Raw genomic sequence first — 288,358 nt, forward strand, 5'->3', positions numbered from 1 at the left:
GAGCTCTTGGTGGAGCCCATCCCCCTCTGAAAGGGATGTAAAGCAGATAATTTTAGACTGACTTTCCTGAGTCCCAGTCTGACAAATGGAGCCTCTGCAGCCCAGGGGCAAGTCGTATTTGAGTGCTTGGGCTGCCCCAACAAAACACGCAGACTGGGGGCTGGAAGTCCGAGATCACTGCGCAGGCAGGGTTGGTTTCTCCCGAGCCCTGTCTCCTTGACCCACAGACAGCTGCCTTCTCACTGAGTCTTCACAATGGCCTTTCCTCAGTGCTGGTGCATCTCTGGTGTCTCTTCTGTATCCCAAACTCCTCTTCCTATAAAGGCACCAGTCAGCTTGGATTAGGGCCCACACCAGCGTTCTCATTTTAACTTAATCACCTCTCTAAAGGCCCTATCTCCAAAGTCCACAGTCACGTTCTGAAGTCCTGGAGGCTAGGACTTCAACATAGGGATTTGGGGAGACCACAAGTCAGCCTACAACAGAAGTCAGGTCTGGGTCTCACTGCTTAGCACGGTGGGCGTAAGGATGAAGGGCAAGGGCAGGGGCAGCTGTCCTCTGAGGCGAAAGCACTGCCCATGTGCCATGGCACCAAAGAACCAAAAAAAAGAAAAAAAATGGAAGCAAGCAGCTTCCGGGGCAGGCACGGTTGCATAGAATGTGCGAACATGGCCCTTTTCCAAAATTAGAGAACTCTGCTCAGTTGTGTAGCTCTAAATAGTGCCTGTTGCTGCTGCTGTCAGCTTTTTTCAGACCTCATCCTTGGCATCTTTTAACGCTTTGGTGAGCACCAGCGTGGCCCTGAGGACGGAGGCGTTGGGTTCTTCCCTCCTGGGCCGCGAGAGCCCTCTTGCCGGCCTGTGGGCTCTGTTCATCTGGATTGTTTTCTCCTTCTCTGATCTCACTTTCAATGCTGGCCATTACTCCCAAGAAGAGAAAGGCGGGGGTCTGGCGCACTGAACAAGAAATTATTTCAAAGAAAGCCCGTTGCCATGGGAACCAGTTGTCAAATGCTTTTCTGCGCGGGAGGTGTCGAGTGGGGCCACAGATTTTCTTAAGCACTGCCTGCTTTTCTTTTTAATTTGTGACAAGAACAATGAATGATTGGAGAGGGAGATGGGCAGGAAAGCACTTGTCTGTCAGAAATTCGTCCTGACAGTGAGCCAGGGGCTTTACTTATGGCCTGTTCTAACGGAGCCTTCAAATTGCAGTGCTTAGGGATGGGGCGGGGGCCGTGGTGGAGACTGCATGAGGAAGCAGTGAGAAAGCCACCTTAGATGGATCAGAAAATGTTCCTAGAGGGACTTCCCTGGCAGTCCAGTGGTTAAGACTCTGCACTTCCAATGCAGGGGGCACCGGTTCTATCCCTGGTCGGGGAACTAATATCCCACATGCCACGTAGCGCGACCAAAAAATTAAAAAAAGAAAAAACAAAGAAAATGTTCCTAGAGCTTTTACTCTGTGTTCAGCCTCAGGCTAGGCTCTGTCAGGGATGCTGAGGAAGTCAGATTAGTCTGTAGTTTTGGAGAGTCACAATCTCATTGGGGAAGTGGAACCAAGACCCATAGAATAAGAAAAATGACAGAAGCCAATGTATGATATTGACATGTGTTTCCTCCGTAAAGATGCCCCATCTACATGTACACTACTGCCTGGAGCGGAGGAGCGGAGGCAGACTCTGAGAGTTGCATGGCTATGCATGACCCACATCCTTTTTTTTTTTTTTTTTGTGGTACGCGGGCCTCTCACTGCTGTGGCCTCTCCCGTTGCGGAGCACAGGCTCCGGACGCGCAGGCTCAGCGGCCATGGCTCACGGGCCCAGCCGCTCCGCGGCGTGTGGGATCTTCCCGGACCGGGGCACGAACCTGCGTCCCCTGCATCGGCAGGCGGACTCTCAACCACTGCGCCACCAGGGAAGCCCTGACCCACATCCTTGAATGGCTGTTTCCCTTTGCTTAGGACCAAAGCTCTGGGCCAACAACTAGGTAAGTGGTTAACTGACAGACATCTTTAAGTCCACCTCCGCTTTGGCGTCAAAGCCACCCTCTTCCTGGGGTGGCTTGGACAGTGACCGAGCATGACGCGGCACAAGCCCCCAGCCGTTCCCACCCGTCACTCCTCTGCAGGCGTTTGCTCAGAGTTCCCATCAGGCTGGAGGGGACAATTCTGTATCGTGGTCTGACTGAACCCATCCCTGCCCCATCCCACTTCCTGCCTTTTCCTCCCACAGGTGTTACTCCTGATAAAGTTTTTCACTCTTTTTTTTGGGGGGGGTATAGTTGCTTTACAATGTTGTGCTAGTTTCTACTGTACAGCAAAGTGAATCAGGTATACGTATACATATATCCCCTCTTTTTTGGATTTCCTTCCCATTTAGGTCACCACAGAGCACTGAGTAGAGTTCCCGATACAGTAGGTTCTCGCTAGATATCTATTTCATACCCAGTGGCAAATATATGTCAATCCCAATCTCCCAATTCATCCCTCTTCCCCCTTGGTATCCACGCATTTGTTCTCTACATCTGTGTCTCTATTTCTGCTTTGCAAATAAGATCATCTATAGCATTGTTCTAGATTCCACATACAGGCATTAATGTATGATATATGTTTTTCTCTTTCTGACTTACTTCACTCTATATGACAGTCTCTAGGTCCATCCACGTCTCTGCAAATGACCCAATTTCGTTTTTTTATGGCTGAGTAATATCCCATTGTATATATGTACCACATCTTCTTTATCCATTCCTCTGTCAATGGACATTTAGATTGCTTCCATGTCCTGGCTATTGTAAATAGTGCTGCAATGAACATTGGGGTGCGTGTGTCTTTTTGAATTATGGTTTTCTCACGGTATATGCCCAGGAGTGGGATTGCACGATCATATGGTAGCTCTACTTTTAGTTTTTTAAGGAACCTCCATACTGTTCTCCATAGTGGCTGTATCAATTTACATTCCCACCAACAGGGCAAGAGTGTTCCCTTTTCTCCACACCCTCTCCAGCATTTATTGTTTGTAGATTTTTTTATGATATCCATTCTGACCGGTGTGAGGTGATACCTCATTGTAGTTTTGATTTGCATTTCTCTAATGATTAGTGACGTTGAGCATCTTTTCATGTGTTTGTTGGCCATCCGTTAAACGTTTTCACTCTTAACTCATCTCAGTGTCTGCTTCTCTCAGGACCCCAGCAGAGCCAAATTTTCACCGGTCAGGAGGTGACTATTGGAATCTACAGTTAATCAGAAAATGTTGGTCATGAAGGTGGCCTTAGAAAGCTTTAGTGCAGATGTGCCTATCCTTTAGGGCTCAGGGATACCTCCGAATCTGGAAAAAAAGTCTCTAGATAGAGTTTCCAGGAGCAGTGGAGGCATCTAACACCCAGGATGGCCATGCCTCCTGGGTGCCTGAGCCCAGTGGCGAGCGCATTCTGGGTCCTTCTGACTGTGGTGTGATTTGTTTCCGGAAGCACAGCCTTGGCCTGGTTTACCATCCTTTCTAGAGAGCCAATGCCCTGCCCAACATCCTTTCCTCAATTCCTTTTCTTCTTAAATTACCCAGAGAAAATTTCTGCTGCTCATCACTAAGAACCTGCTCCAATTCACGAGTGAGGGGACATTGGATTACAGGAGGTGACTTTCCTCATGAGAGCGGAGGAAACATTGAATCTGAAAAGTCACTGGAGATGAGGCAGGTCCCAAAGAGAACGGCTAAAGTGCAACACTATTCATAAGGAAGTCTAATAATTCAGACGTTTGAAGCCAATCTCTGCTGAGCTTCTTTGAGGAAGGATGCCTGTGGATGACCAGAGATGTGCATACGGTTTTCTGCCCTGTCATCCCCAGCTCACTGAGCCCCCACCCACCTTGGCTTCTGGCTGCTGGGTACATTTCTGCTTCAGTTAGAGCCTCCAGTGAACAAGGAAGAGTAAAGGTAGGTGTCATAGGTTAAATTGTGGGCCCCGCCGGCAAGATTCATATGTTGAAGTCTTAACCCCCCTGGACCTCAGGCAGTGACTTTATTTAGAAATAGGGTCACTGGAGATGTCATTAGTGAAGATGAGGTCGTACTGGAGTAGGGTGGGTCCCTCATTCAATATGACTGGTGTCCTTATATAAAGGGGAAATCTGGACACAGACGCACACACAGGGAGATCGTCACGTGAAGATGAATGCAGAGGTCAGGGTGCTGCATCTATAATCCAAAATGTCAAACACCAGAAGCTGGGGGAGAGGCATGGGACAGATTCTCCCTCACATCCCTCAGAAGGAACCAACCTTGCTGGCACCCTGATCTCAGACTTCTAGCCTGCAGAACTGGAAGACAATGGATGTCTGTTGTCTAAGCCACTCCGTTTGCGGTACCTTATTATGGTAGCCCTAGCAAACAAATTCAGTGGGAGGGGGGAAGAATGCATGCCCCCATTTAGGTAACTTAGAGTTTTGGTTTGGGGCAGGGATTGCCCAGCGCCTGGTGATGACCTATGTGGAATATCAATTAGACCGCCAGACAAGTTGGGATTGGAAACTCCGGGTTTCAAGTTAATTCATATCCTGATGACATTCGCTCCAACCTCCCTTCTGTATTTAGTGTGTATCCACATGGTTGTATTTGGAAGAAGGTAGAATTTGTAAGAGGGAGGTGGAAACTTCTTAAATCTTTGTGAACACCTCTTTCTTAGACTTAAACCAGGATAATGCTTCACTCCCCTGGTAGATTAGACATTTGCTGGAGTGCCAGCAAAGATAGCACCAAATAGTGTCTAAAAGTTGTCCCCAAAGACTAAAGAGGCTGCCATGATTAGGGCATGGGTCCAGGTTGTTGTAACAGGAATACGGGAGATAAGGAATCACCCTAGTACAACATGATGATGTCTTTCCTTCCTACCTCCTTCTCTGTCCCTCTGGGCACCTGGCTATGCTCCATCCTCAAGCTGCTCCAGAAGCCCAGCTTCTCTGAGATGTGCCCTGAGCACACTAGGCTCAGTGCCTGGGGCTGATGGGAAGGTTTTCATGTTAATTTTTTTTAGAGTCAGATGGGAAAAAATGACTGTCATAATAATGGATTTATAATAATGAATCCAGCTTGGATTACGTTCACATTTATACCAATACAGCTGTAATACATAATTTCATCTTTCGTCAGAGGAAGGGGCTATGTCCTGACACCAGCTGGGTTTCCTACAATTCAGCTCAGTTCTGACAGTAACTGATGTTAGCACAGACCTCACAAGTTAAGGGCTCAGTCCTACAAGACCATCTTCACTTCAAACACCAGCCCCGGTCTCAGGTATCCCCAAGTTACCCATGCTTCCGCCTAGCCAGCTGCAAATTCGGGGGTTCCCACAACACCTCCCCCACTTGATAATTCAGTAGAACAACTCACAGAACGCAGGAAAGCGCTATACACATGATCACCATTTTATCATAACGGAGACAACTGAGGAACAGCCAACTAGAAGCAACACTTAGGACAAGGTCTAGGGAGGTGGAGGTGCAGCCGCTTCTGTCCCACTGGGGGGATATATTGGTATATTGACAAGTTCACTAACCAGGAAGTTCCCTGAGCTTTGTTGTTCGGTTTCTGTCAAGATTTCAATACTTGGGCCTGGTTGAGGAAGCCACTGGCCACGTGATCAAACTCAGTCTCCAGCCCCTCTTCCTTCCCTGGAGGTGCATGGTGGGGCTGGGTGAGAACTCCAGCCGTCCGATCATGCGGTGGGTTTTTCTGGCACCAGTCTCCATCCTGAAGCTATTTAGGGGCCCCGCCATGAGTCACCTTGTCCACATAAACTCAGGTATGTTTAGAAGGGGCTCATTACAGGGACTTCCTTGGTGGTCCAGTGGTTAGGACTCCGAGCTTCTACTGCAGGGGGCACGGGTTCGATCCCTGGTGGGGCACGAAGATCCCACAGGCTGCACAGCCAAAAAAAAAGGGGGGGGCAGTCATTATAAATAACAAAAGATGCTTCCATCATCTGGAAAGTCCAAGTGTTTTTTTTTTGTTTCTTTTTTTTTTTTTTTGGCCACACTGCGAGGCTTATGGGATCTTAGTTCCCTGACCAGGGATTGAACCCGGGCCCTCACCCTCAGCAGTGAAAGCACCGAGTCCTAACCACTGGACCGCCAGGGAGTTTCCTGGAAAGTCCAAGGGTTTTTGAAGATCTTTGCCAGGAACTGGGGACAAAGACAATGGTTTTTTGTTTGTTTGTTTGTGTTGTTTTTTTATTAAGTATCCCATAGGGACTCATGACGGCAAGCCAGCCCAGGGTCTCACAATGCAGCCCCTGAGCTGTGCTCCCAGGGCCCAGTGGGAGCCATCCTAAGGCCCACCGCACCCAGCAGTGGTCACCACAACCCAAATCCCAAGGTGGAGTGTTGCTGCAACCCCCAAATCTAATCTGGTCTCTGCTGGTCCCCATCCAACCTCCAGCTTTGCTCAGCCTTCCCACCTGCAGCCTCCCCTAGGCTTTGGGACCCTCAGTGTAGCGCGTGAGTTTGTCCCCTCCGTCCTGGCTCGGTGCTCTCACACTCGCTTTGTTTTTTCTCACACTGGACTTCCCGGTCTCAAGACACTGATAAGCCACCTCTGTGGAGTTTGGGCCCCTCCCCCGGCCTCTGCCCCTGAATGGTCAAGTCTATTTAAACGGTTTCCACATCAGAACCGATCCTGTCCTGATTCTACATCCCCCTCCTCCCCTCCTGTCGAGTCTGCTGGCTCTTCAGGCCCACGCTCTCGGCTGGCTGTCTCAGGCTAGTAGAACGGCACCAAAGAAAAGGTCAAGTCCGCAAATCTGTCCCGGCTCCCGCATGTCCCCAGTGACCCCAGGCTGGCCCCACTGGCCATCCCATGACTACTTCATCTACTTGCATTTGCCAGGAACTGGGACATTTGAATAAGGGGAGTAAAAAAAGCAATCGTCTAATTTTGGAACTTCAGGCGCTCCAACAGCTGGTAAGCGGAGATATTTGGGAGGAGAAGACGTCACTCAAATCACACCTCCCAGGAGGCTGCCTGCACAGCCTGCTCAGACAGCCAGCCCCAACCAAACACCACGCCCTTTCAGAGACCAGGAGCGATGCTCAACGCAGCCTGTGCTTTCGCTCAAGATACCGACTTTGTAAATGTTGAGCTGAAAGCCTTATAATAGATGAGACTCAATACAAAGAGAAGTGGGGCACTGGAGGTCTTCAGGGAATTGAAAGAACATAAATGATCAATGCAATGAAACTTGCAAGAGAGGAGAACTTCGACTTACTTCTGCTGGGAGGACCTGGCTTCTCAGTATACTTTTCCCTACATTCTTCATTTCTTCAGGTTCCTTCACAGGAGCCCCCTGCGTTGCCTATCCTCTTACAATGAAATAGAGAAGAAGGGAATGGGGCAGGGGCGGAGGGGAAGGGCGTGAGTTCTAAGCTACAGAGAGCAGTCTACCTATGGGGCCGGCCAGGGGACTCGTGGAAACCACTCTGCTATGGGGTCCAGTAAAAGGAAAGTACAGTTTGGCAAGTAATACTGGGTCCCAAATGGCAGCCGTTTCCAGTGGCAGGCCAGGCAAACAGGTGGCAATAAGTGGAGCAGGGTGGGAGGGGGTGGGATTCTAAAAAGTAGAAAGGAAGGCACTGATACTTATTTAACTCTTTCCATATGCTAAACGCTATGCCAGGCACTTTGCAGATACTATTTCATTTAACCTCTTGACAATCTCTACCAGAGTATATATTTTTAAGATTTTTTGGTTTCGATGTGGACCATTTTTAAAGTCTTTATTGAATTTGTTACAATATCGCTTCTCTTTTATGTTTTGGTTTTTTGGCCACGAGGCACGTGGGATCTTACTTAGCTCCCCAACCAGGAATTGAACCCACACCCCCTGCATTGGAAGGCGAAGACTTAACCACTGGACCACCAAGGATTCCCTCAGATAGTCCATTTGAAAAAGGAGAAAACCTCAAAAAACTAAAAATAGAGTTGCCATATGATCCAGCAATCCCACTCCTGGGCATATATCCAGACAAAACTATAATTCCAAAAGATACTGTTCATTGCAGCACTATTTACAAAAGCCAAGACGTGGAAACAACCTAAATGTCCATCAACAGAGGAATGGATAAAGAAGATGTGGTTGGTACATATATACAATGGAATACTACTCAGCCATAAAAAAGAATGAAATAATGCCATTTGCAGCAACATGGATGGACCTAGAGATTATCATACTAAGTGAAGTAAGTCAGACAGAGAAAGACAAACACCATAAGATATCGCTTATATGTGGAATCTGAAATATGACACAAATGAACTTATCTACAAAACAGAAACAGACTCACAAACATAGAGAAGAGACTTGTGGTTGCCAAGGGGGAGAGGGGGTGGGGGAGGGATGGAGTGGGAGTCTGGGATTAGCAGATACAAACTATTACATATAGGATGGATAAACAGCAAGGTTCTACTGTATAGCACAGGGAACTATATTCAATATCCTATAATAAACCATAATGGAAAAGAATAAGAATGTATATATATATAGATGTATAACTGAGTCACTTTGCTATACAGCAGAAGTTGACAGAACGTTGTAAATCAACTATACTTCAATAAAATTAATTTAAAAAAATTTTTTTAAATAAAAATGAGGAAACCAAGATTCAGCAGTCACCCAGTGGGTAAATGACAGGGTTGGAATCTGACCCCAGATCCTGGCCTCAAAGCCCATGGTCTTTCCCTACTATACTAAAGCATATGAGGGGGAGGGGTAGATTGGGAGTTTGGGATTGACATGTACCCACTGTTGTATTTAAAACACAAAACCACAAGGACCTACTCTATAGCACAGGGAACTCTGCTCAATACACTATAATAACCTAAATGAGAAAAGAATTTGAAAAAGAATTTTTTTAAACTATTAAAAAAACAAAATAAAATAAAGCATCTGAGAAGTCAGCTAAAGCGGATCCTGGGGACCACAGGGGCTCCAGGGCAAGTACTAATCCTTAGAAGGCAGTCTAGAAAGAGAAAAGCCATTCCCTTCTAACTATAGGACCCAAGTACTCAAGAGTCACCAGGGCAGAAAGCTAAGGGCTGACCATTAACAATAATATCTCAATGGTTGAGTTATAACATGGGGCTGGAGCTGCTTGAATTCCTCCTGCCTCAGGTCTGGACTCAACTGTGATTTATAATCTGCCCACTATTTGTCTTCCTTACTAAGCTGTGAGTTCCTTAAGTGTTCTTTGTGTCCACAGCTGGTGGCGCAGCACCTGGCTCCACCAGGGGTAGGCGCTCCATAAATGATGGTGGGATGTGTGAATGAATGAATGGATGAATGCGTCCTTAATTGAGGGGCAGCATGGCAGAGACTACTTAATCAGGCAGTGACTGAGCAGACAAGGTATCAAGGGGAAGCTAGAGTCCCCCAATCCACCGCAGGAACTTCAGCGATCCCTGGTTAGAATTCTCTACTAGGATTCTTTGTACTTCTGAGTGGGTTTGACCACTCAGTTTTTTAAACCCACACACACTTGGATTATTAAATAAACACAAAGTTTATTATTTTCCTACAAAGTTAAGGGTGAATTGACTTAATTTTTCATTTCACTCGCTTTTTGTATGTGGTGGGGGGACGGGGAGTGGGGGATGGGCACTGTACAGTGTTAGAGAAGGCCAAGGGAAAGCTCTGGGCTTCTCAGAAGCAACCAGTTCATTGCTTATCCAAGGCCACAAAAAGCCTGGAATCCTAGCATCCTCCTTCTGAGATGTTCCCATGGAAACCATGCTTGGGCTATTCTTGCACAAGGGCAACTTCTAGCACAGTCAGCCCTGGCTCCTGAGAGAATGTAGTGCCTGAGGTAGGAACCAGCAGACAAACTGTGAGAAGGGAAAAGCAAAAAGATTGCTGCTCTACAACCAGAACATACATCTTCCTCTTCCCTCCTCCCACCCCCACTTTCCCAGGCACCCCGATGGGAAATGTGCCAGCCCCTTAATGACATGAAGCACAGACCTCCCCTGGCCTGAGTGATGGGACAAACAGGCATCTCTGCCAGGGAAGGCTACAATGTAAATTGCACCCTGTCATGTCAGCGGAGGAGATGAGACGGGGCTGAGGGGCAGAGAAGGAATTTTGCACAGAGCAATGAATTTGATGCATTCTGCCACGTGGTCTGATGGTGATCAGGTATAACCAGGACAAGAGGGAAATGATGCTGCTTCCCTGGACAGGGAGACGATATCCATCCCAGCCATCGCCCCACTCCTGGTCCACTGGTTAGTCGTTAAGGCAGGAGCCACTGGAGTTGCCACCTTCGTTCCTAATGCCAGCTCCTTATCTGCTTCCATGCCACCTGCTAGGTGTGTGACCTTGGGACACTGCCTGACCTCTCTAAGCCTCTGCTCCCTTATCTGTCAAATGAGGGTAATGAGATCGGATGCGTAAGGTTCTTGCAAAGGAGGTGATATATGGGAGGTCCTCACCATATCTCTATAACTGTTTATACGGCACACGCTCAAGCATAAGTTAGAATCTATTGGCAGGATGCAGGGATATCTTGTAGGACATCGGGAGGGGAATAGACCCAGGCCCCTTAAGGGCCTGGAACCAGGAACTGGGACTAAGCGGTCTCTTGTCTCTTGCGCTTTAGACTCTCCACCTCTATCTGCTCATCAGCTCGCCCCGCCTCTCTGTGCACAGGGGAGAAATGGTCATGCCAGCCCTGACTCCACATAGCCTTCTGACTCACGAGCTCAATATGGGCTGGAAGAGTCTCTGTGCCAGCTGCCAGTTCCAGGAAAATTGTCTCATTCACCCACGCTCAGTCAGGGTTCCCCGCTATGGTCCATCAGGTGTGACCAGACAAAGCCTAAGGTCACCTCTCTCCCTTTCGCAGTGGGGAATCTCAGAGAAGGGAGCACAGAACGAACAGGCACCCAAAGTATTCTCTGCTTCCTCAAAGTCCTCCTCGGTGGAATTCTCCCAAAATCTCTGGGCAGATGACTCAGCAGGAGGCTGTGGTCCAGACTTTCTCCTAACATATACCCTGTCCTGCATAAGACAGGCTGCGAGCTCCTGGGAGAAACAGAGGGGCCCCATGTGCGCCCATCACATGGTCACATCATCCATATGTGAAAGGAGTCAGACAAAGCCGAACTCAGGAACCTCCTTCCTGCTAGTCTAATGTAGGGTGGGGAAATTCAGATCTCACAAATGTGTCCAGATTTTAGCCTCTGGAATATTGAGAGCTTCCCTGGAGCTCTAATGAATGGTGATGATGTAAAACACAAGCTGATGTAAAATATTTCCAGCCTAGTTGCATGCTGGGAGAAAGAAGCATTATTTTATTGTACTGGATCTTTTCCCAGAAAGTCAAAAGCCATTCTCCCTTGCTGAGTTTAATAAGATTCATCTGTCACCTGGGTTAGAGTCGCTCACGTTTTGGGGCGATATTTTTATCTGTGTTATTATGCCAGCCTCAGAAGAAGGTAGCCCAGAGGATCAATTAGTCCTGTATTGAGAATCCCCTAGGGAAGTGATTCATTCAGTCACTCACTCATTTGACAAATATTTATCGCGTACCTATTAGGAGGGTGACAGTGTATTAAGCGCTGGATAAAATGGTGGGCAACAGCAGGAAAAATCCTCAGTCGCACGGGGTTCACAGTCTAATGGTGAAACGGGCACTGTGAAAACCGCACAATCAAATCACACCTGTGACAGGTGTTCCGCGGGAGAGAGAACCTGTGTTGTAAGAAGGGGGTCTGTCCCGCTCAGGAAGTTGGCTTCTTTGCCGAGTGATGCTTGAGCCGAGTGATGAACGCTGAGTAGGTGTTCCCAGGAATCGAGGCGAGGAAAAGGATTGTGACTGGACAAAAGTGCACGTGCCGAGGAGTGGAGTGGGGAGTGAGGGTTGTGGCAGTGGGACCCTGACAGGGTTTTACCTATCCTGCAAGCAGGAGGGTAACTTTAAGAGATTTGCCTGTTGAAGAGGTCTCTCTAGCTCTCGTCCCATTTGCAGGCCTTTAGGCGAGAAAAAAGGTAGCCTGAACTAGGTTCTTATTGTATTTGGTGGTGGCAGTGATGGCAGTGGAGAGTGAATGGATTTGAGAAATATTTTGGAGCTGCAATTGCCAGGACCTGGATAAGAGGATGAGGGAGTGGAGTGATGAAGGGTGACCCTGAGGGCTCTGGCTTGCCCAAGTGGATGAGACAGAGATGGGGACTGCTGCAAGAGGTCAGGATTGGGTGTTAAGCATTATAGATTCCTCCACTTCTATATGTCTTTCTTTGTCTAGTCTAGTCTAGATTTATCTCAAAGAGGAATCAGCACTTTCACAGAGCTTGGAATAAATAGGTTAATAAATCTTATCTGATTTCGAGAGATCAGCAGACCCCAGCTGACACCTGGGTTACACATTTTATGAAAAGAGAGCAACAGATAGAAAATAAGCAGCACGTGAGCAGATGCAAACATCATATGTCATTAGGCAATTGCAAGTTAAAACCACAATGACAAACCACAACACACCTATTAGAATGGCTAACGTCCAAAAATCCAACCATACCAAACGTTGACAGGGCAACAGGAACTCTCATTCGTTGCTGGTGGGAATGCAAAATGGTACAGCCACTTTGGAAGACAGTTTGGGAGTTTCTTACAGAACTAAACAAAATCTTATCATACCATCCAGCAATTGTGCTCCTTGGTATTTATACCCAAATGAGTTTAAAACATATCTACACGAAAACCTGCACGTGGGTATTTATAGCAGCCTTATTAGGAATTGCCAAATCTTGGGAACAACCAAGATGTCCTGCAGTGAGTGACTGGATAAACTGTAGCACATCCAGACAATGGAATATTATTTGGTGCTAAAAAGACGTGAGCTATCAAGCCATGCAAAGACTTGGAGGAAACTCAAATGCGTATTACTAAGTGAAAGAAGCCAATCTAAAAGACTTCATACTATATGATTCCAACTATATGACATTCTAGAAAAGGCAAAATTAAGACAAAAGTCAAGGCTTGCCAGAGATTGGCCCGATGGCAGTGGGGGATGGAGGGAGGTGGGAGGAGAGAAAAGAGTGATGAATAGGTGAAGCACAGGAAATTTTTAGGGCAGTGAAACTAATCTGTATGATACTTTGAAGGTGGATACATGTCATTATACATTTGTCCAAACCCATAGAATTCTTTGTACAACATGGGAGAGTGAAACATGATATAAACTATGGACTTTGGTTAATCACCGTGTATCAGCTTTGTTTCATTAATTGTAACAAATGCACCATACTAATGCAAGATGTTAATAACAGAACTGTAGGGGAGAGGGGTAGTATATGGGAACTTTCTGTACTAGCTGCTCAATTTTTCTGTAAATCTAAAACTTCTAAAACATAAAACATATTAGTTGAAAAAAAGAGAGCAAACGGACAATGTTTATTTCTGTATGATAAAAGTGACATCATTTCCTTTTGTATTTGACTATAATCCCATAATTTCAACATAAGGTTTCATTATTTATTTTTAAAATTGTTAATTACATGATTGATACATAAATACTTCCTTCTTGAAAATATGTGAAACACGACAGAAGGACTTAGAGTCAATCCCATTCCATTCTGGAATGGTAACCATAGATAATTTGGTGAGACACCTTCTGCGTAGTCTCTGTGCATCTTCTCTGGATATACATATACCAATGCACAGTTGTTTTACTTGGAAATGCGTTCATCTAGAAACTTTCTTTAAAGTGACTTAAAGGGGGGTTTGATTTGACTCACACCCCAAGAATTCTGGACATGAGTTGGTCCTAGAGTTAGCCCAGAAGCTCAGTGACATTAGGTGACACCACTGTCTTGATGATTCCCAGGAGCTTCTACTCCTGTTTGCGACCTCGTGTCTACAAGATGCCTGTACCCTTCCAGCGGTCCACCTGCTACATATCTGTGTTCAAGGTGGGAAGAAGAGAAGAGAACTGCTGCATCTGACCTTTTTATCAGGAAAGCAAAGATTTCCAGAAACCTACCAATAGACTTCCGTATGTTTCACTTGCCAAATGTGTCCCATGGCCACCACCAGATGCAGTGGAAGCAGAAAGGTAAATGTTTAACTGTTCCAACCGTCCAAGGAGAGGGCACCAAAGAGGCAGTTTGACAGCTGCTTTTGGATCTATCAACAGCTGTGTCCGACCGAACTGCTGATTTTTTAGTTTGTATATGTTTTTCAAACAATATTGTACGTCTTAGAGATTCTCTGTCAGTAATTTTATACCGTTTTTTAAAAACCCAATCTGAGAGACTTTTAATACAATATTTAAACCCATTTTCATTTATTGTAGTTATCGATGTACTTACATGTGTTCCTGATTCTCTTTTATGTTTTATACTTACCATGCTTTCTTGTTCTTTATTTTATTTCTTTTCTGACTTTTATTGGATTGCATTTGTCGATTTCTACATTCTTATTCTATTTTTCTACGGATATCCTTTAACTTGAAACTCATTTTTTTCCTATCAAAATCTAGTGCTGATGAGAATGTACATCACTACCTTAAATGGGTAGAGGGGAACTAATGGCTAAGCTTGGAGGCCCTCCTTATTAAGGATATATTTACTGTCATTTCGTGGGATTGGGGATAGGAGAAGAAGTAGATGCATGCACTCCATATGCCATTTCGATCCAATCCTTCTTCTTTATACTATAAGGGGAAAAGCAGCTGAGAAAATTATCTCAGAACCAAGAGGTGAGCAGAAAGCAGAGGATGATGCTCAAGGAGGAGGGATGGGTCAGTGATGGGAAAAGTTTAGGCACCAGGGTACAGTTTAGGGGGACTGGAGCTTTTCTAGGGCAACTCAAACTACCCTGTGAAGCTAAATTTCTCTTCCAAGCATAAGCTCAGCGTTCCTTCTTGTGTCTACTTTGACACTGGCCAGAAAGACATGAAAATATAGAGCCTGAAGAGTTAGATGACAGGCTTACTCTCAGGCTAAAGAATCAAGGCCAGAGGCAAGGGGCCGAGTCCCATTTTGAGAGTCACCGGGAATTACCAAGACTGGAGCCAAAGAAAGGCTGTATGTTGATTATTTTAATCAGGTATAGTAAACATGCAGGCATGAAAATGACCATCATGAAGAAAGAAGTCTTTATACTCAGACACCCCTAAAAATAAGCTATATGACATGCCATGCAGGGCCACATGGGGAAGCACCAGGGTCGGTCAGGGGGCAGAGGGAATGAGAAAGAAAGAGCCTTTACTGTGGTTTTTGCAGGAGAGGCAAGGCAGGGGAAGCAGGCTTAGGATTGGCTAGTTTGAATAACTTCAGCAGGCTCTGGGTCACAGGCATTGTCCCTAGTTGTCTAGCGCCTGGCCCTGGGATGATTAGGGCAGGCAGACATTGGCTCAGAGGGTGAGAGCAGATGAAGAAGGTGGTTGGAGGGGTGGGGTCTGGATTGGTTGGATTGCTTATGAAAGGTGCACTTGCAGGCATGTCTTTACTAGCTCTAGAAATTGCCCAGACTGGAAGGGACAGTCTCTCCAGGCTCAGCAAGCCCTAGATGTCAATGCATCAGAAAATATCAATACAAAAAATTAAAAGGCATGATTTATACGAAAGTCTCAGCTCAAATCGGGAATTGAGGACCAGGGATCACCAACAAGATCAAGGTGCTGACAAATTGGAAGATAAGAAATGGTTGCGTGGGACCCACTGTTCTCTAAAGAGGACCTTAGGGATGCTTTCAAAAGGCCGCCCACTAATAAGCTAACATCAGCCTTCTATCTTACGTCTAACGTTTTAAAGGCAATTCCTCACGTTCAGAAGCAGAAAAATGCGTCCCAGCTGGAATATCTTACGTCTCAGTTTCCCCACGGCTCACACAAAAAATAAGGGCAAGTCACTGTCCCAAAGATTTTTCTTAGTGAATTTACAGGAAAAAACCTTCACAAGGATAAAACATTGACATTACATTTAACTGTTACTCTTAGCACTTCATCGCCATTCCAATGAATAAAATCACGATCATCTCAACTATTCCAGGAAAACCCAGACCTAACTCATCTTGCTCCTCTGTGTACATGGCAGTCTGGTTCCCATTAGGTAGTGGATGGAGCCACCTCCCCTGCTTCCGAGCTTCCGAGGAGAAGGCAGAAGTGACGGGAAGCTGCCAGGCCTGCAGATGTCAATGTGCAAATCCACCAAAGTGGACCAGCCACGTCCCCTGGGATTGCCAAGTCTGCCAAATCCAGCTGAGACGTTACACAGAGTCCATCGGTGACCGGAAACCCGGCCAGCCTAGAGCCAAATGCGTCTGGTCTAATGAAAAGGCCTTTGGCTGGTGGCACTAGATGCAACAAGTACAATCATCTGTGATGGCTGAGAAACTCCCTCATTCCCTTCTTCTGCAGTCTTGGCCGCTGAACTCGGGCCAGAACAAAGAAATGCTGAAGCAGCAGAACAGCTAGGACCCAGGGTTTCCAATTCATAGAGGGCAGGAGAAAGCCGGGCTCGGTCAATTCCTTCTCAGCTTCCCATCAGGGAGAGAGGCAACCAAGCCCACGGCTGGGGATTCTCACCTATTTTTATAACCATCCAACATTTGTACAGCCCCTCCGAGCCAGGCACCGGGCAAGGCACTCTGGGCCATGCAAAGAATAAACTCCAGGGGCTTCCCTGGTGGTCCAGTGGTTAAGACTCCACGCTGCCCCTGCAAGGGGCACAGGTTCGACCCCTGGTCAGGGAACTAAGATCCCTTATGCTGTGCAGGATATGTTAATTAGCTTGATTGTGGTGATTATTTCACAATGCATAGGTATTTCAAAACATCCAGGGAATTCCCTGGAGGTTCAGTGGTTGGGACTCTCCGCACCCTCACTGCCAACGTCCCGGGTTCAATGTCTGGTCGGGGAACTATGATCCCACAAGCCACGTAGCACAGCCAAAATTTTAAAAAAAGAATAAACTCCAGGCTCTGCCCTTCAAGAACTCATGGCCCAGAAAGCGGATAAGATCAGCCCCTGAGGCTGGGACAGGCAGAGAAAGAGAGTCAGAAAAGGCCTCATGGGGGAGCAAGGAGACCCACCCCCAAACCAGCAACCACCTACTGCTGGTTGGACCACACTGTGCTGGAACAAACCACCACCCTTGGGAATTCGGCCTAGTCAGGGGAGCAAAGGAAGGAATGCACCCAAACACTTCCCCGCCAATGCTGTAGGTTCAGTACCTACAGCACGTACGGTGCACAGAAATAGCACAGCGGAGCACCTGAGCTGGGTTTTTAAAACACAGGAAGGATTTCAACAGCGCAGGGAGGAGAGAACATCAGTGTTCTTGCCAGAGGGGGCAGTGGATGCCGAGGCAAAGAGGCAAGGATGCTCAGGGTACATCCAGCTGAGCTCAGCAGAAAGAGCAGCTATGGGAGGGCCTTGAAAACCAGAGTGCAGAGGACAGATGTAGTCAATTAATCCATCAGTCATTTTTTTAAAAATTGTGGTGAAAAGCACATAAAATTTATCATCGTAACCATTTTTAAGGGTACAGTTCAGTAGCGTTAAGTATATTCACATTGTTACGACATGGGTCTCCAGAATTTTTTCAGCCTGCAAATCTGAAACTCTGCACCCATGAAACAACTACCCTATTCTCCCCCCATTCCCACCCCGGGTAACTCCCATTCTACTTTCTGCCTCTATGAATTTGACTATTCTAGGTACCTTATACAAGTGGAATGATACAGTATTTGTCTTTTTGTGACGAGCTTATTTCACTTAACAGTATCTTCAAGGTTCATCCATGTTATAACCTGTGACAGGATTTTCATCTTTTTTAAGGCTGAATATTTGTGTGTATATACCACATTTGTTTATCCACTCATCTGTCAATGGATACAGGCAGGTTGCTTCCACCTTTTGGCTCTTGAGAATAATGCTGCTACGAATATGGGTGTACAGATATCTCTCTGAGTCTTTGCTTTCAATCCTTTTGGATATGAAGTGGGATTGCTGGATGATATGGTAGTTCTATTTTTAATTTTTTGAGGAAGCGCCATACTGTTTTCCATAGTGGTCGCACCATTTTACATTCCTGCCAACTGGGCACAAGGGCTCCAATTTATCAACATCCTCGGCAACACTTGTTATTTTTTGTTTTTTCGATAGTCGCCATTCTAGTGTGTGTGAGCATCCTTCAGTCATTTTTGAGTAGGGGCATGATGGAGTCAGAGCTACATGTTGGAGGTTGTCTCTGGCAGCAGCAAAGTCAAGAGGCAGGAGATTGTCAAGGCTTTGGCAATGGTCAGAGTGTAGGGAGGGACTCCTGACCAGGGCTGGTGGTAAAGGAAAGAAGCAGCTAGACTTAGGGGAGGCAAGAGACAGGGAAGAGCTAGACGGGACTCAAGTTTCAAGCACAAAAGACCGAGAAAATAGTGATACAATGAGAAAAATAGGAAGCTGGGATGGAGGGCTGCTCGTGGGGAGGTTCTGAGATCGGGCAGGTGCCCGCAGGTGCGAGGTTTGTTGTCAAGGCAGGGCTGGTGCCCTGAAGACAGCTCAAGGCTAGACACGATCATGATGTCCTTCCTATGGCACTTTTATGTATATGATCACCTCCGTGCTCATGACACCTGGTGAGGTGAGTCCAAGCAGGTGTCATTTCCACCAGCTGAGCGATGAGAAATGAGAAAGTATAAATGACAAGCCAAGACCACATGGCATATCAGACAGAACCAGAGCCTGGGTAAGTTCCTGAGTCTGGTTCTATTCCCGTGGCCTCTTTCCTTGAGATAAGACTTGTCCAGGAGCATGAAGGGCTCAATCAGTGGAAGACACATTCATTCATTTGACAAATATTCTTTAAGTGACTGGCAGTGTACTAGGTGTTGGAGATTTACTAGTTATTAAAATCAAATAGACATGACCCTCCCATCATGAAGCCTATATTCTTGTAGATGACACAGTAAACGAGTAGGCCTTCTGACAATTTTCCTAGAAGCCCAAAGAATTCCTCAGGAGAAGTGTCCCAAGGCGAATTTGTGCCTCGAAAATGGAAGCTGCTCTGCCAAGTCTGTCATGTTAACTCAAGGTGGACCACGTGCAGACTTAACGCACCGTATCCAAGACAACAGCAAAGGAGGGCATTGCCTAGAATGAGTCCTTAAAATATTTAGGCACAAAAGGTACTTCTGGTTGACTTTCAGGGAAAACGTTATTCTTTTCTCTCTATTCTCTTTTTCTTTTACTCAAAACTCATCAGTAAAAGTCTGTCTTCTTCACTCAATACCAATAATCCATGTCTATAGAGGAGGTTGCCGGCATACCCACGTTCATAGCAGCATTATCCACAATAGTCAAAAGATGAAGCCATCTAAATGAATGGGTAAACAAAATGTGATATATACGCACACTGGAATGCTATTCAGCCTTAAAATGGAAGGAAATACTGACACATGCTACAATATGGATAAACCTTGGAGACATTATGCTAAGCGAAATAAGCCTGTCACAAAAAGAGAAATATTGCATGATTCCACTTACATGAGGTACTTAAGAGTAGCCACATTCAGAGAGACGGAAAGTAGAATACTAGTTACCAGGAGCTGGGGGAAGGGAAAATGAGAGTTATAAGAATGGGTACAGAGTTTCAGTTGGGGAAGATGAAACATTTCTGGAGATAAATGGTGGTGATGGATATTGTGAACGTATGTACTACCACTGAACCATATACTTAAAATGACTAAAATGATACATTTTATATTTTGTATATTTTATCACTATACATACATATTTTTAAAAAAAGGTTTCAGGCTTCCCTGGTGGCACAGTGGTTAAGAATCCGCCTGCCAATGCAGGGGACACGGGTTCGAGCCCTGGTCCGGGAAGATCCCACATGCCACGGAGCAACTAAGCCCGTGTGCCACAACTACTGAGCCTGTGCTCTGGAGTCCGCAAGCCACAAATACTGAGCCCGCATGTCACAACTACTGAAGCCCGTGCACCTAGAGCCCGTGTTCCACAACAAGAGAAACCACCATGATGAGAAGCCTGCGCACCGCAATGAAGAGTAGACCCCACTCGCTGCAACTAGAGAAAGCCTGAGCTCAGCAACGTAGACCCATCACAGCCAAAAATAAATAAGTAAAATAAATTTTTAAAAAATAAAATTAAAAAAAGGTTTCCATGCTGCCAGTAGGAAAGCTCGCAAACAAACCTCTTCTCCATCTTGCGGGACTTAGTCTCATCATCTTTAATAAGTGGGGCTGACTAGAGGCTTCTGCGTCTGCGGTCTGATGTTTCCATGGTAACCACAAAAAGCAGATGCCTGGCGAGCAGGATTTCACCATCAAAGCAACAGGGTTCACCTTACTGGTCTCCCTCCCATCCGCTCCATTCTCTAAATTGCTACACAGAGAGCTAAAAATCTGTCGGATGTGCCTCTCTGCCTCTCACGCCATCACTCAGGTGCTCTGAAGCTCAGTTATTCCAGCATGCCATGCTGGAGTTTATTCCCACATGCTCTTCTCTCCATTCTAGAACACCTTGTCCTTCTCATGCCCCACTCCCCCAGCATGTTCCTTTACTAGCTCTTCCCTCTCTTTCCAATTCTTCAGGGCTCAGCTGCCATGTCCCTTCCTCCAGGAAGCCTCCCTCTCCTGACTGCCCGGACGACATTACATCCTCTGTTACATGTTCCCGTGGCACCCTGCCTCCTCCCAGGGGAAGACATTCATGGAACAAACCACAGTGAGGGTGAGAAAAGTAGGCAGTAAGAGAGGGGAGAGTCATCCCAGATGCCTTTTATTAAAATTAGAGAGAAGCCTGTGAGCATTAGGGACTTTGGACTCAGAACCCATCAGACCGGAAACCCCAGATCTCCTTCTCAGGAGTTCTGTGACCGTAACCAAGTTACTTAACTGCTTCAAGTCTGTTTCCTCTTCTGCAAAGCTGAGATAAAATTTCCTAACTCCCCGGGCTGTTGAAAAGTTGAAGGGAAGTGGCATATCCCAGCAGCTCTAGTCTTGGGTCATTCCCCGCCAGTCAAACATCCTCAGCCCTCCTTACCTAATACCTGATTTCCTGCCTGCACTCTGCTTCCTCCCCAGCTCAATAACCAGACTGCAGCCAGAGAATCTTTCTAAACTGCACAAGTGATAACCCTCTGCTTGCCTGGAGTCATTCTCCATTGACTCCAGGAGAAAATCTACACTCATAGTTGGTCCCCTGCTGTGCTCTCTGGCCTCATATTTCTCTACTGTCCCCTACGGCCTGAGTTCTAGCCACACGGAGTTTCAGCTCAGGCTCTCCCCTGCCTGTGGGTCATCGCACCCATTTCTTCCTCAATGTGAAACACCATCCGCAATCCCACGCTTTGCCTGACAACACTTACTTGTCCTCAGGTCACTTCTGTGAAGCCCCACCTGGCCTCTACCACTTGCATGCACAGCCCCATAGAACTCTATGATTTTCATCGTCCTGCCCGTTATTGCATTTTTTGTGTGCATTACAATTCTTTTTTAAACTGGCTTTACCAGTTTTATTAATGTATAATTGACATACAATAAACTGCACACATTGAAGTATACAGTTTGATTAGCTCTGACACGTACACACCCGTGAAAGAATCACCACACTCAAGATAATAAATTTAGGGACTTCCCTGGTGGTCCAGTGGTAAAGAATACGCCTTACAATGCAGGAGACGCAGGTTCAATCCCTGGTCAGGGAACTAAGATCCCACACGCCACGGGGCAACTAAGCCTGCGCACCACAACGACTGAGCTTGCGCGCCTCAACTAGAGAGTCTGCTTGCCATGAACTACAGAGCCTACGTGCCCTGGAGCCTGTGCACCACAACTAGAGAAGAGAAAACTCACACACCACAACTAGAGAGAAGCAATGAAGAGCATGCACGCCTCAATGCAGATCCCGTGTGCCGCAACTAACACCCAATGCAGCCAAAAAATAAATAAATAAATCTTTTAAAAAATGATAATAAATTTATCTATCAGCCCCTCAAATTTCTTTGTTGTCCCCTGATAATCTCTTCCTCCTGCCCTCTCCAACCCTTCTCTCATTTTCAGGCAACCACCGATTGGCTCTGTCACCATATATTAGTTAGCATTTTCTAGAATTTTATATAAATGTAATCATACAGTATATGATCTCTTTTCCCTGGCTTTTTTTACCCAGTGTAATTATTTTGAGATTCATCCATGTAACAGCAGTAGTACGTCCTTTTTTTATTGTTGAGTAGTATTCTACTGTATGCATATAATACAGTCTGTTTATCCATTTATCTGCTGATGGACATTTGTGTTGTTTCCTGTCTGTATGAGTGTATGCTTTCATTTCTCCTGGGTAAATATGTAGAAGTGCAATGGCTGTATTATATGGCAGAATATGTTCAACTTTTTTAACAAACTGTCAAACTGTTTTCCAAAAGGGGTTGTACCATTTTACATTCTCACCAGTAAAGTATGAGAGTTCCAATCGCTCTACATTCTTGTCAATACTTGGTATGGTCAATCTTTTTAATTCTAGCCATTGTAATAGGTGTATGATGGTATCTCTTATTGTGGTTTTAAGTTGCATTTTCCTAATGATTAATGATGCTGAGCATCTTTTCACGTGCTTATTTGCCATCCACACATCTTGTTTGGTGAAGTCTCCAAGAAATTTTAAAAGAAAACAAATTGTAAAAACTAAACCTGTTAGGGAAGTCTTTTCATGAACGTAATTTCTACTCTTTACTCCACTATTTAAAGTGGAATAGCTATAATTTTTCACATTTAAAAATTGTGGTAGGGCTTCCCTGGTGGCGCAGTGGTTGAGAGTCCGCCTGCCGATGCAGGGGACGCGGGTTCGTGCCCCGGTCCGGGAGGATCCCACATGCCGAGGAGCGGCTGGGCCCGTGAGCCATGGCCGCTGAGCCTGCGTGTCTGGAGCCTGTGCTCCGCGACGGGAGAGGCCACAACAGTGAGAGGCCCGCGTACCGCAAAAAAAGAAATTGTGGTAAAATATACACAACATAAAATTTACCACTTTAACTGTTTTTAAGTGTGCAGTTCAGTGGCATTAAGTACATTCACTTTATTGTGAAACCATCACCACCATCTGTCTCCAGAACTCTTTTCATCATCCCAAATTGAAACTCCCTACCCATTAAAAACTAACTCCTCGCTTCTCCGCACTCCTCCCAGCCCCTGGCAACCAACATTCTGCTTTCTGTCTCTATGAACTTGACTACCCTGGGCACCTCAAATGAATCAGACAACACTTGTCCTTCTGTGACGGACTTACTTCACTTAGCATAACGTCTTCAAGTTCATCCATGTTGTAGACGCGACAGCATTTCCCCCTTTTTAAGGCTGAATGATATTCTTTTGTATGTATACACCACATTTGGTTTATCCATTCACCCATCAGTGACCACTTGGGTTGCTTCCACTTTTTGACTATTGTGAATAACGCTGCTATGAACATGGGTATACAGATGTCTGAGTCCCTTATTAATTGCATTTTTAATTTTTAAATGTAATTTCAATTAATTGCATCTGAATGGTTGTATACTACATTGCCTACAACAGTGCCTGACACATAGCAAGCATTTAATAAATATATATGAAATTGACAGCTAGACGAGCGAATGCATGAGTGAATCCCAAATTGGACATCAGCTCAGACAGAGCTGTATCATTTGTCCTGTGGGTGCCAGTCCCAGTGTCCTAAGGTCAGGATGCTGCATCAGTTAAGAAACTGATCTCTTTGGATCCCATCCAAGAAGGGAGGAAAACACTTCCCCTGCTTTAATTTGTCACCCTTGCCTCTGCTTGATGTCCCACGGGAGGCTCAGCTGCCTGAGGTCTCTGGGTTAGTCACAAGATACTCACTCGGGGGGAGGCATAGCTGAGGCTATTCTTTCCTCTGAGACATCTGAGGAACCACTCACTACATTCTGTCCCATGGAATAATAATAACATTAAAAGCTAACATTTTTGTGTGCTTACCCTGGGTCGGTGCTTTAGAAGCATTAACTCATTTAATTGTTAAGTAACCCTGAATTAGGCACTGTAAGGCTCCTCACTTCACAAAACAAAAAGCAAAAGCACAGAGAAGTTCATTAACTTGCCCATGGTCACCCAGCTAGTAAATGGCAGAGCCAGAGTTTGAATCCAGGCACTCTTGACTCCAGAACCTACCAGGCAGAAGAAAAAGGCACAACCAACCCCTCAGGCTGAGAGCAGTTTTCATTTAGTTAAGTTGAAGTTAAGCAGAGTCCCTCTAAAATGTTTCTGTCTAAGCCTGAATAATATTTATCGACTACATTTTGGAAAACACATTAAAAAATGTTAAGTCAGGGCTTCCCTGGTGGCGCAGTGGTTGAGAGTCCGCCCGCCGATGCAGGGGACGCGGGTTCGTGCCCCAGTCCGGGAAGATCCCACATGCCGCGGAGCGGCTGGGCCCGTGAGCCATGGCCGCTGAGCCTGCGCATCCGGAGCCTGTGCTCCGCAACGGGAGAGGCCACAGCAGTGAGAGGCCCACGTACCGCAAAAAAAAAAAAAAAGTTAAGTCAAGTAATCCCACCAGAAAGATAACCACTCAACATACTGGATGTTTCCTCCCCGTTTCTTCTCCTTACTTACATACTTGAACTTAGCTGATATGATGAGTGTCTTCATTCTCTTAACAAAGAGGCAACAGTCCCCCCGTCTTGTTACATCTGCCATTGGCACCCATTCCTCCTGCTTAATTCTCTTCCATAGGTCTCCATTGTATTCCTGCCAAATGATGCAAAACAATGGGAACGTTAATTCGTAGTAATAATGATGGCCTTTGACACTGAGTGCTGGCAAGCCCTGTGCTGAGGAAGTACTTCTGTACATTATCTCATGTAGCTCTCACCGTAGCGGAACTGTATTAGATGTTTTAATTCTAGCCATTGTAATAGGTGTATGATGGTATCTCTTACTGTGGTTTTAAGTTGCATTTTCCTAATTATTAATTATGATTATTAAGTTCATTTTACTGATGAGGAAGCTGAGACTAAAAATTTAGCATGTGCCTCTTCCTCTTACCTTTTCATTCCTGAATAACTTGGTCCTAAAGCCATTGGGTGAAGCCTAGAAAAACAGGTGTCCACATGGGGGTTGGAGGGGTTTAGACTGGGATGTCGGGCCTCCACTTCACCCCAAGGAGGTGGAAAGGACATCTGCATGAGGCTAGAAGGGCAGCTAAGTCTGATACCGAGCAAGACCCTGTGGGGCTCCTGGGCACAAAAGCCTTTCTTGTCCCCCATTTCTTTGATTACAGGAAATAGGCTTCACTCAGCCTCCATGACGCTCCCTGAGTTCCAATAGGCAGGTTCAAACAGTTGTTGATCAGGGAAGGGAGGGGTTGGGAGACAAGGGATGAACAGTCAAGAGGAACAATAGTGCAGCCTCGGGGCAGGGTCCTGGTTCCCCAACAAGGGATACACAGAACAATATCTTTGAGCTGTTTTGCAGATACTGAAACACCAAGTAAGTGGGAGAAGTTAACGGTTGACAATGGTATGCTGCCCACAAGCATGTAGACCCCAGACCCGGTTGGAACCAGAAGGTTGATGATGCCGACTCCCACTTACCTCCCCACCAACCAGTCAGAAGATTGTCCATGAGCTGATCATGCCCTCTTTGAACCATTACTGTAAATCTCCTCACTACCCCCTCCAGGTCAGGACACATGGTTTTGAGGGCATTAGCCCACTGTGGCCCCCTTTGCCTGACAAAGCAATAAAGCTATTCGTTTCTACTTCACCCAAAACTCCGAGATTCAATTTGGTGTTGGGGTACAGAGGCCAGATTCGGCTTCAGGTTCAGGGGGTGACAGTGTGAGGTCCCAGACACTGAGGAGGGTGGGAGAACCCACGGGGGTATTGAGGAGTGCCCCAGTGTGGGATGTTAAAACCCAAGCATGTGGAGGACAGAGTCCAAGCAGGAAGGAGGGGGTGTGGCACAGAGTATCAGATCCTGAAAAGGGTGAGGAAGGCGACGGTGTGTGAGTGAGGTGCTGGAGTTCAAGGGGGTGAGGATGCCATCCATAGAGGGAAGGGGTACCTGTGGCAGTGGGAATCAGTTACATAAAAAGGGGGTGATCAGTAAGTAGCCATATTACAGATAATGTAAACCAGATTTCTCCCTGTTGGAGAAAAGAGTTACAAATAAAGAAAGGGAGGAAACTAGAATGAATCTTTTGATACCAGATTGGAACTGGAGGTATTGGCGTGAGCTCATTCTTTTCACCAGTACCTTTCAATATAGAAATAAATATATATGTACAGATGCAAATCTACAAATGTATCCTCGTGTATATCCCTAGCTCTGTCCACTGAGAAAGCACGGGAGTTGCAACACTCCAAATGTAACAAGCACACCTACCACCCTCATCTTGGTTTCTAAATCATTCTCTGCTAAAAAGAATTGGTGCTGCTAGGACAAATGGCTCAGAGTACAAAATGTGCCTAGAATATTCTTATACTATTCTTACAAGAAGTAAGGAAATGCTTAAAGGTTGATGGGAACATTCCAAAAGGACATAAATGCACATATATCTGGTAGCATCTCTGCCACCAGGAAACTCACATTTCAGATAAGGAGCTAAGATTCAGAAACATAAAACAGTGGCAGGCACTCATGATCATATATAAACACGTGAAATGACTCTGAATGCTATTTGAGCTCACAGAACAAGGCTAGACCTGTCAGGGAAGGACTGGAGATGGAGGTGGGGCTGCACTAGACCCTGAGTATGAGAAGGACTGACTGCAGTGGGAGAGAATATTCTAGGTGTGTGCATGGGGAGGGGGGTATCCTGAGAGCAGGTATAAAGATATAAATGAGCTTGCTGAAGAGAGGGGCAGAGGTAATGCTAAGAAGGACGGTGGGCAGGAGACAATGGCCTGGCCACAATGAAGAGGGGCCTCACTCAGAGTTGCCACTAGGTTTCACTGGGTATTTCAGTGACATCAAAAGCTGACTGCTCAGCCTCCCATTATGTAAATCTCTGCGGAAAGAGCTTACCTCCAAGAATGAGCCTGTCATCAAAGCAGAGCCCACCTGGAGAAGGAAACGAAGGTGGGAGCCAGGTTCAGGAGCGTTGGGTTGACTACTGCTCGTAGGAGAGAGGAAAGAAGGTGCACGCTTATTTGCATTTATGGCCACATTCTGTGGCTCAGCCCTGACTGTCCCATTACTCAAGCTACTTCCTAAATCACAGTCCCACAAGGGGAAGCTTCACCTGTCCTGGCCATTGTCCAGGGCATTCACACAGCCCACCCTGCCCCTGTCATGGGAGTGTCATGACATCTCTCCCTGCCAAGTCTGCCACACCTCTGTACCTTCCTCCTCCCCTCCCTTTGGGCTCTTCCACCCTCCCCACCAGGCCCTTCCATGTTGCTTCAGCCATGCCAGAGCACTGATCTCACTGGGAGGCTGCACCCACTCCCATGCCACAAAAATGACCGTCCCACCCACCACTGCCTTGTCGTGGGAGGAGCTATTTAAGATGGCACCTAACCTAAGGGAAGCTAAACAGCCAGTATTCTCACTCCCGGGATACAGGTGGAGAAACTGAGTCATGGAAACTCCTTGCCAAGACCTTCTCAACTCCTCCGCGACTCAGCGAGGTCAAAATTCCACAAAGCCCAACGCACAAAGGCCAGTCACCCAGCCCTGGCTTTATCATGGACACGGGGCCTGGCTGGTGCCAGAAGTTTGGACCAGGGCTCAGCAGTGACAGCTCTAGGATGCCGCCTCTCAGACCTATGACGTTGAATCCTGAACCCAGCATAGACTTGCAAATCAAGGAATTCTGGCTGAAGATAATCTGGATGGTTCTATATCCCTTTGAGAGAGAGGTCACCAGCTGCGTGTGTCTGTCCATTCTAATGCAGTCAGTACCCGTAAACTCCCTCTGTCGTGCTAGGTAAGGATCCCCGACGAAGCCTAAGCAAGTTGAGACCATAGTCCTAAGGGGTGTGCATCTCAGAAGCAGATGGTGGCTCAGGCCAGGCGCATACTCCTTTTGACTCTTAAGACATCTATTCTGTTGAACTCTATTTGGCTCCTAGCTGTGTTTGTAAAATGTCCAGCAAAGCCTCACAAGTTCACTTTCTTCTCCTTCCAGGAGGGAAAAGGACTAAGTTTATTAAGCAGAGCCATGCTGGGAACTGCTCTAGTTTCACATACATTATAAATCTTCACAACAGTGAGCTACTGTCCCACCTACAGATGAGTACTTGAAGGCCCAGAAGGGAAGGGCTACCTCCGTGGGTCACTCTGCAGGCACTGGACGGGCCGGGACCTTTCCGGCTCGCCTCGCACTCCTCCAGCCCTCGACCCCAGCAGGCCCGTGCCCCCATCATCGCATTCGCTCGGCCTGGAGCACCCACATCTCCACTAGCCAGATTGCCTCCGTCTTTCAAGGCTCACGCCTCCTCCGCCCTGACCCTCGCAAACCCCGAGGTCAGACCCCCTTCAAGGGGCCTCTGCCCTTTGAGAGGGGGACCCCTCTCCCGGGGTCCTCATGGTGACCTTGTACTCCAGTTCCACAGCCCACAAACCCGCACCACGCCCACGGGAGGTCCCGCTGTGGGTCACTGAGAAACCCCACCTCTCCGCCCCGCCAACTAGCGCCGGGGACACGACCCCGACGTCCCTCGCCTCCCACGCGGGGCAGCAGCCAAGGGAGGGAAGGGCGGCGGCTGTGAGAACAGCCGGCCCGGGAAGAAGCCACATGCCCAGAGACGTGGTGTGACCGGAAACCTCCTGGCGCGGCGACGCAAGGCGCCAAAGCTCTGCCGGCGGCTGCAAACCCGCCCCCGGCCTGGCGCCCCCGCGGGCCCTTCCCTCTCCCGCGCCCCCTCCTCCTGCAGCTCAGGCTCTGCCTCTTCCCCTACTGGACCAGAGAGGATTCACCAGGAACACTGTCCTCAGCGGGACGCGACGACCCGGCCCTGACCAGGCCGCAGCAAGGCGCCCCCCATCCCCCATACTCCCCTCCCCATCCAGGCCCTCCGCCCTCTTCCCACCCCTCCCCTCCCCTCCCCTCCCCTCCCACCCCGTCACTCTCTCCCTCCTCTCCTCCTCCCCGCCCCACCCCACCCCACCCCACCCTACCCCACCCTCTCCCCTCTTCCTTCCGCCCCTCTCCCCCTCCTCTCCATCCTGTCCCTGTCCCCTTCTTCCCCCCCACCCCGCCCAGCCCCGCGACCAGTCCGCTCCCTTTCCGCCCCGCCCTCTCCGCGGCCCCGGCATCCCGCGCACCCGCGGCGCAGTCTCCCGGGCTCCGCGCGTCATCGCTCGTCCCACCTCCCGACCAGCCAATCAGTCCTCTCCTCTGCACCAGGCCTGCCCTACCCGGGGAAACCTGTGGCCGGAGATGCAGAATCGAGCACGTCGTGTGCAATAACCTGGCGAGAGGGCAATTCCAAGTGCAGAAGAAACTGGAAGACGGCTGGGGGAAAGGGGGAGTCCAGACATCAGTCATTTAGCCGCAATCCGCGAGCTGAAGTTAATCCATTGTGTTTAGCAGTCTGTCACTTACAAAATGCTTTCCTACAAATGTTCTCTCTCGGTCCTCAAAACAACCCGGTGAGGCGCATGTTATCTCCTTCTCACAGCGGAGGAATGGACAGGGTGGCGAGACCAAGTAACTGCTCCAAGGTCCCAGGCTGGGCGGCGGAGCCCGGCTCGGTCAGACGCGGATCCAGGCCGGACTCCACGTCTTCCTGCTCCGAAACTGAGGGCCAGTGGAGGCACAGGTGATTCTCTCGCTCTGCCCCGTTTGAGATCCACTTGCCTGGACGACTCCTCTAAGAGTTTCGATGGTACAGGCGTGGAAAAACAGGGGAAGATAGCAGGGATGAGAGGAGGAACTTAGGGCGGGACGTTTAGGTAGAGGAAGCCGAGAGAAAAGGGTAAACCCGAAGGGTTGCTTTGGTATTTCTCCCGTTACTAGCCTGGCTAGTGTAAGGGGAGGGGCGGGGCGGTGTTGCATTTTAAAGAGAAAGTCTTGGGAGCTCTTATGGAGAGACAGAAACCCTGGGCAAGCAAGCTTTACTCGCCAGTGCCCCCGAGTTAGCACAGCGCACGGCGCTCCTAGCATCCCAGCGCCAGGAGATCTTGCAGCGCCGCCCAAATCGCTGCGCTCAAACAGCGCCGCCAGGGCACACCCAAAACAAAAGGCCTGGGATCAAGGCCGAGTGAGGATGAGTCGGCTTCTTCGGGAGCCTCCTGCACCTGCTAGCTCTGCCTTACAGTTTGCTGCAGCTTCTTCCTCCGCGTATCTGCGGAGCTCACGTCCTCTACTCCAAGGGCCCCTTCCCAGCGAGGCCTCCCGACCCCTTTCACTGTCTACTTTTTCTCCCTCGCATTTATCAGGGTGTAAGCAGTGCTTCTCCATCCGGAATGTGCCGATGCATCCACCTGGGAAACTTGTTACAACACAGATGCCCATTCAGTTGATCCAAGGTGGGTTCCCACGTTTCTAACCCGTTCCCACCTTGTGCCTCTGGATCTGTGGGCGACCCTTTACATAGGAAGGACCTAAAACACTAGACCGTAGTTTTCATATTTATCTCGCTTTATGTTCTTTCACCCTGCACTAGAATGTAAGTTCCAGGAGGGTAAAGATTTGGTATATTTTGTTGCCTGCTCTACCTCAGCACCTGGAACCTGACACACAGTGGGCGAACATGGTTATTTATTGAAGGAAGGAAGGAAGGAGTGAATGAAATATAAGCCAAAAGAGAAAGCAAAGATGATAAATCCAATGTCATACGAAGTGGAATTCAAGGTGAAAACTGTAAACGGAACAAAGGAAATGGGGAAAAATACATTTTTTTGTATTTATTTTAAAAATGGGAGGAAAGGGCTTACCTGGTGGCGCAGTGGTTGAGGGTTCTCCTGCCGATGCAGGGGGCACGGGTTCGTGCCCCGGTCCGGGAGGATCCCACATGCCGCGGAGCGGCTGGGCCCGTGAGCCATGGCCGCTGGGCCTGCGCGTCCGGAGCCTGTGCTCCGCAACGGGAGAGGCCACAGCAGTGAGAGGCCCTCTTACCGCGAAAAAAAAAAAAAAAAAGGGAGGAAATAACAGTCACAGACCCTTAGGTCTTGAGTAGTATGATATACTTATTTAAAGTAAAAACCATCCAAAGAACAAGGAAAATCGCAAATATCACCTTGGGTTTAGAAACTTTAACTCCTTTTGTCTTGGTCACATCTCATAGGAAAATGGTGACATAGAAGAATTGAAAAAAACATTAACTTGATATCAGAGCTCTGTATTTACTTTTTTATTGTGGCAAAATATACATAACATTAAATTTAGCATTTTAGCCATTTTTATATGTATGGTTCGATGACATTAAGTATGTTCACATTGCTGTGCAACCAACCATCAACACGATCCAGCCACAGAAAATTTTCATCTTCTCCAACTGCAACTCTGTACCCACTAAACTGTAACTCCCATTTCCCCCTTCCCCCCAGCCCCAGGCAACCCATAACCTAATTTCTGCCTCTGAATTTGATTACTCTACCTACCTCACTTAAGTGGAATCTACAATATTTGTCCTTCTGTGTCTGGCTTATTTCACTTAGCATAATGTTCTCAAGGCTCATCCATGTTGTAGCACGTGTCAGAATGTCCTTCCTAGTTAAAATTGAATAATATTCCATTTTATGTATATATCACATTTTGTTTATCTATTCATTTGTGGATGGACACTTGGGTTGTTTCCACCTTTTGGCTACTATGATAATGATGTTATGAACATGCGTGTACAAATATCTGTTCAAGTCCCTGCTTTCAGTTCCTCTAGGTATATACCCAGAAGTGGAATTGCTGAGTCATATGGACCATTCCTTGTTTAATTTTTTGAGGAACCACCATACTGTTTCCCACAGCAGCTGTATCATTTCCCACATGCAATGCACAAGGATTCCAATTTGTCTATATCCTTGTCTAAACTTGTTATTTTCTTTCTTTCTTTCTTTCTTTCTTTTTATAATAGCCATACTTTTGGGTGTGAAGTGGTGTCTCATTGTGGTTTGGATTTGCATTTTCCTAATGATTAGTGATGATGAGCATTTTTTCACATGCTTATTGGCCATTTGTATATCTTCTGTGGAGAAATGTCTATTCAAGTCCTTTGCCCATTTTTTCTTTCATCTTTATTGCAGTATAATTGCTTTACAATGGTGTGTTAGTTTCTGCTTTATAACAAAGTGAATCAGTTATACATATACATGTGTTCCCATATCTCTTCCCTCTTGCGTCTCCCTCCCTCCCACACTCCCTATCCCACCCTCCCTATCCCACCCCTCTAGGTGGTCACAAAGCACCGAGCTGATCTCCCTGTGCTACGCAGCTGCTTCCCACTAGCTATCTATTTTACGTTTGGTAGTGTATATATGTCCATGCCACTCTCTCACTTTGTCACAGCTTACCCTTCCCCATCCCCATATCCTCAAGTCCATTCTCTAGTAGGTCTGGGTCTTTATTCCTGTCTCACCCCTAGGTTCTTCATGACATTTTTTTTTTCTTAGATTCCATATATATGTGTTAGCATACAGTATTTGTCTTTCTCTTTCTGACTTACTTCACTCTGTATGACAGACTCTAGGTCCATCCACCTCACTACAAATAACTCAATTTCGTTTCTTTTTATGGCTGAGTAATATTCCATTGTATATATGTGCCACATCTTCTTTATCCATTCATCCGATGATGGACACTTAGGTTGTTTCCATCTCCTGGCTATTGTAAATAGAGCTGCGGTGAACATTTTGGTACACGACTCTTTCTGAATTATGGTTTTCTCAGGGTATATTCCCAGTAGTGGGATTGCTGGGTCGTATGGTAGTTCTATTTGTAGTTTTTTAAGGAACCTCCATACTGTTCTCCATAGTGGCTGTATCAATTCACATTCCCACCAACAGTGCAAGAGTGTTCCCTTTCCTCCACACCCTCTCCAGCATTTATTGTTTCTAGATTTTTTGATGATGGTTTGCCCACTTTTGAATTGTATTGTTTTTTTTTGTTGTTGAGTTGTAGGAGTCTGCTACATGTTCTAGATATTAATTCCTTATCAGATATATGATTTGCAAATATTTTCTCCCATTTTGTAGGTTGCCTTTTCATTTTGTTGATACTGTCCTTTGAGGCACAAAAGTGTGTAATGTTGATGAAGTCCAATTTATCTAATTTTCCTTCTGTTATCTGTGCTTTTGGTGTCATACCCAAGAAATCATTGGCAAATCCCATGTCATGAAGCTTTTTCCCTATGTCATCTTCTCAAGAGTTTTATAGTTCATTATTTTTAGGCTCTAATCTAAAATTTTTTTGTACCCACATTTTTATTGAAGTATAGTTGATTTACACTGTTTCAGGTGTATAGCAAAGTGATTCAGTTATAGATACATATATATTTATTCTTTTTCAGATTCTTTTCCATTATAAGTTATTACAACATATTGAATACTGTTCCCTGTCCTGTACAGTAGGTCCTTGTTGTTTATCTATTTTATATTTAGTAATGTGTGTCTGTTAATCCCAAATTCCAAATTTATCCCTCCCCCCTTCCCCTTTGGTACCATAAGTTTGTCTTCTATGTCGAGTTTAATAGTTTTAAGAGCTTTCTATTTACTTTTACAGAGAATATGTATTCTTTTTAAAAAGCTTTATGCATTTCAAAAGTAGAAATTGTACAGGTCACAATATCTAACAGCAATGCAATAAAAACTAGTAGTTAACACACTAGTAATTGTGTATTTGAAAGTTGCTCATAGACTAGATCTTAAAAGTTCTCATCACAAGAAAAGATTTGTAACTATGTGAGGTGAAGAATGTTAGCTAAAGGTACTGCAGTAATCATTTCACAATATATACATATATCAAATCACGTTATACACCTAAAACTAATACGATGTTATATGTCAATTATATCTCAATTAAAAAATGAAAACAAAAAAAAACAAACAAGAAAAGAAAACTAAAAGCCTTGGAAGCTGATGCAAGTAATCGAGACTTGATTCTCTATGAGAGTTGCCTTACCTGCCTCTGTGTTTCCTGTGGAGGTCAACGTATGCCCTCACACAGCTGATGTCAATTAATGCAGGTCAAATAAACAAGTTTCTCCTAAACACACACAAACACACTTACACAAGTAACCGTCCCGCCCACCCCCATCCCACCATCAAAACACACAAACAAAAAAAAACTAGTTGGGCTTCTCTGGTGGCGCAGTGGTTGAGAGTCCGCCTGCCGATGCAGGGGACACAGGTTCGTGCCCCGGTCCGGGAAGATCCCACATGCCGCGGAGCGGCTGGGCCCGTGAGCCATGGCCGCTGAGCCTGTGCATCCTGGAGCCTGTGCTCCGCAACGGGAGAGGCCACAACGGTGAGAGGCCCGCGTACCGCAAAGAAAAAAACAAACAAAAACAACTAGTCATTAGTCAGGAAAGGTTAACCATTTGGAAATCTTAAGAGCCCTCTCTTTAACTCTTGGGTCAAAGAGAAACTCAAGCTGAAATGATAGATTCTTTAGGAAATAACACTGAGAAACTTTACATTTGAAAGAGAAACTTAAGGGAATCAAAAGGAAGAAATTAAGGACGAGAAGGCAAAAATTAATATTTCAAAAATTAAAAAGCAGTGAAAAATGAAAAAATAAAGGATTTTTTTTTCTAATTAAGGAAAATTGCCTATAGGAGATGGCCAGGAACAGGGGACAAATGCAGGTGATGCCAAGGAGAAGACAGAAAAGGAGCCATAGTCATATTCACCTCTTTCCCACCGCCTGTGTGGCCTGAGGCCACCCCCTCGGAGTTCGGGTCTGACAGTCCTTTCACACCCTAGGTTTGTGCACATGGACCTATTACTCAACCTCTCTCTGAACTTCAGTGTGTTCACCTGAATAGTAGAGATATATTACAGGACTAAATACAGGGCTTGGCACATGGGGATGCATATTATTATTATTTTGTTAACGATGATATTGTTCATGAGAATATTCATATTTTGTTTCACCCTATGGGAGGTCCTAAAGAGGAGAACGTGAGTGGTATCAACCTTAAAAAAAAAAATTGACAAATTAGAAAAAGCAAAATGAAGTTCATTCTGGAAGAATGGGGGAATTGCCATGAAGGACAAGGAAGCTTTGGTGACCCATGGGCAATTCAAAAAAGACAAAGGGAAGGTCAGCTTTCATTAAGGTTACAGGAGGAAACTGGGGAGGGTTGTTTTAAGCAAGAGGTTATTGGAGGAGAACGAGAGTTCAAGGCTGTGGCGGTTTCTCTTCAGCTGCCAGGGGTGGCTGGAGCGCTGTTGCTGGAGCAGGGAGGGCTCTTCCTTCTTATTCTTAAAAACAGGAGATAAAATCCCCGGGTGGAAAATGCCCTCCCTTGTCAGAATAATTCTCATCTTTTGTTCTCCCTGCTGGTGACCTAGGCTGAGTGTGTGAGAGCTCCCCTTTCAGAGCTGCCCGATTCCATTTTAAAGGAAGTCTCCTTTATTTCTCTTCATGGTGGAAAAGCGAGTGCCAAGTGGCGGGGCGAGGGGAGGAGGGCTGTTCGCCTGGGACAAAGGGAAGACAGGCATCCAGAGGGGCCGCGGGTCATCCCGGTCCAGGAGGCCCGTGCTGGTCAAGGCACGGCAAGGCTTCCCTTCCTCCATCGCCCCGCAGGCGAACGAGGGTGAAAATGAACATCTCGCCACCGTCCATACCGGGAGGGGCCTGGACTAGTTGTCCCTGAGGCTTTTCCTAGTTCTGTTGGCCTATGGTCAGGGAACTCTTAGGCTGAGCAGCGTAGAAGAAAAGCCAGCTGGAGGGAAGTAGGGCAGTTTTCCAGCTCAGATGCTGAGCGCGATGGCGGTGTTGGTAGCAGGATGTTTATGGAGCCGTGACCCAGGTATGGACCTCAAGATGTTTTTAGCTTCTTGCTTGCCTGTGCTGAGAGAGGTAGGAGCCGGCCAGTTGGGAGCAGACTAGGTTCCCCGCACCCCCAGGAGGCCTGTGAAGGGAGAACGTGATGGGTGGTGGGCAGTCCCAAAGGACATGATGCAAGGAACAGCGCCCAGTGGCCAGCCACCTCCAGTGTCATGGCCCTAGAGGCACTGACAGCAGACAGCTCAGCTCATTCATTAGGCAACCTCTCCCACTGGCTCTTATCTCTTGCAGGCAGATGAGGAAACGGGGACAAATGCCAGATTCCTGATCAGATTAAAGGCTGGACAGAGATGCGTCCATCAGAACCACATGAACAGAAGTCAACAGATGCAATGTCTATCCATCATGTAGGTTGCCCACAAAATCAAGATGGCCAGGAAGCAGCTGGTATTTACACCTGGGGCTCTCCGCTTGCCGTCACTTGGGCAGAGGCAGAGAAAGAACGTTGCCCAGCAGCCCTTTGGGGAGTTCCCCCTCACACACACATTCCATGATAATCCGCTTCAGTTGTTATGATTTGGGCAAGTTGCCTCCAAGGATGGGAGTGTGACCCATGACTCCTCTGGAAAGGTGGCCATGGATTTAGGGGGGAGATCTTTTTTCCGAGATTACCTTTGTAAATCTGGATGTGGTCAGGGTGGGTGGAGGGTAATCTTAGCCACCCACAGGAGAGATCCTTCTAGACAATGAAGCAACACTGAGGACGGCAGAGCCAAGCCCTTGTTCTTCAAATTACGCAAGTAGGTCAAGTCCCTTTCTTCCTCTTAAGCCAGAGGTTGTCTGAAACTTTCAACTGGAGTAGGCATAACACACCTGTGTGGATTGAAGTGTGTCTCCCAGAAAGACATGTCCAAGTCCCAACATCTGGTACCTGTGTGTGACCTTATTTGGAGTTAGGGTCTTTGCAGATGTGATCAGGCTAAGATGAGGCCCCATTAGATTAGGCTGAGGACGAAGACACACACAGGAGGTGACACCGTGTAGTGATGGAGGTAGAGATTGGAGTGATGCATCTACAAGCCATGGAATGCCAGGAGCCACCAGAAGCTCGGAGAGAGGCGTGGAAATTCCCTCAGATTCTCTCAGAAACTCCAGAAGAAGCCAGCCCCGCTGACACCTGAATTTTGACCTTCTAGTTTCCAGAACCCTGGGAGAATAAATTTCTGTTGTTTCGAGCCATCCGGTTGGTGGTGCTTTGTTACAGCAGCCCTAGGAACCTAATACAACCCCTCGCTGATGGTGTTGGCCATGGAATCACCTACCTCTTCCTTCTGAGAAACACATGCAAGAGACTTTTAGGAAGCGCTCTCGGTGGTACCCCCTATTTGACCTAAAGATGCAGTTTGGGGAGTTGTTTGCATCAGATCCCTGGCTTTTTGGCTCTCCTGCTCAACTCTCCACCCAGCACCTATGCTGAAAGACATCTTAGTGTAGGCCCTCCCCATATCTTGCCTAACTTGCTAAAAATCGTCTGCCATCTTTTTCTCTCTTGGTTCATATTCCATACTGCCACTTTCCCCCCAAACCAACCGATTCCATCATTCCTCTTGTTAAAAATCTCCATTGGTTACCCAGGCCCTACAGAAAGCTCTATCACATGTGATCGGAGAATCTGAAGAATCTCACGTCAACTTATCTCTGTCCTGTCTATTCTCATTCCCTTGCCATGTGCCCCATCCCTTTGTTTTTTTTAATGAAATGACCTGCATGTATTTGTTTGTGTTTTTTTTTTTTTGTCTGTTTGTTTTTTGGCCACACCATTCGTCATGTGGGATCTTAGTTCCCCGACCAGGGATCGAACCCATACCCCCTGCATTGGAAACACAGAGTCTTAACCACTGGACCGCCAGGGAAGTCCCCGTGCCCCATACTTTGATGACACTAAGCGTGCACTAAGGGACTCTCTCCAGGGTTGTCGCTCTGCAAATAATATCTCCGGGAGAGGGGGGAGGTGGGCGGGGCAGACAGCGTAAGTAGCCGGTCTGAGAAGGCAGCACAGGCAGCGGGCTGCTGGGAATAGAGCCCCATCCTCAAGTCAGGAGACCTGAGTCCCAGCCCTGATTTTGTCACGCATTCGACGCACACCACAAGCACGGCACCCACAGGGTCTGTCCACCTGCAGACCAGATGTTTTCCAACTTCCCTTCCTGCTGCCCCACTCTGATTTTTCACATCTGCAGACTGAACACCAGGCCAGGTGCACGGTGAGTTAGGAACAGAGCAAATGGCCACTGGGAGTTGGTTCCCTAGCAGCCGCCACCTCCCCTGTCTTGCCAGCCCCTCCACGCTTCTGCCCGTGCTGATTTGGTAACCGCTGTGTAATGCACAGGAAGAAGCGGAGGAGGAGGGAAGTTATGGGGAAATGGTGTTGGATGCTGAGCAATGAAACCACATGTGTGAAACGGAAGCTGTGATGCCCAAGCCAGAACCACCGCCGGCCAGAGCCCTCAGGGTCTGGAGAATGACCCTTCGCTGACATGGAGGGGAGTCCCCCAAGGCCACGAACTGAGTGGTACTGTGTACACAGCTGACCCCTTGCCTCAAGGTGGGTCAGCGCTGCAGTGTGGTTTATATTCTAGAACCTTCGCCCTGTGGATTAAGCCAAATCTACACTTGACTTGAGACTGCATCCTGGCTGGGCCCCAGCCTTTCCCTCGCTCCATCCCCCTTCCCTCTCTCCCTTAGGTTTTTTTTCTGGAGAGCACTCTCTTAATAAATCACTTTCCCAAAAATATCTCTCTCCGGTCCTGCTTCTGGGGACTTGATCTAAAACAGTGTGCTTTTAAGAAATAAAAGTAAAATACCATTGATGGGTAAAACATGAATGGGGGCAAAACATATATGGGAATGTGGGAAGGAAACTCCAGATTCATTTTAAAAAGGGAAAAAGAAAAGGCTATGTGAGTCTGTTTGTAGGGGAAGGAAGCAGAGCTTCCTGTTTGTCCCTGGAGGGCAGTAAACTGAGTCGTTTCCCTGGTATTGAAATCTTATTTCGCCTGATTCATTTCCTACATCACAGGGCAGCTGACAGCTTTCAGAATAAGGATCGGTCCCATGTTCTTGAAAAGCAGCAGTGATGACTCATGCAAGAAAGCATATCCTCTTTTGAAGGTATAGTAAAGGGGCCAGAAACTCCTTTTAATGAAACTCCAATAGCAAATGCGCTCCTTTTCCTTTTAGAGAACAGACTGATCTGTTGAATCCAATTCAAAAAGTTCATAGAGGCCAAAACTGGCCAAACTCACACAGCCCACAGCGGCCACTCAAGTTCCAACTGAGCTCATGCCTCATAAAAAGTTTTCCTGGACCCATGCACTGCTCTCAGGCAAATCAGCCAGATCTTCTAGCACGGTGGCTAAGGGCACAAGGTCTGGAACCAGAATGCATGTGTTTGATTCCTGGCTCTGCCCCTTAGTGGCCCAACCTTAGCATCCCCATTGGTCAAATTCAGGGCTCATGTGTTATTAAATGCATTAATACAGGAGATGAACAGAAAACGGTGAGGTTCAGTATGTGTTAACTTGTTATTATCATAATAAGCCATGGCTCATTCATTTGAGGGCACCTGGGTCTCCACCACTAAGTAGCTCTACATATCTGAGCAAAACACTTCAGCACTTCGAACTCTTAAACACTAGGTTCTATAGGATGCCCTCTGAAGTCCTTTCTGGACCTAAAATTGAGCTCAGCCTGGTTCCCTTTCCAGGTCCTGAACTGTGTTTGTAAACCAGGACATTTTTCTCGCTGATTCATGTGAGATTCGTGATGGATGATTTTGTGCGTCAACTTGATTGGGCCACAGGGTGCCCGGATATTTGGTTAAACGTGACTCTGAGCGTGTCTGTGATGATCTGATAAACAACACCACTGGGATCCTTACAAGAGGATCTGAGAGCCAGGAGGAGGGGTACCACACAGACCCAGCAGGCCTTGAAGCTGGAGTGTGCCTCCCAGGCTCCACCCTCTCCAGGCCGGCTGGGATGTGTCCCCTGACATCCAGGGAGACCTGGATGACCCAGCTTCCCTGGACCATACAATAAACAAGTGGCTGGGGCACTTCTAAGTGTTGTCAGCTGTGTCCTGGCTCAAGTTTTGTCAACAAAATGGATGGATTTATAACTAAGGTTAAAAACTGCTGAGATCTACTTAAACAATTCTGTCTGTTTTCCCGAGAAAAATGAGAGACACTTCAGCAGTATTTACGGTGGCAATTGGAGGGCCACCTACGGGTCATGCAGGGGATGTGCCCAGAGGGTGGACTCGTGAGAACAGCTGTCCATAAAATGATCATCTTTTTAAGGTGAATGTATTCACAAAGTTACAGTAACTGCCATTCATTGGGCCCTGCTCCATGGTCTTTATGTGTATCAGCTCAGCTAGGCCTCCCAGTAAACCTACCAGGCACATATTATCATCCCCCTTCCTTGTTTTTCCATTGCAGTAAAGTAGACATAACAAATTTTACCATTTTAACCATTTTTAAATGTACATTTTAAAGTGTACACATAACCATTTTTGAGTGTACCCATGTGGCATGACGTTCACATTCTATACACATTCTGTCCCCGTTAAACAACAAATCCCCTTTTCTCCTGTCCGCAGCTCCTGGAAACCACCATCTACTTTCTGTCTCCATGCGTTTGAGTACTCTAGGCCCTCATATCAGTGGAATCATACGGTATTTGTCCTTTCGTGGCTGGTTTATCCCACTTAACATAATGTCTACAAGGTTCATCCACGTTGTACCCCATGTCAGAATTTCCTTTCTTTTCAAGGCTGAACGATATTTTGTTATATGTATATATCACATTTTTTAATTCATTCATCTTTTGATGAATGCTTGGGTTGCTTCTGCCTTTTGGCTATAGGGAATAATGCCGCTGTGAACATGAATGTACAAATATCTCTTTGAGTTCCTTCTTGCAGTTCTTTAGGACATATAACCAGAAGTGGAATCGATTGATATTATTCCCTTTTAAAGAAGAATAAATCGGGTGCAGAAAGATTACTTATCTTGCCTACGTCTATGCAGCTAAGTGTCAGAACAAGGATTCTCCCCAAGCAGACTGACTCCAGTATTCAAGCTCTTGGCCGCCACACTGCACTGCCTCTCACCCGTGACTCTTACATTCTGATACAACCACACCTAGAAGGTTACAAAGCCTGGCTATACTGACCAGAGGAAGGATGCCTAGGGCCTCCCATGCCCCCCCTATTCTCTGACTCCACACCCCTCCTACCATAGGCTTCCAGAACCCCAGACTGACATGACAAAATCTCCTCCAGAGGTTGGACATTCCAGGTTCTTCTCTACCTGTATCTGAGTGTAAGTTAAACTACTTGCTTCGACTGGTTCTTGTGTGATTATGAACGCTTACCGGGCAGTCCCTCAAACAGGACAGATGTGTGTTGATGACAGTGGTCCATCTCTTTGACTGTTGGCTAAGTTTTGGAACATCTGAGGGTCCAAACCCGGGCCCCCTTCTCTTCTTAAGCCACGGTCTCTAGGGAGGGCACCTCATCCAGAGCAACAGCTGTACATACCATCTACCATAGATGACTCCCAGACTTACATCTCCAGACCTGTATTTTCAACCACTTGTTGACTTCTCCACTGGATGTCCAATGAGCATTTCAAATTCCAAACAGTCCACAAAGAACTTCTCCACCCCAATGTTCATAGTATCATTGTGTACAGTTGCCAAGATGTGGAAGCAACATAAGTGTCCATCAGATGAATGGATAAAGAAGATGTGGTATATATATATATATATATACACACACACACACACACACAATGGAATACTACCCAGCCATAAAAATGAATGAAATAATGCCATTTGCAACAAGATGGATGGACTTAGATGGTATCACGTTAAGTGAAATAAGTCAGACAGAGAAAGACAGATACTATATGATATCACTTATATGTGGAATTTTTAAAATACAACAAATTAGTGAATAAAACAAAAAAGAAACAGACTCACAGATCTAGAGAACAAACCAGGGGGGAGAGGGAAGGGGGGAGGGGTAAGATGGGGTAGGGGAGTAGGAGGTACAAACTATTATGTATGAAATAAGCTACAAGGATATATTGTACAACACGGGGAGTATAGCCAATATTTTGTAATAACTATAAATGGAGTATAACCTTTAAATATGAATCACTATATTGTACACCTGTAACTTACATAATATACATGTACATAATATACAACACATATTATATATAATGTACAACATCGACTATACTTATAAATACTCACAAACAAATATTTATAAATAAACTAAATAAATATTAAGAAAAAAAGAACTTCTCTTCCCACAGCCGCCTTATTTGCTCTTTGCCCAGACTTCTCCCTCAGCAAATGGGACCACCATGCACTCTGGCTCAAGCTGGAAACCTAGAAGTTATCTTTGATTCCTCCTTCCTCTCAACACACATGTTAAACCCATCAGTATGTCTTGCTGGCTCTGTCTCCAAAGTGCACCCCAAATGACTCCATTCTCCATCTCTGTCACTATCTCCTTCCAGGACGACTACAATAACCTCCTAACTCATCTTCCTGCTTCCCTTCTTTCCCCTGAGTGATGCATTCTTCCCACAGCAGCTAGGGTGATGGCCTTCAGACTTAAACTGGTTCATTCCCTCCCCAGCTAGAACCTGCCATTGGGTCCCATGGCTCTTACAATAGACATCACTCCCCGGGGCAGAGCAGACCTTCTCGCTTGTCCTCAATCAAGCCATAGTAGGCTGACTCACCACCACCCAAAGATACGAGATCCTAAGTCCTGGAACTTGTCAATGTTACCTACTAAAGGGTCTTTGCAGATGTGGTTAAGAATTTTGAGATGAGGCGCTTGTCTTGGATTATCCAGTGGGCCCTAGAGGCTACCACGTGTGTCCTGATAAGAGAGAATCGGGGGAGATTAGGTGCACACATGGGGGAGAGGGCCTGTGAATGCCTGGAACTTCCAGAAACTGGAAGAGGCAAGGAGGGCTCCCCTCCTGCAGCTAATGGAGGGTGCATACTGCCCTGCCAGCAGCGTGATTTCAGACTCCAGAACTGGGAGACAATATGTTTCTGTGGTTTTAAGACTTTAAATGCGTGGTGAGTTGTTACATCAGCCACAGGAAACTAATGTGCAAGCCAAACTCATGGTGCCTCTGGGCCTTTGCACTGCATGTGCAGACCCTCTCCGTCTGACCTGTGTGTGGCCAGCTCTTTCCCGTCTTCAGGTCTCAGCACAGTTTAGCTCTTAGTTCCTCCGAGAGACCTTCTCCAACTCCTACAGCCTTTCCTGATAGGCCCTCATCACTTGCTATTACGTCACCCTATTTATTTTCTTTGTAGCGCTAAATGTTATTTATTTAGCTTATATGGCAGTTATAACAAGACACATATATAATAAAAGACGATATACAATACATTTATGTATCTTATTTATTTCTTCCTGCTCTAATTCATAAGAGCAAGGACTTTGTCTTATTCAAATGCTTAAATGTCAAGGCCCAGAACTCTGCTGTGTTAGTTTCCTAGGGCTACCACAACAAAATACCACAGACTAGGGGGCTTAAACTGTGGATATATATTTTCTCACAGTTCTGGAGGCTGGAAGCCCAAGATCAAGGTGTTGGCAGGGTTGGTTTCTTCTGAGGCCTGTTTTCTTTCCTTGTAGATACCATCATCCCCTGAGTCCTCACACGGTCTTCCCTTTGTGTGTGTCTGTGCTCCGGTCCCTTCTTCTTATAAGATCACCAGTGATGGTGGATTAGGACCCATCCACGTGACTTCATTTTACCTTAATTATTTCTTTAAAGGGCTTATCTTCAAAGCCCTTTCTGAGGTACTGGAGGCTTCAACATATGGATTTTAAGAGGACAAAATTCAGCCCATAACGTAGAGTAGGCATGCAACAAACGCGCTGTTGCGTGAATGATAAAATTATAAGAATAGCAATGAAAAACAAATGAAGGAGATAAATTGGAAAATCGAAAAGAAAAACTCAAATGGACAGTATACACATAAAAATATGTCTGATCTCACTAGAATCAAAGAAACACAAATTAAGACAACAAGGAGATACTATCATTTGCCTATCAAGACAGCCAAGGTTAAAAAGAATGGACAATAGCAAAATGGCTAAGATTAAGAAGAATAGACAATGGCCACCTGTAGGCGTGTGGACATAGGGAACTTGCCCTTTGATGTCTTGCTGGTGAGGGTGTACTTGGAACACAGCTTCTGCAAAGCAGCTTAGCATGACGTACTTTTGCAAAGTACAGTGTTCTGAAGGGTGAGCAGACTTCCTTAAAGAAGTGATCTGAAAGGTAGGTCTTAGTCAAGTGAAGGGGGAGAAAGGAGCAAATGAGGCAGAGATAACAGTTTGTGTGAAGGTCTAGAAGTCAGGAAACACGGTGCCTTCAAAGACGTGGAAGAGTAGGGAGGGGTGGTGTCCGATTACTTTGTCCCTCATAGACCAAGATCAACACCAATGTCATCTTCCTCCCCAAATCACACCTCTACCAACATCTACGTTCACATCTAGTGCATCATTCTGCTTTCTTTTCCTGTTGCACTTATTGTTATGTAAAATGGCCTTTTAAATACAATTTATTTAAACATCTGTTTGTTTATTTTTTTAATTTATTTACTTTTTTATTTTTGAATTTTATTTATTTTTTTATAAAGCAGGTTCTTATTAGTCATCAGTTTTATACACAGCAGTGTATACGTGTCAACCGCAATCTCCCAGTTCATCCCACCTCCCCCCCACCCCGCCACTGCCGCTTTCCCTTCTTGGTGTCCATACGTTTGTTCTCTACATCTGTGTCTCTATTTCTGCCCTGCAAACCGGTTCATCTGTACCGTTTTTCTAGGTTCCACATATATGCGTTAACATACAATATTTGTTTTTCTCTTTCTGACTTACTTCACTCTGTCTGACAGTCTCTAGGTCCATATCACATCTCAACAAATGACCCAATTTCGTTCCTTTCTATGGCTAATATTCCATTGTATATATGTGCCACATCTTCTTTATCCATTCGTCTGTCGATGGGCATTTAGGTTGCTTCCATGTCCTGGCTATTGTAAATAGTGCTGCAATGAACATTGGGGTGCATGTGTCTTTTTGAATTATGGTTTTCTCAGGGTATAATGCCCAGTAGTGGGATTGCTGGGTCATATGGTAGCTCTATTTTTAGTTTTCTAAGGAACCTCCATACTGTTCTCCATAGTGGCCGTATCAATTTACATTCCACCAACAGTGCAAGAGGGTTCCCTTTTCTCCACACTCTCCTCAGCATTTGTTGTTTGTAGATTTTCAGATGATGCCCATCCTAACTGGTGTGAGGTGATACCTCATTGTAGTTTTGATTTGCATTTCTCTAATAATTAGTGATGTTGAGCATTCTTTCGTGTGTTTGTTGGCCATCTGTATGTCTTCTTTGGAGAAATGTCTATTTAGGTCTTCTGCCCATTTATTTATTTATTTATTTGTGGTACGCGGGCCTCTCACTGTTGTGGCCTCTCCCGTTGCAGAGCACAGGCTCCGGACGCGCAGGCTCAGCGGCCATGGCTCACAGGCCTAGCCGCTCCGCGGCATGTGGGATCTTCCCGGACCAGGGCACAAACCCATGTCCCCCGCATCGGCAGGCGGACTCTCAACCACGGCGCCACCAGGGAAGCCCACGACATGTTGGATTTGAAGTACTAGGAGATCTCCGCATGGAGAAGTCCCAGGAGGCAGTACATATAAAGATATTAGCTACATAAAATCAAACTGGAAGCCAAAACCTATAGTTGGGATCACCCAGGTATGGATGTGAAGACTACCCAGGACTGGGACTTCCCTGGTGTCCAGTGGGTAACACTCCGGGCTCCCAATGCAGGGGGCCCGGGTTCGATCCCTGGTCAGGGAAATAGATCTCACGTGCATGCCGCAACTAAGAGTCCGAATGCCATGACTAAAAGATCTCGTATGCTGCAACGAAGATCCCATGTGCTGCAACTAAGACCCAGCACAGCCTAAATAAATAAATATTTAAAAAAAAAAAAAAAAAGACTACCCAAGACCTGTCCACCCATCCCCAACCTCTAGGGTCCTCAAGCAAGAAAGCCAGGCAGGGTCAGGGGGCTGCCAGAACCTGGGGGGTGTTACAGGTTGCATGATGGAGAAACACCATGGAAGTTGAGCACTGTCCCCGCACAAAGCTGATTCTGAGAGAAGGGTTTCACAAAGATTTTGCGAACTACAAGCTTTATCATACAGCATCTTCCTTAATGGCTCTTCCCCAATCCTGGCTCCTCCCTTCTCCCCACTGTATCCACCTACACGTAAATGGGAACAGGGGAGGGGGGCTGCCTTAGAAGAAGAGGCAATTTTTCTCTTTGTCATATTTGTTGAACAGCCTTTTCCAGGTTTATCATTTATCTGCTGACTTTGTTTATGGTATTTTTAATACACAAGTTTACATGTTTTCGATAATCAATTTTAAGTCATCAAATATTTTCCTTAGGATTTTTGAGGTTAAGTCTGGGGCTCCAAAAGTTCAACAGAGCCTTTTTCCTTTGTTTTTTATGAGTCAGTTCTGAAGATTATAAAAAAACTAAGAGCTCACAAAGACAAGATCAGCAATATCTAAGGAAAGGGCTCTTCGACACAAGCCAGGCTATGGTTTGCTGGTTCGTTGATTTTTTTAAAATTCAGTATTGTATTTATTCTGGAGATAACTGTTGAGTATGCAGGTATTGATAGGACACTGTGTCCTTTTTTAATACTTCTCGGGGGGAAAAGTCTTTCAGGCATCAGTAATCAGAATTACACCTGGGCTTGTTTTAATTTTTTGGACTGTGCGTGATGTATTGGATTATGTTTTCCCCTTTACACTGGGTGCTAGGATGCTCAGATCCAATTTTTTTTTCACACTTCCTTTAATAAAAAGTATATCTTCACAAAGCATGTGTTTGGGGAATTAATATTTGCTCTGACTTTAAATTTTTCTCCTTTCTTTTCTTTCTCTTCCTTCCAATTTATCTTTTAATTTTTTAAAATTAATTAACTAATTTATTTATTTTTGGCTTCATTGGGTCTTCATTGCTGTGCGTGGGCTTTCTCTAGTTGTGTGGAGCAGGGTCTACTTTTCGTTGCGGTGCGCGGGCGTCTCATTGCGGTGGCTTCTCTTGTTGAGGAGCACAGGTTCTAGGCGCGCGGGCTTCAGTAGTTGTGGCACACGGGCTCAGTAGTTGTGGCTCACGGGCTTAGTTGCTCCGCAGCATATGGGATCTTCCCGGACCAGGGCTCGAACCTGTGTCCCCTGCATTGGCAGGCGGATTCTTAACCACTGTGCCACCAGGGAAGTCCCATCTTTTAATCTTATACTCATCTTTGATATGGCATATCGAGTCCTTTTTGAAAGGGGGTGGGAAAGAAAAGAATGAAGAAGAGAAAGAAATGGAAAAGAGAGGGAGAGACAGTTCTCCCAAAATATGTACTTAGCAATCGTACTAAGCTCTCTGACGCTTAAGTATTTACATTACCAAATTACATTCAACTTCACCATGGGATTCCTTCATGTAGAGTTCTCTGAAAATATTTACATTTTCATTTGCTTTATTAAACAACAATTCCCGATAGGCACAGTATCTCTTCAACATGTCTGCTGTGTAAAGTGAAGTTTTTTGTTTTTTTTTGTTTTGGCCATGCAGCATGCAGGATACTTAGTTCCTCAAACAGAGATCAAACCCCTGCCCCCTGCAGTGGGGGCACAGAGTCTAAACCACTGGACCACCAGGGAAGTCCCATGTATAAAGTGAATTTTATCTGTATTTCAAAATAGAGAAAACCATCCATTTCCAGCAATATCTATAATGTGAAGAACTCAGCTATGGGCTGAACTTGGCTGCTATCTAGCCCAGTACCTTTTGGTTGTTTCCCTTTGTTTATTCTAGACGGCCTTGTTATTAAGTGTTTGATACGTGTCAGCCCCTGTTCTTTTACATGTATATTTCTTTTAATCCTCACTATGAAGAGACTGAGACCCAGAGAACTTACATGATCACTCACGAAACCCAAGTCAATGGCAAAAAGACAAGAATTCCTGTCTCCACTGCCTGGGCTTTGGCTACCACATGACACTGAATCCTTCCTTCTCAAATAATTCCAATTGTATTCTCTGTGCTAATTAGCAAAAATAGGCAGTTTATACCTATGCAGTCTCTCTCTCTCTCTCTCTCTGTCACACACACACACATACAAGTGATTGTTAACTATGTTGTATATATCTAACTTAACGTAAATCATTTCCAGATAAAAATTGAAAATTTAAGTCATGATCACCTTACACCCATTTAGGACGGCTACTGTCAAACAACAACAATAAAAACCGTTTTCACTTGGCAGCGAAAGCACTGAGTCCTAACCACCGGACTGCCAGGGAATTCCCCGAGATGGGTGTTTTTCAAGTGGATCAGATTGGCCTTTTAATCGCCAAAGCCAGTGTGAAGTTATGGAACCTGCCCAAGATGGTGAGGAATGTGTGGCCCAGTGGAGAAAGGAGAGGCAACAGTGAAAAGAGTCATTTTTCTCCCAACACAGTCCCGGGAACCCCTGATGAGAAGGTCGGGAGGTGGGAACCAGCTTGCAGGACGCATGTCAAGGAGGTCAGCGAGTGTGGGCTGAAGTGAGCACGTAGGAGGGGAGCATTGCATCAAGGTAGCAAGGTAGGACCTGTGAGGTCATGGTCAAGACTTCTAAATTTTATCCAGAAGGAAATAAGAAGTCACTGCTGGGAGGAGGGGGGGCAGTGAGCAGAGCAATGACTGGTTGGAGCCTTGGACTAAGGTGGTAGTGGTGGAAGTTAGATTTGGGATGTATTTTGAACGCAGAGGCTAAGATTTGCTGATGGGTTGAATATGGGGGTGTTACAGAGACATGGGCGGAGAGGGAGGATGAGGTGACCTAAGCCACTGAATGGACCATGTTGCCATTTAATCAGATGGAAGAAAATGCAGGAGAAATGAGTGGTCTGTGTCTGTGTGTGGAGGGGAAATGTATTTTGGACACAATAAATTTGAGATGCCTAATAGCTGTCCAAGTGGAAGTGGGAAGCAGACTGATGTATGAACCTGGAGTCCAGGGGCCAGATTGCAGCTACAGACATAACTTGGGAGTCTTCAGTAACTAGATGCCATGAGATGCTGGGTGCTCATATCCAGGGATCACTCTAGGGTGCGCTGGAATTAAGAGGCAAGAGAGGAGGGGCGTCCAGCGAGGAAGCCTGAGAAGCTGCTCCCGGGATGTAGGAGGGGAAAACACAAGAAGGCAAGATCCTGGAAGCCGAGAGATGAAAGTGTGTGATCCACGGCATCAGGTGCTGATCCGATGTTACAGGGGACAAGGACTGAGCAGGAACTATTGAATCTGGCACCATGGAGGTCACAGGTGACCTTGACAAAGGATGTTTTGCTGGGGTGATGGAGAAGCCTGACCGAGGGAGTTTAAGAGCAAAAGAGAGGAAGTGAAAAACTGTTCCACTTTTCCAAGGATGTGTGCTGTAAAGAAAGGCTGAAAGGAGATGTGAAGTTCTCCCTGCCTTTAAATAAGAGATATTTGAGCATCACAGAGAAAGCTCTCTGACGCTTAGTGATGCATTGTGGTGAATATTATAGCAGCATCTTCCAACTTAGTAATTCTCTCCTTAATTCTAGTTTATCATTCATCCCGAGTCTTTTTTCAGTGACTGTGTAATTCACTCTCAAGGTGTTTTTTTCTCATATCCGTTTGATTTTGTTTCATTTCTGCATATTTTATTTTAGAATTTTTAATGGCTGTTATTCCTTCATTTGTCTTCTTGGGGATCCTAAACATAAGTAATTCAAGGTAAACTAATAAATACTTACATGGCCCTGTGCCATGGCATTGTTCTAAGCGTTTTAAGTATATATAAAATCTCATGTAATTACAACAACCCTCTAAGGAAGATACCGTTATCACCCTATTGTACAGGTGAGGGGACCCACGCACAGGTACAGAAGTTAAGTAAATCGACCGAAGTCCACAAATAACATGTATCAAACCCAAGCTGTCTGGCTTCAGTCTGGTTTGTAATCATTATGCTATGCTGCCGCTTTAAAAACAAACAAACAAACAAAACCCTGCCGTTTACAGAGATTTGTACACCCACGTTCATAGCAGTATTATCCAAGGGCCAAAAGGTGGAAGCAACCCAAGCGTCCATCAACAAACAATGGAATACTATTCAGTCTTGAAAAGGAAGGAAATTGACACATGCTACGCCATGGATAAACCTAGAAAACATTATGCTAAGTGAAATATGACAAATATTATCAAATTAATAGAGATAGAAAGTAGAATAGTGGTTGGTAGGGGGAGGGACAGGGAGGTGAGAATGGGAAGTTAGTGTTTGATGGGTACAGAGTTTCAGTTTGGGAAGATGGAAAAGTTCTGGAGATGGATGGTGGTGATGGTTGCACAGCAATGTGAATGCATTTAATGCCACTGAAATGTGCACTTAAAATTAATGTGCACTTAACATTAATGAAATGTGCACTTAAAATTAATGTATATTTAACCGCAGTTTTTAAAAAACTGTCTTTCATTTGCATTCCCTCTGGAACCCATCATCTGAGGGCTGCTTGTGTTGGCCCCATGATTTTAGCGTTAGGTATCTTGGCGTTTTGCATGGTCTGGAGGCTCCCGCAAGGCCGGAGGTCTTTACCGGGCACGCAGCACAGGGGCCTCCGCGCCTGCGTAGTTTGCGGAGTCTCCTCCACTGTGACCTTGGCGGTGCCCGCTCGGCTCCCTCTGCTGCAGCTCGGCTGTGAGGCTGGCTCCTCCTCCCATGGCCTCAGCTTCCTACCAGCCGGGGCTGATGATGCAGTGTCCGCAGGGACCGTCCTCTGCGTTCTCTGCCCCGCAGACACCAGCTTTCCAGAGCTGGCTGACCTTGGCCCTGCATGCACCCCCTGTGAGGGTTGCGACTCCCCATCTCCAGCTCCACTGCCTGCTTTTGAACTAGAGCCCAGAAGGCCCCGCAGTTTCCACCTCTGCATGGGTCTCTGTATGTTATCCTGTTTTGAGAGTGGATATAGCTTTCCTTTCTTTAAAAAAAAAATATATATATATCTATTTGATTTGCTTAGAACAGGTTGGAAAGAGCTCCTTATAATATCACTTAAGCCAATAAATATTGCTTATAAAGTGATTTTTAAAGGCATGTTTGCAACTCCATTCAACACTTGCAATTACCCCAGTATAACTTTTAAATCCGTGTTAACTTTCTTTGCTTGTTCCCATCATTTTGGGGATAAGCAATCAGAACTACCATTGACTGAGGGTGTTTCCAGTTGTCCAATCAGGATTTGTTCTTAACATGAGGATAATATGAATAGTATGAGGATGTGTGAATTTGGGGGATGGGTGATGGAACTGTTGGGTATCTTGGTTATGATGGGAGTTATATAACTCTGTGCATTTGTCAAAACTTGAAGAACTGTATACTAAAAAGTTTTACTTTATGTAAATGAAGCCTAATTTTTTTTAAGGGAGAAAAACAAGTTATCCGGTAAGTACAGCTTTCTCTGAATTACAATTTTGACCTAGTTGTGAAATACAACATCTCTTTGAGTGCCCCCCAAATAATCCACTTAGTCTCTGGAACAAGCAGGGCAGACTTCACTGGAGATTTTGTTTGGGAAAAAGAGATTTACATTCCAAAGTCCCTCTCAGCTAGAGAATATCTGTGGCCTCTTTCCTCTTCCTCCATCCCCTAGGGATCTGACCTCTACACTCACCCCAAATTCCTCTGCCTGGATTATGAAGACCAGTTTAGTTTTCTGCCTTGTGCTCTCAAACTTACATACCAGGTGTGATTGCAAGGTTGGATGTAGTTTCACACATGCCTTGAAGAAATCGCTTTAGGGACTTCCCTGGCGGTCCAGTGGTTAGGGCTCCGCGCTCACATGCTGCAAGGTGCGACCTCCCCCCAAAAATCGCTTTACAAGTAATATTTATTGGTTTAATGGTGTTGAAGGTAAGCGCATCACTGAGCTCAGGAAAAGTGCCCCACCCCCCAAGGCGGGGAACGCGTTGGCCTTATGCAATAGGGGCTTGGAGGAGAGGGTCTCAGGGAGACCTTCCGAGGCAGCTTCCTCCTTTTCAGGGCCATTGATCTTAATGGAGCAAAAAGAGACTAGAGCAAAACCCTGCCCACTTGTATCTCTCCTTCACCTTCCACTTCTTTTTCTACTCCATCCTTCTCTTACTATTTAAATATGCTCAAACCTGTTCAGCTTAAAAAAAAAAAAAAAAACCTCCCTCAAGTCCCTATCCCCCAGTCATCATCCCATCTCTTTCTTCTCCTCCGTGGCCACGTGTCCCCTAAAGGGCTGTCCCCATTCCTCCTGCTCTGCAAAGCTCTCTAGTCCAGCCCCCAACACCAGCCATCTTCCAGTGGGGCTGTGGAGCCAATCAATGTTTCCATGTTGATGAAACCAGCAAATGCTCTGCAGTCCCTCATGTAAACTGACCTTGAAACAACATTTGGCATCGCGGCTCTATAAGTACGCTCCCCTCTCGGTTCCCACTCCTGGCTTTCCTCCTCCTCCCTGGCTCTTCCTTTTCAACCTCTTTTTTTTTTTTTTGCGGTACGCGGGCCTCTCACTGCTGTGGCCTCTCCCGTTGCGGAGCACAGGCTCCAGACACGCAGGCTCAGCGGCCATGGCTCACGGGCCCAGCCGCTCCGCGGCATGTGGGATCTTCCCGGACCGGGGCACGAACCCGCGTCCCCTGCATCGGCAGGCAGACTCTCAACCACTGCGCCACCAGGGAAGCCCCTCAACCTCTTTTTTAGCTTCTCCTCTGTCCAAATCTTTCAGTGTTGCCATTTTCTGGGGCTCTTTCTAGACCTTCCTTCTTCTCTTTCACTCTATCCCTCTAGATCGTAGCACCTACTCCACGGCTTCATCTACCATCCTTTTGCTGTTTAAGACCAAACTCTGTGTCCGCAGCCCAGCTCTTTCCTCTGAGTTCCAGACTCATCTATCCAGTGACCTGGTGCACATGTCTGCTGGGTTATCTGACAAGCCCTCAATCCCATTCTGAACCACTAGCCTTGCTGTCCCTAAGGAAATGGAACCATCACCTGGGAGCAACCTAAGAGTAACCCTTTTCATCTTTGGGTGACATAGCCCATCATGCATTCCATCCTATTGATTTTACTTCCTGGATATTCCTCAAATCCACTTTTCCCCCATCTCCACAACCACACATTTTGTTTTAAGCCACTATAGGGACTTCCCTGGCGGTCCAGTGTTTGAGACTCTGCGCTTCCACTACACGGGGTGCAGGTTGAATCCCTGGTTGGGGAACTAGGATCCCGAATACCATGGGGGCGTGGCTGGAAAAAAAGAAAAAGAAGAAAAAGAAAGAAAAATGTCTCTGCTGTACAACAGAAACTAATACAACCTTGTAAATCAACAATACTCCAATAAAAATCTTAAAAAATAAAATAAATGACCATCAGTTAAAAAGCAAACAAAAGAAAAATGTAGTGCCTGGGGGTTCAGCAGTTTCATCAGTTCAGAGGAGTGGCTCTCCAGCCCTCTCAATGATTCTGTCACTTGTAATGAGCTTTTTAATAGACGCCATGTGCATCAGACTATACCAGCGTCCACTAGTCAGAGGTGATTAATGAACACAGCAGCTATTAATCTGGCGTCCCAGAACAGTCCCTGGCACGGAGCACGCACACCATGAATATTCTCTGGTTAAAAGAATGCATGAAACAAGAGGGTCATAGGTGCCTTTGTGGACTGAAGAGCCTTTATTCTTACAGAGAATGATTTTTAAAATTCACATTCACCTTACATTTAAATGGCAAAAATCGCCAAGGTTAAACCAAAGTTTGGAAAACACTGCATTTGTTGATATTGGAAATTCCTTTACGACTGTGCTCACTGCACGAATACCTGATTTTCCCACCAGAAAAAAAAAAAAAAAATCACATCCACCAAAGGATAAAAAGTTGACTCAGCAACCGGGGAGTGTGCATCACGGGAAGGACAGTTCACCTGGAGCTAAGGGTCACCAGGCTAGAGACTAAAACCCAAAGGGATTCAGCAGTTGTTCTATGAGCAAAAAGCGTAGGGGAGATCTGGGTCATTTATTGAACCTAGATTTTCTCTTCTGTAAAATCACAAGAACAACACATGAGCTGTTGTGAGGATGAAAGAATGTAAGAGCTCAAGATTCCACTTCTGGCCCTTGCTAAGTGCTCCCCCAAAGTTTTCATATTTCCTTCCAACCTATCCTTCCCTTGCCCCTTACTACTCACCCCAAACAGTGATTTGTATATGAAATCACATAGCTAACACGGCGATGTTTCAGAAGCCAGTGATACTGACAGTTTCTTTCTTTCTTTCTTTTGGAGTATAGCTGCTTTACAATGTTGTGTTAGTTTCTGCTATACAACGAAGTGAATCAGCTATATGCATACATACATCCCTTCCCTCTTGGACCTCCCCCCCATCTCCCCCATCCCACCCATCTTTCTTCACACTGTTCTCAGCCTGAATTACAACCCACCCAAAATATAGATTCTTTGGCAGGAACATTATAACATGGATAAAGGCACAGATGATATGAAAATTAACTTTCAGAAATGGTTGAAATGGGTATGGGTTTCCTTTTTCAGATTTATTCATGAAGCAGAACTTGGTGATGCCCAAATGGATGGCTTGAAGCTTAAAATCTATCTTTGCACAAGGATTGTTAGTGCTGCCAAATATAACAAAATATGCCACTCACTCTGATAATACTGCCCAGGGTTTGATCTGATTCTGTTATTTCCTAGATCTACCATTAAAACAGTTGACAAGTATTTTCAAGAAAATTTAATTATTGCAGAAGTCTAATGTTTTGGTTAGAAGCTGTGATTTTCAGGATATAAATGGACACTTCAGAATTATTTCAGAAAAACTAAGAAACCCCAGATGCTTGATTTAAAAAGAGCCCTGGAAAGTGATTTTGCTTTAAATTGGCATCTCAGTGTTGTAATTTATTAATGGTGGGATATGGGCGAATTATCTAAGACCTCTGAGCCCTGGTTCCTTCATCTATAAAATCACCTATTATAGGACTCTATGAAGTAACAGCAACCACAATGCTCAGCAAAAAGAAAATCCTTACCAGATGCAGTTTTCCTCAACAGGCAGTGGAGATAACTTGTTAGAAACACTGATTTTTTAAAAGTCTTGCGAAATTTTGCCATCTGCAGCAACACGGATGGACTTGGAGGGCATTATGCTAAGTGAAATAAGTCAAACAGAGAGAGGCAAATACTGTACGATATCACTCATATGTGGAATCTAAATAATACAACAAACTAGTGAATATAACAGAAAAGAAAGAGACTCACAGAGAGAGAGGACAAACTAGTGGGTACCAGTGGCAGGGGAGGGGCAATATAGGGGTAGGGGAGTAAGAGGTACAAACTATTATGTACAAAATAAGCTACAAGGATATATTGTACAACACGGGGAATATAGACAATATTTTATAATAACTATAAATGAAGTACAACCTTTACAAAAAAAAAGTCTCAAACTTGCCACACCATTTTCTGTAGGCTGAATTTTAGTCCGAACACCTCCAATGGCCAGCCATCTCATTTCAAGCCATCTAATGCAATCCCAAGCCATAAACAATGTTACAAGGTGAAAAGTAATCAGTCTCACGTTTAACATTATGCAAGCCAACCCTGTGGTAGCTCTAATCCCATTTTTAAAACCAGTGATGCCACGGAGCTGCTTTTGCATGTGACAGTTCTAACACAGAACTCACAAGGCACCCTGGCTAGGATACAAGAGAAGGTTCTAGGTTTAAGCAGATGTCTAAATAATCAGTTGGACCCATGTTGCTTCAGATTTCAGGTTTCCACAAGCTCTGCTCTTTCCCTTAAGTGTTTTTTAAACATTTTCCTCTTCTCTCTCCAAAATGAAGTTTTTCAAAAATCTGCTGCCATTCTATGCAACTTCCCTAGAGTACAGTCCTTCCGAATTCTTAAGTTATCTCCAAATACTTGCTATTCCACTTCAGGTAAATTCAATAAAACCAGCCTGAAACTAGCTGTGTGTGTGTGTTGAAAACAAAATTCGGTAATTTTCACTATGTTTAGCACGCATGCGGCGACAAGCACCGTCAGTTCTGGGACATGGTGGAAAACAAGCCAGATACAGGGCTTAACTTAGAGGGCCTCAAGGTCTATGAGGGCGGAAGACATGGAAAAAGACGATCATATTTCAGGGTGAACTGTGCCACAATGGAGGTAAATGCCAACTGTTCTGGGAGGTTACAGGAGAGGCACTCAGTCCACTTGGGTGTGGAGTGTGTGCGACAGGCGTCAAAGAAGATTTCTCAGAGGAAATGAACGCTGAGCTGCCCTGAAAAATGAAGGGTGAGAGGGAGGGGTGGGGAAAGGGCTATCCTGGCAGAGGAAACCGTACTCACAAAGGCTAGGAGTTAGAAAAGCGTGAAGATCTGTTCAGTCTGACCTGTGTTGGGGGAGGGCGTGGAGTACAGCCACGGGAGACGTGAGGCTGAGATGGGCAGAGCCTGATGAAGAAGGGCCTGGCAGCAACCTTAGAGAACTTTAACTTTGCCCTCAAGACAACGGGGAACCATTTAAGGGTGACACCGTGGTCTGATCGGATTTGTATTTTAGAACAATTACTCTGGCTGCCATGGAGACCAGTCAGGAAGCTCTTGCAGTGGCCCAACAAAGGGGGTTGGGGGGAGGCCTGGATTAAGGTAGGGGAAAGTGGGGAGGAGTAGGTGGGGCTATTTTGAAGGTGGAATTAACACGCCATGGTGAATGACTGGAGAAGTGGGGAAGGAAAATAATTGGCAAGTTTCTGGTTTGGGCAACTGAAGGGATACTCGTGTAATTCCCAGACAACATAAGAAGATGGGCACACAGCAGGAAATATGGGCAAGATGAGTTAAGGACATAAGAAGTTTAAAATGCCCGTGGTAGCTGGATACATAGGCCTGAAGTCCAGTAGAGATCTGCAGCTGTGGGCATCCTTCCCATGGACCTGTGGGTCAGTGAGTCCATCCACATCTTGGCCGTGCAGCAGAATCGCTTTTGGAGCTCTTTCTTAAAAAAACCTGTGGTTTCTTTCCTTATTCAATATATCCACAGTTTTTCCATATATCCACAGTTTTTCCATATTCATGCTAGTAGTGAAAGTAGAGGACAGGATATTAAGTGGAAGTCAATATATTAAGTGGAGGTTGAGGAAGTAAAGACGTTTTTGTTTGTTGAGCATTTCAAAAAATGCTAGGAACTGCAGGGGTGTATCTTTTACTAAGTGGTAAGCAAATGATTTCTGATGTGATCTGTAACCCTTCTCCCCTCACCCCAAGTTTCCAGCCTCATTTCACTTAGGCAAACTTCAAATTTGCATTTCAAAATCTAAGAATAGGTCAGCAGCTTCACCATCCATTAGCTCTTATTCAAAACCCTTGGAAACAACTCAAAAGCTCTTTCCAGTTATAGGACTCGTCATTGTCCACTGACTTCTTTTTTTAAAAATTTATTTAATTTACTTATTTTTGGCTGTGTTGGATCTTTGTTGCTCCGCGCGGCTTTCTCTAGTTGCGGCGAGCGGGGGCTACTCTTCGTTGCAGTGCTCCGGCTTCTCATTGCGGTGGCTTCTCTTGTTGCAGAGCACAGGCTCTAGGCACGCGGGCTTCAGTAGTTGTAGCTCACGGACTCAGTAGCTGTGGCTCACAGGCTCTAGAGCACAGGCTCAGTAGTTGTGGCACATGGGCTTAGTTGCTCCACGGCATGTGGGATCTTCCCGGACCAGGGCTCGAACCCTTGTCCCCTGCGTTGGCAGGCAGGTTCCTAACCACTGCGCCACCAGGGAAGCCCTGTCCATTGACTTACGACTGAGCGTTTTCTGTCTTAGCCGGAGAAATGAGGCCTTTGTCAGAAACTATTTTTCCCTTGATTTGAATTTATAAACTGGCTCATTTCATGACCTTTATATTTGTGTTTCTAAGTGAGAAATAATAATAAATGAAGTAGATGACATGGTAATCTTTACAAATTTTTCTCCCCACTCCAAAGACTTCATTAAATTTTATAATTAATCTAGAAAAGTGATTATGACTTTGAACTTCATACCCCTCGTAGAGCAGAGGTACAATAAATCATCCCAGGGCTAATACATTTAAGTTTAAATGTCAGGAATGGGGCTTACTGATTAAAGATTTAAATCATTTGGGATTTGGAATCCTCACTCATCTGCACCCAGAATTTATAGCTTTTCCTCTGCATTCTGGTTTGTTATCTTGTCCATTTACCAAGAGGCATAAAGGAGACGCTCAGAAAAACACGCTTTCTTGTTCCACTAACAAATATAAAGTAACACTTATAAGATGTTCATAATGCCTATTCATCATTCAGCCATTCTCAATCCTGCTTTTTAGACTGAACTGTAATTTACTGACAGCAATTATAGGATTAAAAACTCCCAAGAGATCATTTAGTTTAATCCAAGACAGCTGAAATCTCAAAAGCACTGACTAGGCTGAAAGGTGGCAGAGCCCGGTCTGGGCTTCGAGCCTGCTCAACATCAAGGTACACTGTGGAAAGATGCCAAGAGCAATTAAAAGGCTCCAAGAGTCTCAGCTTTAGTTCCGGCTCCTTTTAGATCAGGAGATATTGATGGAAAACAGTTCCATTCTCCTTCAGCCTCCACCACCATCCTCATCTTCTAAGACCTAGTGTTCATGGAGAGAACGGAGCCCGTCAGATGTGGATTCCCTCAATTTACTGCTCCTTCACCTCTTCACAGATCTCCACCTCTTCTCACCTACCTCTTTATTTCCTATTCTAAGTATTTGGGTGTTGTGAATTTTGAGTGATTCCAAAAGTCCCTCTCCCCCTTTCCAAGGTAAATCTCCCCTCTGAGTCCTTAACATATCCTGCCTACTCCCTCCAGGACTTTGTTATTTATCAGCTCCCCCACGCCTTCAATATTTCCCTTTGCACTTCCTCCTTAGCCTACAAACTCATTCCTCCTCTCTCTATATCCCAACCTAAGCAAACAATCCTACCATCCGGTCTCCTCTGGGAAATCTTCCCCTTCACTTTCTTCATCTCCAAATTGACTAAGAAAAGTCAACACTCCTTAGTTGCTATTCATTCATTGACCCAATTCAGTTTAACCTGGGACCCCTCGTTTGCTCCGACAGAAATGCTCTTGCAAAGATCAGCAGTGATTCAACTGCCCAGTTCAAAAGCTACCCTTCAGTTCACCCTCTTTAACCACTAAATTGGACAGGCTTGGTTACCACCTCTTTTCGGTGAGGGGTGGTTCTCCTACCGCACTATTTACATCACTCACTTATTTACATCACATCACTCTCTTCTGCTCAGTCTTCAAAGGCTGCCCTTCCCCACGACTTTGCCAACTTCTCTTGTCTGTCCTCATGGCCAAATCTTCAAACATACACATGCGTGTCTCAGCGTGTGTTTCCATTTCCACTCCAGACTTTTCTCCTGAGTTCTAGTTCTATTTAAGAAGTGTCTGCTGGTTATGTTCAAACCAGGTCAAATGTATTCAAAGTTGAAATCATCTTTCTCTCCCCCTACCACCCCATTCCTCCTCTGGTCCTCACTTTCTTAGTTAATGGCACCGTCACATTGATGTCACATGCCTTCTTCCTTTCTCAACCATCTCCTTACCACTGACTCGGCTTTGTCTCCCGAATCTACCCCGGCCCACCTTTCCCATCCCTAGGGTTTCAGCTGAGGGAAGGCTCCTATTCCTTCCTCAGAGAACTCACAGGTCTCCTGGCCTCTGGTTCTCTTTGCTTCACTCTTTCATAACCATCTACAACTTAAGTCTTCAAGCATTTCCCTGCTTTAAATAAACCCCTCAAAAGTAACCCAATGACTATCCAAATAAGTTCAACCACCGAGGGCATGTAAACTTCAGTTTGGTTCGACACTTCACTACATTTTCAGTGTCCTCTCTACCCACCGTGTTTTCCAGCCACAGTGAGCTTCGTTATTTCCGGAATGTATTTTCACATGTGTCAGCCGCAGGCATGCTTGTAATTCCCTTTTGCATTTGTTGAACACTTAACTCATCCTACAATAGACCCCCTCCTCTGTGAGCCCTGACGCCCTCTGGCAGAACAAATGCTCTGACGGTCATGGCCCCATTGTACCCCATACGTGATAAATAATTACATCGCGTGGTGGCTGTCTCCCGAGTGTAGCGGCCTCAGGACAGCAGGAATATCATCCACTCCTACGTGATCGGCACACTGGCAGTTCCTCTAGGATTTGAGGAACTCAACTATGGAAAACGTGTATGTAGACAGGTAAGGCCTCCTTTCCCCTGAACTCCCAGGCAACACACGGGACATAAAATAACGTACTGACAGAAAGAGTTCTGTGAGAGCTTTAATGGCACAAAATGTTTGTAGCTACAAGTTATACATGGATTGTAAACTGTATATAATGATACAAAGTGCTAACTAAATAGATGAAGAATGCATAATCACTTTGGCTCAGTTAATTCCGATAATTTCAACAACTGGTTCACTTGAAAATTCATCATCTAAGTCTTCAGTTTTTAGAACAGTAGATGTTTTTACTGCAATCAAAGTAACTTGCCACACTTTTCCATGTGCAAGTTTGTGCAGTTTTGCTCTTGATTATATTTACAAATATCTTAAGCCAGTTTTCATCAAACATAAGAAAAATGAAGACTGCCTTTTCGTCCTCCAATTGTAAACAGGTGTAAAGCTTTCTAAACATTAATCTTAAAAATGTCAACTGTTAGTTGTCGAATTCTCCTTTCCAATCACACAATCTGTTTCCATTCAACACAAATCTGGGTAGGAGCATAAACATTTATCCCAGATGTTAGGGTTATCAATAAATACTGCATGATTTCATCTTACGATTAAGTTCTACTGTGATCATGTATTCATGTTTTAAGTAATAGTCCAAAATTTCAGAGCTATTTTAAGAAAAAGGGCAGGACTAAATTTATTTTCAATGTTGGAAAAAACCCACAAATATACCCAAATTCAGCCACACACCTGACAAGATCACTACTGAATTTCAAAAGAGAGTAATGTGTTGCCTGTAAAAAGCTGCTTTTCTTTAAGTATAATTTTACTTTTTCCTCCCATGATACCAACTGTAATACAAATTGTATATTAGAACGGTTTAGCTCTTTAGTTCTCCTAACTTTACCGGCCTTTCCAATTTTATTCAGACTTTTCAAAGTCAGCGGGCCAGCAGATTTACTTTCTTCCCAAAGAAATATGAAGACTTGAAATAAATAGGTTACAGAAGGCAAATCAAGTGTTATCAGATGTGTGAATAAGATAGAAACAAGGAATAATAAAAAAATGTCCAAAATTATTTAGACACCAAAATCTAGAAAGAAAAACAAAGTCAAAGAATTCAGAAGACTATTTGGATATCTCATCTTTCTTAAAGACAGCCAGCTACATTCTTGAAAAAAGAGAGTCAGAAATTAATTTTTTTGTTTAATCTGTATGTTATTTTCCACTATAACACATCAACTTTACAAAACTTCATGTGAGAGACAAAAGACTCAGGTAGTTCCTGCAAACTAGCAAACCTGGTGGTCAGAGTGCTTTTATTCAAGTCAACCTGATGCTCCTTATTTACTGAATAGATTGCTAGCCTTCAAATTAACAATGGTTCTCTAAATATTCAATGCCTATACCATAAACAGTAATTATTTATATATAAAACATATAATAGTATCCTTCAGAATCATGCTGTGTGTTCAGAAAGTCAATAAACCTACTTGAAATGACGGGTAAATCTGTTGCTTTCTAACAATTTGGTCCTAAAGCTTCACATTTGAGAAAGGAACCAAAAAGTATATCATTAGAGGAAGTTGTTGAGTGTTCTGGAACTTCAGGAGTTGAACATAACTGAAAAGATGGCTACAGGAGAAGGAAATGGCTAGCGCCCGCACAATCACAGGAATCGCCTTGGGCAGGTTGTACAGTAAACATGAGAAAGGGAGAGAGCAGAAGAAAACCCATGGCACCTCTTCAGAACTCTGTCAACTGTTCCCACAACCCAAGTCTGGTTTTCAAAGTTGCCCAAGTGCTTGAAATAACTCTGAAACAGTTATCTTCAGAGTTTAAAGGCTTCAGAGTGTAAGTGATGCTTCCTAAAACAAGAAGCCTGTATTTATACCACAAATTGGAACCCACTCCAAAGCCTCTTAGGAAAAAAGAAAAAAAGAAAATAAAAATCAAAGCCATGAAAAATTCACATGCAGCTAATAAACATAAAAATACCAAACACACACAAAGAAGTCCCCAAAGCAATTTCATAGATTTCTAGGCCTGAGACATTCCTTACCAGAAATAAAGATTCTACACCATAGAAAAGACAGCATTATAAGATACTAGTATTAAAATCTGCTGATGTATTCTAGTTCTTCTATTTTATACCTATCATTTATATAGCTTGCCTCCTACAAATTAAAAGGCGCCATTAAGAGGCTTAGACAAAAAGTGGCTCCAAAGCTGGTTTAAAATAAGTTTTTATTGCCCAGGATATTTTTTTTTCTTGTGTCCTATTTTGTTTTTTTCTTTTTTAATAACTATAAATTCAAGCTTAGGGAAGCTTGCCTTTGTCTTGAAAAACAACAACAACAACAACAACAAAGCTTTTATATCATTTGCTAACCTGGTCTTGCTTTAAGAGAAAGAAGGGAGTTATCTTGCAAGAGTAAAATTTATACCATGAATGATGCAGGTCTAAGTCTGGTGGTACCTAAAAGGAGACAACAGCATTGTTGACAAAATTATAATCTGCTGGTGGCATTTGCAGAAAAGAAGCCCTTGCAAATTTCTAAACAACAGTAAACTCTGTTAGGAAATTCTAAAGTGTTTTACAGGCCAAAAAGGGAATGAGGTTAGTAAAATGCCTCAACAGAGTTTGAATAAAATACTGGATTTGAGAGTTACTGGAACTTGGATATGTAAAAATAGGGTGTAGGTTGGGTCATGCTTACAATGGTCTCAAGTTCAAATAAACTACTGTGACAATACACCACTTCACAAGTCACACGCTTTCCCAGGGGCTCTTCTTTTCCCTTAGTAGGTGCTGGCAGAAGGCGTGCTGAGTCGTTTTCCAATGTAGATGCTGCAAGGAAACACAGTATATCATGTTTCATCTGTTTCAACAGCTCTATACCAACTTGCCCACAGGCTGAACTGTACTTACAAATGAGAATTTTCAGCCATTGTACAAGGCTCTAAAGGTCCGTGTGTACAGTTCCCTAACACCCTGAAATCATCACTGACTTACTTAAAGCTAGTCATCAGCCAGCTAAACTGGTTTTATATGATTATGTTTACTCATTGGGCAGGACTGGACATCACGGGGGCAGTGATTGGACAAAGCAAAGCCAGAGAGAACAGATCCCTTCAAAGAGTAAAGCAGAGCTAATCTCCTTTGAGACGGTCCGCTGTGGTGGACAAAAAATTCTACTGATATTTCAGACACAAAATACAGTAATATACCAAATTACAAAGCTGCCAGTGCTTTAAAATGCTCTTACTAACAGTTTAACTCTTAAGGATTAGGGCCTTATATTACTTTCCCATGCCAAGCAAGTGTTTGACCCTTATATAACAGAAGCAGAAGGGAAGTTAAGGAAAAGATGGAACCAGCCCCACACCCCAACGTAATAAAACCAACTTTACTTTTTAGAATCCTTTTGTTTTCTACATTCATCTATAACAACTGTTACACTTACACCAGCAAGAGAAACAGTCTGAAGATTCATAAAAGGAAGAGATCCTCCAAGGTACAAAAGCCAACCAACCTGTTGAGGGCAGATGAACTAGTGTGCAGTCAATGCTGCTGGGGAATGTGAACTCCTACCCCATACAGCATTTTCACACACACCCCGTTTTGCTGCGTGCCATCACTGTGCTCACCCTCACAAAAGCAGATCAGGCACCCAGAAAGGCAGGAGGTGTGTGTGGGAAAGTCACGTATGTTTCCAAGTTCATTACTGTGAAGATCTCTCCCATATGCTGAGCTCCTTAAAGGAAAGATAAGAGATGCGGTACTTCTTCTGCACATTATATACAGAAGAGGACCCACTGGGCATGCTCAAAGAGAAGAGCAGATATGTCTTAAAAATTTTTAACCACAAGTGTTTAACTCCTAAAATATTTCAAAAGTATATTTCCTCAATTGTTCAAATCCAGAAAAAAAGAAGAATTTAAAAGACATCCCTGGAGGAGTCAAGATGGTGGTGTGGGAAGATGCGGAGTTGGAGTCTCCCCCCAACTAGGGCGCCTGCCGGCCGCTGGTGGGGGACTTTGACGCCCAAGGAGACAGGAGAAGCCCAAAGTGAACCGGCGGCTTGCGGGATCTTGGTTCACGACCCTGGGGTCAGGCTGAAGCTCTTGTGGTGGGAGATCCGAGTCCAAACCACTGAACTAACAGAGAACCTCAGACCCCAGGGAATATTCATCCGAGTGAGGTCTCATGGAGTTCCTCATCTCAGCACCAAGACCCAGCTCTACCCAACAGCCTACAAACTCCAGTGTTGGAAGCCTCAGGCCCAACAACCAGTAAGACAGGAACATAATCCCACTCATTAAAAAAAAAGGAAAAAAAATGAGACGGCAAAAAAATATGTCACAGATGAAGGAGCAAGGTAAAAACCTACAAGACCAAATAAATGAAGAGGAAATAGGCAATCTACCTGAAAAAAGAATTCAGAGTAATGATGGTTAAGATCATCCAGAATCTCAGAAATAGAATGGAGGCATGGATTGAGAAAATTCAAGAAATGTTTAACAAAGATCTAGAAGAACTAAAGAACAAACAAACAGAGATGAACAACACAATAACTGAAATGAAAAATACACTAGAAGGAATCAATAACAGAATAACTGAGGCAAAAGAACGAATAAGTGAGCTGGAAGACAAAATGGTGGAAATAACTGCCAAGGAGCAGAATAAAGAAAAAAGAATGAAAAGAATTGAAGACAATCTCAAAGACCTCTGGGGCAACACTAAATGCACCAACGTTTGAATTACAGGGGTCCCAGAAGAAGAAAAGAAAAAGAGAGGGTCTGCAAAAATATTTGAAGAGATTATAGTTGAAAACTTCCCTAACACGGGAAAGGAAATAGTCACCCAAGTCAAGGAAGCACAGAGAATCCCATACAGGATAAACCTAAGGAAAAACACACCAAGACACATATTAATCAAACTAACAAAAATTAAATCCAAAGAAAAAATATTAAAAGCAGCAAGGGAAAAACAAAAAATAACATACAAAGGAATCCCCATAATGTTATCAGCTGATTTTTCAGCAGAAACTCTGCAGGCCAGAAGGGAGTGGCAGGATATACTTAAAGCGATGAAAGAGAAAAACCTACAACCAAGATTACTCTACCCAGCAAGGATCTCATTCAGATTCGATGGAGAAGTCAAAAGCTTTTCAGATAAGCAAAAGCTAAGAGGATTCAGCACCACCAAACCAGCTTTACAACAAATGCTAAAGAAACTTCTCTAAGCAAGAAACACACAAAAAAGAAAAAGACCCACAAAAAGAAACCCAAAGCAATTAAGAAAATGGTAAGAGGAACATACATATCGATAATAACCTTGAATGTAAATGGATTAAATGGCCCAATCAAAAGACACTGGCTGAATGGATACAAAAACAAGGCCCATATATATGCTGTCTACAGGAGACCCACTTCAGACCTAGGGACACATACAGACTGAAAGTGAATGGATGGAAAAAGATATTCCATGCAAATGGAAATCAAAAGAAAGCTGGAGTAGCAACACTCGTATCAGATAAAATAAGACTTTAAAATAAAGACTGTTACAAGAGATAAGGAGGGACACTACATAATGATCAAAGGATCAATCCAAGAAGGTATAACAATTATAAATGTTTATGCACGCAACACAGGAGCACCTCAATACATAAGGCAAATGCTAACAACCATGAAAGGAGAAATTGACAGTAACACAATAATAGTAGGGGACTTTAACACCCCACTTACACCAACGGACAGATCATCCAAGCAGAAAATAAATACGGAAACACAAGCTTTAAATGACACAACAGACCAGACAGATCTAATTGATATTTATAGAACATTCCACCCAAAAGTGGCAGAATACACTTTCTTCTCAAGTGCACATGGAACATTCTCCAGGATAGATCACACCTTGGGTCACTAATCAAGCCTCAGAAAATTTAAGAAAATTGAAATCATATCAAGCATCTTTTCTGACCACAATGCTATGAGACTGGAAATCAATTACAGGAAAAAAACTGTAAAAAAATACAAATACATGGAGGCTAAACAGTGTGCTAGTAAATAACCAAGACATCACTGAAGAAATCAAAGAGAAAATTTAAAAATACATAGAAACAAATGACAATGAAAACACAACGACCCAAAACCTATGGGAAGCAGCAAAAGCAGTTCTAAGAGGGAAGTTTATAGCAATACAATCTCACCTCAAGAAACAAGAAAAATCTCAAATAAACAACCTAACACTACACTTAAAACAACTAGCGAATGAACAAAGAAAACCCGAAGTCTGTAGAAGGAAAGAAATCATAAAGATCAGAGCAGAAATAAACAGAAATGAAGAAAACAATAGCAAAGATCAATAAAACGAAAAGATGGTTCTTTGAGAAGATGAATGAAACTGATAAACCCTTAGCCAAACTCATCAAGAAAAAAAGGCAGAGGATGCAAATCAATAAAATTAGAAATGAAAAATCACAACTGACACTGCAGAAATACAAAGGATGATAAGAGACTACTACAAACAACTCTATGCCAATAAAATGCACAACCACGAAGAAATGGACAAATTCTTGGAAAGGTGCAATTTTCCAAGACTGAACCAGGAAGAATTAGAAAATATGAACAGACCTATCACAAGTAATGACATTGAAACCATAATTAAAAACCTTCCAAGAAACAGAAGTCCAGGATCAGATGGCTTCACAGGCGAATTCTATCAAACATTTAGAGAAGAGCTAACACTGATCCTTCTCAAACTCTGCAGAGGGAGAAACACTCCCAAATTCATTCTACGAAGTGACCATCATCCTGATACCAAAACCAGAAAAAGATATCACAAAAAAAGAAAATTACAGACCAATATCACTGATGAACATAGATGCAAAAATCCTGAACAAAATACTAGCAAACAGAATCCAACAGCACATTAAAAGGATCATACACCATGATCAAGTGGGATTTACCCCAGAAATGCAAGGATTCTTCAGTATATGCAAATCCATCAACATGATACATCACATTAACAAATTAAGGAATAAAAACCACATGATCATCTCAATAGATGCAGAAAAAGCTTTTGACAAAATTCAACACCCATTTATGATAGAAGCTCTTCAGAAAATGGGCATAGAGGGAACCTACCTCAACATAATAAAAGACATATATGACAAACCCACAGCAAGCATCATACTCAATAGTGAAAAACTGAAAGCATTTCCACTAAGATCAGGAACAAGAGAAGGATATCCCTCTCGCCACTCTTATTCAACATAGTTTTGGAAGTCCTAGCCACGGCAATCAAAGAAGAAAAAGAAAAAAAGGAATACAAAATTGGAAAAGAAGAAGTAAAGCTGTCACTGTTTGCTGATGACATGATACTATACATAGAAGATCCTAAAGATGCCACCAGAAAACTACTAGAACTAATCAATGAATTTGGTAAGGTTGCAGAATACAAAATTAATGCACAGAAGTCTCTGGCTTTCCTATACACCAACGACAAAAAATCAGAAAGAGAAATTAAGGAAACACTCCCATTTACCACTGCAACAAGAAGAATAAAATACCTAGGAATAAACCTGCCTAAGGAGGTGAAAGACTTTTACTCAGAAAACTATAAAACACTGATGAAAGAAATCAAAGGTGACATAAACAGATGGAGAAATATACCATGTTCTTGGTTTGGAAGAATCAATATTGTGAAAGTGACTATATTACCCAAAGCAATCTACAGATTCAATGCAATCCCTATCAAACTACCAATGGCATTCTTCACAGAATTAGAACAAAAAAATCTTACAATTCGTATGGAAACACAAAAGACCCCGAACAGCCAAAGCAATCTTGAGAAAGAAAAATGGAGTTGGAGGAATGAGGCTCCCTAACTTCAAACTATACCACAAAGCTACAGTAATCAAGACAGTACGGTACTGGCACAAAAACAGAAATATAGATCAATGGTACAAGATAGAATGCCCAGAGATAAACCCATGCACATATGGGCACCTAATTTACGACAAAGGAAGCAAGAACATACAATGGAGAAAAGACAGCCTCTTCAGTGCTGGGAAAACTGGACAGCTACATGCAAAAGAATGAAATTAGAACCCTACCTAACACCATACACAAAAATAAACTCCAAATGGATTAAAGACCTAAATGTAAGACCAGACACTATAAAACTCTTAAGAGGAAAACACAGGAAAAACACTCTTAGACATAAATCACAACAAGATTTTTTTTGACCCACCTCCTAGAGTAACAGAAATAAAAACAAAAATAAACAAGTGGGACTTACTTAAACTTAAAAGCTTTTGTACAGCAAAGGAAACCATAAACAAGACAAAAAGACAACCCTGAAAATGGGAGAAAATATTTGCAAATGAAACAACAGACAAGGATTAATCTCTAAAATATACAAATAGCTCATGGAGCTCAATATCAAAAAAACAAACAATCTAGTTAAAAAATGGGTGGAAGACCTAAACAGACATTTCACCAAGGAAGACAAACAAATAGCCAAGAGGCACATGAAAAGATGCTCAACATCACTAATTATTAGAGAAATGCAAATCAAAACTACAATGAGGTATCACCTCACGCCAGTCAGAATAGCCACCATCAAAAAATTTACAAACAATAAATGCTGGAGAGGGTGTGGAGAAAAGGGAACCCTCCTGCACTGTTGGTGGGAATGTAAATTGATACAATCACTATGGAAAACAGTATGGAGGTTCCTTAAAAAACTACAAATAGAACTACCATATGACCCAGCAATCTCACTGCTGGACATATACCCTGAGAAAACCATAATTCAAAAAAGTCATGTACCAAAATGTTCATTGCAGCTCTATTTACAATAGCCTGGAGATGGAAACAACCTAAGTGCCCATCATCGGATGAATGGATAAAGAAGATGTGGCACATATATACAATGGAATATTACTCAGCCATAAAAAGAAACGAAATTGAGTTATTTGTAATGAGGTGGATGGACCTGAGAGTCTGAAGAGTGAAGTACATCAAAAAGAGAAAAACAAATACCGTATGCTAACGCATGTATATGGAATGTAAAAAAAAAAGAAAATGTTACTGATGAACCTAGTTGCAGGGCAGAATAAGGAGGTAGACATAGAAAATGCACTTGAGGACATGGGGTGGGAGGGTGAAGCTGGGGCAAAGTGAGAGTAGCACTGACATACATACACTACCGAATGTAAAATAGTTCGCTGGTGGGAAGCAGCAGCACAGCACAGGGAGACAGGATCCGTGCTTTGCGATGACCTAGAGGCGTGGGATAGGGAGGGTGGGATAGGGAGGGTGGGAGGGAGGCTCAAGAGGGAGGGGATATGGGGACATATGTATGCATATGGCTGATGCGCTTTGTTGTACAACCAAAACTAACACAGTACTGTGAAGCAATTATACTCCAATAAAGATCTATTAAAAAAAAAAGAAATCCCTGAAAAATTAATGAATTGCAGGTAAATGTGGGGTCAATTTTAGAAGGAAAGAAAAATGCTGTCAATACCAAGAGAAAACAGTAGTAACCCCAACCAGCTTTCCAGTTGCACTCAAGGACTACTCGATAAGTGGTATATTTTCCCATTTGGGAAAGAGAAATGCTCACATCAACGCCAACTTTATACACTAATGATTAATTTACTTTAAAACTCAGCTTATCTTGAGAAATTTATAAACAACAACAACAAGACCCAAAAAGAAAAATCAAATATAGAAGAGCTCACTTTAAAATGAACATTTAGGGTAGTAAATCATATGAACAACTTATTTTCAAATAAGAAAAAACTCTACTCTTAAAAATACTTATTGGATAGGTATCCCCCGCTTTTCGAAAGTTTGCTTTTCATTACTTTGCTATGTAGGTTAGACCTATGTTAGTACCTGTTTTTGATAACTGAAAGGAATTCGAAGAGGATTTTCACTTTTATAAAAAAAGGCAAAAAGTGAACAGTGTTCAGCGATGGTACTGCAGCGAGCTGTTACAGAGGAAGCGCACTCCGAGCAGTGAGAGCGCCTCCTTCCCAGGAACCACACTCAGCATCTCAGCATCCAGCTCCCATAGCTTTGCACTGCATCTGTGAGCATCTGTGCTTTATCTCGATGTATGTTGTGCATCAGTTAGCAAGATGTGTCCTAAGGTAATTGCTTATTTGCTTTACACCATTTCAGCTTACGGAAGGTTTCACAGACATGCTCTACTTTCAGAGAGCGGGGGAACCCTATACACCAAAGGTGAATCGACTTCAGTAATTCTTGAGTTCATCCCACTTGTGCTGAAACATTAAAAGGACAACAACGCAAACTGCTTTCACGTATATTTCTTACAGCTGGAAATAAAATCTGTGAATAAAATGAATGGAAGAAACTTCAGGCACTGAGCAGTACTTACCCTAGCCCCAAAGCCAAAACATGGGAAAGGAAGAGAGATGGAATGAACACCTTAAGAAATTCTGCAGAGAAAATCCCCCCTTTCTTCATGGCTCCACTTTTTCTCATGCTTAAGGAAACGGAACGTTTAGGGTGTCTGAAGTGGAACTCCCTGGGGGAAGAAACGCAGAGGCAGGTGTCAGAAATGCATTTGCTGAAAATACCTCAGGAATTAGCAGGCCCACACTACATGCACTGTGTCCACTGAAAAGAACCATGTACTGACTTACTTAGGTGGAATGTTTTCAGGTCTACTGGACCAGTCGGACACCCAGTCTACACTTTTCTTCAAAGCATCCACTTCTTTCTCTCCTTCTGCAACTTCTTCTTCTGACTGTAAAGGAGAATTCACATTTTAAAAAAGGAGAAAAAGAAGACTGATCCTTCCTACTACAGAAGACAAATCTAGACAGAAAATATACAAAAATCATAAGCTTGTGCATCAATAATTTTTATGTAAGAAGATGTCATTTTTCCAAAAAGGCTGACAAAATGATCTAAGATCAGAGGATTTAACATCTTAAAAAAAACTTGAGTGAGTTTCACTGTTATGTCTAAACACAGAATACGAACCTGAGATTTGAATTATTCCTCAATTAAAAAAAAAAAAGAATATGAATCTGAAAAAAGTATATTTGGGAATACAGTGTAACTAAAGTGTGGAAAACATTATGATAATCATTGAATCTGGGTGATACGTGTATGAAGGGCCATTGTAATATCTTCTTTACTTTTGTATGCATTCAAAATTTTTCATAATTAAAAACAAAGGGGAACATCAAAAAGTATATGCTAACAAAGTAATGAGAAAATAAATAACTGGGAGTTGGGCTGAGGAAGTAAATAATTTATAATAACTTAAAATAACTAGTATTTATTAAGCATTTATCAAGAGACAAGCATCAGTCTATGCACTTTACATGCATTAACCTTTACCTTACAACAATCCTGTAAAAAAAGGAACTATTACTATTCCATTCTACAGATGAGGAATCCGAGACATAAATTAAGTGACTGCCCAAGTTTCTATATGGGGTAAGTAGCAGGGCCAGTATTCAAACCCAGGCAAATGGTCTCTATAGCCCCTACTCTTAGGCATTAGGTTTTACTCCCTAGAAGGAGATTTTTAGACAAATTGCTATCCAAACATTTTCCAAGGTTTATTCAAAACTACTTAAGCCAGGGCTTCCCTGGTGGCGCAGTGGTTGAGAGTCAGCCTGCTGATGCAGGGGATACGGGTTCGTGCCCCGGTCCGGGAAGATCCCACATGCCACGGAGCGGCTGGGCCTGTGAGCCATGGCCGCTGAGCCTGTGCGTCCGGAGCCTGTGCTCCGCAACAGGAGAGGCCACAACAGTGAGAGGCCCGCGTACCGCAAACAAACAAACAAAACTACTTAAGCCAAAAGTTTTAAGAGTAATTTATTTAATACAGAGTAAGAACTGGACATCTTTCACATCAAATAAATTTAAAAAGTCCTTCTCCTTGCTAATGATAATAACCTAAAGTTTCAGGCTAAGAACAATCAAAATTTCCAATAGCTTCTCTTTCCAGACCACACAGGGATGAGAAATTCCTAAAAAATGACACAGCATTATTTATTCAGTTTTAAGGAATATAATGCTATGATCTCAAACCAAAGGGTCTCAAAGCTAAGAATTATTTTGATTTGTTATTTTGTTTGGATAGAATTCAAACTTTCATTCTTTTTTGTAGGTAGTTATGAAAATTCTCTATGAAACAGCTGCTCCAGGAAGGTAGCTTCAGAGAATCTCTAGATATAGATGGTCCCTTTTGCTATCAAACAGAAAGTAAAATTCCTGTGGATTTTTGCTACTCTGGTACTATCATTCTTATTTAGTTCTGCTGGACTTGGCAAATACCACTGAATGACATAATGTAGCCTTTAGGATTAAGCTTGTTCCACTGAGTATTGAGATTACTCAGAATCATGAGTTGGCTCTCTGGAGTAAATCTGAAAATACCCTAAATCAAAAACGATAAATTGTTACAATTTACTTATAGATCAGCCTGTGCCACACAATACCTCATTCAACACACTGCAGGTCACTTCTGTTCAGTTTCCAACATTGGTCTTAAATGTCGCTTCTAAAACTGCTCAAAGATTCAGGTTTAAATGTGTGAACAAGCTAGTATTTCATACTTTCCAAAAGAATGAAAATATAATAAGATTTTATTCTAATTTTTAAAGATGATGATCTTTGGGCTATTATTAAAAAAAACACACACAAAAACTTCCCAGATCAGTTTAGAATGCTTACCTTAAGAATAAGGATTGTAAGCTCTCCTCATTCACTACTGCCTGGTGCTTCCTTTTATTAATCTTACATTTGCCAGCTTTAGGCTTTAAATTGCCTTCTGATTCTTGGAATTTCAGAATATGGTAAAAATGCACTTAGTCTAATGAAGTAATATTCATGCCTTTATCCAAATCAATAACCCTCGCTCCACACCTACAACTATTCAGACAGAAGAGTCTGATCATTTCAGCCTATTATCATGGGCAGTCCCTTACCTTCTAATCACTTACATTTTCCTTCTCTGGCCCACCTCAAGCTCTCTTAGGTCTCTAAATGTGGATATTAAACTACATAGCACAGAACAGATAAACCACAGTTTTACAGGAGGGAAAAGGAAGACATTTTCAGTTTGTATCATCTTCCAATGACACCCAACCCTGTGCTGGCCTATTTGGTCCCAGAAACACACTGAAAAACGCCTCTGAGAGGCAATCTACCGTCTGTTTTCTGCTACAAAACTGACTCTTGAGGACCATCATCCTAAAAGTCCAATTTGAACAACTTTTTCCTAAATGTATTACACCTTAGGCTTCCTTGTACCACGACTCACCAGACATGTGTTTTAGTTCATTCTCACGACCTTGTGAGCTCTTCTGAAATCAATCCCATTCATCGACTTATTTTAGTAGAACAGGGGCCACAGGCCCAGACAGCCGTGGTTTCAGTCCTGACTCTATCACTTACTTGCTTTTGATCTTAGGTAAGTAACTTAATTAAGACATAGCTTCATTTTTTCCAATTCATTCATGGGCATTATGTCACCTCTTTCACTGGGTTGAGAACATTACAGTGGGAAAAAATTTAAAAAAAAAATTTTGCACCTGGAATGTATCTAGTAAATATCAGCTCCTTTCTTTCCTCCTCTTAAAAAGGCTAAAAATGTCATATATTCCTCATGTAGACAATCTAAAAAATTCAGTAAGAGCAAGTACCATTAAGTCCTTTATTAACTGTTTTTAACTGTTTCCTAACCCTAAGCTTCCTTCTAATTCATGAAAAAAAAATCCACCTTCCCAAACCCTAAAGTAACTAATTTTTGAATTAGCATTTCTTCAATTAAAAACAAGCAATGTAAAAGGCTTTTTGAAAGTTCAAGTATATTATTCCTATTGATTTCTCTCTTACTAAAAGTCTTACTCTAAAGGATATAATGTTTTTCTTATAGGAGTTAGATTGCCTTTTCAAAAACGTAACCGGTTTAAATTGACTGTAGTAGCCTTGCTACTACAAGTTTCTCTACAGTATAAAGTTCATCATAAAATAAATTAGTATTCCGTCCCATAGTGTTTCTAGGTTTCAGAAAACAGCACAAATAAAGCACAGTCAACATAGGGAGAAAGTGTGCAGCTTCCTAAACAGAAAGAATACTGGGTGGAACCAAGGTAACATGCAAAATATTTCCAGTGCAAAGGGAGCCAGAACACTGCACAGTGAGAACTCCGCAAAACAAAGTTTTTGTTAGCATTCATTCAAACATTCACTCAACATATATTCTTCAAGTACCTTAACATGGGAGAAAAAAACAACGCCTCCTGTTCTCAAGAATTTGCATTCTTGGGCTTCCCTGGTGGCTCAGTGGTGAAGAATCTGCCTGCCAATGCAGGGGACACGGGTTCGAGCCCTGGTCCGGGAAGATCCCACATGCCGCGGAGCAACTAAGCCCGTGCGCCACAACTACTGAGCCTGCACTCTAGAGCCTGCAAACCACAACTACTGAGGCCACATGCCACAACTACTGAAGCCCGCATGCCTAGAGCCAGTATGGGCTCCACAACAAGAGAAGCCACTGCAATGAGAAGCCTGCGCACCGCAACGAAGAGTAGCCCCCGCTCGCCACAACTAGAGAAAGCCCAGGCGCAGCAACGAAGACCCAACACAGCCAAAAATAAATAAATAAAATAAATTTATATATAAAAAAAATTTGCACTCTGACATTTGCAGGTGATCTGACACATCAATAAAGTCAAGGGCTGGCTATGAACATTCTAAATCATTAACGACAATTATTTATTTATCCCAAGTTTTATAATAAAAACCTCTGTAAGCTTTCAATACTATATCCATCTATATTTCCAACATGTCAACTCCTTGTGAAACTATATTTAACTTCTTTCCTTAAGGAATCCTGCATAATTTAGGTGAATTTTGTCTCTAGCTTGATTTGATTTCAGACGCAAAAAAGTTTTCACACCTGGTTCTACAACAACCTTCCGTTTCATTTATTCTGTGACCTTAAATAAGACATGTGCCTCAGTTTTCTATTTATAAACTCAAGAAACTAGCCTGGAATATTGGAATGACACATTATAGACAAGAGTTTCCCAATTCTTTTAGGACCCCAAATTCTTAGTTGTAAAGGAGCATGACGACGACCACAGCAGCATAAATTCCAACATCAGAAACTGAATAACTTAAAATGGCTTCAAAGTATTTTTCTGAACTTTTTATTGGAGTATAGTTGATTTAAAATGTTGTGAATGTTGTGTTAGTTTCAGGTGTACAGCAAAATGAATCAGTTATACATAAACATGTATCCACTCTTTTTTAGATTCTTTTCCCATATAGGTCATTGTAGAGTACTGAGAAGACTTCCCTGTGCTCTACAGTAGGTCCTTATTAGTTATCTATTTTATATACAGTTGTGTGTATATCTCAATCCCAATCTCCCGATTTATCCCTTTCCCCCTGGTAACCATAAGTTTGTTTTCTACATCTGTGACTCTATTTCTGTTTTGTAAATAAGTTCATTTATACCATTTTTTTAGATTCCACAAATAAACAATATCATATATTTGTCTTTCTCTGACTTACTTCACTCAGTATGACAATGTTTAGGTTCATCTACATTGCTACAAATGACATTATTTCGTTCTTTTTTATGGCTGAGTAATATTCCATTGTTCAAATGATTTTTTAAAGTCTTCATATTCTTTACTATATTTCAGCAAAACAGACTTAGAGATTTGCATTTTTCCTAATTATCTAATGCAAATCAGAAAAATAAACAAACATACACACACACCTGAGAGCTATGGTCCCTGCTGGTGTGCATTTCCACATCAAACATGATCTGCCCATCTTCTTGTGGGGAAGGGCTAGAAGAGAAAGACACATTTATAGCCATTAGTTTTAATTCTCATTTTGTCAAATAAATTAGCCTCTACTGGAAATTAGAAAATTAAAAGTTATAGTGGTATGTCTTTGAAAAAGCAGCAAATCAGAAAGTATACCATAACCCCATGTAAGAAAAAATGAAATTGAGCACCCTTACTCCCAAATGTTCTAGAATTTTTCAGTGGTGATAAATTCCTTTGCAATGATAAATCTGCAACGGAAATACTACCTAAAGACACAAGACTGTCACATTTTCTTATTTTTACTCTTTTTCCAATAAATGTAAAAATGATCTTCAAATTCAGAAACTCTAGTTTGGGGTTCTTTTTCTCAAAGTTCTTTCATCGTTAAACAATTCACCAGCTATTTTCAAAGTGTGAAAGCAGCTCTTAACGACTCTTTCAAAGGGTCTTTGAGGTTAAAATTGTTTTCATAATACTATCAGGATTTATTTGCCTTTTTCATTCTCATTTTGCCATGAGTGTACAGTGAAAATTTCCAAAGGCTAAATTATGTGTAACAGCATATACACATAGAAAGAATGTAAAAGCAGGTGAGAATCCAGCTGTTTTCTATTAAGCCAGATATTACAGAGATTTGCATAAACGTAAGACAATGCCACTATTCTTACTAATTTTTCTGGTTATGGACAACAGGTAAATTTTGTTTAAAAAAGTTACTTATGTTAACATGTAATAGGCTTCTTGTTGAATGAATGAATACATATCTTTTTAATGTTCTCCGTTTTAATTTCTAATATAGTAAATATCAAAATATATAACCCACATAAACAAAAGATCTTTGGGGTCCCCAATAGTTACTACAAGTGTAAAGGAGTATTGAGCCCAAACAGTTTGAGAACCACTATTTTACTTACTTTTGAAATACTGACTTTGAGATATTTCAGAGTGAATTATATAAACTTATAGCAAGTGATAACCTTTCACAAGTACAAGATATATTCCCAGAACTATAAAAATGTACAGATACATTTTTAGACAAAGATACATGGTCACAAGCTGTACTTGATACAAGAGATGAATACAATGTGCTAAGTGCTATTCTTACCTTTATCAATGATTCCTTGTGTAACCACAGTGAGTCACTAGATCTTTCAGTACACACCCCACCTCCCCAAATGTAAACTCAAGTGGGCATGAAGGATGCTCCAGGCTTAACTTGCTCAAAGGAATAGATATTAACTATCAACGCTGTCAAGAGCATGTGTCCAATGGTAATATACAGAGATGCTGGTGAGACTGACTGGAAAGTAAGTAAGATCACCAGTCTCTGACGATTATAACTGATGTAGGAGATTCTGAAGTGGGGGAAGGAAAAGTGAAAAACTGGTTCCACACCAAACCACCATATTATTGTATTTAGAAAATTTTTGTCTTGAACGAGAAATCTCAGGCTATAGCACAGGAACCAAGTAGAACGAGGGACTCTGGTTGTCCTCAGTATACTGTTATTATGCTCATAACACCGTTGGATTCACAGCCAGAGGTCAAGTTAAGGACCAGCCTTACAGAACCATGACCAGGTCAAGGCAGCAGAATGACCAAGTCAAAAAGCCAAGAGAAGCACAGCTCTGCTTTACACTCTTCTTACCACTGGCACCAAGCTCACTTAGACAAATACTCAACATTTCACTGGTAGACTGATCCATTTGGGATGCATTATTATCCTGGCTCATGTTAGGATCAGCTGGGGAGCTTTTAAAATTTTCTCATGTTGGGCTTCCCTGGTGGCACAGTGGTTGAGAATCTGCCTGCTAATGCAGGGCACACGGATTTGAGCCCTGGTCTGGGAGGATCCCACATGCCGCAGAGCAACTAGGCCCGTGAGCCACAACTACTGAGCCTGCGCGTCTGGAGCCTGTGCTCCGCAACGAGAGGCCGTGACAGTGAGAGGCCCGCGCACCACGATGAAGAGTGGCCCCCGCTTGCCGCAACTAGAGAAAGCCCTAGCACAGAAACGAAGACTCAACACAGCAAAAATAAATAAATAAACCCTCCTACCCCAACATCTTCTTTAAAAAAAAAAAAAAAAATTTTTCTCATGTCTCGACAACAGAACGAGATTCTCTAGGGATGGGGTCTGTGTACTGGTATTTTTAAAAGCTCCCTGTGGGAATATAGTGTGTAGGTTGGAAACTCCTACAATAGGTTGGAAACTCCTACAATAGGCTGGAGCACAAAGCAAAACACATGGGGGGTCTCTTCTAACAACCACCACAGTGACAAAAATATACTGACGGAATAATTTAAAAATTTTTAAATATGTATGAAAATATACATAAATTAGCTTGGGGACGAATAGCCAACAATCCTAAAACATTTCCGCTTACAAGAAGCACTGCTTAACAACCTCAAATCTAGAGATGCTGGCAATTCAGATGACATGAACTGTGAAGACATTCTTAAATGTTCAAGTGTTAGGTATCCCAGGAGAGCATGACTGAGCTAGAGTTCCAAGCCTCCCTTGAGACGTGACCAGTGACCCAGAGCCTGAAGATGTGTAAGCGGAGAACAGGAAAGTGTCCCAGGGCACCCGTCACATCTCCATTTACATGTTCAGAAACCTAACTGAAACGTGATCACGGGAAGATGAATTCGTGTTCGACCACAAGTATAACTGCAACCAGAAATGACATAAGATGACCAGAAGGCCGGGCAGGTGATCTTATCTCTGCTCAATGACAGCACCAAGTGAACGGCAGGTTAAGGGACTCACCAGTACTTGAACATGTAATAAAAGGCTTATCAACAAGCCCATAAGCAGCAGAAAACTTCAGAAAACCCACCCGTGGGTCTCATAACATAAATGTAACATAATATAAACGTGATTCTCAAAAAACAGACTAATGTCGTAGCTCCCAGAATTGGTGGCAAGCTGCTCAGAGAAGAGCCATCTGCTCTGCTTCTGCTCATGACAAGAGCCATCCCGGCTCTTCAGAAGCACAGGGACACGTGAGTGATGTGACTGGGAGGTGGGTGTGCCAGAGAGCCGTCAGACCAGTCCTCTGCAGCCTTGGTGACAACGGTGGATCGTAAGTCATGCAGGTACTTCGAACATGATTTAACTCTTGATTCTCCTTTTCTACTTTTTCTGATAAGAAATAATATGTACCACACACACAATTTTTACCAAGTATAAAAATTTGGAAGAAGAAAAATGGCCATCATTCCATCCCCTAGAGATAATCACTGTTTACATTTTTAGATGTCCCCTTAGTCTATTTCCTGTGTATCTGCATTTTCTATATGGCCAATAACAGTGAACTCTTAATTAGCCAGAAGATCATCCAGTACCCCAGAATGCTAATACTATGGCTGTCACTGGTCTAAGAATGTTCAATATACCACTATGTCATGTAATACCTAGTCCCTCTGGAAAAAGAGAAGCTTGTACTGAAATATAAACTAACAACTCAGTTTCACTCTCCTCATACGTGTCTGTATTCTTAACTCTTTCACCACATGCAGTCCTTAATTGAAGAATGTCTCCCCAAGCCAAATATAGAAAATCGAGGTCTGAAACAAAACTTCCTCTGAGCTCTAAGGAAACGCAATGGCCGCCTTCAAAATTAACTATCTTTACAGACCTTAGTTGGTGCTTCCACCGTGCAAATACTGCTATACAACAAGCTGAATCAACTTGTAGCTCCTGCAACTCAAACATTTCCTGAATGTCTACTGTATACCAGCATCATGACTGTCAAGGGTACAGAGGAGATGAAACAGGATCCCTGCCTTTTAAAGCCTCACAATCTAGAAGGGAGGACAGAGATTACAGAGGTAACTGTATTTGAGGCAGAAAGAGAGCTGTGAAAGGACAAAGGAAAATGGGAGAAAGTTAGATTAATTCTGTAAATAAACATTTATACCGCTGACTTTTAAACTAGTAAACGTCTGAAAACGACACAATCTAAGGAAACTGATTTAATCTGAGGAAACAGTGGGCACTCCTGTCCTTGTCAATTGGCTCTCTGATTTAAATACACATGCTGCAAGAAATCGGGAGTTGTAAATTTTGTCAAATGAAGATGTAAGCGATTTATTTTTTCTAGTGGGAAGTAACCTTGCAACCCTTCCATTTCCAGAATTCCACCAAAACGTGGATCTCACTCACCTGTCGCAGTGAGAACTGCCTCTTGAACTGCTCTGTCCGGATTCATGTTGTGCATCCAAAAGAATCTTCTCCATGTCTCCGTTGTGGATAGAGGATGAGGAGGGTACGTGCTCTAGACCCCCATTTTTCCCATTGCCATTATCATTGCCATTGCTATTCATGGGGAGCTCCACCCAGGAACCTGTTGGACAAGTCAGATAGCTGCAGTTAACCACAGAACAGGAGTCTCTCGTGTGCACACAGCATGTGAATATGGTGAATTCAGATAAGAATTCTGGCTCGCCTCAAAGCAAATGCCAAAGTATTCTGAAGAAAATAAACAAGGAGCAATAAAAGTCTGAAAAGCTATATAGTTCTGTTCCTGAAGGAGCTCGTGCAATCAACTGATTTAGAAGAAGCTGCACCTCTAAAATGAGTATCTTAGAAGATGTGTCTTTCAGCCAGTTTTCTCTCTGGTTAAAACTTAATTTACATACAATAAATACTTTACTGAAAAATTTTAGGTTGCTTTTCAAAAAACAAACAGCTACTTTATTACCAGACAGGGTACTTACGTTTAATATTTTAATTACATATATATTTTTTCCACAGTCTACCTCAGCTATTTAGTTGTGACCTCTCCACCTGTATTTAGAAATGTCGTAAAGGTCATCTAAGTATGTTAACAACTGTGCCTTAATTAGCACAAACAATTGAGACGTTCCTGGAGAGGGAACTTAAATCCAATCAACATTTCAATTTGTGTGCAAGTCTGGAGCATAAAATGAATGCAGCTGGCTCTTAACTAAATCAGGTGAGAATGCTTAAAAACCCTAAAAAAAAGCTTTATCCCTATCCCACACATTAGCTTCTTCCCTTCCTTTATGCCTCACTCTTTCTACTTCTCCTTTCTCTATGCACTAAACATACCTTGCAAGCTGGCCTTTTCTCTCTTCTCTCCCACAAGTTCACACTTTCTAGGGTTTTCATGAAGCCTCGTTGGTTTGGGGCAGAAAACCAGGCATCTGCTACGGGCAACACTGACGTTGCCTCAGGCAAACAGTCAAAGAGGGTGGAGCCACAGGAAAGGATGGGGCCCTGGTAATTTGGACTGGTCTTGAAAATACTGGCTCCATGAGTTTGCTGACTACATGAAGGTCCTTTAATTCTAATAAGCATTGACAACAGTAGCCAATAAAACAACTTCATAACAAAAAGAGAGTGGTCTATTTTTTTTTCTAATTTCCATTCCTTACAACAAATTTTGTTTTAGAAAACATAACCAAGCAGGTTGGTGGAACCATTTCTCTAAACTCCAAGCAGAAGTGTTAGAGAGAGTTCTGTGGCAGAACAGTCTTCCATCCGTAAATCAGAGTAACAGGCCCAAACCCTAAAATGCACTCTAAATGAGATTACCGCTAATCCAGACCCAGAAGTGAACTCAAAATCACCCGTCTACAAAGGAAAAGCTCAAAGGTAGCCCTGGTTGGAAATCTGACTCTCCCACTTACTATGACTTTCTGAGCTTCAGTTTCCTCATTTGTAAAACAGAGATGATTACATAGTACCTTCCCCCCAGGGTTGCTGTGACGATTAAATAGAGTAACACAGGTAAAATGCCTAGTAAACAGGAGATACTCATCAATACACTAGTTAAAAGAGTTGATATTTGTAATGTACCTAGAACAGCGTTTGCTCCATAGAAGTGAAGTTACCCTTTCCCTCCTTCCCCTCCAAGGTGGTCCCAGTGGCTGTCAGAGTCCCATCATCACCCCCCCATTCTTTGGGACTGTACTGCCAAACAATACAACTCCACGACATCTCCACGGTCTCATTCTGTCCACACACAAAAATGGACACAGGCTAGGCAGTACTCAAAATGGATGAAGAAATTCAACTAGCAAAGCTAATAAGATAGATCTAACACTGAAGGTCATTTAACTAAATACTTGCGGGGTGCCTCTGGAATGCATAAGAAATATACCACGAGCACCCCTAAATTTAGAGCTCTACAAAATATTTTAACTGAAAAGAGCGACAGAGAGAGAGGTATATGATGAACAAACTGTTTTTTTCCTACTCCCACTCTTTCCAGGACTGTCCAATTTATTCTATACCAATGGGACCAGTTCTTGTACAGAAGCCCATTGCGGAAAAAATAAAAGGCTGGAGGTGCTCTGGCAGAAGCAGAACTAAGGAACCGGGAGTTCTAGATGGGTCTCCGTGTAAGCCAGTCTTCTCTAAAATACAATTAACATTCACTTGAAGCAGCTGATCAGAGAGAAAAAAGGCTGTAACAATACCAGGTTTTCAAAACCTTGCTTTTTTGAAGGACTTCCAAACCCATATCTAAATTCTACCTTCTACATTAAATATATGTAAGTAATCATAATGTAGGAACTTGAGGAGACTCACCCAGAAAAGCTTAGTGAAAAGGACCTGTAATTGCCTTAACACTGTAACATAACTGAAGGCACCTCTACTTAAGGCAGACAATACCTATCGGGCATGTATTAGCATAGTGGCTCAGACCACAGACTGAAGCCAGACTCTCCTTCTACCTTCTATCACGTCCAGTTGTCCCAGACTCCCCTTCTATCACATCAGATTGTCACAGCCTAGACAGGTCACTTAACCTCTCTGTATTCCAGTAACCTCTCTGTGTTCCAGTTTTCTCATCTGTAAAATAGGGATAATAACTGTGTCTACCTGAAGGTGATCAAAAGGTACAAACTTCCAGTCAGGAGAGAAATAATTCCTGGGGATGTAATTTACAGCATGGTGACTACAGTTAATAACTGTATTGTATATTTGAAAGAAAACAGAGTAGATCTTAGAAGTTCTCATCATAAGAAAAAAATTTTTTCGTAACTCTGTGTGGTGATGAATGTTAACTAGACTTACTGTGGTGGTCATTTCAAAATGAATGAATAAATAAATAAAATCATTATTTTGTACACCTGAAACTAATGTTATATGTCACACCTCAATTTAAAAAAAACACACACCGAATGGTTGCCTGCACATAGTGGAAAAAAAACACAAAACACCACATCTACCTCATAGGGCTGTTGGGAGGATGACAGGAATAAAACACAACGAAAAGTTCCGAGTACATAACAAGTGCTACGTGTTAGTTACTATTATAATTATACTCAGTATCTTTTAAAAACATTTCTTACTACAAAATTAATGCATTCCTTGAAAATGTAAACATCAGTATGTGAAGGAAAAAAATTGATACCTCTTCTCCCAACCTCTCATTCCTACTCCTAAAGGAAACTGCTTTTAACAGTTTCATATGCAGACTTCCAGAGAATACTTTTGTGTTTTGCTTTTGTTATTACAAATAAAAACAATGGAATTGTACTGTATATATTTTTCTGTAAATAGTGTTTCTTACCTAACAACTCGTTGATGTCTTTCAATGTCAATATATATTGCCTTACTTTATTCTTTGGAACTGCACTGCATCCCATCATAAAGATATACCATGCTTTAACCATTATCCAAATGGCAACGGTTAATCATCACCCAAATGATTGCTTCTAATATTTTGTTATTACAACCAGGACTTCCATGAACATTCTGCTGGGTAATCTGGCAATACCCATTAAAAGCCTTAAAATGGTAGATTTCCTTTAACTCTTAATTCTGTTCCAGTAATATCATCTACGGAAATAATCAGTTCTGCAGAGAAAGTCAGGACATAGATATCCATTAAATGTTTACATACTTAAAGCAATTATACTCCAGTAAAGAATTTAAAAAAATTTAGATCTGAAAAAAAAATGTGTATATACTAGCTTTATCTTTTGAGTAAAGTGGAAAAAAATCAAACTTATCTTTCTCAATAGTTGAACTGCACATACCTTTTTCTCATCTCCTAGTTCATTCCTGATTTATAGCCTCAGAATTTCTTGACGTTCTAACACTACCAATCCTCACAAAGTCCCTTTTTACTTGGAAAGGAAATAAGACATGAGGACTGTGCTGTCCAAGCAATACAATGCAGGAAAAAAATCTCAGAGTGAATTCCCTTCCTAATATTTAAGCTTTAAAATTAAAAACTGGAGGCTCCATTATATTAAAAGACTACTTACAAACTAACAATCGTTCTCTTAAGCCAGGTGGTACATATACACACTACAGGAGCTATTTTCTAGTTTAATTCTGAGAACTGCTAAGAGGATTCAGAGATGCACGCTTCTACATTCTGTAATACAGTTCTTCGTGAAGGCTGGTCCAATAATTGTGATTTGCATTCATGACTGTATGCTGTATTTACTCTTAATAATTTTATAATCACCAGTTTAATCCTCTTGCAAGGACAGTGAGGGAATGGGGGAAGGGAGAAAAGGAAAAAGTATTTCTCATTCTTTCCCCAACTTTTCAATTCCATGTGTAATTCATTGTAACCGGGGCTAACACATTTCACCATGTCTTATTTTCTTTCCTCAAAACATGTATTTTATTTCAAGTACCTGATGCTGGAATCCAGACTGAGAACATTCACTAACATTTTTCTAAAAAAAAAAACAGTATTATAAGGCATTGGAGTTTCACGTGTCATAGCCTTAAAAGCCTTCTTGCCATAACTGAGGAAGCAAGTACATCATAGCTGTAGATATTTAAAAAGATAAAAAAGGCTGTACTAAAAAAAAAAGAAAAAGAAAAAAAAAGGCTGCACTTCCTACGTGAAACAATAACAAGAATTTTATTACTACCATAATTTTCCTATTACCTACTGAATTTTATGACATAAATGTCCAATATTCTTAAGTAACTTGATAGTTTTCTCTAGAATAAAACTATCAACTGGAAAATATCCTTTTAACTTTGGAAGTAGTTCAGATATTTGTCCACTAATTTGTAATGAAAGCAAACAGTCCCCATACAAGGATAAACTTAAAAAAAAAATCAGAGAACGGTTTCATTATTCCAAATATTTCAATAATTTTCTATTAAAACTTTGACCCCTGAACTAAAGATAAAATCCCAAGCCAGAGATAATCTGTACAATGAGTTCATCTCCTGTTTTTCAGAGTTGTGCAACTTTATGCAACAAACAACTTCAACTTATCAGCAATTTGGATAGTATTAGATGCCCGAATAAGTTGTTTTGCTCAGTGCCCAAATATCACTTGAAGGAATCAATAAGACTTGTTTTGTTCAGTCCAGTGTTGTATAATGAGCTAAAAAAGAGTAAAAGGCGAAAGGAGTGTAATGAAACATGGCACTTATCTGAAAGCTTTTCAGTAACATTTAAAAGCAGCTCACCCTAGCTCAAATAAAATACTTTCTACCTAGCAGATTTCCCAAAGCAACATTTTGATATCACACACAGGCTGAGCATTCTTGCACTTCTGTAAGAGCTAATACAAACGTAGCAGTACCTGATTGGCCAAGGACATCAAAAACCTCAGAGGTCTATCAGGACACGGAGGAAAACCATCACACAGAGCTCAACCCCATTTTTCTGTTACATGGTCAAAGGAAAAGAAAAATTCCTTTGCTTTCTGTAAAGTCGGGTACACATACTAACCAAACAGCCAACTTGTAAGTATCATAGAAAACTGGAATACAATTAAGAAACAGTACATTAAAAAGAGATCGATAGGCAGGTCACCTCTATACATTAGGTGGCATACACTGAGAGAATAAGAAACACACATAATCAGGGGATTGTGGGCCAATGAAAAGAAGTGTCCTGAAAGCAACACTAGTCGGGTGAAAGTAAAACCTCAGCTCTAGGACCTAGCCTGCCATGAACTTGGACAACACACTTCACACTAGACCTGTTTGTTTTTTCTATTGAAGTAGAGTTAACTTACAATGTTGTGCTAATTCCTGCTGTAGAGCAAAGTGACTCAGTTATACACATATACCCATTCTTTTTTTCTGTATCTTTTCCATTATGGTTTATCCCAGGAGATTGGATATAGTTCCCTGTGCTATACAGTAGAACCTTGTTTTTTATCCATTCTAAATAGACCTGTTTCTCTACCAGTAAATAAAAGTGGACAATTATCGCTAAAGTTTCTTCCCGTTCTAAAATCACATGGTTCTAAATACAGGTAATTAATTTTAAAATGCATATTAATATGTGAAGCAAAGAACACTAAAACACACAGAAATTAATCTTAATTTACTGTGGGAAATAATATCTAAATCTTACATTCTAGAACATAAGACACTTAAAAGTTTTTAAAAGTCAACATTTAAAGAATCACCTAATCAAAAGGTGGAGCAAAAAGAATAAGCAATGAAAACATCTTGTGAGGACAGGAACTCTCTTCCCTAAAATAATTGTTAGGCCACGCTGGAACACCTCCCTCTGATGAAAGATCTTAGAGTGCCTTTAAATGTCATTTAAGCATCCAACTGATTTTTAAACGACTTCATCTGGCCATACACTAACTGTCCCAACTACCTCTTTCAAAAGGTATATTACAGGAAGGTTAAGGCAAGAACCTTTCCAAGGCTTCCAGCGAGCTTTAAAGACAACAGGGAATCACCTTAGAACAAGATGTCTAAGCACCAGAATGTTAGCAAAAGCAACTGTAGTTGGTCGTAATTCGATACTGCCATTAACTTTCAACCGCCCCAGTGTACCAATGTATTTTTAATCCCGTTTCTGAAAATTCATTGCCCCAGACTCCGTGATCTGTGCAATCTTGGATGGTTCAAGAAGCTGTTCGTAAGTAGGTTTACAGGACACACAACCCCAATGTTAAAAAAAAAAAAAAAAATTACTTGAGCAACTCTGAAATATCTTTAAAAAAAAGTAGTATAGCCTCCTCACACCCACACCCCGTCACGTGATACAAGTAACCACTAAATTACCAAATAATTCTCCTGGCCAGCTCGTGCTAACAAAGGAACGCAACCAGAGGTCTCACATTTTGAGCCCTGGGGGATGGCCGACCCAGTGATGTGGGGTCAGCCGGGCTTGGCCCAAGGCCTGCCGCACACCTGACCTCCCGCCCGTCCCTCGCCCGCCCCCTCCTCTCAGTCCGCCGCCCGCGTCCATCCCCTGGCGTCCCCGCCGCACGTCCCCATCCCTGCCCACGTCCACTTGGCGGCCCGCTCCGCCCACCCTCCCTCCCCGCGCCCCAAGGCCCGCCCCTCCACGCCCCGATTGGCTCCGCTCAGGGGACCACCACAGGTGGGATCCGCTCGACGCCCTCGTCTTCCCACCCACCTACCCTTCCCAACGGCGAACCCAAGCAGCCCCCCGCCCAAGACCCCAGGAAGGAGCTGAGCCAGGTCTGGAGGAAGACAGGAGCAACTCCTCCTGACAGGTGACGGGAGCTGTCAGTCATCCGCACATCCTAGGCCTTGACCAATGGGCTGCCTTCTCCTCCCGCTCCCCGAGCGGAGCTGGCGGCAGCGGCCCGAGCAGCTCCTCCTCCCCCATCCCCTTTACCGAGCCCGCCGGCCCAGTACTCACTGTTGAGGCCGGCTGGTGGGGGAAGAGACTGTTCACCTTCCTCACAGTTGTTGTTGTTGTTGTTCGGGGGCGGCGGCTGCTCTACTAAGTGAGACGACATTGTCGGGCGGCTGGAAGAGGTGCGACCGCAGCAGGACCGTCTCTGGTTCTTGGGCAGCAACACAACAAGCCGAGTCCCCCGCCCCCTTTTCTGCGCCTGCGCAGTCCCTCCCCTAGCCCTGACGTCAGGACCCGCCCCGGCCACGTGATGACAACACAACAAGCGACGGGGCGGGGCGGGGGCGTTCCCAGGCGAGCGACAGACGTGGAGACACGGGAGTCACGCTGACGCGCGCGCCAGGAATGAATTCCTGCCTGTCATTTGTACCGGCCGGATGGAGTGAGGTATGTGGCTGGAAGTGGGGTAGAGGATGGGGAGACGTGTGTAATGAGGAAGTGCAAGGCCCTCAGGTGCTGGCACGCAGGTCTCCCACACCTATAGGACCAACGTTATTTATCCAATACGTGAGCATTTCTTTTTTAATACCTGTAAGGACTCAGTCTGTAATAGGTATCGTGGTGACACAAAGTAAGCAAAAGTTCCCGTGCCTCCCCGTCATAAAACTGAAATAAAGCTGGTGGAACACTGACACGCCAGTGAACAATGTAAGGCAGGCCAGACTTTTTCGTTGTTAAACAATTTAAAAAAAAATTAATTACAAACAACACGCATTGTTAAAATAAAACAAAAGGAAAATTTCAGGAAAACATAGAGAAGAAAATAATCACCCACATCCCATCACTTAACCCATTTCTGGGGCTTGACATGGCAAGCCATGTTTCGTTTACGTGGGTGACAGTAAACTATGTTCCTAAACGTTCCACCTACTTCCTCTCTCCATGTCTTTATCGTTTCCTTGGTTTCGTCTATGTGTGACATCTATTTTTCTCATTTGTCTTTTAACCTGTTTCACTTTGCTGAAGTTAAAATTTTCAGGCAATGAGACCTATTATTTTTATATGACTTGGGAATACCCTCACACCTTGATTTTGAATCTACTCCCTATAATTTTTCCTAATTTTCTTATAGGTGTAATTTTTATATTTATACCCCTAATCCATCTGAAACTTATTCTTGTATGTGTAAATTGCTTAACTTCAATTCTTCCCAACTGACCCAACAGTATTTATTAATTTTTAAGTCGTCCTTTCCACCCTGATTTGAAATTGCACCCTTATCACATTCTAAATTCCCACAAAAATGGGAGTTCATTTCAGGTTTCTCTACAGTAGCTCTATTAGATAACTATTAGAGAAAGTTTGTTTAAAATTTTTCTTTGTTTAATTACTCTTCAGATGAATTTGGGGGGGATGACTGACATACAAAGTTGTCTTCCATTCAGACATATCCCTCATTCTATTTTTATTAAAAATTTTAAAAGGTGTTCTTTAAAAAGATCTTAAACATTTCATAAACTTTTTTGAGTTTTAGTATAATCTTATACTCATTTTTTTAAAGAAACATAGAAAGTTTCCTTTTCTATGTTCTTGAGTAGGTAAAATTGAAATTAATTTTCTGTTTCCCTTTAGGAAACATCCAGACCTAGTGGGGTTGTTTTTTGCAGGAGCGGGTAGCTCTGTTTCTGTAGGATGTTACCTTTATTTCTTATGTTGTGTTATTTGGACTTTATTTTCTCATGATTATATTACCTAATGGTTAATCTATTTTATTGGCTCTTTTAAACCCAGTTCCTTCTTCCTAATTGTATGATTCTTAAATCCTTTTTTATCAGCTTGAGATATAATTCACATACTATACAGTTAATCCATTTAAAGTTCACAGTTCACTGTTTTTTGTTATATTCAGAGTTGTGCAGCCATCACTACAGTCTAATTTTGGACTTTTGTCGCCCCCAAAAGAAACCCTATGCTCATTAGTTATGTCTCATTTTTCCTAACTTCTTACATTTGATGCTTATTTCATTCCTGCTTTCTTTATTTGGGTATTTAAGAATTTTTCCCTGGTCAGAGTATGTTTTTGTACTATTTTTAGTTTGGAGATTTTTCTTAGGTTTTCTTTGAAGCGTAATACATCGTTCCTTTTGGGGAAAGTTCCATGAGTATTTGAAAAGAAGGTATGGTTTCTGTGTTCAGGGCAGCAGGTCTGATGTATCTATTGTACTACCTTAGTAATAATGTCATTTAAGCTTTTTATATTTCCCCCCTCTCTATGTCTTATGGATTTCAAGAGGTCAATTAATATTTCCCACTCCTGATATGTTTCTATTTCTTCTATCTCGTTTGTCATTGAGGCTTCATTATTTGATGCATAGATGCTCATAACTGTGTCTTTATCATTATGAATTGGTCGTAATTGTGTCCTCAGGCCAACCTTGTCTGTTATTGAAATCATGATTCTGGTTTTTATTATTGTTATTATTGTTGTTTTTGTTCAGTTGCAACATTTTGATGTACTTCTACCCACTCTTTTAATTTCCTACTTTTCTGAATCACTTTCTATTAGGTGTGTCACCTGTTAACTGCAGAAAAGCAGTCTTTGCATTAGGATGTAATCAGAATTTCTTTTTCTTTTAATAGGGCAGTTTAACACATTTACATTTATTGATAGTTTACATGTAATTGGATTTAATATTGTTATTTTACATCGTGTTTTCCAGTTAATATCTTAAAATATCTTTCACTATGGCCCTATTTGTTTTCCAATGTATTTCATCATATAACCTAGAAATTTTAATTTTTGTTCAATTAGTAGCCTTTATAACTGCATATTTATATAATTCGGTCATTTCTTTAGATGGTTTCATTTAATGCTCAGAAAGGAACAATAGTGAAATTAGCATAATGCCCCTTCTTCCTCCTTTCCCTCTCCTACCCACTTTTTTAGAAGATCATGTTCTCTCTTAATATTTACCTGCATGTCCATAGCCTAACTTTATGAGTTAAGGAACTGAAAAAAGACCAAACTAAACCAAGGGCTAGCAGAAGGAAATAAATAATAAATATTATAGCAGAGATAAACATAATAGGCAAATAGTAAAATGACAGAGAGAATCAACAAAACCAAAAGTTGGCTCTTTGAAAATTCAACAGAATTGACCAGCCTTTAGCTAGACTGACAAGAAAAAGAGAAGAAGCAAATAGCTAGAATCAAAAGTGAAAGTGGGGACCTTACTACCAACTTGACAGAACTATGAATAAGAGAATACTGTGAAGAATTATGTGGCAACAAATTATAATTTCTCAGTGGTTACCATGAAGGTTACATTTAGCATCCTAAGTTTATAGCAATGTACAGTTGACCCTTGAACAACATGGGATTGAACGGCACGGGTCCATTTGTATGTGTTTGTTTTTTTTTTCAATAAGCACGACTATAATAATACATGATCCGTGGTTGGTTGAATCCGCAGGTGTGGAACCTCAGATACAGAGGGCCCATTGTAAAGTTATACATGGATTTTCAACTGTGCCCATAACCCCCATGTTGTTGAAGGGTCAAGTGAAGTTGGAATTGATACCAACATAGCTTCACTGACATAGAAAAACTGTTCCTGTATAGCTTCGCTCCCTTTTATGTTGTTATTGCTGCAAATTATGTCTTGATACATTGTATGCCCTTTAACCTAGACTTATAATTACTATTTTATGCATTATTCTTTTAAATCATATAGGAAACAAAAAGAGGAGTTAACAGACCAGAACCACGGTAACAATGGTTTTATGTTTACCTATGTACTTACCTTTACTGGGGTTCATAAGTCTTTGAGTTACCTTTCATTTCAGCCTGAGGATTTATTTATTTTTTTTAAGCATTTAAGGTATTGAAAGTCTACTAGTGATGAACTCCCTCATTCCTTAGCTGGGAATGTCTTAATTCCGTCTTCATTTTTGAAGGATAGTTTTGCCAGATATAGAATTCTTGGTTGGTAGTTCTTTCTTTCAGCACTTTTTTCAATATTTTCCTACTATCTTCTTACCTCTGTAGTTTCTGATGAGAAATCAGCTCTTCAGAAATTCGTTTGTTTTATCTTTTAGATTCCACATATAAGTGATAACATACAGTAATATAACATACAGTATTTGTCTTTCTCTGTCTGACTTATTTCACTAAGCATAAATACTCTCTAGGTCTATCCACACTGTTGCGAATGGCAGAATTTCATTCTTTTTTATGGCTGAGTAATATATGTGTGTACATTACATATTCTTTATCCATTCATCTATTGATGAACACTTAGGATGCTTCCATATCTTGGCTATTGTAAGTAATTCTACTGTGAACATTGGGGTCATGTATCTTTGCAAATTAGTGTTTTCGTTTTCTTCAGATACATACCCAGAAGTAGAATTACTGGATCATATGGTATTTCTATTTTCTGTTTTTTGAGGAACCTTCATATTGTTTTCAGTAGTGGCTGCACCAATTTACAATCCCACTGACAGTGTACTAGGGTTCCATTTTCTCTACATCCTTGCCAACATTTGTTCTTTGTAGACTTTTTGATGACAGCCATTTTGATAGGTGTGAGGTGATATCTCACTGTGGTTTTGATTTGCACTTCTCTGATGATTAGCAATGTTGAACATTTTTTCACGTGCCTGTTGGCCGTCTGTATATCTTCTTTGGAAAAAATGTCTATTCAGGTCTTCTGCCCATTTTTTAATTAGGTTGTTTGGTTTTTTGCTTGTTTTCTGATGCTAAGTTGTATGAGCTGTTTATGTATTTTGGATATTAACCCCTTATTGGTCATATCATTTGCAAATATTTTCTCCCATTCAGGAGGTTGTCTTTTTGTTTTGTCTATGATTTCCTTTGCTGTGAAAAAGCTTTTAAGCTTAATTAGGTACCATTTGTTTAATTTGCTTTGTTTCTTTTGCCTTAGGAGACAGGTCCAAAACAATATTGCTACCATTTATGTCAAATAGTGTTCTGCCTCTGTTTTCTTCTGGGAGTTGTATGATTTCTAGTCTTACATCTAGGTCTTTAATCCATTTGGGTTTTTTTTTTTAATTTTATTTTTTTATACAGCACGTTCTTATCAGTCATCCATTTTATACACATCAGTGTATACATGTCAATCCCAATCTCCCAATTCATCACACCACCCCCACCCCCCTGCCGCTTTCCCCCCTTGGTGTCCATACGTTTGTTCTCTACATCTGTGTCTCAATTTCTGCCCTGCAAACTGGTTCACCTGTACCATTTTTCTAGGTTCCACATATATGCGTTAATATGCGATATTTGTTTTTCTCTTTCTGACTTACTTCACTCTGTATGACAATCTCTAGATTCATCCACGTTTCTACAAATGACCCAATTTCATTTCTTTTTATGGCTGAGTAATATTCCATTGTATATATGTACCACATCATCTTTATCCATTCGTCTGTCGATGGGCATTTAGATTGCTTCCACGACCTGGCTATTGTAAATAGTGCTGCAGTGAACACTGGGGTGCATGTGTCTTTTTTTTTTTTTTTTTCGGTACGCGGGCCTCTCACTGTTGTGGCCTCTCCCGTTGCGGAGCACAGGCTCCAGACGCGCAGGCTCAGCAGCCATGGCTCACGGGCCCAGCTGCTCCGCGGCATGTGGGACCTTCCCGGACCGGGGCACCAACCCGTGTCCCCTGCATCGGCAGGCGGACTCTCAACCGCTGCACCACCAGGGAAGCCCCCTCATGTGTCTTTTTGAATTACGGTTTTCTCTGGGTATATGCCCAGTAGTGGGATTGCTGGGTCATATGGTAATTCTATTTTTAGTTTTTAAGGAACCTCCATACTGTTCTCCATAGTGGCTGTATCAATTTACATTCCCACCAACAGTGCATGAGGGTTCCCTTTTCTCCACACCCTTGCCAGCATTTGTTGTTTGTAGATTTTCTGATGATGTCTATTCTAACTGGCATGAGGTGATACCTCATTGTAGTTTTGATTTGCATTTCTCTAATAATTAGTGACGTTGAGCAGCTTTTCATGTGCTTCTTGGCCACCTGTATGTCTTCTTTGGAGAAATGTCTATTTAGGTCTTCTGCCCATTTTTTGATTTGGTTGTTTGTTTTTTTAATATCGAGCTGCATGAGCTGTTTATATATTTTGGAGATTAATCCTTTGTCCGTAGCTTCATTTGCAAATATTTTCTCCCATTCTGAGGGTTGTCTTTTCGTCTTGTTTGTAGTTTCCTTTGCTTTGCAAAAGCTCTTAAGTTTCATTAGGTCCCATTTGTTTATTTTTGTTTTTATTTCCATTACTCTAGGAGGTGGATCAAAAAATATCTTGCTGTGATTTATATCATAGAGTGTTCTTCCTATGTTTTCCTCTAAGAATTTTATAGTGTCCAGTCTTACATTTAGGTCTCTAATCCATTTTGAGTTTATTTTTCTGTATGGTGTTAGGGAGTGTCCTAATTTCATTCTTTTACATGTAGCTGTCCAGTTTTCCCAGCACCACTTATTGAAGAGACTGTCTTTTCTGCATTGTATATCCTTGCCTCCTTTGTCATAGATTAGTTGACCATAGGTGGGTGGGTTTATCTCTGGGCTTTCTGTCCTGTTTCATTGATCTATATTTCTGTTTTTGTGCCAGTACCATATTGTCTTGATTAAGGTACCTTTGTAGTATAATCTGAAGTCAGGGGACCTGATTCCTCTAGCTCCGTTTTTTTCCCTCAAGACTGCTTTGGCTATTTGGGGTCTTTTGTGTCTCCATACAAATTTTAAGATTTTTTGTTTTAGTTCTGTAGAAAATGCCATTGGTAATCTGATAAGGATTGCATTGAATCTGTAGATTGCTTTGGGTAGTATAGTCATTTTCACAATATTGATTTTCCAATCCAAGAACATGGTATATCTCTACATCTGTTGATATCATCTTTAATTTCTTTTAATTTCTTATAATTAAGTGTCTTATAGTTTTCTGCATACAGGTCTTTTGTCCGCTTAGGTAGGTCTTATAGTTTTCTGCATACAGGTCTTTTGTCTGCTTAGGTAGGTTTATTCCTAGGTATTTTGTTCTTTTTGTTGCAGTGGTAAATGGGAGTGTTTCCTTAATTTCTCTTTCAGATTTTTCATCATTACTATATAGGTATGCAAGAGATTTCTGTGCATTAATTTTGTGTCCTGCAACTTTACCAAATTCATTGATTAGTTCTGGTACTTTTCTGGTTGCATCTTTAGGATTCTCTATGCATAGTATCATGTCATCTGGAAACAATGACAGTTTTACTTCTTCTTTTCCAATTTTTATTCCTTTTATTTCTTTTTCTTCTCTGATTGCTGTGGCTAGGACTTCCAAAACTATGTTGAATAATAGTGGCAAGAGTGGACATCCTTGTCTTGTTCCTGATCTTAGAGGAAATGCTTTCAGTTTTTCACCATTGAGAATGATGTTGGCTGTGGGATTGTCATATATGGCCTTTATTATGTTGAGGTAGTTTCCCTCTATGCCCACTTTCTGGAGAGTTTTTATCATAAACGGTGTTGAATTTTGTCAAAAGCTTTTTCTGCATCTATTGAGATGATCATATGGTTTTTATTCCTTAATTTGTTAATGTGTTGTATCACGTTGATTGATTTGCATGTACTGAAGAATCCTTGCATTTCTGGGGTAAATCCCACTTGATCATGGTGTATGATCCTTTTACTGTGCTGTTGGATTCTGTTTGCTAGTATTTTGTTCAGGATTTTTGCATCTGTGTTCATCAGTGATATTGGTCTGTAATGTTCTTTTTTGTAGTATCTTTGTCTGGTTTTGGTATCAGGATGATGGTGGCCTCATAGAATGAGTTTGGGAGTGTTCCTCCTCTGCAATTTTTTGGAACAGTTTGAGAAGAATGGGTGTTAGCTCTTTTCTAAATGTTTGATAGAATTCACCTGTGAAGCCATCTGGTCCTGGACTTTTGTTTGTTAGAAGATGTTTAATCACAGTTTCAATTTCATTACTTGTGATTGGTCTGTTCATATTTTCTGTTTCTTCGTGGTTCAGTCTTGGAAGGTTATACCTTCTAAGAATTTGTCCATTTCTTCCAGGTTGTCCATTTTATTGGCATAGAGTTGCTTGTAGTAATCTCTAAGGATACTTTGTATTTCTGTGGTGTCTGTTGTAACTTCTTCTTTTTCATTTCTAATTTTATTGATTTGAGTCTTCTCCCTCTTTTTCTTGATGAGTCTGGCTAATGGTTTATCAATTTTGTTTATCTTCTCAAAGAACCAGATTTTAGTTTTATTGATCTTTGCTATTGTTTTCTTTGTTTCTATTTCATTTATTTCTGCTCTGATCTTTATGATTTGTTTTCTTCTGCTAACTTTGGGTTTTGTTTGTTCTTCTTTCTCTAGTTCCTTTAGGTGTAAGTTTAGATTGTTTATTTGAGATTTTTCTTGTTTCTTGAGGTAGGCTTGTATAGCTATAAACTTCCCTCTTAGAACTGTTTTGGCTGCATCCCATAGGTTTTGGATCATCATGTTTTCATTATTATTTGTCTCTAGGTATTTTTTGATTTCCTCTTTGATTTCTTCAGTGATCTCTTGGTTATTTAGTAACGTATTGTTTAGCCTCCATGTGTTTGTGTTTTTTACGATTTTTTCCCTGTAATTCATTTCTAATCTCATAGCATTGTGGTCAGAGAAGATGCTTGATATGATTTCAGTTTTCTTAAATTTACTGAGGCTTGATTTGTGACCTAAGATATGATCTATTCTGGAGAATGTTCCCTGTGCATTTGAGAAGAAAGTGTAATCTGCTCTTTTTGGATGGAATGTCCTATAAGTATCAATTAAATCTATCTGGTCTATTGTGTCATTTAAAGCTTGTGTTTCCTTATTTATTTTCATTTTGGATGATCTGTCCGTTGGTGTAAGTGAGGTGTTAACGTCCCCCACTATTATTGTGTTACTGTCGATTTCCTCTTTTATAGCTGTTAGCAGTTGCCTTATGTATTGAGGTGCTCCTGTGTTGCGTGCATATATATTTATAATTGTTATATCTTCTTCTTGGATTGATCCCTTGATCGTTATGTAGTGTCCTTCTTTGTCTCTTGTAACATTCTTTATTTTAAAGTCTATTTTATGTGATATGAGTATTGCTACTCCAGCTTTCTTTTGATTTCCATTTGTATGGAACATCTTTTTCTATCCCCTCACTTTCAGCCTGAATGTGTCTCTAGGTCTGAAGTGGGTCTCTTGTAGACAGCATGTATATGGGTCTTGTTTTTGGATCCATTCAGCAAGCCTGTGTCTTTTGGTTGGAGGATTTATTCCATTCATGTTTAAGGTGATTATCGATATGTATGTTCCTATTACCATTTTTTTAACTGTTTTGGGTTTGTTTTTGTAGGTCCTTTTCTTCTCTTGTGTTTTGCACTTAGAGGAGTTCCTTTAGCATTTGTCGTAGAGCTGGTTTGATGGTGCTGAATTCTCTTAGCTTTTGCTTGTCTGTAAAGCTTTTGATTTCTCCATCGAATCTGAATGAGATCCTTGCGGGGCAAAGTAATCTTGGTTGTAGGTTCTTCCCTTTCATCACTTTAAGTATATCATGCCACTGCCTTCTGGCTTTTAGAGTTTCTGCTGAGAAATCAGCTGTTAACCTTACGGGAGTTCCCTTGTATGTTATTTGTCGTTTTTCTTTTGCTGCTTTCAATAATTTTTCTTTGTCTTTAAGTTTTGCCAGTTTGATTACTATGTGTCTAGGTGTGTTTGTCCTTGGGTTTATCCTGTATGGGACTTTCTGCACTTCCTGGACTTGGGTGGCTCTTTCCTTTCCCATGTTAGGGAAGTTTTCGACTATAATCCTTCAAATATTTTCTCAGGTCCTTTCTCTCTCTCTTCTCCTTTTGGGTCCCCTATAATGCAAACGTCGTTGCGTTTAATGTTGTCCCAGAGGTCTCTTAGGCTGTCTTCATTTCTTCTCATTCTTTTTTCTTTATTCTGTTGTGCAGCAGTGAATTCCAGCATTCTGTCTTCTAGGTCACTTATCCGTTCTTCTGCCTCAGTTATTCTGCTATTGATTCCTTCTAGTGTAGTTTTCATTTCAGTTATTGTGTTGTTCATCTCTGTTTGTTCTTTAATTCTTCTAGATCTTTGTTAAAGATTTCTTGAGTCTTCTTAATCTTTACCTCCATTCTTTTTCCAAGGTCCTGGATCATCTTCACTGTCATTCTTCTGAATTCTTTTTCTGGAAGGTTTCCTATCTCCACTTCATTTAGTTGTTTTTCTGGGGTTTTATCATGTTCCTTCATCTGGTGCATAGCCCTCTGCCTTTTCATCTTGTCTATCTTTCTGTGAATGTGGTTTTTGCTCCACAGGCTGCAGGATTGTAGTTCTTCCTGCTTCTGCTGTCTGCCTTCTGGTGGATGAGGCTGTCTAAGAGGCTTGTGCAAGTTTCCTGATGGGAGGCACTGGTGGTGGGTAGAGCTGGTTGTTGCTTTCGTGGGCAGAGCTCAGTAAAACTTTAATCCACTTGTCTGCTGATGGGTGGGGCTGGGTTCCCTCCCTGTTGGTTGTTTGGCCTGTCAACCCAACAGGAGCCTACCTGGGCTCTTTGGTGGGGCTAATGGTGGTCTCTGGGAGGGCTCACGCCAAGGAGTACTTCCCAGAACTTCTGCTGCCAGTGTCCTTGTCTTCACGGTGAGACACAGCCACCCCCTGCCTCTGCAGGAGACCCTCCAACACTAGAAGGTAGGTCTGGTTCAGTCTCCTATGGCGTCACTGCTCCTTCCCCTGGGTCCCAGTGCACACACTACTTTGTGTGTGCCCGCCAAGAGTGGAGTCTCTGTTTCCCGAGTTCTGTCGAAGTTCTGCAATCAAATCCCACTAGCCTTCAAGTCTGATTCTTTAGGAATTCCTCCTCCCGTTGCCAGACCCCCAGATTGGGAAGCCTGATGTGGGGCTCAGAACCTTCGCTCCAGTGGGTGGACTTCTGTGGTATAAGTGTTCTCCAGTTTGTGTGTCACCCACCCACCAGTTATGGGATTTGATTTTATTGTGTTTGCGCCCCTCCTACCATCTCATTGTGGCTTCTCCTTTGTCTTTGGGTGTGGCGTATCTTTTTTGATGAGTTTCAGTTTCTTCCTGTCGATGATTGTTCAGCAGTTAGTTGTGATTCTGGTGTTCTTGCAAGAGAGAGTGAGAGCATGTCCTTCTACTCCGCCATCTTGAACCAATCCTCTCCAGTTTTTTTGTTTTTTATATATGATGTGAGGAAATGTACTAATTTCATTCTTTTACATATAGCTGTCCTGTTTTCCTGGCACCACTTATTGAAGATACTGTGTTTTCTCAATTTTATATTCTTGCCTCCTTTGTCGTAGATTAATTGAGCATAAGTATGTGGGTTTATTTCTGGGCTCTCTGTTCTGTTCCTTTCATCTATGTGTCTCTTTTTATGCCAGTACCATGATGGTTTGATTACTGTAGCTTTGTAGTATAGTCTGAAGTCAGGGAGCATGATAACTCCAGCTTTGTTCTTTTCTTCTTAAGACTGTTTTGGCAATTTAGGGTCTTTTGTGGTTACATATAAATTTTAGGATTAGTTGTTCTAGGTCTGTGAAAAATGTCATGGGTATTTTGATAGGGATTGCATTAAATCTGCAGATTGCTTTAGGTAGTATGGACATTTAAAAAATATTAATTATTTTAATCCAAGGACACAGGATATCTTTTCATCTTTGTACCATCTTCAGTTTCCTTCATCAGTATTTTATGGTTTTCTGAGTATAGCTCTTTCACCTCCATAGTTAAGTTTATTCCTAGTTATTTTATTTTTTATGAGATTTAAATAGGATTATTTTCTTGCTTTCTCTTTCTGATAGTTATTAGTGTACAAAAAAGCAACAGATTTTTGTATATTAAGCTTGTATCCTGCAACTTTGTGAATTCATTTATTACTTCTCCAGTAGCTTTTTGGTGGAGATTTTAGCTTTTTCTCTGTGCAATGTCTGTCATCTGCAAATAGTGACAGTTTACTTCTTTTTATAATTTCTTTGGGAAGGTGTCTGTTAAGGTCTTTGGCCCATTTTTTAAAAATTTGATCGTTTGTTTTCTTTGTTGAATTTTAAAAGTTCTTTGTATATTTTGCAGAACAGTCCTTTATGAGATATGTCTTTTACAAATATCTTTTCCCAGTCTGTAAATTGTCCTTTCTTTCTCTTGTCAGTGTCTTTCAAAGAGCTGAAGTTTTTTATTTTAATGAAATTCACCTTATCAATTATTTCTTTCACAGACTGTGCCCTTGGTGTTGCAATGAAAAAGTCATTGCCAAAAGCAAGGTCTTCTAGATTTTTTTCCTATGTCATCTAACAGTTTTATAGTTTTATGTTTTACATTTAGATCTGTGATCTATTTTGAGCTAATTTTTGTGAAGGATGTAAAGTCTGTGTCTAGATTCATTTTTCTTCTTTAGCCTATTGATGTGATGGTTTACATTAATTGATTTTCTATTAATGTAATGGCCTTGTAATGAACTGGCCTTGCATACCTGGGATAAGTCCCACTTATTTGTGGTATATACTTTTTTAAATACATTGTTGGATTTGATTTGCTAATAACTTTTGAGGATTTTTAAGTTTATGTTCATGGGAGATATTGGTTTGCAGTTTTCTTATAATGTCTTAGTCTGGTTTGGGTATTTGATACCCCAAGTTTGGTATTTGGTATTACGGTATGCTGGCCTCATGGAACGCATTAAGAAGAATCCTCTCTGCTTCTACCCTCTGAAACAGATTCTAGAGAATTAATATGATTTCTTCATTAAGTGGTTGTTATAATTCACCAGTGAACCCATCGTGGCCTAGTGCTTTATGTTTTGGAAGATTTTTAATTATTAATTCAATTTCGTTAATAGATATAGGCCTATTTAAATGGCCTGTCGCTTCTGGTGTGAATTTTTGCACATCTTTTTTTTTTTTTGCAGTACGCGGGCCTCTCACCGTTGTGGCCTCTCCCGCTGCGGAGCACAGGCTCCGGACGTGCAGGCCTAGCGGCCACGGCTCACAGGCCCAGCCGCTCCACGGCATGTGGGATCCTCCCGGACCGGGGCACGAACCCGTGTCCCCTGCGTCGGCAGGCGGACTCCCAAACACTGCGCCACCAGGGAAGCCCCTGCACATCTTATCTTTCAAGAAATTCATCCGTTTCGTGTAGACTGTCAAATTTGTAAGTAGAGAGTTATTCATAGCATTCCTTTATTTTCCTTTTAATGTTCATGGGATCTGTATTGATGTTCCCCGTTCATTTCTTATATTAATAATTTGTGTCCTTTCTCTTTTATTCTTAAGTAGCGTAGTGAGTGGTTGATTGATTTCATTGATCTTTGAAAAGAACTAGCTATTTGTTTCTTTTATTTTTTCTATCAATTTTCTGTTTTCTATTTCATTGATTTTTCTTTTAGTTTTTATTAATTTTCTTCTGTGTAGTTTTGACTTAATTTGTTCTTCTTTTTCTAGTTTCCTAAGATGGGACCTTACATTATTTATTTTAGATCTTTCTTCTTATTTTAATACATGCATTCAATAGTATAAATGTCTCTAAAGCATTGCTTTCACTGCCTTCCACAGATTGTGATTACTTATGCTTTAATTTTCATTTAGGTCAAATATTTTTATATTTCTCTTGAAATTTATTTGTTGACCCGTGTGTTATTTAGAAGTTTGTTGTTTAATCTCTGAGTCTTTTGTGATTTTCCAGCTTCTTTCTGTTATTGAATGCTATTTAATTCCACTGTGGACTGAGAGCAGTTATTATATGACTTCTATTCTTTTAAATTTGTAAAGGTATGTTTTAGGGCCAGAATGTAATCTAGCTTGGTGAATGTTTCATGTGAATTTGAGAAAAAGTGTATTCTGTGGTTTTGCATGAAGCAGTTTATATCTAGTTGAACAATGGTGCTGTTGATTTCCACTGTGTCTTTAATGGTTTTCTGCCAGTCTAATCTGTCCATTTCTTACAGAGGTGTGTTGACATCTCTGACCATAATAATAGATTCATCTGTTTCTCCTTGCAGTTCTAGCTGTAAAGTAAAAAGCTTTTTTTAAAATTAATTAATTTTTTATTTTTGGCTGTGTTGGGTCTTTGTTGCTGCACACGGGCTTTCTTCAGTTGCAACGAGCGGGGGCTACTCTTCATTGCAGTGAACAGGTTTCTCATTGCGGTGGCTTCTCCTGTTGCGGAACATGGGCTCTAGGAGAGTGGGCTCAGTAGTTGTGGCTCACGGGCTTAGTTGCTGCACGGCATGTGGGATCTTCCCGGATCAGGGCTCGAACCCACGTCCCCTGCATTGGCAGGCAGATTCTTAACCTCTGTGCCACCAGGGAAGTCCCCATTCCTTTACTTTTAATCTATGTTTGTTTTTCTGTTTAAAATAAACTTTTTTGTAGGTAACATGTAGGTGGGTGCTGTTTTTTGATTCACTCTGACAATCTCTGTCTTTTATTTGGCACATTTATGTTCAAAGTGATTATTAACATAGTTGGATTAATATTTACCACATTTATCACCATTTTCTTTTCTTTTTATTCAGTTTATTTAAACTAAAGAAATAAAAACAGTTTACCCATTTCTCCTACCCCTGTATTGTGCCTCTGGTGACCACCAGTCTCTTCTCTGTATCTATGAGCTTGGTTTTATTTATTTATTTATTTGATTCCACATAAAAGAGAGATCATATGGTAATTGTCTTTCTCTGTCTGACTTATTTCAATTAGCATAATGCCTTCAAGATACATCCATGTTGTGGCAAATGGCATGATTTCATTCTTTATTATTGCTGTTGCTTGTTACTGTTTTCTGTTTTTTGCCCAGGTTCTTCCTATTTTTGTCTTCCACTCTTTTCCTGTCTTATGTTATTTTTTTTTTTTAAGTAATGTGTAAATACCTGAATAACTCTTTTTCCAAATGTATTTATTTATTTATGGCTGTGTTGGGTCTTCGTTTCTGTGCATGGGCTTTCTCTAGTTGTGGCAAGCAGGGGTCACTCTTCATCGCGGTGCGCAGGCCTGTCACTATTGCGGCCTCTGTTGTTGCGGAGCACAGGTTCCAGACGCGCAGGCTCCCAGACCAGGGCTCAAATCCGTTTCCCCTGCATTGGCAGGCAGATTCTCAACCACTGCACCACCAGGGAAGCCCTGTCTTATGTAATTTTATTGGACAGTTTATATGATTCCATTTTGTCTTCTTAGCATATCATTTATACCTTTTTCCCTCTTTTTTCAGTGGTTGCCCTAGAGTTTGCAATATACATTTACAATTAATTCAGATCTACTTTCAAATAACACTGTACTGCTTCCCAGGTAGTATGAGCAACTTATAATAACAAAATAATCCTAATTCCTCCATCCCTTCTCTAGTATTATTTATTTATTTATTTATCTATTTATTTATTTAGGGCTGTGTCGGGTCTTTGTTGCTGCACGTGGGCTTTCTCTAGTTATAGTGAATGGGGGCTGCTCTTTGTTGCAGTGCATGAGCTTCTCATTGCGGTGGCTTCCTTTGTTGCAGAGCATGGGCTCTAGAGTGCAGGCTCAGTAGTTGTGGCGCATGGGCCTAGTTGCTCCGCGGCATGTGGGATCTACCCGGACCAGGGCTCGAACCCACGTCCCCTGCATTGGCAGGCGGATTCTTAACCACTGTGCGACCAGGGAAGTCCCTTCTCTGGTATTATTGTTGTCATTTATTTCACTTACACATGAGCATATATACATCGTTGATATTATTATTATTTTGAACAAACTATTCAAAACTGTTCAAACTGTTATCTGTTAAGTCAGTTAAGAATAAGAAAAATACCTTTTTATTTCACCTTCAGTTATTCCTTCTCCAATGCTTTTCCTGTCTTTCTGTAGATCCGAGTTTCTGACCTATATCATTTTCTTTCTCAAGAAAAACATTTCTTGCAAGGCAGGTCTACTGGAACAAATTTCCTCAATTTTTGTTTGAGAAAATCTTTATTTCTCTTTCATTTTTGAAGAATAATTTCACAGTATACAGAATTCTAGATTTTTTTTCCTCTCAACATTTTAAATATTTTACTCTCTTCTTGCTTTCATGATTTCAGAGGAGAGGTCACTTGTAATTCTTATCTTTGTTCCTCTATAGATAAGGTGTTTTTTTCTTTAGCTTCTTAAGAATTTTTTTCTTTATCTTTGATTTTCTGTACTTTGAAAACAATATGCCTTGGTGTCATTTTATTTTGTTTTGTTTTGCTTTTTAAATTTTATTCAATTTTATTTATTTTTGGCTGCATTGGGTCTTTGTTGTGGCACGCAGGATCTTTCGTTGTGGCCTGCGAGCTTCTCTCTAGTTGTGGCGCGCGGGTTCCAGAGTGTGTGGTCTTTGTAGTTGCAGCACGTGGGCTTAGTTGCACCGTGGCATGTGGGATCTTAGTTCCCTGACCAGGGATCAAACCCCTGTTCCCTGCATTGGAAGGCAGATTCTTACCACTTGAGTACCAGGGAAGTCCCTGTTTTGTTTTGCTTTTTTTTTGCGGTACGCGGGCCTCTCACTGCTGTGGCCTCTCCCGTTGTGGAGCACAGGCTCCGGACACGCAGGCTCAGCGGCTATGGCTCACGGGCCCAGCCGCTCCGCGGCACGTGGGATCTTCCCGGACCAGGGCACGAACCTGCGTCCCCTGCATCGGCAGGCGGACTCTCAACCACTGCGCCACCAGGGAAGCCCTTGTTTCGCTTTTATCCTGCTTGGTGTTCTGCGTTTTTTGTATCAGTGATTTGGTATTTGACGTTAATTTAGGGGAAAACTCTTAGTCATTATTTTTTTCAAATATCTTTTTTCCTTTTTCTCCTTTTTTCTCCTTCTGTTATGACCTGTGTATGTTACACCTTTTGTAGTTGTCCTACAGTTCTTTTGTAGGTTTCCTAAATGGGAAAACAATGAAGGAAATCATAGCAAGGCACATCATAATTATGTGGCCAAAAAAAAAAGTGATAAAGAGAAAATCTTAAAAGTGATAGCTAAAAAACGACACACGACTTACAGAGAGACAAAGATAAGAAAACAGCAAACTCCTCATTGAAAACTATGGAAGGCAGAAAGTATTGGAATTTCTTAAAAGTGCTGAAAGCAAAAAGCCTACCTAGAATCTATATCCAATGAAAATTTCCTTTAATAAATACATTACAAGATATCACATCATCATTAAATATGCCAACATCATAATAGCTACTGTTTAAATGCCAGGAAGTTTGCCACGTAAATTACTTCAGTTGATCTTCACCACACCCTGTGAGTTTAAGTATCATTATCAGTATCATTTTACCAGTGAGGAATCTGAAGCTTAGATACATTGAGTAGCTTCAGCAAGGTTATAGAGGACTAATCAAAAAGCCAGGATGTATTCACTCAGTCATTCAATAAAATATTCTTTGAGCACTTCTCAAGTGCCAGGCATGTTTTGGCATCCAGATCACTGCAGTTAAGAAGGCCTCTTTATTGTAGCTTCCTATCTCAGTAGAGAGACAGGTAATTATCAAGTGTGTGATTGAAATAACTTCAGATAGTAACAAGCACCAAGAAGTAAATAGAAGGTCAGCGGTTGGTGATTAAGACTAACTGAAGGATGTGGACTAGATTTAGTCTGCAGAAAACTCTCTGAGGAGTAGACATTTGAACGAAGACATAAAGGAGCAGCCTTGTGATGACCAGAAACTTGGCATGCTCAGAGCACAGGCAGGAGGCCTGAGAATGGCAGCAGAAGGCCCAGACGGGAGCCCTAGAAGAGGAAAAGGGGGCGAGAGACAACGGCCTGTTCTTTAGCACTTGGTAAACTGCATTAGGGTTTCCTTGATGTAGGGAAGCAGATTTCAGTGAAGGCAAAGTACATTACTGAGGAAAGCCTGAATTACTCCCAACTGCCCTGGTAAATGTCCCTTTTCCATATTTATTATGATGAGAAAAGCCACATGCAAGTGAGTTCCTAGTTAGGGGGGTAGGACGTGTGGTCTAGCCGGGGCCACTTTGGGGGAAGGCCTGAAGATGAGTCTGTACCATAAAACGTTATTTACCATGGGGGGACATTTGTATATTACGTGTGAGTTAAGCTGGGTCTAGATGCCAAAGAGTTTGTAGATACTACACTGTATGTCGTGGATGTCTACACATTGCCTTCATCCAAACCCAGTTAGCTAATACATCAGGTAGAAGGTGGTGTCACACATTTACAATAGCAGCTAAAGTTATTGTGTACTTAATATGAGCCAGGCTTTATAGGTACCTCATATAGATAATTTTCTATTTAGTTCCCTCAACAATCTTACAAGTTAGGTATTATTACTATTTTACAAATAAGAAAACTGAGACACTTGCGAAGTACCATACACAAGATGACAGTGATAGAGCTAGTACTCGAACCCAGAACCATTTGACTGCAAAGTACAAACTCACCGCTACTATGCTCCCTTTTCATTTTCACACATATGTGAATGAAGTGGCCAGTGTATTCTGGTTGTAATCTAGTTTCTTGGCCTCCAAGGCACTGTCTAGAAAATTGGCTCCAGTTGGGCCAGATTCTTCTTTCCCCAGATTTACAGAGATCCCACCTGGACACACCAGCTGCACTGCCAGGCACCCTTCCTTCAGAACTTTTTACTAATCACAGAGTTCCTACTTGTTAGTTATGGGGTTATGCGAAGTTTAGTCTATGAGGTGTAATTATTTAGCATTTGACTTGTAGGAAAGGATTGGTTTCCTTTCAAATGCTCAAAAAAAAAAAAAATGCTGGCTGCCCATGCATTCATCCGGGGAATGATTTCTCTCAAATTATAGTTTTACTTTCCTGTCAAGAGAAAGAGCCACAGTTGTTATCATGCAGAAAATATTTTGCCTTGATCCCTGAAGTTTCATCGAGTTTGAGAACTCTGCAGTGTTATCGCTTTTGGAAAAATAAGGACCAAATGATATAAATCAGTCAGGAAATGGACATACTGATCCATAATTTTGGGAACTGCTTTGGCACCTGTAATATTGATATCTAAATTAGGATCTTAAGGGAATTCCCTGGAGGTCCAGTGGTTAAGAATCCGAGCTTTCACTGCTAAGGGCCTGGGTTCAATCCCTGGTGGGGGAACTAAGATCCCACAAGCCATGCGGTGCAGGGCCAAAAGAAACAAACAAAAATAAATTAGGATCTTAAGCTTGTGGCGCTAACAAAGCTTTGTCTACACCCTTTCTGGTGGATACTTGTATCCAAATTTTAAATATAGTCTATTGATCTAGAACTTTCACTTTCAGGAAATCGGCCTAACAAAATAATCAAAGAGTCTGTACATGGATAGTCATTGCAGCATTATTAGCAACAAAAAATTTAGAAAAAAAACTAGATGTGGCCAATAAAGTCAGTTTAATACGCAATGGTATATCCTTGTAATACAGTCATTAAAAATGAAAATGCTTATCAGTGATGGGAAAATGTGGGTCATAATGTGAAAATAGTTTACAGAACAGTATGAATAGCACTCCATGTTTTGTATATATGAAAGCAAAACAAATGATCTCTGAGAGGTAGAACTGTGGATGGACTTTTTTTTTCTTTACCGGCAGTCTAAAGTAGTGGTAAGACTGTGGGCTCTGGAGATGACCAACTGGGTAGTATTTACTAGCTGTGTAGCTCTAGGCAGGTTACTTTGAGAAAATTAATTTATGTAAAATCCTTAGTACAGTGCAATTATCATCATCGTCATTACCATTATAAAATGGAAATTAAGTAAAAATACAGATGTCTTTAACCTCAGAGAGGCATTGTGTGTAATGTAGCACAAAAAACCATGGGACCCAGAGTAAGAAAAACTGGGTCCCGTGTCCACGCTTACCAGTGGTGAGACACTGGGCGAGTTACATCCTCTCTGAGCCTGATCAAGGGTCGAACAGGGATACTAACCCTCTCTCACTATCTCAGGGATATAGTAGGGATCAAATGGGATGTTTCTAAGAGCGCTACATAAACCATGATGTACTCTGCAAACTATTTGATAATTATTAATTATATTGAGTATGAATTCCATGTCATACCCAATTACAAATAATTTTGCCTTATTTTGGCCCTAAGTCTAAAGCAGAGGTGTAAACTTAGTAGTTTCAGAAGGAAGAGAAGTAAGTAAACATGGTAGAATAAATCGAAGAATGAGCTGTTGAGAGGCCTTCTCATCCAGTGACCAGATCAGCTTTTCTGCAAGATCGGTCATCGTTTGCTGCCAGTTGAGAGTGAAGGGAGGCTAAGAGGAGGAAAGAACTTTATAATATTTTCTTAGACTGGCAGGGTTCCAGGTGTGGCATTACACCACATCCTAACCACCTTGTTCTTTGCCACTTAAGGTAACAACTACATAACCTGATCAGTGGATTCTTTCAGGCGTTACTAAGTAAACTGTGGGCAGCAAGAGTTTGATCTAGATTGGGGCTAATAAATTAACATTTTCAAAGATACTGTGAGGAAGCAAAATGTCACTTGGAAAACTTCAAATTATGGTGCTTCATTCCGCGGACTCTGCTGAGAGATTCAGAGAATAATAAAATAATACATTTCAGTTCTCAAAAGGGACATATATTACAGTTCTCTTTGTAGAGTGACTCACAGCTAATGTGACCCTTGACAGAACAATTTTATATTGTGTCATCTTTCAAATGAGGAGTTTGGTTTAATGACATTTGAGTTCCCTTTAAGCAATAAAGTAATTATTGATGTATATAGATCAAGATTAATTAATGCTAATGGGGCACATTATTCGGTACTTTGGAGTGAATACTTCACCTATAACAATTCTCCCCTCTTATAACCTTAATGGAGTGCAGAATTAGAACACCACTAATAGAAATGAGAGTGCAATGAAGGGATAAAATGATTCATAATAAAACCATCAAACATAAAAATGAACATAAAGGAACTTCTTCTCATTTTAAGCTGGAGAAGGACTTTCTAACTATAAATAACTCTTTGGTTTGACTATGAAATAATAAATGAAAACGCAGTTTATGGTATTTTGTTAAAGTAGTCTGAGCAGACTAAGACAAAAGATAAGAGAATGTTATGAATAACTGTGCTCATAAATGTGACAGCTTAGGTGAAATGGACAATTTCCTTGAAGGGCAAACTGCCAAAACTCATTTAAGAAATGATAGATAATTTGTGTAATTTTATGTCTTCAAAACAATTGAATTCAGATAACAACCTTTCAATAAGGAGGCCCAAGTGGCATCACTGGTGAATTCTACCCAACATTTAAGGAAGAAATTATATGAATTCTATCTACAATCTTCAATAATATAGGTGAGGAGAGAAACATTTTATGAGGTATTACACTGACCAATGACATTAAAAAGTAAGGAAACTAGAGATCAATATCTCTCATGAACCTTGAAGCAAAAATACTGGTTCCACAATTAAAAATCAGTGTAATTCACCATGTCAACCTTACGAAGAATGATCATTTTAATAGATGCAGAAAAAACATCTGACAAAATCCAACATCCATTCATAATTAAGAACTCTCAGAAAACTAGGAGTAAAAGGGAATTTCCTCAACCTGATAAAGACCATCTACAAAAATCTACACCTGATACACTTAATGGTAAAAGACTGCATGCTTGCCCCCTAATACTGGTGACAAGGCAAGGATGTGTCTGATATCACCACTCCTTTCACCATCATACTGGAAGGTCTAACCAGTGCAGCAAGACAAGAAAAAGAAATAAAAGGCGTTGGAAAGGAAAACTGGAAAGACTGGAAAAAAATAAAACATTTATTATAAATAATAATCTGCAGACATGACTACGTAGAAAACTTTTTAAAAATCTACATAAGTGAATCTGGCAAGGTGTCAGGATACAAGGTCAAAATACAAAAATCAATCGTATATCTAGATATTAGCAATGAACATTTTGGAAATTGAAAATTTTTAAAGTACCATTTACAAAAGCACACACAAAAAACCCCATAAAGTACTAACAATATATGTGCAAGATCTGTATGCTAAAATCTAAAAACACTGATAAAAGAAATCAAAGACCTATATAAATGGAGCAACATGCTGCATTCATGGATTGGAGGACAAATATTAAGAGGTCCACTCTCCCTGAACTGGTCTATGGATTCAATGCAATCATTATCAAAATCCAAGCAGGTGGTTTTGTTCTTGTCAACAGGCTGATTCTAAAATGTACATAGCAAGGCAAAGGAACTAAAATTAGCAAAACAGCTTTCAAAAAGAACATAGTTGCATTACTTATGCAAAGCTACAGTGATCACGCAGTGTAGTATGGGTGAAAGCTCAGACGTATTAACTAATGGAATAGTTCAGAAATAGGCTAATGCTGTGTCAACTGATTTTCAACAAAGGTGCAAAGAAAAATGAACCTTAATCTATATATGGTACATATATAATTTTTATATGTAAACAGATACAAAAACCAACTCAAATCAATCAGACGTAAATATAAAAACTGAAAACTATTAAACTTCTAAAAATATTAAAAATTTTTGTCACCTTAAGTTAGGCAGATTTCTTAGATATGACACCAAAAGCATAACCCATTGAAGAAAAAGTTGAAAAAGTGGACTTCTGTGAAAATTAAGAATTTCTGCTCTTCAAAAAGCTCTGTGCAAAGACAAACCTCATACTGGGAGAAAATATTTATAGAGCATATGTGATAAAGTCTGGTATCCAGATTATAGAAAATAATATCTGACTAGAAACATGTAAACACAAATTGGGTTACCATTTTTGACTTTTTCTGATTGACCAAGATAAAACACGAGGTTTTTGTCCATTATTGAGGGTGTGAAGATAGGGGTGTATTTGTGATGGAACTTCCATTTTTGGAACAGAAATTTGACAATATGTACCAAATCTTAAATACACCCATATCCTTTAATACAGTAATTACAGTTCTAGGAGTGTATCCTAAAAATCTTACACACCAAGGCTGGTATGTATGGTCACTATTCCAATATTTCCACTTGCAAAAATGAAAATAAACATCAATCTTGGTAACAGGCACTAGTTAAATAAATAAAGGACCAGCCGCAGATTATGAGGCTATTCAGAGGGGAAATCTGGCTTCAAGTATGCCCAGAAGAGAGAGGACAAAAGAAATTCATACAAATGTGAATGGGAGTTTTCTCTGCATGATTAACTGCTGGGGTATTTTTTCTTTTCTTGGTCTATCTGAAGAACATGTATTCAGAAGGCAGAAGTTACTTTTTTTTTAAAGGAATTTAGACATTCCAGAGTTAAATCAGCATAAACGTGCAACATGAAAGTCCTGGTCTCCTTGTTAAGGAGAAAGTGAACATGGTACATAAGGATCTGATTTTGCAAGGGGAAGGGGGCAGACTGAGTAATCTATGACTGAAAGGGCAGTTCATAATTCTCTTCCAGTTTCATTTTTGCTACTTGTCCCGTAAGGTATGACCATGACAGCATAGTTGCTATTTGGGTTCCCCCTCCATCACTCACTCCAGGATCATGTTGAATAGCGGTTTTATTTGTGCATAAATACACTTCGGACTTTCCCTTTATCTGGTTCCCAAATTTGGTTTTTAATAATGAAGCTCTTTCAATATAGAAACAGAATCTCATTTATGCATTCTCAAAAATACAAAAATTGTGTTGGTCAAGGCTTAACTGGTGTCCCCTAGTGGGAAAGTCCTCAAATAACTGGCTGTTGTTCACGTAAGTGCAGAACATTTTTAAAAGGTAAATAAATACTAGCTTTCTCCCTTTAGGCCAGTTTAATTATTTTTGTTTGCCAAATTGCTCCTTTTGCAGGAAACTAAATTTTGTAGTGCCTTCCTTTTTATAGGTACGTGCTAAGGTGGGCCTTTTCATACGTATTATTAACTTTAAGCCTGCAAGGTGGGCGTTCATTTCTTACACAGTAGGTCACAAAGTTCAATACCATTATGCAATAACATGTCAAGGAGACAAAACTCAATTTATCATTACACTTAAAACCAGCATCTGAGAACCTCAAGACTTTGTAAATTCTCTGAGCTTTTGATTAACACCAAAGAGTGAGACATAATGTCTTGACCTTATATGCACAGTTACAAGATGAAGTGGAACGAGTTTCCAAGGCTTTCTGGAGAGGAGGGGTGTGTAAAAAACCTCTTTTAACCATGGTGTCTCTCTCACACACACACACAAAGCTTTAATTATCAACCGTCTGAACAGATAAGTATCTAAAATAGTAATGCTCTCAAATACTACAGTAAAATTGACTTGATTCTTTATTACCTAGCATATACCTGTCTTTTCTTTCTTTTTTAGGGGTAGGGGTTGGGCTTGGCTTTGTTCTTCCAGAAGTGCACATTACTATCCCCCCTTGAATTTTTATGCGGTAGAAAGAAGATGCTGAAGCAGTATTCCCCAACAAGGTAATGATTTAAATTTCACTAAAATACTTCTATCAGTAACTGTTTAGCTTTCACAAATAATTTTCCAAGAACCAACATGTTACTTGTATAAATACTGTTACAAACTAAAAGAACCTCAGTTTTATTATTTTTAGTTTTCCTTAGGAATGTCTGTGAACAGAATAATCCTCACATTGAAGGTTGTTTTTTAAATCCTCACTTAATTTGAAAGGAAAAAGAGTGTGTGAATGTACTTTTCTATTCCAAAGTCTCAGGGCTTCACAGAAGAAAGCTTAATATCCAATAGTTAAGTTATATAAACATGAGTTTATACAGATACAGATTTATATAACTATTGCCCAGCCACTAAATAAAGATCAAGAGATTAACAGAATGAAAGTTTTTTTTCCTACCATAACTTTTCAAAAAGGTTAAGACAGAGGGATAGAATATGTATATATTTGTAGGTGTCAAGAGAATAGGAGAGAATACAAGCAACTTGACAAGACTAAGTGTATTCTATAAAAGATTAACCACGACCATGAGTGGCTGGGCTTATAGTTTGCTACACCAAAGAAATTAAAAATTGATACTTGAGAATATTGTTATAATAATTTATAATAGCATTCCTTTATAGAGGCATTTTAATTTAAGCAATGTTTCTCTCTTAAATATATAAAACTAACCCTTAGTGTCATGGATGAGAATCGTCATAGCTACTGCTAAATGAAAGAACAATTTCCAAGAGCTGTTTGATGGTGTTATTTTAATACCTACACCCAAACTTTAGGGAAGCAATCTCCCAAGAAGATCTTCTGGAAAACTGCCTGATCTGCTCATGGCAGGGGAATAGCCCACTTCCAAGTCAAGCATGAAGAAAAACACAAGTTATGAATGTACCCAAGATCCCCAAATAAATTAGTAAAAGTGCCATTATTTTAAGAATTATCAGACATATAATCAAAGTGTTTAAACACAAATTCAAATTTGTTAAGTCCAAAAGATACAGTAATTTTATTACATATAATTTCTCCTGTGTGCTAAAAATGTTAACTTACAAGACATAATATCTGTATAAGTGTAGAGGGAATTATGGTGGAATTCTTTAATCATTTTTCATTGGTGAGAAGAGAACAATAAGGTAGTGGACAAATAATAAGAAGCACTCAGAGTCCTCTAAAATTCAAGGTTGTATATTACTGCTCAACCAAAACATACTACCATTCTCTAATATAAATGCCTACTCATTTATCTTTGAAAAATAAAGGTCATTCTTTCTCCATTAAAGCTTCTGCAGGATTGACACAAAGGTTCATTCTACCTATTAAAAATAGGGGTACTCTTCATCTTTGGATAAGGTATCACCATTTAGGGAAAATGTAGTCATATACATATTACTAAATTTTTATTTGAGGCAGCTGTTGGAATCCATTAAGCACTTTTGGAACACTGTACCTTTAAAGTTTGTCTTTAACATTAATAGCTTTGGAAAACCAAAAATAAAAGAAAAACATCTATGACAAAGTACATTTCATTCAGATTTGATAGCAGTAAAATACAAAAAAAAAATTTAGTGCAGTGTCCATTTTATCTATGTAAATCACTTGAGGATAGTTTTATGTTATAGTTTTATGACTGACTGATAAAAAAAGTTTTAACTTGTTTAAAAACTTTAAGACTTTGACTTAGTATTTAGTAACACAAAAATGAAATTAAGCACTGTAAAGTCTTTAAAAATGAAGTTCTACAAATTTGGTTCCCATTTACAACAGTTTCATTAACAGATAATGAATTAAGTGTAGATACAATGTATCCAATACCCTTATAACTACAGTAAAAAAAAAAATCTAGTAGCATGTATAGATCATGATATCCTTAGTAATATCAATATATAGTCAAAACATGTTCATACAGAACCAATACCTCTCCTCCATGTAAAAGAACACTTGTTAAAAATAATTAACAAAAATACCCATAAAACAATGGAACCTCATTTCATTTCACTGCACCCAAAGCTATGACACAAAATATTGGCTTAAAGGGGTAGATTAAAAAGAAAAAGAAAACCAGATTCTCCATTCTTTGTCACTTTTATTCAGTAGTAGTTTTTTTTTTCCTTATTTTCAGTGCCAGACATGGCAAGGAGTGATTACAGCCAACTGTTATTAAAACATTTGTTCGCAACATATAACCCCTTTACCACTGACCCCAAACTGACTCGTTTTGTGTGCTTTCGTTCTTTCCTTTTTTATACCACCACCAAGACTGGGTGGAGGGGCAAGGGTAAGAGAGATGAAGGGGAAGAGTCCAGGAGGCCAGAAGAGGAGGAATGCTACAAGCCACAGTAAGAATGAGCTGTATTTAATTTAAAAAAGGGGGGAGGGGTGTACCCCACAAATGATACAGTAATGAGGATACACAATTAAATCCCATAAGCATGACTGAAGGCTTTCACTTGTGTTTGACGTCATCACAATGGAAGGCATAAAAAGTGGAGTAAATCAATGTTGATACAGTCCAATCTAGTCCATTAGGCAAGATGGTGCAAGAAGTCATTTAAATTAAAAGTGCCCTACCCTTACCTAAATGGCTAGCAGACATGGAGAACACCACAGTGAGGAATCCACAGAGCTTTCTCCATGTAGCTATTAAAAATGTGTTGTCGAATGGCACATTGTCAAACACTGGAAAAGGGGCGCCACAATGGACCTCTCTTTTTTAAGTATGAATGCTAGATTCAACTATCTCAACTAAGCAGGAAGTGGGCTCTTCTGCTAGGAATGCCAACCCTAATTCACTTTGTCTTGAAATATATACAGATTGTTTGTAGTAGCTACAGCAATGATATTCTCCTTGGGGTGCCAGGCTGTATGAAGTATTTTCTTGTTGAAGTCTAGGCTGTCAACGCTTATTTCATCTTTCTTTCGCTTGCCACTTGCACACACTTTGCGTGGCTTCAGAACTGTGCGAGGTTTATTGTTTTCCCGTGATGCTTCTAGGGTTATGTCTCGCTTTGTGTTCCGGTCAAACATTCTGAAGAAATTATTGTAAGATCCAGTCATGACAACACTGTAAAAGTAGACAGAGCACTCAGTCAAATAATGAACATTAGTTTTCAATGGTGAAACCTTGCCTAGTACTCCAAAGAAAGAGCTACTTCAAGCAGATCTGGATTTAAGGAGGGGGCGGCTGACACCAACCCAGGGAACAATCACTGGAATAAACTAGGAATATAGTATTAGTAAACTTGATTTTCTATTAATGACCCCTTTTCATGACTACCAAAACTGTCAGCAAAGTTGAAAGCATCCTCAAGTAAAGCTTGTAAGTAGTACTGAATTATCTTAGTTGAGTATTTTTGCAACTTCAGTCTATGCAACCAACTAGACCAGCCAGCTTCTACCAACCAACCAACCAACAACAAAATAAAACAAAACGATGGTATACAGCTTTCTGTAAGAAACCAATGCTTTATTTTATGATTTACATTATAAGCTATTTATGTCCCCAGGACACTGTCTGGTTCAGACAATAACATCTTATGTATGCTTATAAGAAATCTGCTTCAGAGTATATAAAGAAAGTAGCATATACAACTTATTAACAGAAAATCATTTAACCTATAACACTAAATATATTTTAAGCAAGTATTTTTTGACAAATATTTTTAATAGTATCATTTTGCAGGGGCACCACATTCTTGCCTATTAACCTAAGACGATTTCTCTGTCAGTCCTACTCGCCATCCATCACGGCTCAACATCTGCTAAGCAGCCCAATGAGCAAAACTCACATGTTTGAAACCATTAATAAATTACTTACATCCTTCCCACATGGTTTAAATTATTATTGTAAATAAGATTATAGGACACCGGGAACTGTTTAAGGTAATGCTTGAAAACATCTCTGAATACTTACAAATATTATACATTATACAGGGTCACATATTAAATACAAATGATTATGACCTATTCATTAATGTCAATTCTCCCAAAGGACACTTCACAACATTTTAACCAAACTCAGGTCGGTGCATAGTCCTGAAGGTAATAAAACTGTATTTCTTTTAAAATAATTTCTGTAGTTTAGACTGGCATCCCCATGTTAGCTGAACTTGTGAGGTTTTAATGGATTAGGGCACCTAGTCTATGCTATTTTAAAAGGTGTTGTTAGCCAGCATTTCTGTGGTATTCTTGCCAAAAATGTATAACTGGAATCTAAACACGAGAGAATATTAGACAACACTCAAATTAAGGAAAATTCTACAAAATAAATTGCCTGTGGTTTTCAAAAAAGCCAAAGTCATGAAAGACAAGGGAAGAATGAAGAACTTTTCCAGATTAAAGGAGGCTAATGAGATGTGAAAATTAAATGAAACATATACTTTTGGATTGGATACCAGATTTTTTTTCTCTGCTAGAAAGGACATCATTGAGAGAACTCGTGTTATTTATGGGGATCTGTGGATTAGACAGCAGTACTGCATCAATGCAAATTTTTCTGCTTTAGATGCCTATACTGTCATTATATAGGAGAGTCTTTCAAAAAAAATTTTTTTATGTTAAGGGAAATAAACAAGTTTTCCTGACAATGGAACACGACGTTTAAACACTACGAGGACGAGCTGGTCGTAGCACTGCGCCATATCCTGCTCCACCAGTGTCGCCTTCCCTTTCCTGTCTCCTTGACGCCTCGGGTGAGCAGTGGCATTCAGAGACGAAGCCTGCTTGCTCCTACTCCAGGTGTGCTGTGGCCAGCCTACAGGGCCTCATATTATAATCAGATAAAAACAATTTTAAAAATCAGACAAAAGATAAATTATCCAAGTTCTATTATATTCAAAAGCACCATGAAACCTGACTTAAAACTATTGTTGAATACTCATTAACGAGTACCTTGAAAGCAAGTTTAATAATTCCAGAATTATGTTTTCTTTTACTATTGTCTGTTCTATTGGAACATAATAAATAAATACTGACATTTAAAAATGGAATGATGAAGACTTATTTATCCTTCGAAATAATGGTACACATTTTGATGAAGTTGTGGATTATAAAAAGCTTAATTATTCATGGTAATATGGTTAAAATAATACATGGTAATTACCTCTTCTCTTCTATGAGGTATTAATGTAGTACCTGGAAAAACCAGTGTGTAACGCTGCAAATGAAGTATCTACTGCCTAAATATTTCTAAAAACAATTTAATAGCAAAGTAACAACCAAACTGAAATTTCACCATTTCAACCACTGGCACGTCAAAAATGTGATTGATCTGGTTCATAAAAGGTAAAGTTTAAAATTTATATCGTAATATATCTAGAATTTTTTGGGATACTTTCACATTTACTAGTGAAACATAATGTTTAATTTTTATCTGCCAATACTGCTGTAAGATTATACTAAATTTATTTCAAGGAAACCCTAGGGAAAATGAAGTTGGTAAATGTAATTTATGTCAGTTTAAAGACAGGTTGGCCGTTAGTAAATGTAGCAACCATACTAAGAGTGAAATAGTAAATTTCTCTCCTCTAATGAAATTCAATTTGAATAAGGGGTTCAGTTCAAATTAAAATCAATTTACCTGTCAGATCCATTCCAACAACATTCAAATTTGTCAAATATGCAGTCATTTTCATATAGTGAACAAAGTTTACTTCTGAGGTATTCATGCACCTGGGGAAAAAACAAATATATATGTATACTTAGCTTACACCTTAAGATCTGCTGCTCTTGAAATTAGAAAATGGTTTAACAAATCTATATATTTTTAAGGCATATACAAACATGTATACATACCTTTTAGTCTCATTAAAACTCAATTCTCAAAACAAACAAACAAAAAAACTCAGTTCTCTGAGAAACAGTAAAGGTATTTTATCCTTTCACAGACATCTGATCCGCCTTCCATGAACACACATTTTCCTCTCGTACAATAGAGAAAAATACCCTTCTGGGCATGGCACATGTACTCTTTACAAACTCGACTGAAATATTTAGGCCAGAAAACATTTAAAACTGGCACAGATAAGAGACTAATTAAAGAATATTATAGCAATATTTGAATTTGCTAACACTTGATTTTCAGCCCATTAATTGTTGATAAAAAACATGCAATACTGTGGCTTTACTTCCTTTTTAACTACCATTTTTGGGGCATAAATAACTGAAGCCTACAATACCTTATTAAGTGCATACGTTATGCATTGCATGACCCTGCCCTAGTTTGGTGATAAATTATATGGTTATTCCAGGTATGTGTTACGGAAATATTTGATATACTTGTTATTACTTATACAATATCCAAAGATAATGAAAATGTAGCTCTGTTTTTTGAAGTATAATTCTATGTTTACTCACTAGTATTTCACAAAGGGATCAACTAGAAAATAGATTAGTTACATAAAAAGTATTCTGAGAAATGATACAATTCTATATTAATATTACTAAATTACAAAGGACAGTTCCAAAGTATTTGTTGTGATCATAAGGAAGAAAAACAAGTTTCTGTCTCACTATTCTTTTTTACTTAAAGGGAACCTTAAAAAGAAGTAATGATAGAAAAGAGTAGGTACCTTGGGACTTCCCTGATGGCACAGTGGTTAAGAATCCGCCTGCCAATGCAGGGGACACGGGTTCAAGCCCTGGTCCAGGAAGATCCCACATGCTGCGGAGCAACTAAGCCCATGCGCCACAACTACTGAGCCTGCACTCTAGAGCCCACAAGCCACAACTACTGAGCCCACGTGCCACAACTACTGAAGCCCGCGCGCCTAGAGCCCATGCTCCGCAACAAGAGAAGCCACCGCAATGAGAACCCCACGCACCGCAACAAAGAGTAGCCCCCTCTCGCCGCAACTAGGGAAAGCCCACGTGCAGCAACGAAGACCCAATGCAGCCATAAATAAATAAATAAATAAAATTTTTAAAAAGAGTAGGTACCTTCTCAATGCTTAGAATTCTCTATGAAACAACCTAAAGTCACTTTAACTGTCCATTTCAATTACATATATTCAATAATAGCTGAATCTGCATATGCTACATTTGAGCATGATGTGACTCTACTCCCAATCACTAATCTAGTACAGCATAGGTAGAAAAACTGCAAATCAGGTAAAACAGGTAAATCATGATAATTCAGCCAAGTTTTAGAGTGCACATACAGGGTTTCTCACCAAACAATGTAAGAGAATGAAGTTAAGGTTCAGACCAATTATTCTCAGTGGGAATGGGGTGGTGGTGGTGATAGTGATGGTGGTGCAGATCACTAGGAGATAGATCAGAATCTCGGCAGTTACACAAATGTAATTTAAAAACAAAGCAGTATTGTATCCCTTTGTTGTTTCAATGTAGCATTTATTTTGAAATTTCAAATACCATTAAGGAGACTCTTAAGTGGTTCATGTTTGTCAAAGAGGATTAAAAAGTTTGAGAAACATCCTTCTAATTTTATTGAGAACATACAACGTAAAGAAGGTACCATTTATAAATTCTGTGTTCCTAAAGCAGTGTTAAATGTTTTCTACACTGCAGCTTAGGGCATAACACAGGTTTCTACTGGCCCCCCGACCCTGTTCCCAGCTGTGCACATCTTCATTCTCTTCTCCAGAAGAAAGGGATCCACGGTAGTGGCTTGGCTGACAAGAAGAGAATCCAAACTGACATCCTACAACAGAAAGGCAGCTCCTAAAGCTGTCTGCTGGGTTCTCACAAGTCCTTCTCCTTTAGGTTAAGACAACAGTTATTAGCCAAAAGGAGAATGCCAGTTCACTTGACTGGGCACACCAAAGCTAAGCTCTAGTTCAACTAGCACGATCCAGACTCCATCCAGGACACCTCGACTAGGACTGACCATTCTCCCCAATCCTCTTCCCCCAGACCTTGATAGAGACCGTAATTCCATCCTCACTTTAAATGTAGATAACAGGGGAAAAAAGTTATTACCGAACCAAACTGGTAGCTTTACACTTTAAAACTGAATACACAAACACAACCTATAAAAGTATATATAAATTTAACATAAGCAAAGGCAGTGTACTCATGGATCTCTGAAGGAAAAAGCCTCATGGTGAACACGCACTGCACTGTACTGGGATTAACACATAGTACAAAATCCTTCTCTATAAACACTTAAAAGTAAGTAAACAGGTTATATACTCACTGAAAGAAAAAATTGCAAATACCTGGTATGTTTCCACAGGCCTGTTTTCCATATTTAAGTCCCAAATTTTGACTGACAAATAGTCTCTAGTCATCATATATCGACCACTATGGCTGAATTTTACATCAGAAATTGAAGAGATGATTTCAGAAAAAAAAGACCTGTTACTCGGATCTTCAGGTTCTTCAAACACTAAAAACAAGCAAAATAGGAGGGCTGAGGGTAATTTGTAAATATTCTGGCTTGGACAAAGCATTCACTCAAAACACCATTCATCAACTTCCTAAGAGTGAGCTAAAAATGGCAGGGTAATAAAGAACCGAAAAACATCTCTCTGGCTATAAGAACATACCCTCCCTGAGAGTTTCTTAAGAGAATGAGAGTGACTTAGTACTGAAGTTGAAGATGCAAAAGGACGTATGTAGCACAGCACCTTCCAGAGTCATTTGGCTAATTCAGCAGAACCAGACTCACTCAAGATGTCTGACTTCAGTGCACCAATCTGAGGTCCTGCATATACCTCACTGACTTTGCCTGTACTGTCACCATGAGAAACACACCATCCTCACCATTCCAACTCATACCCGCATTTTATTTTTTTAGTGGCCTGGTAAAATTATTTTGATAAGCAGCATGTACCAATCTTAATGAGTTTTTAAAATCTTCAACAACTTGAAGATAAGAATAATGCAATCCTTTAACTTTTTTAACCTGGTACTTTTCAAACTTGTTTAAGCCAAAGAAACCCCATCTCAGAAGAAATCTTCCTAGGAAGCTCAAAACATAAAGGAAGAAAGGAAGGGAGGGAACAAAAGAGAGAAGGGAGGCAGGGAAGAAAGGAACTGCTCTACTTGAATACACGACTGGAGAACCCAACTCAAGTTCCCAAGGAATAGCATTCCATTAAAAATACATCCACTGGGACTCAACAGACATGCCCCCAAGACAGCCTTCTATGCTCTTCCAGTAGAATAACCTATAATCCCTCATGTCGAGTCAGACAGCTTACCAAAGGGAACAGGAGGTTTAAGACTTGTAAACCTATGTAAATGTAGTTACCATGTCTGAGGACAAACAGAAAATGTTATCATTTGAAAACAAGATGCAATAAACTTACGTTTAGAATGCCTATCACAGAGGGCGGATGCCCTCATGTCACATAACCGAATAGTTCCTTTACTGCTGCTGTATACAAATGTGTTACAACTGTTTGGATGGAATTCCGCTGCTGTAATCACCTCTGTCAGCTCCTCCATATTGGCAGGCTTGATATCCACAATATCTGGACAGCATTTTATTAAGGAATTTCCACTTAGAAAAAAGGTCAAGCATAATTTTATGGTTTTCAAATCTAAAATTCATTCATAGACTTAAGCACAACTATTAATTCTAAACTGCATATTACTACTTACATGAGTATAAATCCCAGAGGGATCAAAACTCTTAATGCTTGAAAAAAAGTCTGAGACGAAAACACGGGTGAATTTTAAATCACCTTAGAATGTAGAGGTCTTTTTTTTCTGAGTATGATACAAACCCCAGAAGCCATAAGAAAAAGACTGACACACCATCTTCCTAAATATTAAGAACTTAGTGTACACTCCAAACAAAACAAAAGGAAAAATCTGTACAGCGGCAAAAAAGGGAAACTGTTCACACACAAACAATGGAGCTGATTTACTTGATGTCGAAAAGGTGCTTTAAAAACAAAGAAATTCCAATAAGAATATAGGCAAATCCAACGAAAATATGGAAAAGAACAAAAAGAAATATAAGTGGTTGATAAATATGAAAACATGCTCAAATCTACTCAGGATGAAAGAAGTGAATCAAAACGAGAAGTTTTCACTAACTAGACTGCTAAAGGTATAGGAAAACAGGCTCTTTTATACACTATAAACATACCTCATTTCATTGTGCTTCGCTTTTATTGAGCTTCACAGATACTGCATTTTTTTTTAAATTGAAGTTTTGTAGCAACCCTGCATCTAGCAAGTCTATCAGCGCCATTTTTCCAACTGCATTTGCTCACTTTGTGTCTCTGTCACATTTTGGTTATTATCACAATATTTCAAACTTTTACATTATTATTACATTTGTTATGGTGATCTGTGATCTTTGATGTCACTATTGTAATTGTTTTGGGGTGCCATGAACTGTGCCCACAAGATGGTGAATTTAGTCAATTGTTGAAAGGACAACCAAGGGCTTAGAACATTACATAAACTTAGTTGATAAAGCAGCAGCAAGGTTTGAGGGTACTGACTCCAGTTCTGAAGGGAAGTTCTACTGTGGGTGAAATGCTGTCAAAACAGCACCGCAGACTACAGAGAAATCATTCATGAAAGGAAGAGTCAAAACTGACGTGGCAAACTTCGCTGTTGTCTTATTTCAAAGAAGTTGCCACAGCTCCTCCACCCTTCAGCAGCCACCACTACAGGTATGCCTGTATTGGTAGAGTATGGAAAATAGTAGAGTGTTAATTTTTCAAATGATACCTATTTGGAAAGACATATATTAATACTAGTTATAATAACTAACATTTATCAAGAACTTAAAAACAAACATATACATTTCTATATTTATATGTATATAGTATATGTGTGTGTATGTATCTCATATATCACACACTTGTATATGCACAGAAAAATTTCAGGAGGATAACATAAACAATGAAAATGAGGTTTGGGAAAGTATTTATACTGCCATGCATCATGACTTGTATGAATTTCTTTTTCCAATCTTATTTTTATAATTAAAAACATTTTTTAAGAATAATACTCCAGGCCTTCCCTGGTGGCGCAGTGGTTGAGAGTCCGCCTGCCAGTGCAGGGGACACGGGTTCATGCCCCGGTCCGGGAAGATCCCACATGCCGCGGAGCGGCTGGGCCCGTGAGCCATGGCCGCTGAGCCTGCGCTCCGCAACGGGAGAGGCCACAACAGTGAAAGGCCCACGTACTGCAAAAAAAACCAAAAAAAACAAAAAAGAATACTCCACATATTTGTTTCTGTTACAAGAAACAGCTATTTAAAAATTTTTCTATTTTCATAGGTACAAACAGATGAATTCCTTAAAATTCTAAGAATCTAATTTTTAAATTGATACATTATGCTTTTTATCAAATAACTTCAGCCAGTGTTTAATCACTTAAACACAAAGAAAAAATGGTATAAAGTAAGAAGCTACTGTAAAAAGAATCAAAACACACTAAGGAGAGATGAAAATAAATCCAGTATGGGCACAACATGCATTCTTTACCAAACACCAAAAAAAAGAAACCAAATGGATACTAAAACTCCTGTCTGTAATTTCCAGGTGCCAAAGATTAATCCGCAAATCATCTGCAGATAAATACGTTTCGTAATCACTATTAATAGAAATTGAGTTGATGTGATATGTATGAGCATTGGCAAATATTCGTCGTGGACTGGCCTCAACCATTAGATCCATGGGCCTAAAGACCGGCACCTGTCAACAAGACACATGAAAAACCGTTGATTACAAAATGTTTATTGTTTACAAAAGCACTGAAGGTCCAGAATACTTCATTACTCCAGTTTTTGAGGGAACATAAAACAGTATAATATTACACAGATTTAGTTTTATAAAGCAACTGATGTTTGCTTATTTAAAGTGTTAAAATGGGAAGAAAAATGAAAAATCTGGAAAATTTACCTTCTTTTACAGATAGCAGTACTATGAGAATTTGCAGTTTTTCCCAGTTTTAATCTTTTGCTTGAAAGACTTGCAATGCTAATAAATGTTTATAATTTAAAGTGGCTAAAAAGGAAATTAGCCCAAAGCATCTAATTCTTGGTATTTTTTTAATTGCACTAGAAGATTTAGTCCATTTCTACTTTTTTTGATCTCCAAAGAAAGTTAACCTTGAAACTTAACCTTCTAACAATCAAACCACAAGAGCAAAAGAGAGTATGGTGGCACAGTATAAAACACAGGCTTGTGCTGAGTCCTGGTTCAGCCCCTGACCACAGTGAAACCTCTCTGTAGATCAGGGTCTGTTTAAAATTTGAGTTATTAATGTTCTATCTGGTTACCGAATCTTGGGAAAGAGCAGACTGTAATTATTCCTATTGATGTTCTGCTGAATATCTATAATATATAACAGGAATACAAAACGTTATTCATCAGAATTAGAACCTTTTTTTTTTTTTAATGTACTTACACGTAGTGTAGTGACTGTAGTAGGATCTCTATACCTTCCATCTTCCTCTTTCAAGTTATACCCTTCTGGTCTTTTGTCCCTTTCACTGATTTTCCATAATTTTATTGTTTTATCTGGGGAGAAAATAAAGAAAGTCCTCAAAAAAAAGATTAAAACTGATAGAAGAAGAACACTTTAAGATATATTTAAACACACCATTTCGTATCCCAAGAATAAAATCCGTGATCTGACTTAATAGAAAACAAATTTCCTACTACCAGATGACTAAAAACATCCATACACAGAAAAACAGTACAGAAATCGCACATTTATGTTAATGGCACTTGTAAAATTCCATTTGATATTAAAATCAAGTCACAGCCAGGTCCTTATCCTTCAAAAATAATTAAACCTAAAGGGAAAAAATTGTATATTTATGTACATATAAACACATATATGTCTATACATATATACAAACATATACATATATAATGCTTAATATTTAATTTTGCCAGGAGATGGAAATAACCTAAGTGTCCATCATCGGATGAATGGATAAAGAAGATGTGGCACATATATACAATGGAATATTACTCAGCCATAAACAGAAACGAAATTGAGCTATTTGTAATGAAGTGGATGGACCTAGAGTCTGTCATACAGAGTGAAGTAAGTCATAAAGAGAAAGACAGGGGCTTCCCTGGTGGCACAGTGGTTGAGAATCTGCCTGCCGATGCAGGCTCAGTGGCCATGGCTCATGGGCCCAGCCGCTCCACGGCATGTGGGATCTTCCCAGACCGGGGCATGAACCTGTGTCCCCTGCATCGGCAGGCGGACTCTCAACCACTGTGCCACCAGGGAAGCCCAATAAGCTTTAATTTTGAAGTAAGTTTAGAGTTACAGAGAAGTTGCAGAGTGTTTCCATATACCCTTCACCCAGTTTTTTCTAATGTCAGCATCTTATGCAACCTCAGTACATTTGTTAAAACTAAGAAATTAACATTCTACATTACGATTAACTAAACTCCAGACTTGACTCTCATTTCACCAGGTTTTCCACTAACGCCTCTTTTCTGTTCCAGGATCCAAATAACACTGTATTAGCTGTCAAGCTTCCTTAGTCTCTCTGACTTTACCAATTTCTCAGACTTCCCTTAGTTTTCTTCACCCTGACTGTTCTGAGAAGCAGTGGCGAGGTATTGTGTAGAATGTCCCTGAACTGGGTATGTCTGCTCTTTCCTCATGATCAGACTGGGATCATGGGTTTTTAGGAAGAGCCCAGAGGCGAAGCGAGTGTATACATAGCACCAACGTGACTTTTCCGCTGGTGATGTTAGATTTGATCACTTGGTTAAGGCAGTAACTGCCAGGTTTCACTACTTCCCCATTGCCATACTCTATTCTTTGGAAGTGAGTCACTAAGTCCAGTCTACACTTAAAAGGACAATTAAGTTACAGTCCCTGCACGGAGGAATATCTGTCCACATATTATTTGTAATTCTCCTTTGTAACAAGCGTTCCTTCTCCCCACTTATTTATTCAATCAACCATTTATATCACTATGGACTCAAGCACGTTTATTTAATATTATACTTTGTGTTACAATCCTGAAACTACACTTATAAAAGTATCACATTCTTAATGGCCCTTCATAAGCAAATGGGTATAACACAATTTGAAAAAGCAGTGCATAAAGGCACCGTAGAACTCTGTCATAGAGAGGTAGCAGGGACTCCTCCAGCCTGGCCACCCCTCTCTGCCTGGTGCAGGAGAGCATGCTACGCTGCCCCTGTGGGTGCCCTTTGCAGAGATGAAGTGTACACAGAGAAAAACTGCTAAGTTTACTAAATTGTAACCTAGTATTTCATCTCAACCCTCTGTAATCTTGTTTTTCAGTTACACTGCAGTTAAGTTATATGTGTTTTCTATGTGCTATTTAGTTTATATATATTTATATAATTTAGGTAAAGAATGATATATTTTAGAATATTTAACCTGTCCCCAAATCTGTAATATAAATGAGCCAAGACCTGAATTCTACATTTTGGGAGAAATTATCACCTAAATATGATAAGGATGACACACACACACCCCCGGGCACATATACATCCCCATGATTATCTTATGGCCTGTTCAAATTTTTCATCCTTACTAAAGATCCAAATAAATCATGATATACTTATCAAACATTTGAAATAAGACGTAATTAGTGTTTGTGGTTCCTAGTAGTGTTATAGGAAGAAAATTCTAAAAAAAAAAAAGAAAAAAGAAGAAAACTTGGGTAAACAGATTTTTAAAGCAAATTAAACTTCAAAACAAAAATTTTAAAGTGATAAAATTTGTAACTTAAGAGACTTTTTACAACCTTTAATGGCATAAACAAAGGATCCAGAAGTACTACACAATTTTAGTGCAGTGCCTGCGAACAAGGCAGGTCAGGAATTTTTAAAAAATCAAAATTCTTATGCTCTACAGTAGTGACCTTTTTATCTGGAGTTTTTGGTCCACAGTTAGAGGTACATGAGAATAATCAAACTCCGTAAAACTGCATGCAAGATTATGTGAATATACTCATTTTCTGTGAAGGGGATTATTAGATTCCTCAAAGAGAACTGTTGCTTCCAAAAAGTTAAGAACCACTGCTCTGCAGTGTTTCCCTGCACTGTGAACACTGATATCTAAAGAAGTCCACAACCCCAGCACCCCCCTCACCAGAGGGTCAGACCAGGGAGAACCATGCCACCAACTCTCCTCTGTGGGTGTGCAGCTTTTACATAAAATCCAAAAAGCTTCTTAATAATAAGCTGTTAAAACACAACCTGTTTACGAGTGAACTTTGTATTATTCATATATTCAAGGACCTGGGTCAACAGATTAGAGTTGGACGTTTTTGCAATGTAGAGAAACTGAGGAGAATTCAGAGAAAGGCAAAAGAAGGCGAAAGAGAAAGAGAAAGAGAAAGAGACCACTTGAAGAAACATTGTGAATAAGTTATAAGAAGGTGACTATTAAGTTATTTAAGTAAAAACAATCTGGGAGGGCTTCCCTGGTGGCGCAGTGGTTGAGAGTCCGCCTGCCGAGGCAGGGGACACGGGTTTGTGCCCCGGTCCGGGAAGATCCCACATGCCGCGGAGCAGCTGGGCACGTGTGCCATGGCCGCTGAGCCTGCGCGTCCGGAGCTTATGCTCCGCAACGGGAGAGGCCACAACAGTGAGAGGCCCGCGTACCAAAAAAAAAAAAAAAAGAAAGAAAACAATCTGGGAAACACTGAACAGTTTGTGATGATCATGGAAAGCCAATACATAGATGAAAGTAAGATTAATTTGGGTTATTCAAAGCTGGAACGTTTGGTCCTATTTTCCACTGCTCTCCCCAGTAGTTTCTAATCTTCTTGTGAGTATAAGACCTGTGGGGGGGAAAAGGTACTATTATGCTGTATCTCAGAGAAAACTATACGAAATAACAGAAAGATACTGCTCAGATTTAACAGAAGTTGACATTTTTCTGTATTTGCTTTCTCTCTTTTCAAAGAATAAAGCTTTTCAGATACAGATTTTTAAGTCCTACTCCTCTCATCCTTTTTCCTATCTCACCATACCCAGACACAGCAGTTTGTAAAATGTCCATACTTGTTCTAGCCTTCCACAATGGACTCTACTTTTAGCACAAAAAATACAGCCCCCACCCCAAAATTTGTATTTTACTTAGTATTCATTAACAACAAAAAGACAAGAACCTACAATGCATTGTGTAGTGTCCTTTAAAATAATTTGTATTATTAATCAATGATTTTTCAAATTTACACAGGAATCCTATTTGGGAAACACTGTTGATTCTGTCTACGGAAAAATATTACATAGATTCACATAACCCGACCCAACCACTGCAATTTCCAGTGGTTTCTCCTTCCACTGAGCTTTTGTAGAGTTTAGTGTCTAAAAAGGCTCGCCTGGTTAAATGATGCCTTATCTCAAATCACAGAGGAGCACATGGAAACCTGCATGGAAGACACGTGTGGATATAAATAAGGACTGAAAGAGATTTAAGATTTAATCCATAAGTGAACTGAAGTGGGATTTGCTTCCAAATAATACTGAGAAGGAGGGGGAGGAGAAGTACCTGAGAAACAACTGGTGATGAACTGAGACGTATTGAAGCTGGGTGTTGGGTATATGGGGCTTCATTATTCTGCTTCAGCTTGTACTTTAAAAATTCCCCTCTAGGGCTTCCCTGGTGGCGCAGTGGTTGAGAGTCTGCCTGCTGATGCAGGGGACACGGGTTCGTGCCCTGGTCTGGGAAGATCCCACATGCCACGGAGCAACTAAGCCCGTGCGCCACAACTACTGAGTCTGTGAGCCACAACTACTGAGACCACGTGTCTACAGCCCGTGCTCTGCAACAAGAGAAGCCACCGCAATGAGAAGCCCGCACACGGCAACGAAGAGTAGCCCCTGCTCGCCGCAACTAGAGAAAGCCCACATACAGCAACGAAGACCCTATGCGGCCAAAAATTAATTAATCAATTAATTTTTTTAAAAAAGTGAACCGCCAAAATTACTAAGAGCCAACACACTTCCTGGAACATTTACTTGCAAAGCAGAAACTACGTAAATGGTATAATTACATATTATTTGTGTCAAAGAGCAGTATCTGAAGTGCTATTTGAAATAACTTAGTTACCTATGTAAATTAAAACTGAACCAAGATTAGAAGCCAACATGTGACATGAGTAAACATATAACCTCCATCTAGGATGCTCTACGTTACAAGCTTTAAATCATTATTTCTATTTATTTTTCTTTTGGTAAGAAGAGAGGGGAATGCAATTTATGTGAAAAGAGAGGGGGTAGATGGTATAGATTTCAATGGACTTGTTAGGGAGAGCTTTGACAATCAGAAAAATTGGCATCTAAGAGGAAGCAAACATTTATGTTGTCAGCTAGTGGCATCATTCTGGGGAATGCATTTCCAATAATTGGATACAATGGGTGATAAGGACTAAGGTGGATGAGGGCAGCACTTAATGCTGTCTACTGGGTCACCCCCGAAGTCACTTGAGTTTACATTCTGCAAGTGCTAAAGAATGGTGAGGTCTAGGTGCTAAAATCTGATCTTATTAACACCGAGGGGATGAGAAAATGAGAGGTTTTCCCCAATCCTTGTGCCAGCCTCAAAAAACTTTTAATCTAAATTTTTACAGACTATGGCTACCCAGAACACCTGGACATAACCCTCAATCACTCTAATGCTTCTCTTTAGACTCAAATCCACAGGGATAAACCAGGTCACAACAACTCATGTGAAAAAAATTTAGAAGAACAAAAGAAATGACCCACTTCTTAACCTGTCATAAAGGACTTTAAATTCTGGTAGAGTCATTATATAATTCTAACTCTCACTTAATAACGTTTCCTGAACAAACAAAACAGTATAAGAAGCATCTTCTTACAGCCATAAGGCTCGCTGGGAAGAAGGCAATGAGTCAACTCCGGTTTGTGTCCTTCTTGGATGGGGATCAAGTAAGAAGAGCGTTCTCCTAGAGAGTATCCTGGAATGGGGGCCGTCCTTTGACAGAGTGTTTTGTATTTACAGTTTGAAATACTCTTTGGAGAGTTAGGCACACTTAAAAAGGAAGAGGAAAGGCAATTAATATTTACTGAGCACTCACTATGTACACTAGGAGTCACCACATCTGCTCCTCACAGCCGTACTGTAACACAGATATTACCATCTCCAGTTTGCAGATGAGAGAAACTTGATTCAATGTTAGTAACCTGCCCAAGGCGACTAAGCCAAGAAGTGGCAGAAACAGGATCTGACCCAAACCGAATGGTAAAGCTCATTCTTCTCACTACAAACTGTGTGGACTAAAAGAAGTGGACGCCTGAGGATCTCTTTCATAGAATTTAAAAACTAAAAGACAATAAAAAAGGGAAGACAAAAAAGAAGAGTTTACATTCTATATAGGGAAAAAATATTTCCAAATGTCTATTTGCAGAGATCTCTTAACAACTACTCCTCTTTGAAAAGGGGAAAGCATCCTACAGGGCTTATGTGTACATACTGGGCATATGAAAAGAAAAAATTTACACTTACCATTGGTAGACAATAAAAACTGAGCAGCATTTTTCTGGGGTAACCACCTAATTTTGTTGATCTTTTCTTCTATTTCTAAACTTTTCAAGTAGTCAAACTCTGGTTCATGGCTCTGAAAGGTGCTGTAAACATTATATTCTCCTCTGCTATGAGACTGGATTTTGTTCTAAAATGGAAACAAAAATATTTGGACCAGTTGAGAAATATTTCAAATTAATCAAACATATAATCAATTCCAACAGACCCTGAATCTTATATACATTATATTGTTTTTTATATTTAAAGGCTTTCAAGGAATAAATACAAATGCTTAAAAGAAAAAAAAGGAAAAGCTAAATAAAGCCTAATAATTAGGCCCGATTCATGAGGAAAAGTGTTATTAAAATACAGATCATTTTGCTGATTACCTTTGTATATGACATAGTACAGAGGACTACTGAGCATACATGACAAAAAGTAAAGATTAAATAAGAAAAGCTCATCAGGAACAGCTGGCTGAGGCACACCTTCTTTCTCTGCCCACTGTTTTAAGGATCAATTCTCTATCTGTTACTTAACGTGATGTATTGTCCTCTTCCTTTCCCTTTCTCATGCCTGCCTTTAGGTCAGTTCACTGCTGAAAAACTCTTTAAGAGAAGAGCTCTCATAAATGCAACAGCACATCTGACCACGACCCCCGCCCCCCACCCAAGACTAGAGTTACAGGGCTCTATTACCTACTGAGCCCACATTCAGCAATACCCAGCAGGCCTCACCCCATCAACAACTGCGTACCCTCCTTTAATTATCTTTCTTATATTATGAGCCTAGCACGCACCAACGATTTATTTCACTTAGTATCAGTGAATATAATTTAAGCTATTGGATAAAGAGACTACCTGTGAACTTCTTCAGTTAACACTACCTTAGCAAAAATTAGAATTATAACCATGTTCAGAATTTTACCTTTTAATCCATCATCACATAATCAAAAACCTTTCCACCAAAAACATTAAATGTCTAGTTCAAAAAACCAATGGAAGAATAGTTTAAAAGATATTATTTATAATAAACTGTTTTAAGTAAAAGTGAATTAGCAAATGAAACGTTTAAGATTACTTGATAATAAGAATGACCTGTTAGTCACTATTATTATTTCTCCTTATAAAAAGAAAACTTTATTGAATCATCATCTTGTAAGTGTATGTTTTGGGTTGTTTTTTTCCAGTAGCTTGATTATCTGGATCGATCATTCATGGTTACAGTTGTATGTGGGTCCTCTGACAGCAGTATCAATTATTACTGAGTGGGTTTGCCAATACTGAGAATGCAGAGCATACCATAGAACATAATCCACACTGGGGATATGGAAAGGGTAAAAATCAAACTCAGAACCTTGGTCTCATTACCATACTCTTACACCACATCTGATAACCTAACCCATTTAATGTGTACATGCTAATATCTCACCAGAAGAAATTCTGTAAGTCTTCCATTGAAAGTTACTCAGTCTCTAAACGTTTGTCATGTTACTCTCCAAAAAAAGCTACAATATAATGCAGTGTTTTTAACTTAAGCTAGAGACTACAGTACTATGTACACTAGGTCCCAGAGGTACAGAGAAATTTAATAACACAGAATCTCTAACTTCTGGTAACTTGTGTGTGTGAAACTTTAGTCAAAAGTAGAAATTAAGGTCCATATAATTCAGGTAAGCAAAACAAAGAGCCAAGGTAAGCAAGGCCAAGGTATATGCAGAAACTAGGTTTCTCAGGGTCTGTATTTGATGATAAGGAAAAGAAAAGCACAACCATATAAAAATATTTTCTACAACAGAAAAATAACATCATCCTTAAGACTCAAGAATAACCAAATGTGTCTAAACATGATCTATTACATGATTCAGAAACAAAATCATTGGAGGTGTTTGGCCGTCTCAATGGATTGCAAGAAGCACTGTTTCTTTCCGACAGGGAAAAAAAAAAAAAAAAAATATATATATATATATATACACACACACACACCACACAAGGAGAAAGTTACAGCTGACAAGTTAAAGATACATGACGCATGTGCACTCTCTCCTGAAACTATGCTAAAATTACAGTGAATTTTTAAAGACAATGGATAAGAACAAAAAAATAACAGGAGAGATGACAGCAGCAGTAACAAATGAAAGATGTCATAAAACAGATGCCATAAAACAATGACCGACTTAACGAACTGCAGAGCCGGACCCTAGCAGACAGTGGGATTTTCCCTAAAACATGGGGAGGGGTGTTTACATTATAATGGTTACGACAGCACTGTTCTCTGCATGAACTAAGTACACTGAGCAAACGAAAAAAAGGAGCATAATCCCATGTCCTCCAACACTGTGCCACTCGAACAAGAATGCATCAAAGTCAAAGAAGGCTATTTTATTTTTGTTTTAAAAACTCACCTACAATCAGAGAGAATCATGATACATTCTAGAATGCTTCAATATTTGGGTTTTTCTTGCACAGCTTTCCAGAGTCTATTTTCTTAACCACACAATCTATTTATGTGAAATCTTCTTAATGAATTTAGAAACGCTTCATCCCAACACCTGTAATAGTATCTGGCATATAACAGGCATTCAATAAAAATTTTCTAAATGAACAAAACTAAAAGCAAAAAGAATGAATAAAAGGTGGCACTAGTATGGTAAAGGGAAGCTGGAATTAACCTGGCAAATGGAGTATGGTGCAGAAATTACGAAGAATGGGTTAGATGCACACACAGCAAGACAGAAGGTTCTCGGAAACACAGCTCTTAGTGATAAAGTAGGACACAGAATGAGGTGCAAGACAGAGTATTCTTCACATACATTAAAAAAACACAGTCCACAAAAACAAAATCACATACTTCAACATGGACACAAACAGAAGCCACAAATACATAAAGGATACTATATCATAATCAAGTTTTAAAGCCACAATGAAGACAGTGTGGTGCTCACACGAGAACTGACAAATATACCAATGGAATAGAACAGATGGCCCAGAAACAGGCCTGAATTTGGACAAAAGTGGCACTGCTGAGCCAGGATGGTCTTCTCACTAAATAGTTTTTGGTTAATTGGCTATTCATATATAATAAAACAAACCCTGACCCCTACTACACCTCAAGCCACTCATGTAAACTGATTCCAGGTGAATCAGAAATATAAATGTGAATATGTCTAGTACAACACTGTCCAAGAGAGCTTTCCGCAAATAGCCTGTATCTGTGCTGTCCAATATGGTAGCCACCAGCCACATGTGGTTACTGAGCACCTGAAATGTAGCTACTGTGACTAAGGAAGTGAACTTTAAATTTTACTTAATTTTAATTAATTAAAATTTAAATAGCCACAGGGATCTACTAACTACCATACTAGAGAGCACAGATCTAAAAGATAACAGAAATGCAGATCTTCCTGGACCTTGGGGTAGAGAAGTATTTCTTATACAGGACAGAAAAAGCAGTTAAGTCTAGAGAAAACATTGATAAACTGAATTATATTAATATTAATAACCTCTATTTGTCAAAAGATAGCATTCAGAAAAAATGAAAAGGTAAGTCACAGAATGGAAGATACTTCCAACAAATACAACTGACAAAGGGTTCATATGTTCAAAAAGTGCAAAAAGCCTACAAATCAATAAGAAAAATGACAAACAACCCAGCAGAAAACAAGTGCAAGAGATTTCAGTAGGCACTTCACAAAAGATGATATCCAATGGCCAATAAACACATAAAAAGATGCTGAACCTTGGCGTTAATCAAGAAAAGTACAAATTAAAACCACCATAAGATACTCTCATAACCTCCCAATGTTTAAATTTTAAAATTACTGACAATACAAAGCATTGGCAAAGATGTGGAACAGCCAGAATTTTCATATATTGTTCATGAGAATAAAATTGGCAGAACCACTTTTTACTGTGTTGTCTACTAAAACTAAATGCCTACCCCCCCATGACATGATAATTTCATGCATGACAATGTGCACCAAAAAATCTGCTCAAGAGTGTTCGCAGCAGCATTATTAAGCCATGAACTGAAACAACCATAACGTCTGCATCTATTTATAACAGAATGGACAAACTGTGGTACAGTTTTACAAAAGAACATTATATAGCAACGAAAGTCAGCAAATTATAACACAAACATAAACTGAGCAAAAAGGCCAGACATAAAATACTTACTGTAGATTCCATTTATAAAAAGTTCTATAACTACAAGCCAAACTAAGTGTTAGAAGACAGGCTTACAAGGGGAGGAAAGAGAAAGGAATGACTGGGAAGGGGAATGAGAAGGGTTAAAGGAAGGATGGGAAGTTCTATGTGTGATAATCCACTAGTGTTTTGTGCACTTTTCTGTGTATATTTCAATACAGCTTTTAAAAAAATACAGCATAGAAACTGTGCAGCCACTTTGAAAACTGTATGGGCGTTCCTCAAAAAAGTAAAAAAATAGGGTTTCTCTGGTGACGCAGTGGTTAAGAATCCGCCTGCCAATGCAGGGGACACAGGTTCGAGCCCTGGTCCGGGAAGATCCCACCTGCCACGCTAAGCCCGTGCACCACAACTACTGAAGCCCGTGCGCCTAGAGCCTGTGCTCTGCAACAAGAGAAGCCACCACAATGAGACGCCTGCACAATGGAACAAAGAGTAGCCCCCGCTCACCGCAAGTAGAGAAAGCCCGCACACAGCAACGAAGACCCACTGCAGCCAAAAATAAATAAATTTATTAAAAAAAAAAAAAAAGTACTTGCCTAGCGTTCCAGTGGTTAAGACTCCACGTTTCCACTGCAGGGGGCACAGGTTTGATCCCCTGTCAGGGAACTAAAATCCTGCATGCCACGAGGCACAGATGGGGAAAAAAAAAAAAGAACTACCATATGATCCAGCAATCTGGTATATATCCAAAATAATTGAAAACAGAATCTCAAATGAGATTATTCACAATAGCTAAGAAGTGGAAACAACCTAAATGTCCATCGACTGATAAATGAATAAAGAAAATGTGGTGCGTGTGTGTATAATATACATTTAATGGAATATTATTCAGCCTTAAAAAAAAAAAGGAACTCCTGCCATAGGCTACAACATGGATGAACCTTAAGGACATTATGCCAAGTGAAATAAGCCAGTCAAAAATGACAAATACTGCATAATTCCACTTATACGGGGTATCTAAAGTAGTCAACCTCATAGAAACAGAAAGGAGAATGGTGACTGCCAGGGACTGGAGGGAGGAAGAAGGAAGTTGCTGTTCGGTGGGTACAGAGTTTCAGTTATACAGAACTGGGGGGTTCTGTTGCATAACAATGTATATGTGGTTGGCAAAACTGTATTGTACACATGGATATTTTGCCACAATTAAATAACAAACAGCACACAAAAACAAAATACAAATTATAAGAACACATTCAAATGGTTATCTATGAAGGGAGAGGTGCATGGGAGAATGGGAGCACATTATGCAAATAAGTTAACATACGTGTGACTACACACATGCGTGCACGTGTTTGTTTACTTAAAGAAAGGGCCTCGCCATGATCTATAATGGTAGTGTCATGAACTCAAGTATGCCCCTGAGGTTCAGACAAGCCAAAACAGAATATAAAACAGCAGTAAAATCCAATGATGTTTGAGCCAAACAAACATTTGGAAAGAGAATTAGAACTTCATTTCTTACACAAAAATAAATTCCAGAGGGAATAATTAAAAGTAAATAAAAGCAGCCAAAAGAAAGTACAATGGCAAATTTCTATATAATTCTGAAGTGAAAAAGAGCTTCTAAGTATAAAAATGAAAGCAAAGAGCAGAGAAAGGTGGACGTCTGTCCGACTAGGAAGAATATTTAAAGGTTAAAAAAAAGTATACTGGGGGGAAAAGTGCATCTTAAGACAACAGGTTACTATCTTTCATGTGTAAAAGGTCCTTAAAAATAAGTAGGAAAAATATTAACACCCTCCTCTGAAGGATGAAAAGGTCATTTACCTAAAAAATGATCAGTAAATAAATATATGTGTAACTACTCATCATCATTAGTATTCAAAATTAAGAAATAATGTTTTGCCTTTAAACTGATGAAGAATAAAAAAACATGATAATGACCACTGTTTTAATGATGAGAATATGGACAAAGTCATACACTACTGAGAGAAGTATAAATTTACACAGCTTTTCTGGAGGATAATTTGTCCATACTTATTGAAAGCCTTAAAAAGGTACTCAACAATTCCACTTCAAAGTATAACCTAATGAAAAACAATGATGCAGAGATGTATGAACAACTTAATGCATAAACAACCTAAGTCAAGTAAATTATGAAATGCTATAGAGCCAATTAAATTCATACGGAGATCAATGTTTCTCAACCATGTTAATTTATGCGCAATGCTTCCTTGCTAATTAATACCTTCTGCAGATCCCACAAGCTACATGTTTGTTAAACTGTGTCATTTAAGTTATAAAGACAGACTATGATTCTTCCAAATGACACATGCACTTCTTTCCGCTCAGGGTTTGCAACAGTCTCTTCAATTCCCTGACTGAGACTGAGATTAATGCAAGAAAACATTAGAAGTTACAGAATGATACATACAACATGATACTTTTGCTACAAAACAAAGTAGAGCCCCAGAATAAACACAGATACATAAATTGATCTCTATTCATGTGATGAGATGATTTTGGATTTTTATCTTATTCTTTGTGGAAATGATACACAGTTTTCATATTTTCCACGATAAACATATTAAGAATAATCAAGAGTTAAAAATGACTTCTTTGAAGGAACATCACTTGATGTTCTATAACAGCTAATTCTAAATATATAAAAAACTGCCTTGTGTTTTTACTAACTTCCTCTGCCTTAAATGAAACTCTGTGAAAATACAGAAAATATTTACTTTGCTCCTAGACCAAAACATAAAAAATTTTAGGAAACATTAAATGTATTTTCCTTTGATCACATAAAAATGAGAAAAAAAAGGACTTTTTTTTTTTGCGGTACGCGGGCCTCACTGTTGTGGCCTCTCCCGTTGCGGAGCACAGGCTCAGCGGCCGTGGCTCACGGGCCCAGCCGCCCCGCGGCATGTGGGATCTTCCCGGACAGGGGCACGAACCCGTGTCCCCTGCATCAGCAGGCGGACTCTCAACCACTGCGCCACCAGGGAACCCCCCAAAAAAGGACATTTTTAAGCTTCCAAATAGAACACTAAGAAAACTTAGTTACTGTTTTTTAATGCTCCTTTAATTCTATTACTTGATAGAGACAACCATTTGTTTTATATTTCAAAATGTAGTTGACCCTTGAACAACATGGGGGTTATGGGTGCCAAAATCTAAAATAGTCAATGTGCTATTATTCAGATTATCTAACTACCCAGGATAATTTATTTCTAAAGCATGACACAGAATAAGAGCAGGGCATAGGGCAAAAAATTTTAGTTACTGGGAATATTACGAGGTAAACTGAGACTAGCAATCTGGATAACAGATGGCTGAACAAGAGGGATGGCTGGCTGGATGAGTAAATACAAATGAGGACTAGAACCCAGGTCTTTAAACGTGCAGGTCTTTCAAACTCCTTCCAACTTTTCCTTCTCTAAGCCTCTACAGAGAAAACATCATACCTTAATGGCTACTATTAAAAAGTCTGATAAGTACTTTTCTCATTACTACAAAGTTAATGAAACTGATTTTCTTGTGTGATTTATACCACTTAGGCTCATTACTTAGAGGAGTAAGATCTTTTTTTCATTGTGGATATTCATCCCAGTTTATACAGAATTAGCTTTTTTTTTACCCACTTGACTAGCTGTGTGATCTTAGAGAAGACATTTATCTTCGCTAAATCTCAATTCATTTATAAATCTGTAATAAATTGAGACATAGTAAGTGTGCATAACATCTTCGTTATTTTACTGTGAAGATTAATAAGATTTAGGGAGCTTGGCAGAGGGTCTGGCATATAAACTGTTGTTGCTATACCCATGTCAGAATGGGAAAAGCAATGGACAGGGAATCGGGATATAAGGGTTCTAGAGCAAGGGTTCACTTCTTTGATAACTGTACGACTTTCCACGAGTAAACCTGCTGTCTGAGCCCCCCAGTTTCTTTATTGGTAAAAAGAGATTGCATTACCAGAGGTTACAAATTTGGGGCCCACAGACTACTCAACTCCCAAGGGTCCATGGGATTTTATAAACTCGGATGTGGTAGAAATTTACATGTTATTTTTACTAATCTCTAGCTGAAATTCAGCATTTCTTTCAATTATGGATGTAGCAGCAGGCCACAGTATTAGCAATACCATGACTTTGTCACTATAGAAATGACATGTTTTAAAATCACACTTCAGCTGTTAGTCACAAAAAAACATATTGCTCAAAAATAAGTATTTTTAATAAATTGAAAAATATATTTCAATAGTTTCCTTCACAGTCCTATGTATTTTATGCAATTAAAACATTCTTGAGAAGTCCACAGACTTTACCAGGCTACTGAAGGAAGCTACGGTACAGAAAGGATTAAGAACCCCTGCAAGCCCTATAAATTTTAGCTCTTAATTTCTATGAACACACCATATACACATAAAGTTCAAAACAGGCAGAACAAATTCACAGTTAGTTCGGGATGGGGGGTAGTAGTGACAGGATAGAGAGGCTTCTGGAGTGCCAGTAATATCCCATTTCTTGAGCCAGATGATAGTTACACAAATGTATTTGCTGTGAAAATCCATAGAACTGTACACATATAATTCTATGCATTTTTCTATATGCATGATCTATCTTGGAAAAACAGTTCAAACATATTTTTAGATAAGATAGACTTGAAGCTGTATTTTGGAGCTTCATTATCCTGGTATTGGAATGCAGTCAATTTTAATTTTAATTGTCTAACAGGTTAAGTCCCCAAAGGAGTTTATTAAAAGTAAGTAACTAAGTAAGTAAGTAAATGAATGAATAAATAAATAAATAAATAAATAAAAAGAGGAAAAGTGACGGTGTCTCTCTGGCTTCCAGAAATTCTGACTTGGTGGTTTTGAAGTGCAATCTAGGAATCTGCATTTTAACATTCTGGTTAAAATTTTTAGGTGGTTAGCTGCACTTTTAGGTGATTCTAACATTTTGTACTCAAGCACAACCTTAGATTAAAAAATTGAATGAAAAATGAAGACAGGTAGAGCCCGGTAGCTTAGAAAAGGAAGCTTATTTTATAGATATTTTGATTTGGAAGAAACCACAGTGGTAGTATTTTCTTGAGCTTCTCATATTCTTTCCACAATATTCCTGACAGATGGGCATCCAATTCTTGTGTACTTATTTCCATACACAAAATAAACTAATTTCTTCTTCCACATGAATCCCTAAGTTACAAGACTCTTCATAGTCTCTTCTTCTCCTGGCTTTACAGCCTTAGTCCCTTCAACCATTCCTCTCCAATGTCTCTAAATCTGCTATTCTGCTTGGCACACAGTAAGTACTATGTTAAGTGAACGGTGCCACATCACTCTAAAACAGTAGGATCTGTCCCTTCACTTAAACAACTGACTAAACCAAGCCCTTTCTATAAACGATATTGAATTCTGTTAAACCACATCTTGATTTTGAGTCCCATTCCAGTCTTTCTAAATAATTCAGAAAGGGAATACAAACATATTAACAATACTATCCATCTTTTGAGATAAGCACACTAAGCTTTCTTCTGTACTCTGTTAAGGAGTTTTGCGAATACCACATTAAGAACAAAAAAATGAGAAAGGAATCCTAGAAAGTAACCAGCAGTCACAGAAAACAGAAAACAAACGCTGCATAACGATCCAGAAAGAAATCAGAAAGGAACCACCTCTCTGCTCACTTTTATCCTTAACTGTCCCTTAAAAATATCAACCCTCCCCCAACACTTTAGCTTATCATGTATATCAAAAAGCCTCAGAGGAACGTGAAGAAGTTCTGAGCAATCCAAAGCCAACAGGAAATCAACTACCTCAACAACTACTGATCACCTAATATGAGCACCCATAGAAACAAAGATCCCTTAAAAACTACGGAACACCACAACGTAACAGCTGCATGGGATCTCCCTCCAAATTATCATTATCAGAAGGAATGTATCCCACCATCCACTTTGTTGTCAAAAGCCATTATATACAAGCTGTGAAAATTAGTAAGATGGGTCAGTTATTTCAGGACATGCTATAAAGAACACTGGATTAGACTCAAAATTTTGGACTCTGACCATGTGATGCACATGATGCCTAAAATCGATTTACCCTTGTGCCTCAATTTCCCTACACACCCTGCTTCTATCACAGAGATTCTGTCAAATAGAAAACTATTCAAACGTGTTATAAAAATACTATTAAATAACAGCAGAAAATGTTACAGGAACACCAGGCTGAAATATACTCGAACTGAATGAAGACCCTGTTTATTGACCACCCAGTTTCTCTGCCTGGGAAACAGATGGACAGGCAGCAGAAGTGTGCCCGACAGGATGACAGGAAGGGGACCTGCCACACCTGAAGGGTAAAAGTGAGACAGAAAGGTGGGTTAAAGATGTCAAAGTTTGATGTGCAAGGTTCACTGCTGCTACAGTATGATCTTTTCTTCTTAATTAAGGGCAATAAAAAGAGTGAGTGGAAATACGTAAATCTCCAGTCAAGTGAGTTTTAGCCAGGAACGCTGACACTGCAGACGCGATAGTTCAAGCAGCATTGTGCTTTGCAAAGAGAGCTAGCATCATCATCAGGGTCTAAGAAATGCTCACTTGTTAAGCGCCAGTGTACCTTGGAATGTATGTATAATAGCTGTGGTTGTTAGAAAAGGCTGGATTAAAATTTAGAGATCCAAGTTCTAATCCCAGAGCTTTGCTATTAAACTAAGCAATATACCTTTGTTATGTAAACTTTTGCTAGGATTTACCTAAATATTAGGAAAAGACTATCTCTAGGCTTTCTTCCAGTTTTTAAACTGTAACACTATTTTACAGACGTATAGCTATAAACTCATAAAATCTAACCTAAATATGTTAGGTATTGATATAAATGTAAGGTACACACATTTATAACCAATGACATAGACGCTGAATGTCCTGAAGACAGCATTATATTAGAAGCTCCAGTATAAGACGGGGCTTAAAAATGTGGAAAATATATTTGGTAAAATGCATCAGATTAATATTAACAAGATCAAGTTTCAAGAGGGAAAGCCAATAATTACCATCTTTGTTATTTCATCTATCCCTTAAAAAATACACTGATATTTACATTAAATAATTTTCAAAAGACACGCTACTAATCTGAGTTTCCAGATAATTAATTTTTGTCTTTAACTCTTAAATGCAGTTAAGAATGACAGACAACTTACACTTTTAAATAACACAAAGCCCCCATTTGAAATGTAGGCTCTCTCAGAAACCCTCAATGTAAAGCCCTTCAAGATGGAAGTGCCTAGGAAGCAAACTTAATTTTAAATGCTTTTCTCCAAACACCCTTCTTTAAAACAAAAGTGTAGACTGCCATTAATTTTCAGTTAAAAAAAAAAAATACACGGAAGGGCAGAAAATGCCTATGGGAAAGCCAGCTCTAAATTCTGCATAACAAAATTAACACTCACATTTTGGTTACCTAACATGAAAGACATTAGAGCGCACTGAGAGATAACATGTTGGAAGTTCTGGGTTCTGGTTGTTAGCTCTGCCACGAAGAAATCAAGTGATCTCTTAATAGCCTGGCTTTCTCATTTGTAAATAAAGGGAAATGGTAATGGCCTGTAAGGTTCCATTTCGACTCAAGTATTTCAAAATTCTTATGGTCACATTTTTTAGCTGCTTGAAAACAGGAACAGAAAACTGATTTTGCCCCCCTTCCCACATGATCATTCTCTGTCAAGAAAAGCTTGAGTCTTATTTTCATATTTTCTTCCAACCAAAAAAATAATAATAAATAAAAGGAGACATATTTAGTGTTTGTGCATCTTTGAATCAGACACTATTAATCATTTCTTTTAAAATTAAATTACCTACCTCACTGGGTGTTGTGAGGATTAATTCATTAGTGTTTGTAAAGCACTTTGAGATCCTCAGGTCAAAGGCGCTATAGAAGTGCAAAGTAGTAGTATTATTACTAGATTCTTGCTTATTTAAGGAATTTCACAATCCTTTAAAAGCTAACTCTGTGTTATGATTTAGACATCTATTTGTAAAACCCTGCATTTTATCCACATTACTTTTAACTCTTCTTGAATATCTTATAGATAGACAGGGGCAGAATGTCTGGAAACAAATGATAAAGGTTTAACTTTGATCTACAAATGGAGGGAGAGACTAAGGGAAAATCCATTGTGACAAATTTTGTTCAGCATAAAATTTTAGTGAGAAATCTTGTCAATCAGATTTAGAAGTGTGCCTAAGTTGTACCCAAAACAAAACCAAACCCTACTTTAATCACAGATTCTGCAATGAGAAATTCCTTTCTTCAAAGAGAAAGGGAAACAATTTTCAAATCAACTCCACTTTAAGAGGGGTACTGAGCTTATAAATTACGTTACATGCGTATACATGCAACTGTCATTTAAAACCTTTATACTTAAATCACAGTAATAGTATTAGTATAAACTGATGTCAAAATAATTAAGCAGCTTTTTCCTTAAACTACGCTCCCACCCCCAGTTACACAAAGCAAACTATGCACTGAAAAGAGGTCAAAGCAATTTTGCTTTTATGGAATTTTAAGAGGAAAAAAAAAAGAGGGCCAAGGCTTTAAAACCAGTTAAAATCTTTTATTCCACACTTCCCACCCCTTTCTCTAACCAAATCTTCTCACAATTAAATCAAAACAACACACACACGTACACATACACACACACAGAGCTAAGAGAATCAGAGCCATCTATACATTGGATACTCTGCTCGATAAACACACTTTACAAATCTGCCAACATCCTCTGATGAGATTCTCCAGCATAAGCTCCAGTCCCAAGAGCAAACTGAAATTTAGACATTAAACTTTAAATACTTACCTCCTGCTCCTGTTGAAAGATGACGACTCTACCACCTTTATCTCCGGTTGCTAGTAATTCTCCAGAATGATTAAATTCTACTGTAGAAATTATATCTGCTGTATAATTGAAACAAAAATGAAAAAAAAGACATTAGTTCTTTCTCAACTCACTACAGAGTTTCTTAATGAGAACTTAGCATGTTTTTCCTAATATATTCCAAGTCTATATATCAACCTGCCATCAGAAATAAAGTAAATCTAAAGTTCTTTCATGAATATTTTGGTTCACCCAGAAGAAAAAAAACTCCCCAGAGTAAACCAGTGACACTATTTTAACAAACAGGAACACGACAAATAATAAACACAAGCACTTTATTAACATTTCACTAAATTCATGAATGTAAAGAAATCAACAATTTGTGAAACATTCTATGACAGCACCATTAAACATTAATATCGATAATTATTGTGCTAATTTTCTTTCTGATATACTTTTGATAAGCTTCTTTATGCAAACCCAAAGATGGTCTATAAAATTAAGACAGATATAAATAAAATGGGGAAATTTTTAAAATGTAAAAATAATTGCAGGTGGAAATTTAACAATCATAAATATATAAATTAAAATTATGGCTTCTTAAACAAATGTTTGCAAATAGAACACACTTATACCAGCAATGCTTTGTGCTATGCACCTTCAACATGCACAGCTCTTCTTGTGGCTCCCAAACACAGCAGGGGCTACTAGAATCAGTCATGTTACACCCAAAGTCGGTGCTAACTTCACAGTCAAGTTCAAATAAAATTATCAGGGTTTTTTCCTTGCTTTTTGACACCAGAGCCATTTTCCTAAAGAAAAAAATCTAAGTTACAGAATTGGGCATTAAGATAAAGCAATTACACTATACAATTCACCATTTTCACAAGCATTATGCCAAATTAGGAAAGACCCTATCATACGCATGTTACATAAACAATCAAACTTTTACTACAAGAGAAGGGTAATTTTCTTGCCTATATTAGCTAACTGTAAGAATTTTAAAATGTAACTTTATATAGTAAAGAACACTGTATACTTTAAATTTTAAAACTTACTGACCAATGTATTGTATCATATCAATAACCTGTCCAGCACAGCATTCTACCATTTTCATTTTAGTGATTTTTCCAAGTTCAGCTTGATTTTAGAAAGCTTTCTTTGCTTCCTCCATTGTCTAGGTCCAAGGCACCTTACCTTTTTGGAACACTCTGAGAACCTACTGAAAGTTCACATGCTCTCCCAAGAAACTGTACATATTTAAGTACACACAAAAATTTGCATATAATTTCAAAAGGTTTGGACAGCATCCCACCTCCAGGTTAAAACCTTTAGCCCAGACAACTCACCGTGGCCGGTGGTATCAGGAGGAAAGAATAAATCTAGTGTTTACACTACATGCAAATGTAACACCACGGTGTAAAACTGAATATACTGTACTATTCTGTAAAGCCCAACATCAATAAGTACTTAAAAGCCATTCTATTAGGTGCTCTGTACTGTATTTACCTCTGTAGTAAATATAATAAGGGATTAAAAACATACATAGTCCCTGCACTTAAAGCACATTATAGTATAGTTACAGAGAGAAAGTAAGCAGGAGCTAACAATATCAGAACAAATAGTTACATCTTATTTGAAGGTTAGATTCTAAAATCAGGGAATAAGGTAAAAGCCATACATAGTAAAAATTATCTTTAAATTCAAATCCCTCAGACAGGCACCACTTTGGAAATGCAAACTCTTTCTCTTGTTCTTTTAAGTCCAACTCAGCCAATTTTCCCTACAGCATTGATAGTTAGTGGTTTCTTTGGCTAACTCATCAAATGAACTAGTTAATTTGAATATAAAGTCATGCTTCACCAAGAACTCCTTATCTCTCGACTGTAGTGTATGCTCTTGGCTTGGTGAAATGCTCACACCCGATACCAACTCCAGATTTATTCTCCTTTTCACTCAATGGAATAACAGGAAGAGTAGGCTCAGTATTTAAATTATTTCCTCTTTCCCCAGGTCCAAATTGTTGCAGCCACCTAAATTAATTCCTTGTTAGGTAGATGAACTATTACAGATAAGACTTAACAGGGCATATGTCAGTGATAGCTGGTATGACCAGCCTGGCTGGCCTCTCTGTTGGGCAGTAGTAAAAAGCAGGGAGGACAGAATGCTGCAGGATGGGCTCCATTTCTAATGGGGAGAAATGTCGATCTTCCTTAGGTGAACTGGACAGGGGGAAATCTAGAGGTGATTAAGTCAGTAAGGAGATCATTATAATAAGAGGATTGAGGAGATCTGGGATGGGGGTGGTGGCAGTAGGGATTCCACACCTGTATTATTCTTAGAGACAGAACAAGAATCAAGGAATAAAACAGCAGGCACAATACCCCCAAGTACTGAAGACATTACTGACTCACATAGCTGGTTACAATGAGGTCACTGAACATCGGATGGGGAAGGGAAGGAGACGTGTGTGCACGTGCATGGGGGGGAGCACATGCATGGGGTGTGGAGGGGAGGAAAGAAAAGAGGAAAAGACCAATAATTTAGTGCAGGACGCAACAGGAATAGTAAGACATCTGCCCTTACAATGTGTCACTTCTTATCCTAAGAATGGTTATTTTACAACAAGAGCTGCAGAGTAAAGTGAAATGATACGTGTTTAGTACCAAACCAGCTTTGCAGCAAGGGTACAAAACTCTAAGAGGTACATTTGAGACAGGCTGAGGAACCCTAGAAACAAATGGCCTACACAGTGAGAGGCTGAACGTCAGGAAACGACAAGAAACAAAGATCTATACCATAAAAGTCAACCCACTTTAAATCCTTGAGGGAGAGAAATATTGAGTGAAAGGCATACAATTTTCTCATTTTAGATATTTTTAAGACACTACTGTTTGTGACTATCTTGCCAAAAGCCAATGAACAAACAGAAAATTTTAGAAATAGCTAACCAAGCCACTGACGCTTAGTGAGTAGCGTAGAGGAATTTTATTTGGGGGAGGGGTGGGCAGGCAGACTCATGGCCTCCTTGCTGTGATTTTTATACTGCATATATTTAATATAGCCATATTTCAGATAAGTAAATTATTTTCCTGCCTTGTATGATGAAGTTAAATAGGTACCACGCCATGGTGTTCCCTCCTCCTTCCCCACAATAAAAGAAAGGGGAGAAAAGAAACACCATGATTTCTGGATGCTTGGCCATCCACACATGTGTGAGAGAGCCACCATATACACAAGCACCTATTAAATCTCCAAGTGTATGACTACTTTTAAAGTTTTTTTGAGTTGTAAAATGCCTAGATCTCACAAGGTCTCACTGAGAATATGACATATAAAAATGATGAATAAAAGGGAGAATAAGATCAAATTCTGCTTTGCAGACCAAGAAAAATATCCAGGAATCCGTTATGGAGTATGCTATGAAACTGAGCTTTGAGCTGTATGTGATTCTACACCCTGGTGTGCCAAGAAGGGGATATGGGTTTGCCTGGATACGGCAAGCACCCAAACCTGTAACCTCCAGTTTTGAGAAAGCTCTTTACCTCAGTTTACCTCAGTGTGCCATACAAACATTTCTGTTTTCAAGTGTGCCAGGATGTGTAAAAGATGAGGAAGCATGGCTCTAAAAATAGTGCTCCCACATCATGTGCGCTGATACCCAAATGAGGTTGGTCAAATACTGCTATCTATGTTTTTGAAAGTAACAGTAATTCTGCTCCTAGAAAATATTCTTCTAATGTTCTGATTCCTATGCCACTGAAAAATATTACAGAGTAGATGACTGCAGGAAGTCTACAACAGCACTGTTCGACAGAACTCTCTCGTTACCATGGAGGTGTCCTATATCTGCGCTGTTCAATACAGTAATCACTAGCCACATGTGGCTCCTGAATTTTTAACTTTAGCCATGTGTCTAGGGGCTATCATACTGGACAGCCTAGGTCTAAAACATTACAGAGTGGACACTGACTTCTACTGCAAAGCCAAGAATGCTGGAACTAGGAGAATTTTGAACCTTTAAACAGTGCACTATGGGTAAAACAGAACTACCGTGCACACACACGCCCAGATTGTTACCTCAAGGAGCAGGCTGAAAATATAAATGCATTTCATGAAAATTTAGATTCCTGGATACTATTTTTAAAACAAACTGTTAATGAAAGCCTCAAAAACTTGAGAACACTTTACTCTTGAGATTAAAGTCACTATCATATACTTTAAAAAGGCAAAGACATTAACCTCACTGTTAGAGTCATATTACTGAACTCAAGGCAGGGTCCGGTATAACACATCAACTAGGTCTGTTCTCATAAACCAACAAAAAACTTCCTCTTCTAAAGAGAAAAATAAGAATCTTTCCTATGACCAATAAAAATGTTATTTCACAATGGAAAAAAACACCTGTGTTAATCATCTAAAGAACATTCTAATACAGTTAATAAAAAGGAAGGACTCTATCAGAACATCAGACAACGGTCCTACTGTGCCTTAAGCCAACACACAGCCATTTTAGGCACACACTAAAGCAAGATTTAAAAGGCACAATCCGATTTTTGGTAAGAAAACTTAACACAATGTTTTTGACCTTTGTTATGAAATTCTATATACTATTAATAAAAACCAAGGAATTTATAATGTGTTACACAAAATGGAACTCTAATTTCTTCCAACCTCTTCGTTCTAGACTGTCAGCGCCCAGGTTTCATCCTAAGAAGGTGAAATAATCACTTTCTTTTGGGGGTGGAACGGTAATTGGTGGTGGTGGGAATGACAAAAGCAGTGTTACTGGTCTGTTTTCACTTCATCAGGCACACCACACCATCCCCTTGTTACCTACCTTCTCTATTTCTTATGTACTCTAATAAACAGAATAGGACACAATCAATCAGACAACCGAAGGTTCAAAAGTATAACATGCTCAGCATAAAAATCAGATGAGGGAAAATTAATAGATAGTATCTATAAATGGTAGTAATTAACAATAATGACTAAATATTAAGTGATCAAATTATTATTAGCTCTGACATTCTCTAAATACTTCAACTCCTGCACTGTAAGACACTTTATGGGGTTACTCATTGATTTTATAATTCCATTTCAGGACTACAGTCCAAATAAATAATTTGAAAGAAACCAATTAAAATTAGTACCAACACGGTTATAGGTGAATTATTTACATACAGGCATACTTCATTTTATTGCACTTCCCTTTACCATTCTTCGCAGGTACTGCGTTTTTTTTACAAATTGGAGGTCTGTGGCAGCCCTGCAAGGACGAAGTCTATCAGCACTATTTTTCCAACAGCATTTGCTCACTTCCTTTCTGTGTCACATTTTGGTTATTCTCTCAATATGCCAAACCTTTTCATTATTATTATTATTTTATTTTTAACAGTGATCTGTGATCAGTGATCTTTGATATTACTATTGCAAAAAGATTATGACAGCATTTTTTTTAATAAAGTGTTTTTTCAATTAAGGTATGTACATTGTTTTTTTAGACATAAATGCTATCGCACACTTAACAGACTACAGTGTAGTGCAAACAACTTTTATATGCGTTGGGAAACCAAAAAATTTCATGTGACTCTATTTACTGCAGTCATCTGGAGCCAAACCCTCAATATCTGAGATGTGCCTGTTATGAAATAAGCTGAATGTATTTCAAACATCCGATAATGAGGAAATATAAAAGTAACCTCTAGTACACAGGATGGAAAATTATGGCCCACCAGCTGTTTATGTAAATAATGTTTTATTGGAACCCAGCCATGACCATTTGTTTATATATTGTCTTTGGCTGCTTTCACTTGACAACAGCAGGGTTGAACAGTAGAGACAGACTGAAAATATTTATTATCTGGCCCTTTACAAAAAATGCTCCTCAACCCCTGCTCTAGAATATTAATATAATTGGATATTAACATTAAATGAATATGACTTATGTGGGTACAGAGACACAACAAACTAATGTCAAAGCACACACTGTCTACAGACAGGTACAACTATAATGTGCCAAGCACTATACTAAGTGAGCATTTACATATATCCTCATTTTATCCTTCTAATACCACTATGATACAGACATCATCTTCAATTAATAGGAGTGTACGAAAGCACGGAGAGATTAAGTAACTTGCCTATCACACCTCTATCAAGTGTCAGAGCCAAGATTCAAATTTAGCAGGTGTGAACAATCATATGGATAAGGTGGCAGCACAGAATCCTATAAATCACTGGATGATGAATAAAGAAATAATATATGTGTTCAGTTTACTGCTTCTTTTTCATTGCCAAAATGTCCGTGTTCAATAAAACATTTAGAGTCAAACTACATCACCTTTATACTATTTACTAATGACCACATTACAGCTACTTGTAGCCCTACCATAAAACTGAGCATTTTTTTCAGCACCTGCTATATTCAAGGGGCTGGGTGATCCACAGTCTAAATTCTACCGTCTAAAGGGGCTTAAAGCAGAATGTAATCACAACAGATAAACAGTTAACCAAGAAAAGATTTAGTAAATGTTTAAGAGAACCAAAGAAGGAATATTGTAAGGCAAAATAAACAATTATAAAATGAATTCTAAGCATAAAGACTGAGTAACTATATAAAGATGCTCCTTTCATTTTAAAAATAAATGGGGAGGAATCAACTAGAATAAGCTGCTTACATATTTTTACCCATCTGGATTATAGATTCCCAAAAGTTTCACTTGAAACAGTTAACATAGCATCCACTGAATGCTGACAAACCTGATTCTGTATTTTTCTCAATATGATTAGTCTTTATTTAAAAAAAATTTTTTTACTGACCTAAGAGAATTTTTATTGTTAAATACAGATATACTTTTTAATGAAACAAGAATGTGCAGTATTTTTTCAATAAAATTATGTCAGATCACAAACATTTTTACTTAATCCTAAATTTAACTTAACCTGGTCCAAACTGTTATTTATTCTTATTCCGCCCAGAAAACGATGCATATACTTTAACCCGTGTCGCAAATTCACTTGCTCACAAAAACATTACTGAGCACTTACTGTGCTATCACTGAGACATCAGTATTAAGAGCCCCCCCATAAGAGCAGCTCACACTTACACAGTGCTGGGTACTGTGCTAAGTACCCCTCAATATGATTAGTCTTTAAAGCTAAGTAACACAGAAGAAAATTTTAAAGGTTAAAATTCATAAAATACTATAAACATTGCTGCAGCAAATAATTCTAAAAAATTCAGGCCTAACTACTTTATGCATCACAAGACAGCATAAATCTCATGACAAGAGGTTCACAAAAATTCTATGAATAACCACTGTTTCTTAAAATTCTACATTTTTGATATTATCTCAAAAGGGACCGCTCTGGCGAAAAAAGCAAGCGTCTGCGAAGACTTGCTGCAAGAGCAGCTGCCAGCGTGGCCTTCTAGGTATCAAATGAAACTTTCACGCCTGGAAGAAAATGAGCTTGTTAGCAAGTTGACTATACTGAATCTTGCCTTTTTGCAAATCATATTTAATTTCCCACAAAACTCTACTAGGTAATCAGTCTCCTTTCCTTTTTGTTACATTTCAGTAAAAACAAAGGTTAACAAAGAACACTACAACTAACTGCATAAACGAAGATGTCCCAAAAAAGTACCAATAAAAATGTGAAGTTAACTTTGCACTTCCTCTTTCAAAAGGCTGAAGTGAAAGACAGAAGTCAAAATTAAAAATCTGTAATTGGTCTTCCGCTTCTGGCCATGGGGGAGTAAGACAATCTGGATTCAGCCTCTAGCTATGAATGACTAGAAAATGGAACAAAATATATGAAACTGTTTTCAGACAATGGACAACATGGAGTTTAGGACTGTGAACCCTTAGAGAAGAGTAAGTGAGCCCTGTATTTGCCCTAACTTACCGCCTGGACAGTGCAGTGAGTCAGGAAGAATCCAAACATAGGCCAGCAACCTCACCGAGTTGTGGAGTCAGAAACTGGGGGTTAGGGAAAGCTAAAGCAGCTAGATTTTGTGGATAGAGTACAAAAAAGTTCAAGGGATCTACAGAGATCACTAAAAATCTTTGGTTTAGTACTGATCTGAAGACATGTGGTGTGCCACTCCACAAGGCCTAGAAAAGAACCATCAGAAAGTTTACAAGTGTTCAGAATAAAGAGGTCTCCCACTCAGTCAGAGTAAAGAAACCTCATAATTAATAAGGCATGAGGTAGAGTCCTCAGAAGGGTATCACCTTAGTGGTGACTAAGTCAGCACCATATTGAATTTGTCCTGACAAAGCTTAAAAGCAAACATTGAAAAACTGATCTCAAGTAACTTAACCACATGCAAGGACGGAATCCGACAACGTAAATTCACGTCTGGCATCTAAAATCACCAGGAATGTAAGGAAGCAGGAAAGTATGACCCATAACCAGAAGAAAAACAAACCAATAGAAACAGAACCAGAAATGACAAAAATGATGGAAGAATCATTTTTAGAAGACAAGGGCCTTAAAATAGCTGTTGTAAATATGCTCCATGTGCTCAAGACAAAGAAGGAACATCTGAAAATGAAAAGTACACAATTTGAAATGAAAGATACACCGGATAGGATTAACAGATTAGATGCTGCAGTAGAAAAGGTCAAGAACTTGAAGGCCTAGTAACAGAATCAAAACAAAATGATGCAGGGGGGGGAGAAAAAGAACGAAGTCTTGATTTGTAGGATAATATCAAGTGTTCTAACATACGTATCACTGCAGTCCCAGGAAAAAAGGTGGGGCATATTTGGAAAAATGACCAGTATGTAAGTGCTCAAGCATGATGACAGTATATGTAGAATAATCCAACCAAGGGATAAATGCAGACTTACAAAGGTATACAGTAGTGGCAACTCAATAAACTTCATTAGTTTTTTGTTAGTGATGTGAGTGCAAAATCATGAAGAATTCCAACATTTCAAAGCATAATCTTCCCCTGATTTACAAAGTAAACTTTAGTATACACATTAAACACATACTAAAAGTACCAAATAGAGGTGGGTTTTAGGCTTAGAAAATAAAGTCTTTTTCAGCACCAAGAACGTTTGGCAGAATATTCTAAATCATGCAGACCATGGGACAACTTCTTCCTGTTCAAGACTGTCCTGCAAACGGCAGAATAGCTAGCATACTCGGCCCATGCCTAGTAAGTGCCAATAATGCCTTTAATCATTAGTAAAATTAGGTAAAAAAAAGAATTCAATAGGACTAGAGTTTATTAATATGTATATATTTGATAAAAGTATGCTGAAGATATAATGGTCATAAATCTTCAAAGATTTTTACTTTATACTTCATATACTTCAGAGTTATTAGGAATAGAAGAGTTGACAATAATTAGAGAAGGTGGACAAATCCTTTTCCACACCTGACAAAGATTAAAAATAGGTAGGGGGGGCTTCCCTGGTGGCGCAGTGGTTGAGAGTCCGCCTGCCGATGCAGGGGACACGGGTTCGTGCCCTGGTCCGGGAAGATCCCACATGCCGTGGAGCGGCTGGGCCCGTGAACCGTGGCTGCTGAGCCTGCGCGTCTGGAGCCTGTGCTCCGCAACAGGAGAGGCTACAACAGTGAGAGGCCCGCGTACCACAAAAAAAAATAAAAAAATAAGTAGGGAGGCAGGGAAGGGAGAAAGAAAGGACACTTGAAAAATATAATTGATACACACACACACACACACACACACACACACACACACACAGAACTTTATACCAATATAAAAATACGTATTTCTTCCAAAGAGCTTTGCAATTTAAAAAACTCAGGTGCAGCGACAGAGCCCCTTAAAAAATTTTACTTATAAAGACCACATTCTCAATCACAATAACATTAGCTAAAGATTAATAACCACTGGTTCTAATCAACCACTTAGTAACCTTAAAACTCTAAGGGCAAAGATAAAAATCAGTACTGCAATAAAAATATTTTAAAAGATTTACAGGAACATAAGTATATAAATATTTAAGATAGTATTGTTCTTTTTTTAAAAAAGAGATACAATGATCACTATAAAACAAACCAACTTATAAAAACTGAAAGAATAAAAAACCTGAAATCCCACCACAAGGGATAACCATAGGTAATGAATGAACAATCTTTTAAGCAAACTCATGCAAATTGCAAAATATGTATGAGATGTATTGATATTTATATATGTTATGACTTCTGTAAGACCAATTTCAGTAATGGAATTATAATTAAAATTAACTTTACTCTTTTTTTTGATCACACAAATAACTACTTTGTAAAAAACTATAGTCATCTACTCTTAACCCCTCTTTTGAGAGAATTTCAGTATAGTATATCCTTCCATAGTTTGTCCACATGTACTTCCCATGCTCAGTACAAAAAAAAATCTGTTGTGCTGAGAAAGAATGTTATCTACATTGTATCGCTGAGTTAAAAAAAAGTTACAAATCATATTTGATCCTATTGGTATAACAGAAACAAAACGATCAGAGCATTACGGAATTGGTGACCAGAGCGTAGACAGGGAGACCAGTAACAGATACACGAATGACAGACGAATCTCTACAAAGTAAAAAAAAGTAATGAGGTAGCACTACACACCACTCAAATGACTAAACTTTTATCTAAAAATTGACAATGGCTGGTGCTGGCATTGAGCAACTGGAGCCCTCACATACAGTTGATAGGAATGCAACCCACTTTGGGGGAAAAATTTGGCAGTTTCTCATAAAGCTAAAAACAAACACCATGCAACCCAACAACCACATTACTAGATGTTTACCCAAGTCAAATGAAAACTTATATTCACACAAAAATCTGAATGCAAATGTTTATAGCAGCTTTATTTGTAATCACCAAAAACTGGACACAAACCAAATGATCCTCAACTGGTGAATGAATAAACAAAATGAGGTATATATCCATGCAATGAAGCACCACTCAGCAAAAAAGAAAAAGGAACAAACTACCAATAGAAGCAGTAACATGGATAAAATTCAAAATGCATTATGCTAAGCGATAGAAGCCAGATTCAAAAGGCTACACACTACATGATTCCACTTATCTGACATTCTGGAAAAGGTATAACTACAGGGATAGGCGTGGGGTAGAGGCTGACTACAAGGGGACATGAAACTTTTTGGAGTGACGGACCTGCTTTTTATGTTGACTATGGTAGTGACTGTACGGTTTTATCAAAGCTTGAAGAACTATACATAAAAGGAGAAATTTCACTGTCTGTAAATTATACCATAAGAAAACAATAACAAAATCCAACTACTGGAATCTCATCTCAGACATGCCAAAATCTGTCTCTTACGTTTTACTTACTGGTTACAAGATGCTTTCCTGCTCTAAAACCTTCAAGGTCCTCTAAGGATTACCAGAAGATTTTTGAAGTACTGCCTGGCATTCAATCTCCTCCATAGTATGAAGACCTCCCTTAGGTATACCATCCTACTTCCTAGTACCATAGCACTCACCAAATTCTCTAGTGAAGCTGAGGTTTTTACACCTCCCACATACATACTTTTGCCCACCCTCAACTACTCCTTCTTTAGCTTGGATATATTGTCTACCTTGCCTGAAATACCTTCTTTCCTCTCTCCCTTCCTTCAGCCCTTCTGTATGTGCTCCATCAGGGGAAAAAAACAAACAAACAGAATTAATTCATATAAGATTTCTGGAGAGGTAGAACTACACCAGAAGATTAAAATCTATAGATGTAATAAAATAAAAATGTGATTTTTACACAATAACTAAATAGAAGACAAGTGGACTAGGAAAAATACTTGTATTTCTAGAAACAGTTCATATAACATAGGAGAACAATTCACAGAAGGGGAAATACTAGTAAAACATAAGGAAAGAGCCAGTCAAATCAAATTAAATAAAATTTTTAACAAGACACCATTTTCTATCTCCTAAACTAGAGGGAAAATACTAATTGTTCATAAGGCTGGTATTTGCCTACACTGTAGACAGAAGTATATATTATTACTGTAGAAAACTACTTCATAATTTATATCCGAAGCCACAAAGCATTCATTCCCTTGGAACTTCACGTCACTTCATGTCATAAGTCACCATACTGAAATAATCCAAAACAAATTTTAATGCATAAAGATACTAATGTCTTTAAAATATCTAAAATGTTACAGAATATAAGAGAAACATCAAATGTGCTTATCCTGCCAATATCCTTTCACATTCTGCTCTCATTTTCCCTGAAATCCTCCTCTCTTTTCACCCTTTCCCTACAAGCCCTGGCTCTTCATTAACCATTAGGGAAGAGCAACAAGACAACTGGGCAAACAGTCTCAGCTCTGCTATTAAGTAATAATTTGACAGTGAGTAAGTCGATTAATCTTCATGAACTTCAAATTCCTCATCTGCAAAGAAACACTGACAGATGATCTCTTCAGAGGATTTGTCTTGCACAGAGCATGTACACAACATATACACAGACACTTAAACTCAACACATCTAAGGGAGGAAGAAAACAGAATAATGGCTGGAGAAAATTAACATGCTTTTGTTAGGATGCATAAACTTCTAATATGCAAAAATTGAAGACCTAAAAGAACAACACATCTGCAACAGTTGCATAACTCTACCCGTGACCACGGATCTCTGCGAGAGATCTCACTCTGACAAAAATGGATCCCAGATTTATTTCTTAACATGGAACTCATCAACAATAGTGATTTAATGAAAGTTACTTCCAGTTAGTTTTAAGCTAATCAGTGATGAAATAGGAATGGAACCCAGACAATGAAGCTGCTCTGCTCAACTTCAGCCACTGCTGCAGCAGTAAAGCACCAGGGATCCTCATGTCATCTGTCGTTAACTCGCACACCTTCATGAGATGGTATCTTCCTCGCTTTTATACACAAGTCAGAAACTACTTAATACATGTACACATAACAGAAAAGTTCCCCATTTTTCAAGCGTCATGGAACAAAATCTACATAACACAAGAGTTAACTGAGCTGGATCTTTTCGTCTTCTATAAGTTTATTTTATCATAATTTTGGACTTACAGAAGAGTTACAAGGACAGTACAGAGAGTTCCCATCTACACTCACCTAGTTTCTCCTATTGTTTACATCTTACATTACTATGGTGCATTTGTCACAACTAAGGGATTAACACTTGAATATGATTACTAACTAAACTCCACAGTTTTGTTCAGATTTCACTAGTTTTTCCCTACTGTTCTTTTTCAGTTCCAGGATACCACATTAGCTTCCTATGGTCTGTGACAATTTCTCAGGCTTTTCTCGTTTCTGATGACCTTGACAGCTTTGAAGAGTACTGGTCAGGTACTTTGCAGCACGTCTCTCCATTTGGGACTGTGTTTTCCTCACAGCCAGTCTGCAATTATGGGTTACTGGCAGGAAGATCACAGAGAGGAGGTGCCATTCTTTTCACATCACATCAAGGGTACATCCTACCAGTATGACTTATTGATGACAACTGGATGACCTGGCCAAGGTACTGTCTGCCAAGTTCCTCCAGTCACTCCACCCCCCTAGAATGTACTCCGGAAGAAATCAGTAAAGGGACAGAGAGAGAGAGGGAGAGGGAGTGTGTGTATGTTAAGCTCCATCCCTTTGAGGGGGAATAGCTAGTTAAATTATTTGGAATTCTTCTGTATAGGAAATTTGTCTCTTCTCCCTCATTTGTTTATCCAGTCAATCATTTATCAGTAGGAACTCACAGGCATTAATGTCATACTTTGGGTTATAATCTAATAATATGTAATTATTGTATTGCTCAAACTGTTCCTGATTTGGCCACTGAGAACTCTTTCAGACTGGCTCCTGGGTCCTTCTGACATATTCCCATCCTTCTGGTTTTTTTGAGCACTTCTGGAATATTTTTTTTAATGTGTAACTTTCAGATATTCTTAATATTACCACAAATTAAAGATGACTTCTAACTCATTCTATAGTTACATACTAAGTTTTAAGAACTGAATTCTCTCAGTTCTGAAGAGAAGTATAAATATACTGAGAACAAAAGGAATAACTAGAACACCGTAACTAACTCTCATCCTTGGATTATCTGACCATGACTGAGATTTCTATCCTGGAATAGATTCTCATTTGGTCAGCTGAGGTTCTAACAGTTAAGAAACTGTGTGTGTTAGCCTTCTTAGAAGTCTTAGCACATGCCTACAACTTGGATTTCATAATTCTAATCTTCCTGTACTCACTGCTTGTTTTTCTTTTCAGATGTTGGGGAAGTGAGGTGAGAACACAGCAGGCAAACTGCTCTCCGTTATAGTCAAGGGACTGCTGTCAAACCATCCTGGCACATAACAGCACAGAAATTAATTCTCATTTTGATCCAGTTTGTTTCAACACTTAGAGTTCTCATTAAGAAGCCTGTTATCTTGTAAAGCAAATAACGTCTAATAAAGACATTAAAAAATAAAATAAATGTAAAAAAAAAAAAGCAGCATGTTACCCTCGTCCGGACACATGACCATTTTCACAGTCTTCTCTCCTCTCTTAATTTAGCATACCCTCTGCGGAGAACACTGAACTTCAGGACTGCCCCGCACAGCTAAGCAGAGTACGATTCACCCAAATTTCTCCTCAAAGGTAACTAATTACTCCCTAGCATAGAAAATACTTTGCTGGATAGTGTAGCTATAAAATGCTAGTTTTTTGATAAAGGGTAGGCAAGCTGAAGGTATAGTTATTTCCCTGCAGACCGCTATGATGTTCCTTTGTCACTGTTGACCTCTAGAGGGAGCTCAAAGTTCTTGTTACTTCTTCCCAAAGGTCAGGACACTCCTCCCACAAGTTTGCTGTGGTCAAAACTTAAGAACATTTTATTTCGGCACCCCAAAAAGAAAGTTAAGTGTGTGCCATCCCTTTAGCAATTTCTTGCCCAGCAGAAGTGAGTAAGACGTAACCTGCTCACCTGCTCCTACGGTGAGCCTCAACCACTTCTGCCTCTCTCCCTTCCCGACTCCTCTTTCCTACTTTGCATTGGCTAGGGCAGATCACTGTAGCCTAAAAGGCTGCAGGGAGGGCGGCACTCCTGCTGATGGTAGCAGCCAGTGCACCTCCACCTTCCTCCCGCCAGGGCACATTGGCATGGAGGTGAGGGGAGGCTGCTCGCGTCTGCTCCAAGGACTGAGCGATCATTACCTTAGCACACCTCTACCACATTCTTGGGGCAGGGAACTTGTGCAGGAAATGTCCAGAAGTCAGACTGGTCATTTCCCCACTGTCAAATTGCCATTTCTTCTGTCTGTATGACCCTAAGGAAGTAACTCAGCCCCTTGAAGACTTAATTTCCTCATCTTTAAATACCTACCTCAGAGTTGCTTTTAGGGCTAAACAAGCCATAAACGCAAAGAAATGATCCCTGAATGAGGCACACAGTAGGCACACTGGTTAAAAGAAGATATGGGCTGGGGTTTGGGCTCTGTTGCACAAAGCAGAAACAAGCAGTTCCCTTGTTTCTAGACTATTCCAGTGAATCAACCTAGCCTAGGTAAAAAAAAAGTTCCCCAAATGGTCCAGCTGAGCTCCCAGGAGCCTGAGGCTAAAGCCCAAACTGGGAACAAAGTATTGCAGCTGCCGGGCTTGCTGCTTCTTTGTAGATACACTCAAGAGGCCTCAGGATGAAATGAAGCACAACTGGTTGAGGACAGGATCCTGTACTTCTGTCTCTTGGTCAAAATATCACCTCGATTTTACCATGATTTCCAAGAACAACTTAAGTGCTCACAGCCTTCATCATAACCTTTTCTCAACCTCTGACTCAGTGACCGGGAACACATTACGAGATAAGCTCAACAAAGACCACTGGCTGTTGATGCTCATACAGAACCTACATTGTAATGTTGCCATGAGAGTCAGGGTCCATAAGGTGATTTCCAGAGATGTGTTCTGGAACCAGCCTCCCTTCTTTTTTACTTGTTCCTGGATAATCTGATATCATGTTTGGATAAAATGGAATGGAACAATACCCTCCTGCAACAAAGAACAGAAAGATAAACAGTTGCTAATACATTTAGTCTACAGGGGTGATTTAACAAACAAGCCTTGGTGTATTAATGTTATATATAATGTTAGAAAGTAGAGCTCTAAATTGACCATTCGAAGCCTAGTTACCATCTTCATTAGATGTTCACCAACTTTTAACGGACTCATAAGTAAGTCCACTGAACAAATCATCTCATTAGGTTGCCTTATCGAAATAAAATGCAAATAGTTTCTCGTGGAGATTATACAAACAAGCAGTACTGCACAAAGCTCCTGCATCTATGCATGCCTTATTAAAATATTTTTATAACCAGATGGGTATCTGGTTATTAATATCTACCTAAAATCTTTCAAACTAGGATTATTATGGCCACGTTATAAAAACCTGAAAGCACTTCACTAACCAACCAGTGCAAATTTGTTTTCTGATAGAATTCCTTCAGCTCACCTACAAACTGGGTACAAAGAGGCAGAATATTTAGAAAAAGAGGTTAGAGGACTTTAAGATACGATACAAATAATGTTATCGAATTTATCCTGATGACAAAAGGAAGCCCACTGGGGAGTTTTAAATATGAGTAATCCAATTAGACATGTACCTTAGATTACGCAGGCTGAAGTGGAGTGGGAATTGGGAGAAGGTTAAGTAGAGGGAAGTCTGGAGACAAACCTAGAGTTACTCCAGAAATCCTGCTAAGCAATGAAAGTGACCTGAGCGAATCAGTATTAGTGTAGTAACAATATTATAAGTAGCCAACATTTAAAATTCACTTACAGTATGTTAGGGATTTAATCTTCATAACAAATCTATGAAGCTGGTGGTATTAATATATCCATTTAACAGATGAAGAAACTAAAGCATGGAAGCAAAAGAGGGAACAGAAGTGTACAGACTTTAAAATTCATTTATGAAGTATATAAAGCAAGGCTTGATAATTAATAAGCTGTGGAGAGCTGAAGATGAAAGCAAGAATAATGTCCAGGTTCTCATGCTGGCTGAATGTACTTATTACCATCAATGGACAGATATTTTACCTTACTTTAGGTATTCTTTAATAGCATCTAAATGGCAGGTCCAACTTCAGGTAAAAGAAAAAAGCTAAGCACCATTGGCTAAGTTCAAAAGAGCATGTCATGAATGATTTCACCAAAACTCTTAACCAAAAGGAATACATCATACATTACTATAAAAAAAGTAATTTCGTTCAGAACATTCTTTTTCCTCATCTTTTCCTTTTTTATCCTTTTCTTCTCGGTTCTGGTAGGTTAGTTTGCTCTAGGTGATAGTTCTCTGACCTTGTTTCAGTTGTATTTACACTGCAACTCATTGTTTCTGCTATACTTTTTAAACAATTATAATCGTATTTTTCAAATAATTTGAAATTAATTTCACGATTCCAGTTTCAAAGATGCAATTTCTTTCATGAAACTTACTCAAAAAGAATCAAAGTTTTTCTCCACTTACTTGAACTAAAAGTTCATTTCTCTGACAACTGATCTTATTTTTTATAAATCCTGCACATTTTTGTTGTTTTGCTCATTCCTTCAACAAATTCTTAAGAGAGTCATTCCTTTAACAAATATTTTACTGAGCATCTAATACATGTTAAGACACTCCAGGTTATGCCAGCATTTCTAGGTGCTAGGGATATGGGAGTTCATAAGACAGACCAAAAAATCCCTGCCCTCATGGATCATACATTCTAGTGATGAGGGCATATGATAAACAAATGAATGATAAATATAAAATGTACCGGGCAGTGCTAATAAGTACTATACAAATACAGTAGGGTAGTCAAAGAAAGCCTCCCTGAGGAGACGACTTAGGCAGAAACCAAAATTAGTCATCCAAGCTTGTAAAGTAAAGCATTCCAAGCAGAGGACCTAAGCAGAAATGAGTTTGCCAAACTTGATAAGACGAATGCAGGATAACGTGGTAGAAAAGATGGAGCATTTAACAGAGGCCAAACCATATTCAGCCTTGTAAGCCATGGTAGGACTGTGGATTTGTCGTAAGTGATAAGAAGCCATTGGAGAGTTTTTAATTTATGTTTTCAAGTGCTCATCTGGTTCATAAGTTATTGCAGTAGCCTGAGTAAGAGATGATGATGGTCTGAACTCAGGTGGCAGCCAGAGAAATGGATGAATTCAGAATACAGTCTGAAGACAGCACTGCAGAACTTGCTGAGGTTTCAAAAGAGGTGTCACAGGAGGTGTCAAAGGATGATTCCAAGGTTTTAGAACCACGTCCAATGGAGGAAAGTCAGTGCCATTTACTGAGGAGAGACACACCAAGAAAGAGCAGGTTTGGGGTAAGAAAAGAGCCAAAAATTCCATTTTCACATCTTTGGTGTTGATTTCGACCAGACACACATGTAGAAATGTCATCCAGGCAGCTAGACAGATTTGACAACTTACGGGAGGAAGAGGAGATATAAATTAGAGTATCATCAATTAGTAGAGGCATTTAAGGACAAAATGTGATTTCCTAGCGAGCAAGTACAGATAAGAAAACAAGGTCTGGTCTGAGGACTGAGCCTTCAGGCTCTCCCACCATCAGCTGAAAAGGAGAAAGCAGCTAGGAAAGGAGATTGCACCGGTACTACTGGTGAGGTAAGAGGAGCTTTTCTGGAAGCCAGGCAAAGACAGTCTTTCTAAAAAGAGGCAGTGATGGGGAATTCCCTGGTGGTCCAGTGGTTAGGACTCCGCGCTGCCACTGCAGGGGGCAGGGGTTCGATCCCTGGTCGGGGAACTAAGATCCCACATGCCACGCAGCGCATCCAGAAAGAAAATAAAATAAATAAATGAATAAATAAAAGGAGGCAGTGATGAACTGTGTCCGAAAGTGTAGAGAAATCAAGGGAATGCTGAGAATTAAACTTGGATCTGGTGACATGCAGATTTTGGGGGTGATTTTGACAAAAGTGGTTTCAGGGGGTTGGTGTCCTTAAAATAAAAGTTATTTTCTGTGTCTTTATTTTACAGTTATCAGGAGAAGCAGCTCTGGCACTGAGCTGTCTAGGTTGAAATCACTGCTCTGACAGTTGGAAATTTGGCTTGTGAAGGGCATCCTCTTTACGTCTGACAGTGATGAAGATTTTCCCTTACTTTTATATGTCTTGGATTATTCTGGGAAACAGAGGGTTAAGCAAACACTGAAGGTGATTCATCATGCTCCAGAGTTGCTGACTTCTCAGGGGGCTGGGTATACTGAGTGTAGTGTTTTTTCAAGAAAAGCACTTGAGTGATACACTGGGTCATTCCAAGCCTGAAAAATGCTATTCTATTGCCCTATGTGAAGGACAGTTTCACCAATTTAAGATTCTCAGTTTACACAGTTTTTTCCTCAAAGTTTTCTACATGGCACTCCACTCACTGTCTTTTAGCACAGCATGGTTCAACAAAACCTTCTGTGATCACAGAAATGTTCTATTCTACACTGTTCAACATGGTAGCCACTAGCCACATGTAGCTATTTACTGAGCACTTGAACGGCCAGCAGTGAGAGGACGAATTTATTTTAATTAAGTTTAACAGCTACACATGGCTAGTGGCTACCACTAACTGGACAGCTCTAGCATACAGAAGACAAACACAATGTCTACTTGATATACCTTCCTTTGCCAGTCACCTGTTTCTTGTCTCAATACTTGTACTACTTATTTCCACATCTTAAAATTTAGAAATCCACTAGGCTATTTCTAGGTGTGGATCCCATTTATTTTGCTTGGTATGCACTTAAGTTATCTGTAAAAGAAGTGTATTAACAGACCCTTCCACATGGAAGTTGTATAGAGGTTTTTAAATGAGTTTCAACTTGCCAAACACGTGGCACATAGTAAGTGCTCAATAAATATATTCCCTGAGCCCTTTTGATCTGTTCTCTCTGACCTCTCACTCTGAACTTTTACTCTACATGGAATCTATTATTTGTATTTCTTGTGTTTTTGTCTATAATATTCATCTTATATTTTCCTCTGAATTGCAAGAGTATTTCTACAGCCCTGCTGCTTCCTGCCTCCAAAGAGTCAACAGTTAAGAATCACATATTTCACTTAAGAATTCCTTTTTCTGCTCTCTGATACTTTTTCTTCAAATGCTCAAGAGTCTCCTTCAGAATATTAATTAGTTCTTCTTTAAATTTCAATGTCTTCTCTTGTTTCTTGCAGTAAGTCTGCCACCTTCTCTTAGACTGCATCTGTGTCTATCTTCTTGTGTATTCAACTTTAAAGAGAAAGGTCTATGTTTATGCAATATTGGGAACTGTGTTGGGTTCAATCAAAAAACATTTAGAACCAAGTTCAAATCTTTGGGGATAGGGAGATGTTTACATTGTTACTTCCTGTATTAGTTCTCAACTGCTGCCTAACAAATTACCCCAAATTCCCAAATTTAGCAGCTTAAAACAGTGAACAAGTATTATCTCACAGTTCCCGTGGATCAGGAATCTGAGTGTGGCTTAGCTGGGTGCATCTCACTCAGGATCTCTCAAAAGGCAGCAATGTGTCAGACAGGGCACCTGCCATCTCCAAACTTGATGAGGGCTGGTGGGGGAGGGTTTGCTTGCAAACCAAGCCCACACACACGGCTGCTGGCAGGCATCGGGTCTTCAAGGGCTGCTGGCCCACATGAGCTCCACAGGGAAGCTCACAAAGTGGGAGATAGCTTCCCTCAGAGCAAATGACAGGGCCGCCCAAAAGGCTTTGGTGGAAGCCAAAGCTTTGTTGTAACCTAACCTTGAAAGTGACATCCCATCACTTTGCCACACTTGTGGAAGCAAGTCACTAGGTCTGGCCATACTCAAGGGGAGGGACATGAGTACACAAGGACATAAGTGGGGGGCAGGGGTCACTGGGGGCCATCTTAGAGGCTGTCTGCCACACATTACCCTTAGTCAGCTTATCAATTCAGCAATATGTGGTCAGGAAGCAGGACTACAAGGCCAGAGAAGGAAGCTTTAGAGCAGGGAGTTTTAACATTGTGCTTCATGGTTAGTCTCTCTCCTACAACCCTGGGTAGCCAGTCCCTCTCAACTGGTCACATTCCCCTTGGTAAGAACCACGCTGAGTCATTCAGCGTTTAACCCTGCTTCAAAGCACAAGATACCTCACCAATGAACTGCCCCATGAACCACCTTCAACTCTAGCTCTGGCTGCTCAAGGTAGGTTCCTTTAGTCACACCCCAGGAGGGATTCTCAACCACATAAATGAATCCAAGTCAGCTAATAAGGACTTCCCTCATTATGTTTCTCATCTGTACCGTCTCCTGCCAAAATTCTTTTTAGTTTTGTTACGGCACTCTTCCAGGGTTTCCAAGGAAACTGAACTCTCCCCATTATGCTTCTTGGTCATTTCAGTGTGTTTGTCTGTTTGTTTTAACACATGGGCTTAGATCATCATCCTCCACTGGAAGTCAACACAGCGATTTGTTTAAGTAAAGCACTTTACACACTCCTTCAAAGACTCTGTTTTGATAAATATGACAGGAAATACTTGCTGGTTTTCTTAGTCATATAATTCAATCCTGTTGTTGGATAAAACAAAGACGTTTCAATCTACACCAGTTCCCAAGATATATTCTACTATGGTAATTTAAATAACTAAATTTTGATGATTTCTAAAAAATGCAGTGTCACCAAACTTAGTTCAGTTTAAGATGTGACTAATTAGAAAACTTAACACAGAAACGCTTTAACATTATCTTTAGAGGAATCACACACACAGCTGCTCAGCAGGATGAACTAATCAGAGCATTGTAAAGAAGCCTCTACCACTATGTGTCCAGCAGGGGGCACCTAGCACTATGAGATGGACATAACACTTAAAAGACAAATCTGAAGTAAAAAACACCAACAGCATCCTCACTCACAAACGAAAATACCCATTTTTGGTTTAACAATAAAAAAATATTTTCCTATACTGTATTATTCCTATACCCCACCCTCATTCCCAGGAAGATAATTTATTCACCCTATTTCCTTAGCATACTAATAAAGTGGGTAGGAAGAGAATCAACAAAAACTCAATCAGATGTCAACAAATTTTCTGATGTGATACTCTGGTGCTGGATAATCGGAATTCAGGTTCTTTGTCTTCTGCTGATGAATATGTGGAAAACAGAATTAAGAAATACGTTAAGTAGACACAAGGCCACCACATACTGCTGCACAGGATCTAACCTACACAAGCAACCATCCTGTACAGACACAAAAGGCACAGTGCCTGAGGCTTAACCCTGTATCTGATCTCAACAGATTTCTAGGTGATATGTTCTGAGTCAAACGGCATTTTCAAACATTTTAGCACTTCATTTAAGGAATAAAATTACTTGTTATCTTAGCAAAGTTGTAGGATACAAAACCAATGCACAAAAATCGGTGGCATTTCTATATATTAAAAATGAGCAATACAAAAAGGAAATTCCTTTTACAATAGTATCAAAAAGAATAAAATATTTAAGAATAAACTTAATAAATGAAGTGAAAGACTTACACAAGGAAAACTACAAAACGTTACTGAAAGAAATTAAAAACATAACTGGAAAGACATCCCATGTTCATGGATTGGGAGAGTTAATAGTTAATATTGTTCAATATTACCCAAAGTGTTCTACAGACTCGATGTAATCCCTATCAATATCCTGATGATGTTTTTTTCAGAAATAAAAAAATTCATCCTAAAATTCACGTGGAATGTCAAGGGACCTGAAAAGCCAGACCAATCTTGAAAAAGAACAAAGTCGGAAGTCTTACACTTCCTGATTTCAAAAGTTACTATGAAGCTAAGAAATCAACAGTCTGGGACTGGCATAAATGCAGACATATAGTCCAATGGAATAGAGAGCCCAGAAATAAACACTATTCTACTCCACATCTGATCACACGTGACCCTTCCACACATGGTGAAATGCTGACAAGGTCTTTTCAACACCTGGTGTTGGAAAAATTGGATATCCACGTGTAAAAGAATGAAGTTGGACTCATACCTTATACCATTTACAAAAACTGACTTAAAATGGATCAAAGACCTCAACATAAGACTTAAAACTAGGACTTCCCTGGTGGCGCAGTGGTTAAGAATCTGCCTGCCAATGCAGGGAACACGGGCTCGAGCCCTGGTCCGGGAAGATCCCACGTGCCACGGAGCAACGAAGCCCATGCACCACAACTACTGAGCCTGCGCTCTAGAGCCCGTGGGCCACAACTACTGAGCCCACATGCCACAACTACTGAAGCCTGCGGGCCTAGAGCCCGTGCTCTGCAATAAGAGAAGCCACCGCAGTGAGAAGCCCAGGCACCGCCACAAAGAGTAGCCCCCACTCGCCGCAACTAGAAAAAGCCCGCGCACAGCAAGGAAGACCCAACACAACCAAAAATAAATAAATTAAATAAATAAATTTTTCAAAACACCTAAAACTATAAAACTCTTAGAAGAAACACAGGGGAAAAAGCATCATGGCACTGGATGTGGCAATGATTTCTTGAATATGACACTGAAAAACAGGCAAAAAAAGAAAAAATAAATTGAAGTTCACCAAAATTAAAACCTTTGGTGCAAAGGACACAAGTAACAGAGTGAAAAGGCAACACATGGAATGAGAGAAAAACATGCAAATCATAATCATATAAGGGATTAATATCCAGCATATATTAAGAATTCCTACAGATAAACAACAAAAAAATCCCCAATTTTAAGACAGGCAAAGGACCTGAAAAGACATTTCTCTAAAGATATACAAGTGGTCAATAAACACATGAAGATTTGCTCGGTATAACTAATCATCATGGACATGTAAATCAAAACCACAGTGTAAATCAAATCCACTTGACATCCATGAGGATGGCTATTATCAAAAACAAAAACAGAAAATAACTAGTGTAAGTAAGGATATGGAGAAATTGAAACCCTGTACAACATTGCTGGTGGGAATTAAAATGGTGCAGCCACTATGGAAAATAGTACGGCAATTCCTCAAAAGTTAAAAACAGAATTATCTTATGATCCAGCAATTGCAATTCTGGGTATACACTCGAATGAATTCAAAGCACAGACTTGAACAGATATTTGAACACCAGTGCTCAAAGCAGTGCTATTTACAAGAGCCAAAAGGTAGAAACAACCCAAACGTGCATGACAGATGAACTGGATAAACAAAATGGTATATACATACAATGACTATTCAGCCTTAAAAAGGAAAGAAATTCTGACACGTGCGACATACAACATGGATGAGCTCTGAGGACTGTTATAGATGGAACGTTTCTGTCCCCCCGGCCCCCAAAATTCGTATGTTGAAATCCTAACCCTCAGTGTGATGATCACTAGGAGGTGAGACCTCTGGGAGGTGATTAGGTCATGAGGGTAGGGCCTTCATGAATGGGATTAGTGTGCCCTTATAAAAGAGGCCCCAAAGAGCTCTCTCTCCCCTTGTGCCATGTGAGGACACAGTGAGAAGACAGCAATCTGTGAACCAGACACAGAATCTGCTGGTGCCTTCATCTTGGACTTCTAAGAACTGTGAGAAATAAATTGTTATTTAAGCCACCCAGTCTCTGGTAGTTTGTTACGGCAGCCTGAATAGACAAAGACGAGGGGCATGTTAAGTGAAATAAGCCAGTCACAAAAGAACAAACACTGTATAATTCCACTCTTATTAGGTACCTAGAGTAGTCAGATTCACAGAGACAGAAAGTAGAATGGGAGTTACCAGGGGCTGGGAAAGGGGAGAACTGGGGAGTTACCATTTAATAGGTATGGAGTTTCAGTCTGGTAAGATGAAAAAAAGTTCTGGAGATGGATGGTGGCGAAGGTTGCACCATAATGTGTCATGTACTTAATGCCACTGAACTGTATACAGAAAAATGGTTAAAACAGTAAACTTATGTATATTTTATCACAATAAATTAGTTATCTCCCATAAGAAATTCCAAGGTAGGGCAATTAAATCCAATGTTAGTTAATTCACCAGCTTATTTAATTAAAGATCCAGGTTCTTTTCATCTTTACATTCTGACAAAAGATAGCTACAGGGTTGGGATCTAGAGTTCTCAGTGTGGGAGAAAAAAGATATAAATACAGAATGGGAGAGGTAAGGAAGAACTCTGTGGTAGTCCATCGAAATTGGCCTATCAGTATAAACTGGTATTTTAAAAATCTTATGACAGAGTATTTCAATCATATATGAAAGTAGGTAGAGGAGCATAGTATAACAAATTCCCACGTACCCAGCTTCAGCAAGCACAAACTCATGGCCAATCTTGTTTCATCCATAAAGTCATCCCATATTATTTTTTGCACATCCCAGATATCAAATTATTTCACCCTTAAATATTTCAGAAGTTATCTCTAAAAGATAAGACCACCACTTTGAATATAGCCATACACCATACCTGAAAAAAATCAATAGTACTTTATCACAGCTAAAAATAATCAGTATTACAAATATCAAATATCCAGTATATGTTCAAATTTCCAATTGTCTTGCGTCAAAAAAAAAAGTTTAACTACCTGAATTATGATCCAATACGGTTTTCAAACTACAATGGATTGATACATCCTTTAAGTTTTTTTAATCTATAGGTTCCCCCTCTATTTTTTTTCTTGCAGTTTATCTCTTGATAAAACAACGTACTGTAGTTCATCCTATATGAACTCACGATTTAAAAACAAAACCTAGGACTTCCCTGGAGGTCCGGTGGTTAAGACTCCGCACTCCCAATGCAGGGGGCACGGGTTTGATCCCTGGTTGGGGAACTAAGATCTCGAATGCCTCACAGTGTGGCCAAAACAAATACGCCTTTTAATTTCCTAGTTCTGTCTAGAAAAAAATGACAGGGCCTAGGAATAAAGATATTCCAGCAGTAAAGAATACACTTAGTACATATGATGGTTTCCAAATAACATTCTCTACTAAAAGAACACAAAATTTCTTAGAAAAATAATTCCTAGTATGGTGGGGGAAAAAGTACAACTGGAAACATCTTGTGTCAAAAGAATAGGGAATATTAAAAGACTGACTGGGACACGTAAAGGGAAGAGACTTGATGGGTCTCTCACTGGCCAAATTTAGGACAATTTGAGCATCAAAAGAAATGGTGGCATTAACAGATTGGGTGGCATTAATAGATTGTTAATACATGGAACAAAAAAGAACCTACAAGTCCACATTGACACTAAAAAGGAAAAGAGTTGGGAAATTAGAAGATCACCATTCTGCATCCACCAGTGTAATAACTGCCTCAGGCAAGGACCATCAGTGATTCACTTATTAATTACAAAGGAGGGAAAAGGGCCTTTTTTGAGAGATCTAGTATATACTACATGACCAAGAGATCAATCATCAATAACAGGACAAATTTATTACATGATGTGACGCACCAGGAAGCACACTCTATGTACTCTTATGTAATATGTCTTGTCAAAAATGTTTAACATGGATTTAATTATGAGGAAACAATTGGTGAAATCCAGAAAGTGAGATATTTTATAACAAGCTCTGACTCTTCAAAATTAACAGAATGCTTTGGTTGGATCCTGAATTGAAAAAAAAATATATATATATATATATTTTTTAAGGACAGTTTTTGTGTCAGTTGGAGAAGTTTAAAAATGGACAGTGTAATAGAGAACATTTCTGAATTAATGCTAAATTACTTGGGTATCATAATGTTACTGTGGCTGTGTAAGAGAATATTCTTGTTCTTAAGAGATAAAAGCTGAGTTATTTAGGGGTAAAGCATCATGCTGCTTCCAATTTACTTTCAAAAAATTTAGAGGCCAGAGTACAGGTATAGATAAAGCAAATGTGGCAAAATGTTTACAACTGGTGAATATAAGTAAAATAAAGAATGGTTATCATCATATTTATTTTTCAATTTCTTTGTGGGCTTAAAATTTTTCAAAATAAAAGTTGGAAAAGGAAGGGATAGAGGGAATATAGCAACTCCAGATACATTCTCGTACAATGGCAGCAAAAAAGGAAGCTCTCTCCTCTCTGGGTTTCTTTTCAAATGGGTTGCAAAGCCTTTCAGGGAACCACCCCTCTGGTTCCTGCCCCCAGCAGAGAGCTCATCATATTTCATTGTATAGATCTAATATTATCTGTCTGACCTCATTTCACATTTAGCTTAGTCCTAAAACTATGAAGCCACCTATAATGGAAAAAAAAAAAAAAGCCAGATTGGCCTTTTCCTATCTAACCAGTGTGAAAACCAAGATCTAAGCTGGCATGTTTCTCCCAAATCATCACTAAACCAGATAATCTCCCTTATTCTAACCAAGCTATCTATATAGGGCACCCATGACTGGGGGAGAGGGATTCATGCCTCTTACAAAGGAGATGTAGGCCTACTCCACCCCACTTCAAACAAGACACAATCAAAGTTGAAGATTTTAACTGTTACTACTCTAGAACCTATTCCATTCTGCATTAACCAACATTTTATCTGACAATGAAAGTTACAGTAGCATTTTTTAATTTCTTGAAGAAGATATCTAATGTTAGGTGCAGATGAGGTACGAAGAGCACTGAACTAAGGAATCATCAGGCCTGAGTAAAAAGTTCTAAGACTGACCCTGCAAGTGGCCATTTCCGCCCTTCTCCTTTTAGTAACAAAACACCCTGATACTCCCCACTGGGCGGCCCTCCATCCGCACCCCCAGCAAAACCACGCACACAGTTTTAACAGGAAAGCAGAGGTTACATTTCTTGGGCTCTTCTAAGGCCATGTGACCAAGTTCTGAACAACGGGATACAAGTGTAAAGTTTCCACGGTACATCCTTAAAAAGCAGCTCCTTGTCCTCCTCTCTTTGTCTCCCTCCCAGGGGCTGAACACAGATGTGAACCAGATCTGGCCATGCAGATAAGAGCAATACGCTACGGAAGAGTAAAGACGAAGACATAAAAAACCTGGGGTGCTGGATAATCCCAGGAAAAAAGCAGCTTATCCATTTCCAACTCCTCCCTACCACTGGTGGCTTACATGAGAGAAATAAGCTTCCAATTTGGGGAACCACGGGGTATTTGGATCTTTTACAGCAGCTTGGTCTATAATAGCTTGTGTGACTCAGGGTACATTTCTGGGCCTCATTTTACTGGTTCACAAAACTGAGAAGAATGATATGAATGCTATTAACTTCTTTAGCTGGCTGTTATTTTCTTTTGTTTTAAAAAACTAGTATATACATTTAGTAAAATAAAACACTGAAGTTTTATATATGTTTAAATAAATGGGATGACATGTGAAAACACGCTGCACAATTTATTAATTTATTGGGTTGTTTTTTTTTTTTGATTGTACGCGGGCCTCTCACTGTTGTGGCCTCTCCCGTTGCGGAGCACAGGCTCCGGACGCGCAGGCTCAGCGGCCGTGGCTCACGGGCCCAGCCGCTCCGCGGCATGAGGGATCTTCCCGGACCGGGGCACGAACCCGTGTTCCCTGCCTCGGCAGGCAGACTCTCAACCACTGCGCCACCAGGGAAGCCCAACGCTGCACAATTTATATACCCTTTCAACAAATAATTACAAAATGCCCACTGAGTGCGCCAAATACTGTTACGTGCCTGAGATTATTCAAGATGCTAAGAATAAAGTGGTAGAAATAGAGTTCAATGCCTCATGCGTGAAAACTTTAAACTTGAGAGAAAGCCTATAATAAGCAAGCAAACAATAAATAAGATTATTTCAAATAATAATGCGGGTGAAAAAGAGGAAAAAAAGCAGATAACACTGAGTGTACTTTGGGGTTGGGAGGGGACTTGAGTTAACTTACACTGGTAGTAAGGCCATGCAAAAATTTGGGTAATGTACATTCCAGGTTAAAAAGGCAAGTTGAAAGCCTTCAACAAGAACAAGACTGTGTATGTGTATGTTCATGGAACACAAGGAGGAGACGACAGAAAAGATCTCAGAGGTAGGCAGAGGCAGCCTGGTAACTAAGTATACAAATGGTATAGTACTAATATCAGGGGATGAGTGCTCCTGATAAAAAGAGAGAAAAATTATTACTCCCTTAATTCTGTTTTGGTTTCAGGAATAAGTGATGTTCCCAGTAGAAAATTATGAACTTAGTTGCCCTGCAATCAGTAACTGACTATAATCTTTTTTTATTCACTTTGGGACAAACATTTCAACTAATTAAAAGTGATTTTAGAAGTAGAAAAAAAACCCTTAAAAGTCATTAATATTTAATAAAGCTCAAGCTTTCTCTTGACATTTTAAAGATGTGAACAATTTCACATGTGCATTCAGTCAACAAATGGCTCATGAGCTTCTACTACGGATGCAGACACTGCTGCAGATGCTGAAGGCAGCACAGCAAGGACCTGGTCCTTGCAGAGTTTAATGTATCGAAATACACTTCAAAGTTTAAAAATTATAAGAGTAAATTTTTTAAAAACTCACTCCTTTTGGCTGATTCCTTAATGTCTAAAATTTGGTTTGAAAATAGTGTCTTTTACTTTAATTTATCTCATTTTTTGCTCTAATTGGGGGAAAGATTCCACAATTTTCCAAGGTTTATAGTATATGGAGAATAATAGTACACAACGTTAGAATTTAAATATGAGAAAACAATTAAGTCTACCTTTACATTAAAAGAATTATAAATATGAATTCTGTGAATTCTCCTGTTCCATGGCAGAGTGATTACCAAGTGTCCTGCCACATGAAGGAAACAGAACTATATTTATTGATCTACCTGTTAAACATGGAGATTCCAAACACTTCATTTAACTCTTCCCTTTAGATCCCACTAAAATGACAATAAATGAATAAAAACAGTTTAAGACAATAAGAACAAAGGAACATGTAGGGAAACAGCAGAGGACAATAACAAATGTGCTGGAAAATGGAAAGCAGGTAACTTAGCAAAATAAAGGAAACTGAAAACTAAAAGCACGTGGAGGGGGTTGCCAAGAAGAGACGAGGAGATTCACCCCACAGACCAGGAGATTCACCCCGCAGACCGCAGACCATGCAAGGGGCCAGCACAGGACAACAGTGAGACATGGGGCTCAAAACAAGGCTACTGGTTGAAACATCTACATAAGATGCAGAGAAGTCCTACACTCGAGGAGAGAGCTGTTTAGTTTCTGAAGAAACTGAGCCAGAGAAGATATCGGTTGGAGCTGAAGGCAAAGTACCAAACTGAAAACGAGATCAAGTGAAAGGATGCATACTCAGCAATGAGCTGACCTTCCTGGCTCTCAGGATGCCAGCAGCCAGGCTTAAGATATGACACCCCACACACACACCTGCCTCTGAAAGTGTTCCTTCTGTTGAGACGCTGAGAATCCCCGGCTCATCACCTTACAGTGAGCCCACCAGCTGATTCGCTGTCAAAGGAACTCAAAGGAAATGGAATGCCAAGATTAGATTGATCTTCTCAAAGATACTCCGTCTACAAAACAAAGGTTGCTGAAAAAGGAATACTCCACAAAAAGCTTTTAAAAATATAATAACTGAAATTGGAAAAATCAGTGAAAGAGTTGGAAACAAAACTGAGGAACTCTCCCAGAAAGAACAAAATGTAAAGATGATGGAAAATAGAAGGGAAAACACCCCCACAAAAACTAGAGGATCAATGCAGAAAGTCCAAGATTCACATATTAGGGGTTCCAGAAACAAACAGAGAAGAAAAAAACTAAAGGAAATGAATCTGCAAGTTTAAAGGGGCCAACGCGTATTGGCCCAACTAACGAAAAAGACTCACACCATAGCACATTGTCCAGAGAGGAAAAAAAAATAGTGTGCTACAGAATAGCAACAGGCTTCTCAAATGCAACACTGGACAGTAGCAGACAGAAGAAATGCCTTCCAAATTCTGAGGAAAAATGATTTCTAATAACCAGCCAAACCCAAAAGTGTGAAGGCAGAATAAAGACATCTTTTCCAAGCAGGTGAGATCTCAAAAACTACCACCCATGAAATCTTTCTCATGACATACCAGATGCTGTACACCACTAAAATGAGGGAGTAAACCAAGAAAGAAAAAAACATGGCATCCAGGAACAAGGAGATCCAACACAGGAAAGGCAAAAGGAGTTCCCACGATGGTGATGTGAAAATGATAAGAACAAAGGAAAATCCCAAGGCTAAGCAATAAACTTAGAAAACACCCAGAGTATCAGAGGGACAGAGCTCAAGGCAAAAGTGAAACTGGTAGAACATCCAATGTGCTTCAAAACACTGTCAGGAGAGCTAGTCTCCTGTCAGAGGATTTGAGGGTGATTCAGTGATAGATTCACAGAAAATGAAGCAAATCACTTCAGACTGAAACAGCATGATGGAGAACTCCAGGGGTCGAGGGGAGAGAAAATAATCGATTACCTGATTCTTTTGACCATGTAGAAAACTATACTGAAAAGCTACTGAAAGGTGTAGAAAGAAAACAGTGATGGTAGATTAAAACAAAAAAACAAAAACAGATGGAAAAACACAGTAATTATTATCCCTAGAAAAAACAATGTTATAGCAGAAAGGATATAATCATAATTCATTACCTGGCAGTGTGAATAGTATTTATATGGACATAATAATGTCTACTTTTGTATTTGTTTCCTATGACCGCTGTAACAAATTACCATAAATTTGGTGGCTTAACACAACAAAAATGTATTTGCTTACAGTTCTGGAAGCCAGAAGTCCAAAATCAGTTTCACTGGACTAAAGGTATTGGCTAGGCTAGCTCCTTCTAGAGACTCTATGAAAGAATATGGTTTCTTGCCTTTTTTGAGCTTCTGGAGACCACCTGCATTCCTTGGCTTGTAATCCTTTCCTTGCTTCACTTCAACCTCTTGCTTCTGGTGTCACATCTACTCCTTCCTCCTCAGATCTTCTTATCTCCTCCTCTTTTCCTTACAAGTACCCTTGTGATTACATTTAAGGCCTAGGAGGATAAGCCCAAATAACCTCCCTATCTCAAAAAAATCCTTAATTTAATCACATCTCAAATCCCTTCGTCATATAATATTCACTCATTCCCAGGGTTACAAAGTGGGTATCTTCTTTTGGGAGGGGGAGGGAGGCATTATTCAGCCTGTTTAAACTCACTCTAACATTGGTTTAAACAATAATAATGGTACAACCATCCTGAGGAAACAGAGCAGGAGCAGTAAGAGGGGCAGAAGAGAGCTCAATTCATAGCTACTATTTATACCTGAGGATGTCTAAAATTGATAAAGAGCTGTATGAGCATCTCCCTAGAAACAGGAAAACAAATACCAGAAGAAACTGCAAGAAGAGTCTGAAGGGGAGTCAAGGTGAGGATAGGTGAGGAGGGACAGAAAACTATTAATCTTCCTCAAAAGCATTTTGAAACTAATGACTTGTTAAGTTATGTACATGAGCTATACGGATAAAATGAAAATCAGCCTAAAACAAAACTAAGATTAGGTGGCCGGGGAGGCAGAAAGCCTTACTGGAGACTGAAAAGGTCACTCAAGGCTAATGAAACAAACAGAAGAATCACAAACATAAAAATTAAAAGGTTAGTCATTTATACTTATTGAAACCTGTGTTAGAGATTATGAAACAACCAATTAAGGAGTTAAGATTTCACTTCTTGAACTCATCCTTTTCACAGCACTGGGGGACAATCTACTTATAAAAGCAATTTAGCAAAAGCAAGCCTATAAGTATAGCAAGATCTTGGCCTGCGCTAAACTGAACTTGCAAACACGGATTTAACCTAACAATTAGGGATGCCTAAAGTGTAGTGTACTACGATGCAAGCTGTTCTTTTAACAGCTAGTACAAAGCTTCCCAGGAGGTGTTTATTCATTTATTGAACAACTGTTAACTGATGTGAGAAGAGCACAATGGATCTATTCAGTATGTCAGAAATGCTGAGTAAAAGAATTAAGAGACTACCGTACCTGTTCCCCTTCCCCTAAAAAAGGCTATAAACTGCCTTGGCGCTCAGTGTGGACCGCAGACCACCAGAGCAGCAGCAGCAGCAACAACACGGCCGTCATTGGAGCTGGTTAGAAGTGCAAAATCATAGGCTCCACCCGAGATCTACATGCAGAATCATAATCTCCATTTTAACAAGATTCCCAGGAAATTCGTAAGCACATAAAGCTTGAGAAGTACCTGTATTGGGCTAACACCATCCCTCTGACAACAAAACAGCACACCTCTGAATAAGGAATGGAGGAGAGAAATAGGGTGCTCACTGGTAAAACTTGCTTTCTCTTCAGACGCCTTTTTTATGAGCTATCCATATACTCGTCAGCCTACTCAAGGTTTGGTAAAGCATTCAGATCATCATAGAAACAGCTGAGGAGTGGAGGAAAGAAGAGTGGGAAAATACTTATAATATAAAAGAATAATGTACTTATAATGTTGCCTTAGATTGGGGCGGGGGATACCCGATAGGGCTTTTTTAGAGCCTCAGTAATTAGGGGTCAATACCTGTAACGGGATTTTCCTGATATCACACCTTCAGGTGTCCCAAACTCCACTCTTACCTGCTCAGGGAAAATGAAACTAATGGTGAAGGATGCTTTGGGCTCTACTGCCTGTTCCAAGTTCCCCCTCACTCCCGAATTATATTATTCCTGAGAGAAGATGTAGAGTACACAATCACAGGAAAGAACAAAACACTGGAGGAACTTGAGAAAAATGGGAAGATGCAAAAAATTAAAAATTAAAAAAAAAAAGCTTGAAATTTTGTTGCCCCACATTTTTTTTTAAACTTCTTTACTGGAGTATAATTGCTTTACATTGTTGTGTTAGTTTCTGCTGTACAACAAAGTGAATCAGCTATATGTATACATATATCCCCTCCCTCTTGCATCTCCCTCCCACCCTCCCTATCCCACCCTCTCTAGGTGGTCACAAAGCACCGAGCTCATCTCCCTGTTCTATGTGGCTGCTTCCCACTAGCTATCTATTTTACATTTGGTAGTGTATACATGTCCATGCCACTCTCTTACTGCGTCCCAGCTTACCCTTCTCCCTCCCCGTGTCCTCAAGTCCATTCTCTACGTCTGCGTCTTTATTCCTGTCCTGCCGCTAGGATCTTCAGAACCTTTTTTTTTTTTTTTTTTTTAGATTCCATATATATGTCTTAGCATATGGTATTTGTTTTTCTCTTTCTGACTTACTTCACTCTGTATGACAGACTCTAGGTCCATCCACCTCACTACAAATAACTCAATTTCACTTCTTTTTATGGCTGAGTAATATTCCATTGTATATATGGGCCACATCTTCTTTATCCATTCATCTGTTGATGGACAGTTAGGTTGCTTCCATGTCCTGGCTATTGGAAATAGTGCTGCAATGAACATTGTGGTACATGACTCTTTTTGAATTATGGTTTTCTCAGGGTATATGCCCAGTAGCGGGATTGCTGGGTCATATGGTAGTTCTATTTTTAGTTTTTTTGAGGAACCTCCATACTGTTCTCCATAGTGGCTGTATCAATTTACATTCCCACCAACAGTGCAAGAGGGTTCCCTTTTCTCCACAACCTCTCCAGCATTTACTGTTTGTAGATTTTTTGATGATGGCCATTCTGACCGGTGTGAGGTGATACCTCATTGTAGTTTTGATTTGCATTTCTCTAATGATTAGTGATGTTGAGCATCCTTTCATGTGTTTGTTGGCCATCTGTATATCTTCTTTGGAGAAATGTCTATTGAGGTCTTCTGCCCATTTTTGGATTGGGTTGTTTGTTTTTTGATATTGAGCTGCATGAGCTGCTTGTATATTTTGGAGATTAATCTTTTGTCAGTTGCTTCGTTTGTAAATATTTTCTCCCATTCTGAGGGTTGTCTTTTCGTCTTGTTTATGGTTTCCTTGGCTGTGCAAAAGCTTTTAAGTTTCATTAGGTCCCATTTGTTTATTTTTGTTTTTACTTCCATTTCTCTAGGAGGTGGGTCAAAAAGGATCTTGCTGTGATGTATGTCATAGAGTGTTCTGCCTATGTTTTCCTCTAAGAGTTTTATAGTATCTGGGTCTTACATTTAGGTCTTTCATCCATTTTGAGTTTATTTAGGTCTTTAATCCATTTTGAGTTTATTTTGCCACACATTAATTTTAAATTAGTCAAATGAATTGGCAAAGTGCCAAACCCCAGCCTGACCCCAATCCTGATGAAATTAATCTTCCCACTTCTGTCTTTGGATTTCCCAAATTCCTAACCCAAGCAAACTACAGTTGTATTCATTAATGCAACATACACTTACTGAAAGTGCCTGTAACCTGCCCCAAATTTCAAAACCAACTAGATTTTTTTTAATTTATGGGCTCATATAGGCTTTTATTCTTCTGTTAATTGTTAATCTGCTAGCATTACGTAACTAAATAACTGCACCTACTAAATTTTCTGAGCACTTATTATGTGTCAAAACTAAGCACGCACATACATTTAATCCTCTGAATAACAAGGCAAGTCTATTAATTACCCCCATTTACAGATAAGAAAACACACAGTAGTTCTCAAATGTTTGTTTCCTTACTTTGGCCTTCCTTTGCCTGTCAAAAACAAACAAACAAAAATCACTTCTTTTACAAAGTTTTCCCCATCTACTCTTGACCCAAATTATTTCTTCTTTGTGCTTCCATACAACCTCCCTCAGGTATAATATGATGGGGGGGAGGTGGTGCTAATACATATGAATAAGAAAGACAAGCACCCCCAAAGAACAACAGACAAAGGACAGGGACAGAATCTACACACTTAAACACACGCAAACAAGTAAGTGGAAAAGATTTTTCTGAATGGTAGTATTGTGCCAGACATTGTCAACAGGTCAGGAAATGGGCACTCCCATTTACTGGTGGACGAAGGGAAACCCAACACCACCTTTCTATGGCAATTTGGTAATACATACCATTAGCCTTAAAAAAAAAGATCACACCTTTTGACTATTATGTTCTACTGCTAGAAATATACCCTAAAGTAATGATAAAATTCTCACAGGGATGTTCATCATAATTTATAATAGCGAAAATCATAAACAAATGAAATGTCCAAATTAAATATACCAGACATCCAATTAAATAACATACAGCCATTTATCTTCTGAAATGTTAACTGGGAAGAAGGCATAATACAAAACTATACGTGTAATGCCAGCTTTGAAAATATACATTCACAGCAGAAAAAGGACTGTACACTGGAAAGATCTATGCCAAAATGTTAATAGACGTTATTTTAAAATGGTGAGGTTATATGTGGTTTTATTTTTTTCACTTACTTATGATGGTTTTGAAGTCAGAAGAAACCAAGGTTCATCCCCTGGCTCCCCCACTTACCAACTGTGTGACCTTGGTCAATTTACTTTATCTAATCCTTGATTTTCTCATCTATAAAATGAAAGTGGTAATACCTATCCTCAGAGATTAAATGAGATAATGCATGCAAAATGCTTACACTAGTAGGCAATCAGCTAAGTTTTGTGAGCTTTTTTTTTTTTTGCGGTACACGGGCCTTCACTGTTGTGGCCTCTCCCGTTGCAGAGCACAGGCTCCGGACGCACAGGCTCTGCGGCCATGGCTCACGGGCCCAGCCGCTCTGCGGCATGTGGGATCTTCCCAGACTGGGGCACGAACCCGTGTCCCCTGCATCGGCAGGCGGACTCTCAACCACTGTGCCCCCAGGGAAGCCCAATGAGCACTTTTTAAAAATATATCAACATTTTATGTTTATATTCAGAAAGTTATTTTTCCTTAAAGAATAAAAATCTGTGACATTAGCAAATTACCACATAGCAAGAATTTGATAAAGCTGTATTCTCATCAACTGAGCAGTATACAAATCAGGACATTTTAGCATTTTAAACAATGTTAACCAAATTCCCAAGAAATTCAACTGAGAATTAGAGATGGTGGATATGTGAACAAAGGGACCTATGTATTTATTGAACAGTCAGAAAGACACAGTAGATAAAAAAATTAGGTCCTTGGGATGTAGCCTACTCTATAACATCTACTATAATCTTAATTAAATAATCACCAAAAAGACCAGGTCACTTCAGACTCTACCAGGAACAGTAAGATTCAATTCCAGAAAGCTCAAGATCTAATTTAATAAGGGGTAAGACACAGACCCCAGGTATCAATGAACCCAAACTGTTATTTTTAAAGACTTTGATATCTCAGACATTAGTAATTATAAATTTTACTTAGCTTTATTGCACACTAATTGCACACCTAGATGCACATCCCAAACATATACAACCTTCTCAGCAACTCTTCAGGCTGAAGATATAGAAATCACAGACCAGTTAAAAAAGAAATTGGTAGCTAAGGGGGCCTACAGACCTTTCCTATCATGGATTTCTGGAATATATTTTCCTACTTTTAAATCTAAAATGATGAACATGCTCCATTAAGTTAAAACATGCAAATATGAAATACTTCTGGAATAACACATAAGAAATTTGTGACAGTATCTCTGGGGACACAGAACCTGGGAGAATGGGGTAAGAGGGAGACATGCTTTCTAGGTATACCTCTTGTACTGTTTGTCTTTACCACTGTATATGTCTGTGTGGGTGTGTTTATATTAAATTCTGGTTAGTAAAATACAAAAATAATTGCCTTATATTTGGTTTGTAAAAAAGATATGCAGACTAGATTTGCTTACTACAGTGGAGAAAGTCAGATGTAGATGTCGTCTGTATGAGAAGTACTACAAAATGAAAGTTTTTTCTTTTGTAAATGGGAGTTTTTAATTGGCTCTAGAAATTTTTTTAAGAAACAGAATCCTACCTTGTCTCTCCTGTTTATTTTTTAGTTTATTTACTATTATTATTTTTTCAAATTCAGTGTACAAGTCAGCAGTTTTTACTGTATTCACAGAATTTTGTGACCATCACCCCTATCTAGTTCCAGAACATTTTCATCACCCCTTAGAGAAACGCTGTACCTGTTGGCAGCCACTCTCCTTACTCCCGCCCTTCACAAGCCCTAGCAACCACTAATTTACTTTCTGTCTCAATATATTTGCCTATTCTGGACATTTCATATATATGGAATCATGTAGTATGTGGATTCTGTGACTAGCTTCTTCACTTAGCATGCTTTCAAAGTTCATCCACGTTGCAGCAGGTATCAGTACTTCGTTCTTTTCTGTGGCTGTTTAATATTCTACCGTATGGCTACATCACCTTTTCTTTATGCATCACCAGGTGACAGACATTTGGTTTGTTTCTACTTTTGGGCTATTACGAATAATGTTGCTATAAACATTCGTGTTCAAGTTTTTGTAGACACAGGTTTTCAGTTCTCTTAGATATATGCCTAGGAGTAGAATTGCTGAGTTACACAGCAAATCGGTGTTTAACTTTTTAAGGAACTGCCAAATTTCAAATGAAGGTTTTGAAACACAGGATACAAAGGAAAGGGACAAAAGGGCTTGTAAACTACCACAAACATTTGCCTGGAGAAATCTCCAGTTATATTCATTAGTAAATTCAACTCATGACCATCTGAAAACACTGAAAGACATATTTATGTCTTAAAAAGACTTGAGACATGCTTAACAAGTATGTGTTAATAACAGAATGCTCCCAGAGTAGAACTGAGCATTCCTGACTTAAAGGACTATAATTCTAACAGTAAAGAAACTTCCAAATAACTTCAATTAGCTCTCACTTTATTTCCATGAGGGCTTGGGCATCAGTTACATAAATAAAATACAACACTTCAAAGTTATAGTGGGGTTTTCATTCTAGTTGGTATTGGATTTTCTTACCATCATAGCTATAAATAACATATACAAACATCTCCATATGCCTTCAACCTACACCCATGACAACTGTCATCTACTTTCACAGAATAAAGGCCCTCCAACTGATAACAGCTTATTTGCAGTTAACTCTTTCAAAAATGTGGAAAATGCTCATGTTATGAGCCCTCAGAATTAACACTACTACTTAATGTTATACACTACTAGTTTCTCTAAAGCATAAATATAGACATCTCATAAAAGAAAAAAAAAGACTTGAGATATATGTGATTCTTTGAGCAACCAAGTATGTGTACTACAACACCATCTCAATGTCAAGCAAAGTCAAGTCAACTTGGAAAAGGAAAATGATTTACTACTCATATCCCAGCATTACCTATAAAAGTTTTACATACGATTAGTCAAGGATCTCCTGGTGACATGAACTGGTTAATACCAAAGGCTACAATGTGTTATGGAGAATGCTTATTGTAATAAAACTGACCTTCCTTAATATACCTAAGTGATGGACTCATGTCTTCTATTTCTCTCACATTCTCCAAAATATTGGGCACTCAAAAATACTTGTTGACTTGTAGATGAATACCTAAGGTCTCACCTTAGCACCATTCCCTATGAGAACCCGAGATTTAGATTTAATCAAATAGTATTTTTTTTTAAGCTGAACCACACAGAAGCAACGTGGGAGCCTAAAAAATAGAACAGTTTTACTAACTCATAATCTTAGATTAACATTGCTCAACTTCTTGGAGCTTCAGTGCCCTTGTGTACAAAATGACAATAATGTCTACCTCAAAGGCTATTGTTAAGAAACGCAACCTTGGTCATTCCTTATCTACGATTTCATTATAAAGAAATGCAATGCAGTTATCAAATTTTCCTATTATGGTGAAGACTTTGCCTAATTAAAGTACACACAAAACAACATACTGTCTTTACTGTTAGTTTTACAGTAACGAAATGTGACTTACAAAATCTATGGGATTTTCTATTTTTAACCAGAAACTGCAAATGAGGTGAAACTTTGGTCAAAAATTTAGATTTTGCCTAATCTTATCCTGAAATAGCCTACAAAATAAAGTAACCCAGTTCTTGTCCTCAAACTGTTAATCTGGAATAACAGACTTGTATCACAGCAGTACCGATCTGTATTCTTTAATATCCTCTAATCTGATACTTCCATGTTCTGCTTAGGGTTCTTCCTGTTCACCTCCAATCACTTACAGAAAGTACTTATAGGATGTTCCTCCCCACAGAACCCCAGCTATATATAAAAAGGCTAGAAGTACACAGTAGCTAAGAGGTGGAAACAAACTAAGTGTCTGTCAAAAGATGAATGGAAAAACAAAATGTGGTATATACATAAAATGAAATCAACCTTAAAAAGGAAGGAAATCCTGTCACATGCTACAACATGGATGAACCTTGAGGATATGAAATAAGCCAGTCACAAAAAGGCAAATACTGTATGATTCCACGTGTATGAGGTATTTGAAGTAGTCAAATTCACAGAAACAGAAGGCACAGTGGTGGATACCAGGGCAGAGGAGAGAATGGGGAGTTGTTGTTTAATGGGTCCAGTATCAGTTTTGCAGGATGAAGTTCTGGAGACCTGTTTCACAGTAATGTGAATACAGCTAGCACTACTGAACTGTACACTTAAAAATGGTCAAGATGGTAAACTTTATGTTTTTGTGTTTTTTTACAATGAAAAAAACATAAAAACATTAGGGAGCTAAAAAGTACTTCACTTAAAGATGTGGTTCTGCTGCTAGACAAAAAGAATTCTTGTCAAGGGGAAAAAAGAAGACTACGAGCAGTCCCTTCCCCACTACCAATTCTTATAACCATTTCTAACATTGCATCCCTACATAAGGAATCTGACAAGAGTTACTGATTGCCTACAACAGCTTGTTTTCTTGAAAATACAGCCTTCCCAATCTATCAGCCAACAGAAAATATTAAAGATTCCTCTTATGCTATCTTAAAAACACATCTACTCCAGGCCCACAAGACTCTCACCTTGTGGTAAACTGGGAAAGAAAAAAAAACAGACAGGGGGAAACACCAAAAAGGTTGTTTTCACTTTCATAGGCAGCTGACCTGAAACTACAACGGCAAGTTCTAAAAAGTAACATTGTTCCAGATTTTCAAATAATTTAAAAAATGTTCCCACCAATCCCTTTTACCTACTTCGGTTTCTCTCTTAATACAGACTACTGAAGAAGAATTTAGATTCCTTCTGAATGAAGTATAAACAAGCAATTACATAAAAATCCAATATACTCTGTAATATTTTTACCCATGGTTAAAGAGACAGCAGTTTTTTAATTAAAAAAAAAATCAAGATGGGAATACACTAAAGCTGTCAGGTCCAGTATCTTAGAAGATTCATCCCTCTAATATTATATCAGTAACAGTAAGTACAAACAAGATTCCTAAGAAAGAATACCCTTTTAATAGTCTAAAAACTATCGTTACCATATAAAATATCCTTGACTCCTCCAACTTAACCATATAGGCATATAATCACAGACAAATTTTTAGATTAAAGCAGAGGTTCTTAAACAGCGTCATTGTTCCATGAACCCCCTTGAACTGGATAAAAGAGATCACTCAAGGACTTCAGAAAAGAAAATTCCAGTTGATATCTGAACATTCAGAGAGAAAGTCAACCTATAGAAACTAAAATTAAAAGAGCCTGACCCTTGGTATAGTGGCACTCAATAATGAATTGCCAGGAATTCCACATATGCCACAGGCAAAGATCTAGATGACATTTTAATCAGCTACAGCTAACATTAACTAAAAATGTCCATATTAATAAAAAATTAGCTATTTTTAAAATAAACTCAATGTTTATTTAAAAATGTTTAAACATGGATGGAAAATTGGTAAAGCTAGTTTTAAAAGTCCTACATACTTTGACGATTTTTTTAAAAGGGTAGAAAAGTAGCCACAAAAAAACCCTGAAAATACTAAGCAATAAATAGTTGATACTGCATTCTTCAAATGGGAAACTCAGCAACTATTTAAATATAGAATTATGCTGCATTTTAAAGTAGCATTTAAAGAAAAACACTGTTCCTTCTGCTTTCCTCCCTTTAGTGGTTAAGGGTTGAAAATAGTTACCATGCCAATTCTGTGACTTTCTTACAAGAAAAAAGTAACACATCAAACCACTACATGTCGGGTTCAAAATAAAACACAATGTCAAGGGCACCAACTCATTTCTAATGACCAGGCAGCCAACCCAGAAATGGCACTAGACTAGGCTTTAAGGAATTTAGTATTCCTACGTTAAGTATTAATGATAGCTGGACCTCAGCAGAGATAGTGGGAAAAACCCTGAAAAACTGAAGGCAGATTTAATTTGGTACCTAAAGAACAGCAAGGGAGTAAGTAGGCTGAAACAATCTGAAGTCATAGGAAAGCTTTAAATACACATGCACAAAAGCAGCACTTTATGATTCTTTCTGATCATTTATAGTTCATGATTTTTTTTTGTTTGTTTGCGGTACGCGGGCCTCTCACTGCCGTGACCTCTCCCGTTGCGGAGCACAGGCTCCGGACGCGCAGGCTCAGCGGCCATGGTTCACGGTCCTAGCCGCTTCGCGGTATGTGGGATCTTCCCGGACCGGGGCATGAACCTGCGTCCCCTGCATTGGCAGGCAGACTCCCAACCACTGCGCCACCAGGGAAGCCCCCATAAGATTCTTTTAAAGCAACAGAACAATGAAATTAACAGACTAAGCCCACAGTTGTGAGGTATTTCTGGATGGCAGGATTTCCTTATACTATTAAAATCTGAAGACCCCAAAGATATTTTAAATTTTCAAATACTTACTTATTTAAATATGTAATAAGCAGGGACTTCTCTGGTGGCACAGTGGTTGAGAAGCCGCCTGCCAATGCAGGGGACACGGGTTCGATCCCTGGTTCGGGAGGATCCCACATGCCCCAGAGCAACTAAGCCCATGCGCCACAACTACTGAAGCCTGGGCGCCCTAGAGCCCACATGTGGCAACTACTGAAGCCCGCATGCCTAGAGCCCATGCTCCACAACAAGAGAAGCCACTGCAGTGAGAAGCCCATGCACCACAACGAAGAGTAGCCCCCACTCGCCGCAACTAGAGAAAAGCCCACGTGCAGCAACGAAGACCGAAAGCAGCCAAAAAATAAGAATGTAATAAAAAGCCCTACACATTAACAAAAAAGTTATAAAAAGAAAAAAAGAGACTATTGCCCCCCCCCAAAAATCAGTGAGAAGAACGGCATTGTTTTACATTGCTGCAAATCTTTTTAATGTCTGACTTAACAGAAGATGCTGAGGTTCTCTTAATTGCTTCTGCGTTCAACATACTACACTATGTTGTGTAGGTTAAATATATGAAGAAATCCAGTCTTAGGTATGTAGTTGGGAAGGGAGGAATAGTTTCCTTTTTTTTTTTAAATAGATGTTGACTTTTTTTTTTTAAGCTTTATTTATTAAATTTTATTTATTTTTGGCTGTGTTGGGGCTTAGTTGCAGCATGTGGGATCTTCCATTGCAGCACACAGCCTTCTCTGTAGTTGTGGCATGCGGGTTTTCTCTTCTCTAGTTGTGGCGCACAGGCACCAGGGCGCGTGGGCTCCGTAGTTTGCAGCACACAGGCTCTAGTTGAGGCTCGCTAGCTCAGTAGTTCTGGCGCAAGGGCTTAGTTGCCCCGAGGCATGTGGGATCTTAGTTCCCTGACCAGGGATCAACCTGTGTCCCCTGCATTGTAAGGCAGATTCTTTACCACTGGACCACCAGGAAAGTCCTGGGAGGAATAGTTTAATAGGCTTTTCAGGTAGTTACAGATATCTCTTTGATACTACAGCAAAACTCAACACGTGATAGTTTCTTAAAGGTTTGTGGAGTCTGAAACCATATCAGTTGTCTGTTATATTAGAATCCAATGCTCTATCTTGCACTTTTACTTATGCATAACTTTTTAACATCACAAGCACTGGCCATTCAGTTATGCAGATTTTCCAAATGTTGATACATTTCATTACACAGTATTAAAAATCACAATCATTAATATTACTACTGATCTCATCTGAAATATCTGTAAGTATTCAGAAGTTATCAAGCTCAGGAGATACACGTTTTCCAAAACTTTGAGTTTTGCTTGAAAGCTCAGATTTTATCACGGGCAACAAATACTGTCCATTGAGGTAACCGATTCACCGTTCATTTGAGAAAATGTCTGCCAAATATACAAGCCTGAGTAGTTTGTCAGTAGCTCCTTCTAGTAAAAATAATGTTCCATGAAAAGAGCAACTACTTCAGCTTGAAACAAATAATTGCACCCATACTTTTCCTTCAACCACTGTACTCTGGTGTATAACAGAATGCTATAAGTGTACTTTCCATTCTGTCACACAGAATGTTCAACACACATGTACTGAAGAGTCAAGACTTTCAATAGCAGAGACTTGACAAAATTAATTTTTACTGTTTCATCAAAGACATTACGTAAAACTGGCATTTTAAAACTGCTGGTACATGGCAATGAAGATTACCATGACTACTGGTACCATTTGGTGCCAAGGCCTTGATACATGCTAAGATGCCTGCAGATTTACCAACCCTTGCTTTTGTACCATTGGTGCAAATGTCAACACAGTGAAAAAGGCAAATATCATCATGAAAATAGTTTCAACTTCAGAGACGTTCTGACACAATTGAGGGGTTGCCAGACCACACGTCAAAATGGAATAAATGATCGCTGTTTTGACAGTGGTTACAGACCCCCTGTGACCAGAAAAATGCACCTACGTACAAGCACACACATTACAACTTTACATACATCAGAAGGTTCAAAAATCCCTTATCAAATGTCCTAGCTTAAGAATTCCATTAGCAGAAGATTGAGTAAATCTCCAAGTTGGATTTAATTACTTCAAAACAACAATAATCTGCTTGGCATTACAAATAAACTCTAAACAAGTCACATTCCAACAACCTCAAACACCTTCACCTAAACTAAAAGAAGCAGTTCAAGTTTTTAAATAAATAAAACTACATTAGGGAAATTTAAAGGTTTGAGGTAAGAATCCCAGCTCTACCACCTGCTCAAGGATACAGTTAGTAAACTAGCCTTCCTAGCCGAGTTTCCTGTCTCTATGGAAAATCAACAGCATCTATTTATTTCAAAGATTAATAACAATATCAATAAAGCACCTAAAACAGTACCTGGCACATAACTGAGAAATCTAATTTATATATTACCAGACTTTACTTCTCTTTCCTTCTACTAAGGAAGCAACTTGCAGACCTTTGATTACTCAATTTTAATTTCCATTATCACCTAAGAGAAGGGAAAAGAGACTGTAATTGAGAATATTAGCTAAAACATCTATCTCCAACCCTTTAATTTTCCTATTTAACAGCATAAGAAGCTTAAAATAAAGTTTACCTTTCTTCCTGCAACTCAACTAGGCAAATATAGATGTATAAATACGTAATATATGGTAATCTTTTTACTGATTTAATAAAATTAATTCTTTCCTTCAGTCTCTCATCATTCTGCTTATTCCACAATTTTCAAAAATTTTAAAATATAGTTCACTAAAAGAGAGTACTAAAAAATACCTAAGTGTAATTTTTGGTTTATTTTAGTAACCTGAGACAAAATGCCATTATCTCTTGTAATTTTTTTTTTTTTTTACCAATAAAGGGGTAAGAAAAAATTTTTAGCATCTTAAAAGAAAACAAGGATACTGCCTAATACTAGATAAATATGATCATTCATGTTATTTAATGGGCGAAGTTACACTACTTTAAGTGATGGTACTGCATTAGTACCAGACTTCTGTCAGCAGTAATGCTAGTGCTGAGAGAAAGAAGTGTGACATGTGAAACAAGGTAAGAATGTTAACTAATACCTTTGCTATGAGTCATTACGTTTTGGAATACAGCTGATGTGCCAATATTCTGAAATTTGCAAAAAATGGGGTTCTACTATTTTCTTCTACAAATTGACCCTAGTGCCTAAATCGAACATGCATACTACTCTAAGAAACACAGAACACAAATGATCTTAAAATCTATTTATATTGTAGCATAAAACATACTGAATGGATTTAAAGCCCTCAAATTTTGTGTGATACCCCAAAGATTATTTGCTTCTCAAATTTTATTTATGTCCTTATTCGGGGAGTATTTAGATTCTCCCAATGAAAGTTTTTTTTTCCAAGAACCAGTCCGCAAGTCTAAGTCCAAAAATAAACAGGAAGCAGTGTTGAAAAAGATGCAATACATTTGGATCCAAGTTTCACTGACTTCATGTAATAAAATCATACCCTAAAATAATATCCTATGAAAGAAAGTTTAAGAATGTCAAATATGGAGATGAGGAAAATTATATTTACATTAATTAATGAAAATAATAAAAATTTATTATTTAATACTTAATATTAAATAGTGAAAATTTGCATTAAAATAATTAAAATAACCATATTGGTTAATTTTTCCTTATCTTTCACCCAAAATTACACACTTCAGATTATCCATGTGTATTTGAATTTTTAATAATTTTATTTTCACAAGTAAAATTTGAACAAATTATCAGAATTGCTACTGCAAAAAATCATGAGGAAAAACTCCTTACTGTTTCACATTAAAATGATGAACTTGGTTTTCTAGTTTGTTGAATCTAGATTTTAAAAACAAAACCAATAATATCTCTATTAGTAAATAACAAAGAACTGGGAAGGAGTCAAGTCATGCAAGTTATAAATGGGACAGCACTGGCCACATGTTGATGTTGGGTGATGGGAGCTCATTATACTATTCCATCTTCTTCCTGTAATGTTCAAAATCTCCATAATCAAGTTTTTTAAAAAATTCAAAAAGAACTAGCCAAATTTAAAAACAGGCAATTATTAGCTTCAGGGAAAATGAAGGGATGCACAAGAAATGAGCAACACTACAGTGTAGTACCGGCTCAGTAGAGAATATCTGCATTCTTGTAACAATGTAAGCACTGACTTCTAATTTAACCACAACATGTGATGTAACGCTGGGGCAAACGCACAAAAACGTCAACAGCTTAATCTTCATCTACCATGGAAGGAAGTCAATTGAAAATGTCTAAAATTGAAAGAAATAGAAATATAATTTTATTCACAAAAAATGTAATTAAGCCCAAGGGAAACAGCTAGAAGAAGGGTTCAACATACTTGCCTTTAGGAGAAGGGCTAAGGAGGATTAGGGAGTGAGTGTGGAAGGGATTGCCATTTTTCATTCTAAACCCTTTAGTATAGTATGGGATTTTTTAAAAACGTTTTTCATTGTGAAGTCTAACAAATATAGAAAATCAAAATCAAAACAACAATCTTCAGGTTAATCAGTTATTACAAACATCTGTACAACCACCATCCAGGTCAATTTGCCACCCCATGAGCCTTCCCAGAACCCCTGGCAATCACAACTGCCTATCACTGCTTAACGATAACCACTGTCCTGGCTTTTATAGTTAATTACTTTGTAGCTATTCTTTATAAAGTTTTACCAGCTTCATATGTGTCTCTAAATCTATGGTTTAATTCTAAATGTTTTTGAACTTTATATCTGTGGAATCAAAGAATATGTATAAAACATACACATACCATTTTCCTCACTTTGGCTGATGAGAAGTTTTTAATAGCCTTTAAAGACAATTGCCCAGTTTCCTCATTCTCCTACTCTCCCTTACTCATCATAAATATTCAAGTAATAACAATAGCTAAACCCTTATTATGTGCTGGGTTTCTGTTTTAGGAATATTAACTCATTTAATCATCAAAACAAAATCCTAAGACAAGTTTTACTGTCATCCTCATTTTACAGAGGGGGAAAACAGGCACAAAGAGGTTGAGTTAACTTGCCCAAGATCACACAGCTAGTAGGTGGCTGGGCAGGATTCAAAACATGGACTTTGTGCTCTGACCTACCTTCTCATGGGAGAATAGCTATCAATAAAGGAAAAACTAAAAGTACAGGATATGATAAAATGTTATTACTGTTAACTATGAAGGTTAAAATAAAAACTACATGAGAATGATTTTAGTGCCTCATCCTTCTCCCAAACAATTAGCTACATCAAAGGTAAACTACTTAAAGTGCCTGAAGAGCCGTGTGTGCATAGAATAAGTACCCCAACACAGGCTGTAACTGTCCTGAAGGGCTTACGTGGGCCAAAAGACAATGAGAGTATCTGATCAAATGTCAAAATTCTGTCTTAGTTCTGTAATGTTATTTAAGGAAAAATTCTGAGCCTTGAGTAACTAAGTCCACTGTCTTATTTTTAAATTAAGGCCCCCAGAAAGTCTAACATCTCAAACAATTTAACTTACCAGTAATAATAATGTGGGGCTGTCTCTTTTCTAAGACATCTTTGAGAGTTAACAAGATTAACAGTACAAGAACAACTGAAATCACCTAATCCAGTTCTGTTTTCTTAAGGCTAAGCATACTGGAACTCAGAGGAGTACTTACCCGAAGTGACATATACTAGTCTGTCGCTAGGATAGAAACCCAAGGTCTCCTCGCTTCTTTCTACTACACGGCTATATACCATCAGTCCACTTACAAAGCTGCCAAGTCAATAAATTCATGATTGCCAAAAGTATGTCTCAGTCATGCTACCTTTCACCCATACTTGTCCCCCTTCATAACCTCATTATAGTAAATTTTCTTCCTCCATTCAATAAATACTGGATACCTACTGTGTTCCAGGCTTTCTCTTAAGCATAGCAGTTTATATATAGAATGTCCCACATACAGCTTACAGTACAACAGTAGAGGTTTGGGGTACTAATACTATAAATACAAAGTGCTACGAAGGTAGATTCTTAAAATACTCCCAAAAAAGGGAGATGAGTAAAAGGGTTACAGGCATGACCTGAAGGATAAGAATGATTCTGATAAGAGAACTGTGGCAGGAGTATCAGGCCTTCCAAGGTAGGAACAGCAAAAAAAAAAAAAAAAAATCACGAAGTCCCAAAGTAAGAGTGTACAGGACTTGTGTGAAGAACTGTATCCATTTAGCTGGATCGTAAACCACACTAGCAAATAAACTTAGAGAAGTAGGGGCCATACCAGTGAGAAGTCTCACATTCTATACTAAAATATCTGAATGTAATTCATAAGCCTGTGGATACAGTGACCACTAAAGATTTCTGAGGAAAATAAAACTGGGACGGCATTTAAGATTAACTTAGAAGCAAAACGTGACAAGAAGCAGGGAATCATTTAGGAAGTTAGAGCAATCCTGATGAGAGATACTGAGAACCTTAACCAAGGTAAAAGTGGGTATGGAAAGAAGATTAAAGCATTACAGAAGTAAAAAGAGTATGCCATGACAGCTGAATACATGTAGGAGGGGAAAGACAATTTGGTGCCTTTGATGGAAAAGAACTTAGGATGTACTGTTAACAGAAAACAGGCAAGCTAAACTAAAGGTTGAGCCAGATGTAACCCATTTAGAGACTATAATCTAAACCAAGGGGGAAATGTATTAATCTTACTTTATTTCAGAAAAGTAAACCTTCTCTTAGTAAAATAAACATAATAGACTATGATATGCAAACTACAGTATGCAAAAAACCCAAATTAAAGCTGCATAATTTGAAAATTGGGTGCTTTTTATACTTATTGCATTTGTATAGACATAGGTACTAGAATAAATCATGTTTCTATTAAAATATACATACCAAGCTTCAGCATAAGATACTAGGAATGTGCTGTATGTTAAAAGTAATATTTAACAACCACAGATGAAAATTATTTAATGAATCAGTTGCAAAATGCAGTTACTAAATATTAGCAGAAGAAAATTACCACTGATCCATCATACATGTCACAAGCTATCATTTGGTTCAGTTAAGTTTGGAATCATCAATTTCTTCTGATTAAATCAAATGCATGTGGTCTTTGCCTGTTTAACAGTGAACTACGCACAGGGTTTGTATTCTAGACACCTTGGAGCCCTAGTGCTCAGCATTTAGGAGGCCCCTAGAAGATCTTTGATAAAGGGAATAAATGGACATCAACAAAGGAATGTTTTTCAAGTATACAGCACTTTTATAACTTGGCGAGTATTACACAACAGCACAGAACTAATGATCCAATATCTGAGTACCTACTGTTCAATAGGTAATGGAATTACAAAATGAGTAACACATGACTCCTCCCTTCAACTTAGGATTTATCTCTCTGAACAAGCCAAACACCACAGGCTTCATCAGAAGACCCTGATTTACACTATTTGTATGACCATCAGTGAATCTCTTAACTGCTTTAAGCTTCCAGTTTCTCATCTGAAAAACAGATGAGGATTCAATAGAAAGAAATGTGAGAGTGCTCTGTATCAGAAGTACAATGTATGCCAGTTGGCTCCCCACACAATTCAGCAAACTGATCAGGTACTTAATTAAGAATGACATTGAGGACTTCCCTGGTGGCACAGTGGTGAAGAATCCACCTGCCAATGTAGGAGACACGGGTTCGAGCCCTGGTCCGGCAACACCCCACATGCCGTGGGGAACTAAGCCCGTGCGCTACAACTACTGAGCCTGCGCTCTAGAGCCTGCGAGCCACAACTACTGAGCCCGCGTGCCACAACTACTGAAGCCCGCGGGCCTAGAGCCCGTGCTCCACAACAAGAGAAGCCACCACAATGAGAAGCCTGCGCACCGCAACGAAGAGTAGCCCCCGCTCGCCACAACTAGAGAAAACCCGTGCGCAGCAACGAAGACCCAACGCAGCCAAAATTTTAAAAATATAAATTTTAAAATTAAAAAAAAAAAACAAAAACGAATAACACTGACACAAGCAAATCCAAGCATTCAACTGGCTCAACACAAGGCCATCATCCTACCGTGGCCTTGGAAAAACCCTCAAAACAAACAGTACACTGACCGTAAGTCAGAAATAGGATCTTATTATGAGGACAACACATTCTAGAGACAGATAATTTATAAATTTTCACTAGACAAATTTTTGAAAATTAAAAGTACATATTTTATCTGAGTATTAGAAAATTCCTACTGTAATTCAAACACACAATACTATTAAAATTCAAACTTTAATATTTCTGAACAATGAAATAATAAAACTACTTTATTGAATATAATGTCTCCTCCATCTCAAGACTTCCTCCATCTAAGACCATCTCAAATGAATGCAAAATCCTAAAGTTTCAAAACTAGAATTTTGAAATACACTAATAAACAAATCTGGGGGAAAACTAAAGCCCTTCCACTGATCAAATCCAGCTTCAAAATACACAACAATAAGCTCTCCAGAAGACATGCTATATATCTATAACACCGTTATTTTCTTATCCACCTAAGTTAATCTTTATAAGACGATTAAATGCATTATTTCTTCACAGAATATGCCAATCAACACCACACTCTCATAGTAGGCAAGTGCAAAAAAACTAAAAATCTCCCCTCAAAAATGGAAGATGCTATCAAGAATATTTCTGAGCTAAATATGGATGGCACCTATTTCAACTAAATTATCTAAAAGCAGTGTACAACCATGAAAATGCATCACCATTTATTTGTACGTGAAATTTACACAGCAAGGACACCTTTACCGCATGGACCTTAGATTTTTCTTGTGACGGTTTTATATATATCATCATCTAGTGCTCCTTATTTTATTCAGGAAAAAATAATAATAAAACACGGCATAAGTAATAAAAGATTTAAGATTATCTTCCAGAAAGGTGACTTTTAAAACTGTTCTTTCCCTGCTTGGACAACAAACATAAAATGTTCTTAAACTAGAACAGACTCAGCTGAAAGGAAATCCTTCAGCAACAGAGATTTTGGAAAGATTCTATATCCAAATTCTGCATTATTAAATGCTTTCTTACCTTCTGCTACATCATCATCTACTGCTCCTTTCACCTGAGAAAAACACCACTGAATATCATTCCCTCCTCCAGCTCCTGGAAAAAGAAAACATACCAATTAAAACTGAGTCCTACTCATGTTTACTCTCATAAACAGAGATGGCATCCATAGTTGGCATGATACTAACAGCCTGGTACTGCCCACACATACAACCACCACCCCACAGCACTAATTTGGAAAAAGGTTAGTCCCCAATAGTTGGTATTGCATCAAAAAAGAGAGAGAGATTCCAGGTCTGAAATATTTAAAGGCCATGTACTATCGTTACCACTGTACATCAGTTCAAAAGTTCCCTTCCATTTTCCCTTCCCCTCAAACACAGTAAAAGCCTTACTTCAAGCAAGACCTACCAGAAAAAAGTAAATACCGAAAGTTAAAGAGTTTTCCTTTAAGGCTACAAAAGGCTGCAGGAGAGTTAATAAGGTTAAGCTACCATAAAACACGGAACGAAGAGAAAACTTCAGGAACATTACTGCCTGGGTGAGGAGCGATGATTCATATGAACCCTATCACCACAGCGCACATACAGCAAACACAACCTCACCACCCATTTCTTTGCAGTTCATTACCAGCAAATCACTGGCTCCAGAGAGGAAAAGAAACTGAATTGAATGTTGGTGAAGAGATTGCCAAAAGGAAGCTTGGTTTGCCTCCCTTCACCTAATCCGTCAGAATCCAAAGGACCTGGCAAAGAATTAATTTCGCTCATTTGTCATCATCTTGTGCAGAACAATTTTAATTTCACTTAATCATTCAACAAGGCCAAAAAGCAACTTATGCATAGCAAACCCTAAGTCAATCCAATATGTTAACTTTTTTACGGGTTTAATTATCTATCTAAATATTGATAAAAGCACGGAAAACTGGTTTAGTCCCTGAATGTTTCCATTTCACTGCCAAGCAGGGAGGGGGCAATGTCCAGGATCTATGGAGAAAGAAACTGAATCTAGATCTAGGACTGATTCTACTAGATGAAGGAAGATATTCAGCAACACCAAAATATACAAAAATAATCCTCGAAGCAATTACCTTTCTCTTCCTTCACCTCCGTTCCTTGCTAAATATTCCAACCTGGTTTTCTCTCTGCATCTCCCCCCCTCCGCCCCAAGCTTTTACCTAAATCTCTCTCCTCTTGGCTATTTATATCTCTGAGCTCCACAACTATTTTAACTAACTCCATGAAACCCTTTTGGGAAAAGGACATCTGCACAAAAGCTAACATGCAAAACGGAAAGTTAAAATTACATTTTTCACGCAACTCGCTGTATTAGAGGCCTTGCACTCTTTGGACCTAAAGGGTAAAAAAAAACGAAAGGGAGATGGTTCCAGACAAAAAAAAAAATTCAGGCTTACAGTCTCAAAAATATACGTACCCACAGTGGAAAGAAATACACGTTATGTCCCCATTGTATCTCAACTTATAAAGCACTCTTCCTTCTCAGTGCAAAATATATTTATTTGTAGGAACACCCAAAAAGGTTTGCAGCAGGGAGAAACAGAGGAACTAAAGGAAGGAAGAGCCGCAGAAAAGCCCCCTGTGGGGGGGCGGGGGCGGAGGTTCCACCGGGCTCCCAAGCGCAGGGACGAATCGGCACTCGCCCCTACCCCGCCCCACCCACGCCTTACCCCTCAGCTCGCCGGCACACACCCCACCCCCACCCATGCCCAGGCTCCAGCCGTCCTGTTCAAAGCCATTTCGATACCACAGCGACCACTCGCCTCTCCAGAACCCGCCCCACCCCCACCCCAGCCCACTTGACCAATTCCCTGAAATCCCAGGGGTGCCCCGTGGCTCTCCGAGAGGCGCAAGCAGTCGCTAGGGGGTGATGGAGGGAGGAGGAAGGAAGCGGTGCCTTGTCAGTGGAGAGGGTGATTTCTCCTTTACCTGCCATGTTGCGCTGCAAATGGTGACCCTGCTGGGTTCCTCGGGGTCTCCGCTTCCTGAACTCACCCCCCTCACCTGGGGATGGGGGGGTAGAGAGGGCGGATGGCGGCGGATGGCACCTGTGGGGGGAGGGGGCGGGGGTCGGGGAAGAAGGAAGGAGGGGCTGGCAAACCAGCCGGCGGGATGGTGGATTTCACTCTTGGTCTTCCCCACTCTTGCTCTTTCTCCAGCGGCGGCGGCGGCGGCTACGACAGCGACGGCGGCGGCGGCAGCGGCAGGGCAGGCGACTCCACTTTCAAAATGGCGCCGGCTGGCCTGGCCAGTGACGTCACCAGGAGGGCGGAGCCGCAGGCCTGGGCCGGAGGGGCGGGGCGGGGCGAGGGCTGGAGCGAGGAGCGGAGGGGGAGGGGCGGGGAGCGGCCCGGCGGGCTCCTGGCCCCGCCCCTTCCCGCCTAGCCCCGCCCCTTCCCGCGTCGCCCCGCCTGCTGCGTCCCCTCCGGCCTGGCCCAGGCCCTCCCTGTCTCAGGCGGTTCCCCCTCTGCCCGCCCTGCCAGTCCCAGTCCGAGGTCCTGCTGCACATCGGTGCCCACACCGTCGCGCCAGTGCCTGGACTCTGGGGCCGGCTCAGTGGTCCAGTTAACGTGGTCGCTCGTAGAGATTGGTGGGGTCTTGTGTCTTTGCAGAGAATACCCGTACTGTATTGCTACTTAAAATAATGACACTGCGGGGCAGCCCCGCGGCCAGTGAAATACAGGGACGGTAGCGCTGACTCGTTGCTCAGCCAAGGTGAAAGTTCGCGGATCTGAGGAGGACGTAGCTGGGCTGGTGCCATCTGGGTGAATTAAATTACCTTCTCATGGGCCCTGGAACTGAGGCGAGAGCCCTTGGCAAAGGAAGGCAGTTAAGAATGGTTTCAAAAAAGAAAACTCAGTTTGCTAGCAGCAGAATATGCCCGAAAGGGTGGCCCAGGTCTGTCCGGCCAAAAGTGTAGAAATAGTAGTTAAGATGGGCTCTGAAGCCAGGATGCCAAATGCTGACTCCACGCACGAGATGAGGGTAAAAATCCTACCTTATAGAATTGTTTCGAAGGTTAAATGACTTAATTTGAGTACATGATAAACGTTAGCTGCAGTTATTATTAGATTTGTATTGAAAGCATCTTCAGTGGAGTTAAAGGGTATAAGGAAAAAAATAAACTGGAAACACCAGTCATCAGTCAAGAGGGGATGTGTACTTCTTTCAAAGACGCACTAAAGATGCAGTCACTATATACTGTACACTTTACATATCTCACTTAATCTCCACAATATTCCTGTAAGATAGAGAACCACAATTTCCACATGAAAACTGAAAACATCCAGGATTTAACCTTCAGGCAGAAAGGAGTGATAAGGCATTCAGAGATCAAGGAGAAGTTTATGATTATTTACACTTCCTCTCCATTATCTCCACTTTCTGCCTTATTTTGTTTTTTTTTTTTTTCTGGTACGCGGGCCTGTCACTGTTGTGGCCTCTCCCGTTGAGGAGCGCAGGCTCAGCGGCCATGGCTCACGGGCCCAGCCACTCCGCAGCATGTGGGATCTTCCCGGACTGGGGCACGAACCCGCGTCCCCTGCATCGGCAGGCGGACTCTCAGCCACTGCGCCACCAGAGAAGCCCTCTGCCTTATTCTTGATCTGCGGAGCAGTTCGGTTTCAAAATTCCTCCACAGTGGAACAGCTGCACCATTGTATTATTATTCCTCCGTTTCTACGTTAATATTTTTCATCTAACCAATGAACAAACCAAAACTAAAAATCCACCCTGTATCTGTCATCTCTCAGCTACCTGAAAGATACAAAACTTTAATGCAGTGTGTGCGGTACTGACTTCTATTTTGGTTGATTTCGTAAATGTATTTCTCCGGATATGCCTTTATTCTTTGTTTTCCTTTTCATGTTCTCTGCCCTTGTTCGATAGCTCAATCCTATGCTCTCTAAAAAACCTTAACCAGAAAAGAGAGAATAGATCATTAAACTAGAGGACTGGCACCCCATACACAAGTCATTTTTCTTTCTTATGCTTCATTTTTTGCCATGTGTTAAGATTTGTGTCTTCACACTTCCTGAAAAATGATTTGGTCTACATAAACGATTTGTTCTTCTTAAGCACCAAAGAGCTTGCCTAGAAACTGGGATAATTTTAACAAAAGTTCATATAGCACTGACTATGTGCTGTGTGCTGTTCTAAGAACATTATGTAGAGTCTTGAAAGTACTACATGTCTGTGGAAGCTGAGATGAGCCTAATAAGCAAGGATCAGTGCCCTCTGGAGCCCTGGTATGAGTGACCTGGCACTTTTTGACCCTGGGCAGTCTTTTCGGTGGACCACAAACTCCCTCTCTTTCCTTTGAATGGCACTTAGGAAGAGAGGCCAGAAGACCCATTAGCCCAAAGACAAGAGTTGCTCTTGTTCATCTCTCTGTCCTTATCTTACATTCTATCTTCCATCCTCTGCACTATGGCTCTGTCCCTGCTACTTCACAGAAACAGTTTCTGTCAAGGTCATTGACGATCTTCAAGTTACCAAATGCAATGGTCACTTCTTTGGTTTTCTCTTTCTCTCCTTCCCCAAAGCATTTGAAGCTGCTGATCACCCCATGCTTAATGAGACCCTTTTTTTTCTTGACACATTATTGGTTCCCCACAAACTTTCTAGGCACCCCTTTCAGCTTCCTTTGCTGGCTCCTCCTCTCAGACCACCCTCTAAATATTAAGGCAATCCTGTCTCTCTGGGTCTTCTTCTCTAATTTTACACTCTTCTGGGCAACTTCATTCAGTATTTACAGATATTTACAGGTGTAAATACCATGTATTTACCAGTGACTGCCAAATCTAGATCTCCAGCTCTGTTCTTGCCTTGGAACTGCAGACACACACCTCTACTTGCCTACATGACATTTCTACAGATGTCCAATAAACATTTCAAACAAGGGACTTCCCTGGTGGTGCAGTGGTTAAGAATCCACCCTGCCAATGCAGGGGATTAGGGTTCAAGCCCTGGTCCGGGAGGATCTCACATGCTGCAGAGCAACTAAGCCCGTGTGCCACAACTTCTGAGCCTGTGAGCCACAGCTACTGCGCCTGCATGCCATAACTACTGAAGCCTGCGCACCTAGAGCCCGTACTCAGCAACAAAGAGAAGCCACCGCAATGAGAAGCCTGTGCACCGCAAAAGAGTAGCCCCCGCTCGCCACAACTAGAGAAAGCCCGCGCACAGCAATGAAGACCCAACGCAGCCAGAATAAATTAATTAATTAATTAATTTTATTTTTAAAAAAATTTCAAACAAGCACTGCCAGAATATAAGTCTGTGTCCCCTCAATACCTTGGCAGACACTGTCACTTTCCTGGAACATCACCATCCACTCACCCCACCCCCACCCACATGCCCATCCCTCTTTCCTTCCTCAGCCAACAAAATGCTTTCTGATTATTTTAAAACCAATGTAGAGACTTCCCTCGTGGTCCAGCGGTTAAGACTCTGCTCTCCCACTGCTGGGGGCCTGGGTTCAATCCCTCGTCAGGGAACTAGATCCTGCATTTCACAACTAAGAGTCCACATGCCGCAACTAAAAGGATCCCAAACGCCCACAACTAAATGATCCTGCGTGGGGACTTCCCTGGTGGTCCAGTGGTTAAGAATCCACCTTCCAACACAGGGGACGTGGGTTTGATCCCTGGTCAGGGAACTAAGATCCCACATGCCATGGGGCAACTGAGCCTGCACGCCACAACTAGAGAGTCCGAGTGCCACAACTAGAGAGAAGCCTGCACGCCGCAACGAAAGATCCCGCGTGCCGCAACTAAGACCCAATGCAGCCAAAATAAATAAATAAATATTAAAAACAAACAAAAAATGTAGATATAACAACCTCCAGGAAGGCTTCCCTGATATTCTCCCCATTCCCTACCCACCTTAAGCTGTGTTAGATGCGCTTCCAAAATATTCTCATAAAATCTAATGCACTGGGGCTTCCCTGGTGGCACAGTGGCTAGGAATCCGCCTGCCAGTGCAGGGGACACAGGTTCGAGCCCTGGTCCGGGAAGATCCCACATGCTGCGGAGCAACTAAGCCCGTGCACCACAGCTACTGAGCCTGTGCTCTAGAACCCACGGGCCACAACTACTGAAGCCCGTGTACCTAGAGCCCGTGCTCCGCAACGAAGAGTAGCCCCTGCTGGCCGCAACTAGAGAAAGCCAGTGTGTGGCAACAAAGACCCAATACAGCCAAAAATAACCAAATAAATTAAAAAATAATAAATTTATTTTAAAAAATCTAATGCACTTCTCTCTTACCAGATCATGTTAGAATTATCTAAATATGTGTCTGTTACTAGACTGAGTTCTGTGAGGGTAGGAAGTTGTCATATTCACCTCCATATCATAAGCCACATAATTTGTTGGATTGATGGATGAGTGAATAAATCTCTCTGGCTTGGGAAGAAAACCACTGACATGTTGGCTCCTTATCACTTAATGTATCATAAGTGTTTTCCCTCACCCTTCTTAATCCTGGAAGAAAGAGACATTTTACAAATTATCTTGGCCATGCTGATCTATATTTGTTAGGCAATAGTTGGCTAAAGATGTAAGTTGCTTATACGCAGAGTCATCCACACTACTTCCAACTGGTCCTTTGTCCCCGAATACATATTATCTAAGAGAATCCCATAGGACACCATTCCCTCACCAACATGAACCACGTGCTATTATGCAAGCATTTTTCCATGTGAGCCTGAGCCAGAACTTCAACAACTGACTACGCGTCAGATGCACAAAGTAATAGTTCCTAGCAGAGATGGGTTCAGCTTAGGCACACCAAGAGGAAAACTCCCTCTGGGTTTTCCTGATGACGTCCTTCAGTCTGTAAGGCCTGGAGGTGTTTTGCTTCCAATCTGAGCTGAAAGGCACTAAAGGACACCCACAATCTCACCAGCAGAATGGAGTTAACGGGACTCACCCGTGGGTTTTTGCAAGAAGGCTTTTTAAAGAATGTTATATGATGAGAGGAGAATCACTTGAAAGTTGTTCTTTTCCTTGGAGTTAAGATGAACACAAACCTCCTCCACAGTAAGTAGAAGTGGCACTTAGATTCTCCTCTAGGCAATTAGAACTTGGGGTGTCTAGGAAAAACCATCAACTCAAAGGTAAAAGGCGAGGTCCCTGGGACTTCCCTGGCAGTCCAGTGGCTAGGACTCTGCACTTCCTCTGCAGTGGGCACAGGTTCTATCCCTGGTCGGGGAACTAATATCCTGCATGCCATGTGGTGAGGCCAAAAAATAAATAAATAAAATAAAAATAAAAGAGAGAGGTCCCTGATTAGAAAATGATATCGTTTAGGAACTATATTCAATATCCTGTGATAAACCATAATGGAAAAGAATATGAAAAAGAATACATTTATATGCATAGCTGAATCACTTTGCTGTATATCAGAAATTAACACATTATAAATCAACTATACTTGAATAAAATAAATTTTCAAAAGAGAAAATGATATGGTTTAAAACACTGGCAAACCCGTCAGAGCCATGCTTTCTGATATGGAACAGGTTCAAGGGCTTTACAGGGAATATTATAAGCAGATGTCAGCTTTTTACATAATTTCTTAATATGTATAAATTCGGCCTGGAAGACAGTTTCCCAAGACTCTGCAGAGTCTAGGCTATAATGACAATTCACCCCACAATGTTCAAGGTGTAGAACTCACTATGAAATCACCAAAATATCCTACACTAGCAGGTGTTTAAGAAAAACAATAGTGAATCCACCAGGAGGATTATTATGTCATCAAACATTTGGGAAAACAGAGGAAATTGCTTGTGCTTTAGGAAGAGGATACAAAATACTGATACAATATGATCAAAGTAGTACAACAAACATACACGAGATATGCAGAGTCGAAAATACAAAGGAAATGCACAAGGTGCTCACAGAAATGTCTCTGGGCAGTGGCACAATGAGTAATTTTTTCCCCTTTGACATTTGCATTTCTCCAAATATTCTATAATCTGTATATATTAGGGAAAAGAATAAACTTAATTTTAAGATCCATTCTAATGCTTGTAGTAGAGCATGATGATAAAGTCTATGTTCCAGATTTCCCACATTAAAGTAAAGGTTGTAGTCCATTATAACTGTATTCACAGATGTGATTTAATCCATGGCTTTACCCTAAAACCGAGAAATTTCTGTTTTGGTCTTTTAACATTATGTATATTTAAAGATGAAGGAAAGATTAGTAAATTCATGCCATTACCTTCTGTTTATAAATTGCAACCAAAAATCTTGTCTTATGCTTTCATGGGAGGTACGGTCTATAAATATACAGCCTGAAATCTCCTTGGTGTGAAATGTAAACTTTATAAAATTAAACACTATCTCTGAAATCTACTTTCAGTGTTGTTTATTAAATGATCATAAATGCTCTGTAACATAGACAAAGTATTATTCAAAAGGCCTATTTGCTTGAAGTATGTCTATTTCCATGCTGTAGATCTTCAAGGTGGCATTTGAGTTTAGCTATGGCACCAGTACATGTTTTACGCTTAAATAACGGAAATGTATAGGCTGAAAGTTGAAAGGAAATTCACACTAACTAGCCCAGTTCTCACAATGGATACTTGAATTTCCTATTCAAGATGCCCTCCAGTGTTCATTCAGCCTTTGATTAAAAACTTCCAACTAACCAAGGACTAAAATCTATTCTATTCTTAGATGGCTATAATCACTAAGTCATTCTTCCCTGTATTGTACAGAAATGTACCTCACTGCAGCTGTATTCTGCAGAGTCTGGCTCTCCCATCTGGGACCTCTTCAACTTGAACACAAAAGTGGTTTAGATATTGGAATATAATCATGTCTTCCAAATTTCCTCTTCTCCACAGTAATTAACTTAGCTTCTTCAACGCTTCCTTCCTTGATCCAGCTTTTATCTATGTATCAGTGTATTATCTCAGTCAATATCCTCTGCATATAGTCTAACTGTTCCAAACTGTCATATAATGATGCCCAGAGCTAAATATAACGATGCAGGCCTGACAATTACCCATCTGAGTGAAACTGTTACCTGCCCTCTTCTGCAAACCATATTTCCATTAGCCAAGAGTCCACTGGATTTGACAATCACATACTGTGATCTGGGCCCTTTTCCCTGCATAGCTGTTAACACATACACAAGTTCCTTAATCTTTTTTCCCAGTGGTTCTTTTTTTGGATTGATACATAATCTCTGGAACATAGTAGGAACTTGATAAATATTTGGATAAACAAATAGAAGGTTTTATCTTATTCTCTATTAATTGTTTCCTTCATAATTGAGATTTTATTGGTAATAACTTGATGATCAGTTCATAGAAATTATGAATAATTTGTAAGAAAACCTAAAAAGCCATGTAGTTATAATTCTTTCTACAGAATTATTCCAAATACTTGTCAGCTTAAAATTTGGTAGCAAAATGGTTTTTTTAATTATATTTTAAATTTATTTATTTCATCTTATTTATTTTTACCTGCGTTAGGTCTTCGTTGTTGTGCGTGGGCTTTCTCTAGTTGCTGCCACCGGGGGCTACTCTTCGTTGCGGTGCACGGGCTTCTCAGTGCGGTGGCTTCTCCTGTTGTGGAGCACGGGCTTTAGGCACGCGGGCTTCAGTAGTTGTGGAGCACAGGCTTCAGTAGTTGTGGTGCTCGCGCTTTGTTGCTCCGCGACATGTGGGATCGTCCCCGACCAGGGCTCGAATCCATGTCCCCTGCATTGGCAGGCGGATTCTTAACCACTGCGCCACCAGGGAAGCCCGCAAAATGCTTTTTAAACAAGGATGTCAAATATATTATCTTAAGGTATTGATAAATTCTTACATCTGGAGCCCCCTGATTCCATGATTATCAGTCATACTACATGCTCAAAAATTTATACATTACACATTAACAAATTATTAGGAAAAAGTGGACTACCACACCCAAAGATATTACTGCTAGCTCATATGTCTGACAGGGGTGCCTCTTTTTTTTCTCTATCTTTTTTGACCACACCACATGGCTTGTGGGATCTCAGTTCCCCAACCAGGGATTGAACCCTGGCCCCAGGCAGTGGAAATGCTGAGCCCTAACCACTGGATAGCTAGGGAATTCCCAGGGGATGCCTCTTAAAAAGAGTTTTCGAGGGCTTCCCTGGTGGCGCAGTGGTTGAGAGTCCGCCTGCCGATGCAGGGGACACGGGCTCGTGCCCCGGTCCGGGAAGATCCCACATGCCAAGGAGCGGCTGGGCCCATGAGCCATGGCCGCAGAGCCTGCGCGTCTGGAGCCTGTGCTCCGCAACGGGAGAGGCCACAACAGTGAGAGGCGCGCATACAGCAAAAAAAAAAAAAGAGCTTTCGGGACTTCCCCGGTGATCCAGTAGTTAAGACTTCCCCTTCCAACGCAGGGGGTGAGGGTTCGATCCCTGGTCGGGGAGCTAAGATCCCACATGCCTCGTGGCCAAAAATCCAAAACATAAAACAGAAGCAATATTGTAACAAATTCAATAAAGACTAAAAATGGTCCACATCAAAAACAAAAATCTGGGCTTCCCTGGTGGTGCAGTGGTTAAGAATCCGCCTGCCAATGCAGGGGACATGGGTTCGAGCCCTGGTCGGGGAAGATCCCACATGCCGCGGAGCAACTAAGCCCGTGCACCCCAACTACTGAGTCTGCGCTCTAGAGCCCGCGAGCCACAACTACTGAAGCCTACGTGCCTAGAGCCCATGTTCTGCAACAAGAGAAGCCACCGTGATGAGACACCCACGAACCGCAACGGAAGAGTAGCCCCCGCTTGCCTCAGCTAGAGAAAGCCCGCACAGCAATGAAGACCAAGAGCAGCCAAAAATAAAATAAAATTAAATTAAATTTTTTTAAAAATCTTAAAAAAAAAAGAGAGAGAGAGAGTTTTCAGGGAGTTTCCTGGTGGCCTAGTGGTTAGGATTCTGGGCTTTCACTGCCATGGCCCGGGTTTGATCCCTGGTTGTGGAACTGAGATCCCACAGGCCACGTGGCCAAAAATAAATAAATAAATAAAAATAAAGACAGCTTTCAGGCTCCAACTCCAAAGATTTTAATTTACTATGTCCCTTAAGAAGCTTCCAACCATATGATCCATCAATCCCATTTTTGGGTATATATCCAAATGAAATGAAAGTAAGACCTCAAAGAATTATCTGTGCTCTCATGTTCGTTGCAACATTATTCACAATAGCCAAGATATGAAACAAATCTTAGAGTCTGTCAACAGAATTAATTTTTAAAATCTGACGTATATATAGGGATATTATTCTGCCTTAAAAAGGGAGATCCTGCCATTTGAAGCAATATAGATGAAACTGGAGGACATTATACTAAGTGAAATAAGCAAGACCCAGAAAGAAAATACTGCATGATTTCACTTATGTAAATCTAGAAGGGTCAAACTCATAGAAGCAGAGAGTAGAGTGGTGGTTGCCAGGGGCTGGGAGGGAGGGAGGAATGGGGAGATGTTAATCAAAAAGGTACAAAGTTGCAGTTATGTAGGATGAATGAGTTCTGGAGATCTAAGGTACAGCATGATGACTATAATTAATAATACCATATTTACCATATACTGAAAATGTGCTGAGGTTTCCCTGGAGGTCCAGTGGTTAGGACTCTGAGCTTCCACTGCAGAGGGCAGGGGTGCAACTCCTGGTCAGGAAACTAAGATCCCACATGCTGCATCATGCAGTCAAAAAAAAAATTTGCTAAGACAGTAGATTTCAGATGCTCTCATCACACACACACACATACACACACACACACCAGTAACTGTGAGGAGATGGATACCTTAATTAGCTTGATTGTAGTAATCATTTCACTCTATGTGTATAAAATGCCATGCTGTACACCTTAAATATATACATAGTTTTTATAAATCAATCTTCTAGATGAATCTGATGTGCAGTCAAATTTGAGAATCACTGACGTAGTATATCTACACATTTGATCAACATGCTATAAGGTGTCTGATGGAAATTATTAATAGGAAATTTTAAGGGGCAGGCTACTTACAGCACACCCACAAAGCAGTGTTCTTCAATCTATTTTCCACAAGATATTAAGTATTCTGTGGGGGGGAAAAAAAGGATTCTATGGTCAAAAATGTTGGGGAACACGAGGTGTAAATGGGTTCTTTACTGTGTGATTTTTTAAATATACCGTTGACCCTAGCACAACACTGGGGTTAGGGGCACCCACTCTCTGAACAGTTGAAAATCTGCTTGTAACTTGTAGTTGGCCCTCCGCATTTGCAACTCCTCCAATCCGAGATTCCCAGCCACAGATTCGACAAATCACAGATTGTGTTGTACTGTAGTATTTACTATTAAAAAAACCTGCTTATAAGTGGAGCTGCGCAGTTCAAACCTGTGTGTTTCAGGGGTCACCTGTACATTGTGAATCTGCAGCAGATGAGATCTAACGTGAAGCACTTCCCCAAACGTAGGGGACAAGAGACTGATCCATTAGCCAGCGTTATTTGAGTATAATCATTCGATAGTGAAGTATTAATTTATTTTATTTTATTTTATTTATTTTGCGGTACGCGAGCCTCTCACTGCCGTGGCCTCTCCCGTTGCGGAGCACAGGCTCCGGACGCGCAGACCCAGCGGCCATGGCTCACGGGCCCAGCCGCTCCGCGACACGTGGGATCTTCCCGGACCGGGGCACAAAGCCGCGTCCCCTGCATCGGCAGGCGGACCCCCAACCACTGCGCCACCAGGGAAGCCCTGAAGTATTAATTTAAATGAAGAAGAATCTAAACCCACATTTCTCCATATTTTCTTATAAATAAAAAAAAATTTCACTGCAATTCCATTTATTTTTTCTTTCCTTTTTATCTAAAAAAATTTTTTTTAATCTTTCCCTAAAGATGCTCTTTTTTTTTTTCCCCCTAAAGATGTTCTTCCACTCATAGACTGTGGTTGCTGGAACGAGCTTGTACTGGCTCTTTAGAGCTGATTGTTAAATTTTTTAGGAATTTTGTGAGCTGGTTGTCTAAAAACAAACATTATTAGAAATTAAATTATGTAGACATACAATTAGATCATGTATGTTATAAACAAAGGTAATAAATACTCAAATCTCATCGCCTCTTAATTATTTTACTACATTTTACTATTTACTAGGTTCTTGGGGTTATTTACACCTATTGTAACTGTGTGGTGGGAACTGGTCATGATGGGAATATTTGTACCTCAGGAATAAGCAAATGCTAGAAATCAGGGCCCCTCCCCTCCCACGTCAGAAAACTGGAAAAAGTTGTTAAACATTTACCAGCACATCATTGCCTATGCACTGGGCAGTGACTTTCCGCCATAAGTAAATCTCTGTCCTACAGCTGTACTCTGCTTTCCTTCCTAACCAGCGTATTTTTACCCTAAAGTGTTTCCTCCCATTGACACGTTGCAGTTATGATGACCCTCATCTCCATGATAAGTCTGAACTTGTTATTTTAAAATTTCAATTTTAAAGGAGTTCCCTGGCGGTCCAGTGGTTAGGACTCTGTGCTCTCACTGCTGGGCCCCAGGTTTGATCCCTGGTCGGGGAACTAAGATCCCACAAGCCACTTGGTGCAGCTGAAAAAAAATTCAATTTTAGGATGTTTACTAAAACATGCCTGTACCTTGGATGTGAACCATTTTTCTACTGAGATGGCAAAATAGTGATGTTGGAACATGTGTGGTCACGAATGAAGACTGACCGAACAACAGCAAAAGAAATCAATGCTTACAAATAAATGTTGTTTTTGAGTTGCAGTAAAGATCGATTTGGATATGCTAGAACCTGTTACTTATTCATTTCTAACCCTACTGCCAGTTAATATTGCTTCCATAATTTCCCCCCAGAAGTCAGTCCACAGCTCTGCTCCAATGTTTGATAATGTACTTTAGGACTTATTTAAGTTATTGTTTCTGTGCTTCAACCTCAGTTTGGACATCCATTATACTAGGTTTATTGTATCTTGCCATTATCCCCTCCCTACTCATATCTAGCTCAGTGCATTCTGTAGTAAAGTCACAAGAAATTCTTTAGCGCTAATAGTTCTTCCAAGCCCCTGGTGGGAGATTTGGCACTGTCCTTCATTATTCCACTGGACTCATTGACAACACTGATGAAACAGCACTTCTCTGATTTCTTACTTAAACACATTTCCTTACTTACACACATTCTTAGTCATGGAACATTCAACCCCCAATCCTAGATCTTTGATGTAGGATGAATAGACCTCCTATTCATCAGTTTCACACTAACTATTTAGATAAGCTATTGGGTCTGATACATTCAAGAACCGGGGGGTCCTCTAATATTGATTACTAGATCCTATTCAACCATATCCAAGTTCAGTCCAAGTTGCTTCTAGGCCCTTCAGCAACAAACAGTGCGTCACGTAACCATCCAGAAAATAGCCTTTGATATTGACACGTACTTCCCAATGTCCTACCTTAACAATAGCACTCCTGAATTCAAACACTGGTCCAACACTGAGTCTGCTTCAAGCGCTGAAAGCCCCCGAAAGGTACAGGGAAAGAGATGCCTTTGCAGGTCTTCCTGTGTTCGCCTTGTGCATTTTTGAGTGAGCCAAAGCCCTGCTCTTTTCAGTTTTCAGGTTTCAGATCTCATATTATTATTCATGACAACAAAATCAACAAAAATATCCTGCATTTGGATAGTACATTCGCTTTGTCATGTATATTATCTCAAAGATGTTCATAAGATAGATGAGTTCACATCGGGGTTCTAAGAGATTAAGGCATTTGTTATTAAATGCTCGTAGCTTGCTTGAGGTCACCCAGCTGGTTAGTGGAGAGGCTGGGAGCTGAGAGCCAGTTTTTGGCTCAATCCACTCAATTTAATGTTTATTCTGTTATCCCACCCAGCTGCTTGTTTCTCTAGTGTTTTCCTTGGTATCGTACTTTGGCCCAGAGCACTTAACAGAAGATACATCCTCAAACACACACATTTTAAAAACAATTAAACTAGAACTGGCTGAGTAAAAATTCCCTGGGGGGGAAAACATGTAAACTCACCTATGAAGCTCCAAAATAATAGTCTGGTATGAGTGTACCCCTCATCTTTAGAACAGACTCTCCTCTCACCTCCAAAAAGCTTATGAATGCTTCCCCCAACACTTGAAGATGGCTTTAGAGAAAATTGAAAGCTTAATGAATCAAATCCAGCTTACACTTAATAGACCTGCAAAAATCTCTCTGACATGGTGTGTTGGTAGCTTTTTGCAATAAAAATGTTAATTTAATAACTTCTTAATTTGGAAGGCAATAAAGCTATGACAAAAGATGAACTTCAAAATTGCTTTCAGCAAGGGAAATTAGGTGAGGTACCACTCTGCAAGTGCTATTTGAAGCACCCACCTCCAGAACCTAACCTCCTCCACCACGGCAAAGTTCGCAATCCTCACCATGTTGCAGAAGGAAAAATACATGGTTCTTTGGAAGGTCACATGAGGATGCTATCGAGTGCCCCACCTTTGTCTCCTGCCAGAGTCCTTTCCAACCTATGAAGATTTACCTCCAACACAAGTACCCGCCTCCACAATTTAGCCTGTTTTATCACTATAGGTTTCATGGCCCCAAGCAACTCATCTAGGGGGAAATACTGCTTTGTGTCGGGAGAAGGAGGCTAATCAAAATCAAGACAACATGATAAGGTAGTAATAGCTCCAACAAAGTTGGAAGACAGTGCCACAGCTAAAGAATAAATGGGCTTGGGACTTCCCTGGTGGCGCAGTGGTTAAGAATCTGCCTGCCAACGCAGAGGACACGGGTTCGAGCCCTGGTCTGGGAGGATCCCACATGCCACGGAGCGGCTAGTCCCGTGCGCCACAACTGCTGAGCCTGCGCTCTGGAGCCCGCGAGCCACAACTGCTGAGCCCACGTGCCACAACTACTGAAGCCCGGGCGATTGGGGCCCGTGCTCCACAACAGGAGAGGCCACTGCAGTGGGAAGGTGGTGCACCACAGCGAAGAGCGGCCCCCACTCACCGCAACTAGAGAAAAGCCCACGGGCAGCAACGAAGAGCCAATGCAGCCAAAAATAAATAAATTAAATAAATTTAAAAAAAAAAGAATAAATGGGCTTAAGCTATTTCCATTTAGCAAAATCTACAGTAACAGCAAACTAACTGAAGAGCCCCAGTGCTTGGTAAGCTACTCATTTAAGATCATTGAATTAACCAGATGCGATGTTAGGAAATCTGAAGATAAGACAGCAACAGTTGGGTGGACGTTGAAGTATTGATAACTGAGATCTAAATATTTTAAAGGGATTGTGTAGCCTTGACTGAGTCCTGTTCCCAACTGGTCCCAATCTTGATGAGAAATGGAGACCCAAAAGGCAATCTCAAGAGTTTTATACTAGGAGTTCACTCCATGTCATTGCAGAGAGATCATAAAGGGCTTACCAAACATCTCAGAGTCTGGTAACTACATTCGACCCCTTGGGGAAAAACCCAGGTGGTGCAGGAGAGATATATAATTAGCCCATTTGGAAACAGCATCCCTCTCAGATAAGGAGATGGCGCTCTGTTCCTGGAAGGTCCCCAAAGCGTAAAAGTGTAACAGGGTAACTCATAAGAGCCGCACCTATGGAAAACTGACTGGAGGTCCCACTGATATCACCGACCAAGATTTGGTAGATATTAAAATCCAGCCCTTGGTGGTGGTGGGGGAGGAAGGTGGTGGTGGGATGAACTGGGAGATTGGGATTGACATATATACACTAATATGTATTAAATGGGTAACTAATAAGAACCTGCTGTATAAAAAAATAAATAAAATAAAATTCAAAAATTCAGAAAAAAAAATCCAGCCCTAAGCACACAGAGCCTAATTTGGAAAGAGGGTGGGTCTGTCTTTTTTTTTTTTAATGAATTTATTTATTTAATTAATTTATTTTTGGCTGCGTTGGGTCTTCGTTGCTGCACGTGGGCTTTCTCTAGTTGCGGTGCGCGGGCTTCTCATTGCGGTGGCTTCTCTTATTGCGGACCACAGGCTCTAGGCACGTGGGCTTCAGTAGTTGTGGCATGCAGGCTCAGTAGTTGTGGCGCACGGGCTTAGTTGCTCTGCGGCATGTGGGATCTTCCCAGACCAGGGATCGAACCCGTGTCCCCTGCATTGGCAGGCGGATTCTTAACCACTGTGCCACCAGGGAAGTCCCGGGTCTGTCTTTTAACAAGCAAAAAAAGCGGCAGAAATCAAAGCATCGTCTTCTCAAAAAGGAAACCTATGGTGGGTAAGGGAACCAGTGTGCTCAACTGGGAAGCAACACTGTATCTCTGGGAAGGAGAGAAGTCAACCCAGAGAGGCTTCCTACAGAGTGAAAGTTTCATAATCGGAAACCCCACGAGGAAGGAAGTGGTGTACAAGATACAGGACACACATCTGAGACCTTACTACCACTGAAAGTGTGTTCGTGAAACCGTTCTCTCAAGAGTCCACGTGTTACCCCACTGGAATGCTAGGATCTGGATGAAAGATGGAAAAAGAGCAGTAACCAGAGTTAGAACCAGCCAGCTTTTCTTTTGATTGACAATTTGGTGTTCTCAATGGGAAGAGCTGGCAGATGAGTTGAAGGGCATTGAAAAACTACTAATAGCCACTCTCTACACAAGATCATTGATGGTGGAATTATCAGTATGGTGATGGATAATGTTAAATAACAGATAATGGTAAATGGGTTTTAGAGGGAAATAAGTCCAGATTTGCCTGTTGTTGTTATTTTTGTTGCTGTTTTTTCTTTCAAAAGTGTCTAGGTTTGGCTGATAAGGTGTATGGCCACCTCATTAATGAGTTACATTAGCTTTCTCTACTCACCTTGTCTCTCTCAGCCATAGGAGCCCCAGTCAGCCTGGCATCATGGAAGATGAGAAAACACTGAATTCAGAAGACCTGGGTCCTGTGCCTGACCCTGCCACTAATAGCTGAGACCTCAGGCAGGGACATCACCCACTTGGACTGCTTTTTCATCTATAAAATGAAAGAAATGGCACTTGAGTCTCTCAGTGGTCTCTGAGTTCTAAAATTATGACTATAGGAAGAAACCTTTTGTTTTTTGCCTACTCAACCCCACCTACTCAGTCTTCACCTTACGCTTCACCTCCTACGATGAAAGGAACATCACTCCTTATATGTTTCTGCCTCGTCTCTGGACGTCTTCACTCACGCAGATTTAACTGAGTCATCTACCTCTTCAAAATCAGCTTAAAAAAAATTTTTTTTGTCCCCACCACCTCTTTGTCTTCTGCTCTTTCGGTAAAGCATGCTCATGAGATCGGATGGAGTTTAACAATCCAGGGCAGCTTTGGTTTTCTTTTGCTTCTTTTTCTCCCCATTATAAGCTCTGAGTCAGATGAAGTCTTTCTTAAGTGGTGGTTGAACAATACATTTCTTAGTGACATACTAAGTAACATGAGGTGGAAGGCAATTATTAGCTTAAAGAGGAAGTTGTTATACCCCACACAGAAAAGACACAAAGTCACACAGGAAGACACAGAAGACACAGGGGTTTGTAAGGGGCTGGAATGCCCAGATTAACTGAATTATGCTCTTAATTATGGGGAGGCAGTAGAATAGTATTTCTCAACCATGGTTTAACATCCAAATCACCCGGGAACTTTAAATACTGTTGATGCCTTGCTACCACCCTCCAGAAATTCTGATTTAATTGATCTGGGGCGTGGATTTGGACACTCCTTGGGATTTTTAAAACTCCCCTTGGGATTCTAACATATAGTCAAGACTGAGAACCATTGCAAGAAGAGAAGTTGAAAATTATGCTGAAAACAATTGGATCCAGAGATTCATCTTATAAAGGTGTGGCCTTGGAATTCGGCATTTGAAACAGTCACCATGGAGACGGGCCTCAAAGAATTTTGGAAAGAAGATCCATTCCAGAACTTTCTTTATCTAATCCTCCCATGTCTATGGGAGAATCGTAACTTGAGGTCAGTGAACCCCATGATACTGCATGCAAAATATTCTCTGCATATGTGAATGTGCATTGTTCCGAGCACAAGACCCATAGTTTTCATCAGATTTTTAAAGAAGACCATGACCTGAAATATTAAAAACCACTATTTATTGGAAAGAAAAAGATTATATGAGATGATTACTTTGGGATAGCAAATATCCTTATATTGGTTGAATACTGGTCCTTTAAGGATCGTCCCTGGGAGTCAGTGCTCCTGGTTAAAAAAAGTGTCACTCAGGGCTTCCCTCGTGGCGCAGTGGTTGAGAGTCCGCCTGCCGATGCAGGGGACACGGGTTTGTGCCCCGGTCCGGGAAGATCCCACATGCCGTGGAGCGGCTGGGCCCGTGAGCCATGGCCGCTGAGCCTGCGCATCTGGAGCCTGTGCTGCACAACGGGAGAGGCCACAACAGTGAGAGGCCCGCGTACCTAAAAAAAAAAAAAAAAAAAAAAAAGTGTCACTCACAATAAAGTAATGTATTTAAAAATTTTTTTTATTTTATTGAAGTATAGTTGATTTACAATGTTGTATTAATTTACAATGTTGTATTAATTTCTGCTGTACAGCAAAGTGACTCAGTTATACACATATCGACATTCTTTCTTTATATTCTTTTCCATATGGCTTACCACAGGATATTGAATGAGGGAGGTAGGGAGGGAGAGGGATGAACTGGGAGTTTGGGGTTGGTAGATGCAAACTATTATATATAGAATGCATAAACAAAAACGTCCTAATGTAGAGCACAGGGAACCATATTCAATATCCTGTGGTGTATTTTTATTAGGTCCTCTACTCTGATGAAATGGGGTTAATGCCACCTGTTCTGTCCCACAGGTGTGTCATGTGACGCAGCAGCATGGCCAGTTTTGCTGTTGGTGCTAAGTGAATGAATTGCTTTCAGGAGGGAATAACAAAGGCAACAGAAGCAGCAAATATTTACCCTGCACTTACTAGCAGTGCCAGACACCCATCTAAGCCCTTGACATACATTAACTCATTTGTGCTGCACAACAGCCCTAGGAGGTAAGGACCACCATCCTCCTTTTACAGGTAAGAAAATGGAAGCAGGGGGTCTAAGTAGCTCAACAAGATCTCTCAGCAAATAAGTGGCAGAATTGAGACTCAAATGTAGGCTGTCTGACTCCAGGGTCCACCTTTAACTAAGTGTCACAGAAATGAAATGACCGATTGGACAACTACTAACAAATGTGTTGAAAAGCTTTCACTACTGCAAAGCAAGTCATTCACTTTATCCTCATCACCATTATTACCAGGCTAGAGATTTAGGGTGACAATAAGACAACTAGCATGACAACACCGTAGTTGAGAGAACTGAAGGCAGTGAAATACGCTCTTTTTCTATTTGTTTACCAAGAATTTCTACTCTACAGTTGCTGCTGAGAACGTGACCTTCCTCCTAAGTGCTCATAAGAGACATGCCGTTGAAGAAAGGCAGACCGATTACTGCAAACCTTGAAGATGACAAGCAGGCTGCTTTGGTTTGATGTGGCAGTCATCCCCACTCTTCTTTGTCACTAAACTGAATTCCTCTGCAGAAAGTCTGAGAGCACAGTCATGATCAGCGTGTGATTTTATACCACCACCATCTGCTGGCACTCCATAAATGATTCCACGCTAAATACAGGGCCTCCTGATTACCCAAGGAGCTACCGCCTCCAGGTCGTGCTTGGAGATGTGCTTCACAGTTTTGGACCTGGAAGGAGAAAGAACTTGGATGTCCTTCAGGGTGAACTTCAGGTCCTTCTAGAGAAATCGACTCTGGGGCCAAATGCAAACTATCCGTGACCTCCATCATGTCACTCTAGCTCCTAAACGTTGATAGAAAATGCTATGATATTCATCCATGTCGCATTCTTTTTTTGGTCAGCCAAAGCTCTGCAATTCGTAATTTCACTGTGAAATCCTGAACCTTCTTCTGCAACTCAATGGCATGCACTTGCTTTACCAATGACCTCTAGGAGGCCAGTATCCCTGAGGACTTGCTCTCCTCTGTCACCAAACAGAACATCCTGGGGAAACTGTGCAGCCATGTTACTGATCTTGTCTGCCTGTGTTGCCACCAGAAGTCACATAGTGACACAAACAAAGCACAGGGAAATGGAAAGGCAGACATGTGACATCCGCACCCTCCCAAAGGAGTTGAACGTGTTTCTCCAAGTGTCAGAAACATAATAGAATTGTCAAAAGTTGACTGAATAGCTTATGTGTTATGAAATGTCACAGGTTTTTTGTTGTTCAGTGACAATGTAAAAACTGCAAGATTTTTCATCAAAATGGAAAAGAAAAATGAAGAGTAGCTATAAACACACTGGTGTAAGTCAACAGATGATCACAGTACCTGTGTTGTCCCATCCCCACTTGGATGTCACCGCCATGTTTGTTTATGTATCTGCTTACAGGCTTTGCTTTTTTTTTTTTTTTTGGCTGCACCATGTGGCTTGTGGGATCTTAGTTCCCCCACCAGAAATCAAACCCAGCCCCAGCAGTGAAAGAACTGAGTCCTAACCACTGGCCCGTCAGGGAATTCCCCAGGCTTTGCATTTCTGCATGCACGTGTTTCTGACTCTCTCTCTTGACCACCTGCTGAGAGATGCCGAATCTCCAGAAGGTCTCCTTGGATTCTTCCCCCCAGTTACTTGGCTTCTGAGAGGATGCCCTGACTACTGAGTGGGAGGGAATTTGATCCAGTTCAAAATAAGCCTGCTTCCTTCCTCTGCCCCTGAACTCCTCATTCCCCACCTACAATTACATAATGGATGAAGTCCAAAATACTGACCTGGGAGAGAAAGAAAAAATATTTGTGGGGATGTAGAAGGGACCTTTTTGTTATATGATGAGCCTGTCTCACATGTGATGAGGACTAATGGACCCGCCAGCCAGCTGGCTACCTAGGACATCAATCTAAAAGGTATATTCAGGGGACTTCCCTGGCGGTCCAGTGGTTAAAAATCTGTGCTTCCATTGCCGAGGGCATGGGTTTGATCCCTGGTCGGGGAACTAAGATCCTGCATGCCTTACGGTGCAGCCAAAAAAAAAAAAAAAAGGTGTATTCAACCATCATTAGGGTGGAGTTGAACAATTCCACCCAGTTAGAGCACCCAGTTATTTCACCTAAGTGGTGAAATGTAAATCAGCCCTGCTACCACCAAAGAAGAGTGTGCCCTGGAAGAAAAACAAAGCCCTTCCCCCTTGTACCTTTAGCATTTTGTGGCACACGCATGTAAGGTCCAGGTACAACTTTATTCAGGTCCTCCCCCAGCCTTGAAGGCAGCCAGCTGACAGTGGTCTGAATAATGGATGACACTGTGCTGTTTACCTGGAACAACTTATTTTTATTTAAATTGGAAACTATGCTCTCTGCCTTCTAAGGAGCTGTCTGGTTCAGAAATTCAGGGGAAAAAAAATCTCATAAATCTAGTATTTTGAGCATAAAGAGGTGTGCACTATGTATTATTTCTTTAAAAAAAATGAGTTCCTCTTTAACCCCGCTAAATAGATGATATAAAAAAAAATACATTGGTTTAAAGGGTGCATAATCACTAGTCTGCCTGAGGCCAACTAGTTTACATCAAGTTCTATATATTCACATTACATCAGCCTGGTAAACCACTCTGATGATCTGTAGTCTTTTGAAAACAGTCAAAATGATATATCAAATCATACTACCTGAGAAATGTTAGAAATACCTGGTATAGTGAGGCCTACATTCTGTACCAGAATCATGTGGAAAGCTTTTCTTTCTGTTTTTTTTTTTTTAAACTACAGATTTATAGGTCCTAGCTGAGACCTCCTGAATCATTCAGAAATGGAGTCTAGGAATCTCTATCTTTTAAAATCCCGTCACATTTCTTCTATGACCCATTGGAGAGCCAGGATTTGAGAACCACCAATTCAGTCCACGGACGCTGGTGAACCAACCTTACACAGATGACGAATGTGCAGCTCAGGAAGGTCCCAGGCCGTTATTCAGCATGTGCCTATGGAGTGATTGCTTTGTGCCAGGCACGGTTCCATGTGCAGAGGATCAGCAGACAGGATAGGACCAAATCTACCAGTTCAATTGTTTGTTCAAAGTAATTCATTAAATTATCACCTACCCATCATGTATTTTTTTAAGCTAAGTTCTGGAAATACGAAGATAAAAGAGGCATTGTCCCTGCCTTCAAGGACCTTTTAGTCTAGTGAGAGACAAGTATGGAAACAGATCATTACAACACAATAAGATAAATTCTATATAGTAGAGATACACATGAGGCAGGACAAAAACAAGTGGAAACAGGGAGGACTAGAGGCCATTCATGCCCATGATGATTTTTTTTTTTTCTGCGATACACGGGCCTTTCACTGTTGTGGCCTCTCCCATTGCAGAGCACAGGCTCCGGACGCGCAGGCTCAGCAGCCATGGCTCATGGACCCAGACGCTCCTCGGCATGTGGGATCTTCCCGGACCGGGGCATGAACGCGTGTCCCCTGCATCGGCAGGCGGACTCTCAACCACTGCGCCACCAGGGAAGCCCCCCATGATGATTTTTAACGTTACCCTCTGTTTTTATGCAGTTTTATTATTCTGTTAGTATGGCATTCAGTTAGTCATTTGGGAGCTACTAATGAGATGTAAGACTGGAATGCTGATTTAAGTTTTCGGTGTCACTAAAGCCTGTATGATTAAACTACAATACAACTGCGTGAAATTAATTGCTAAGCTGGTAAGGTACTAATAAAAAGTGCCATTGAGGGGTAGACAAATAGTGTGAGTGGGACTGGTAGGTGGAGGGAATCCAAGATGGGAGGGGAAGGGAAATGGACTTATTTATATATCTATTATACTCCCAGGGCACATCACACCTGCTACCTTATGAAAGCCTCATTGGAACCTTCAAGGCAGTTATTATTACCAATCGTCCCTCCTCTGACAGAGGAAGATACAGAGGTTCAGAGAGGCTGAGAAACTTTCCCAAAGTCACACAGCTGTTAAGCGAGAGAGCTGGCATGCAAATTCAGGTTTTCCAGGACTCCCAGCCTTGGGATTCTCCCATTCCACCTCCCAAGGGTCCTGTATTTCCCGAGGTTCCCGTCACTGGTCTAACAAAGCCCTAGGCACAACCCTCTGTGCTGGATTATTGACTTGGAAGTTGCATTGGAAAGGAACGTGAACCATGCACGGGGTGCCCTGAACCTCTAAGCATGCAGCTTTCCTAGGCATTGGAGACATCACCCAGGGTTCAGCCAGAGGAAAGCATTGTTTGAGGAACCAGGCGCCGGCGATGGCCGGGGTGAGATAAGCCTGCTGACGATTGCCGAGAGGCTGCTGCAGGGGCCTGCTCCATTCAAGCAGGAAAATGTGTCACTTCCTCCTGGCTCCTATATCATTTCTCTGTGGGGGAGGAGGGGGAAGGAGCCAAGCCTTGAAAGAATCTAGAATGGGGCCGGGCGGGGTGAGGGGGAAGGCCAGTCGAGTGGAAGAGTAGGGTTTAACCGGCTCTGGCTACACCCTATTTCAAAGCCCCGGCATATTCTTACTGCTTCGCTCCTGGGAGGCCTACCCTTCTAACTGCGTCCTCATCCTTTTTTCAATTCAGTGCTGGAATCTCAGCACATTTACTCCTCCTCGACCTCCTCCTCATATGCAAATTTCACTCCTCAATCTCGGCTGCATTTATTTTTCTGCAAAGCCGAAACGTTTAGAGCTGGCTGAATGCATCCCCCCTTCTCCACAGCCCCACCCAATAGAAATGTGTACACACACACACACACACACACACACAGACATGGCACCCAGTGCCTGGTTCCCACAGAACAGCTATTTTAAAGAGTCCTGGTTTTGCTAACAGCTCCACTCAGCTATTTCTCCCTTGTGATCTCATTGGAAAAGTAGTGAAAGGAAAGGAAAAAGTAGGGTTAATGCTAAACCAATTTGCGTTTGCAGAGGAGCTCCAGTAGTTTTGAAATGGAAGAGCTTATCGTGTTTCTTTCTGCAGAGGAGAAAACTGGGGCCCGCAGAGATTAAATGACTTATTCCCAGGCTCACAGCTGGTGAAGAGTGGAACCCAGGCTGCAGCCTGGGTCCCCACGGTGGACTTTGCTCTGTTTTTAAAGATCAGGCCAGAGGGGGCTTGGACAGGCGGGCATTTCCAATGCCCACAGCTCTTCTTCCTTCCGTAATTCTCTACGTGTGCATAATTGCACCACTAGAGCTTTTGTGGCATTTGAGAGCCTTCCTTGAACCCCTTAAATGGCTGTCTCCTCAAACATCCTGAAAGCTGGGCTTGCCACTCAGGTGCCTTTTGAGTTTCACAGGAGGTAACTCCTTCAACTTTTCATTCTGAAGTCACCTAGACTTTGGCAACAACCAGCTTCCTTATTTGCCCTGTTCCTTATTTGGAAGCCGCTGAGCTTTCCCCCAAACATGTTGGGACCATTCTAATTGGCGAGGTGTGTGTCAACACATGTAAACTCACCGGCCAGCTTGCATTGTTCACCTTTCAAAGTGCTTCCAGGAGAGAAGCCGGTTCCCTTCCCAGCCCTCGCTGGATACCACACACACCCAGCCCATGGGATCAGAAGGGCTTGTGCAAGGAGAATTTCCTGTTCTGCTGACTCATCTCCTGCAACGAGATGGAAGACACGTTTATATTTTCTTTTCCAGCTGTTAAACGGCAATGGGAGTCTTACAAGTTTGGGGCTCTTGGAGGTGAGGTCCAGTATAGGCAGTGCCTGGCACGTAGTAGGGCTGAATAAATGAGCATTGTTGAATGTATTCCTGGTGGCCCCAAGAGCCCACTGAGAGTGGTGAGTGCTCAGGGGAGGGGTGCAAGGCTGGCTGGGGACGGAACATCACTAAGGGGCTTTGAGCTTCCATTTTGGAGGGAAGCTTTTGACTCTTGGCCAACAGGACAATTTAAAGAAGGCATGCCTGGGTTTCATTTGTGAATGGGTAACAATGCAGCAGCCAGACTTGGTACCCCATATGCTTTCCGACTGAAAACAAAGGCATTCCTCTTCTCCAAGCGAACCTAAATCGAGGGAAGGATGATTCAACACAGTGTAGGAAACAGCAGGAAATCCGTCAATAGCATTTACATCTGGGAGGCAATAGAGCCAGATTTTTTGGCAAACGAGACTGGAATTAAGGGGGAAAAAAAAGGATCCTGATAAGATTTGTGCATTTCAATGTATGTACCTTTTACCTTAAAAAATTATGTACATACTAATGGAGTAGGGGGTGGGGAATGATGGGTACATGAGGTTCTATTATAATATTCTGTTTATTTTGTATTGTTTGAAATTTTTCATAATAAAAATATTTTAAACACTTGGATCCTATCTTTTGGCTCTAATTTTCAGTGCTTCTTCAGGACTTTTATTTCTATAGTTCAACATCTTCATCTAATATAGGAATATCTCAATGTATGCCTTCTTGGTAAGGATATTCAGAGTATTTGTGAAATCATGTATAGGAAAGTACTTGGTAAATTACAGTGGTCTAAGGAATGTATTAGTTAGAAAAGACACATGTTTACATGGTAAAGGTAATCTGAGCACATACTAAAAAAAATTCAAGCCGAACAAAGATATAATGTGGAAGTTTCTCCCAGTACTTTCCTCCGAAAGCAATCACCGTTATAATAGGCATTCCATGGATATGAAATTTCCTATTTATTTTCACATGAAATTTTTAAAGTAACTTGAAACTTCTAGGCCAGGGGGGGTCTCAGACTTTAGGAGAGATTCATTGAGGTGGGACCCAGAACTGCACATTTCTCACCAGCCTTTCAGGGGCATAGGAATACCTTGTTGCAATGCAGATTCTGACGCAGTAGGTCAGGGAAGGGGTCTGAGAGTCTGCATTTCTAACCAGCTCCCGCATGATGCTGGTCCAGGACCACTCTTTGAATGGCAAGGCTTTGAACATTTCTTACCCTGCCTGGAGAACTCCTTAGAAAAAGAAAGCTTATTCCAAATACTTGCAGTAAAGTACTGAAGCACATAGAATTCTAAGAATCAAAACAATACTGAAGGGGCTTCCCTGGTGGCGCAGTGGTTGGGAGTCCGCCTGCCGATGCAGGGGACGCGGGTTCGTTCCCCGGTCCGGGAGGATCCCGCGTGCCACGGAGCGGCTGGGCCCGTGAGCCATGGCCGCTGAGCCTGCACGTCCAGAGCCTGTGCTCCGCAACGGGAGAGGCCACAACAGTGAGAGGCCCGCGTACCAAAAAAAAAAAAAAAAAAAAAACCTGAAAAATGCCCTGAAATCGATAAACATCCCATCCAAAATCACCTCAGACATGCTCTGAACCTGAGAACCAGTGAGCACCCACTCAAGGAGGGCAGGTTCTTATAACTTCATTTCTTCTGGGCTCTATACTCTACAGCAAAAATGAAATCCTCTGTGCCACAATCACATTTTCTACCAACATACAGCTCCTAATTTTTTCACTTCACTGCTCCTCTAAAACGACAACTGATCTCAAAAGATCTTTCGAGTTTTTAGCTTCAGCTTTTTGTGGGCTAAAGTTTAACAAACAAATAAGGTTCTGACAAATTTATATATTATATACATATATATATGGTATAAATAAATATAAAATTGGGGACTTCTTGTCAGGAGGGCAGAGGTTCATTTGGCATATATATTGATTAAAGTTTGGGGAACTATTACAAACAGCACTGCCTTTAACATTTGGAAGAACATCTGTGAAGTAATCCACAGTGGCATAAAAATTATTTTGAGCTGAAGACATTGGAGGATCAACAGATGTAGCAAGAGGCTTTGTCTGACCACCCCCCAACCTCCCCCTTCCCCATCACCTTATCCGACTAAAAGAAAATTCTGGGAGTGAGACTGTCATAATTCCCCTCTTCTCCAGGAAAGAGACCTAGAAGGAAACTCCCATAAATTCCTTCTCCGAGGGAGTTTCATGCCCCCAGATAAGATGAAGAGGACTACTCATATGTGCATAAACAAACATTATTACAAACTATCTTATCTCCCATTTTGTTCTCCTAAAAGCTTATTTGTTTTTCCTAAAGAAACCCATTTGTTCTTTCCAAAAGAGCCCTTTTCTCCCTCCTCCCTTTTCCCTATTATTTAAATAAACCCCTAACTTAAGGTATTGAGCTGAGCTACTTTCTATATGCGCTCCTGAGTACCTATGTGAATAAACATTGTCTTTTCTCTTGAAATTCTGGCTTTTGTCCATTTAATTCACAGGCCCTCAAGAACTTAACTTACCTCCCTGACACCTGTTAATAGTACCTCATATTTGGTAGAAAACTCTTGATGGAGAGCAAGTATTACTTCTTTTCCATTTGAAAAAAAATTTTTTAATTGTGCAATACTCATAACATAAAAATTACCACTGTAACCATTTTTTGAGCACAGTTCAGTATTACTAAGTGTAAAGTAAGTCCCTGATATACGAACGAGTTCTGTTCTGAGAGTGCGTTCATAGGTCCAACAAAGTTAGCCTAGGTACCCAATTAACACAGTTGGCTGTATAGTACTGTCCTGTAATAGGTTTATAATACTTCCCACACAAATAATACATAAAAAACACAAACACAGGGGCTTCCCTAGTGGTGCAGTGGTTGAGGGTCCGCCTGCCGATGCAGGGGACACGGGTTCGTGCCCCGGGTCGGGAGGATCCCACGTGCCGCGGAGTGGCTGGTCCCGTGGGCCATGGTCGCTGGGCCTGCGCGTCCAGAGCCTGTGCTCCGCAACGGGAGAGGCCGCAGCGGTGAGAGGCCCACGTACCACACACACAAAAACAAACACAAAAAATAAAGAAAACATTTTTAATCTTACAGTACAGGACCTTGAAAAGTACAGTAGTACCAGTTACACCACAGCTGCTTTTACGCTTGCTTCTGGACATCCTGGGCTTGAAATAAAGTTATTATACTACTGTACTCTATACAGTCCTGTACAGTAAAGTACACAAAAGCACAACCACTTGTAGAGGATGCACGCACGTGTCAAGGTACACCAGACACGTGAACTAACTTATGTTATTGGACATACCAGTGCACATTTGCATCTTTGCAAGTTTGCAACTTGAAGGTCTTCATGTAGGGGACTTACTGTATTCACACTGTTGTATGACTCACCCCCAGGACTTTTTCACCTTGCAAAACTGATACTCTATACCTATTAAAAAAAACAGTTCCGGGCTTCCCTGGTGGCGCAGTGGTTGAGAGTCCGCCTGCCGATGCAGGGGACACGGGGTCGTGCCCCGGTCCGGGAAGATCCCACATGCCGCGGAGCGGCTGGGCCCGTGAGCCATGGCCGCTGAGCCTGCGCATCCGGAGCCTGTGCTCCGCAACGGGAGAGGCCACAGCAGTGAGAGGCCCGCGTACCGCAAAAACAAGAAAAACAAAAAAAACAGTTCCCCCGCGCGCTTAGAGCCCGTGCTCTGCAACGCAATGAGAAGCCAGTGCACCACAATGAAGAGTAGCCCCCGCTCGCCGCAACTAGAGAAAGCTCGCGTGCGGCAACGAAGACGCAACGCAGCCAAAATAATTTTAAAAACCCAAAAAACAAACAGCTCCGCATTTCCCTGTCCCCCCAGCCCCTGGCAACCACCATTCTACTTTCTGTCTCTGTGAATTTGAATAATCTAGTTGCTTCATATACATGAATCATACAGTAGTTGTCTTTTTGTAACTGGCTTATTTCTCTCAGTATAATGTCCTTAAGGTTTATTCCTTTATTTGAAATGTTTTTAACAAAATGAATACTCATTCATAGAGGTATTCCAGAGTCAATGTCCCATGAAGTTTCCTCTTGTCAGATTTTATTTTTGTAAGGATGAGTTTTAGCTGAGCATGTGTGCGTCTGTGTGCATGTGTGCCTATGTGCGTGTACGTGTGAGTATGCATGCGCTCACATGCATGCCTTGTGCCTGTCTGTATGATTTGTTTTACTTTTCTTGTCAAGGCTGGTACTTCACCATCTGTAAGGCTCTAAGTGATTCATGTCATCTTACCTCACACTATTCCGGTTAAGTCATGAAGCTAAAATAAATAGACATTTCAGAAACAAGTGAGTCGTTGGTTGAAAGTCAGATTGCAGGGCTGTTCTGTTTGTGACTGAATTATCTCCAGCGCTGTTCTAGGGGAGACAGCGTCTTGGTTGTAATCCCTGAGTAGGTCAGCTTAGTGTGTGTTCCGTGGGCAACATAGCCACTTCTAGCCCTGCCCCCATCTTGATTCACAAAGGGCGTGCGTGACCATGGGAGGGCTCTCTCTAAAATCACCCAAGGCCTGTGTCCTATGGCCTCTGGGACACGGCATTATCACCACAAACAAGGACACATTCATGTCCCTGGCTTCCTCCCAAATGTCCTTCGATTCCTGCCAGAAGGGACTGAGAAAAATGAGCTCCATCTTCCTGGAAATTGTCTTATTTTGATCACTCTGAATGCTGATCCTCTGAGGAGGCCAGGCCAGAGGGCCCCCACAAGGGGACTGTGATGGAGGCGGGAGGAGGACAGAACCTGAACTCTAGCCTTGGCACTGCCATTCACATGCCCCTGATGGAACCCACCGGTTGCTGCGCCCCAGAGCTTGGGCCATGCTGGACACATGGTAGGCACCTAGTAACTATTTACTAAAAAAAAGAAGTGAGTTTTCCCACATAACCTTGGACAAACCAGCTAACCTCCTTCATCTTCAACTACCTTCTCTGTAAAATGAAATAATGGGCTAGCATGAGCTCTGTTTTTCCTCTCAACTTGAGTATTCTTTGATTTGAGAAAGAGCTATCTAAATTTAACTGTTATCACTTCTATGTCAGCATGTTCTGGGTAGGGATACATTTCAAGAGAACAGTTTTTTAAAATTTATCTTCCCAGAGAAATAAAATGGCTTTTCTCCTTAGGGTAACACTTCAGAGTTGGAGGCTGGGTGGAGAAAAGAAGCAGGATTTTGGAGATTAGTCATCAGCCTAGAATAAGAGTCTATAGATGATTGCCTGTCACTGCCTCGGGTCATTTTTGGGATAACAGGAATGTCCTGGTAAGGAAAACACAAAGATGTTCTATTAAAAAAAATAAATCTCTTTAAGAAAGTGAGGAATCAATAGTCAAACAATCCAAATTATCCAGCAAGGATACTATGTGCTTGTATGCATTTGAAAGCCCATCATGCCCTTTACAGTTTACTGTATATATTTGTTATACAGGATTTGATTAGTCTGTGCTTAAAGCAATTTGCTTTTAGAACAAAAAACAAAAGAAAGGAAAGGAAATCTGTAATAGGCAAAGTTTTTTGTTTGTTTGTTTTCTCTTGATACGTCGATTGTTCTGTGAAATGCTGGATAACTTACCATGACTGCTGCCTTATAGCAGGACCATGAGACAGCCTGTTGTGGTCCTATTTTATAGCTGGGACATTTCTGGTGTAGGCAGGTTCGGTATAAAATGAAAGTATAATCGTAGTGCTGCTCAAAATGATGTTATTTTCACTCCTGGAGAAGGATGTGTACTTGTCATTACCAAACCTTGAGAAAGATACAATGGAGCTAGAAGTAAAGATGCTTGGGCGCTCTGATTTGAGCGTTATTTTTTCCTGTATAATTATCAAGCGCTTGCATTACTTAAAGGGGATAGAAGGAGGCACAGAAATCTGTCGGACAGACACTCAAGAGACATGGCACAGAGCGTGCATCTGAGGAAGGGGGTCGGTGACTTGGAGACTGAAGTAGGGGTTGAGTGAGAGATATTCAGTTTTCATAAGGTATGTTTTGTATTTGAATTTTTCGAAACCATATGCATGGAGTATATTTTCAGTTTTTACAAAAAACCATAAATCACTACTCAAACTGCCAGGATAAAGTTTGGTGTAAAACATGGACCAAACTGTCAACAGGCTATTATGTAATAAAGCATAATCAAACTGTAGAATCAAAGTTGAAAAAGACACCATAGCATGTTGAAAACAATGTTGGCATAGTTGTCAAGAGGGACTTACGGCTGTCTGGTTTGGTTATTTCTCTTTTTTCGTTCTCAGTTGCCCCAGGGAATAAGAGGGGGTTGATCTGGGTCAGTGGTTCTCAATCCCGGCTGTGGATTTTTCTACCTCATTAGAAAAATAGTTTAGGAGGGAGGGATAAATTAGGAGTTTGGAATTAACATATACACACTACTATATATAGAACAGATAGCCAACAAGGTTCTACTGGATGGCACAGGGAACTACATTCAATATTTTGTAATAACCTATAAGGGAAAAAATCTGGAAAAGAATAGATATGTATATGTATAACTGAATCAATTTGCTGTATACCTGAAACTAACACAACATTGTAAATCAACTATACTTCAATAAATAAATTCATTCATTCATTCATTAAAATTTTTTAAATAGTTTAAAAAATAGTGTTGGGGATTCCCTGGCGGTCCAGTGGTTAGTACTCGGCACTTTCACTGCCGGAGGCCCAGGTTCAATCCCTGGTTGGGGAAGTAAGATCCCACAAGCCACGCAGCGTGGCCAAAAGAAAAAAAAAAAATAGTGTTGCTTGGATCCCGTGCCTAGATTCTGATTTACTTGATCTGAAAACACTGGTCTGTCAGCGTCTCTCAATGTTTCTTTCACTATCTCACCCCTAAGGAACCCTTTTAAAGATATATTTTTGCTAACTGCCGTTTCCCATAAACTTTTCATACCACCAGATATACTGTATATCTGTTTATGAACTGTATGTACATTTGTGCTTTACATATAAAATGAGTAAGATTTTTTGGCCCGTGTTGAGAATTCATGATGTAGATGGAAGTCCCTTGTAAGTTTACCAATTGTATAACTCTGTAAGTTTAACTTATCTGAAATAATGGAAGAAGGAAATAAAAAGAGGATACGCTACAGCATAAATTCCAACACTGTCTCCGCTGGGTTTTGTTACCCAGTCATATAACACACACATGGGTCCTGTGCCTTGTAGAGCTGGACCTGCCTTGGCAGTTCAAGACATTACACTCAATGAAGAAAGCTGACTGGTGTGGGGGACAGAAATATCAGACAAATATTGGGAAGATCCATCTCGCCCTTGGGATGTTTCCTGACCACCCTTGCTGTGCATTACTGGACAGAACAGCCTCACTCGGTAGTCATCTGCCAACACTGGGAGTGGTCAGACAGAGGCCAGATGTAAACGAGAATCCCAGAATTCATTGGGAGTTTGAGCCCAATAATCTTTTTTATCTATTTATTTAATTTGTTTATTTTTGGCTGCGTTGGGTCTTCATTGCTGCGCACGGGCTTTCTCTAGTTGCGGCGAGCAGGGGCTACTCTTCCTTGCGGTGCGCGGGCTTCTCTTGTTGCGGGGCACGGCCTCTAGGCTCATGTGGGCTCAGTAGTTGTGGCGCACGGGCTTAGTTGCTCCACAGCACGTGGGATCTTCCCGGACCAGGGCTCGAACCCGTGTCCCCTGCATTGGCAGGCGGATTGTTAACCACTGCGCCACCAGGGAAGCCCAAGCTCAATAAGCTTTTTTTTTTTTTTTTACTTTTATTTGCATTTATTTTTTGCAGCATTTATTCCCGGGCCATAAGTTTTTGTTTCTTCAATTTCTTCTGGGATATCTTTTTCTTCTGGGCAACCTCCTCTTCTGGTTTAGGAACAATCTGTTCTTTTTCAGTAAGGATCATCTCAATGTGGCACGGAGAGCTCATGTATGGGTTGATCCGACCATGAGCTCTATAAGTCCTGTGCCACATCTTGGGGGCTTTGTTCACCTGGATGTGCTCAATGACCAGAGAATCTACATCTAAGCCCTTAAGTTCAGCATTACTCTCTGCATTTTTGAGCATGTGCAGTAAAAATTCAGCACTCTTTTTGGGCCACCGACCCTGCGTCCAGCCCCACTGTTTGGCCTGGGCACACCTACCAACTCCACCATCGTAGCGACGGAATGGCACACACTGCTTCTTTAAAGTGACATCCTTCAGATACTTCGTGGCTTTTCGGATATGCATACCCTTAATGGCCTGGGCTGTTTCACGACTGTTCTTAAAGTGAACACGAAGATTTGAACCTCTCGACTTGCTTGATTTTGTGGGATTTTCTGGGTCAAGTGAATAGCGAACCATTTTTAGAGGTCACCTCAGGCCGCTAACCAGAAAAAGCCCAAAGCTTTTAAACACAATTCTATGCCCAAAGCAAGAGCAAATAACTGGAATAAAAGATAAAGCAATCTCCTCTCTAGGACTTCATGGCAGGCGGTGTGTGTTAGGTGGTCCTAGTCACCTCCACTTGTACTGGGGCTGTTTCTAAACATGTCTGTGGTCCTCCTATTAATAAAAGGGGCAGGAGAAAAGTTTGGCTGCTGCCCATTTAATGTGTAAGACCAATAACAGCTATACTACTCAGAGTGTGGAATTACTTCCAGTAAAATGTTTTCAATTAAGTCTTTTTATTCTGAAGGAACCTTTTACACGTAGGCTGGACACCTCATCATAGCATTTCTTTGCTTTAACAACAAAAAGCTCAGAAAAGTCTAGAAGTTCTAAATATGCCTTTGTAAATAGAGTCCTAGTTTTAGAACTCAGATTTGATCTGAGATACTTGTGATGCCATACTTGTGGACACAGATCCCGAGTTCTGGGGCTTCCTTCCTTCTGGTAAAACAGTAGCTCTCTGGGCTTCTCTGGTGGCGCAGTGGTTGGGGGTCCGCCTGCCGATGCAGGGGACGCGGGTTCGTGCCCCGGTCCGGGAAGATCCCACATGCCGCGGGCGGAGCGACTGGGCCCATGGCCGCTGAGCCTGCGCGTCTGGAGCCTGTGCTCCGCAACGGGAGAGGCCACAACAGTGAGAGGCCCGCGTACCGCAGAAGAAAAAAAAAAAACAGTAGCTCTCTGTTCCTCACCTCATTTTCATCTGAGTGCACCTGTGAAAACTTTTGGTCTAAAGTTGAAGATTCAGGGTCAAAGGAGAGAGTGAGGGGTGGAAGGGAGATGTCAGCCTATAAAATGAAAAATATAACAAATAAACAACAATAATAATAAATCTGGACACTCAGGTTGGCTTGTGTTCCCTCAAGGGTCTGACAATACAGTTGGTAAATCAGACCATTTTTATGAAAAGTTGAGTAATAATATAAGGTATCATTAAATAGGAGGTACAGATAATAAGGAATTTAGAGGAGGGAGTGCTCGCTGAGATCTGGTGTCAGAGACATTCAGGAACGCTGGGGGTGGAAATACCTGCATATGTATAAGGCAGGAACAAAAGCCAGCTGAAGTCTAAAACGGAACAAAGTTCACCGGGTTAAACTGTTCAAGACAAGTTTGGAATGAAGTTTCTCCTCTTAATTCTCATTCTTCAAGCTGCTGCTTCTGGAGTTGTTCCTCTGTCTAATAGTACAAGTCTAGAAGAAAATGATGTGCTGTTTGCACAAAGGTACCCGGGCACCTTTTATGGCCTCCTGGTGGAAAGAACTCCCATGCTCAAATGAGAATCATTAGCAACTTTGTGGTGGGCAAAATCCAGGAAATGTGGCATTTGTTCTTGGGGCCTAATGTGACCCGGCAGTTGGATGCCTCTCCTCTGACAATGAGGTCCACACCAAGGTGTGGGAGGCCCAGTGTTCACCAGTTTGGCACAATGATGGGGAAACCAGTATGGACAAAACATCATGCCACCTACGGAATCAAGAATTACCCTCCATGGTGTGGAAGGACGTTGACTATGCCATCCCCAGGCTTCTCAAGCACGGAGTGATGTGACCCCCTGCAATTCAAACAGAAGAACTCTGAAGAGGCTGATATCATATATTTCCCACAAGGAGCTCACAGAGACTCTAATTCTGATGGCAGAGATGGAAACATCACCTGTGCTCATGGGCCTGGAGCTGGTATTGGGGGAGGCTTGCATTTTGATAGGGCATAAATGTGTTTCTTGTTGCTGGTCATGAGTTTGGCCATTCCAAACATCCAAAGGCTACTATGTTCCTCCTCTACATTATGTTGACCTCAACAGACTTTGCCTCTCTGCTGAGGTCATTTGTGACATTTGGTCTCTCAATGAAGACTCATAAAGGCAGTGTCACAGCCTTAGACCATGGAACCAGCCACCTGTGGCTCCAATTTGACTGTTGATACTATCATTACAATTGGAAGAAAAAGTTTTTTCTTTAAAGATGAGTTCTTTTGGTGGAAGCTTCCTGAGCTATTAAGCCATATATGAAATTGGAACCAGGAGTCAAGTTTTTCTTTTTAAAGATTGCAAGTACTGGTTAAGCAGTGATTTAAAAACCACAACCCAGCTATACCAAGAGTACACATTATCTGGGTTTCCCTGACTCTGTGACAAGATTGAAGTTGCTGGTTTTAATCCACTCATCTACAAGACCAGCCTCTTTGTGGATAAACGATGTTGGAGGAGAAATGAGAGAAGGTAATTATGGATCTTGTTTATCCCATATTGATTACTGAGAAATTTCCAGGAATTGAACCTAAAATTGATGCAGTCTTCTACTCCAAAAGACACATTTATTTCTTCGAGGGATGTAATGAACTTGAATCTGACAAGCTATACAACTGTGTCACCAAAGGCTGTGAAGCAATGGTGGTTTTGGTAGGAATGGTGTAACTAATGGCATTTATCAATTTACTTCGCTTATTATATATTTACTGCATGTGGGTTTTGTGCCTGGTATGCCTTTATTTAGTGGTATCTTAAGATAAGAAGATAAAACTTTTATATAGACCATAGATTAATGATTATGAAAAATATAAACTGAATTTTTATAATATTTTCTAATTTTGAAAACCTCCAGCAAATAGGTTCCTCATTTTCAATTTTTCTTGTTAAGTTTGAACATAGAAACCCTCGAAGGCCAAGAGGATACATTTTGGAGAATGCTCAGTAAGTCAGTTTCTAAAATCCTTGGACTGAGATACCCCTCTCTGGTTTGCCTAAAATCACGAAATGACATTTCAGTGACCGTTACATTTTCAACAAGGGCATCATTTTATTTTATTAATTAGTTAATTTTGTTGTTTTTTTTTTTTAGCCGTGCCACCACACGGTATGTGGGATCTTAGTTCCCCGACCAAGGATTGAACCTGTGCCCCTGCAGAGGAAGCATGCAGTCTTAACTACTGGACCACCAGGGAAGTCCCAAGGGCATCATTTTCATTAAGAGTGAAAGCAGAATTCCCCTTAGAACTTAAATAAAAATGACAATTATGTAAGTAAACTATTTAAATGGTGATAATATAATTTATTCTCTTTCAAGATTGACTTCTTAATATTACATATAAAGTATATATAAATTAAAACTTTGAAAGGAAATAAAAAAACGGAATCAGTGTTCTGTTTGGATCCCCTAATCCTGTGCCAAAGACATCATCCCCTTGGCTTTGACCTATTTTGGATTTCTGGTCTCTACTTCCGAGTTCATCCCAGGCCTCTTGTAGCCTCAGCCTCCCATAACCAGCTTCGGCCTTTGCTGGTGGACGGCTGGCAGTGAGGCCCTCCCAGGACATACCTCCAAGACCATCTCACCTGTGGGGCAGGGGCAGGAAGCAACCGGACCCAGGCCTTGTGGGCAGCTTAGGACTTAGGCAAGTGTGGGGATCAGAGGAGGGCTTGTATGCAGGGCGGATGATCTGAAGAAAGATGCAGAATGGAACATGTGAAAGGTGTTTGGGAGGCTGTGTGTTGGTGGGTTTGCCTGGAACAGGTGGTTTGCTGTGGGGAACATTGAAGCTTCTGGGTTTAAGACCCAAAGATACAACAGAACTGACCCTCAATCTCTAGGTACTGTAAAGAAATAAAAAACTGCGGGAGAGGAAGGTAATATTAGCTGCCGATGTCTAGATCCCCAGTTTAGTCACTGGATCTTTTTGCACAATTTTGTAGTCAGGCTCTTTGGGAAGGGAAGGAGCAAAAGCCTGGTATGTTCATTCTGTTCTCCTAATGAATGGGGAAAACCCACATTTCATCCAGTTTATAGAATCAGACTCTGAGAGTGAGAAAGGGCCTTAAAGCCCTGATACTCCATGACCTCATCCGTTGTTTAAAAACCTGCAACATCCAACAACGGGGCATTCGGCCTAGGCTTGAATCCTTCCAGTGTTGGGTGGCTCCCTACTTCTCAGAGCAAGCTGCAACCTTCATCCGTTTTAGCTGGTTCAGTCTCCTTGGGATTCCAGGAAGCACCTCTCATTCTCTCTCATGTACCACCAGGTGCCCCTAGATTTTCTCTTTTCCCCTCACCTTCCCAGGCTGAACATCCCAGGTCCTTGAAATGTTTTTCTTGTGACACAATTTTAAGTTTCCTCCTATTCTCATGTCTGTCCTTGCCATATCTTCCTTTATAAAGAATAATATTTTATGGGAATGGACTGGAGGAAGCATTTATATAGGTTTTAAAAAAAATTTTATGAGACATAATATATATATATATCATGAAATCCACAAATTGTAATGTAAATTTCAAGCACTTCCATCCTCCAAAAGGTCGCCTTGTGCCAATTTGCAGACACTCCCCATTCCCACCTACAGCTCTAGGCAACCACTTATCTGCTTTCTGTCTCTAAAGTTTTGGGGATTTTTTTTTTAGGGTTGCATCTTATATAAAAAAAAAATTTTTTTTTTTTTCTATCAGCCATCTGAGAGCCTGTGGAAACAGCTTTATATTATAGAACATTCCTTTGAGATGGTCTTTCTGGGGGGATTTTTGCCTATAGATGCAGACAGGGTGAATAGAAATTCATGAATGATTATTCCATAATGGGTTATAATTTATCTTCCTAATCGCTAAAGATTAGTGATTACCCAAATAGGACAACCAGAGGCTCTCCCAAAATATCCCCCCGAGCTACAGTCCAAATATAGAGTGCTGAATGGACTATTGATCTAACCCAGTGTGGCACTTCAGACGACTTTGATGCTGTGCCCGGGGTCAGGGAATGAGGACGCGATGGAGCACAGAGGTCTCTCCTCTGCTCTTCTAAACCCTCCAAGCTCAGTCCTGCTTTGTTTCCAACCTCCTCCCTGTACGGAACTCATTACCCATCTCTAGTCTAACTTGAATCCCACCCGCTCTGCAAGATCCAGGTCTCTGATGTCCTCCACTGACCACACACTGGAAAAGCTGTCTGTGTTCATACACCACGCATTTCAGTCCCACCAGACAATGCGTATGACCATAAATGGCTTGAGAGTGGGGACCTTGTCATTAAGCATCCCTTAGATCCCACAGCCTTAGATGATGGCCCATCTGAACCCCTGACCCCTGACCCCTGATTTCTCCCTCCTTTAAGCCCCTCGAAGTCTTTGAACTTCTTTCATTATTTTCTGCCTAGTTTCACAGTCCCTTGAGTGCTTCATTATGTGTGGGTGTCCTGTGGGCAGTAGTTTCCTCTTCTGTAAGTCCTCCTTCAGGATCTGACACAGTGCTTTGTACATAATAATAACAATTAAATGACGACCACCCACATTTGCATATCACGCCTCAGTTTCCAAAGTGCTTTTGTATCCATTCTGCGATTTGGCCCCATGGCAATCTGGTGATAAAAGTATGATTATTATACTTCTTTTACAGACAAGAAATCTGTGCCCAGCGTCCTCGCTTCTAAGATATTCTGATGCAGAGTGCCAGCATTCAGCTACACTGCCCTACGGCTCAATAAATCTCTGTTGATTTCATGCTACTTGGTTGGTCGCATCGATATGGATGAGGGTACAAGAAGTAAGGAGCAGCTTTGGCTTGTTCTTTGTTGTAGCTTTTGTTGCTGTTCATGTATTCATTATATATTAATCCATTTATTCATTCAACAGACAAGTACAGAGGACCAACTAAATTCCAGTGCCAGGCTCTGGTTAAGCACTGGTTAGGCACAAAAAGTTTCAGACACTGCCCTTTGGTTGCTGGTCAAGTTGTGAGGACGAAGCACAAATAAACCCACAATTGAAATATAAAAATTCATTGGGGACTTCCCTGGCGGTCCAGAGGTTAGGACTCCACACTTCCACCGCAGGGAGCATGGGTTCTATCCCTGGTCGGAGAACTAAGATCCTACGTGCCCTGCAGTGGGACCAGAAAGAAAGAAAGAAAGAAAGAAAAAAATTCATAGTGTTAGGGCTATGGGAACCTAGAGGGGGGTCTCGAAATCATCCTGGGGATGGATGCTGGCGAGGTTGTCTCAGCACAGGCATCTCCTGTAAGTCTTGAAGGGCAGCCAAGAGTCAGCCAGGGTTTTCAAGAGAGAGACGTGGATGTCCCAGGCTTGATGGACGCCAGCCCTGCTGACTGTGGGAGGTAGGATGGGCAGTGGTGGGGTCGGATTTGCTCCAGGTCATACAAAAGTTTTAGCAGGCTAGGAGGCGGTGTGGTCCAGTGGCGAAAGGCTTTGATGTCAGATGTAGCTGAAGTTGAATCCCACCTCTGTCATTCATCAGCTGTGTGACTTTGAACAAGTCACGTGATTTCTTACTTAGACCCTTACTTTCCTTATCTGTGAAATAAGTAAAGTCTTCTCTAGTGGACTGTTGTGAGGATTGTAAGGGAGACAGGTGGGGTTAAAGCACTGGGCACAACGTCTGGAACACGGAAGCACTCAATAAAGAAGAGAAGACAAGGCGCTTCCCTGGTGCCACAGTGGATAAGACTCCGCGCTCCCAATGCAGGCAGCCCGGGTTCAATCCCTGGTCAGGGAACTAGATCCCACAGGCATGCCTCAACTAAGGAGCCCGCTCACCGCAACCAAGACCCGGCGTGAACAAATAAGTAAGTAAGTAAATAAATATTAAAAAAAAAAAAGAAGCAGAGAAGACAAGAGTTCTTAGGAAATTGTTGTTGTCCTTTGTGGCATCATTAAGAGATGCAATTAACAAGAGAGCTGGATGGACCAACCACTGCTTTCTCTGAGAAATTCAGCTCTCCCACCTCATGTGCTGCCTGGAAATGCCCATGGTAGCAAAGAGAAGAAGAGGAAGGTGGGAGAGATGATTAAAACACAGGCAGAAGCACTGAACCAAAACTGAAAGCCAAAAATTGAGATTAAGGACGAAAGGAGTGGGAGATTTGGGGCAAAACAAATTCATAAAGTTCAAAAGCAAAAATACTTCTTTTCCTTGGAGTTTTAGGAAAGTTTTCATTAAGTCTCTCCTTCGACCAGAAAATCGATCCCGCGCTTGTAGTGTTTGGGACCTCAGCTTGTCTCATGTGTTTTCTTCTGAATGGTTTACTGTTTCCAGTTTGCAAAGCACTGTCATGTAGAGTGTCTCATTGACCTCTCACAACAAGCCACGATTTTATGCCATTGTGACAAGGAGGCTGCTTCATTTCACAGGCGAAGAAACAGAAAGCCAACTGCTTTGATTCGAAGGGAACAAAAAATCATCCCGATTTTGAGTCTCCTCTAGAAACAGCCCTCAGATACACAGAACAGAGCACGAAGGTCAGATTCCTACCCAGGAAAAATTATTTGACTCCGAGCCAGAAGCCCGGAGGAAAGCAAGTATGTTTCTGTCTATCGTTGCTGAGTTTATGGCTCTTTAAACACATCTGCTACCAAAGGCTGCAGGAGTTTAAACACAGTATGTCCAGGAAGCACCAGGGGATCCCCGAGGTCAGCATTTGACCGCCAAGTATGTGGTCTTGAAAAGTCCATCTATATCAGAAAGATGGAAACCACTTTGGCTGGTTTTCAAGGTGCTTTCTTGGCTTTAATTCAGTTCTGTTAAAACTTTTTTCCCCAGCTTTATTGAGATATAATTGACACATACTATTGCGTAAGTTTAAGGTGCATAATACACACATATATTGATACATATGCATATTGCGAAATGGTTACCGCAGTCAGGCTAGTTCACACATCCTTTACCTCACACGATTGCCATTCTGTTGCTGTTATGATGGGAACATTCAATCTTTACCCTTATAGCAACTTTTAAGGATACAGCACAAAATATTTTTAAAAGGATAATTTGCGGCTTAAACAGTTTAGACGTTCCCTCATGATACGGTCCTATAATAACCCACAGGAACACTCCACCTGTCGGAAGCAGGTAAAACAGGAGGTTTGTGGGTGTGTACGGTGTTTTCATTTCTGTGGCCCACACTACATGTAACTTTCAGTGCCTTCTAAAGCACCTCACGTATTTGTCTCATGTAATCCTCACCGTAAATCTATGAGCTGAGAATTTTTACTTCCATTTACAGATAAGAAAACTGAGGCCCAGAGAGGCTGGGACTTCTCCCACAGCTCAGAATGCGTGTGTGGCCGTGACTGGATTCAAAACCAGGTCTCTTTTTCAAAGCCAGGGCCTGTGCTCTTTCTTCTCCATTCATTGTCTCCCAAGGAATTTAGTTCTTATTAGAAACTTTGTGTTATTCTCTTCTTGTTCCTTGATTCCGCCTCCTTTTTGCCACATGACATAATGATTAATTTTTAAATGTAAAACTAACTTTTGTCGAGAGGGAGGTCTTTGGCAATCACTGTGCTAGGTACTTTTTAAACAGTAATTTATAAGGTTGCTGTTATTTTTATCCTTTATTTGTTTGCCTGGGTCATTTCAAGCAATTCCAAGTGAAATAGAAGTACATTGGCTACAAATAGAAGCTGATCAGTTCCATTCTCCTCCCTGCAAAGTAACCATTTTTAATGGATTTGTGGGTTTTCTCTCAGCTGTTTTTCTTAGCATTTAAAAATACATGTGGAGGCATTAGAATGCAAGCCCCATCAGATGAAAGAAAAAAATACATGCTGAGAACAGATACAAAGATATATATATATTATTATTTTTTAAAATAAATTTATTTATTTATTTTTGACTGCATTGGGTCTTCGTTGCTGCACACAGGCTTTCTCTAGTTGTGGTGAATGGGGGCTACTCTTCGTTGCGGTGCGCGGGCTTCTCATTGCGGTGGCTTCTCTTGTTGCCAAGCACGGGCTCTAGGGGCACGGGCTTCAGTAGTTGTGGCATGTGGGCTCAGTAGTTGTGGCGCACGGGCTTAATTGCTCCACGGCATGTGGGATCCTCCCGTACCAGGGCTCGAACCCGTGTCCCCTGCATTGGTAGGCGGATTTTTTTTTTTTTTTGGACCGCCAGGGAAGCCCTTGCAAAGATATGTTGTTTCCATTTTATGGATGAGGAAACTGAGGTTCAGTGGGGTTGAGTGATTGCCCAGAATCAAACAGCAGGTGAGGCACAGAGCTGGGATCAGAACTCAGGTCTTAAAATGCCACATTTCAACCTTCAAACCACCACCTCTCTAGCTGGCCTTTGGTCCCAAGACAAGAGTCAAAAAGCACACTGCTCTTGAGTCAATCATCAATGTGACTTTGACATATTACTTGCTTGCAGATGAACTGCTTAGGATACCCTGGGGACTTTTAGTTTGTCTCCTTGAGAAAAGAACGTAAAGATGCCTTCACCCAACTTCAGTGGGTGCTGAGAGAACGAAATCATGTCTGCTGTGTGTGCTGAACTCCTAGGAAAAGGCACTGAAGATGCCGGGGGTTCTGGGTGGGAACACGTTGTCCCCGGCACAGACGTGCCTCTGCGGGCTCCTTTGGAGGGGGGCAGCCCTTGTTCTAGGGTTTCTTTCCAGCTGACTCATCCTGTGACCTTGAGAAAGTTCCCAGTCTCTCTGCACCTTTGTTTCACACTGGCTCTAAAACAGGGCTAATAATACCTTCTACCTTGTTCGTAAAAGAGAGGACATTCACAAACCAGCCCTCACAGTACATTTCTACAGAACTGGGGCCCGAGTTCTAGCACCTGCCCAAGTCAGATGAGATTTTTGGCTAAAGCACCCTCCAGCTCCCTTTAGGCAAAGAGACTGGAAAAAGTGACTGTGGGAACAAAAAGGAACATGTTTTAGCCAAAATGTGTTTCTCTAAGGAAACTGAGTGTTTCTTAGATCCTCACCTTTGTGAAAATTTTCACCTCGTGCCTTTTTAAAAGTGTTTTGCTTCTCCTGAAATGTCCTCCCCCATCTCTTCTTGTGAAATTGTTCCTGTCACTCAAGGCCCTGCCAAAATGCCACATTTCTGTGAAGCTTGCCTTTACTCTTTCAGCTAAATACCTTTTCTCTCTCCTCTGGACTCTCTGAACACTGTCTATCCTCCCTTCATCTCATATTCTGCCAAGAATTATAGTGATTTTTAAAATGCAAATCTCATTCTCTTAGTAGATGATAAGTATATTGAAGGTAAGACTAATACCTTATTGTTATAATTCTGTAAGCTAGTGACACAGTTTCCTACACAGAGTAGTTGCCTAATAATCAATTGCTGAATGAATAGAATATTTGTAGAGGAAAAATATTAAATAGTAGTGAAGGGCTGGTGAAGACTGATACCACCAAGGGTACCGAAGAATTTTTGCTCATGAATCAGTGTCCGCCTGTTAAATTCCTGCCCATTGATGGATCCACTGATGCATCAATCCCTTGAACAAACGCTATCTGAGCATCTCCTTGTGTAGGATGCTGTGCAAGGTCCTTCAGGGAAGAACACTGAAGATCTTGAGTAAGTGAAGAGAGCCCGTGCTGCTCTTATCCTGGTCATCCTGGCTCAGGATTTTGTGCAGAGTTGAGAATTTGTGTTTGTGCCAAGACACCTGGGTTCTGGTCTTGGTTCTGATCCTTGCTAGCTTGTCACTTTTTTTTTTTTTTGCGGTACGCAGGCCTCTCACTGCTGCGGCCTCTCCCGTTGCGGAGCACAGGCTCCGGACGCGCAGGCTCAGCGGCTATGGCTCACGGGCCCAGCCGCTCGGCGGCATGTGGGATCTTCCCGGACCGGGGCACGTAGCCGTGCCCCCTGCACTGGCAGGCGGACTCTCAACCACTGCGCCACCAGGGAAGCCCTAGCTTGTCACTTTGAGCAAATGGCCTCATAAATCTCAGTTTCATATTGTGTTTAATGTTAACCTGATAAAGAGGAGATAATACCGTAGTGCTTGTTTATCTGACTCCCAGAAGTACGGAGGCGAGGGGCAGTGACAAAGTGAAAACATTTTACCTTCTCTGAGAGCATATGAAAACCACATATAGGTATGTGTATATACACATACATACATATGCACACATATATTTTTTACTTAGGGGATGCAATGCATCATATATCTCCAACAAATTATAAACTGTGCCTTAGGTACCTTAGAGAAGATTAATGGTTTCAATTTATGATACACACTTAGGATACAATACATCACAATTATTTATTCTAGATTTTTGCAGCAAAAGCTAAAAAACATCGAAAAAACAAAATTCTAAGTTTCATTACAAAACACCCACTATTCACTTGGCTCTATGACGTGACATTTCTTGTCATTGCACATACACAGTACTGCATAGTTGTAATCAATGTGTTCATTCTAGTTGGGGTTCTGGTTTTATTTTTAGGATTGTTTCGAACAGACCTTTCCCGATTTACAATTTTAATATCAGTATTATTCATCTAATTATCTATCTATCTATCTAATCTCGGAATTTATTTAACTATTTCCTAATTGTTGGTCATTTGAGTAATTTTCAATTCTTCATTATTACACATGGTCTATTTTTAATCGCATACAGACGCCTACCCGTCACCTAACACATTCTTGGCTTGGCTCCCTCTACTGTCAGTTGATATATACCCAAGAAATGCCAACTCATTTTATTATTAGCCTGAGCAAAACAGAATTAGGAAGGAACTACAAATGTTTTATTTTGAAAATCAGACTGTGCATTTACAAGATGGTTTGCGAATGATTTCCTTTGGGAGAAGGGAGCTCTGGATCCTGGCACCACAGCTTTAATCTCCCAGGGAAGAAGAGTGATGACCAGGGACTTTATACGTTTATCAAACATTTATTGACCTCCAAGACACCAATTCCAGGCTGGGGAAGAAAGGCGTAATCCTTACCCTCAGTGAGCTTACTGGTTAGTAAATGATCTAGACCAGTGGGAATTCCCTGGCGGTCCCATGATTAGGATTCGGTGCTGCCACTGCAGGGGGCACCGGCTCGATCCCTTGTGGGGCAACCAAGATCCCACATACCACGTGGCCAAAAAAACAGAAAACAAAAAAAGAGGATCGAGTGCTCGCTTCAGCAGCACATACACTAAAATTGGAACGATACAGAGAAGATTAGCATGGCCCCTGCACAAAGATGACACGCAAATTCGTGAAGCATTCCATATTTTTAAGATGTGGCACATATATACAATGGAATATTACTCAGCCATAAAAAGAAATGAAATTGAGTTATTTGTAGTGAGGTGGATGGACCTAGAGTCTGTCATACAGAGTGAAGTAAATCAGAAAGAGAAAAACAAATACCGTATGCTAACACATATATACGGAATCTAAAAAAACAAAGGATCGAGACCAGCAGTGGCAATGCTCATGGCAAAGGCAACGATAACGCAGTGTGACAAGTGTTGCCAGAGCAGTCAATTCAAGTCACACACACAAGGAAGCGACAATAGTCTTGTTGGGGGTCCTAGAAGGAAGGGTCACAGAAACTGAGGCCCGAGGACCAGTGGGCATTGGCCTGGAGAGTAGTAGTCCAAGCACGGGAAACAGTGTTTACAGAAGCCCAAAGGAGAGAGAGGATATATATTTTTTAGGGATGGCTAAGTCGAGCATACAGTTTGAACTGTATACAGTACACAGTTTGAGTTGGAGTGTCAATGGAGATGAAGGGGAAAAGGTAGGCTGCAACCAGGTTAGGAAGGGCTTTATAAACCACGTTAAACAACTTGGCTTTACAGTATCTGGGGGTGGTGCAGCTACTTTAGAAAACAGGGAAACGGCTTGGCAGTTTCTTAAGAAGTTAAACATAAACTTACCATATGACCCAGCAATTCCACTCATGTCTAGCCAAGAGAAACAAAAGCATACAGCCATACAAAGACCTCCATGTGAATGTTCATAGCAGCATTATTCATAATAGCCCAAAGTGAAACTACCCAAATGCCTACCAGCTGATGAACAGGTAAACAAAACGTGGTCTATCCATAGGATGGAATATTATTCAGCCGTAAAAGAGGAAAGAAGTTCTGATACCTGCTACAACATGGATGAACCTTGAAAACGTTATGCTAAGTGAAAGAAGGCAGTCATAAAAGACCACATCTTGTATGATTTCATTTATGTAAAATGTCAGAATAACAGACAAATTCAATGAGGCAGAAAGTGGATTATTAATTGCCAGGGGTTGAGGAAAAATGGGAACTGACCGCTAATGGGTATGGAGGTTCTTTTTGCGTGATGAAAATGTTCTAAAGTGAATCCTGGTGGTGGCTGTACGACTCTGCTAGTGTAGTACAACCATGGAACTGTGTGCTTTACATGGGTATGATATGGGAATTATATCTCAATGAAGCTGTTAAAAAATATCTGGGAGAGGGGCAATAGGGAGGTCATTTGGTTTTAAGAAGAAAAATGTCACGACTAGATTTACTTTTTGGGGGGGGGCACACCGTGCAGCTTTGAGGATCTTAGGCCCCTGACCAGGGGCTGAACCCGGGCCCCGGCAGTGAAAGCACCGAGTCCTAACCACTGGACCGCCAGGGAACTCCGTAGATTTACTCTAGAACTTTTGCTCTGAATAGATGCAGTGGGTGGTTAGGACAGGGCAAGGTGAAAAGTGTGAGTCTGGTTAGTGGGCGGTTGCAGTAGTGGGAGAGACATAGGGTAGACAGAATGGAATGGACAGGTCTGAGACTTTAAGGAACAAAACTGACATGACTTGGGGAGTGTCGGAAGTGGGGGATGGGAAGTTAGGGATCTCACCCCAGTTACTGCCTCAGGCCCTTGGGAGGTTGGAAAGGCTATTCATGCAGATAGGAAACCAGGAGGTAGTTTGGGGGGAAGAGATGAGTTCAGTGCTGGACAAGATGAGTTGGGGCATCCAAATGGCATTGGTTATGATCTGGAGCCCAGAGGAGAGAGCTAGTCCAGAGGTGGTGCACAAAGCATCTTCTTATTCTCTTACCACCTTATGAGGGAGCTTAAGCCCCTGGACAAGAAAAGAGCTATGGATACTGTAGCAGGTATTATATGCAAGGTTGGCTCTCAGTCCCTTTCCATCAAACCCTAACATGAAACATAGCGATGCTTTTGACTCAGGGCACAAGTTCAGCTTCTCCTTTTGGTTTATTGTAGCCAGTATTCGAATAGCTTCAAGGAACATATTTTTTTTAAATTTATTTTTATTTCTTTAAACTTTTTATTTTATATTGGAGTATAGTTGATTAACAATGTTGTGTTAGTTTCAGGTGTACAGCAAAGTGATCCAGTTATACTCATACATGTATCTATTCTTTTTCAAATTCTTTTCCCATTAGGTTGTTACATAATATTGAACAGAGTTCCCTGTGCTATACAGTAGAGGACCATATTTTTTTTAAGCTCAAATTAGGTTCTGCCATGCCTTGAATAAATGTGCAATTAAAAGAAACATTTGAATCCAAGACTCACTTAGAATATAGGCTGTGTAGCCATGACGTGTATCTCTCTTGGTAGAACATCCCAGGAAGTAGTCCGGTCTGGGGAACCGGGTGGTCCTCACTGCTTCCTTGTAGCGTATTCTTAGCAAGTTCCCTGATTCTCAGATTTCTCGTCTGAAAAATGAGAATAACTATATTTCCCATGCAGTAGGATTATAAATAAAAACTTTGTAAAGTGTCTGGCTTGGCACAGGGTAAGATCTCAATAAATAGAAGTTTACTATTATTACTGTGATTTTCTTACTTAAGTGTTGAAAAAGGTGTTTGATACAGTGCTACAAAGGAAATGTTCTGAGTCTCTGTCTTTTGTACTCTCTTCTAGTTCCTAGATCTGTTCTAGCTACCAAAATCAATCTTGCCTCTTGGTGACTGTTATTTTAAACTGAGTGTATTTTAAGTTTGTTCCCTTCATAAATGGCATGATTTTATAAACTGACAGCTCTTTGATCTAATTTGCTGGCAGATTATGCAAGAAATATATATTTTATTGAAATGCAAAAGCTAGTCAGTTTTTGCACCCCCCTTCTCCCCCCGCCCTTCCCCTGGGCATTTGGGGAGTGAGGAGTGATAGTGGGCATGGAGGTAGGTAAGGGAGATAAACAGGTGGTTTTTCTAATTAATTAATTAATTAATTTTTAGCTGCGTTGGGTCTTCGTTGCTGTGCGCGTGCTTTCGCTAGTTGCAGCGAGCGGGGGCTACTCTTTGTTGTGGTGCACGGGCTTTTCATTGCGGTGGCTTCTCTTGTTGCAGAGCACGGGCTCTAGGTGTGCGGGCTTCAGTAGTTGCGGTGCATGGACTCAGTAGTCGTGGCTCGCGGGCTCTAGGGCGCATGCTCAGTGGTTGTGGCTCGTGGGCTCTAGAGCGCAGGCTCAGTAGTTGTGGCGCACCGGGCTTAGTTGCTCTGTGGCATGTGGGATCTTCCCAGACCAGGGATAGAACCCGTGTCCCCTGAATTGGCAGGCAGATTCTTAACCCCTGCACCACCAAGGAAGTCCCGAGGAACAGTTTTTGTCTCTGATTCAGACCCAGGTGGGGGGGACCTTTAGATGTTTGTGTACTGGTTGATTTTTGGCCCCCATGCTCTCCTCCACCTGCTTCTACACTGTCAGCACCTTCGTTTCTTTAGAGTGAATCTTGACCTCCTGTATCCCTTTCTTATCTGGGATGTCTACCACTATTTGGGATTTCCTAACGGCCCAAGAGGACAAACTGAGACCCTTGTGGATAACCGTAAGGGCAGAGGGGAGCAGCTAGGGCTGCTCCAGCTGGGGCAGGGAGGCAGGCAGGTGGGGGAGGGCTCGGGGAGACCTGGCTGGCTTGGCAGCTTCCCATTTGTCCTTTCTCCAAAAGATGCTCCTGGGAGCCAACCAGAAAGCTCTCTGTGTTCATTTTGTAGCCTGAGAGCAAACACGCCACCTTGGCAAGGGAGCATCAGACCTATAATAATAATACAGTTCTCTGACATTAAAGTGCAAAAACATTTTCCATGACAGCTTAAAATTAATCACCACCACTTGCTGCTATAGATCCCTCTCCTTTAGGCAGTGCCAGCTTTGAGACAACTGTTAAGGCAGCCACATGGCTTCCAGGGAAAGAGCAAGAAGTCTGCAGAGACAATCGGCAAAGCTCCTTTTCTCCATTTTCCCTTTTGTCCCGGGGAGGATGTGCTTTCTCGCTAACAGGGTGGAAGATGGGGCTGGTAATTGATCATGGAGAACAAGCCACAACTGACTCTTACGGGTGGGATTATAAATGCATCTGGAGCTCTTAGTGACATCGATAAACCACTGGAGATGCCTGCTGTGCAGCTGAATGTTCCAGAAATTGTTCCCATGGTCTTTGAACTCACATCAAGGGAAAAGAAAGGAGCTTCCACATATCACTTTCTTTATCCGGCTGATGGAAATTAATCATCAGACAGATTTTACCCAGACAACCTCACAGAATCATTCAACAAATATTTATTTGTTTACTTTATTATTTAAAAATTTTGGGAATTTCCTGGCAGTCCAGTGGTTAGGACGCAGCGTTTTCACTGCTGGGGCCCGGGTTCAATCCCTGGTCAGGAACCAAGATCTCTCAAGCTGTGCGGGGTGGCCAAAAAAAAAAAAATCTAAACTTAGTTCCTGCTCATGGTAAAAGTTGAAATTGTATTGGAGGGTAAATGGTGAGCATGGAAATTCTTCCTCTTTCTCCTGATTCTTTGGTCCCAGTCTGCAGAGGTTACCACTATAAACAGTTTCCTGTATATCCTTCAAGAAGTTGTTCTTGCATATACAGGCCTACGTGTGTATGTATATGTGTGTGTGTATATCGCTGTTTTCATTTAACAATGTATATTAGACACCTTTTCACACCAGTACCTAGAGGTCTACTTCACAGTTTTTAATGTTACATAGTGTTTCTTGGTATGTATGTATTTATTTTTTTAACTGGACCTCTAATTTTGGATGTTTGAGGTATCTTTTGTTTGTTTTTTTGGTTTGCTACTATGAACAATACCACAGACCACATTTTCTTGGACTTCTTTGTTTGTACTTGTGCAAGCCTATTTGTAAGACAAATTCCTAGAAGTGAAATATGCAGGTCAAAGATATGTGTAATTTAATTTGTAAAAGATTGTGAAATTGTTCTTCAGATAGACAGTAAACATATACTGAAAGCTTTCTCCATGCCAAGCACTGTGCTGGGTGCTAGGGACAAAAGGTCACAGTCCTTTCCCTTGAGAACCTCATGGGAGAGACAGACAATAAATTGTTACAGTGCAACGTGGCAAGCACTATAATAAGGGTTTTGTAACACTTATTATTACCTTACTGTGTTAGCTACTAGTTTTAATCCCTCACTGTGATTTTTTAAGATTTTTGAAGTGTTTTTTCATTCCAGAGTAGTTTTTTGGACTGTGATACGTTTCCCAGCTTAAAAAGCTGAAGACACAAAAGCCGAGGTGGGCCTGGCAGTGACAGCATGATGAAGTCCAATCAATATTTGAGAAGCTTCCAGGTCCACACACTCCTGTGCCTGTCATGTCATTTAAGCTTTGCAAAGTTACGATTATTCCGATTTTGCTGATAAGGAAACTGAGGTCAGAAGTACGTTAATGGGGGCTTCCCTGGCGGCGCAGTGGTTGGGAGTCCGCCTGCCGATGCAGGGGATGCGGGTTCGTGCCCCGGTCCGGGAAGATCCCGCATGCCGCGGAGCGGCTGGGCCCGTGAGCCATGGCCGCTGAGCCTGCGCGTCCGGAGCCTGTGCTCCGCAACGGGAGAGGCCGCAGCAGTGAGAGGCCCGTGTACCGAAGGAAAAAAAAAAAAAAGTACATTAAGGAATTTGCCCCAAGTCGTGTAGTCGTGTAGTTTGGTTCTGAATGTGAGTCTCTTTGATGGCAAACTCAGGGCCCTTTCTCCTGAGCAGTTTGTCTACGGCACAGTGGGTCACACTGTCCCCAGGGATTCTAAACCACAGCCTCCACATTGACCATGAGATTACTGAGCAGAGGCACAGTGCCAGGGATGGAGGAAAACAAGTAGTAGGAGGACCCACGACTTGGTCTTGGAAAACTCACTGCTTCATGGGGAAGAGAGGTCTCCATCTAAATGATGCATAGGACAGTCACCCAAATTCACATTATTCCAGACAAATGTTGTAGCCTTGAGAGGAGGATTTCTGGAATTAAGAAGATTGGTTGGTTTGAGGGGAATAGAGGGAGGGGTAATTGGAAAAAGGTGGTCAAAAGTTGCAAACTTCCAGTTATAAGATAAAGAAGTACTAGGGATGTAACGTACAACATGATGAATATAATTAACACTGCTCTATGTTATATACAAAAGTTGTTAAGAGAGTAGACCCTCAGAGTTCTCATCACAACAGAAAAATATATTTTTTCTTTTATTTTGTGTCTGTATGAGTTGATAGATGTTCATGCGGTCATCATTTCATGATGTATGTAAGTCAAATCATTATGCCGTACTCTTTAAACTTATACAGTGCTATGTGTCGATTATATCTCAGTAAAACTGGAAGGAAAAAAAGAAGATTGGCTGGTTTGAAGGATGAAAAGGTAGTTCGGGAGGAGAGGGGGAGCCTGGAGCTGATGGGACAGGGTGGGCAAGGCATGGGGAGGGCCAGCGTGGTTAGGTGGCTGGATCTTTTTTTTTTTTTTAATTTTATTTATTTTTATTTTTGGCTGTGTTGGGTCTTCATTGCTGTGCACGGGCTTTCTCTAGTTGCGGTGAGCAGGGTCTACTCTTCGTTGCAGTGCACGGGCTTCTCGTTGCGGTGGCTTCTCTTGTTGCGGAGCACGGGCTCTAGGTGCACAGGCTTCAGTAGTTGTGGCTCCCAGGTTCTAGAGCGCAGGCTCAGTAGTTGTGGCGCACGGGCTTAGTTGCTCCACGACACGTGGGATCTTCCCGGACCAGGGCTCCAACCTGTGTCCCCTGCATTGACAGGCGGATTCTTAACCACTGCGCTACCAGGGAAGCCCAAGTGGCTCGGTCTTGACGTGCATGGGGGTTTACGTGAGACATAAGGCAGGGAGGTTAAGTTGGGGCATATTATAGAGATTTTAAGTAACTTTCTTTGTTAAGTATAAAAGTTTTTTTTGCACAGAAAAATGACATGAACTAATCTATATTGTAGAATAATGAACATCAACAGTATGCAGGAAAAATTAGACTGAGGAGCCCTGGGAGGAAAGGAAATCAATTAGGGGACCACTGTGAAAGTCTGCATGCAAGGAACTGATGGCCTGGACTGAGGTTGATGGCCTTGGAAACTGGATGGACAGGGACAGGTTTGAGAGATGTTGCGGAGCTGGACTTGATATGATTGGATCTAACCAATTTGCTAAAGGATGGAGCGAGAAAATTAGAGCTGTCTAGACCAGGGTGAGTGGTTAGGCCCTTAATGGAAACAGGGAGCCACACACAAGGAAGAGCATTTGATGGGTGAAGGTCAGAAGATCAGCTTTGGTATGTGGACTTTGAAACCAGGTGAGACATTACAGACATTTATAGACATGTGAGATGCCTATAAACTAGCTGGAAAATACAGTCAGGAGATTGGGAGAAACATCCGAGCCACAAATGTAGATTTAGGAGTTGTGGTTACAGCTAAGGGAGGTTGTTTGGAAGACGAGGACCAAAAAGGCCTACATTTAAGGAATTATTAGGGAAAGGAAATGGGGAGGTAGGAGAGGATGCAGGCAGTATGGAAACCAAAAGAAGAGTTTTAAGAAGGGATGGTCCATAGTTTATGTATTGCAGAAAATTTGAGCTGAGTGTCATTAATTAACATGTTGAATGTTGTGATTAGGAAACCTTTGAGATAATGGGTCTATAAACAATAGTTCAAAGCACTTCTAAGAGGAGGCAACTGGGTCATAATCCAGCACGTTAAGTACAACTGAGGGGAGAGTGGCAGGGGGCACTGGTCTTCAGAGTCCAGCGATTGGTCTGTGATCATCCTGGACAGACAGACCTTTTTGTAAGAAAGTGGATCTACCACCATGCTAGGGTTAATGGTGAGAACAGGGACGAAAGAACTGTCAAGAGTAAGGCAGATGGGACTTCCCTGGTGGCGCAGTGGCTAAGAATCCACCTGTCAATGTAGGGGACACGGGTTCCATCCTTGGTCCAGGAAGATCCCACATGCCTCGGAGTGACTAAGCCTTTGAGCCACAACTACTGAGCCTGCGCTCTAGAGCCCACGAGCCACAACTACTGAGCCTGCGTGCCACAACTACTGAAGCCCACGCGCCTAGAGCCTGTGCTCCGCAACAAGAGAAGCCACTGCAATAAGAAGCCCTGAGCACTGCAATGAAGAGTAGCCCCTGCTTGCCACAACTAGAGAAAGCCCACACACAGCAACGAATACGCAAAGCAGCCAAAAAATAAATAAATTAATTAATTAAAAAAAAGAAAAAGAGTAAGGCAGACAGCAGAGATAAAGCAAGAGCTTTGCAGAAACTGGACCAGGGACGTAGGAAAGATGAGGTTGGTGGGGAAATTGACTATGGGTCCACTTGGCAGCAAAACAGTCTCTAAGGTCATGAAAACACAAAAGAGCACCTAGACCTGGGGATAGAGTAGGGGCTGATGGTACAGAACCACAGAGGAGGATTGACAGTCAAACTAAAGGAGCTTAAGCTTCAGGGCCTCTTACTCGCACTGCTCCCTTCCAAGACAGGGTGGTGCGCCCTCCCAATGCATTCATGTGGTCGTCTGCTTTAGTAAAATTTTCAAAATTGAGACATCTTCACCACAGTTGATTAGGACTGCTGTCCATCCCTTTGGTCTTGCCTTCTGTCAATGTCCCCTCACGTTGGTGATGTTGGAATGGCCATGGGCATTTTTGGGATCCAGTTAAAGGGAAATTGATTTTCAGATTTAATGGGATTAAATCTGGGTTGAGTGGGATATATTTCTCTGGCTCACAACCACTTACTGCTGGCCATCCAGGTGTGGTGACGTGCAGGTCTGGGGCCAGAGGACTTATGATATAAGTGTGTCCCACCATACCCAGGCCCAAAGCATGAGGAGGGTGGAGGAGAAACAAGCCTTGAACGGCAGAGTCAAATTTAAGTCTTGAAACTTATTCCAAATTCTATTGCTTACATGATAGAAATTTCATAAAGGACTTTTATTTTATTTATTTTTTACTTTTTTCATAAAGGACTTTTAAAATTTAATAACAGCTCTAGAAATTAGAATTATCAATAATAAAAACATTCAAAGAACCACGTTAAGAAAAAAGAGGAATTTATCTTTCTATTCTCTCTGTAAATTATATTACAAAATCATTGTCAGGTAAAGATGTGATCAAAGATAATGCAGTAAAAAATGTAGGAAAAATGTATTATAGAGGGCTAGTAGGCAGCAAATTGATAAAAATATTGTATTACCTTTTCTGGATTTTTTGGTTCACTTTCCTAGGTGTATCAGCTTTAAAAAATTGCTATTTGTTGTGATTTATTTTCTTATTTGGATTTAATGTTTATTTTCATATCTAATTTTATTTCTATAGTTTTTCTCTATCACATCTATTAAAATGTGAGGTTCTGAATCCCCTAAATTGTATAAGCTTGAGACTCCATAAAACCTGGATCTACCCCTCTTAGATCCTTACATCTTTTTGGTGCCAGGAATATTATTGGTGTGAAAGAACCTTTGTGTGTCTAAACAAAGAAGAAAATCTGGATATTTAAATGTGTGGGTTGTATTCTACTGTAACCTCTTTACTCGATACCACAGAGAGATGCAGATCTATGATTCATCCTGCATAGTAATAAGCTTGACTGAGAATGAATTCCAAACTCTTTAACAGGCAATTTTTTTTGGAGCAAAGGTGCACTTTGCATAAGTACAAAATAAATATTTGCTGATTTGAGGAAATATGGTATGTAAATACATAGGCCCTACTGAAAAAGAGGAAATTTTTTCATCAAATGGATGTTAGTAGCTGGTGGATTGAGTCATCATGGTTCCAAGAGAACTACTCCTTCCTCCTCATTACCCAGCCCCTTCTCCTCGAATAACTGGTATCCTCTAGGGTAAAAGGTGGACACAGACAATGGGGCAGAAGAGACTACAACATGCATTCATTCGTCAAACTTCCATGGAATATCTACTAAAGCTATCATGACCTGGGTCAGCAACTTGGGTGTGCAAATGTGATCACATCTTTTCTATTTTTCTGATTAATCATTCAAGATTGCACATGCCCAACTTAGCAGGAAATACAGCTTCTCCCTTTTGAGGCATCTCTGATTTGTCTAAGAGCCTCAGACACCCATTCAGCCTCAAATGCTAGGCTAGTCCTTGTTCTGCCAGGCAGAGAACAGTAGTTGAATCAGCGTACAGCTGATGTTGCTTCTTCCACAGTCTCGCTATTGCTCTAAAAATTGGTCCCATTCACAACTCTGGATGCTTGCCCATTATGTTGATGACGTGTTGCTTGTTGAGACCCCCTCATGAGTGGTAGTGGTGCTTCAACTTTGGACTCTAAGTTTAACACTCTTTTAACTCACACTTACATGGTCAGGCATAACCCTGATACCAAGGAGGTTGGTTCTGGAAGCGTTTCAGAGCATCGCCACCCTTCTAGGGACCAGCTATCCTCCCCAGGAACATAGGTCCAGGCCACTAGCTGAGATTCTTCTCCCTATGGCAGTGTACCTCTGGGGATTTTCCTGCCAGCATCCACTTCATCAGAGAGTTTCTAATAATGTTGAACTTCAGGACTTCCCTGGTGGCACAGTGGTTAAGAATCCGCCTGCCAATGCAGGGGGCACGGGTTTGAGCCCTGGTCTGGGAAGATCCCACATGCCGTGGGGCAACTAAGCCCGTGTGCCACAACTACTGAGCCTGCGCTCTAGAGCCTGCGAGCCACAACTACTGAAGCCCGCATGCCTAGAGCCCATGCCCCACAACAAGAGAAGTCAGCGCAATGAGAAGCCCGTGCACCATAACAGAATAGCCCCCGCTCGCTGCAACTAGAGAAAGCTCATATGCAGCAACGAAGACCCAATGCAGCCAAAAATAAATAAATAAATAAATTTATAAACAAAAAATAATGCTGAACTTCAAAAAGAATTGGGGGACTTCCCTGGTGGTCCAGTGGGTAAGACTCTGCGCTCCCCATGCAGGGGGCCGGGGTTCGATCCCTGGTCGGGGAACTAGATCCCGCATGCACGCTGCAACTAAGAAGCCTGTGCGCCGCAACTAAGAAGGCTGCATGCTGCAACTAAAGATCCCAAGTGCCGCAACTAAGACCCGGCGCAGCCAAAATGATAAATAAATAAATGATAAATTAGAAAAGAAAAGAATTGGGGTCTGAATTCATTTGCTTGCTGCAGTGCTCCCGAAGGGCCTTTGAATGCTTTGCAGATTCATTCATTTCATCTCCTCTTACCCCCCTCCAAACCAGAACAACAACCAAACAGCTCTGCAGACTGAGGGGTAGTCAGTGGAACTGAGACCATTCAGTCCACTGGTTGACCACCTATCACACGGATAAAAATGTGAGGTTCTGAATCCCCAGGCACTCCAGGCATCAACAATACCTCAGGCACTAGACTTAAGGATCAAGAGGCAGTCTGGCCTTCAAGGAGTGCACAGCCTATAAATAGTTTCACTGAAATGTAATACATGCATATGCAGCTTGCAAAGTGTACCTCGGTGCTGAGGAACCACAAAGGAGGGGTGCAATCAACCAGGTGAAGCAACAATCTGAGTGACAGACTCTCTGCTGAGCTCCGAACTGAGCCTCCTCTCCAAGGCTAGCTCATCACCTGCAAACAAATGTGCACCCTCACTCATATCCTGGAGGCCCCCTAGCGGACCTCCACGATAGACGTAGACGGGTGCCCCCAGGGCCGGGACTAGGGTGAGGCAAATTTTAAGGAGTCATCAAAATCTTCAGAAATTGAGATTCATATTAAAAAAAAGAAATAACGGCAAATTATGGCCCATAAGTCAGCTGCCTGGTTTTATAAATAAAGTTTTATTGGAAACATCAGGATTAGGGTAAGTTGAGTGAGGCAGTGTCATGAAAGTAAAGGTTTGGATCTTTATTTAAAATTGTGGGACCTCCCTGGCAGTCCAGTGGTTAAGACGCCACGCTTCCACTGCAGGGGGCACAGGCTCGATCCCTGGTGGGGGAACTAAGATCCCACATGCCTTGTGGTGCAGCCGAAAAAAAAATTGTGATTTTTGTTCATCACTTTTTTTGCAATGTTTTTTGTCTTTTTAATATATTATATGAAAACATTATTTATCTTGATTTCTGAGGTTTTGGTGCCCCTGTAAATTCTGTGCCCAAGGAGAGTGTCTCCCTTGTCTCATCTTAGCCCTGGCCCTGGGTCCACTCCCATCAGTCTTCAGAAACATTTAATCATGTCTGAGTCATGGATTAAACACAGCTGAGATGGCTGTTGTACATATAGAATTCCAAGATATAGTAAATTCTATAAAGGACAGGTTATTAGGAGAGAAATTAATATTAGGTAACTACATGAGATTTGGTAGTTTGGAAGCCCTCTCTGAGGAAGTGGCATTTGAAATAATCTCAGACTTTGAGAAAAGTTGTAAGAATGGCACAGAACTCCAATATACGCTTTACCTGGATTCAAAATTTAAAAAAAAAGTCTTAAAAATGCTTAAGTTATTACTTGGTTTGTCTGCTTGGAGGAATGTTTTTTGTCTTCCAGTTATTACAGATGTAGCAATCAATAAACATATTCTACCTCTCATATTCTACTTTCTCTCTTCCATTCCCAGTAGTTGTTAATTACTTTATTTATATATTGTCAGGACACATAACTGTCACATCCTTTTAAATCACTCTAATGTGTAGAATTAGTTTTAGTCTACAGTAAATGTATTCAAAGCTTGATGCCAATTTATTTTTTTCATAATTTTCCCAATTATCTCTTGGTTGTCTGACATTTATCCTCTGGTAGTTTCCTCAAGGAAAGGTTCATATAATGGATATTCCCTGAATTCTTTCATGTTCAAGACTATCTGTAATCTTTATAGTTGAAAGATAATTTGGCTGGATATAAAATACTTGGGTAACACTTTTTTTCCCTTGGAGATCTTTAAGTATTGTACCACAATCTTCTGGCACTGAATATTGCTGTAGAGAGCTCTGAGACCAGCCTGATTTCTCTCCCCTATAAATGACTTGATCATTTTGCTTGACAGATGTAACAACTTTTAACATTTTGCACACGTGTTTTCTCTCTCTCTCTACTCCTCTGTTTCTCCCTCCATACACACACATGCATACGTGTTCACTCACACACATTATTTTCAAAATAAAAAGTTTAAAAATTGAAGCATAGCAGTTACTAGTGCATCCTAGGATTCTCACAGGAATAATTAAGTCAAGAGAAGAGATTGAAGATTAAGGAAAGAAACGATAAACAATGGTCTGGAGTCCAGTGGTTAGAGGAGATGGAATAGACTTACCTGGAGGAATTGGGTTCTAGGAGAAGGGACTCTTATTTGCAAGAAAAGTGAAAAGAAGTGGATGCAGTGGCAGGTAGGTCTGGGGATTTAGCAGTGGGAAAGTGAGGTAAGTTTTGTCTGGTGACTTCTATGTTATAACTTAGGAGTAAGGCAAGGTTAGTGCTATTTACTGAATGTTTGTGTCCCCTCCAAATCCATAGGTTGAAGTTTAAGCCCCAGTGTGATGGTATTAGGTAATGGGGCTTTGAGGAGGTGATTAAGTCATGAGGATAGAGCCCGCAAGATAGGATTAGTGCCCTTATAAGATGAGACAGCAGAGAGCTTGCTTCCTCTCTCTTTAATCTGTGTTAGGACACAGCCAGAAGCCAGCCATCTACAAACCAGGAAGAGGGTCCTCACCAGACATGGAATCTGCCAACACCTTGATCGTGGACTTCTCAGCCTTCAGAACTGTGAGAAATAGGTATTTGCTCTTTAAGCCACCCAGTCTATGGTATTTTTGTTGTAGCAGTCCAAATTGACTAAGATAGTTATTAGCTGAGGGTGAAGGGAGATGTGGAGAAGATGTAGTCTTTGTGGTGAGGAGTATCAAAATCACATTAGAAAAGCATAGTAACCTGGTCGAGTGGGTCTTGAATGCCCGTTTGTTTTTGCTGATCAAGAATTTAAAGGGCACGGGCTTCCCTAGTCGCGCAGTGGTTAAGAATCCTCCTGTCAATGCAGGGGACATGGGTTCGAGCCCTGGTCCGGGAAGATCCCACATGCCATGGAGCAACTAAGCCTGTGTGACACAACTACTGAGCCTGCGCTCTAGAGCCTGCAAGCCACAACTACTGAGCCTGTGCTCTAGAACCCGTGAGCCACAACTACTGAGCCTGCATGCCTAGAGCCCGCGCACCACAACCAACAGTAGCCCCGGCTTGCCGCAACTAGAGAAAGCCTGCGTGCAGCAACGAAGACCCAATGCAGCCAAAAATGAAAGAAAGAAAGAAAAAGAAAGGAAGGAAGAAAAAGGATTTAAAGGGCAATCAATCTGCCAGGTGGTGTGATCTTTTCCCCACCATTTTTTCTCCAGTGTAAGTTGAAAGAAAGCACATTGCTGGACTCATCTAGGGTTGGGTGTCACAGAAGAAGAATGGTGCTGAGTTGATGAGAGAATTTGAGAGTGAATGTCACGCTGAACCAAGGCACCTGAGCAGGACACCCCCTTCACACCATATTATTTCTACTACTGCATAGCCTGATATTCTGAACAAGCCATTGGAGACCAGTTTAACCACAGCCTGGTGTGGGAATTCCTTTTGTAAATTTATGGTCTGGAGGAGGAGCACTTTGAGAGAAAAACGCTTTCCTAGCAACGGAAACATTTACTAGAGATTTTTCTCCCTTTTGAGCTTTTCGAGGATGTTTCTATTCATATTTGGAATAAAAAGAAAATGATTTCACTTCTCATAAGCATGTCACTCTTTATGTCTTTCTTAAAAGAGCTTAGACTATTTCCCAAAGATAATGTTGTACATCTTTATCTACCAATGAGCGAAGAATGTGAATTGATCAATTTAAAGTGGGGAAATTGAGCAGTGAGCTAACTTGCCTGATGTTACCAAGCAAGGAAGTTAGAGAGATGGGAAAAGAACCCAGACATTCAGCTTTGTAGTTTCTATGTACCGGCTTGTGTTTCCATGGAGAAAAATTCAGAGAGCGCCGGTCAAACAGATGCCGAGCCCACATTCTATTCCTAAAGATACATGTGGACCCTGTTCATCAAGGTTTGCAAAGCTTTCAGAGAGCTAGGAATGATTTTGGTGGGAGCGTGAAAGACAAGATAATTTTAGTTCAATTTTGGACAGCATCCCATCCCACCTTGTTAGAAGCTGAATTCAGTGTCAGTTTGGTGTCTGCTTGTCAGCCCACTTCTCCAGGCAATCTTCCTCTTTTAACCACTGTGTCCTCTCTTTCCTCTCCATTATGCAAATTCTACCTCCTCCAAGAGACCTTCTTCCAAAAGGCTTTTCCCTGAAAATCAGCCATAGTGATCTCTCCCTGTAAGTGTTACACTTAATTGCCCTCTATGCTTACTGTTAAAGGGCAAACATCTGCACTCCTCCTAGGATGTGGTTGGAGGTGGGTGCCTACTTGGTGGTATGCTAAAAAATGCTTCACAACCAGTTCTAATTTTGTTTTTTTAAAGCCCTGATTTGTAGGGTTTGCCAGTTTCCAGGTGTAAATACTCTCATCATGACTGATGGCAAGCTACCAACATGACAACACCAAATTGGGAAGAGATGTGCATAATTGGCCCTAGTGAGCTGGTACCAGTTGGCTCCAGCATATCAATGGTGTATTAGAGATACACTTTGTGCCTCTTCAGATTTTCTTGGCCTCCCTCATCTCTTGGACCCATAAATGGTTGCTCCATCTTGGCTGCTACCACTGAACCAATGTGGGATGCATGGTTTCATCAACTGAGCTTGACAAGATGCGTACCCAAGTACCCTATTTGAAACTGATATTCATAGTCCTTGCCACATTCTGAGCTCCCTTACTCCATTCTAGTTTTTCCATAGCACTTAAAACTTTCTTATATATTTCATATAATTTATTCATTCATTAGATTTACTGTCTTTTCTGTCTCTTCCAAATAGAATGCCCCTGGGAGGGTAGGGATGTTTCTCGGTTTTGTTTAATAATGTACCCCAAATCCTTTGAATGGTGCTTTGAACAGAGGTGGTGCTCAATACATTTTTTTAAAATTAATTAATTTATTTATTTTTGGCTGTGTTGGATCTTTGTTTCTGTGCGAGGGCTTTCTCTAGTTGCGGCGAGCGGGGGCCACTCTTCATCGCAGGACGCGGGCCTCTCACTATCACGGCCTCTCTTGTTGCGGAGCACAGGCTCCAGAAGCACAGGCTCAGTAGTTGTGGCTCACAGGCTTAGTTGCTCCGCGGCATGTGGGATCTTCCCAGACCAGGGCTCGAACCTGTGTCCCCTGCATTGGCAGGCAGATTCTCAACCACTGCACCACCAGGGAAGCCCTCAATACATATTTGTTGAATGAATGAGTGAATGAATGAGAGAAGATGGATTCTACACTCTCACTTCCCACCAAGCACCTAGGATGATACAGATAACTCAGACTAAATAAATCCCTGTTGGTTGGTCGACTTCTGAGAAGCTGGAGAGAGAGTCCTTGACAATTAAAGTGGAAACAGACAGTTTCCATTAGACCCTGAAACTGCTCTCAGTGAACAAGCGCACAATTCTTCAGCAAGGGAAATCCAGTGCCTTCTCAGTATTAGAGAGCTTGGCAAACTGTTCTTATTCATAGTGTGATTAAAGCATTATGGGAAACCCCCCCCAGGAAAGGGAAAAATAATTCATTAAGGTCTCATCAATTTAAATTTGTTTTCAGGAAGCAAAAATCAATCTGTCATTCTTAAAACTCACTTGGGCTTGCACACTGAATGGTTCAACCTGCAGAATCTGCCTGCTGCTGAACTGATTAGATCTAGTAATTGGGGTTGCTGAATTTGGTTCACATACAACCCCAGCAGAACATCTGAGGCCACGCCAGGCGTAAAAGCAGGAGGGCTGTATTTCTCTAGGTGAGAGGCATTGATGATGAGGGATACCCTCGAAGAGATGAATCTTTTTTGTTTGGGGGGTTTTATTTTTATTTATTTACTTATTTTAAGAATACCATCTTTTAGGTTTTTTTGTTTTGTTTTGTTTTTTGGCCGGGCCACATGGCTCGCAGGATCCTAGTGCCCTGACCAGGGATGGAACCAGCGCCCCCTGCAGTGGAAGCAGGGAGTCTTAACCACTGGGCTGCCAGGGGAGTCCCTAGGTTTTTATGTTTATTCTGATGCAACAGGTATTGAAGACATCCTATCTGCTTAGTGGTTCCACATGCTTGTGGGAAAAAATTATGATTCCAATTTTACATATGAGGAAAAATTCAAACTGAGCTCGGAAGTGCTCAGATCTACATAAGAACCACATCGAAAGCTAGAGGCTTAAAATAATCACCAAGTTATTTACTTCCCAATTTGCTTATCAGCAGTTTATGCTGGGCCCAGATGAACCTGGGACACCAGGCTCCAGGAGTCCTCACCTGGACTCTGTTATGCATCTTTGGTCAGCAGTGGGGTATTCTGGCCATTGGCTGGGCTGATGCGGGCAACTGGGCAATGTGCTTTTCTTCATCCATCAGGCTAGCACAGGCTTATTTACATGGCAGCAAGAGGGTTCCAAGAGAGTTAGGCTCTCTCTGTCTCTCTCACTTTTTTTTAAATTTTAATTTTATACTGGAGTATAGTTGATTTACAATGTGTTAGTTTCAGGTATACAGCAAAGTGATTCAGTTATACATATGCATATATCTATTCTCTTTCAGATTCTTTTCCCATATAGGTTATTACAGAATACTGAGTAGAGTTCCTTGTGTTACAGAGTAGGTCCTAGTTTATTAACTATTTAATATATAGTAGTGTGTATATGTTAATCCCCAACTCCTAATCTATCCCTCCACCCTACCTTTCCCGTTTGGTAACCATAAGTTTGTTTTCTATGTCTGTGAGAGAGTGAGTCTCCTGAAGCCTTGGCTCAGAACTGGTACACAGCCACTCCCATTTTGTTCTTTTGGTCCAATCAGGTCATGACACTAGTCCAGATTCAAGAGGTGGGGAAACAGATTCTATCTCTTGCTGGGAGTTCCTGCAAAGCTACATAACAAGGCATTCACTCCAGACAGGATGAAGAATCAAAACATCTGCCATAATGCTTGGCTAGCAGAAGGCATTTGTGGTTATCCTGTCTTATACTGAACTCCCCCCCTTTTTTTTTTTTTTTTCTTTTGCGGTACGCGGGCCTCTCACTGTTGTGGCCTCTCCCGTTGCGGAGCACAGGCTCCGGACACGCAGGCTCAGCGTCCATGGCTCACAGGCCCAGCCGCTCTGCGGCATGCGGGGTCCTCCCGGAGTGGGGCAGGAACCCGTGTCCCCTGCATCGGCAGGCGGACTCTGAACCACTGTGCCACCAGGGAAGCCCTCCCTTTTTCTTAATTTCTACTGTATTTATGGTGTTAGACGCTCCATTTGGTTAGCTGAATTGTGAGTTATGCAGCAGTGGATGAATGCGTTGCTGACCACCATCTCAGCTTTGTTTTTGGCTGTGCTGAGCAGCTTGCGTGATCTTAGTTCCCCGACCAGGGATTGAACCCGTGCCCCTTGCAGTGGAAGTGCAGAGTCCTAACCACTGGACCACCAGGGAAGTCATGACCACCGTCTCAGCTCTGGGCCACACTGAAAAACCCTTCCTCATCATCTTCCTCTCTACCCCCATCTTCTCCTTACTGGCCACCAGCTTGATTTTTAGCCACTATATCGCTATTTCTAAGAATGATGTAGTTACGGGGAGTCGCTGTGGCTACTGAGAGCTAGTAGCTTATATTTACCATTCTCAAGATTCCAGCTTCTTGGCATGAATTCCCCTAGCCCTTAGTCAACCTACAGTTTAAGTAGAATATTTCTATAATTTATTCAGGTTATGTAGGGTTGGGATGGGTTTAGGACATGCAATGGAAGGTGGAAAAAATAATTCTGCATTACTGGTAAGGAGAAACTTGACAGTAAACGAACTAAGCACTTTTTCTATCGTAGGAAGCTTGGGATGTGGAGTCTGAACTGGATTTGAATTCGCAACTTACCTACCACATATTCTTGGGCAAGTTACTTAATTTCTCTGGACAATAATAGCACCTCCACAGTTGTTGTAAAGCATAAATGAAATAAAAATATGTAACACTCCTGGCACATATTACATGTTGAAAAGCACTTAGTTTCTTTTGTTGCAAGCTGTTGCATTCACCTTAACAGGAATCCCCAAATCCCTAACTTTTTCATCTAAAATTCTTCATTAGTTGTTGGAGGATTTAACTCTGAGAAGGGGAAGGACCTGTAGGAGTGTCTGAAGGATAATGAGACAGTGTATTTATAGTTGGGAAACAATATGCCACTCCAGGAATTCAATGTGCAACTCCCCCAGCATCTAAAGGGTATGGGAAAGTGAGGACCCCAGTAAAGGAAAGTGAGGCCCTCAGTAAAGGAAAGTGAGGCCCCCAGTAAAGTGAGGCAACATGATCCTGGCTGTGCCTGGTTAGCCAGTTCTACACTTGCCCTCAATGGCTGGTAACCCCCTGACCCTGGGTGTTCTGAGAAACATGTCACCAGGTCTTGGGTGCCTCTAGCAGGGATAAGAGGAAGGGGAGGTGGGGGAAAGGGAGAGTCTCAGGTAGGAAAGAGGGCAAACCAAGAACTGCCCCCCCCAGCAAAAAAAGAGTTGGAATTGGTACCATGTGGCGATTTACAGTTTACACAGCACTTTAATATACATTATTTGAGCTTCCCAGCAATACAAGAGAAAGGTATTATTGACCCAGTTTTTTAAATGAGGAAACTGATACTCAAAATGCTTAAGTGGCTTTACCAAGATTGCATAGCTAGTCAATGGCAGGCAGGACTTACACTCAGGTCTCCCAATTTCCCACCTGTACTGTCAGGTGCGTTGCACATATGTTGTCAGGGAGAGGTTGGAAAAGGGCCACCCACATTGTGGTGAGAGTCATCAACAGTGTCACAGGCCATTCAGGATGAAGGACAGCTGTTCGTTTGTTGCCCATAAACACATTCAACCATTATTTGGTGACCCGTGGTCTAAAGGTGGGGAGAAAATGAAAAGGCAATTATAACAGTATGATAATTGTAACTTTGAAGAGTCTATGCTTTTGGGAGAGTAAATTGGGGCAAACACCTAATCTAGCTTGGGGACAGCTGGATACACTTCCTGGAGAAGTGTCATCCACGTTAAGAGCTACAGGGCAAGCACGAGAGGCCCCACCAGGTGAGCAGGTTTTAGAAGAAAGTACAGGACACAGAGGCTAGAGAAAGCAGAGAAACTGAAAGTCATGTGAGCTTGGGAGTTGACTTCAGAGAGGAAAGCAAAGTTCATACTCTAAATGGCTTTGTACATCCAGTTAAGAGCCTTGGACTTTAGCCTGAGGGCAATGCAAAGCCCTCAGGGAAATTACATGATTGGACGCACATCTTGGACTGATCGCTCTGGCTGCAGTGTGGAGAATGGATTGGCCAGGGGCAGGACCAGAGGCAGGGAGACCAGGTGGGAGGCTTTGCAGTCATCCAGAGAAGAGACACTGATGGGATGGAACAGAGTGGAAGAAGTGGACTGATTAGAGAGCAATTAGGGAATAATATGGTGGAACTGCTAGAACTGGTGGTTGCTTGGATATGGAGTGGAGGGAAATGGGAGATAAAGGCCCTATTGGCTGAGGGAGGAAATGCTTGCTAGAGGAGGAGCAGACTTGCCAGAGTGAGACAGAGAAGGATGGAGAGATACATTCAGGTTGGGATACAATAATACTAGATAGCATTTCTTCAGCACTTAACTGTGAACCATATGTTGTGCATGTATTGTCTCATTTATTCCTCACAATAATAACTCCCATTCCTGAGCCCTGGTACCATATACCAGGCACCATGCCAAGGACTTTAAATGAACTGACTTATTCATGGTTACCTTAAGAGTTGGGTTATCATAATTCAAAAAGACACATGCACCCCAATGTTCACTGCAGCACTATTTACAATAGCCAGGTCATGGAAGCAACCTAAATGCCCATTGACAGATGAATGGATAAAGATGATGTGGTACATATATACAATGGAATATTACTCAGCCATAAAAAGAAACGAAACTGGGTCATTTGTAGAGACGCGGATGGACCTAGAGACTGTCATACAGAGTGAAGTAAGTCAGAAAGAGAAAAACAAATTTCGTATATTAATGCATATATGTGGAATCTAGAAAAATGGTACAGAGGAACCTGTTTGCAAGGCAGAAATAGAGACACAGATGTAGAGAACAAACATATGGACACCAAGGGGGGAAAGCGGGGGTAGGGGGGTGGTGGTGGGATGGGATGAATTGGGAGATTGGGATTTATACATACACTAATATGCATAAAATAGATAACTAATAAGAACCTGCTGTATAGCACAGGGAACCCCACTTCGCTGTACAGTAGAAACTAACACAACATTGTAAAACAACTATACATAAATAAGAAAAAAGAAAGAAGAGTTGGGTTATGATTATCCCCCATTTTACCCATGAAGAGACTGAGTTTCAGAGAGATTAAATAATGTATCCAAGCCCCACAGCTCATAGTTAACACTAGGACCAGTCTGTGGCAGGGCCCTTGCTTTTATTCACTGACCAGATTGCTTCCATGTTGAGTGTTCAGGGCCTCCGGCCTCCCCAAGACAGTGTGTCCAGAGGTATATAGTTGGAGTCCTGAGACTGAAGCTCAGGCGAGAAATACGAGCTGGGAATGCAGGCTTGTGACTTCTCAGCTTGGAGATTATATTTAAAGCCACGGAGGTGACTAAGCCGTGCAGGCTAAGAAGAAAAGAAGACAGTGGGCAGAAGTCTGAGGAAGCCCAGTCCACAGGCCCGTGGACAAGGAGCCTGCCTGCAGCAGGGCTGGACATGGGAAGACATGGGACGCTGAGGAGAGGAGGGGAGGCTTTTTAGGGGTGTGTGGCCACCTGTGTCGGTGCTGGGAGGACCCTGAGGAAGGTGAGGGGGTGAGCGGATGGTGTCAGCACCGTGAAAGTGGCCTCTGCACGAGCCGAGTCAGTGCAGTGCTGAGTGGGCACCGGAAGGGAAGGGAAGGGAGGAGTGGGGAGGGGCAGAGCCCTCTGTCCCTCGTTCAAGAATTCTCAGTACGGGGCTTCCCTGGTGGCGCAGTGGTTGAGAGTCCGCCTGCCGATGCAGGGGATGCGGGTTTGTGCCCCGGTCCGGGAAGATCCCACATGCCGCGGAGCGGCTGGGCCCGTGAGCCATGGCCACTGAGCCTGCGCGTCTGGAGCCTGTGCTCCGCAACGGGAGAGGCCACAGCAGTGAGAGGCCCGCGCACCGCAAAAAAAAAAAAAAAAAAGAATTCCTATTGAAGGGTACAAATGAACTTATTTACAAAACAGAAGTAGAGTCATGGATGTAGAAAAAAACTTATGGTTACCAGGGGATAAGGGGGGTTGGGGAGGGATAAATTGGGAGATTGGGATTGACATATACACACTACTATATATACAATAGATAACTAATAAGGACTTACTCTATAGCACAGGGAACTCTACTCAATACTCTGTAATGACCTATATGGGAAAAGAATCTAAAAAAGAGTGGATATATGTATAACTGATTCACTTTGCTGTACACCTGAAACTAACATAACACTACATCAACTATACTCCAATAAAAAATTTAAAAGAAAGATCAATTTCTCAAAGGCATTTTATATACACACACACACACACACACACACACACTCTCATAACAAGGCCACACACAATAGTGTGTGACTAAAAGTTGTGACTGTAATAAAACACTGAATGAAAAGAATCCCTATTGAAAAACAAATACAAAAACAAGAAACAAAAAGAAAAAACAAGAAAGAAAAAGAGGGACTTCCCTGGTGGCACAGCGGTTAAGAATCCACCTGCCAATGTAGGGGACACGGGTTCGAGCCCTGGTCCGGGAAGGTCCCACATGCCACAGAGCAGCTAAGCCCGTGCGCCACAACTACTGAGCCTGCGCTCTAGAGCCCGCGAGCCACAACTACTGAAGCCCGTATGCCACAACTACTGAAGCCCGTGCGCCTAGAGCCTGTGCTCCACAACAAAGAGAAGCCACCACAATGAGAAGCCTGCGCGCCGCACGGAAGAGTAGCCCCCGCTCCCTGCAACTAGAGAAAGCCCTGCGCGCAGCAAAGACCCAACACAGCCGAAAATTAATTAATTAATTGATTTAAAAACACACACACACAAGAGCTATTTAAAAAAAGAAAAAGAAAAAAGAATCCCTACGGAGAGGGCCACGTGGTGAGGAACGGAGGTCCCTGCCAACCACGCACATGAACCTGCCCGGCAAGTAAGTGAATTCCCGAGGAGCTAGATAGATGCCTGCAGCTCTGCTGGGTATCTTGACTGCAACCTCCAGAGAGACTTTAAGCCAGGACCACCCCACTAAGCTGCTCCTGGATTCCTGACTCTTAAAAACTGTGTAAATCAATACATTTGTGTTGTTTTAAGCTGCTAGTTTTTGGGTAATCGGTTTTGCTGCCGTAGATATGGTCGCTGAAAACTAGGAGGATGAGAAAGGATAGCACTATGTTTGAGTGTCAGACTTCAGAGGTGGAACGGTTGGGGGTTCACCGCAACGGATGTCTGAAGGGGATGAGAAGGGTGGACACCGAGGCTGAGAATTCCAAGAAACTGACATGTTGGCCAGGCTATCTGAATACGTACTGAAGTTATCCAAATAAAGGCTGAACGCAATTTAAAGAAAAAGACTACGGAACTTCCCTGGTGGGTCCAGTGGTTAAGACTCTGCGCTTCCACTGCAGGGGGCACGGGTTTGATCCTTGGTTGGGGAACTAAGATCCCGCACGTCGCACAGCAAAAACAAAAAAGAAAAGAAAAAGGAAAACACCGTGAAGCACAGGCTAGGTCTTGAATGAGCAGGGGATGTGGGAAGACGACGTCAGTGGTCGGGGTCAGACGGCACAAGCAGGAATCTTTACAGAAAACTGGGGGATTCATGATTTGAAAGCAACACAAGCTAGTGAGGAGGACCCCAGTCTCTCTCTGGATTCCAGGTCCTCGTGGTATGGCAGCATGAGCTCTGCACTTAGGAGAGACTTGGAAGTAGCTACGTTATACTTAAAGCCAAGAGCTGGGGATCCACTCAAGCGAGCCGCTAAGAGTATAAACGTAGGAAAATACCTTAACCATGGCGTGGGAACGCAGAGTGGTACCGTAAATGGTTTGGGAAGAAAGGGAGTAGGGGAGGGTGTGTGTTTGCGTGTGCGTGCGCGCATGCGTGTAGGACTGAGGAGGAAGTGTGAATTAAAGCTGAAGCACATTCAGAAGGATTCAGGCAAGGTTAATTCCCTGGCTTGTGAATTTTTAGGCTATCCCTCCAGTCCTTGTCACAGCACTAATTCAATTTATCAGTAGTTCATGCCTATCGTATGCGCATGGCTGGAGTCTCAGAAACGCAGAGGCTCTGCATGTTAAACATGGCATTTGAATCACACTCATTCAAGACACTGAGACTATTTTCTCAGCTAAGATTAAACTTGAAGTTTATTTTTTGCACATAAAATATTGTTATTGCAAAAGTGCAATTTATTCTTCACACTGTTTGAAAGAATATAGCTAGAAACAGACTTCTAAAGACATTTTTCCAATTCTATACAGGTAGATAAGAAATATTTGTTGCTACATGGTTGGTGTCTATTTTTGGTTGCAGGGGTTATTCTATTTCTTTTCGTAAAAAATTTTAAAATGCACTTTCTATTCCTGAAAACTTCCTATAGAAAATAATTCAGTGTTTGAGACTTATTCAGGTTTTGTAGAACAAGTAAAAGCTGCTTAAATGTATAAATATATGCTTACGTAACAGGAAAGTTCTGAGTTGGAGTCATAAAGGTGAAAATTTGAAGTCCTATAAAGAATGGGGATGGTTGTGTCCATATACAATATATGAAAACATACATTATTTTAAGGGTAGGAAAAATATAAACTTAGAGAAGTTTCCCTAGGTGTCAAATGACAGTTCTGAAAATAAATAAAAGAAGATAGGAGATAAGGAAGGGAGGTTACTTCGTGTTCACTTAACATGTGGAAACAGCTAGAACTAAAGAATCCATTGAGTGTCTTCTGAAGCTAGAACAATGTAGCATTCTAGCAGCTGTGACATCATTTTTTAAAAATAGCTGCTTTCACCAACAGATAGCAGTTTATAATGAAAACGTTTTTTCATTTCTTTGGGGAAGAGGGAGGGGAAAGTTGGGAGAAAGGGTGACTAGTGACTAAGTGAGATAAATGTTCTAATTGTCCCCAATCTCCATGTAAATAGAAATGTAACTGGCACCAAGCTGCAAGGTCACGTGCACATTCTCTCATGAAAATATTAAGCAAATAGTCCATTCAATTGTTTGGTGTTATGACTAGTAAGTCATTAACATGATGAATTTTATTATTAGCCGACTGTTAACAGATTACAAGCAATCAACAGTAATGAAACAAAAATCTCCCTCGATGCTTCCATGATGACTTTGATAAGGGTGATAAAGATGTTGTCCCCAGAGGCATCCTGGCGCCAGGGCTGTGATGTTGGGAGTGCACAGAGGGCTGGCACCCACCCAGGGCCAGCCTCAGCCCTGGCAGGCGGTGGCTTTGCTTTCAGAGTCCCTCTGTGCCCCACCTCGTCTTCTGTCCCTCGGGATGTAAAATTTCATTGCTTTCGAAGTCACAGAGAAACCTTGTTGCCGGTGGTGTGCTGGGAAAGTTGGCTGTTGAGCAAGTTTCAGTGGTATGAATGCTCCCGCGCCATGGAAGATTTTCAAGCTCCCCAAATGGGAACGAGTTGGGAAGAGTCGTGTACAGTGCGCTCTTGGGATCTAGAGTGGCTGGCTCCAGGACACACGCGCCTGCTGCACCCACTCCACCCCCAGACGCCCCTTCCGGCCAGATGCAGCTACTAGCCCACCAGCAGTGCCTTATTTATAAGGTTTGGACTCCCTTCAAAAGGGAAGTCTCTCTGAAAAAGCTGGGGGTGTGTTCTCCTCCCCTTCATCCTCTCCCTTTTCCTCTCACTTTCCTCTCTTTGAGAATTTGCCCGTGACAACTCTGCTGGACATTGTGCCAGACACTGGGATGCAAAGACTAGTCAGACTTCACCTCTGACAGTAAGAACCTGTGGTTTAGCTGATGGAGAGCAACATAGGAAGGCAATAAATGTTTACCTCTTCAGTGGTAGAAGATCGCACGGAGCACGGTCGGATGCAGAGGAGAGGAGTGGTTAATTCTATGCAATACAGGAATGAATATATAAGGAAAGCCTTCAGGAAGATGCTAGCACTGGAGTTCAATCATCAGAAGTGTCCATGTTTGAATTTGCGTTTACGATTGAATTCAGGTCAAGTAAAGGCCAAATCGGGATAACAAAAAGAGCAGCAGCAAGTTTTCGCAGAGCACATCCTAGGGGCCAGGTGTTCTTCTAAACCCACGTATGATCTCGTGTAATTCTGATAGCAACTTCATGAGGATTGTACTCTTCATACCCTTTTATCAGATGAGAAGGTTGAGGCACAGGGAGGTTAAGTCACTTGCTAAAGACCAAAGCGCTAGTAAGATGTGGAGTCAAGATGGAACTCAAGGCATTCTGACTCTAGAGCTATTATCTCAACCGTTGATGATATACAGTTGACCTTTGAACAACGAGGGGGTTAAGGGCGCCCACACCTCCCCCGAACACCCAACACACACAGTAGAAAATCCACACACGGCTATCTCTGTCCCCCAAACAAAGGGATTGATAAATCACACCCAAGGGCAGGAAGCTGAAACCGTTTGGATAGAATCAGGACTTAGGAGTTCAAATAGGGAAAGTGGAGAGGCTTAAACCATCACCTGCACCCTCAAATATCCACGGGCTTGACATCAGTCCTGTATTGGCAGAGCGCTCAGATGTTCTGTGTGCACCCGTGCCACTCAAGACCGTGCCAGCTTGGCAGGAGTTTATTAGCTATACGTGTAAGTCATAAGTGCACCATGAAGAAATTTTCTGTAACCAATTCCAGTCATAATTGGATTAGATACTTATTTAGTGCAGATTTCAATAAAGCTGCAATATTAATTTCATGTTCAAGGAAACAAAACTGCTTTGTAGAGATCAAATGACACCACATTAAATTGGCATTGAAGACTGCCCACTGGCAGAGTTTTGGGTACGCATGGGGTCGGATTCTCTTGAAACAAAGCTTTGAAATCACTAATGCCATTTTGTACAACATAGTGTGCAAACAGATGTTCTCTGCCGTACTGAAGACGAAATATAAAACAGCTTAAATACAGAGCTGGACCTGAGGCTATGGGGCCTTATTATGAAACACAACATGTGTGAGTTAATTTGGCAAAACATGATCCAGCACAGTAAACTGCTGATGGTAAGGACTATCGGTTTTGTAGTTTGGTTTGGACTCAATGTATACATTTGCCTTGGTTTTACAGTGGTATAAGAAGCATAAAGAATTTATCTCCCTTAGGCTAATATTGCAAATTCCAACTTCTATCTCACCCTTCTTATAGACGTTTTGGGTTTTTAAAGTTTTTCCAATTCTTGAAAACTGGGATTTTGACACTTAGCCAGGATGACTTGTGGGCATCCAGAGCGTGGTTCATTTGTTCTTTTTGAATGTTTTCTCTTTCCCTAGTGCTTATCTACTACCCCCAAAGGCAGTGGTTTTCAGTTTCCTGTAGTGAATGTGTAGATAAAGCACTTAGAAATGCGTTTAGGGACTTCCCCGGTGGTCCAGTGGTTAAGACTTCGCCTTCCAACGCAGAGGCGATTGTGCGGGTTCAGTCTCTGGTTGGGGAGCTAAGATCCCGCATGCCTCGTGGCCAGAAAACCAAAAAACATAAAACAGAAGCAATATTGTAACAAATTCAATAAAGACTTTAAAAAATGTGGTCCACATTAAAAAAAATCTTAAAACAAAAACAAGAAATGCCTTTAGGTAGTCAACGGCAGAGAAGCCAGCTCTCAGCTACCAGGGAGTTTGGGAAGGCGAGTATTTTTAGTTGAGGGCGATATCCTAATCAAAATCAGGGTATTGCCGGTAAGGAAGAAACAGAGATGAATAGTGGGTGGGGAACTCGCAGAGTCTGTTGAAGTGAATAAATAAAGGAAAAAAATTCAAAACCATTCTCACATTTCTCTCTATTCAGTCCCTCCTTCCCACTGTTCTTTCCTTGCTAACTTAAAAGCAGTGGTGTCCTGATAAATGTTTCCCATGTGGCTATCTGGGGGGAAAAGCTCTGTTTGCCAGTTTCTGTGATATAAATATTCCCACCTCAGTGGGTTTCGAGCTACCAGCGTGATGCCACTGAGCACGAAGATGGGAAGAGATTTGTAATAGTACCATCACAGCGTCTTTCCACCAGACAGATAGGACAGGAGTAATGGCCTCAAGACGCTAGATAGTGGGAAAATGCTGTGTTAGTTTGATGGGGCTGCCATAATAAAATACCACAGATGGGAGGCTCCAACAACAGAAATTTATTGTCTCATAACCCTGGAGGCTGGAAGTCCAAGATCAAGGTGTCAGCAGAGCTGGTTTCCTCTGAGGCCTCTCCTTGCCTTGCAGGAGACACCGCTCAGATTGGATTAGGGCCCGCCCTAGTGGCTTCATTTTACCTTAATTACTTCTGTAAAGGTCCTATTTCCAAATGCAGTCACATTCTCAGGTGCTGGGGTTTAGGACTTCAGTATATGAGTTTTGAGAGGGGACACAATTCAGTCCATAATGAATGTAGTAAAATAATTAGAAAGCAATGAATTTTGAGTATTTCTTTGTTTTTAATACCATTTATTGAATTATATGTTTATAAAATTTAAGTTTTAATAATGGCTATGCTTTTTTTTAGGCTGAGTCATAAACCATTTTATTTATACACCACATCTTTTTTATCCATTCATCTATGGATGAACACTTAGGTTGCTTCCATATCTTGGCTATTGGAAATAAGGCTGCAATGAGCACAGGAGTGCATATATCTTTTCCAAATAGCGTTTTTGTTTTCTTTGGAAAAAATACGCAGAAGCGGAATTGCTGGATTGTATGGCAGTTCTATTTTTTAAGTTTTTGAGGAACCTCTATACTGTTTTCCATAGTGGTTGCAATAATGGCTATGCTTAACAGCTGACTTGAAAAATTCCTAAAGATTGAAAATCAGCTCTTGTGAGCTGGTATGAACTGATTCCAGCACTGCTTTAAAAGAAAATAAAAGCTTAAGAAACTCCCCCCCCACCCCAGCTCCCCCAAACCAAACCAGCAAAAGACAAAGCACAACGTGCCAGTGTCAATTTTCCTAAAAACCTTTTCCCGGCAAAATCTCATTATTATGAGAAAACAACATAATCCCCAGGATTATTGGGGGGAGATAGATCTTGAACAAATAATCATTTAAGTAATTAATTTATAGTAGTTCTAACTGCTAGCGGGAACATATATAAGGCACTACAGGAGAAACTAACCTCACCCAGGAGATTACAGAAGACTTATCTTGGGAAGTGACATTTAACCTGTATTATGGGCTAAATTTCTCACCCTTCCCTCCCCCCCAGATTCATGTGTTACAGCACTAACCCCCAGCACTTCAGAAAGTGACTGTATTTAGAGACAAGCTCTTTACAGAGGTGATTACTTTAAAACGAGTCTTTAGGGTGGACCCCAATTCAATCTGACTTGTGTCCTTATAAGAAGAGGAAATTTGGGAATGCCCTGGCGGTCCAGTCTTTAAGACTCCGTGCTCTCACTGCCGAGGGCCCAGGTCCAATCCCTGGTTGGGGAACTAAGTTCCCACAAGACACGGCCAAAAAACCCCACAAAAAAACAACAAAAAAAAGGAAATTTGATCACACAGAAACACCAGGGATGTGCACGCAGAGGAGAGACCATGTGAAGACACAGTGGGAAGATGGCCTTCCGGAAGCCAAGGAGAGCCAATCCTGCCAGCACCTTGATCATGAACTTCCAGCCTCCAGAACTCTGAGAACATAAATGTCTGTTGTTTAAGTCACCCAGTCTATGGTATTTTGTTACATCAGCCAGAGCAAACTAATGCAACTTGGGGCCCAGGAGTAAGTAGGGGATGGTTAGACCAAGGGGTGGCAGGAGCGCATTCTAAACAGAGGAAAAAAAAAAAAAAATAGAGGAAAGAGCATCTGGTTGGATCCTCAAAGCAACAGATAAAAGGCTCATAATCGAATCTACAATGGTGGTTAGGAGTGTGGGCCCTGGAGTCAAAAGAGCTGGACTCAACTCAACTCAACCTTGGGAAAGTCATGTGACGCTTTGTTTTCAAATCTATAAAATGCAGTTAATACTAGGTTCTATTGTAGGGTTGTTAGAGGGAGGGTTAAAGTGCTTAGCTGTAAAGTATTTAACTCAGTGACTGCCACATACTGCTGGAATTGCTAAAAAAAAAAAAAATGTTAGAAATCGCTTCTTGTCTGAGAATAACTCATAGCCTCAAAGTTTAGTTGGAATGTTACCTACCGTGGCAAGTCTTCACTGGGGCCACTCCAACCTGTGTAAAATCATTTTCTCTCCCTTATTGGGAAGTAAGACCATCTGTTTCTCAAATCTGGATTCTCCATTTCGCATTACTGAAGGTTTGGATTCTGTCCTAGTGTCTTTTGCTATGGGCCATGCAAACCTGTCATTTGAAAAAAGAAGTACAGTTAGGCCTTTGGGGAGTGAGGACTGACTAGGCCGTGCACAGAAACCATAATGGTTTGGAGGAACTGGACCAGGAGAGGGGACTCTATCTCTGCCAGGTGTTTGGCCCCTATTCCTGGGCTCTCATGGGCTAGGAAGTGCCAGCATCCGGAAAAAGAGCCACTGTCGGGACACCACTAAGTGCTAAGAGAATGAGGGCACTTTGAGAAGGCACTGCCCTGTGACACCAGGAGATTGATTCATAAGCCCCTAGGCGACTGGAAATCCAGCAGGAAGGTAGTACTGGTGGGTGGGTTACGGCAAAGAGAAACTCGCACCCCGGCTTCTGAGCCAGGCTGGAGTGCTTTCATGCCCCCAAATTAGGGACTTCAATGACTTCCCTGGTGGTCCAGTGGTTAAGACTCCACGCTCCTAATGTAAGGGGCTCGGGTTCGATCCCTGGCCGGGGAACTGGGGAACTAAGATCCTTTCAAGCCGCGTGGCACGGCCAGAAAAAAAAAAAATTAGAGACTTTAGGGACACTATAGCAGGTTATGCATTCACAGCACCATTGTATGTACTATGTTTATCTGTAAATTCCCTCCCCCCACTCAGATTCTTAACGACAAGTGTCTTATCTTTTCTCTCTGCATCCTCCACGCTTAGCCTAATGCTGAGTCTCTATATTTATTGAATAACATCCTTCTTTATTGATTAAGCATTTGAGACCTAGTAATTGAGTGACTTGCTTAAGGTCACACATCTCGTAGATAAATTATATCCAAAAGCCAAAGCGTCCATGGGTTGAGCCTTTGCTCTTGCCAGCAAAGCCTTCAGGGCAAGGGATGTGTCTTATGCTTTCCCAAGTGTTTGGTACCATGGTTAGCCCATGGTCAAGCACAGGAAGAACCTGGCAATAGAGCCACATATATATTTTTTTAATATTTATTTATGGATTTATTTGGCTGCACTGGGTCTTAGTTGCAGCACACGGGCTTCTCTCTAGTTGTGGTGTGTGGGTTCTAGAGCACACGGGCTTAGTTGCCCCACAGCATGTGGGATCTTAGTTCCCTGACCAGGGATCGAACCCGTTTCCCCGGCATTAGAAAGCAGATTCTTAACCACTGGACCACCAGGGAAGTCCCTCTAGAAGGTAGTCAGTGGATTGATAGATAAAGCTGTTTGCCTGGAGTCTAGAGCAGATAAACCTTCTCATCCAATTCTGGCTCCAGGGAAGCACCCACAATCATTCTCATTCATTCATTCAAAGATGTTACTTGTCAGACTTTTGTTTTTTTGGCTGTGCCTTGTGGCATGTGGGATCTTAGTTCCCCTGACTCATGCCCCCTGCAGTGGAAGCGCGGAGTCTCAACTACTGGACCGCAAGGGAAGTCCTGTCAGCTTTTTTTTTTCTTTTACATATGCCTTTTACTTTTATGCTCAGCAAGGTAGTGAACGCAGCATGGGCTTTTATTCTTTCCTTCAACATATATTTATGGAGCGGTATCCCAAGTATTCACTGTGTAAGGGCCAGTAAATCCACCTCTGTGCGTTTCAGTTTACACATGTATAAAATGAGGAAAATAACACCTATTTCCAGACTGGCACAAAATGTAAAAAAGGGCGAGGACGCAAAAGCTTGGCATGTATTAATGTCACTTAAACTCCGCCCCTCTCCCCCCCACCTCCCCATCCCCCAATCAGGGCCAGTGACAGCTGATTATTTCACTTCTCTGTTGCTGTGCTGGGGAGGTAAGGAGGGGGGAGCTTCTCAAATGTTGACGCCCTGAAGACATCCCCAGGCGGGGTCTCTCCTAGGCCTGGCACATTAATAATGCAGAGTAAATATACATTCAGTCATTTGTTCTGGCCTCTGGAATGAATGTAACAGTTTAATAATGCAGTAAAAGTGAGATTCATCACACAGCTTCTCGTTCTGGCCATGGCCTCTTCCTATACATCGAGAAAAGAAAGTTCCCAGCAAAATAGGATTATGTTGTTTTGACATAAATATGTCCTGCCAGTCCCTTCTGGCTTGCAGAGTTTCTGCTGAAAGATCAGCTGTTAACCTTATGGGGATTCCCTTGTGTGTTATTTGTTGTTTTTTCCTTGCTGCTTTTAATATGTTTTCCTTGTATTTAATTTTTGACAGTTTGATTAATATGTGTCTTGGTGTATTTCTCCTTGGGTTTATCCTGTGTGGGACTCTCTGTGCTTCCTGGACTTGATCAACTATTTCCTTTCCCATATTAGGGAAGTTTTCAACTATAATCTCTTCAAATATTTTCTCAGTCCCTTTCTTTTTCTCTTCTTCTTCTGGAACCCCTATAATTCAAATGTTGGTGCGTTTAATGTTGTCCCAGAGGTCTCTGAGACTGTCCTCAGTTCTTTTCATTCTTTTTTCTTTATTCAGCTCTGCAGTAGTTATTTCCACTATTTTATCTTCCAGGTCACTTATCCGTTTTTCTGCCTCAGTTATTCTGCTATTGATCCCAACTAGAGTATTTTTCATTTCATTTATTGTGTTGTTCATCATTGTTTGTTTCATCTTTAGTTCTTCTAGGTCCTTGTTAAATGTTTCTTGCATCTTGTCTATTCTATTTCCAAGATTTTGGATCATCTTTACTATCATTATTCTGAATTCTTTTTCAGGTAGACTGCCTATTTCCTCTTCATTTGTTAGGTCTGCTGGGTTTTTATCTTGCTCCTTCATCTGCTGTGTGTTTTTCTGTCTTCTCATTTTGCTTATCTTACTGTGTTTGGGGTCTCCTTTTTGCAGGCTGCAGGTTCATAGTTCCCGTTGTTTTCGGTGTCTGTCCCCAGTGGCTAAGGTTGGTTCAGTGGGCTGTGTAGGCTTCCTGGTGGAGGGGACTAGTGCCTGTGTTCTGGTGGATGAGGCTGGATCTTGTCTTTCTGGTGGGCAGGTCCACGTCTGGTGGTGTGTTTTGGGGTGTCTGTGGACTTCTTATGATTTTAGGCAGCCTCTCTGATAATGGGTGGGGTTTTGTTCCTGTCTTGCTAGTTGTTTGGCATAGGATGTCCAGCACTGTAGCTTGCTGGTCGTTGAGTGAAGCTGGGCGCTGGTGTTGAGATGGAGATCTCTGGGAGATTTTTGCCATTTGATATTACGTGGAGCTGGGAGGTCTCTTGTGGACCAGTGTCCTGAAGTTGGCTCTCCCACCTCAGAGGCACAGCACTGACTCCTGGCTGCAGCACCAATAGCCTTTCATCCACATGGCTCAGAATAAAAGGAAGAAAAAGTAGAAAGAAAGAATTAGTAGAAGTAGAAAGAAAGAAAGGAGGGAGGGAGGGAGGGCGGGAGGGAGGAAGGAAGGAAAAAAAGAAAGAAGATAAAGTAAAATAAAATAAAGTTATTAAAATAAAAAATAATTATTAAGAAAAAAAATTAAAACAAAACGGATGGATAGAACCCTAGGACAAATGGTGGAAGCAAAGCTATACAAAATCTCACACAGAAGCATACACATACACACTCACAAAGAGAGGAAAAGGGGAAAAAACCATAAATCTTGCTCTCAAAGTCCACCTCCTTAATTTGGGATGATTGTGGAGCTTTAATCCGCTGCTCCTGAGGCTGCTGGGAGAGATTTCACTTTCTCTTTGTTCTCACAGTTCCCAGGGGCTCAGCTTTGGATTTGGCCCCGCCTCTGCGTGTAGGTCGCCGGAGGGCATCTGTTCTTCGCTCAGACAGGACGGGGTTAAAGGAGCCGCTGGTTCGGGGGCTCTGGCTCACTCAGGCCGGTTGGGGGGGGGAGGGCGGGGCACGGAGGGCGGGGCGAGCCTGCGGCGGCAGAGGCCGGCGTGACGTTGCACAGCCTGAGGCGCGCCGCGCGTTCTTCCGGGGGAGCTGTCCCTGGATCCCGGGATCCTGGCAGTGGCGGGCTGCACAGGCTCCCCGGAATGGGGCTGTGGAGAGTGACCTGTGCTTGCACACAGGCTTCTTGGTGGCGGCAGCAGCAGCCTTAGCGTCTCATGCCCGTCTCTGGGGTCCGCGCTTTTAGCCGCAGCTCACGCCCGTCTCTGGAGCTCCTTTGAGCAGCGCTCTTAATCCCCTCTCCTCGCGCACCAGGAAACAAAGAGGGAAGAAAAAGTCTCTTGCCTCTTCGGCTGGTCCAGACTTTTCCCCGGACTCCCTCCCGGCTAGCCGTGGCGCACTAGCCCCCTACAGGCTGTGTTCACGCCGCCAACCCCACTTCTCTCCCGGCGCTCCGACCGAAGCCCGAGCCTCAACTCCAGGCCCTGCCCGCCCCGGCGGGTGAGCAGACAAGCCTCTCGGACTGGTGAGTGCCAGTCGGCCCTGATCCTCTGTGTGGAAATCTCCCCACTTTGCTCCCCGCACCCCTGTTGCTGTGCTCTCCGCGGCTTCGAAGCTTTCCCTTTCTGCCACCCGCAGTCTCCGCCCGCGAAGGGGCTTCCTATTGTGTGGAAACCTTTCCTCCTACACAGCTCCCTCCCACTGGTGCGGATGCCGTCCCTATTCTTTTGTTTCTGTTTATTCTTTTTTCTTTTGCCCTACCCAGGTACGTGGGGGGTTTCTTGCCTTTTGGGAGGTCTGAGGTCTTCTGCCAGCGTTCAGTAGGTGTTCTGTAGGAGTTGTTCCACGTGTAGATGTATTTCTGGTGTATCTGTGGGGAGAAAGGTGATCTCCGCGTCTTACTCTTCCGCCATCTTCCCGGAAGTCCCCCGTCATTAATGTCTTGACGTCTGAAACTGAAGGAAACAAGTGATGACGCTACTGTGTTTCATCCTGGGCCAAAAGGAAAGAAGAAATGGGATCATCCTTCCACCTACACGCTCATGCTCTTCTCACGTGTTTCATTCTCTGCCTCTCTCTTTCCCCACATATATGGACAGGGCTCATGTTAAAGCTGTCCTCTGGGCATTATGCTAAGTGAAATAAGTCAGACAGAGAAAGACAGTTACTGTGTGATATCACTTATATGTGGAATCTAAAAAACACAACAAACTAGTGAATATAACAAAAAAGAAGCAGACTCACAGATATAGAGAACAAACTAGTGGTTGCCCGTGGGGAGAGGGAAGGGGGAGTGTTAATCTGGGGGTAGAGGGCAAAAAAAAGGGTTATTATGGGATTAGGTGAAATCATGTGTGTGCAATTTTGAAAATTGTAAAGCACTATAAAATTTAAAGAATCTCTCATTCAGTTAAAATAAAATAAAATAAAATAACAAATAACCCAAAACTGCCCTCTGAACTACAAACAAATGCTTGTCCTGAAATGGATCATTGGGCATTGTGTACCTGGCCCTTCCATACTCACTGCCAGCAGTAGCACCAGAGCATCTCACCCTGTTCAGGAGGGGCAGCTCTAAGGAAAGGGTAACCACTCTACACACGAGGGTCTCCTGGGTGAAGAATGGGGGGTTCTGTGGGATCTGGACCTGCCTTCATTCATTTAAGGCTCCCTCCCACGCAGGGGTTCTCTGGCTGCTCCCAGGCACTCACCCAGAGTGGGGCTGCTCGCCGGGCCACACCAGGCTGCCTGCTGTCTCCCTTGTAAGTGGGTGTGTGGAAAAGGGGCTGCAGGAGGAAGAATTCAAATGACTCAGAGCATCATGGCTATTAGGCCTGCAAACTGGGGCCGGGGGAGAACCAAAGAGCATCATTTTCCTACAGTCGCTCTATTGCATAAGACTGAACGCTTTATTGCGTTTTCACCTGAAGGTGGGGAAATGAACACTTAACTGAAAGTTACGCGTGTTAAATAGCAGAGTTGTGCCAAAGGGTCCAGTGGAGTTCACCATGGCGTGTACATGTGGCCCTCAGCCCCCAAACTCAGCCCCCAATTTTCTATGCATCCCTTCAAATATTTTGGAAAATCTATAGGGTTCTTGTCAAGTTTACATGCATTACTTTATCTAATCCTCAGGGTCACAGACTAGGGTGAGGGAGTGAGGTACTTGCCTCTTGTGCAAAATTTAAGGGGGTGCCAAAGACCCCACCCCAACTCAGGAGTCAAGATAAATAATATTTCAATGCAATATTTTTAAAAATAAAAATTAATGAAAAAAAATCAACGATGAAAAAAAATCAAGATTTAAAATAAAGACAGGATATCCTTGTTAGTGATTTTTTTCTTTGGCCTCAGCTCCGAAATGTCTGGGCCTGGCACTGCTAATCCTCTCATTATACCCTTGGGGTAGGGCCATGTTGTAAATTGTGATTCCAAAGAGCTCAGCATTTACTCTGGTAAATGGTAGAGAGGCAACTTGAACTCGGAACGCCACTGTTCGTGCTTTTTTCTTAAGAATGTAGCCAACTGCTGGGTTTTGGGGGACCGATGTCTAATTTAGGAGCAGGACACTCTGCCTTCTTCAAAGGCAGCTGGGACCCTGAGTCTCTGAAACAATTGCTTTTCAGAGGTGCCGGGAGATAACTCGTGGAGTGCCCTGAGGGTATAAGTCACCACTAACCCTAGAATCATCTGGTCGGGGGTGGAGTGAGCAAAACAGTGACTTCGGCTTGCCTGACAAACACGCTGAGGAAGAATTAGCCTGACCTGGAGCCCTTAAAGCCACATACCCTTTCCTTTAAATCTCTCAGCGGCAGAGTGGTTTTCTCAGGACCAAAGGCTGGAATCAGTTAAAGTATTTAAAAACAAATCTAAGAATCCATTCGGAGAGCAAGGGTGTTTTTTACAAACTCAGCGGAGGCTCTTCCACGCTGCATTTTTTTTTTTTTTTTAAATTGCAAGCTAGCCTCTAGAAATTTTGTTTCCTGCACAGCAGGTTGACTGAAGGAGAAGGGGAGGCCGGTGGATGGGCGGCTGGAAGGCCTCCGGGATTGTTTCAGGGACCCATTTTCCCGGGTGCAGGGTGTAGACCCGGTCTCAGTCTGGTAGAGGCGCCGGGGTGGCCACGCCCGCCTCCCACCTCGTGGCTGCACGCGCACTGCCACCTACAGAGCTCCGGAGGCAACTCAGCCTCCCTCCCTGTTCTTGCCTCCGCTGGAGCCGCCTGGCTTAGGGATGGAGTCCGGATTCCTGCAGAGGCCTCCCTATTCATTACCATAACAAAGGCTTCATCTTCCCCGGGGCAGCTGAAGACACACTAAAAACCAGTTTTCACTTTAGCAATCTTACCTAGCTAACCTTCTCACCAGAGGCGCTGCACTTTTGTTTGTTAGTTTTTTGGGTTTTTAAAAGATTTTTATTGGAGAATAGTTGCTTTACAATGTTGTGTTAGTTTCAGGTGTACAGCAAAGTGACTCAGTTATACATATACATATATCCACTCTTTTTTAGATTCTTTTCCCATATTGGCCATTACAGAGTATTGAGAAGAGTTCCCTGTTCTATACAGTAGATCCTTGTTTATGCTAGCAAGACTCCCTCCCAAATGCATCTTTAGGGTCCTTAAGTAAGCTCAACTTGCTTCATCAAGCTATAGTCCCTCTTTGCTGTCCCACTGATTGTCAAAAGGTAAAAACTGTTGGTATTTACTGAGCACTGCTCGGGTACCAGGCTCAACGTTATGTTCATGCTACAGGTGAGGAAACAGGCTTAGGACCATTATGTAAATTTGTCTGAGGTCACTCAGCTAGTAAGCAGTGGTGCCAGATTTTAGATCCACGTAGATTTTTTTTCTTTTTTACTCAAAAGCTTAAAAAATTTATTTTGTTTTATTTAGTCTTTTAAACAGCTTTACTGAAATATAATTTACATAACATACAATTCTCCCATTTAAAGTGTACAGTTCAATTTTTTTTAGTATATTCAGAGGTATGTGCAGCCATCACCACAGTCTATTTTCCTTTTTCTTTTTTTCCAATTAGAATTTTAAAAAATTTTTTGTTTCTGCAATAAAAATAAATAAATAAATAAAAATAAATTCCTCTAAAAAAAAATCCAGGTAGACTTAAAATCCAGGACCCACATCCTTACTCCCTTGAATTATAACCCTTGAGAGACTCTGGGATTCAGAGCATCCAATCTTCATATATTGAGCATCTACACAGGCCAAGTGCTCTACTAAGGACATCACGTATTTTATCTTGTTTAATTGTTCCAACAGCTCTGTAAAGTACATACAGATGATAAGACTATTTTACAAACAAAGAAAGCTAAGCTTAAAGAAATTAATAGCCTTCTTCCACTGGCCATTGTGGCTGGATGCAATGCCTCGAGTTAGGTAGGGCAGAAAGATGGAAAGAACTTGGATTATTGCTAATATTTTTGAGCCACTGAATTAGCCAGCCACCTGAAGCCACCCTGCCACTGGATTCCTTGTCATGAGAAAAAACAGATATACTTATTTTCTAAGGATTTGACTTAGGGTTTCTGTTATTTGTGGATGAAAGCATACTAGCTGATATCACTAGGATCACTTCCTCCAGGCAGCCTTGTCTTGCCTTTGTTGCTCTCATCTCTGGTTGTAATTTTTTTTTGGTTTGTCGTTTTTTTTAAAAATTTATTTTTATTTTTTTTGAAGTATGGTTGATTTACATAGCCACTGCTTTATTTATTTATTTATTTATTTGCTGCACCATTTGGCATGCAGGATCTTAGTTCCCCAACCAGGGATCAAACCCATGCCCCCTGCATTGGGAGCATGGAGTCTTAACCACTGGACCACCAGGGAAGTCCCCTGGTTTGTCATTCTAAAAATTATATTTAATTGTGCCAAAATACACATAACATAAAATTTACCATCTGAACCAGTTTTAAGTGCACGGTTCAGTAGTGTTAGTACATTCACATTGTTGTGCAACCGTCACCCGCATCCATCTCCAGAACTCTTTTCATCTCGCATCTTTCATTCAAAGAGCAAATCTCCACTCCCCTGCCCCTCACCCCCTGGCAACCACCATTTTACTTTGTCTCTATGCGTGTGACAACTCTAGGTACCTTATATAAGTAGAATCATATAGTATTTGTCCTTTTGGGACTTGCTTATTTCACTTAGTAGAATGTCCTCAGAATTCATCCATGTTGCAGCATATGTCAGAATTTCCTTCCTTTTTGAGGTTGAATAATATTGCATTGTACGGAGAGACCACGTTTTGTTTTTGCATTCCTCTGTTGATGGACACTTGGATTGCTTCCACCTTTTGGTCATTGTGAATAATGCTGCTATGAACACAGGTGTACAAATATCTTTTTGAGACCCCCGCTTTCGGTCCGTGTGACTAAATACCCAGAAGTGCAATTGTTGGATCATCTGATAATTCGCTTATTAGTATTTTGAGGAACAGCCATATTGTTTTCCATAGTGGCTCTCTGATGTAATTTTACACTGATTTGTGTGATTATTTGATGGCCTGTCTTCCTGCTTTGAGAGCAGGCATCCTGTTTATCTTTGCCACCTTGCCTCCTGCAACTCTGTATCCTGAACAGTAAAGCCTGAGACAGAGTAGTCACTGAAATATCCGCTGAATTAATGAATGAGTCGGCTAATAAGAACACGGCATCGTAGAAAGACTTAGTCTCTGCACTTATGAGTTTACAAATTAGTCGGTGAGATGGGAACAGGGAACAAATAAAGGAAGGATATAATTATGTACTAAACTGTGGTTCTTCTTTTAAGTGTAGGAGGAGTTGAGAGAAGGAGAAATTTCCGTGGGTGGGGACAGTCAAGGGAAGATGGGTAGGTTTGGACTAGAAAGGGGGAAGGCAATTTAAAAAGAGGAAACAGTCTTTCCCCCCAACTTTATTGAGGTACAGTTGAAAAATAACAATTGTATATATTTAAGGTGTACAACTGGATTTTTTTTTTTCTTGGCCGAGCTGCGTGGCTTGTGGGATCATAGTTCCCCGACCAAGGATTGAACCCGGGCCCTCGGCAGTGAGGGCACGGAGTCCCAACCACTGAACTACCAGGGAATTCCCTGGATGTTTTGAAATACCTCTGCAGTTTGAAATAATCACCACAATCAAGCTAATTAACGTATCCATCACTTCATGTAGTTATCTTTGTGTGTGTGAGATGAGAACACTTCATATCTACCCTCCAGCTCATGCAGTAGTTTTCTTTCTTATTTCATTTAGCATATGTCCCCCAGGTTCATCCACATTGTCACAAATGGCAGGATTTCCATGTTTTTAAAGGCTGAACAATATTCCATTGTGTATATAGACCATGTTTTCTTTTTTCTTTTTGGCCACACCATGCAGCTTGTGGGATCTTAGTTTCCCAACCAGGGATTGAACCCTCGCCCTGGGCAGTGAAAGCGCAGAGTCCTAACCACTGGACCGCCAGGGAATTCCCAAGACAACATCTTCTTTATCCATTCATCCATTGATGAACACTTTGGCTGTTTCCATGTCTTGGCTATTGTAAACAATACTGCCATGAACATGAGAGTTCAGACATCTCTTTGAGATACTGATTTCATTTCTTTTGAATATATACCCAGAAGTGAGATTGTTGGATCATAAGGCAGTCTTATTTTTAATTTTTGGAGGAACCTCCCTACTGTTTTCTGTAATGGCTGTACTATTTTACATTCCCACCAACAGTGCACAAGGGGAGGAAACAGTCTTCACTCGTTGCAGGGCTGGGCACAGGGTTAGTTAAGGAATCTGAAGACGTCAGTCCAGGGACAGCAGTAAGAAGTGTGGGTTAGGAGTGGGCCCAGGAGGTCCCAAGCACACTGTTCCAGGCAGCACTGGGGGATGCAGGAAACAGACTCCACTTGAAAATTAAGCAGGTGGGCAGCACAGGGGGATCCAGCCTGTCTCTCTCCAGGATGCACATCCTAGCTGGGGGCCTGGCCAAAACAAGGCATGGTCCAGTCTAATAGGGTTGGGGGCTTAGGCAGGAATCAGGAATGCAGGTGGGGAGCACAGCATCATGCTAAGAACTCAGATGTAAGATGAAAACCATCACTAGAGGGTGTGAGCTGGGCCTTGCTTAGCCCTGAAACACTACAAACCTACACAATAAGAGGTATTCTTTGTGCTGAGGGGCTGTAGCCACAAAAGTCTTTTTTTGCCCCTTCTGGCTCTGTCAGGATGGGTTCTGGAGCTGGGGCAGGACTGGGGCTGCAAGGAAGCAGGCTGGTGACTGGAGCAGTATGGAAACAGGGGTAAAAAAGCCGTGTGGGGAGGGAAGGCAGGAGAGTGGCCTATATGGCTGAGAGGCAGGGATCAGTTGTAATGGGGGCCAAGGCTTGATAAAAGCTGATATTTGGGCAAGGTTGGGCGGGGTGCTGGCAGTCAAGTGGAGGCTTCTCCTATTTCACTCTCCTCTTCCTCCAATGAGGAGAAAAAAAAATCATTGCTTTAATATTTCAGCAATACTTTTCACTTTTAAATTAAAATTAAAAAAATAAACACAAACAAATACAATAAATACTCCAGTATATTTACAAAGGAATTTTTAAAGATACTGTAGACTTTGTGCAACGTGACTTTAGCTTATGAGAGATCACCATGCCCGATTGTGCATCATGATTGATATTTAGACCAACTGGACCACAAACAGATTCAATGAAAAAGTCCAAGCTGGGGCTTCCCTGGTGGCGCAGTGGTTGAGAGTCCACCTGCCGATGCAGGGGACACGGGTTCGTGCCCCGGTCCGGGAAGATCCCACATGCCGCGGAGCGGCTGCGCCCGTGAGCCATGGCCACTGAGCCTGCGCGTCCGGAGCCTGTGCTGCGCAATGGGAGAGACCACAGCAGTGAGAGGCCCGTGTACCGCAAAAAAAAAAGTCCAAGTTGGTCACACACACAATGGTAACTAAGCTACAGTGGTTGTAGATGACAGGCCGTCAATGGTGGAACAATAGAAAAAAATGAATTATCCATGGCTAGTAATTGCTAATAAATTCATAAGGTGTCACACACATTCTTAAAAATGTCTATGAATAAGAAGGAGGATGAAAACGGCAGAAAATAGGAATCAAGTTATGTCAAAGGACCTAAGTAGATTATCTTGGAAAAACAAAACTTCGCTCATGTATGGCTTAACCCAGGAGCTTTAGATGCTAAGGTTGGACACTGGGATGAGTCTGTTAGAGAAAGAGTGAGTTAAGACAAAGTCATATTATCAGAGGACTAGAAAGTGTCAAGACTTCCCTGGTGGCGCAGTGGTTGAGAGTCCGCCTGCCGATGTAGGAGACACGGGTTCGTGCCCCGGTCCGGGAGGATCCCGCGTGCCACGGAGCGGCTGGGCCTGTGAGCCGTGGCCGCTGAGCCTGCGCGTCCGGAGCCTGTGCTCCGCGACGGGAGAGGCCACAGCAGTGGGAGGCCCGCGTACCGCAAAAATAAATAAATACATAAATAAAATAAAATTAAAAGTGTCAATAACCCAATGAGGCCTGAGCTGGCATTTATGTGGTCCCAATTCTAGCCAGGGACCAGAATCAGGGACATCACAGAGCACTGCTATCAGGAGACTGTGATTCAGGGGCAGTAAATCCAATCCTCAAGGTGGAATTCCCAACTGATTCTTGTTTTTATGGCCGCAGGGCATGTGGGACCTTAGTTCCCCAACCAGGGATCAAACCCATGCCCCCTGCATTGGGAGCACGAAGTCTTAACCTCTGGACTGCCAGTGAAGTCCCCCCACCTGATTTTGCTAAGACTTCACCAGCTCTCCTAGAAACTGCTTCCTTATCCACAGGCATCCTCTATAGCTGTTTCCCACCAAGTCCACGGGCAACTCACCAAAGGTCCAGCTAGAAAGCTGAGGGTCCCTAGGCTTCCCTTTATGAGTCCCTGCTACACCCCAAGTCACTGCTGTTCTCTGGCCCCTGAAAACCCACTGACCAAGACTCAGAGCTCTTTCCACCCAAGCAAAGGAGACCCCTCCAACTGGGATTTCTCCCTGCTGGCTGTGGGAAGTTGAGCCCCTGAGCTCTCTGAGAGTTTACAACTCTTTCCAAATTCCCAGTGGTAGTCCTGAGTTTTCAGATATCCAACCACCCACCTTTGCCACAGACTGAAACTAAATTCCCATGAACTGGGAAGGAAGCACCTTGGGAAATACTGCTCTATGCTCCTTCTCTAACCAAAGTCCCACAGTGAGGATGCAAGTCCTTCTTTTAAGATGAACTCCCTTTACCTTCCTTTCAGGGAACTTGGGGCCTACATTTTTCTCTTCCCCTTTGTATAGGAACCTTAATACTTATGGCCAGGCATGTGACCTCTGACTTCTAAGTCCCTTTTCAGTTTCTTTCAAGGGACACTTTGGAGGAGAGACTTTGGACTGGGAATGAAGGTCACACTAGCTCCTGTTGCCAGGCTAGAATTATTTTAAGGGAAAGAGGCCTCTTTTATTTTTTTCTTCCACAGGCTCCTTTCCAAAGCATTGTTTGTAGCTATTGTGTCTAAAAAAAATGGAAATGACTGACTTTAAGTCTGACCCTTGCAAAAGGTCTAAATCTGTCCTGGGAACTGGGGTTACAAGAGAAAACAAGCCCAGGCAAAGAATTTATAGTCTCACAGGTTCCAAAGACAAGTAAACGTTCTGTCTAACACAGATTTGAAGGCATTTTTTTTTTCCTTAGAAAGCTTCCAGGGGTCCCCAGGATAAAGTTTCTAGCACAGTGTACAGGGCTTTTCTTTTTCTTTTTTTTTTCTTGTCTTTGTTTTTGTTTTGGCCACACTGTGTAGCTTGCAGAATCTTAGTTCCCTGACTGGTGATTGAACCCAGACCCCTGGCACTGAAAGCCCGAGTCCTAACCACTGGACCACCAGGGAATTCCCTGTAGGGCTTTTCAAGAACCGATCCACCCAGGTTTCCAAACTCACCTCCTCCATCCACAAGTAAGTTTTCTACAGACCCTCTGACGATTTTGTGTTACTCCCTTTGGCTTGTGTGATGATTAATTTTAGGTGTCAGTTTGTCTGGGCTAAGGGATGCCTCGGTAGCTGGTAAAACATTATTTCTGGGCGTGTCTCTGAGGGTGTTTCCAGAGGAGACTAGCATTTGAATCAGGAGACTGAGTAAAGCAAGTGCCCTCCCCAAGGTGGATGGGCAGAACCTAATCCACTGAGGGCCCAAATAGAACATAAAGATGAGGAAAGGCAAATCCGCTCTGCCTGCTTGAGCTGGGATCTCTGTGTTCGCCTGTCCTGATTCTTGGGCTTTTGGACTTGGCCTGAATTACACCCTTGGCTCTTCTGGGTCTCCAGCTTGCAGAGGGCAAATTGTGGGACTTGTTGGCCTCCATAACCACATGAGCCAATCCCTAGAATAAATTTCCTCTTCCATGTATCTCTACACATCCTACTGGTTCTGTTTCTCTGGAGAACACTGACTAATACATCTTGAGTGCCTTTCTCCTTTTTTTTTTTTTTTTTTTTTTGCGGTACGCGGGCCTCTCATTGTTGTGGTCTCTCCCGTTGCGGAGCACAGGCTCCGGACGCGCAGGCCCAGCAGCCATGGCTCACGGGCCCAGCCGCTATGCGGCCTTTGGGATCTTCCCGGACCGGGGCACGAACCCGTGTCCCCTGTATGGGCAGGCGGACTCTCAACCACTGCGCCACCAGGGAAGCCCCTTTCTCCTTTGACTCCGCCTGTAAGCACCTCATCCTTTACGAGGCAGGGTAAATATCACTGGCCTGGTGACACTTTCCCAGATCCTCCCACAGGGACTTAGTAACTCCCTCTCTTCTGCTCCCACTTCGTCCATACCTCCTGTGGTGGCCTTGTAATGATTTATTTAGATTGCTTTCCTAATAGCCTATAAGCTCTGCCAGGGTGAACTTTGTTCATATCTGCGTTGCCAGCACAGAGTAGAAACTCAATGTTTGTTGAGTAAAATGAATGAATGAATAAAGTCTTAATTGGCAGGGTAATTTCGAGGGCTCAGGTGTAACATGGGTTCATTACTAGCATCGAGGAGGGAATAGGAGAGGCAGAAGATGTATCTTGAACAGTAAGATGGGGGGGTACTTAATTCTTAGCAATTTTGCCTCAGATTTGCTCTGCCTGGGGGGTTGTCGCCTATGGGAAAGAATGTCATTTGAATCAACATTTGATCATTGGCTCCATATGGGCATTTCTCAGGAAGCTCTTTCTCCACCTGACCCAAACTTTAAGTCAGGTGGTGATCATGTTTGGATTTCCAAATTTACGGTGTAATTTATTTAATTCTAATATAGTAATAATACCTTATAATTGTATGGTTTCATCTTCAAACATGAAAGCATTTTCTAAATATTAATAGACATGAACAGCCCCAGGGGATTGATGCTACTGGATCCCTTTCTCTGATGGATAATGTATGATGGAGAGCTAGCTAACTTGGCAAGGGATGTACAGATTATTATTTTTTTCAAAAACATTTTTTATTATAGAATATTTTAAACACAGAAGTAAGGAGAATACCATAATGAACATGGATGTACCTACCATTCAACCATGAATTCATGGCCAGTCTTACCCACTTCTACTTTCCCATGTTATATTGATGCAAATCTCAGGTATCATACATTTTCATTCATAAAAATTTCATCTCCAAAAGATAAGGACTCTGCAAAAAAAAAACCCAAAACAAACAACCTATAACCATGATAACTGTATCACACCATGGACAGTAAAGGATAATTTCCTAATATCAAGTATTCAATCCATTTTTAATTTCCAGTTGTTCTATAAACTTCATGAACTTAAAAATATTTTTGACTATTTTTTTTTTTTTTTGGCTGCGCTGTGTGCCATGCGGGATTTTAGTTCTCTGACCAGGGATTGAACCCCTGGTCACACTAGCTCCTGTTGTGGAAGGGTGGAGTTTTAACCACTGGACCCCTGCGGTGGAAGGGTGGAGTTTTAACCACTGGACCACCAGGAATTCCCCAAATTTTGTGACTTTGACTCAAGATCTACAAATGGCTCACCTATTGTGTTGGCTGATATGTCTTTTATGTCTCTTTTATTTATTTATTCATTCTGCCTCTGTGATTTTTTTTTTTTTGTGGTACGCGGGCCTCTTACTGTTGTGGCCTCTCCCGTTGTGGCCTCTCCCGTTGTGGAGCACAGGCTCCGGATGCGCAGGCTCAGCGGCCATGGCTCACGGGCCCAGCCGCTCTGCGGCATGTGGGATCTTCCCGGACCGGGGCACGAACCCATGTCCCCTGCATCGGCAGGCGGACTCTTAACCACTGCGCCACCAGGGAAGCCCTCTCAGTGATCTTTATTTAAGGTTTGTCTCTTTTTTTTGTTTTATTAATCCAGTCAAATCTTTTTAATCGAGATATAATTGATTTATAACATTATATTAGTTTCAGGTGTACAACTTAATGATTTGATATTTGTATATATTGCAAAATGATCACCACAGTAACTCTAGTTAACACCTATTGCCACACATGGTTATAAATATTT

General features: G+C 41.3%; 2 protein-coding genes, 2 long non-coding RNA genes, 1 other non-coding gene and 1 pseudogene across 13 annotated transcripts; 3 read left to right on the forward strand and 3 right to left on the reverse strand.

The window, feature by feature from the left end:
• The first annotated feature begins 29,225 nt into the window (after positions 1-29,225).
• On the forward strand, positions 29,226-37,146 carry LOC111185416 (uncharacterized). The gene is made up of 3 exons (XR_002647534.3): positions 29,226-29,783; positions 30,403-30,492; positions 36,203-37,146. It is a non-coding gene; the product is annotated as an uncharacterized LOC111185416 (long non-coding RNA).
• A 23,320-nt stretch (positions 37,147-60,466) lies between these two features.
• Positions 60,467-87,940, reverse strand: BNIP3L (BCL2 interacting protein 3 like). 2 transcript variants are annotated; one of them, XM_022595027.2, is made up of 6 exons: positions 87,834-87,940; positions 80,402-80,582; positions 76,176-76,248; positions 71,065-71,168; positions 70,797-70,946; positions 60,467-63,224 (listed from the first exon to the last, which is right to left on the reverse strand). In XM_022595027.2, the coding sequence occupies exons 1-6, from the start codon at positions 87,931-87,933 to the stop codon at positions 63,176-63,178; spliced, it is 657 nt and encodes a 218-aa protein (XP_022450735.1). In that variant the 5' UTR covers positions 87,934-87,940; the 3' UTR covers positions 60,467-63,175. The 2 variants fall into 2 exon arrangements, with proteins under 2 accessions (XP_022450735.1, XP_022450736.1); XM_022595028.2 differs by lacking the exon at positions 87,834-87,940 and adding an exon at positions 81,311-86,151.
• A 34-nt stretch (positions 87,941-87,974) lies between these two features.
• On the forward strand, positions 87,975-113,652 carry LOC115802910 (uncharacterized). Its single transcript, XR_004023507.2, has 3 exons — positions 87,975-88,217; positions 100,734-100,975; positions 112,093-113,652. It is a non-coding gene; the product is annotated as an uncharacterized LOC115802910 (long non-coding RNA).
• Positions 113,653-114,518: 866 nt separating this feature from the next.
• On the reverse strand, positions 114,519-197,484 carry PPP2R2A (protein phosphatase 2 regulatory subunit Balpha). Of its 8 annotated transcripts, XM_089912786.1 has the most exons (12): positions 197,169-197,483; positions 196,529-196,574; positions 195,244-195,318; positions 159,490-159,628; positions 143,622-143,719; positions 130,598-130,763; positions 124,523-124,635; positions 123,630-123,807; positions 121,456-121,620; positions 120,361-120,530; positions 117,762-117,853; positions 114,519-115,247 (listed from the first exon to the last, which is right to left on the reverse strand). In XM_089912786.1, the coding sequence occupies exons 4-12, from the start codon at positions 159,503-159,505 to the stop codon at positions 114,968-114,970; spliced, it is 1,278 nt and encodes a 425-aa protein (XP_089768912.1). In that variant the 5' UTR covers positions 159,506-159,628; positions 195,244-195,318; positions 196,529-196,574; positions 197,169-197,483; the 3' UTR covers positions 114,519-114,967. The 8 variants fall into 8 exon arrangements, with proteins under 8 accessions (XP_089768912.1, XP_089768913.1, XP_089768911.1 ...); XM_089912787.1 differs by lacking the exons at positions 196,529-196,574; positions 197,169-197,483 and adding an exon at positions 196,657-196,851; XM_089912785.1 differs by lacking the exons at positions 196,529-196,574; positions 197,169-197,483 and adding an exon at positions 195,634-196,493.
• Positions 197,485-228,741: 31,257 nt separating this feature from the next.
• On the reverse strand, positions 228,742-229,382 carry LOC111185306 (large ribosomal subunit protein uL22 pseudogene; annotated as a pseudogene).
• Positions 229,383-241,295: 11,913 nt separating this feature from the next.
• LOC115803044 (U6 spliceosomal RNA) lies at positions 241,296-241,402 on the forward strand. The gene has a single exon (XR_004023673.1). It is a non-coding gene; the product is annotated as a U6 spliceosomal RNA (small nuclear RNA).
• Positions 241,403-288,358: the final 46,956 nt, after the last annotated feature.

This window comes from Delphinapterus leucas, chromosome 6 (assembly GCF_059928025.1).
Source record: "Delphinapterus leucas isolate spDelLeu-1000000601 "Yukka" chromosome 6, BTC_Dleu_Yukka2, whole genome shotgun sequence".
NCBI classification, from domain to species: Eukaryota; Metazoa; Chordata; class Mammalia; order Artiodactyla; family Monodontidae; genus Delphinapterus; species Delphinapterus leucas.

What these genes read in the sequence shown, in the direction of transcription:
- BNIP3L (XM_022595027.2), bottom strand. Translation starts at nt 87,933, where the DNA reads ATGTCGTCTCACTTAGTAGAGCAGCCGCCGCCCCCGAACAACAACAAC. An exon ending in CCCACCAGCCGGCCTCAACA is followed by an intron (nt 80,583 to 87,833) that starts GTGAGTACTGGG and finishes CTTGTCCAACAG; the next exon opens with GTTCCTGGGTGGAGCTCCCC. An exon ending in GCAGGGACCATAGCTCTCAG is followed by an intron (nt 71,169 to 76,175) that starts GTGTGTGTGTAT and finishes TCTCCTTTACAG; the next exon opens with TCAGAAGAAGAAGTTGCAGA.
- PPP2R2A (XM_089912784.1), bottom strand. Translation starts at nt 195,753, where the DNA reads ATGTTCCTGAAGTTTTCTCTTCGTTCCGTGTTTTATG. An exon ending in AGATGATGATGTAGCAGAAG is followed by an intron (nt 143,720 to 195,243) that starts GTAAGAAAGCAT and finishes TCAATTATACAG; the next exon opens with CAGATATAATTTCTACAGTA. An exon ending in TGTTGGAATGGATCTGACAG is followed by an intron (nt 115,248 to 117,761) that starts GTAAATTGATTT and finishes CTACTTTTACAG; the next exon opens with TGTTGTCATGACTGGATCTT.